General features: G+C 45.3%; 2 protein-coding genes, 1 long non-coding RNA gene and 2 other non-coding genes across 6 annotated transcripts; 2 read left to right on the top strand and 3 right to left on the bottom strand.

The window, feature by feature from the left end:
• Nucleotides 1–10,758: 10,758 nt before the first annotated feature.
• LOC114815637 lies at nt 10,759–10,896 on the bottom strand. Its single transcript, XR_003763434.1, has one exon. It is a non-coding gene; the product is annotated as a small nucleolar RNA SNORA7 (small nucleolar RNA).
• Nucleotides 10,897–38,069: 27,173 nt separating this feature from the next.
• ODC1 (ornithine decarboxylase 1) lies at nt 38,070–49,268 on the top strand. The gene is made up of 12 exons (XM_029069262.1): nt 38,070–38,213; nt 42,041–42,171; nt 42,277–42,410; nt 42,978–43,151; nt 43,506–43,678; nt 44,008–44,142; nt 44,291–44,372; nt 46,441–46,524; nt 47,644–47,806; nt 47,903–48,015; nt 48,105–48,319; nt 48,779–49,268. Exons 3-12 carry the CDS (start codon nt 42,309–42,311, stop codon nt 48,921–48,923), a joined length of 1,386 nt encoding a protein of 461 aa, XP_028925095.1. The 5' UTR covers nt 38,070–38,213; nt 42,041–42,171; nt 42,277–42,308; the 3' UTR covers nt 48,924–49,268.
• An 8,008-nt stretch (nt 49,269–57,276) lies between these two features.
• On the top strand, nt 57,277–58,847 carry LOC114814169. Its single transcript, XR_003761914.1, has 2 exons — nt 57,277–57,316; nt 58,384–58,847. It is a non-coding gene; the product is annotated as an uncharacterized LOC114814169 (long non-coding RNA).
• A 25,366-nt stretch (nt 58,848–84,213) lies between these two features.
• Nucleotides 84,214–243,005, bottom strand: HPCAL1 (hippocalcin like 1). Of its 2 annotated transcripts, none has more exons than XM_029072478.2 (6): nt 242,907–243,005; nt 165,748–165,859; nt 131,691–131,769; nt 96,137–96,538; nt 92,555–92,660; nt 84,214–85,345 (listed from the first exon to the last, which is right to left on the bottom strand). In XM_029072478.2, the coding sequence occupies exons 4-6, from the start codon at nt 96,512–96,514 to the stop codon at nt 85,248–85,250; spliced, it is 582 nt and encodes a 193-aa protein (XP_028928311.1). In that variant the 5' UTR covers nt 96,515–96,538; nt 131,691–131,769; nt 165,748–165,859; nt 242,907–243,005; the 3' UTR covers nt 84,214–85,247. The 2 variants fall into 2 exon arrangements, with proteins under 2 accessions (XP_028928311.1, XP_028928322.1); XM_029072489.2 differs by lacking the exon at nt 242,907–243,005 and adding an exon at nt 242,529–242,630.
• LOC114816643 lies at nt 109,126–109,261 on the bottom strand. The gene has a single exon (XR_003764440.1). It is a non-coding gene; the product is annotated as a small nucleolar RNA SNORA7 (small nucleolar RNA).
• Nucleotides 243,006–288,358: the final 45,353 nt, after the last annotated feature.

Genomic DNA, 288,358 nt, shown 5'->3' with positions numbered 1-288,358 from the left:
GAGAGTGGGGTGAACACCAAATGCCCAAACTATTCTAGTCTGTGAGCCCATTGTGAGCAGGGATTGTCTCTATCTGTTGCTGAATTGTACTTTTCAAGTGCTTAGTACAGTGCTCTGCACGAGTAAGCGTTCAATAAATACAATTGAATGAATGAATGAATGAATGAATGAATGAATGAATACAGACTTAAATGCATAAACGAAGCAGAAGGAAGAGGGAGCCAGGGAAAAGGGGACTGAATCAGGGAAGGCCTCTTGGAGGAGATGTGACCTTAATGAGGTTTTGAAAGTGGGGAAAGTGGTGGTCTAGAGTATTTGGAGGAGGAGGGAGTTCCAGGCCACAAGGATGATGTGGGAGAGAGATAGGTGGCAAGATAGATGAGATCTGGACACAGTGAGTAAGCTGAGGCTAGAGGAGCGAAGTGTGCGAGCTGGGCTGCAATAGGAGATCAGAGAGGTAAGGTAGGAAGGGGCAAATCGATTTAAGTACTTTAAAGCCGAAGGTAAGGAGTTTTGGTTAGATGCAGAGATGGGTGGGCAATCATAAAGGTTCTTGGGGAGTGGGGCGACGTGGACTGAACGGCTTTTTAGAAAAATGATCTCAACAGCAGAGTTAAGTATGGACTGAAAGCTCATTGTGAGTAGGGAACGTGTCTAACTGTTTTGTCACACTCTCCCAAGTCCTTAGTGCAGTGCTTTGCACAAAGTAAATAATAAATACCATTGATGATGACTGCAGTGGAGGCTGGGAGGTCAGTGAGGAAGCAGATACAGTAATCAAGGTGGGATAGGATAAAAGCTTGGATCAGTATAATGCAGTTTGGATGGAAAGGAAAGGTTGGATTTTAGTGACATTGTGACGGTAGAACTGACAGGATTTGGTGACAGATTAAATATGTGGGTTGTATGAGAGAGATAAGTCAAGGTCAACGCCAAGGTTATAGGCCTGTGAGATAGGGAGGATAATGGTATTGTCTACGGTGAAGGGAAAGACCAGGGGAGGATTTGGGTGGGAAGATGATGAGTTCTGTTCGGGACATGTTTAGTTTAAGGTGTCTGTGGGACTTCCTGGTAGAGATGTCCTAAGGCAGGAGGAAACTCAAGACTGCAGAGAGCTGGAGATGCAGATTTGGGAATCATCTGCGTAGAAATGGTAATTGATGCCATGGGAGGAAATAGTTCTTCAAGGGAGTGGGTGTAGAGGGAGACTAGAAGGAGATCCAAAACTAAACCTTGAGGGACTCCCACTGTCCGAGAGTGGCAAGCCGAGGAGGATCAGAGGATGGAATGTACATGATGTTCTCTCCTTCTCCACCCCAGGCCCCCCCCCCTTCATTCCTCAAGAGGGGTACATGGCAAGTGTGCAAATCCAATAAACTATAAATTGCTAGACCTAAGCTTCTGGGCAATCGTTTCGATCAGATTCCATTAGTTAAAAGTACTGATTTTGGATCACCCACAGGCTGCTTTCGCTGAATGGGGGGCACCCACCTGCCACGCTACCTGTTGAAATGCAAGTCTCGGAGGTGTATATGTGTATGCTTGAATTCTGCGTGTGTGTGTGCATGCTGGGAAGATGCTAGGGAAGGCAGTGGTCCCCTCTAGACGGTGAGCTCCTTGTGTGCAGGGGACCTGTCTACCAACTCTGTTGTATTGGACTCTCCCACATGCTTAGTACAGTGCTCGGCACACAGTGAGCATTCAGCAAATTCCACTGATTGAAGCCCTTGACTTGGTTGCCCTGGACATAGCTCATGGCAGGCAGGGAATGTGTCTATCACTTCTGTTTTATTGTACTCTCAAAGATCTTAGTATAGTGCACTGAATACAATAAATATGATTGATTAATTGATTGATTGATTTCTAGCAGTTTTCAGAGAAATGGGGGCCCGGGATGCTGAGCCCCAAACTCTGCCAGGCACAGAAGGCATAAGGAGCTTCATGGCAGGGAAAGCAAGCTGGTTGGAGAAATCATGGCTTAGGACTGCAGGAACGATTGTGGCATCCATGGCAATATTTTCAATCAGTGCTTAAAGTTGAAATTTGTGGCTCTTTATTAAAATCCACATAACATAAGCAAAAAGAGCATAGCGCACCTCCGAACAACCCCTAACCCCAACCCCACAGCCTTCCACCACTGACTGCCTGTCTCAGAAATTTGTTCTGATGATGATTGGAGTAGTGGATAGAGCCCGGGCCTGGGAAGTGAGCAGGTCCTGAATTCTCATCCTGGCTCGGCCACTTGCCTATTGGATGATCTTGGGCCAGTCACTTCACTTCTCTGTGCCTCAGTTCCCTTATCTGTAAAATGGGGATTGAGACTGTGAGTCCCTTGTGGGGCAGGGACTGTGTCCAACCCAATTTGCTTGCATCCATCCCAGCTTCTATTGCAGTGTCTGGCATATAGTAAATGCTTAACAAATACAACCATTATCACTATTATCATTATTTGGGGTCAGGGGAGGCGAGAAGAGTGCTGAGTCTCTAGCTTGGCCCCACCATTCCCTCACGTTGACTAGGTGGGCCATTTCCTCGGACTGGTTCCCCTAGCCAGGATATGATTGGGGGATCTATTCATTCATTCAATAGTATTTATTGAGCGCTTACTATGTGCAGAGCACTGTACTAAGCGCTTGGAATGTACAACTCGGCAACAGATAGGGACAATCCCTGCCCATTGATGGGCTCACAGTCTATACTGTCCTATACTGACTCTATTATATTGTACTCTCTCAAGCACTGAGTACACTGCTCTACACATAGCAAGTGCTTAATAAATATCATTGATTGATTGATTGATGCAGGAATGGGTGTAGGAAAGAAAACGGTGGGAGTGGAACCACAACTTTTTGGGGAGTTTCTCATTTATTGCTTTCACAGTTGTTTGATTTTGTCCCATGTGTTGCTGATATTAAAGGAGTTCCGTTTTCAAAACCGGTTGATTTCTCAGGTAGTGGGATCACAGAGGGACACAAAGAGACTGAGAAAGAGACAATGCTTGGAAAAAAATCAAAATTGGCACCCTTCCCCATCTGCAGCCTCATTGCCTCACCACACTCATCTCCCCCAGCCAGATGCAGAGAGTAAACCTGAGGGTTTTGTGCATGGTGCCCCACTGACTGAAAAATCCTGCTTAATGGAACCCGTCTCTCCACCATACTCATTTCCTCCCTCGAGGGGACTCCAGACTCAGTTCTTCCACCCGGCCGGGTGCAGAGCTAGAATTTGGGGCTGGTATTCACTGAGCGCTTACTATGTGCCGAGCACCGTACTAAGCAGCTCACAGTGAGCGGGGAATGTATCTACCAACTCTGTTATATTGTACTCTCCCAAGCATTTAGCTCAGTGCTTTGCACAAGCAGTAAGTGTTCAGTAAATGCAATTGATTGATTGATTAAATACAATAGAGTTGGTAGACATGATTCCTGTCCACAAGGAACTTACAGACTACAGGAAGGAGTGTAAAATCTCCAACTGCCAGACCTGCTGCTAGTGTCGTCACCACCATGCCCGACTCCCTGGTATATCTTGACTCTGTGATTCCCCTCCAAAAGCTCCATCTTGAGGCTCTTGGCTCCTAGGGATGGGTTGAAATGGGGGCTTGGGGCTCGGACCCACCTGCACCCAGGAGAAGAGGTTGGCTGGCTGGCTGGCCGTCAATGGAGGTGAGCGGAAGTTCAACCCTCTTCTTCCTCTGCCCTGCCCCTTCTTCACTAGCACTATGACTCCAAAACTTAAAGGACTGTGACAGTGGTTGAGTTGGCAATTCTCTCTGACATCTTATCGGATGATCTTGGAGGATTCGCCAAATAGCAGGATTGCCATCCCTAAAGACACACTTCCTTCATAGAACCCCTCCTCTAAAAGACTTTATCGATTAATCTCTAATCTCCATAGGTTATTCCCTCTCTCCATGACCAGCTGCTACTTAACGAGGTACTCACAAATACCCATAGCACTTAGGTACCTATCTTACATACTTGCTACTGTATTTTAATGGTATCTGTTAAGCGCTTACTCTGTACCAGGCACTTTACTAAGTGCTGGGGTAGATAGAAATTAATCACTTTGGACACAGTCTGTGTCCCACATGAGGCTCACACTCTTTATCCCAATTTTACGGATGAGGCTACTTAAGCCCAGGGAAGTGAAGTGACTTGCCCAAGGTCACACAGCAGACAAGTGGAGCCGACAAGTGGCAGAGCCGGAATTAGAACCCAGGTCCTTCTGACTCCCATGCTATTCCCCCTTGCCTTCTTTCTCTTGTTTGTTTCCCTTGACATGACTGTAAATTTCTCAAGGACAGAGATCATGACTATTCACTCTACTGTACTCTCCCAGGTGCTTAGTACAGTGCTCTGCACAGAGTAGGACCTCAATTCATACTGATTCATTGATTGCCGGACAATTCCCTAAACGGGGATCAACTGAAAGCTAAACACCAACTTCAATCATCGTATTTACTGAGCACCTACTGTGTGCAGAGCACTTTATTAAGCACTTGGGAGAATGCAAGGTAACAGAGTTGATAGACACATTCATTCCCTGCCCAAAAGGAGCTTACACCTCTTCAAGGAGCTTACACCTCTTCCCCTTATTTGCCATCAGGATTAATCTACGAATCCTTGATCCTGGATCATTAAATGACTCCTTTAACAACCCCCTTGCTTACCGATTTGTACATTCCAAGTGCTTAGTACAGTGCTCTGCACACAGTAAGTGCTCAATAAATACTATTGAATGAATGAATGACTTCTCTTTCTATTCCCACTCATTACTGTGGACATTTCCCAAGACTTAGTCCTCCTCTCCACGCTCTTTTCCCTCTCTGCTCTAATTCACTCAGGGAACTCATGTTCTCTTAGCTCTCCTTTAGCCTGACAATGAGTGCCTTCCAATCTCCCTCTCATCTGCTACCTCTCTCCCTCCATCCAGTTCTAGATCTCCCTCTGCTCATAGCCGGTCAGCCAATAAATTGTATTTATTAAGCATTTATTGTGTGCAGAGCACTGTTCTAAGTGCTTGGGAGAGAGTCATCTTTATTTGGATGTTCTGCTTCCATTTTGCACTCATTATGTCCGGCAGCACTTCTTCACTTCTCCAAAAGATGCCTTCTTGCCTTCTTCTTTTTTCCCTTCTACCCAACTTTGCCTTTCCCGCTTCTTTCTACCATTTGCTAAACAGAGCTTAAGGCCTCCCCCAATTCAGAATCCTTTTTCTGATTAACCTTTACCATTCTCTTAACTTCCTGGTGAAACAAAGCCTCAGGAAGGTTGGCTATGGGTGTACCTTGGACTCTGAGGCACGAGAAGCCTGGCATTCTTCTCCTCTAGGCCCCAGTGTATTTGTCCTTGTCTTGCAAGCTATTTGGGGGTTTTATCATTTCATCCCTCTTCGTGTGTCTGTCATCAGTCCTCTCTCTCCTCATATTCTTAAATTAGGAGCTCCTAAAGGCCCAGGGACGGCGTACCACTTCTGTATACTTTCCCAGAACTTACTGTATGCAGAGCAGTGTATTAAATGCAGAAGCAGCGTGGCTCAGTGAAAAGAGCAAGGGCTTAGGGGTCAGAGGTCATGGGTTCTAATCCCCGCTCTGCCACCTATCAGCTGTGTGACTTGGGGCAAGTCACTTAACTTCTCGGTGCCTCAGTCACCTCACCTGTAAAATGGGGATTAAGACTGTGATCCTCTCGTGGGGCAACCTGATTACCCTGTATCTATCCCAGGGCTTAGAACAGTGCTCAGCACATAGTAACTGCTTAACAAATACCAATATTATTATTATTAAATAACCCACTTCTTCCACACAACTAATTTTGAAATATACTCCATGTGTGTGCTTATCTCTATTGATTCTATATCGTTGTCTTGCCACCTTACTACGTTTACATTCTTTGAGGGTAGAGACCAAATTTATTCACTAGTAGGCACTTAGTGCTTAGCACAGTAAAATATAATGGGCATCATGATGAGTGTGACAACAAGGACCTCTTCTTTTGCTTTAGCTAGGGGCTGAGATATTAGAGTTTGGTTCTCTTTTCCTCTTTTTGCCTATGATATCAGAGCAGCACCTGGGCTTTCCATCAGTTTCTGTACTAAATAGAAATAATGAATGATATTTATTGAGTGCTTACTGTCTACAGAGCACTTTACTAAATGCTTTGAAAGGTGCATCAGAGTTGGTAGAAACATTCCCTGCCCAAAAGCAACTTAGTCTAGAGGGAGAGACAGATATTAAAATAAATTCCAGATATATACATAAGTGCTGTGGGGCTGAGTGTGGGGGAAATATCAAGTAATTAAAGGGTACAGATCCAAGTTTATAGGTGATGCAGAGAGGAGAGGGAGAGAGGAAATGAAAGCTTAGCTGGGGAGGGCCTCTAGGAGAACATAAGATTTTAATAAGACTTTGAAGTGAGGAGAGTGGTAGTTCTCTTTTATTTTTCTTGTTAGGGTATTTGTTAAATGCTTACTATGTGTCGGGTACTCTACTAAGCAATGGGGTCTGCTATATATGAAGGGGAGGGAGTTCTAGGGCAGAAGGAGAACATGGGCAAGGGGTGGACAGAGAGATAGGTGAGATTGAGATACTGAGAAAAAGTTGGTGTTAAAAGAGGGAAGAGTGTGGGCTGGGATGTAGTAGGAAATCAGTAATGTAAGGTAAGAAGGAGAAGGTGATTGAGTGCTTTAGACTGGGAGCCCATTACTGGGCAGGGATAGTCTCTATCTGTTGCCAAATTGTACATTCCAAGAGCTTAGTACAGTGCTCTGCACATAGTAAGTGCTCAATAAATATGATTGATTGAATGGATGAATCTTTAAAGCCAATGGTGAAGATTTATGTTAGATGCAGAGGTGGATGGATAACCCCTCGAGGTTCTTGAGAAGCGAGGAGTTGTGGACTGAAGGGTTTGGTCGAAAAATGATCTGGGCAGCAGAGTTAAGGGAAGACTGGCTTGGAGAGAAACAGGAGGCAGGGGGGCCAGTGAGGAAGCTGATGTAGCAGTCAGAGTGGGATAAGTGCTTGGATCTGCATAGTAGCCATTTGGAAGGGGAGGAAAGAGCAGATTACCAAGATGTGAAGGAAGGTAGAACCAACAGGATTTAGTGACAGGTTAAATATGTAGGTTGGATAAGACAGATGAGGAAACTGTCAGGGTTACAGGCTCGTCAGACAGGGAGGATAGTAGTGTGGTTTACAGGAATGCGAAAGACATTAGGAAGGTCAGGGTTTGAGTGGGAAAATGATGAGGTCTGTTTTGGACATGTTAAGTTTGAGATGTCAGTAAGACATCCAAGTAGAGATGTCTTGAAGGCAGGACGAATTGCCAACTGCAGAGAAGGAAAGCTATCAGGGCTGGAGAGAGAGATTTGGGAATCATCTGTGTAGAGATGGGAGCTGTAGCCATGGGAGCAAATGAGTTCTCTAAGGAATTAGGTGTAGATAGAGGATAGAAGGGGACCCAGAACAGAGCCTTGAGGGACTCTCACAGTTAGAGGGTGGAAGGCAGAGGAGGAGCCTGTGAAAAAGACTGAAAAGGAGAGGCCCAAATGATAGGAGAACCAAGAGAGGACAGTGACAGTGAAGCCAAGATTAGTAACGTTTCGAGGAGAAGGAGGTGATCCAGAATGGACAGAGTAGAATAGAATGGATGGGATTAAAATGAGGATGCACAGAAGGGGTCCTCATGGAAGGGGTGACCCAAACCACTGAAAGAGAACTTTTGAACAATCATTTTTGAACATCTACCTAAGAACAAGGAGGACTGGAGAGTCCAAGATGTCATTTTGGTCAAGGATATACTAGAAATAGGGATACTCTTCTCTTTGGCTTGTTAGAATGTGAATCCAACCCAAAGGGGACTGATAAAAAATGTCACGAGAATGACAGACCAGTGTCTGTATATTAATGCAACATTTGCTGGGAAGAAGCATTGTTTGATCAAAGTGGGATGTTTGGTAAACTTTCCCTGAGTTAAAGTAATTGGGCCCAGCAGATGTAATCTTCTTAAAGACCGTATGCTGTTAAATTACTGTATTGGTCAAGATGTTTGAAGTTCAGGGGAAAGTGGATTCTCAGAGGAGAAGCCTATTTGAATAATTGGGTGTCACATGGTATTTCAAAACATTGTCTCCAAACACCCAACCCTCCTAGAGAGATGAAAGAGAAACTTTTCCTATAACTGATTTGGCACAAAGGGCCAAAAGAAACACTCATTTTGATACTTTGAAGCGCAGGAGTGCTGGGTGACTTTTCCCTTGAAAACTGAAGGGATAAGTTAGCTGTTTCAAAGCTCAGCTAGGAGGAACAAAATCGAGATGCTCTAGATAGTTGAGGAAAGCACACTTGCATCTTAAAGTAGTGGAGAAATTCATTGATTCAATAGTATTTATTGAGCGCTTACTATGTGCAAAGCAGTGTACTAAGCACTTGAAGTGTACAATATGGCAACAGAGACAATCCCTGCCCCAGAATGGGCTCACAGTCTAAACATGGGAGTGTGGTAGATAATAATGGTACTCACTGAGTGCCATCTTGGTATCGAGCCCTGTACCCAGGGCTGGAATGAATACAAAATAAGAATTCATATGACCCATGTTCCACAAGAGAATCATGATCTCCAAATGCTATAGGGTATATGTACTCAGTTCCCTTGCTCTGATCTGAAATTAACACCTTCAGGCCAAATTTAATTTCACCTCAAAATTTGGGTCTTTCAAAGAGTATCAGTATACTTGCTCTTTTCCCTCATGCAAAGCCCATAAGTTGTTGGGATTTCACATTAATAAGGGGTATAGAAAAAAGTAAAGGCCTGACCTAGAAATGAAAAAAACTAACACAGAAGGTCATCAGAGTGAATATTAGTTGGTCAGAACTCTACTTAGCACTATGCAAAACAGAGGTGATTGCCATCTCTGTGTTCTAAGGGCTGTACAGTGTGAATAAAAGGAGTAGAAGAATGTAGAGGATATAACCGAATTTGAAAGTGTCTGGAGGTAGAAAGAATGGAAGAAGAGAGCAGAAAATCTGGATAGTTTAAATGAAAGAAACCACCTGGTTGGTTGACAACCTACAGTCCCTCAAATTTCTTATGAGAAGCAGAATGGACTAGTAGAAATAATAATTATGATGGTATTTGTTAAGCACTAAGTGCTAAGCACTGTTCTAAGCACTGGGGTAGATACAAAGTAATTAGGTTGTCTTACGTGGGACTCACAGTTTTAATCCCCATTTTACAGATGACACAGCTGAGGCACAGAGAAGTTAATTGACTTGCCCCAAGTCACACAGTGGAGAAGTGGCAGAATCGGGATTAGAACTCATGACCTCTGACTTTCAAGCCGTTGCTCTTTCCACTAAGCCATGTTGCTTCTCTGAAAGAAGCATTGGCCTGGAAAGAGCTGGAAAGAGCACTGGCCTGGGAGTCAGAGGAACTGAGTTCAAATTCCAGCTCTGCTAGTTGTCTGCTGTGTGACCTAGGGCAAGTATGTCACTATACTTCTCTGTGCCTCAGTTATTTCATCTATACAGTGGGGAGTAAGATTGTGAACCCTATATGGGACAGGGACTGTATCTGATCCAATTATCTTGTATGTACTCTGGTGTTTAGTACAGTGCCTGGCACACAATAAGTACTTAACAAATACCATAAAAAAAGCCACATTCTAACCAAATCACTTCTGGCATCTGGAATTTCCTGGGCCCTTTTTCCAAGAAAGCAAATGCAGAAAGGATCTGAATTTGCATTTTAGCTGTTCATATCTAGACTAAAATATTCATGGGTAAAGATTTCCCAAGCGGAGACACATTGATGGGTTAGGGTGACCTATAGGATCAGTGTGGGCTGACTACTTAATTGATTTTGAAAATTAAGAAAACCATCCTTCTTTGCCACTCAGAAATGCCAAAGGTATATATTCCTCCTAACACTGTGTGAAAAGTGAAATGGTCGAACACGAGACAGGAATAACTTTGTGTGTAATGTATGAAGCGTGAAAGTCATGTAGAAATCTTAGGCGTGTCCACTGAATTCCAGCAAAAAGCATGGTATTGCTTCTTGCTTTGACTACAAAGCTTAGGAAATTAAAGAATATTCTCCAATAACATGAGCCTATTTGGAGGCAAAACACCATAAATCAGAAAAAAAAACTTGTGCATTAGTGTGCATCACTGCGTTAGACATTGGGGGTATTACAAGAGGGCTGTCCTTATTGTAAGATTTTACACAATTGCCCCAGGTCCTGGACTTTTTCTGCTTCATCTGTAGGCTCAGATTCAGAGACCCTGTGAGTACTGGGCTCATGAAAATGTAGGTTTTCAAAGTTCAGGTTTCTGACATTGCTTGGATGAGAGACTGGAATTATTTCTGCTTCATCAACTAGTCTTTGGTTTTGCTGTTTCAGTTCATGAAGGCAAAGACCAGGAAAATCTCATTTGCAGATGAATCTCTACACTTTCTGAATTCTTTATTGATCTGAAAATTTAACATCCTTTGTGCCCTAACGACTCATTAGATCAATCAGTGGTCTTGTCTTGTCTTATGCTGTCGAGTAGCCTCTGACCCATAGAGACTCCATTGACACACCTCTCCCAGAATGTCCCTACTCCATCTGCAATCATTCTGGTAGTGGATCCATAGAGTTTTCTTGGTAAAAATGAATCGAGTGGTTTACCATTACCTCCCTCCACGCAGTAAACTTGATCCTCTGCCCTCGACTCTTTCCCATGCCGCTGCTGCCCAGCACAGGTGAATTTTGACTTGTAGCAGATTGTCTTCCATTTGCTAGCCACTGCCCAAGTAAGGAATGGAACCGGTAGGCCTCTGCTTGACTCTCCCTCCCATAGTCGAGACTGGTAGAGGACTGAAAACTCTCCAGGTGCGACCCTGAGAGGGGACAATCTGTGGTATCCATTGAGTACTGAGTACAGTCATCTTGACTGCAGGTTCATTGTGGGAAGGGAATGTGTCTGTTATATTGTTGTGTTGTACACAGTAAGCACTCAATACATAAGGTTGATTGATTGACTGATTTACTGTGTGCAGAGCAAGGTGCAGAGCGCTTGGGAAAAAATAGTACAACAGAGTTGATTGATGAGATCCCTGAGTGTATAGTCTATACCATTTAAATCGAATGAATGAATGAATGAATGAACCTTGCCCCTGAGTTTGGCAAAAAAAACAAAACATAGTTGTACATGTGTGGGAGGTGTGATTCGCCTTCAGTGTTGATGACAGTGACCGGGGCTCAGGCTGTTAGGTGGTATCTGGAGTGTTAGAAAAGAAAAAAAACATTTTTCCATCACTTATCTTTCCCCAGTCATGATTTTACTAATACTATTTGTTAAACACTTACTATGTGCTAAACATTGCACCAAGCGCTGAGGTAGATACAAGATAATCAGGTCCTACCTGGGGGCTCACATTCTAAGTAGGAGGGAGAACAGGTATTGAATCCCCATTTTGCAGATGAGGGAACTGAGGCACAGAAAAGTTAGGTGACTTGCCCAAGGTCACACAGCAGGTACATTCATTGAATAGTATTTATTGAGTGCTTACTATGTGCAGAGCACTGTACTAAGCGCTTGGAATGTACAAATCGGTAACAGATAGAGACAGTCCCTGCCCTTTGATGGGCTTACAGTCTAGTACATGGTGGAGCTGGGATTAGAATCCAGTCCTCTGACTTCCAGGCCCCTATACTTTCCTCTAGGACACACGGCTTCTCTGCTTAATTTTCTGCTGTTGGCTGCCAACAGATTTTTGAGCAGCTACTGTCCCCCCTTTCTGATTAACAAAGATAACAAGGTTACCCAAAAAATAAAATACCTGACAGAGACACAGTCCCATCTTCATTAAAGCCAGGAGGACTGATTTTACAGTTGTCAGATGTTCTGTTTAACTTTGCAAGGCGTAGTCAATTACTTCCAGGAGAGTTTCCCTTTTCTTCTTTTTTTTCTTTTACTAAAAATATTTTACATTTTCTGAAAAGATAAATGAGACAGAACAAATCTCCTGATTTGAAGGAGATAGAGAAGGAGTCTAAAAGAGAAAAGCAACTAATTGTTTTGTCTGATCTGCTTTAACAATACAAAGGGGGATGCTTACATAGAATAATCTTCCCATTCCTTGCTTCAGTAGGTTAGTTTGCAGAGATCAAAACTCATGGCATTTCCCCTGCTGTGTCAGCTTAAATTTGAGCCTGAATTCAACAGTGCCAATAAAATAACAATATGGATCACAAATGCAGCTGCGTTGCCCTTTAAAATATATTGGGAACGAACTTTTCCTTTTGTTCTACCTCAATTCATTTTACCTTTCAGTTTTATGCAAATGAAAAATGGCTGCAAGTTTTTATTCCCCTATCATAAAAGTTGGCTTTTCTATATACAAATGTATTGAGAGAGAGAAATTGCAAAGTTGTGGTTTCTTTTTCACATGCATACTTACCTGGGTTGGGGGGAGAGGGGGTTGCTTGTGTGATTTTAATTAAATGTTTGAAACGTGCTTTAAGATGAAAGGTCCTAATAATAGAACACTTTACGGGTCTACAGCGCTTTTCATCTTAAGAGCATTTTATAAAACTTAGGTAACTGATCTTCACGAAATATATAAAAGTAAGTAGACCCTTTACATGCTTACAGTTTTAAGGAAACACGAAATGTAGACGTCAGTGGCTTTTCTGAAGTTTTAAAAGAAATCAGTGTTTGTACTTGGAGTAGAATTTGGGAGCTCCTTCCTCACCCATCTCCTAAATTTCATCTCCCAATTATACACGAAACATTGCAAAGTCTGTAGACCTGAATACCATTACTATGTCAATAATCTAAAGGTAGAATAAAATTGAACTCTTTAATTATCCTTCCACATTGATTGTCGGTGGGGGGAACACAGTTGTTATAATTTTTGGAAATTATACAAATTATCATTGCAAGTTTTTTAACATATGACTATATATGCCTTTGTTTCTGCTTGTATGGAAATTACATTTTGCCTTTTCCTGCAAAATTATCTTTTATAGTCTCCTGGATTATGATAATAATACTTTGTACTTCTACAGCACCTTTTATCCATGAATCTCAAAGCGCTTTATAAACTTTAATTAATTCTTGCAACAAACCCTGTGAGGTAGGTAAGAATTATTACTCCCATTTTACAGATAAGGAAACAGAGACATTGAGAGGTTAAGTAACTTGCCCAGGGCCATGAAGGTAGGTAGTAGCTAAAGCTTAAGGACAATTCAAAGTTCCTGTTGTCTCTGGTTTTCATTCAGTCGATTAGTTACATGATAGTTCTCCCAAGGCCCCCCTCATCTCGTCTCCCACCCAAACTATTAACTAGGAGCAGGAAAGGGTTGGGAGAATCAATCGCAGTGCCCCTTTTAAATATATGTTATTCTAATACAAGCATTACAATGAATTATTTATGTTGACTCATGGGTTTTGCCTTAGGGATACATTTGTATCTTGATGTGTATCTGCTCTACATGTAAATCCTTGCACTTTAGATGAGACTATCTCTAAAGGCCCAGTCCTGTAGAAAACTCCACTTGCCTCTAGTGGGAATTTATATCCTGACTTGGTCTCCAGGTGTGTGAAGAAAAGATTATCATCCAGGTGATGTCATTACCAAGGGCCATCATGTGATTGGAAGGATTTTTTCATACCCTTAGGGGCAGCCGCTTGAAAGTCCCTGAAGATGTTTAGGTTACATAGGACCACTTGGCTGCCCACCTATCCTCATATTGTTCCTGGGGAGTCTTCTTTTATATTTTAAATTTGAGAACTGGGCCCTAGTCACCCATGTTTCAACTTTTACCTGCTTGTCTCTTTCACTAGGAAAACAAAACAAAAAAAGTCCTGTGGATCCCAGCAGCATCCATAAGGTTAAACCTGGCAAAGGAGGACTTGCTTCTGTCTTTTATCTACCTTACAAATCCATTTCTATGGGCAGCACTGTACATCTACAAAACTCATAAACTTAAAAACTTCTTTAACTCCGCATTCGGTTTTGTTCTCTCTTTCCCCCAAACCTATACTATCTGGTATCAAATACTGCCACTTCTTCCTTATATCTACTGGATCTCTCATTTCTCTCTGATGATGATGATGATGATGATGATAACTATGGTATTTATGTGCCAAGCATCATACTAAGCGCTGGGGTACTACATGATAATCAGGTCAAATCCAGTCTCTGTACCACACAGAGCTTACAGTCTGAGTAGGAGGGGAAAATAAGTATTGAATCCCCACATCACAGATGAAGTCATGGAGGCTCAGAGACGCTGTTATCTGCCCAATGCCACAGAGCAAGATTAGAACCCAGCTCCTCTCACTCTTAAGCCTATGCTCTTTTCACTAGGCCACACTGCTTCTGATAGCCTGGGCCTTCTTACAACACACCTGATGATCTTCATCTCAGCAGCAGCAGCAGCATTTAAGGAGTTGGTAGTTGCTGTTTGGACACTGATTTTAGAAGCATTTTCAGAATGATCCACTCCAAGAAATAAAGACCAGTGTCCCCAATTCACATGGTCCCTAATATCAATCCATCAGTAAATAGTATTTATTGAGCACTTACTATGTGCAAAGCACTATACTAAGCACAAGAGAGAGTACAGTACAACAGAGTTGGTGGTTACGTTCCTTGCCTATAACTAGCTTACAGTCTAGAAGGGGAGACAGGCTCTATAAATAAATTACAGATACAGACGTAAGTGCTGTGGAGTTGAGGGCGGAATGAATATCAAGTGCTTAAAGGGTACAGATCCAAGCACATAGACTATTAGGGAGTCAGGGAAAAGAGAGCTAAATTGGGGAAGGCCTCTTGGAGAAGATGTGATGTTAATAAGGCTTTGGAGGTGGGAAGAGTAATGTAATCTGGCTTATATAGAGGAGGAGGGAGAGTTCTGCACCGGAAAGAGGATGTGGAAAAGGGGTCAGCAGTGAGATAGACAAGATCGAGGCACATTGATCAAGCTGGTGCTAGAGAAGCGAAATGTACAGGCTGGACATGGGTAGGAGATCAGTGAAGTAAGGTAGGAGGATCAAGGTGATTGAGTGCTTTAAAGCCAGCGGTAAGCAGTTTGCGTTTGATTCCAAGGAGGATGGGCCCAGTGCCACTTTTAATTTAATAATAATAATAATAATGTTGGTATTTGTTAAGCGCTTACTATGTGCCGAGCACTGTTCTAAGCGCTGGGGTAGACATAGGGGAATCAGGTTGTCCCACGTGGGGCTCACAGTCTTAATCCCCATTTTACAGATGAGGGAACTGAGGCACAGAGAGGTTAAGTGACTTGCCCACAGTCACACAGCCAACAAGTGACAGAGCCGGGATTCGAACTCATGAGCCCTGACTCCAAAGCCCGTGCTCTTTCCACTGAGCCACGCTGCTTCTCCTTCCAGCAGATGGACCATGAAAACTAGAAGACAGAGGCAGAAGTCATTTTAAGTTTCTTATTCTCTGGCAAACAAATTTCAAGTCTTGGTTCCTTATCTGGGGATATTCTTAAACCCCAGAGTAAAACCTACTTATGGTGGGAATAGAATAATTACTTGCACCAGTTGGACATGGTGGTTATTAAAGAAGGTAGTGAAGGAGACATTCTCCTCAAAACACAAGTATCCCAAGAAAGATGGGCTCAAGAGACAGTCTTGTCTGACAGCTCTGAAATTCTGGAACTGGTCTAAGTAACAAAGTTAACCTATCTTTGATAATGAGTTACATCAACCTCTCTTCTAAGACTGCGAATATCCTCATGATGCTTCAGAAATGTAGCACCTACTATTTTGTTAGTGGAAAGACCATGGGCTTGGGAGTCTTAACCCAGCTCCTACATTTGCCTGCTGTGTGACCTTGAGGAAGTCACTTTTACTTCTCTGGGCCTCGATTCCTCATCCGTAAAATGAGGATTCAATACCTGTTCTCCCTCCTACTTAGATTGCGAGCCCTGTGTGGGACAGGGACTGTGTCTGACCTGATTAACTTGTATCTACTCCAGTGCCCAGAACAGTGCTTGACACATAGTAAGCACCTAACAAATGCCACTATTTTTTTATTATTATTGCTTTTTAGTTAAAAATAAAGTCAAAGGACAAAAGAGTAGCTTAGGAAAGGCAACATAGGTGGGAGTCAGAAATACCCTAAGTCAAAAATCTCACTGCACTGTTTGCTATATATTTTTATTACCCTATTTATTTTGTTAATGAAATGTACATCGCCTTGATTCTATTTAGTTGCCATTGTTTTTACGAGATGTTCTTCCCCTTGACTATATTTATTGCCATTGTTCCTGTCTGTCTGTCTCACCCGATTAGACTGTAAGCCCGTCAAATGACAGGCACTGTCTCTATCTGTTGCCGACTTGTTCATTCCAAGCGCTTAGTACAGTGCACTGCACATAGTAAGCGCTCAATAAATACTATTGAATGGTTACCCTCTATTTCTTTATCTGTGAAGTGGGAAATCACAGAAATTAGCCCACCTTCCAGGGATGCAGCTTGGATTTATTAACTAAAGGTCATAGAATATTTGGAAATTCAATGTACTATTAAACTCCTGAGGTGGATAGATGTTGAGTGTCTTTTGAAAGTCTAATTGCTTATGAGTGAGAGATGATAAAAGGGTAAGAATTAGCATTATAAAATCCAGATAGTTACTGTGACTGAAAGCAAAGAGGCCAGGACAATTAGACAAGTGGAGAAAATAAAGAAATAGAAGAACATGCCGAGAGATTTCTATTCATTATTTTACTTGATCACAACAAATGATCATTATCCATCTAAATAAATGGTACAGATTTATAGAACATTGCCTCACACACGGTGCTAAGCAGAAGCAGCATGGTGAAGTGGATGTAGCGCAGGCCTAGGAATCAGGAGGTCATTGGTTCTACTCCCAACTCTGCCACTTGTCTACTGTGTGACTTTGGGCAAGTCACAACTTCTCTGTGCCTCAGTTACCTCATCTGCAAAATGGGGAGTAATACTCTAAGCCCCATGTAGGACAGGGACTGTGTCCAACCTGATTACCTTGTATTTACCCCAGCACTTTGAACAGTGTTTGGCATTTAGTAAGTGCTTAACAAATACCATTATTATTGTTATTATTATGATGTATGTAGAATAAAAAGAGTTTTAAAAAACACAGGACCTACCCTCCAGGCTTCAAATTCTAAATCAGATAGTATTAATTTAAATGAGTTTAGTCAGACATAAGAAAATGCTATGTGAACTAAATTGGATTTGTGAAACAAAGATGTCCCTGGACCTGATCATTTGAGGCCGAAAGCAGAGTGAATGATGAGAAGCATGTTTGATGCCTTATACCATCAGTAAATTTATCTGGGAAGCCTTACCAATCCAAAGGAAGTAGAACAGATGTCAGAATCTAAGTGGCACTGAAGGTGATGTTTTAAACACACTCCCTGGAAGTACCCACTGGAGTAAAATCGCTGTAAAGGGAATATGGCAATGAGCTGACACAAATTTTGGAAGGCTGAACAAAATGCAAGCAAATGAGAGTGAAAAAGCATGATCTGATCTTTAAAATAAAAGGATGGGGTAAGATTTTTAGAAGTGCAATCTTATCTTCTTGCTGTCTGCACTGATATGAGCATCCACCAGGGGAGAGTGAGAAGGAAAATGGGGACAGAAGAGTGGGGTGAAGATTGTGGCAATAAACTGGATTTAGACCAAGATGGGGTAGAATAGATAGCTGGGAATTACAGGCGGTTGCTGAAGGAAATCCAGAAATGAGAGTCCACTGCAAATTCACCCACTCATGCTAAAACTTTGCTCTAACAACTATTCCTATCAACTATTATTGATTCCTTAGCCGACAATTCTTGCCAGTTGTTTCAAATGTTCTCCTTTTAGGGGCTGCCAGCATCAGATATTTGGCAGCTCTGAGGCTCATCATTTTGGTTCACAGAACTACTTCTGGGTTTGAACCTGGGCTTCTTCCAAAATGGGATTTCAACATCCATTTGGACATCCTGATGACTCCCCAAAGAGGCCTTCTTCCTTCACTCAATCAGTCAGTGGTATCTATCTACTGAGTGTTTACTGTGTGCAGAGCACCGTGCTAAGCACTTGGGAGAGGACAATACAACTGAGTTGGTAGACACTTTCTCTGGCCACAGTGAGTTTACAGTCTAGAAGGGGACTGTAATAAACAATAATATAAATAAATAATTTATATGTATATAAGTGCTATTGGGCAGAAAGTGGAGCAAATACCAAATGCCCAAAGGTCAGAGATCCAACTACATAGACAACGCAGAAGGGAGGCGGAGTCAGGAAAAAGAGGGCTTAACTGGGGAAAGCCTGCTGGAAGAGATATGACCTTAATAAGGTTTGAAAGGTGGGGAGAGTTGTGGTCTGGCATCTATGGAGGAGGAGGTTATTCCAGGCCAGAGGGAGAAGACATGGGAAAAGTGTTGAAGGCAAGATAAAGGAGATTGGGGCACAGAGAGTACACTGGGGCTAGAGAAGCAAAGTTTGCGGGCTAAGCTGTTGGTAGATCAGTGAGGTAAGGTAGGTGAGAGCAAGATGATTTAATGCTCTAAAGGAGGTGGTAAGGAGTTTCTGTTTGAAATGTAGGCAACTGGGCAATCACTGGTCATTGTTGAGGAGTGGGAAGTCGTGGACTGAACTTTTTTTTAGAAAAATGATCTGGGCAACAGAGTGAAGTATGGACAAGAGTGGGGAGAGATAGGAGGCAGGGAGGTCAGTGAGAGGTAGATGCAGTAATCAAGGTGGGATGGGATAAGTGTTAGGATCAGCATAGTAGCAGTTTGGTTGGAGAGGAAAAGGTGGATTTTTGTAATGTTGTGAAGGTCGAACCAATGGGATTTGGTGACATTCTTCAATTTTTGCCAATCTCCTTTTCCTTCCACCTCACCCACTCACTTTGCACACATGCTGGATCTCATCATCACTAGTCATTTTACCGTTTCCAATCACACCAACTCTGAAGTCCATCTCTCTGATCAGAAACTCCTAAACTGCCTTCTGTCTGCAAAGCTGTTCTCTCCCCCTACAGATACCTCTATTCCCTGGACTCCCTTCACTTATCCAAGGTCCAAGGTCCTTAATCTCCATTTGGATTACCTATCCAACCTCCCTCTCTCTTGATTCACAAATTCACCTCCTCAATTCCGCTGTTTCCACTAGCTCAACATTCTTGCCCTCAATTCCGCTGTTTCCACTAGCTCAACATTCTTGCCCTCCATCCCTCTGTTGATCTTGCACACCAACCCACAGTCCTGGTTCATCTCCACAGAGCAATTCCTCCACTTCAGCACTTGTGCCGTGGAGACCTGTTTGTGGAAATCTGGACACCGGGCTGACTTCAACCACTGCGAATTCATCCTCACTTACTAAACTGCCCTCTCTTTCTCCTCCCATTTCCATTTTTCCACCTACTATTTCAGACCTTTAATTCCTTCCTGTATTCTCCCACCCATCCTCTCTCCATGATGTTGATAAAATTGAAACCATGAGGTGTAAGCTCCCCCAAATTTTCCCCTCATCTCTTCAATTCCTTCTCATCACCTCAATGCCCTTCCATCTCCTGATCCACAATCTCTTATTCTTCTTGGTCATCTCTCAAGAGATCTGACTGCTTTCAAAATCTACTCCATCTACTTGAGCTCCAGACGCCGAGCTCATTATACTGATGGGCCGTACTGTCCCAAGCACTTAGTATAGTGCTCTGCACACAGTAAGCACTCAGTAAATGTGATTGATTATCATCTTATCATCATCAACATCATCATCATCAATGTTTTTTATTGAGTGCTTACTGTGTGCAGAGTCCTGTACTAAACAGGTTGGGAGAGAACAATACAACAGAGTTGGTAGTCTTGTTTCCCGCCCACAGTGATTTTACAGTCTAGTTGTATAATCTTGTAAAAACACTGGTGCTAACTCTTCTTCCCTTGTTGACTGCCATCTTCAACTGCTGATTCTCTGGTATTCTTTTATCCACTGCCTTCAAGCACACCCATATCTTCCCAATCCTAAAATAACCTCTGGATCCTATAGCTCCATCTAGCTATTACTTCATTTTCCTCCTCTTCTTCCTGCCTATACCTTTAAAACATGTTGTACTCACCTACTCCCACCCCTTCCACTACTCTGACTCCTATTTTGACTTTCTACAGTCCTGTTCCTTTCCCCTTCACTCCACTGACACTACTCTCTCCAGGGTCACCGAAGATCTTTTTGATGCTACCTCTGCCCTAATAATAATAATAATGATTATGTTATTTGTTAAGCGTTTACCATGTGCCAAGCACTGTTCTAAGCACTGGGGTAGATACAAGTAATCAGGTTGTCCCACATGGGGCTTACAGTCTTAATCCCCATTTTACAGATGAGGTAACTGAGGCACAGAGAAGTGACTTGGCTTACCCAAGGTCACACAGCAGACAAGTGGCGGAGCCGGGATTAGAACCGTTATGACGCTTCCTAATCCTCCTTCGCCTTTTGGCTGCTTTTGGTACTGTGGACTACTGCCTTCTCAATCAAATAATGGATATGGCATCAATCAGTAAATACCATTGAGTGCCTACCATGTGCAGAGCACTGTACTAAGCACTTCAGAGAATACAACAGAGGTGGTAGACATGTTCCCTGCCTACAACGGTCTTACAGTATAGAGGGTGAGACAGACATTACTATAAGTGAATAATTCATAATTAGTCAGTCAATCAATCATATTTATTGAACACTTACTTTGTGTAGAGCACTGTACTGAGCACATGGGAGAGTACAATATAACAGTATAACAGATTTGGTAGATGCATTCCCTGCCCACAACGAGCTTATATGTAATTTACAGATATATACGTAAATGTTGTGGGGATGAGGGTGAGATGAATACCACGGGCTCAAACGGTATATAATTTACAGATATATACGTAAGTGTTGTGGGGATGCGGGTGAGATGAATACCACAGGCTCAAACGGTACAGATCCTAGTGCATAGACAATGCAGAAGGGAGAGGGAACTGGAGAAAAAGGACTTAATCGGAGACCTCCTGTAAACCCTTTCCAACCTTGGCTTTTCTGACAGTTTTCTCTTGGTTCTTCTCTTACCTTTCTGGCTAATCTTTCTCAATCTTCACTCTGCTGCCCAGATCAGTTTTCTACAAAAACCTCTTGGCCATGTTTCCCCACTCCTCAAAACCCTCCAGTGATTGCCCATCCACCTCCGCATCAAAGTGAAACTTCTTACCAAAGGCTTTAAAGCAGTCCATCACCTTGCCCCCTCCTACCTCACCTCAATACTCTCCTACTACATCCCAGCCCTCACACTTCATTCCCCTAATCCCAACCTTCTCAGGGTACCTCGATCTCATCTATCTCGCCGCTGATCTCTTGCCCACATTCTGCCTCTGGCGTGGAATGCCCTCCCTTGTGGAATGCCCTCCTTCCTCAAATCCACCAATGACTCTCCCCTCATTCAAAGCCTTATTGAAGGCACATCTCCTCCAAGAGGCCTTCCCTGACTAAGCCCTCCTTTCCTCTTCTCCCACTCTCTTCTATGTCACCCTGACTTGCTCCCTTTATTCATTCCCCCCATCCCAGCCCCAAAACACTTACCTGTAATTTTTATTTCTTTATCTATCTTCCCCCTCTATTCTGTAATGTCCTTGTAGGCAGGGAATGTGTCTCTTATACTGTTATATTCTCTTCTCCCAAGTGCTTAGAACAGTGCTCTGCCCACAGTAAGCACTCAGTAAATACGATGAAACTGACTGACTGACTTACAGGGGGGATCTCTTCTATACAGCCTGCACATATATACTGTGAGAAACCCCAGACCTGTGAAATGATCTAATGATATCTTGCTCTTCCCCTTATCCTCTGGCTCTATGGCATAATCACCTTTCTCTTATCCTCTTACTTATATTATCACTTTGTCTTTCTTCTTCGTTTCCTCTCTTTTTTCTCTGGATCTACCTTTAGATAATCCCAGGTCTCTCTAATTTTTAAGAAACCCTTTACTTGACCTACTCCCCTTCCTGCTACAGTGATAATAATAATAATTGGGGCATTTCTTTAGCACTTACTATGTGCCAGGCACTGTACTAAGGGCTGGGGTGATTACAAGCTAATTGACTTGAACACAGTCCCTGTCCAATATAGGGCTCACAGTCTCAATCCCCATTTTACAGATGCAGTAACTGAGGCACAGAGAAGCGAAGTGACTTGCCCAACAGATAAATGGCAGAGCCGAGATTAGAACCCGTGACCTTCCGACTCCCAGCCCCGTGCTTTATCTACTCTGAGAAGCAGCGTGGCTCAGTGGAAAGAGCACGGGTTTCGGAGTCAGAGGTCATGGGTTCTAATTCCGGCTGCGCCACCTGTCAGCTGTGTGGCTTTGGGCAAGTCACTTGACTTCTCTGTGCCTCAGTTGTAAAATGGGGATTAAGACTGTAAGCCTCACATGGGACAACCTGATTACCCTGTATCTACCCCGGTGCTTAGAACAGTGCTTGGCACATAGTAAGCACTTAACAAATACCAACATTATTATTATTACTATTATTATTATTATTATGCCATCTCCCTTCTCCCATTTGTAGCTAAACATCTTCAAGATAGTGTCAGTATGTATTATTTTTATTTCTGTTCCTCTCTTTCCACTTGATTACCTGAAATCTTGGGAAGGAGGGTTCTCATGATTCCATGAAAGTTATTTTCTCTTCTCTGTAATTGATTTTATTTGTCTGTCTCTCCCATTAGATCATAAGTTTCTTGAGGGCATGGATCACGTCTACTGATTCTACTGTACTCTCCAAACCACTTAATACACTGCTCTGCACACAATAGATGCTCTATACTTTTGATTGATTGATTGAAATTACCTTGTAAAGGTCACTAATGATTTCCTTTGACCAAATCCAAAGCTCCCCATTTAATTCCCCACCCTGGCACCAGGCACTCAACTTCTGCTCAATAATCCATTAAGACTTTTGTCTTTCTTTAAAAATCACATTCACATATTTGCTTTTTGTGGGTTTAGGCTTGTTTCTATTTTTTCTACCCCGATCACTTGTGCTTTATGTTTCTTCTAATAGCGATATAGTTGTGTCTGTCTATCTCCTCCTCCATTAGATAGTAAGCTCCTCAAGGCCACGGGTGGTCATTTGTTCTTCCTTTATTGCTGATAGTCATACAGATTGGTCACATCCTCCCAGGCCAAGAGTATTTTTTCAAGATCATTTTGTAGTAGAAAAATTTTATTTTGGGTTCAGATCTGTATGGAACAAAGTTAACAATGTGCCCGTGTGCACACGAGAGCCTTGGGCCCAGTAAGTCCTGCCTCTCTGGGACTCTGGGTGTCAATGTGCCCATCTGATTGACAGATTGACTTTCAGAGTTTTCCCTCTCCTTCCACTGTCACCCTGAAGGGCAGATCCCTCAGTGTCCAAGCACATGGGCAATAGTGAGAGAGAGTGACGATGACGACGTAGGTCTGCTGGCTCTCCCTGACTGAAGCTTTCATTCAGAAGGACGCCTGGGAGGGACAGTTCATTCATTCAATAGTATTTATTGAGCGCTTACTATGTGCAGAGCACTGTACTAAGCGCTTGGGATGAACAAGTCGGCAACAGATAGAGACAGTCCCTGCCGTTTGACGGGCTTACAGTCTAATCGGGGGAGACGGACAGACAAGAACAATGGCACTAAACAGCGTCAAGGGGAAGAACATCTCGTAAAAACAATGACAACTAAATAGAATCGAGGCGATGTACAATTCATTAACAAAATAAATAGGGTAACGAAAATATATACAGTTGAGCGGACGAGTACAGTGCTGTGGGGATGGGAAGGGAGAGGTGGAGGAGCAGAGGGAAAAGGGGAAAATGAGGCTTTAGCTGCGGAGAGGTAAAGGGGGGGATGGCAGAGGGAGTAGAGGGGGAAGAGGAGCTCAGTCTGGGAACGCCTCTTGGAGGAGGTGATTTTTAAGTAGGGTTTTGAAGAGGGAAAGAGAATCAGTTTGGCGGAGGTGAGGAGGGAGGGCGTTCCAGGACCGCGGGAGGACGTGACCCAGGGGTCGACGGCGGGATAGGCGAGACCGAGGGACGGCGAGGAGGTGGGCGGCAGAGGAGCGGAGCGTGCGGGGTGGGCGGTAGAAAGAGAGAAGGGAGGAGAGGTAGGAAGGGGCAAGGTGATGGAGAGCCTTGAAGCCTAGAGTGAGGAGTTTTTGTTTGGAGCGGAGGTCGATAGGCAACCACTGGAGTTGTTTAAGAAGGGGAGTGACATGCCCAGATCGTTTCTGCAGGAAGATGAGCCGGGCAGCGGAGTGAAGAATAGACCGGAGCGGGGCGAGAGAGGAGGAAGGGAGGTCAGAGAGAAGGCCGACACGGTAGTCTAGCCGGGATATAACGAGAGCCCGTAATAGTAAGGTAGCCGTTTGGGTGGAGAGGAAAGGGCGGATCTTGGCGATATTGTAGAGGTGAAACCGGCAGGTCTTGGTAACGGATAGGATGTGTGGGGTGAACGAGAGGGACGAGTCAAGGATGACACCGAGATTGCGGGCCTGCGGGACGGGAAGGATGGTCGTGCCATCCACGGTGACGGAGAAGTCTGGGAGCGGACCGGGCTTGGGAGGGAAGATGAGGAGCTCAGTCTTGCTCATGTTGAGTTTTAGGTTGCGGGCCGACATCCAGGTGGAGACGTCCCGGAGGCAGGAGGAGATGCGAGCCTGAAGGGAGGGGGAGAGGACAGGGGCGGAGATGTAGATCTGCGTGTCATCTGCGTAGAGATGGTAGTCAAAGCCGTGAGAGCGGATGAGTTCACCGAGGGAGTGAGTGTAAATGGAGAACAGAAGAGGGCCAAGAACTGACCCTTGAGGAACTCCAACAGTTAAAGGATGGGAGGGGGAGGAGGCTCCAGCGTAGGAGACCGAGAATGATCGGCCAGAGAGGTAAGAGGAGAACCAGGAGAGGACAGAGTACGTGAAGCCAAGGTGAGATAAGGTATGGAGGAGGAGGGGATGGTCGACAGTGTCAAAGGCAGCAGAGAGGTCAAGGAGGATCAGAATGGAGTAGGAGCCATTGGATTTGGCAAGAAGGAGGTCACGGGTGACCTTACAGAGAGCAGTCTCGGTAGAGTGGAGGGGACGGAAGCCAGATTGGAGGGGGTCTAGGAGAGAATGGGAGTTAAGGAATTCTAGGCATCGATTGTAGACGACTCGTTCTAAGATTTTGGAAAGGAAGGGTAGTAGGGAGATAGGACGATAACTGGAGGGGGAAGTGGGGTGAAGAGCGGGTTTTTTTAGGATGGGGGAGACGTGGGCATGTTTGAAGGCAGAGGGGAAGGAGCCCTTGGAGATTGAGTAGTTAAAAATAGAAGTTAAGGAAGGGAGGAGGGCAAGGGCGATGGTTTTAAGAAGGTGAGAGGGAATGGGGTCCGAGGCGCAGGTGGAGGGGGTGGCACTTGCGAGGAGGGAGGAGATCTCCTCTGAGGATACTGCAGGGAAGGATGGGAAAGTAGGGGAGGGGGTTGTTGGGGGGGAGGGGAGAGGCGGAGGGGTGACTTTGGGGAACTCAGACCTGATCGTGTTGATTTTCGTGAGGAAATAGGTGGCCAGATCATTAGGGGTGAGAGATGGGGGAGGGGGAGGAACAGGGGGCCTAAGGAGAGAGTTAAAGGTCCGGAACAATCGGCGGGGGTGACGGGCATGGGTGTCGTTAAGAGTCAGTTAATAGACAGTTAAGAGTCTAATGGAAACACAACGTTTAATCCAACTTTTTTTTAATCCTTTTAGGGCTGAATCAATCAGTGGTCTTGAATTGTACTTTCCAAGCACTTAAGTATGAGAAGCAGCATGGCTTAGTGGAACGAGCACAGGCTTGGGAGTCAGAGATCCTAATCCTGGCTCCACCACTTGTCAGCTGGGTGACTTTGGGCAAGTCACTTCACTTCTCTGTGCCTCAGTTCCCTCATCTGCAAAATGGGGATTAAGACTGTGAGCCCCACGTGGGACAACCTGATTACCTTGTATCTATCTCAGCATTTAGAACAGTGCTTGGCACATAATAAGCGCTTAACAAAAGCCATCATTTTCGGCTCCTAGAATAGAGGTTGGCATGTAGTAAATGCTTAACAAGTGTCATTATTATTATTATTACAGTGCTCTGCACACGGTAAGCTCTCAATAAATACGATTGATTGAATGAATGAACGAGTGCTTACTGGATTTAAGGCCCTGCATTCATTCATTCAATCGTATTTATTGAGCACTTACTGTGTGCAGAGCACTGTATTAAGCGCTTGGGAAGTACAATTCAGGTGTACTAAGTGCTTGGGAGAGCACAATAGGCTCCTTGTTCAACAAAACATACCAATTTGGGGAAGTGAAGGGGCCTATTGGAAAGAGCACAGGCCTGGGAGTAAGAGAGCCTGCATTCTGATCCGGGCTCTGCCTCTTGCCTGCTACGTGACCTTGGACAAACCCCTGAATTTCTTGGTGCCTCAGTTATCTTCTCTATCAAATGGGGCCAAAATGCCTGTTCTTCCTCCCTCATGGACTGTGAGCCCCATGTGTATCAGGAACTGTATCAGATCAGCTTGTATCGTAAGAGAAGCAGCGTGGCTTAGTGGATAGGGCCGGGGAGTTAAAAGGGCCTAGGTTCTAATTCCAGCCCTGCCACGTGTCCGTTGTGTGATCTTGTGTAAGTCACCTCACTTCTCTGGGCCTCAGTTACCTCATCTGTAAAAGGGGGATTAAGAGTGTGAGTCCCATGTGGGACAGGGACTCTGTCCAACCTGATTTAGTTGTAGCTGCCCCAGTGCTTAAAACAGTGCTTGGCACATAGGAACTGCCTAACAAGTACTGTAGTTATTATTATTATTGTATCAAACCCAGAACTTAGTACAGTGAGTGGCTCCAAGTAATCACCGAATGTTACCATCATTATTATTAATACAGTTGATAATAATAAACCATCTCAAATCCTCCTCCCTCCTCCCTAGATTATGAGCCCCATGTGGGACAGAGACTGTGTCCAAATTGATAATCTTGTGTCTACCCCAGCCCTTAGAACAGTGCTTGGCCCATACCATAACAAATGCCATAATAATAATAATTCATTAATGTTAGCCAGTTAACAAGTCAGATATTATTTCCTCCTTACCTGCCAGGCTGACCCTCTACAGTCGCAGCCCTTGCACACTGCAACTGAGTAGCCTGGAAGTGATCTGTACCGGTATCCCAATAGGTGGGTTGTGGTTTCCAAGAACAATGCAGTTCTCTAACTTGAAGTTGAAGGGCTGTGGCTTCTGTGGCCAGAATCCCGGGTCAGCAATTGCCTGTGTTTCTTCACAGAGATGTTCTGGGCTGCCAGGGCCGCATCAGCGACTGCTGCCGTCCCTCGGTGACACTAGTGGGCCATTTCACTCAGCGGAATGCACTGGCCCCTCGCGTTGTGCAGAGCACTAATCTGCGTGTTTGGGAGAGGTACAGTACGATCTGAGTTGAGTACAGTGCATTAGAATTCAGCGTGACTCAGTGGAAAGAGCACGGGCTCGGGAGTCGGAGGTCGTGGGTTCTAATCCCGGCTCCGCCACTAATCAGCTGTGTGACTTCGGGCAAATCACTTAACTTCTCTGGGCCTCAGTTACCTCATCTGTAAAATGGGGATTAAGACTGTGAGCCCCACGGGGACATCCTGCTTACTTTGTATCTCCCCCAGCCCTTAGACCAGTGCTTGGCACATAGTAAGCGCTTAACAAATGCCATAATTATTATTATTATTATTGTTAATGCAGAATTTTGTCCTACGAGTCGTATCACTATCTGTACCCATTTCTCTTCTCTCCACCATTAAGGCTGGGTCAGATTCAAATTTGAAATTCAGCACCTTTTCACATTATTAAAATATTACAGCATCTGTGTAACAATTGAGCTGAAACTTAAACTTGTAGATGATAGTCAATTTAGTTTTATAAGGGTTTTTGTTTTATGAGAGGGAAGGGAGTGGAAATTTACCTTTGTCCAGCAGCAAGAAAATGTTGTTTTAAATGAACATTATATCATTGTGTGCCTCATGAAATTCAGCAATGGCCACAATTCACTTTAGCACATTAACAGTAGTGTTTTATTACAAAGGCAAGTTAAAAGTGAAAATACATGTCCCATTGTACCCTTAAGCAAAAGTTTCCACTTGCCCCAGAAGCTTTGGTGTTAACTTGATCTCTCTATGACTTCCTGTCACAGCCGGCAGCTATTTCTGTTCATCTTTCACTCCCAGACACGCAGTATCATGTACGTGGCTTTAGAACGGGGCAGGGAGCAGGGGGCAAAGTAAGGGTGGGAGGGGAAAATGGTTGGCTCATATGAGCCTATGCTCTGATGTGGCAAAAATTATAATGGTGAACATGGAGTCTTAAAAAAAAAATTCCTCCTGAAAGACTGTGTTCTTTCTGCATACAAAGGACAGCATTGCTTCATGACATCTATTTTCATATAAAGGAAGACAACTTTATGAATTTGTCTCTACATGCTGCATGTTGCCTAACATGTTGCTGATAAACAGAAAATAAGAAAGTCACCTCTGTACTGTAAGCTCGTTGAGGACAGGGAACGTGTCTGTTTATTGTTACAGTGTACTCTCCCAAGAGCTTAGTACAGTGCTCTGCACATAGTAAGTGCTCAATAAATACCAATGAATGAATGAATGAATGAATGAATATTCTGGATGGGCCTGGGTGGCGGGAAAAGACCCTGGGAGGAACGAGACCAGAGAGGTTCCAACCGCACTTCTGAAGGGCTGATTCTCTCCTCTTCCTCCCTCCCACAGAGTTCTCGGTAAAAATTCATCCATGCCCTGGTACTTTGGTGTGAATTGATTGCGTCATAGTATCCTGAACTACAAATTCTCATCTGACCCGTGTCCTCACGTCTCATTTTCTCTGCCATGGCCTTGCCTCAGTTTCCCTTTCCTCTTAAAAGCGACACAGGAGAGTAAGTATAGTACTGGCTGCTGCAACCTTTACCCTAATCGGCCATTGCCGATTCATTAGAATAACTGACTTACCTCGCTCCATCACCTCGTCCCTTCCTACCTCACCTCTCTACTCTCTTCTGTACCCACCCCACACACGTCGTTTCTCTAGTGCTCCCTTCTCGCTGTGCCTCGATCTCACCTGTCCCGCTGCCAACCCCTGGCCTACGTCCTGCCTCTGGCCTGGAATGTTCTCCCTCCTCTAATATGACAGGCAATCACTCTTCCCTGCCTTCGAAGCCTTATAGAAGGCACATCTCCTCCAAGAGGCCTTACCAGCATAAGCCCCACTTGTCCTCATCTCCCACACCCTTCTGCATCGCCACCTGACTTGCTCCCTTTGCTCGTCCCCCGTCCCGGCCCCAAAGTACTTTTGTTCACATCTGTAATTTTATTTATCCCTCTGTGCTTTCTGCCCCTAACCCCAAAGCACTTATGTACGTATTCTATAATTTTATTTACTTACGTTGATGTCTGTCTCTCCCACTCTAGACTGAGCTCGTTAAGGGCAGGGAATGTCACTGTTTATTGTTGTATTGTACTTTCCCAAACGTTTAGAACAGTGCTCTGCACATAGTAAGCGCTCAATAAATACAACTGAATGAATGAATGAATGAATGTGGGTGAGGCAGGAGGACTGACAAGCGGTGGGTTGCTACGGGAAGCAATACATTGTGAGAAGCTTTGGGTTGTAAGATGCATTTTGTGCTGCTGGCGTAGCCAAGGTGGCAGACTGTCGACTCATCTTCAAGTCATAGCCCTGTACTCGTTTTCCTCAAAAGTTCAGGAGAGAAAGATTAAAAAATGTAACTAGGGTCTACTGGACATCAATTTGAATTTTAGGCATTGATTTGAACAAAGCAGAAATGATGCAGGGTCAGAGATCCCGGCACAGTTCACGGGGAGTGAAGCGATATATGTGGAATAGTTAGTTCCATCCTGATGGTGCTACCCATCCGTTTTTCATTTTTTTCCTGCCCTTCCTTCCTACGGGATATTGTTTCCACACCCCCCACCCCCACCATGGGTATTTCCTACTTTCCAGCCTAACCATTCTATTCTAGGCCGTGATTTTTTCCTTGGATTGAAATTTTATCTTCTCTCCCTCTGGTGCTCCTCCCTCCCCCACTACTAATAATACTAATAATGATCTTTAAAAATTGGCACTCTATTCTTTTCCCAATGCCTCAGGGAGGGTCTCCTTTGGGCATTTTACAATCTCAAGGTTTTTATCTTCCGACCTCGGAGGCAGTGGAACCCAGAAAGCCTGGGAGCATCTTTTTTGTTGTTGTGACTAGCAGGATGCTGAGGGGAGGGAGGGAGCAGATGGAAATTCCCAGGCGTAGGCCCTCTGGGACGGCAGTGTGAAAGAGGTCAGCGTCATTTAAATCACCTTCGTCATGAGCTTACATCACCCCGTCACCCTCCACAGGGCTTGGGCTGGTTCGGCCATGTACCGTGGCCCTTTGGCTTCCTGTGTTTTTAGTAATTCCCTCTTGGGGAGCCACAAAGCCCTTTCCTCATGACTCTGGCAACATCAAAGACTTCAGGGTGGCAGGGTGGCAGGACAATTCTTGGCAGGCGTCTTCGGAGTGATGTAATACTGCTTTCCAACTGGCTCAAATTTCTGCTTTCTGGCAAATTTGGCAGCGCGCTACGGCTTACCCCCTGAGTACATGGCGCACCTTCAGGAAGCCCTAGATTGTGTAAGCTCCATCCTCCTGAGTTATTAACCTCCTTGAGAAGAAGGAATCTCACATGACCCTGGGGCTTCCCAGAGGTGTGGCCCACAACAGGAGCAAGTGCCAGGGTGTGGCCAGATTTAAAGTGGGGCAGTGGTAAAGCCCAACGAGGTGCTACAACTTGTCAGATAGGGAGGTAGTTCCAGAAGCTTAAAGGAAAAACAAGTTAGTTTATTTTGGAGGATGGCTAGAGTTTGGGCTTCCTATATTGCATAAATCAATCTGCAGACCTCCAGAGGTCACATCGTGGGAGACCGTGAGTTAGGAATTCCTCTGAATTAGGATCTCATTTTGGAGAGGAAAGGCACGGAAGTTGAGCCGTGACTTTCGACTTTTGGGGGAGACGGGGTAGAGAGGTGGTGGGCATTTTCCTTTTGTAAGCCTGAAATGCGCATCGAGCTCCTTGTAGTTAATTTGGTTCATTGGTTCTCCCATTTCCCCTGCTTCCTTTACCTCTCTAAAAAGTCAGGGAGAAAAGTCCATGAAGCTTTCCGTGGGGGCTTGTGGTAAACTATGAGTCAACCTCTCGGCCATTCAGCTGGGGGGGATGGGGGGAGAGTTAAACCCTAAGCGCTACCGAACTGCAGGAGCCAGAAGTCGAAGCTCTGAGATCTTCTAGGCCAGTAGTGCAATTTGATCTACGAGAAATTTGGCCTGAGAAAATTTTCCATTCTCATCAACCATCTGCCTAAAACGTTTATTGACTAAGACTAATGTGGAAATGTTTCTGATAAGTAAGGCTGCTTACGGAAGGCGAACACAAGTTTCTAACTCCGTACACGGAGAGCACATCAAAACGAGAAGCACTGTGGCCTAGAGGATAGACCATGGGCCTGGGAGTCAGAAAGACCGGGTTTCTAGTCCTGGTTCTGCCACTTGCCTGGTGTGTGATGTTGGTCAAGTCACTTAACTTCTCTGTGCCTCAGTTACCTCATCTGTAAAATGGGGATTAAGAATGTGAGCCCCATGTGGGACAAGGACTGTGTCCAACCCGATTGCCTCGTATCTACCCCAGCCCTTAGAAAAGTAACTGGCACATAGTAAGTGCAAAATGAATAACATTAAAAAACCCCAAAACGTGGCATAATTATTTGAAAAATGAGCGGCATAGAAAACAAACCCACTTAGTCCAGGTGGTTAGGACATTTCTGTTTACCATTTCTCATCTGCTCTTTCAGGAAATACAAATGAACAATCTACCCATATCAAATAATTTCTTTACTGATTACTCCACCTTGCACTGATATTTCTCTATTTCCCAGTAATCATTTTTTGAGGGAAGATGTGAAAATATCAGGCCAACACTTTGAAAATTAAGGAAACCATTGCCTTGGAAAAAAATCTTTGTTTACTTATCAATGCACCTTTATCAATCAAATTCAACAGCCTCACCACAGTGTTTAAGACTATCTTTGAAGAATTTCCCTCTTTTATAGCCCTCTTCCTCCAGAGCTGCCTAATCTGATTTCAGGTGCTTGTCTCATAACAGATTTCATTTGCTTTCCTCAAGTAGGAGCTGAGGGTTCTAGACTCCCATTTCTCTTTCCTGTTTTTCTGTGTCAGACTAGGAGTGATTGACTGAGAAAGGTAGTGCTTGCTCAGTGTGGTCCTTTTGGAGAATCTACGGCAAGTTGGCAAAGTGGAAAAAAAAAGGAGAGGCCCTAGCAGTAGTAGCTCAGTGGATTTTTGAGGATTTCAGGCAAAGAGTTCAATTTTAGGGCTAATCCCACCAAATTGGACTATCTGCTCACCTTGACCCTATGGAGAGGGCACGGGGACCAGGGTTCTTATCCCAACTCCACCACTTGTCTGTTGGGTGACCTTGGACGAGTCGATTAACTTCTCTGTGCCTCGGTCACTTTATCTCTAAAATGGGGATCAAATCCTCTACCCACTGACTTAGACTGTGAGCCCAGTGTGAGATGGGGACTGTGTCCAACTTAATTATCCCAAATCTACCCTAGCACTTAATACAGTGCCTGGAATGTAATAGGCCCTTAAGTGCTGTAACACCCCCCCCACACACATACACAAAACAAACAAAAACCCCCAAATCAGAATGAATGTTGACTGATACTGGGGACGAGTACCTTATTAGGTACAGGGTTTATCCAGGACTGTAGCACCTTAAAAGTGCTCAGGATTAGTTATTTCCTTGCCCATGTCTGGGATGAGTTGACAATTTTACCAGAATTCCTTCAGCAGAGGAGGGTTCAATGGATTAATGAATGGTATTTCTTGAGCACTTACTGGAGGCAGGGCACTACACCGAGCTCTTGGGCTGGGTGGGGGTGAATATCAAAGTGCTTGAGGAGTTCAGACCCAAGTGCATAGGTGATGGAGAAGGGAGGGCAAATGGGCTGGGGAAATGATAGGTTAGTCAGGGAATGCTTCTTGGAGGTATGATTTTAGTAGGTCTTATTCAGTTGATCAGTGATGCTTACTGAACCCTTCCTCTGTGCAGAGCACTGTGCTAAACACTTAGCACTGTTCTAAAGTTACCTGTGAGGCTCCCAGATTGAGGGAGGGAGAATCATTTAAAAGTAGTTCATGGATCTTTTTACCTCAGGAGCTTAGCTCAGGCCTGAAATCGCCTGAAATCTTTTTTTCTCCCACTTCCCTATGCCAAAGCCGGTTCTCTAGGACCTGATCGATCCGTTTAATAAATGAGCAGTGCTAAGCCTCGGAGAAAGGTGTCAGAACATTGATTCGGGCACGGCCCCTGGCCTACAGAGGGTTCACAGTCCAACTGGGTGGTGGGGCTGACAGCCACCGAGTGAACTAGATTAGGTCTCTCGAAATACTCAATCAGCAGAAGTTCCCTGCTCTCTTAAGCCGTTTTATCGAATAGGCTGTTTTATATTTAAGCTATTTTTGGTTTATCATTTTAAGAAGTTGAAGGCCTTTTTTAAAAAAAAAACAAACTGAAAGATCATTCTCAACTTGCTCTTGTTTCCATTGAAGAAGCAGCTTGGCCCACTGGGAAGAACACAGGGCTAGGAGTCAGAGGACCTGGGTTCTAATGCTGACCCTGACATTTGTCTGCTGTGTTCCCTTGGACAAGTCACGTCACTTCTCTGTGCCTCAGTTTCCTCATCTGTGAAATGAAGATGCATTTCCTGTTCTCCCTCCTACTTAGACATCCAGCCTGATTAATTGGTAACTACCCCTGCGCTTAGAACAGCACTTGATACATTGTAAGCACTTAACAACTACCTTAATTATTACTATTATTATTTTTGCCTAGGATTAGCCGACTCCAAGCCATATGACTGGCTGAAAAGACTGGTGAGGGAATTCGAATTACAAAAATTCCAGTGACACACGATACAGTGATACATTTAAGAAGCCAAGGTGACTATGCTCTGTCTAGGAAACGTCTATAAAATAATTTCATGAGCATGAGGGAGAGAGTAATAAGAAGGAAAGGGAAACCATTTTGTTACATTGTTTGGAAAACGAAAAACAACCTTGGCGTCTCAGAAGCCCTTCTGCCACTACTGTGACAAGTATTTATTAAGAGCACAGGTTTCTGACTTGGAGAATGTGAAAAATTTTGGATCTCAAAGAACTTACTGCTTAATGGCAAAGACGAGGAAGACAAATATATAATCAATGAGCATGTACAGATATAACACACCAGTCGAAAGAATGAGGTGAAAGGGGAAGAGTGGGTCATGGATTGTTCGGCAGGGTGGAGAACTGGTAAGACTGATCTGGGAAAGTTTCCTGGAAGAGAAAGATTTTGAGTCATAGTGTGTCGAAGAGCAGGAAAGAAAATGATCAGGTCCTATCAGTCTACAAAATTATACAATATCATTCCATAGAAACCAATATTAGTCTTATGGCACCGGTTCAGTAAAGTGTAAAAAGAATGTCAAAATGATCAGAAATAATAATAATAATAATGATGGCATTTATTAAGCACTTACTATGTGCCAAGCACTGTTCAAGTTGTCCCACATGGGGCTCGCAATCTTAATTCCCATTTTACAGATGAGGTAAAACTGACGCACAGAGAAGTTCATTCAATAGTATTTATTGAGCACTTACTATGTGCAGAGCACTGTACTAAGCACTTGGAATGAACAAGTCGTCAACAGATAGAGACAGTCCCTGCCGTTTGACGGGCTTACAGTCTAATTGGGGGAGACGGACAGACAAGAACAATGGCACTAAACAGCGTCAAGGGGAAGAACATCTCATAAAAACCGATGGCAACTAAATAGAATCAAGGCGATGTACAATTCATTAACAAAATAAATAGGGTAATGAAAATATATACAGTTGAGCGGACGAGTGCAGTGCTGAGGGGATGGGGAGAGGGGGAGGAGCAGAGGGAAATGGGGGGAAAAGAGGGTTAAGCTGCGGAGAGGTGAAGGGGGGGCGTGGTAGAGGGAGTAGAGGGAGAAGAGGAGCTCAGTCTTGCCCAAGGTCACACAGCAGACAAGTGGTGGAGTCGGGATTAAACCCACGTCCTCTGACTCCCAAGCCCAGGCTCTTTCCATTAAGCGACGCTGCTTGTGGCAGTGTCATTTAGAAGTTATCAACCCTGGCCTACTTTGTTGTGGTTTTGTCAAATGTATGGTAATCTCTCTGGAATGTCTTTTCGACATGTAGATCATGCATTAATAATCAAGGCATTATCAAAGTTATTTAAAGACAGATTGCACTCTGAATTTCCTTTTGGATGTGTCAAAGCACTCTCTGCTGGTTATATTTTGGTGAGTTACGTCTGACCCACCTCAACTCCAAAGAGCCCTAATTGTGCTCTGTCTATAGTGATTGTTCATCAATAAAAAACAAAAGTTATCATTATTTTTATTCCACTTTGTTGGTTCAAACTTCCCAGTGCCATGCTTCAACGTCCCTTCCCGGCCTACAGCTCTTCTGTTAAACCGTGGAAATCTTTCAGAAAGTCAATTTTTCTTAAAAAAAGTGTTAAAATGTGATCCCTCCGGTGTAATTTTAAAAAATTTCTTGAAGTTATGCAATCATCAGTGACAAGTCATTCCCTTATCATCCTAACGAAATGTTCAATAATCGCACAGTATTTTTATAACTTTAAGATACAACTAAGTCCCAGGATAGCGGCCCTGTTGGCAAGGAACAGCGGTCCAAAGTCTGCCTCAGGTTCCAGCGTGCAACTTATTCCCTAGGAGAAGAAAGAGGGAATGACAGAGAGCGAGAGAATGAGTGGGAGAGAGACAGAGAGCCAGGGAAAAAAGAGAGAGAGAGAGAGAAAATGAGAGGGGGGAGAGGCAGAGAGACAGAGAAAGAAAGAGGGAGAGAATGAGAGTGGGAGACAGGGAAAGAAAAGGAAAGGCAGAAGAGAGAGGGAGACAGAGACAAAGAGAAAGAGAAAGAGAGACAGAGAGAGAGGCAAAGAGAGGAGATGGAAAGCAAGAGAATGAGAGTGGGAGAGAGACAAAGAATAAGAGAGGCAGAATGAGAGAGATAGAGAAGGAGGGAGAGACTGAGAGGGGAAGACAGAAAGATAAAGAGAAACAGAGAGAATGAGAGTGGGAGACAGAGGGACACAGAAAAAGGGAGAGGGAGAATGAGAGTGGGAGACAGATAGGGAAAGAAAAAGAGACAGAGACAGAGAGGATGAGAGTGGGAGACAGACAGGGAAAGAAAAAGAAAGGCAGAGAGTGGGAGACAGAGACAAAGAAAAAGAGAGACCGAGAGAGGCAAAGGAAAGCGAGAGACGGAGAGTGGGGGACAGACATAGAAAGAGAAACAGAATGAGAGAGATGGAGGAGGGAGAGACAAAGAAAAAGAGAGACAGAATGAGAGAGATAGAGGAAGAAACTGAGAGTGAGAGAGACAGAATGAGAGAGAGGAGGGAGAGACTGAGAGAGGGAGAGAGAGACAAAGAAAAAAGAGACAGAATGAGAGAGCTAGAGAAGGAAGAAGAGACAGAGAGTGGGAGAGAGACAAAGAGAGAGACAGAATGAGAGAGATAGAGGAGGGAGAGACTGAGAGGGGGAGAGAGACAAAACAGAAGAGAGATAGAATGAGAGAGATAGAGGGACAGAGAGGGGGAGAGAGGCAAAGAAAAAGAGAGACAGGGAGACAGAGGAGGAGGGAGAGACTGAGCGTGGACAAGAGATAAAGCAAGAGACAGAATGGGAGAGATAGAGGGGGAGGGCGAGACAGAGGGGGGAGAGAGACAAAGAAGAGAGACAGAATGAGAGACAGAGAAAGAGGGAGAGACAGAGGGGGGAGAGACACAAGGAAAAAGAGAGACAGAATGGGGGAGATAGAGGGGGAGGGAGAGGCAGAATGGGAGAGAAAGAGAGAGACAGAATGGGAGAGAGACAAAGAAAAAGACAGAATGGGAGAGGTGGAGGAGGAGGGAGAAAGACAAAGAAAAAGAGAGACAGAATGGGAGAGAGAAAGGAGGAGGGAGAGACACAGTGGGGGAGAGAGACAAAGAAAAAGAGAGACACAAGGGGAGAGAGAGAGGAGGAGAGACAGAGTGGGAGAGAAAGAAAAAAAGAGAGAGAGACAGAGTGGTAGAGAGACAAAGAAAAAGAGACAGAAGGGGAGAGCTAGAGGAGGAGGGAGAGACAGAGAGGGGGAGAGAAAGAAAAGGAGAGAGAGATGGGGGGGAAGGGACAAAGAGAGCCAGAAGGGGAGAGCTAGAGGAGGAGGGAGAGACAGAGAGGGGGAGAGAAAGAAAAAGAGAGAGAGATAGAGGGGAGGGGAAGGGACAAAGAGAGCCAGAAGGGGAGAGCTAGAGGAGGAGGGAGAGACAGAGAGGGGGAGAGAAAGAAAAAGAGAGAGAGATAGAGAGGGGGAGAGGGACAAAGAAAAAGAGAGCCAGAAGGGGAGAGCTAGAGGAGGAGGGAGAGACAGAGGGGGGAGACAGAGACAAAGAAAAAGAGAGCCAGAAGGGGAGAGCTAGAGGAGGCGGGAGAGACTGAGAGGGGGAGACAGAGAGGGGGGGGAGCAGAAGGGCAGGTGAGTGCGGGCAGCAAGGGGCTCCTTGGGGCCAGGCGGGCTCCCTGCCGTCGGTGGGCCAGGCCGCCTCGGAGGAAAGGGAGCGGGGGAGGCCCTGGGCGCATGCGCGCGGGGAGGCGGGGGAGAAAGGGAGGGGCAGCCAGGGAGGGAGGGGTCGCTGACGTTTAACCGTCCCCGGCGGGGCCCCCTCCCCCCCCGCCCTCTTCCCGTCGCTCCCGGCCGGAACCGATCGGGGCTGGTTTGAGCTGGCGCGTCTCCATGACGACGGGGCGGCGCTATAAATAGCGGCGCCCCGCGGCCGCCGGGCTTTGTCAGTCGTCGCGGCCTCGTCCTGCTCCCCGCGGCCGCCTGGTCCCGTCCCTCCGTCCGTCCCTCCGTCCGTCCGAGCCCGGCCAGGAGGCTCCTCCGGCGGGCGCGGGCGCGGGCGCGGACGCTCCATGGGGCCCGCCCGCCTCGCACGGCCACGCTGAGGTGAGAGGACGCCCGCCCGCCCGCCCGACGCCACGTGGCCCCGGCGGCCGCCCACACCTGCCGCCTGCACGGCGCTCTGGGCCGGCGGGGGACGGGACGCCGCTTACTAGGGAGCGCCGACTATGTGCAGAACGCTGGGGAAGCGGGGCTGGTCCTGAGCGCTGACTCTGTGCAGAGCGCTGTGTGTGTGTGTGTGTGTGCTGGGGGTGAGGGGGAGGGCAGCTAGGTGCAGAGCACTCTGTGTGTGTGTGTGTGTGTGTGAGCTGGGGGGAGGGCTGGTCTTGAGCGCTGACTCTGTGCAGAGCGCTGTGTGTATGGGCTGGGGAGGGTTGGTACTGAGCCCTTATTATGTACAGAGCACTGTGTGTGTGTGTGTGTGTGTGTGCTGGGGGGGAGGGTTGGTATTGAGCCCTGACTATGTACAGATCACTGTGTGTGTGTGCTAGGGAAGGCTGGGTTCCTGTTGAGCGCTGACTCTGTGCAGAGCATTGTATATAGGGGTATGTGCTGGGGGAGGGTTGGTATTGAGCGCTGACTCTGTGCAGAGCACTGTATATAGGGTATGTGCGGGGGGAGGGTTGGTATTGAGCGCTGACTCTGTGCAGAGCACTGTATATAGGGTATGTGCGGGGGGAGGGTTGGTATTGAGCGCTGACTATGTGCAGAGCACTGTATATAGGGGTATGTGCGGGGGGAGGGTTGGTATTGAGCGCTGACTATGTGCAGAGCACTGTATATAGGTATGTGCTGGGGGAGGGTTGGTATTGAGCGCTGACTATGTGCAGAGCACTGTATATAGGGGTATGTGCTGGGGGAGGGTTGGTATTGAGCGCTGACTATGTGCAGAGCGCTGTGTGTGTGCGTGCCGCGGGGGAGGAGGAGGAGGATTGCCAGGAGGGTCACAGGGGCTTGGAGGGCACCAGGGGCGGCTTGGTGTCAGCCCGTCGTGGGGCAGGGATGGTCTCTCTCTGTTGCCGAATTGTCCATTCCAAGCGCTCAGTCCAGTGCTCTGCACAGAGGAAGCGCCCAATCAATACTATCGAATGCATGAATGAGGACCGGGGCGGGGGGGGGGCGGGGGTTGCTGTCCTTTCCCAGCGGTGGGCGCAGTGCTGCGCACACAGTGAGCGCTCAGTAAGTAGGGGGTGGGCGGGGTGAATGAATGAATGCCGGCCGGCGGACACCGCGGATAACCGGGGGTCCTGGGGGGGGGGAAGCTCCACAGACCGCAGGGGTCAAAGTCCGAGCGCCCCCGGGCTGCAGATGACCTTCCTTGGCCCGACCCCATCAGCCCAGACCCCCTACACTCGCCCGGTCGCATTTATCGAGCTCCCACTGGGTGCGGAGCACTGTGCTAAGCGCTCGAAACCCCTGTGGCCCCCCGTGGCCTCTCCCATGTGCCCCGAACCGCCCCCCCCCCCCCCCCCCCGGGCCTTTGGGGCGCAGGCCCCTTTTCGCAGCCCATTCGGGTAAGACGCAGGATAAATTCCCCCCACCTCCCCTTTTGTTTTTTTCCTCCCCCCTTTCCCTTTTTTGGTCGGATTTGGGTTTCAGGAAATGGGCTCACCAAAGAGCCCTGGGAAGGAGCTACTCCTCTCCCCAAACTTGGTCTTGAAGGACGACGTTTTTGAGGTTTCAGGGCCCCGGAGACGGTTTAACGCTGCTTTTTTTAAAAATGTAAAGTTTAAGGCTTTTTTTTTGAAACGTGAAAGACACTGCCCGGCCCTCCCACGTTTCAGAACATTTGCACAGCATGGCTCAGTGGCAAGAGCCCGGGCTGGGGAGTCAGAGGTCATGGGTTCTAAACCCGACTCCGCCTCTTGTCAGCTGGGTGACCTTGGGCAAGTCACTTAATGATAATAAAATGTTGGTATCTGTTAAGCGCTTACTATGTGCCAAGCACTTCTCTAACCGCTGGGGGAGATTCAGGTTGTCCCACGTGGGGCTCACAGTCTTAATCCCCATTTTCCAGATGAGGAAGCCGAGGCACAGAGCAGGTCAGTGACTCGCCCAGAGTCACACAGCTAAGTGGCAGAACCAGGATTAGAACCCACGACCTCTGACTCCTAAACCCGTACTCTTTCCACTGAGCCACGCTGCTTACCTTCTCTGCGCCTCACTTCCGTCATCTGGAAAATGGGGATGAAGACTGTGATCCCTACGTGGGACAACCTGATATCGTTGCCTCTCCCCCAGCGCTTAGAGCAGGGCTTGGCACATAGCGCTTAACAGGTACCAACATTTATTATTATTTTTACACAACTGGGAAGATGTAGTTTCTGGGAAAGTACTCTTTTGTGATGACAGTGGTAGATGTTGCCATCCCTGCAGCTTTCAGGATGTATTTCAGAAGTGATGGGAAGGAAACTGAGGTATTTCTGTGAAACTGTGACTGGGCAAGTCACTTCACTTCTCTGTGCCTCAGTTACCTCATCTGTAAAATGGAGATGAAGACTGTGAGCCTCACGTGGGACAACCTGATTACCCTGTATCTACCCCAGCGCTTAGAACAGTGCTCAGCACATAGTAGCGCCTAACAAATACCAACATCATTATTATTTCTTAAGCGCCTATGCAGTGTAATAAGCCCCAGAATCTGCTGTGGTCGCATTGAAATCCTGTTCCAAGGCCGAGTCCCCCTGGACCAGGGTCACAGAGCAGCCAGGGAGCGGAGCCTGGGGGTCGCCCGAGGGCGGCTGCATTCAGTCTAAAAAGCCACATTAACCCCTATTTAAAAATCTTGAGAGAATAAGCAGTGGTCGTTGGCTCCTCGGAAAAATCCCCAACCCTAAACCGGTGCCCCAGAACAAAATTCCAGAGGTGTGGATCTGTCCAGATCAATCGGTGGTATTTATTGAGCACTCACCTGTGCACTAAGCTCTTGGGAGAGTACAGTGAAACAGTTCTTAGGTTCCCTCCCCACCGGATCAGAATTAAAATGAATTACGGATACGTACGTGAGTGCCAGGTATCATGTGTTGGGGAGAGGGAATTGGGGAAAAGAGGGTTTAATCCGGGAAGGCCCTTTATTGTCGTAATCGACTGCCCTCTGTAGTGTGTAGTTAACTTTGAGTGAAAGAGAGCAGGCCACCCAAGCAGAGTCAGAGAGCACGGGCCCGTGATATGAGCTTCTGATGGCCATTTGAGCCAAAATTGCTAAGCTCCCAAACGACACCATTAAGATGACAAAAATGAGTCTGCAGTTTTTTCTTTTTGCTATATATAAAAATTTTTGCCCAACCAGAACATAGGTTAAAAAATGACATTCATGAATTGAATTCCTGCTCAGTGTTTTAATTACGTCTGTACTGAGGTCAGCAGGTTTGAGATCCTGATATTTGGAAGTACTTCTGTTTTAAATAGATGGCTTTTCACAACAGTGATCTGATAGGCTTCCAATTACCGTTGCCTGAGAGAGCCAATTTATTTGAGCTTCGGTAATGCTGAAAGGGAGTTGAAACTTCCCTAAGGGCTCAAAGAAATAAAATGCACAGCCTTTTTTTTTTTTTTAAGTAAAACTACAAAGAATATACACCAATTCAAAATGCCATATTATCGGATTAGAATAGGTCTCTGCCAACATTTGGCCCTTATGAGTTTTTAGGCGGTGGTAAATGATTATCTGTTAGCATTTATTTGCAAGATGCCATTCCAAGTGCTGTCGAGCGTTATTGGTAGTATTTGAACACACAGCAGAGCTGTGTTCTTAAGGAATTTTGAAGGGCCCAACTCTGTTCACTGATGTCCATGATCTTCTGTGACTTGTTATATCAGGTATAGTGTTTGGCAGGATTAGAAGTGGTCTGTTATGTTTTTGTCTCTTGTAGAAAACTTATAGTGCATCGGCTGCACCAAGGACACAAACATAACCTGCATTTCTCAGGACTTTCTTTCCTGAAGAAATACCCTAGGTGTCTAGCTGGAAAGAGCTTTACTGTTTCATCTCCTAGTTTTCCATGTAAGTATAAAGCTTTCATTTGATATGTTGGCTCTTAAGTATTTTTGTGTTTTAACGTGTCAGTTTGTAAACTAAGAGCCAAGTTTTCTTTTTCTACCTGGAAAGATTGTTGCACTTTAGAAGAATAACAAGGAATCATGAATAACTTCAGCAATGATGAGTTTGACTTTACATTCCTTGATGAAGGATTTACTGCCAAGGATATCCTGGACCAAAAAATCAATGAAGTTTCTTCCTCTGTAAGTGTTAACCAATTTCACTGGTAAAGATCCTTGAAAATAAAACCGTATTCATATCCCCAGGGCCCAAAGGAAGAGAGGCAGTGAGATTTGGTTGGTTTTTTTTTTTTTTTAAATGACCGGCCAATTTTTCTTTTTAGTTTTCATAGGACCGTATTTGGCTAGAAGGAACTGTGGGCATGGTTCTGCTCATGTGCTTTTAGATAGCACCAAGCCAGACCCACAGACATCAGGGATGGAAAATGCCACATTTGTCCTCGCTCTTCCACCCTTCCCCCTGCACTGGGGGCAGGAGGGTGAAAGGTGAGGGTCTGGCCATGAGCCTTTTGGCTTCCAGGGCAGTGGGTAGGGCAGAGAAGCAGGAGCTGTGCCGCAGGTTTAAAGTGCCCGTACACTGCTTTAAGGGAGCAGTGGAAACGGGTGGGAATGGTAGACTGGAGGAGGAGAGTGGTACATGGTAAATTCAGATTGTGTACTCTGTTAACTTTTACAAAACTTGCAGAAATCTCAATTAATGTGTGTGCATATATTACATATATATATATATATATAATTTTGTTTTTGAAGGATGATAAAGATGCCTTCTACGTTGCTGACCTCGGGGATGTCCTAAAAAAACACTTGCGATGGTACAAAGCCCTCCCTCGAGTCACTCCTTTTTATGCTGTCAAATGTAATGACAGCAAAGCTATTGTGAAGACGCTTGCTGCTTTAGGGGCTGGATTCGATTGTGCCAGCAAGGTAAACTTTATTCACGTTTAACTTGAGCAATCAATGAATTTAACTTCAGCAGTCAATGAATAGCATTTTGAGTGTCTGCTGGGTAGGGCCCCGGTACTCAGCAGTGGGGAGAGACAGTATGAGATCCTCACTCTCAGGGGGGCTTAGAGTCATCTGTTCATGTAGTGAGGCAATAGGGAGCTCTTAGGGGAAAACAGAAATACCCTCAAATTCTAGTACTGCTTGATGATTTTAAATGTAACCTGAAACTAACACACCCAGCTAAAGCAATGGACACCAGAATCCTCCCTGCTCAGTGTTGTTTAATTTGAAAAATGCAGTTTATTAACAGTAAAGTGACTTTCTAATTTTCAGACCGAAATTCAGTTGGTGCAGAGCATCGGTGTGTCTCCAGAGAGAATAATTTATGCAAATCCATGTAAACAAGTGTCCCAGATTAAGTATGCTGCCAACAGTGGAGTGCAGATGATGACTTTTGATAGTGAAGTTGAGTTAATGAAAGTTAACAGAGCTCATCCAAAGGCAAAGTGAGTTGTGTTTTGGCGTTACAGCATTTCTTCGGTTAAACGCATCCCCAGAGTGTGCATCTGTCCTGTCCCGTTACGTTGGACTCTTGTTAAAGAACCGCTTTACCTTAGCAACTCAGAGAACTGGGAGGAGGAGGAGGAGGAGGAGGAGGATAGGGGAAATTGCTAGAATTTTGTATGTGAAAACAAATGACCTGCCATTTTGTAGTTCTGGGTGGCTGGTTGAAAGGGATCCAGCCTGGTGTGAGGGTTTGGGGACTAGTACTTTCCTGCCATTTTTGGTCACTCTCAGGGCTTCAGCTTAGATGATTTTTTCTCTTCATCTCCAGGTTGGTCCTGCGGATTGCCACTGACGACTCCAAAGCAGTCTGTCGCCTAAGTGTCAAATTCGGTGCCACACTCAAAACGAGCAGGCTTCTCCTGGAACGGGCTAAAGAACTCAACATTGATGTTATTGGAGTCAGGTAATTTTGGCTTCCAAGCGAGAAACTCTCCGGGGAAGGATCTTAGACGTTTGATTCGACATCCGGCTCTAATTTAATTGAGGTTTCTGAATTTTATTTTCCATGTGCATCCGCTTTTAGAATAAAATGAAATCCTCTGTCCTTATAGCTTTCATGTTGGGAGTGGTTGTACCGATCCAGACACCTTTGTCCAGGCAGTGACTGATGCCCGGTGTGTCTTCGACATGGGAGTAAGTATACAGTAAAATTCCATACCGCACTACGATTGCGCCTTGAAAGATGCCAAACATTATGACGCTGTGTCTTTTTCCAACCGGGTGAAATAAAGCGTTCTTGAGTTTGAATTTATTTTTCACGTGACCATTGGTGTCTTCTAGTAGTAACCCAGTACCAATCCAGGTCACGTACTCCTTTCTCGAGATTTCATAAAGCCAAGTGCTCGTCGAGTAGAGAGGAGAAACAGATAGGGTGTGGCTAGTTGGTGGAGCCTCAAAGCCAGTTCTGAGTTCTGTTTGATGTTGAGGAACACAGAAAAGCCGGTGGAGAGTTGTGGGGAGTGGTAGTTGAAAGATAAGGCAGAGTTGTGAAGATGACATAGATTTGAGGTTTCTAGGCCAGGCAGGAGGATGGTAGCAGCTGAGGTGGGACAGATAGGGACAGAGGAGGGCGGGGGTTAGAAGAACTCATTATTTGTGCCTTATGAGGCAGGGACGGATCTAGCACTTATTCAGTTAATGTTCTCCATTTTTTCCGAGCTGATTCAGCGTACTTCAGTCTCAACTCATGCTGTTCCCCAGGCTTCAGACTCTCTCCCTAAATCCAACCTATCTTCCCATGGTCGAAGCCCTTATAAAATCCCCCTTTCACCAGTTTCCAGCTCTTGTCGTACCACAGCCATCTCTGGTACTTATGAACTTGTTCATATGCATCCTCAGCACTTTGGTATCCAGTGAGGCCCCAGTGATTAGCAGATTTTTGTTTTGCCTAGTTATACCTGTCTGTATCGTCCATGACTGGCTACCTTCCCCACCCTGAAAAGCTCAGTTGGCCGTGAAGCGTAGGGATAAACATTGTAGAGCCTGAAAAATCCAACCTGGGTGCAGATGGCATTTGTGGTTTCACTTTCCCCAACTCGGGGATCTGCCACTTATGACTTGGAACTGTCGGGAGGGTGATGGGGAGCGGATCATTGAGTAAAAAAACAAACAGATTCACAGGGAAGCAAATTGAATTCTTGAATGTTTAAACTGGCACAATTTCAAAGTTTTGTGTGGTCATTTTGCACGAAAAGGGGGCTGGGTCCTTTTCCATCTATTCCTCCACCCATACCGAGGGACTCTTTACTGTATATGTTGACTTAAACATTCAGTTACTTATTTTGCCTACTTGTATGCATTTTTCTGTCAAACTCATTAGAGAACTTGTGGGTAGGGAATCGGGTCACTTTGTTTTTTGTATCCTCCAAGTGCTCCAAGTGAGTACTCAATAAGTGCTCTTATTACTAGTGTAGGTGACACGGGGTCAACCATGATGTGTTCTGTGGCATAAGTCCAAAGTGTCTGGAGGCAAGTCCTGGACTGGGGAGAGCATGCAGGAGCTGAGTTAGAGTGACATTATTTTAACACTGGCTGCTCCAGCTGTGCCTAGATGGGGAACAGCCTCTTCAGACGCTAAGAGTGGGAGACAGACGTCGAAACCCGAGTCTCGTGTAGATTGGTCTGCTGTCTGTAGAAATAGCCCCTCTTTTGAGCCGAGTTTTGTGGAGGTCAGGTCAAAGTACGACTTGGCAAAATGACCAGGCAAATTGCCTGGGAGTCAGGATGTGTCTTCAGGCTGTGTGCTGCCGGGTTTGTGACTTTTTCATAGATGTCTGCCGCGTGTTTGACTGCCCACCCAGTTCTCTAACACTAGCCTTGGAGTTCTTGCGAAACCTCGCATTGAGGAAAATTTGTGCAGCAGTTGCGATGCCATACGCGTGTTTCTTCGATAATTCCCTCACCCTCATTCCAGCCAACAGACATATTGGCAGAATGTACAGGCTGCTTCCACTGCAGAACAAGGGCCTCTCTGGCAGAAAGAGCATCAGACTTGACAAAAGTGCAGTCGTGTGCACAGTAGGACGATATGTTAAGTGTTTGCAAGGGCTTTATACCGTGTCTAGTTTCTTCTGATGGGAAGCAGCTGGGTGCCTAAAAAAGCTTATGATCTTGGAATATTTCAGCTCTGATTTGTCTTTAGTTCTGCTTCCTCTTATGTAGCTCCCTTTTAACTCTGATCATTTAATCTTTTTTACGCTAGGCTGAGCTTGGTTTTGATATGTATCTGCTGGATATTGGAGGAGGTTTCCCTGGCTCTGAAGATGTGAAGCTCAAGTTTGAAGAGGTATTCTCTTTTCCTGAAAAATTTAGAAAATTATTCAGCAAGATTCCAGTTTGGTGGGTTTTTCTATTTTTTGAAAAAAATTCCCTTATAGTTAACAAAAAAAGAGCATGCTCTACCTTCTTCGAATAACTACTTTTTAAAAAAAAGGCCTCATCTTGTATTTGAAGTAAGCTTTGTGTTGAAGTTTTAGGAAGGGTGACCTTTAGTTTGTGTGATTAGAGAAAAGGCTTTTAGGAGCAGTAATGATATTTATCGAGCACATAGAATGTGCTGAGCACTGTCCAAAACACAGAAGTGTATAGCAAATACAAGTAAGAGTTTTGAATTTGGATTTGTTTACCACTTGCTCTAGATGATGTTAAATGACAAATTCAGACATGGTCCTGATTGGAGGTCAGATACATTGAAGAGAGAAAAATGGGAAGCTTAAGAGAGCCTAGTTCTACCCTGAAATTCTTTTTTTCTGGGGAAGGAACATGGCCTAATGATAAGTCAGGAGATGTGGATTCTAATACTGACTCTAGCACTTGCCTGCTCTGTGACCTTAAGCAAGTTACCGGATTTATCTGTGCCTTAGTTTCTTCTGTAAAATGAGGATTCAATTCCTCTTCTTCCCCCTTCAGTCTGTCCCATGTGATTGTACCTAACCAAATGCTTACCACAGTGTTTGGTACGGAGTAAGCACTTATTACTGTTTCCAGCAAAACAGTAAAACATGCAAAAGAGCCCAATTGGGATCAAGTAAAAATATCTGTACTCACTAAATTTAGGTTTTCTAGTTGTTGTTTTTTTTTTTAACCAAATGTTAAAACATATGAAATTTCATAAGTAAGAAGAAATGTGGCTTGGTAGTGGAAATTTAAAAAAAATTGGGTTTCAGTGACTTACCGTGTAATAAGCACTGGGTTAAACCCTGAGGACGATTCAAGAAACTATTTCATGTAGACCTTCTGTCTTAGAGATTTTAAAAAGATTTTCAGGTCATGTTTGTGAATCCTGTATTTTTAACTGTGGCTGATTTTTTTTTTTTAAATTTGGATTGTGACTGAGCTAATTGAACTTTAGCAGGAATGAAAATTGTTTGAAAACTGCATTCTAATTGATAACTTGTTCTCATAGATCACAAGTGTCATCAATCCAGCATTGGAGAAGTACTTTCCTTCTGATTCAGGAGTGAGAATCATTGCTGAACCGGGCAGATACTATGTTGCATCAGCTTTCACACTTGCTGTTAATATCATTGCCAAAAAAGTTGTATTAAAAGAACAGACAGGTTCTGATGGTATGTATTAAGAGTTCTAAAGTGCTCAGTCATTATTGACGTACTTGAAGACAAACCTTTCACAAGTTTTAAATTTGGATTTATCTACCTTTCTAGATGAAGATGATGTTAATGACAAAACTATAATGTATTATGTGAATGATGGAGTATATGGATCATTTAATTGCATCTTGTACGATCACGCGCACGTTAAACCGATTCTACAAAAGGTAGCTAGTTGTCTTCCACTGTGGCGTAAGTTTTAGACACGGTGGCAAGTGAAATGAAGTCAACTCATTTTTGTTTCTCTTCTTTCCAGAGACCCAAACCAGATGAGAGCTACTATTCCTGCAGCATTTGGGGTCCAACGTGTGATGGGCTCGATCGTATCGTTGAGCGCTGCGATATGCCAGAATTGCAAGTTGGAGATTGGATGCTTTTTGAAAATATGGGTGCCTACACTGTTGCTGCTGCTTCTACTTTCAATGGATTCCAGAGGCCAACTATATATTATGTGATGTCAGGTCCAGCATGGTAAGTAATATTTCAGGGTTACTGATTTGTTACGGTAGGCTAAACGGGTGCCTAGTTGAAGTCAGAGTTTATGTTGGATTTGGTTACACATATAAGTTACCGTCAGTTCTTCCGTTGACTGAGGAAAAATAAGGCAGTTAAGTTGAAACCAGGTAACAGTTAAGAGGACTGCCAATTTATTTCTGTGATGCTAAAGAAGTAGCTATTTAGAAATACTGTGCTAGTCATTTGGACCCCTGATGAATGTGATAGAGGATAGATATCTATCTACCCAGAGGATAGATTGTGAAGGAATTGATTTATAGAGCTGCTAGAGTTTTGTTTTTGCTGGGATGTGTGAGGTGCAACAAGTCAAATGGTGGGCAAGGATGCAGACTTAAAAAAAAAAAAAAAAATGTAGGAATTATTCTGAAATTGTGGATACAATTTTTCTGAATATACCTACTTGGTGTGTTTTAGGCAACGAATGCAACAAATCAACGAGCGAGGTTTTCCAGCAGAAGTAGAGGAGCCAGAAAACAACACTTTGCCCTTGTCTTGTGCTTGGGAAAGCGGCATGGAACATCACCCGGCAACTTGTGCTTCGGCTAGTATTAACGTATAGATACTTGTGTGTAGTCTCTTTTACCAGCGAGTGTAGCTTGAATTTAGGGCATTTTCGGGGACCATTAACTTAATTCCTGCTAGTTTTTTTAAAAATGTGTTCAAGAGTAGGGTTGGCATAAATGCGACGAAATGGATGACTAGAAGATGGGGTCACATTTATCTGTGTTCCTATGGAAACTATTTGAATATTTGTTTTATATGGATTTTTATTCACTTTTCAACTATGCTACTAAAGATTGTCCCTCCACTGTTTGAACAAGCATTTGTAGCTTGTGTAACAGCAGAATGGGCTGAGCTTAGTGTTGTGACCTGTTTTAAAATAAAATATATTGAAATAATTGGATATTGGGAAATCTTTGCAGTGTGTCCATCCGGGGCTGGGGTGAGGTTTGGTTTCCCAGTCGGAGATTCATTTAAACTGATGCGCTCAACCCAGAATTGCTCTTAATGGAATATCTATATATTACCATTCTCCCATCGGAAAACATGAAAGGGTTATTTGGTTTTTTTCCCATTCAACTGTTTAAAATTTAGGGGCTTAACTGAGAGATGAAGGGAGACTATCTGAGAATGTTAATCCCTCATCAAAAGATGAGGTCATGTGAACAGCTGGAAAAAAAAACACCATAGAGGCTGAATTTGTGTATGTGCTTGCCAAAAAAAAAAAAATCAACAAAAACCATCATTTGTTTAGGGGGACTATAATGGCCTTGGTGTTGTAATTGGGTAGTTAGTTACCTGAGGGGCTCTGAATCAGACTTGATTCTTAAAAGTTTCAACTGTTCCGCAGGAAGGAACACTTGGAGTGTTGTCATACTTAGGGATGAGATGTGAGGTAACTGGTTATTTTTGTTTGGTTAACAAGGTAGCTGCACACAGAAAGCAAAAATAAATTCCTTGGTCATTTGAAATACTGCCCTATTGCCAGTTGTCCTTCCTCTCACTGCCAGGCTAGGTTAAGCTGCATGTATAGGTGCTAATTAGGAATAAATATGTCTCAAACAGTGATGATAAATTAAAGAGCAACTACAAATGTGTAATCAATGTTTGGCTATATAAAACTGATTACCTATTTTCTCAAAAGGAGGTGCTAAAATCTCCCCTTAGCCTCTGGTTTTAATCTCCCCTTGCACTCAATCTTAAGAACAGTGCTTCAGGAGGGGCTTTTTTCTTTTTTATGGTATTTAAGTGCTTTACTATATGTCTTCTATATGTCACACTGTCGTGTGACTTTGGGCGAGCCACTTCTGTGAGCCTCATCTGTAAAACAAGGGTAAAGACTAAGCTACATGTGGGACAGGGACTATCCAACCTGATTAGCTTCTATTTACCCCAGCGTTTAGTATAGTGCCTGGCACATAAATACTTAACAAGTACAGTAAGAAAAAAAAAAAGCCCAGCTATAGATGTATTTGTGCATCAGAATTTCGGCCTTTATAATTGACTCTTCACTAAGGTTCATAGATGTTTGTTTTCTAGAGAGCCGCATGGCTTAATGGAAAGAGCACGGGCTTGGGAGTCAGAGGACATGGGTTCTAATCCTGCCTCCCCCACTTGTCTGCTGTGACCTTGGGCAAGCCACTTATCTTCTCTATGCCCCAGTCACCTCATCTGTAAAATGGGGATTAAAACTGTGAGCCCCATGTGGGACAACCTCATTACCCTGTATCTACCCCAGTGCTTAGAACTGTGCTTGGCACATAGTAAGTGCTTAACAAATACCACAGTCATCATAATAATAGGGCTAAGCAGGATGCTAGTTACATTTCTGAAACTTGTAAAATAAGACATTTACTAAGCAAAGCCCAAGCATACATAAAACCTCAGGCAATTTTTTGAATCTTCCTGGAGCTCTGCATTTGCACAGGTATTTGTGCTGTGCTGTGTTTTGAGGATGAGGTGATTGATTGCCAGGGCAGTTCTAATGTCTACATTCAGGAATTGATTACCTAGGCTCATCTATTCCCTCTCAACTCCTTCCTGCTATATTATTGGCTACTGGTACCTCCCACTTAAGGGTGGGCAAGGCAAATAAACCCCTCAAATGGGCTGAAAGTTCTTCCAGAAAGCAAGTTTTGATGCTGCATTTGCATTCTTCAATTCCCAATGTTGTGGAAAAAAAATTGTACATAATAATTATGGTATTTTATTAAGTGCTTACTATGGGCCAAGCACTGTTCTAAGCCCTGGAGTAGATAGAAGCTAATCAGGTTGGGCATAGTCCCTGTCCCACATGGGCTCACAGTCTCAATCCTCATTTTAAAGATGAGGTAACTGAGACCCAGAGAATTGAAGTGACTTGCCCAAGGTCACACAGCAGACAAGTGGTGGAGTGGGGATTAGAACCCCACAACCTCTGACTCCCAAGCCCATGATCTTGCCACCAGGTCATGCTGCTTCATGTTCCCATGCATGTGGGGATAGAGATAGGTGAGTGCTACAACATGCGTTTTCTTCTCATGAGCTCCTGCTGCTGGGAAGTAACACCTGCATTACTGGAAAACTACTTGCACAGGGTAACTTAGAGGGAAAAAAAGGTGAGCTGACTGTTTTTCGAATATTTAGGCACAAAGGGATTTTACTTTTATGCTATTCTGATCCATGTATATGTGGAAATTAATATAAACAACTTATATAATTTAAAAGATTCATACATAGTGCTGTGTGGTTGAGGGTAAGGCAGATATCACATTTCAGATTTAAGTGTGTAGGTGGTGCAGCAAGGAGAGAGACCTAGGGAAAAGAGAGTTTAACTGGGGAAGGCTTTTTGGAAGAGGTATGTCCTTAAGGCTTTTGAAAGTGGGAAGTGGGGTGGTCTGGCCTAAATGGAGGGGGAGGGAGTTCCAGGCCAAAGGGAGAATACAGAAAAGGTGTCAGTGGTGAGACAGATGATATTGGAACTGGCACTAGAGAAGCCAAGTGTCGGGGCTGGGTTGTTCTCCAGTGTTTGGTACAGTATAGAACACGCAATAATTAATGATCGCAGATACTGGACAGCGGGCAGGGATTGTGTCTATCCGACTATCCTACTGCACTCTCCCAAGTGCTCAATAAATAACATTGATCGATTGCTTGGTAGTCCCTTATTGATCTTTGGAAGCCATACAAACCCAATCTGCCCTGACCAAATTTGATTTAATGCCAGCCCATGGAGAGGAAACAAATTGCTTTTACTTATCTTTCTCTCCCACTCAATTCCATTGTTTTCTCTTTCATTGCTTAGGGCACCTGGCATAATTTGCTTTTCAAACTTTTTTACTCTTGGCTTTCTTCAGAGCCTAAATTTTGAGGTAGAGGAAAGCAGAAGAAAGATGGGAGACTTAACATACTGTGCAACTGCAGTCACTGGTGTGTTTCTACCAGCTTCCTCCCTCCCAGAAAAATAACCGCAAACTCGGAGATGAGGACCTTAAACCCGTTCAGGGATCAGGGTTTTTCTTGAGAGAATATTCGCTTCAGATGGTTTCGGTCCCGACAAGGATTTAGGAGGTGTTCACTAGCAAAATTGGTTTTGTAGTCATCCTAAAACCAGCAAGGATTAAAGGAAGGCACTCCATCAGCTCTCCCCTTTCTAACTTACCTTTGCTTATCTAACTACAACCCAACCCTCATCACATTTTGCTCCTCTAATGCCAACTTATCCTTTGTACTTTGGTCATATCTTCCTTGCTGCTGACCTCATAATAATAATGGTGGTATTTAAACGCTTCCTATGTGCAGAGCACTTTCTAAGCACTGGGGCAGTTTCAGGGTAATCAGGTTGTCCCTCGTGAGGCTCACAGTCTTAATCCCCATTTTACAGGTGAGGTAACTAAGGCACAGAAAAGTTAAGTAGAAGCAGCGTGGCTCAGTGCAAAGAGCATGGGCTTCGGAGTCAGGGCTCATGAGTTCGAATCCCAGCTCTGCCACTTGTTGGCTGTGTGACTGTGGGCAAGTCACTTAACTTCTCCGTGCCTCAGTTCCCTCATCTGTAAAATGGGGATTAAGACTGTGAGCCCCACGTGGGACAACCTGATTCCCCTATGTCTACCCCAGCGCTTAGAACAGTGCTTGGCACATAGTAAGCGCTTAACAAATACCAACATTATTATTATTATTATTAAGTGATTTGCCCACAGTCACACAGATGACAAGTGGCAGAGCTGGGATTTGAACCCATGACCTCTGACTCCCAAGCCTATGCTGTTTCCACTGAGTCTGGCTGCTGCTCTTCCCTCTGGTCTGGAACTCCTCCTTCATATCTGATAGACCACCTTCAAAGCCCTCCTAAAATTACCTCTCCAAGAAACCTTCCCTGACAAAGCCCTTGTTTTCCCTACCCAACTTTCCCTGTCACTGTTTCAGTGGGATTTGTTCCCCTTAAGCAGCTGATACTCTCTCCACCTCCAGTCCCATATGCTTATAATAATAATAATGGTATTTGTTAAGCTCTTACTATGTGCCAAGCACCGTTCTAAGCACTGGAGTAGATACAAGGTAATCAGGTTGTCCCACATGGGGCTCACAATCTTAATCCTCATTTTACAGATGAGGTAATTGAGGCACAGAGAAGTTAAGTGACTTGCCTGAGGTCACACAGCAGACAAGTGTCAGAGCTGGGATTAGAACCCACATCTTCTAACTCCCAAGCCCGTTCTCCCTCCACTAAGCCACGCTGCTTGTCATTTTCATTTCTAAATAATAGTAATAATAATGGTATTTGTGAAGTACTGTGTGCCAAGCACTGTACTAAGCACTGGGGTAGATACAAGACAATCAGGTCCTACATGGAACTCAAAAGTGTAAGGGGGAGGGATAACAGTGAGCCCCACATGGGAAACTGTCAGACCTGATTATTTTGCATCTACTCCAGTGCCCAGTACAGTGTTTGGGGCGCAGCACACACTTCAATCCCATTCTTCTTATTTTAGTGCTTAGAACAGTGCTTGGCACATAGTAAGTGCTTAACAAATATCACCATTATTATTATTATTGTTATAATTATTAGTATTATCAGGGGGTGGGGCTGGGGAGGATATAAGGAGGAACATCTGAGAAGCAGCGTGGCTCAGTGGAAAGAGCTCGGGGATGGGAGTCGGGTCACGGGTTTGAATCCTGGATCCACCACTTGTCAGCTGTGTGACTTTGGGCAAGTCACTTCCCTTCTGTGCCTCAGTTCCCTCATCTGTAAAATGGGGATTAAGATTGTGAGCCCCATGAGGGACAACCTGATTACCTTGTACCCCCGCAGCGCTTGGAACAGTACTTGGCACTTAGTAAGTGCTTAACAGATGCCATCGTCGTCATTATTATTTCCTTTCCAAGGGAGGCAATTCTGTGAAAAACTTAAGCCGGTTGGGTACTGCCATTTTTAATCACCAAATATAAGACTTGCCAGGCAGTCTCCACAGGGCATTATATTCTCCACCATTGCCCTTTCACTGTCATCTACAGAACTTGTTGCCCGGTGATACCTGCTCCATGCTCTGTCTCTCAGTTCCCCGTTTGGCATTCCCCTTACGCACCAGGCCTTCTCCATAAAGGCCGCCCACCGCTTTCTACATTTACAGATGCACTGCCACATTTCCTCTCTGCCCCAGGAGGGATTCCAAGCGTGGGCTCCTTCTAACCACAATATTGAATCCGATAGCAAAAAAAATAAAATCGATTTTTTGGGGGGGAAAGGAAAGGTGGACAGACGATGAGGACCCTTAGCTCTGTGCCCGCAGAGAGATCTCAGTCCTGCCTCTGTCCTCAGCTCTTCTTTCTGAACGTATTAGGATCTGGATATACTTGGGTCTTAAAATTTCAGAATAAAGGTATCTTCTGTAAAAGTAAAGTCACCCCAGAGCAATAGATTAGCCAGGTAGGGTCAGAAATTTTGAAAATACTGGACTTAACAGTGTATTCAAAGAAACTATCTCACCTGTTCAGAATTATCTCTACCCGAAAGTGCACTGTGTAACAGAGTTTTGAAGGAAAGTTTGGTTTAATCAGTTGAGCAGGAGTTTAAGGTGGAGGTGAGATATAAGGGAGGCCATTAGAGAGTTGTGCAGACACGGGAGATGCAAGGAGAGGCAGGTTTGTTATTTCCTAAAGATGAGACAGACATACAAGTAGATGAAAGTTCCTGATCAAAAGGAATAGGAGACCTAGCCAGCCAACAACCCTGGGTGTTTCCCAGACAGGCCTAGGATGGAAAAAATGGCTCAAGTGAGGAGCAGTGTGTCCAAGTGGATAGAGCATGGGCCTGGGAGTCAGAAGAACCTGGGTTCTAATTCTGGCTCTGCCACGTGTCTGCTGTGTGACCTTAGGCAGGTCACTTAATAATAATGTTGGTATTTGTTAAGCGCTTACTATGTGCAGAGCACTGTTCTAAGCGCTGGGGGGTGATACAGGGTAATCAGGTTGTCCCACGTGAGGCTCACCATTAATCCCCATTTTACAGATGAGGTAACTGAGGCACAGAGAAGTTAAGTGACTTGCCCAAGGTCCCACAGCTGACAAGTGGCAGAGCCGGGAGTCGAACCCACGACCTCTGACTCCGAAGCCCAGGCTCTTTCCACTGAGCCACGCTGCGCCTCAGCTACGTCATCTGTACAATGAGATTAAGATTGTGAGGCCCATGTGAGATATGGATTGTGTCCAACTAACTGCCTTGTATTTACCCCAGCACTTGGTACAGTGCCTGGCACATAATAAGAGCTTAAAAAATACCAGAAAAGAAAAAGTCAAAAGGGGAGGCAAATGGTGCAAGAGCAAAACCAGGAGAGAGGGCAAATGCTGGGATGATGGACTTGGGGAGGAGAGAGGAAAAGAAGGAGGGAGAAACTAGACTGTAAGCTCATTGTGGGCAGGGAACATGTCTTCCAACTCTATTGAACTGTAATAACAATAATTTTGGTACTTTTAAGCGCTTACTATGTGCCAAGCACTATTCTAAGCACTGGGTAGATACAGGGTAATCACATTGTCCCACGTGGGGCTCACAGTCTTCATCCCCTTTTTCCAGATGAGGTAACTGAGGCACAGAGAAGTGAAGTGACTTGCCCAAAGTCACACAATTGATAAGTGGCGGAGCCGGCATGAGAACCCACGATCTCTGACTCCCAACCCCGTGCTCTTTCCACTGAGCTACGCTGTCCTCTCCCAAGCACCCACTATAGTGCTCTGGGCATAGTAAGCGTCCAATAAATACTACATATTGATTGACTGGGAACGGAAGAGGACAGTATGATAGATGGCAACAGATGGAGCCGAGAGGTTGTGGAGAATGAGGATCAGGAGTCTTTTGGGCAGGGAGGAAGCAGTTTTGACCATATCCCAAATCACCCACTGTAGAAGGCACTAGCACGAACACGTGGGAGAACTGTCTCTATCTGTTGCCGATTTGTCCATTCCAAGCGCTTAGTACAGTGCTCTGCACATAGTAAGCGCTCAATAAATACTACTGAATGAATGAATAATACAACAGAATTACCTCTAAGCATTATATGGCATAATTAAACAGAGTTTGTGCTGATCCATTGAGCAATTGGGGGCAGCTTCAGCAGAGACTCTCTCACATACAGCTCCAGTACCAAAAATCTCCCTAAAATCGATCTGATTTAGAGGGTTATGATTCAGGTTGCTTGGCTTTGCAGGCAGGAAACTGAGGGCAAAACCACGTGTGCTGTCAACCTGGGGCTCTGCTGACCTCAGCTTCTGGAGCTGACGCTGAGCTTAACATTTCTTTCCTCTGGATCCTGTCTCTTTAAAGGTCTGGACCCTCAATAAGACCAGGAACGAAGTTTGGCTTAGTGGTTCGAGCACAGGCCTGGGGTCAGGAGGACCTGAGTGCTAAGCCCGACTCCACCACTTGTCTCCAGTGTGACTTTCAGCAAGTCACTTCACTTCTCTGTGTCTCAGTTACCTCATCTGTAAAATGGGGATTAAGACTGGGAGCCCCATGTGGGACAGGGACTGTGTCCAACCCATTATATGGTAGCTACCCCAGCACTTAGTACAGTGCCTGGCACATAGTAAGTGCTCAACAAATACAACAATTATTATTATCATTATCATCATCATTTATCATCATCAGGCACTCCAAGCCCTGCTACGGTCACCCCATTGGCCAGATCGTCCACAACGCTACCGCCACAGACCACCAGACTGGAAGCTTTTAGATATTTCAGAGCCTTTTTTATGGTATTTGTTACGTACTTACTTATGTGCCAGGCACTGTTCTAAGCACTGGATTAGATACAAAGTAATCGGGTTGGACATATTCCATGTCCCACATGGGGCTCACAGTCTTATTCCTCAATTTACAGATGGGGTAACTGAGGCACAGACAAGTTAAGTGACTTGCCCAAGATCACCAAGGGAGCAAGTGGAGGAGTCGGGATTAGAATCCAGTGCCTGCACAAAGTGAGTGCTTAATAAGCATTATTAATAGTACTACTATTAATTTTCCCCAGACCACAGTCAGCTGAAAAATTCACTGTAACAGAACCCACTTGCCTTGTGAACATCATCCCCAACCCGTTCATCATCATCATCATCATCATCATTATTATCTTTGTTAAGTGCTTATTATGTGTCAAGCTCTATTCTACACGCTGGGGTAGATACAAATCAATCAGGTTGGACACAGTCCCTATCCAACATGGGGATCACAGTTTAAATAGGAAGGGGGACAGATACTGAATTCCCATTTTACAGATAAATAGCCTGAGGCAGAGAGGCGTTAAAAGGCTTGCCCAAGGTCCTCTGATTCCCAGGCCTGGGCCCTTTCCACCACTCCCCGCTGCTCCTCATTGTCCACTGCAGTCTCTCATTCATTCAATAGTATTTACTGAGCGCTTACCTTGTGCAGAGCACTGTACTAAGCGCTTGGAAGGTACAATTCAGCAACAGATAGAGACAATCCCCAACAACAGGCCCACAGTCGCCACGCCCTGCCCCACTCTCTCAAGTTGGGCTTCACTTGGGTTCTTTCTGCATTTCTTCAGTCTCTCTCCCCTACCAACCCCGCTCGTGTCCACTCCACATCAGTGCACCTTAGAGTGACTGCTTCGGTACCCTGTTGCCATCTGACCCTCACACCAATTAGGAACAAACATGTTAAATTACCTCAGAAGTTGAAAGCATTTCTTAGTCCAAACCTATCACAAATGGAAAAGCTACATATAAAAATAAATGAACGTGGTCTCGGTAATTGAAGACCCCAAACCCTTCTAAGCAGTATCGGAAAGTCACAGATCGTCTCCAAGTGCTGAATTCTGCACTGAATCAGCTGTTTGAGTTCACCGAAAGATTAATTTATTAGTCCCTCCGGCATGGGCTGTCTCCAGCTCCAGGTTTGCACTTACTGCTCCAATTTCACTGTCGTACCTAAAAAGTCTGAAATCATGATAACACAATCGCATATGAACGGTCGGCTCCCATTTGATCACCTTTTTCTAATCTCTTCTGTGTTTTTTTTTTCATTGCAGCCAGCACTTGCTAGATGTTACCCTCAAGGAACTTTCCAGATAGTCAAAATTTCCAACAAGAATAGATGCGCTAGTTGGACCAGACTGAAGTCTCCCTACTTCCTAATCACAGTTCCTGTCCCTTTTTAGGATCATCCAACACAAACACATCAAGAAAACACCTCTTTGCTGGCAACGATTAGTTCTTAAATTGATAACCCCCTCTAGGACTTTCATTTCCCATCCCTCTTAGAAGTATTATCATAAGGAACTGCAATGCTCTAATCGAATACAGTGTATGGTACTGGTAATCCTTTCTTCCTTAGACGTTTTCTACCAAAAAATCCTGCAAAGGAAACGAAAACAAGAAACAATGCTTGGAGAATGTTACATCAGTAGAACATCAACTGACTCGACCCCAGAAGAGATTTTTCTTAACCACCCTGCCGCTGTGGTATCTTCCAATAAAATACAATTACGTTATTCTTACGTGTTTATTGTTAAAGCATTTATCCTTAAAACAACACCAATTTCTACAGTCAGAAAACAGAGATAGCTATTCCGTAGACCGAGTTTTTAGAAGCAGCGTGGCTCAGTGGAAAGAGCCCTAGCTTGGGAGTCAGAGGTCATGGGTCCGACTCCCGGCTCTGCCACTTGTCAGCTGTGTGACTGTGGGCAAGTCACTGAACTTCTCTGTGCCTCAGTTACCTCATCTGTAAAATGTGAGCCTCACGTGGGACAACCTGATTCCCCTGTATCTACCCCAGTGCTTACAACAGTGCTCTGCACATAGTAAGCGCTTAACAAATACCAACATTATTATTAAATAGCTTTGCAGGAGCTGTGAATACCATAGCCTGAACCAAGTTCCCAAATTGAAAATCAGTTGTGAGGACTACAGAAACTGGGTTTCGCCATGCATTATCTGAACTCCTGTCCTTAGGGTCACAGGTCGTGGGTTCTAATCCTGGCTCCGCCAATTGTCAGCTGTGTGACTTTGGGCAAGTCACTTAACTTCTCTGTGCCTCAGTTACCTCATCTGTAAAATGGGGATTAAGACTGTGAGCCCCACGTGGGACAACCTGATTACCCTGTATCTACCCCAGTGCTTAGAACAGTGCTCGGCACATAGCAAGCGCTTAACAAATACCGAAATTATTATCCTCTCCCACTTTCTCTTTCTGTGATTTAGTTTAAATATTTGTCTACCCTTGTAGATTACAAGCTCACTGTGGGTGAGGGGAGATTGTGTCTTCCAACTCTATAGTACTTTCCGAAGTGCTTAGTGGAATGCTCAGCACATAGTAAGTGGTCAATAAATACCTTCGATTGCTTGATAAGATCAAGGGGATGAAGTGTTGTCCGTACATAGAATCTGTCAGGAGAACTAAGGTATGTCTAGCCGGACAGTTGAAATCAGTTTGATGCTTTAACCTTGGTCCTGATCCAGGACCTGCTCACTTCAGTTCCTCCCAAACACTAATATTCATCATCTATGCCGCAAAGTACTACTTCCTCTCTTCCTCCCCATCCGTCTCCCCTGTCCCCCTCCCCTGTCCCCCATACCATGCTAAGAGCAGCATTCTTTCAAAAGTATTTATTGAACGCTTACTGTGTGCAAAGCACCGTACTGAGCCCTAGTTACCTTGTCTGCAAAGGTGAAGCAACGATCCCTCTACCAGAAACATCGCTGAGCATTTCCGCCCTTATCGGTCACTATTGTACAGATCAAAACGTGAGATGGTTATAAGGGCCATGAAAAGGCAGGTTTAATTCCTAGAAACTTTGATCCATCCTTTCTTTTTTCTCTTCCCAACTGTATTCCTCTTTAACTTTTTTGGGTTACTTGGACTGTGAGCCTCACATGGGACAGGGACTGTGTCCAACCTAACTTCCCCAGTGCTTAGAACAGCGTTTGACACCGTGGCTCAGTGGAAAGAGCACGGGCTTGGGAGTCAGAGGTTGTGGGTTCTAATCCTGGCTCCGCCGCTTGTCAGCTGTGTGGCTTTGGGCAGGTCACTTCATTTCTCTGTGCCTCAGTTACCTCATCTGTAAAATGGGGATTAAAACTGTGAGCCCCACTTGGGACAACCTGATCACCTTGTAACCCCCGAGCGCTTAGAACAGTGCTTTGCACATAGTAAGCACTTAAATACCACCATTATTATTATTATTATATTTTTTTAAGGTACTGGCTAAGCACAAATACCGTAAAAAAAAGTGAGGCATTGCCAGTTTGGACCACTGGATGGCAGCTGCTTCTCAGGTTAATAACGTCCATGTAATCAACCATGCAATGATCGATATTTCTTTTTTTCTCTATCCCTCCCAGAATCAGACCATGGTTTCCATTAAACTATGTTTAAAAAGAAAGACAATCAGCACACAGAGAACAAAATATAGGTGCTCTGTGTTTCTGGTTATTCTACGAGGGCAAGGGGATAACAAGGAGTCACCATGGAAGTCATGGAACTCCCAGCCTTAGCCGAGTAGAACGGGTGGTTTATGTAACCTGGTCATAGATTGGGGTCAAAGGGATCAGGGATTATTCATTCAATCGTATTTACTGAGCGTTTACTGTGTGCAAAGCACTGTACTAAGCGCTTGAATTAGGGATTGGGGTTCCGACTTCCAGACGACCCCCAAGATGGCAGGTAGGGATGCTGAATTTAACCCATTGCCCTAACTTCTCGAGAAGTAGCATGATGTAGTGAATAGAGTATGGGCTTGAGGACAGGTCAAAGGTTCTAATCCCTGCTTTGCCACTTGTCTTCTGTGTGACCTTGGGCAAGTCACTTCACTTCTCTGGTCCTCAGTTACCTCATCTATAAAATGGGAATTGAGACTGTGAGCCCCAAGTGGGACAGGGACTGTGTCCAACCCGATTTGCTTGTATTCACCCCAGTGCTTAGTACAGGGTCTGGTGTACATAGTAAGCTCTTAACAGATACCACAATTATTATTATTACATTCCAGTTCTGGGTAGGGGGAGTTTTCTGTTCCTTTTTTAAAAAATTGTATGTGGTACTAGGTCAGATACTACAGGGGCAAACTTGGCAGTTGGAAATACACTTGGGACTCACTTGTCATGACTTGCCCTCCTCTCTGTTTCCCAAACTTCTACACAACTTGTGTCCTAAATGGGTCCAAAAACACTTTAAGGAATAGCAGTATAAGACCAGAAAACAAAAAAACTGCCCCACCTTGCCTTGGGGGTTGGTAGCTTTCGGGGAAGAGGTGAGTATGTGGTCAGTGTGTTTATATACTCAGTGTCCTGATGGGTTGGGATGGCAGTGAAGATTCCCCAAATACTCTGAATAATGCTGCCCATCTTCCACCAGCTCCTGCTCTAGATCGCAAGGTGAGCTATTTGCAACATGGCTAAAATCCGCCCTTTCCTTTCCATTTAAACTGGTATCTTCTTAATTCAAGCACTTATCCTATCCTGCCTCAATTACTGTATCAGCCTCCTTGCTGACCTCTCTGTCTCCTGACTCTCCCCCCTCCAGTCCATACTTCACTCTACTGCCCCTGTCCTCTCCCCCTCACTTCAGGCTCGCATCTCCTCCCGCCTCCGGGACGTCTCCACCTGGATGTCGGCCCGCCACCTAAAACTCAACATGAGCAAGACTGAGCTCCTCATCTTCCCTCCCAAACCCGGTCCTCTCCCAGACTTCTCTGTCACCGTGAATGGCACGACCATCCTTCCCGTCTCTCGGGCCCACAATCTCGGTGTCATCCTTGACTTGTCTCTCTCGTTCACCCCACACATCCTATCCGTTACCGAGACCTGCCGGTTTCACCTATACAATATTGCCAAGATCCGCCCTTTCCTCTCCACCCAAACGGCTACCTTACTGCTACGGGCTCTCGTTATATCCCGGCTAGACTACTGTGTCAGCCTTCTCTCTGACCTCCCTTCCTCCTCTCTCGCCCCGCTCCAGGCTATTTTTCACTCCACTGCCCGGCTCATCTTCCCGCAGAAACGATCTGGGCATGTCACTCCCCTTCTTAAACAACTCCAGTGGTTGCCTATCAACCTCCACTCCAAACAAAAACTCCTCACTCTAGGCTTCGAGGCTCTACATCACCTTGCCCCTTCCTACCTCTCCTCCCTTCTCTCTTTCTACCCACCCACCCCGCACGCTCCGCTCCTCCGCCGCCCACCTCCTCACCGTCCCTCGGTCTCGCCTATCCCGCCGTCGACCCCTGGGTCACATCCTCCCGCGGTCCTGGAACGCCCTCCCTCCTCACCTCTGCCAAACTGATTCTCTTCCCCTCTTCAAAACCCTACTTAAAACTCACCTCCTCCAAGAGGCCTTCCCAGACTGAGCTCCTCTTCTCCCTCTACTCCCTCTGCCACCCCCCCTTTACCTCTCCGCAGCTGAACCCTCTTTTTCCCCTTTTCCCTCTGCTCCTCCACCTCTCCCTTCCCATCCCCACAGCACTGTACTCATCCGCTCAACTGTATATATTTCCATTACCCTATTTATTTTGTTAATGAATTGTACATCGCCTCAATTCTATTTAGTTGCCATTGTTTTTACGAGATGTTCTTCCCCTTGACTCTATTTATTGCCATTGTTCTCGTCTGTCCGTCTCCCCCGATTAGACTGTAAGCCCGTCAAACGGCAGGGACTGTCTCTATCTGTTGCCGACTTGTTCATCCCAAGCGCTTAGTACAGTGCTCTGCACATAGTAAGCGCTCAATAAATACTACTGAATGAATGAATGAATGCCCTGATATTTTACTCTGCTGCCCCGATCATCTTTCTACAAACGTGTTCAGGCCACAGCTCCCCACTCTACAATATATTTTTATTACCCTATTTATTTTGTTAATGAGATGTACATCCCCTTGATTCTATTTATTGCTATTGGTTTTGTCTGTCCGTCTCCCCCGATTAGACTGTAAGCCCGTCAATGGGCAGGGACTGTCTCTATCTGTTGCCGATTTGTACATTCCAAGCGCTTAGTACAGTGCTCTCACATAGTAAGCGCTTAATAAATGCTATTGAATGAATGAATGAAAAGAACCTCCAGTAATAATAATGATGGTATTTGTTAAGCGCTTACTATGTGCCAAGCACTCTTCTAAGCACTTATTCTAACATCAAAGAGAAACTCAGCTTAAAGCAATCAATTACTTTCCCTTCTACCTCACACCTCGCTGCTCTTCTAACAATAATAATAATGATGATAATAATTATGGTATTTAAGCACTTACTATGTGCCAAACACTGTACTAAGCATTGGGATGGATACAAGGAAATCAGGTTGGACACCATCCCTGTCCCACATGGGGCTCACAGTCTCAATCCCCATTTTACAGATGAGGTAACTGAGGTACAGAGAAGTGAAGTGACTTGCCCAGCGTCACATAGCAGAGAAGTGGCGGAACTGGGATTAGAACCCATGACCTTCCGACTCCCAGGCCCATGCTCTATCCACTATGCCAAGCTGCTTCTACTACAACTCAGCCCGCACACTTTGCCCCGTAATGCCAACCTACTGACTATACCTCATTCTCGTCTATCTCTCGTCGACCTCTTACCCATGGCCCGGATCATCCTCCCTCTTCATAACCAACAGAAAATTACTCTCCCCACTTTCAAAGTCTCATTGAAGGCACATCTCTTCCAAGAGGCCTTCCCTGACTAAGCTCTCATTTCCTCTTTTCCCACTCCCTTCCGGGTCCCCTGATTTGCTCCCTTTATTCACCTCTCCTTTAGCCCCATAGCAGTTAGGAACATATCAGTAATTTATTTATTTATATTTATGCCTCTCCCCTTCTAGACTGTAATTTCACTGTGGGCAGGGAATATGTCTACCAACTCTGTTGTACTGTACTCTCCCAAGCACTTAATACATGCTCTCCACACAGTAAGCACTCAATAAGTTTGATTGATTGATTTCAGAACCCTAAAGAGTGTGGGCTCCCTGAGCACCATCAGAGAGCACTGAACCCCACCTCAAAATAGAACTCAACTTCCTACCCAAACCCTGTCCTCCCCATGACTTTCCCAACATTGTAAACAGCATCGCCGTCTTCTCTGCCTCAAAAGATTAACCTCATCACTATCCTCGACTCATCTCTCTCATTCATCCCAAACATTCAATCTATCACCAGATCCTGTCGGTTCTACCTTCACAACGTTGCCGAAATCTACCCTCTCCTCTACAGACTTCTGCCACATTAATCCAAGCACTCGATTCTATCCCACCTTGATATTTCATCAGCCTCCTTGATGAGCTCCCTGCCTCCCGTCTCTCCCTTTTCCAGTTCATACTTCATTATGCTGCCTAGATCATTTTTCTGAAAAATTGTTCAGTCCGTATCTTCCCTCTCCTCAAAAACCTCAACTCGTTGCCCATTTATCTCTGCATCAAACAGAAATTCCTCACTATAGGTTTAAGGCACTCCATCAACCATCTCCCATCTACCGAACCTCACTGATCTACTTACTACAACCCAACCTACCCACTTGGCTTCTTTAATGTCAACTACCCTCTGTAATTTGGTCCCGTCTAACCCACCTCCTACACCTTGCCCACGTTCTCCCCCGGCCTGGAACTCCCTCCTCCTTCATTTCTGACAATCCACCAATCTTCTCACCTTCAAAACCCTCTGCAAATCACGTCTTCTCCAAGAGACCTTCCCAGACAAGCCCTTTGTTTCCCCTAACCACCCTCCCCTCTGTGTCAACTCTGAACTTGGCTGTGTAACCCTTAAGCACTTCAATATTCACTCTAGCCCAATACTTAGGCAAATATTCATATACTCTACTATTTCCCCTTATCCCTAATGTTTTTTAATGATGGTCTCCCCCTCTAGACTTGTGGACAGGGATCGCATCGACCAACTCTTGTAATTTCCCCAATGCTTAGTGCAGGGCTCTGTACACAGAAAGTGCTCAGTAAATACCACTGATTAGTAAAGGAAGTACAATAAACTCTTAAAAGTCAGTTGCTGACAAACAATCTCTTTCCCTTGTTGACAGTTCATTCCTCTAAAATAATAATAATAATAATGTTGGTATTTGTTAAGCGCTTACTATGTGCAGAGCACTGTTCTAAGCGCTGGGGTAGATACAGGGTAATCAGGTTGTCCCATGTGAGGCTCACAGTCTTCATCCCCATTTTACAGATGAGGACTACTGAGGCACAGAGAAGTTAAGTGACTTGCCCACAGTCACACAGCTGACAAGTGGCAGAGCTGGGAGTACCAATTCTGGACCTTGTGGAGGCATGGGCTTAGTACTACCAATACTAACACTCGTCCTCACACAGACCCTAATGCTAATGTGGCTCAGTGGAAAGAGCCCAGATTTGGGAGTCAGGGGTCATGGGTTCGAATCCTGGCTCTGCCGCTTGCCAGCTGGGTGTCTTTGGGCAAGTCACTTCACTTCTCTGTGCCCCAGTTACCTCATCTGTAAAATGGGGATTAAGACTGTGAGCCCCACGTGGGACAACCTGATCACCTTGTATCCCCCAGCACTTAGAACAGTGCTTGGCACATAGTAAGTGCTTAACAAATACCAACATTATTATAGAGAAGCAGCATGGCTCAGTGGAAAGAGCCCGGGCTTGGGAGTCAGAGGTCATGGGTTTGAATCCTGGCTCTGCCACTTGTCAGCTGTGTGACTGTGGGCAAGTCACTTAACTTCTCTGTGCCTCAGTTACCTCATCTGTAAAATGGGGATGAAGACTGTGAGCCTCACGTGGGACAAGCTGATGACCCTGTATCTACCCCAGCCCTTAGAACAGTGTACTGCACATAGTAAGCACTTATCAAATGCCAAAATTATTATTAACCCTAATAAAGGCTTTTAACATATTTTTAAAGTGAGGACTATGGAAGTTGGACACTTAGAGTTTTAATAATTTGATTTTAGGCAATTTACACTCAGACAAGGAATGGTACTCACTTAGCGCTTACTGTGTGTGGAGCATTAAGCGTTTGGGAGAGTATAGTACAACAGAGTTTGGAAGAAACATTCCCTATATCATAATAATAATGATGATGATGATTACCAGGAGCTTACGGTATTAAGGGGGAGACACACAATAAAATAATTTTTGAATATGTACTAAAGTGCGGGGGCTGAGCCCTCTTGGAGAGATGCGATTTTAATAAGGCTTTGAAAGTGGAAAGAGGGGTGGTCTTCATACGTGACAGGGAAGGAATTCCAGACCAGAGGGCGGACAGAGGCAAAGAGTCGGTAGTGAGATAGACAAGATCGAGGATGGAGGCTGGGTTGTAGTGGACAATCAACAAGCTAAAGATGGAGGGGGGTGAGCTGATTGAGTACTTTAGTAAAAATAATAATAATAAAATTAATGATGGTATTTGTTAAGCACTTACTATGCGCCAAGCACTGTTCTAAGAACTGGGGTAGATACAAGGTAAGCAGGTTGTCTCACTTGGGGCTCACAGTCTTAATCCCCATTTTACAGATGAGGTAACGGAGGCACAGAGAAGTTAAGCAGCTTGCCCAAGTTCACACAGCAGACAAGTGGCGGAAGAAGGATTAGAACCCACGTCCTCTTACTCCAAAGCCCGTGCTCTTTTCCCCTAAGCCATGCTGCTTCTCACAGCCAATGGTAAGAAGTTTCTGTTTGATGTGGAAGTGGAGGAAGCAACCACTGGAGGTTCTTGAGGAGTAGAAAGATATGGACCAAAACGTGATGTTTTTAGAAAATTGATCTGGGCATCAGAGTGAAGTGAGGGCTGGAGTGGGGAGAGGCAGGAGGCAAGGTCATTGAGGAGCCTGACACAGTAGTCAAGGTGAGATATAAGTACTTGGATCAGCATAGTGACAGTTTGGATGAAGAGGAAAGGGTGGATTTTAGCACTGTTGTTAAGGAAGAACAGACAGGATTTGGTGACAGATTAAATACGTGGGTTGAAACAGATTCATTCGTTCAATAGTATTTATTGAGCGCTTACTAAGTGCAGAGCGCTGTACTAAGCACTTGGAATGTACAATTGGGCAACAGATGAGTCGAGCATAATGCCGTGGTTACATGCTTGTAAGACGGGGCCTGGCCTAGGGGAAAGAGCACGGGTGTGGGAGTCAGAGGACCTGGGTTCTAACCCAGGCACTGCCACTTGCCTTTGTATCTTCAGTAAGTCACTTAACTTCTTGGTGCGGCAGTTTCTTCATCTATAAAATGGGGATTAGATATCTCTTTTTTAAAAAATTGGTATTGGCTCATTTTTTAATTTTGAAATTGGCATTTGTTAAGCGCTTACTAAATGTCAAACACTCTTCTAAATGCTGGGGTAGATACAAGTAAATTAGATTGGACAGAGTTTCTGTCACTCATGGGGCTGACAGTGTTCCTCCCCTTAGATTGTTACCCCCATGAGGGTCCGGGACTATGTCCTGATTATCTCATAATCTGTCCCGTACTTAATACAGTGCCTGGTAGATATTAAGCACTTAACTACCACAGTTATTAATATTACTATTATAGTAGTCCAAATATCCTTCCCTCCTTACATGTAGTTGACGCCCTCGAGTTTAAAGCAGATCCATGGAGGGATTTAGGAAAGGACTGCGCAGCACTTGTGAATCATGGTGAATTTAAGTTTTTCTAACAGGTAAAGGAGTCCAGGTCCTAATTCCTAAGGAGGTTTCACCTAATGTGTAAATGAATCACTGTGTGAATCCAGAGACAGACTCTTTCTGAATCTAGCACGAATGGCCCAGAAAGCAGATTCTTCTGCAGAGGACAAAAGCACAACATTTTTTTAGGGACAGTCTCTATGATGGGTATGATGTGTATATACCTATAATTATATTTATTTATATTGACGGTATTGATACCTATCTACTTGTTTTGTTTTGTTGTCTGCCTCCCCATTCTAGACTGTAAGTTCATCGTTGGGAAGGGATTGCCTCTATTTGTTGCCGAATTGTACTTAAGAGAAGCAGTGTAGCTCAGTGGAAAGAGCCCGGGCTTGGGAGTCAGAGGTCATGGGTTCTAATCCTGGCTCCGCCGCTTGTCACCTGTGTGGCTTTGGGCAGGTCACTTCATTTCTCTGTGCCTCAGTTACCTCATCTGTAAAATGGGGATTAAAACTGTGAGCCCCACTTGGGACAACCTGATCACCTTGTAACCCCCGAGTGCTTAGAACAGTGCTTTGTACATAGTAAGCACTTAAATACCACCATTGTTATTATTATTTTCAAGTGCTTAGCACAGTGCGCTGCACACAGTAAGCGCTCAATAAATGCGATTGAATGAATGAATATGGGACATGGATTGTGCCTGGGGTAGATACAAGCTAATCAGGTTGGATATAATCCATGTCCCATATTCATTCATTCAATCATATTTATTGAACACTTACTGTGTATAGACCACTGTGCTAAGCACTTGAAAATAATAATAATAATGGCTGTGAGCCCCACGTGGGACAACCTGATCACCTTTTATGACAGTGCCTGGCATATATAAGGGCTTAGGCATTTATAAAATGCTTAACAAACTCCATAAAAAATACAAAATAATCAGTCCATGTCCCATATTTTCCAAATGAGGTAACTAAAGCACAGAGAAGTGAAGTGTCCTGTCCAATATCACACAGCAGACAAGTGGCAGAGCAGGGATTAGAACCCAAATCCTTTGACTCTCAGGCCCATACCCTTTCCAGTAGGCCACTCTGCTTCCCTTTCAAACACGCTAAGCCATTCGCAGTTTGGAATGACTAAGGAAAAATGAAAATCAGTCGATTGTTTTTGCAAAGAAAAATTACATTCGGTGTCCATACTCACTGCTCCATTACATTGTCTCCTCCATTAGAGTGTAAACTCCTTGTGGGCAGTGAACATGCCCTATTGTTATTCTGTACTTCCTAAGTGCCTAGTTACATTACAATGCACCAAAATGGGGTCCTCAATAAATGCTATCACTACTAATAAGAGAAAGAAGTTCAGTACTCCATTCCAACTTGGTTTGAACAAAACAAAGATAGGAATTTGTTAGCAGTGAATCATTCCCAGGGGAATGGGGCTATGTGGAAAAAAAAAAAGTGACAGTCCCTCTCTTTGAGGAGCTTTCAGGCACAAGGGGGAGAGAGAAACAAGATGGCAGCTGTAGACTGTAAGCTTATGGGCAGGAAGCGTGTCTACCCTTAAATTGTGAGCCCCATGGGGGACAGGGACTGTGTCCAACCTAATTGACTTGCATCTATCCCAGTGCTTAGAACAATGTTTGACACGTAGTGACCGCTTAACAAATACATTGAAACCAACTCTGTTGTATTGTACTCTTTCAAGTGTTCAGTACCATTGAGGATGATGGCAGAATACGACGTGCACCATCATTATTACAATTACTGCTGTGAGACGAGCAGCACGCGGACAAAATATAAGGGATGTAGAGAAGGAGCATGGCAGCCTGTTGGAAGGAGCACCGGCCTGGGAGTCTGAGGACTTGGCAGTGTGGCTCAGTGGAAAGAGCATGGGCTTGGGAGGCAGAGGTCATGGGTTGGAATGACTAAGGAAAAATGAAAAGCAGTCGATTGTTTTTGCAAAGAAAAATTACATTCGGTGTCCATACTCACTGCTCCATTACACTGTTCGAATCCCGGCTCTGCCACTTGTCAGCTGTGTGACTGTGGGCAAGTCACTTCACTTCTCTGTGCCTCAGTTATCTCATCTGTAAAATGGGGATTAACTGTGAGCCTCGTGTGGGACAACCTGATGACCCTGTATCTACCCCAGCGCTTAGAACAGTGTTCTGCACATAGTAAGCACTTAACAAATACCAACATTATTATTATTATGTGATCTTGGGCAAGTCACTTCCCCTCCTCAGGTCCCCAGTTAATAATGTTGGTATTTGTTAAGCGCTTACTATGTCCAGAGCACTGTTAATTAATTAATTAATGTTGGTATTTGTTAAGCGCTTACTATGTGCCGAGCACTGTTCTAAGCGCTGGGGTAGTCATAGAGGAATCAGGTTGTCCCACGTGGGGCTCACAGTCTTAATCCCCATTTTACAGATGAGGGAACTGAGGCACAGAGAAGTGAAGTGACTTGCCCACAGTCACACAGCTGACAAGTGGCAGAGCTGGGATTCGAACTCATGAGCCCTGACTCCAAAGCCCGTGCTCTTTCCACTGAGCCACGCTGCTTCTCCAAGCGCTGTTCTTGCTGGGGGAGATACAGGGTCATCAGGTTGTCCCACGTGAGGTTCACAGTTAATCCCCATTTTACAGATGAGGTAACTGAGGCACAGAGAAGTGAAGTGACTTGCCCACAGTTACCTCATCTGTAAAAGGGGGATGAAGACTGGGAGCACCCCTGTGGGACAGGGAATGTGTGAGCCCCCTGTGGGACAGGGACTGGGTCTCCAACCTGATTATCTTAGCACAGTGCTTGACACAGAGTAAGAGCTCGGCATATAGTAAGCGCTTAACAAATACCAACAATATTACAAATATCATTAAAAAAGATTGATTCAGCGACTTCATTGCTCGCCATCCTGCCAGGCCGCTCGATGCCTCTAGGTGGCGCTGAAGGCAGCTCAGCGATGGCGGCCATAGAGAGAATCATTCATTCATTCATTCATTCATTCATTCATTCATTCATTCATTCATTCATTCATTCATATTTAAGACCTTCAAGACCTTCAGTTCAGTTTGAAGACTGATGCCATCCTTGCGCCAGCCCCCAAGGGGAGCTGAACCTTCCCGATGTGCTTTAATAATAATAATGCTGGTATTCGTTAAGCGCTCACTATGTGCACAGCACTGTTCTAAACAGTGTCTGCTGTTTGACCTGGGGCAAGTCACTTCACTTCTCTGGGCCTCAGTTACCTCATCTGTAAGATAATAATAATTATGGTATTTGTTAAGCGCTTATTACGTGCCAAGCACTGTTCTAAGCGCTGGGGTAGATACAAGGTTATCAGTTGTCCCACATGGGGCTCACAGTCTTAATCCCCACTTTACAGATGAGGTCACTGAGGCAACAGAGAAGTGAAGTGACTTGCCCACAGTCACATGGCTGACAAGTGGCGGAGCCGAGATTCGAACCCATGACCCCTGACTCCCAAGTCCGGGCTCTTGCCACTGAGCCATGCTGCTTCTCTTTAATAATAATGTTGGTATTTGTTAAGCGCTTACTATGTGCCGAGCACTGTTCTAAGCGCTGGGGTAGACATAGGGGAATCAGGTTGTCCCATGTGGGGCTCACAGTCTTAATCCCCATTTTACAGATGAGGGATCTGAGGCACAGAGAAGTTAAGTGACTTGCCCACAGTCACACAGCCGACAAGTGGCAGCGCCGAGATTCGAACCCATGACCCCTGACTCCCAAGTCCGGGCTCTTGCCACTGAGCCATGCTGCTTCTCTTTGCCACTCCTACTGCCATGATGCAAAATACTGCTAAGAGACCAGCTTCCAACTCCTGGCCTTATGCTGCTAATGAGGGCAGAGGGTGGAGGGGGGCAGTGGGAGAACAGGGGAGAGGGAGAGAGAGAACTGGACCCAGTGGCATAGGTGAGCGTGGCACATGGACGTGGCACGTGTGAACCTGATGCAGACCTGGCACCTGTGAACTTGACACAGGGACAAGGCACACGTCGGCAACCGTATATATCATCACCCTATTTATTTTGTTTAATTAGATGTACATCACCCTGACTCTATTTATTTGCCATTGTTTTTATGAGATGTTCTTCCCCTCGACTCTATTTCTTGCCACTGTTCTTGTCTGCCCGTCTCCCCCGATTAGACTGTAAGCCCATCAAAAGGCAGGGACTGTCTCTATCTGTTGCCGATTTGTACATTCCAAGAGGTTAGTACAGTGCTCTGCACATAGTAAGCGCTCATTAAATACTATTGAATGAATGAATGAACGAATAGTACTTGCGTCGCCCAGCACAGCGACTGAACGCGCTCTCTTGCCCCTGCCCACCTGCAACTAACATCGCGGATTCCGGGCACCGTTCTACTCACGGTCTCTGCCTTTGGGGGGAAGAAGGGGTGAGGGGTCTCCGTCCTTGCTCCACTCGTCCAGTCCTCCTCAGCCCCGCTGCTGCTGGCTGCGAGCGGGCAGTGCCCGATGGTGGTATTGGGAGCAGTGAAGACAATAAGGCCCGTCCTGCTGCCCAGTGGGGCTTGGTTCCTCCTCCTTTTCCAGCTCTAAGGGGCAGGGCTGCCCAGTTATTGGATTGCTCTGTGCTGTGGAAGTAAAGCTAACGTTTTTGCTAATTCTGTTGTATCGTACTCTCCCAAGTGCTTAGTAATAATAATAATGTTGGTATTTGTTAAGGGCTTCCTATGTGCAGAGCACTGTTCTAAGCGCTGGGGTAGGTTCAGGGTAATCAGGTGAGGCTCACAGTCCTAAACCCCATTTTACAGATGAGGGAACTGAGGCACAGAGAAGTGAAGTGACTTGCCCACATCACACAGCTGACAAGTGGCAGAGCCGGGATTCGAACTCATGACCTCTGACTCCCAAGCCCCGTGCTCTTTCCACTGAGCCACGCTGCTTAGTAAGTGCTCAATAAATACCACTGATTGATTGATTAACGGTGCCACTCTCACAGGGCTGAGTCCACTGGGGAGTGCCTTTGCTCAAGAGCCATATTTGATTATTCTGCTGTATTGTCCTCTCCCAAGTGCTTACTACAGTGCTCTGCACATAGCAAACATTCAATTCATACCACTGACTGATTGGATTCCAAGAACCATATATGACTCATATTCACAGATTCTGACCCTTGGTTGATTTTTTTTTTGATGGTATTTGTTATTTCATCATAATAAGCACTGGGGTAGAAACAAACTAATCAGGTTGGACACAGTCCCATGTCCCACGTGGGACTCACAGTATAATCCCCATATTACAGATGAGGAAACTGAGACACAGAGAAATGAGAAGTGGCATGGCCTAGTGGATAGAGCACGGGCCTGGGAGTCAGAGGACCTGGGTTCTAATCCCATCTCTGCTACTTGTCTGCTGTTTGACCTTGGGCAAGTCACTTCACTTCTCTGGGCCTCAGTTACCTCATCTGTAAAATCATACTAATAATTATGGAATTTGTTAAGCGCTTACTACGTGGCAAGCACTGTTCTAAGCGCTGGGGTAGATACGAGGTTATCAGGTTGTCCCATGTGGGGCTCACAGTCTTCATCCCCATTTTACAGATGAGGTAACTGAGGGCACAGAGAAGTGAAGTGACTTGTCCAAAGTCACACAGCCGATTAGTGGTGGAGCCGGGATTAGAACCCATGACCTCTGACTCCAAAGCCTGACTCCCATGCTGCTTCTGTGAACCCCACATGGGACATGGACTGGGTTCAACCTGTGCACATAGTAAGCACATCAAAAATACCATTCAAAAAGTGAGCTGCCCAATGTCTCAGAGCAGACATGTGGCAGAGCTGGAATTAGAACCCAGGTCCTTCTGACTCCTAGACCTGTGCCCTATCCACTAGGCCACGCCACTTCTCTTAGCCTCGGCCTTCTCTTAGTCCACAGCCTTGGTCGTCTGGTTAATGGTGGAACGGAGACTCACCTGATTCTGAAAAGCAGCTTGTCACCCCCCTCTAGACCGTACGCTTAGTATTGGTTTACAAAGCTCCACACTGGAGCGTTGGCATGACATACTCTTGACTCGTTTTGCCGAAGCTGACTTGGAATTCATTCAATCGTATTTATTGAGCGCTTATTATGTGCAGAGCACTGTACTAGCGCTGCTCTCTCTACCCCCCCTTCGCCTCTCCGCAGCTAATCCCTCTTCTCCCCCCTTTCCCTCTGCTCCTCCCCCTCTCCCATCCCATCCCCTCAGCACTGTGCTCGTCCGCTCAACTGTATATATCTTCATTACCCTATTTATTTTGTTAATGAGATGTACATCACCCCGATTCTATTTACTCTTGTTTTAATGAGATGTTCTTCCCCTTCAATCTATTTATTGCCACTGTTCTTGTCTGTCCGTCTCCCCCGATTAGACTGTAAGCCCGTCAAAGGGCAGGGACTGTCTCTATCTGTTACCGATTTGTCCATTCCAAGCGCTTAGTACAGTGCTCGGCACATAGTAAGCGCTCAATAAATACTATTGAATGAATGAATGAATGAAGGGTACAATAGAACAATACAACAGGCACATTCCCTGCCCACAATGAGTTTACAGTCTAGAAGAACCATCCACACTTTCTCCCCTGGCCACCTCGGTTCATAGGATCCAAAGCCTCACTGTCTGGGCCCCGACAACACGAAACCTCTGCGAGTTTCCTCATCAGCAGAGGCTGACACACCCTCAACTGCATCTTCCGCAACGTGTGACCGGAGCCGGATTAACGCAGAGACGCTTGAGGAACTGAAGCCAAGGGGTCTTCCCCAACCCCACAACCACACCCCTGTCTTTTCCAAAAGTCAGTTTCAAGATCAGCCAGATGGACCCTGCTTTCCCCACAAGTCACTTCCCTCCTAGAGAGGAACTTTCTTTTCTCTCTTCCCCTCCCGGCCTGTTCAGTCATTCATTCAATCGTATTTATTGAGCACTTTCTGTGTATAAAACACTGTACTAAGCACCTGGGAGACAACGATATAACAATAAACAGACAAATTCCCTGCCTGTAGCCTCCAGGACAGTGTGCAGGAGGGGAACAGGGAGTAGGAACCCTAGCCTCGGCTCACAGAGGAGCCACAGCCCAGAAGGCACCTGCACAGCTCCAATCAGTTGGAAGTCAATCAATCATTTTTATCGAGAGTTTACTGTGTTAAACACTTGGGAGAGTACAATAGAATAGAGGTCGTGGAGAAGTTCCCCACCCACAACGAGTTTACAGTCTAGAGGTGGAGGTTGACATAAATATAAATTAATTACAAATAGGTACGTAAGTACCATGGGGCTGAGGGAGGGGTGAATAAAGGGTGCAAATCTGGAGCTGATTTCAGGGTGAGATCACTTCTTCACACGTCCTCTCCTCCCCTTTCCTCACCCCAGTAGCCCCTGGGCAGCCCTGAGGAGAAAGTCCTCAGCCTCAGGGCTAACCATACTAGCAGCTCCATTAACAAATAGTTAATAACCATATAAATGAGCAAGTGCTGAGTGGTGCGGGAGGAGCGATTGATTGTTACTATTTATTGCCATTGTTCTTGTCTGTCTCCCCCGATTAGACTAGACTGTCAAAGGGCAGCGACTGTCTCTGTTGCTGATTTGCACATTCCAAGCGCTTAGTACAGTGCTCTGCACATAGTAATGGCTCAATAAATACTATTGAATGAATGAATGTCTGCCTCCCTCTCTAGACTATAAGCCCGTTGTGGGCAGGGAACATGTCTGTCGACTTTGTTGTACTGTACGTAAGTGGATACACTCAGTACACTGCACTGGTAACACTTGCTACAGTGCTCTGCATACAGTAAACACTCAATAAATACAATTGAGTGATTACTTATCCCTTCTTCCAGAACATCCCAGCTCAACCTCTTCATTCCTCTCAAGCCGACCTACTCACTTTGCCTTCTTCTGGTCACTCCGCCGCCGGTCTCTTGCTCCTGCCCCTTTCCTGGCTTGGGACTCCCTCTTACTTAACGTCCACCAGTCTGCAGCTCTCTCCATCTTCAAAGTCCTTCTTTGAAGACAAATCATCTCTCTTTCCCGAGGCCTTGCCTAATTAATTTCTGTTCCCCCTAGGCATCTCCCCATCTGTCACTTCAGAACTCCTGCAGCAACTATGCACTAATCAATCAATCACTCAATGGTATTTACTGAGAGCTCACTGTGTGCAGAGCACTGAACTAGACGCTTCGGAAAGTACAATGCAATAGAGCTGGTAGATGCAATTCTTGGCCGCAAGCAGCTTAGTCTACTTAAGTACTCATAACCGCCCATAGCATTTCTGAACATGCTGACGTCTACGTCCTTCTGTTGAAGCTCTACGCATACGTATATCCATTTCTTCTTCTTCCTCCAATCCATAAATTATTTCAGTGTCTATCTTCCTCCACTAGATTCTAAGTTTCAGGGAAAGGGTTATTTCTATTAACTCTATTGTACTTTCAAAACGCTTAGTACAGTGCTCTGCGAATAGCTGGCACTCAAACACTATTGACTGATTGGAGAAATGGCATACAACAGACTGAAATTGGTGGATTGATTAAATTTGGGGAACTGTTGGAGAAATAAAGGGTAACTGGAATACTGACACTGGTTTCCGCTCTTCTGGCTTTCCTCCCTTTAACAAGCAGGAATAAATTTTCACCCTCTTGCCTGTTCGTCATCATCATCATGATCATCAGCATCAACAACTACCGAGTGCAAAGCACTGTGTTAAGAGCTTAGGAAAGTACAATACAACAGAATAGGTAGTCACATTTCCTGCCCACAGAATGTTAAAGCCTCTTTCAATAATATGGTATTTAAGCGCTTACTATTCATTCATTCAATAGTATTTATTGAGCGCTTACTATGTGCAAAGCACTGTACTAAGCGCTTGGAATGGACAAATCAGCAACAGACAGAGACAGTCCCTGCCCATTGACAGGCTTACAGTCTAATAGGGGAGACAGACAAAAACAATAGCAATAAATAGAATCAAGGTGATGTATATCTCATTAACAAAATAAATAGGGTAATAGAAATATATATGCAATTGAGTGGGGGAGCACAGTGCTGAGGGGAGGGGAAGGGAGAGGGGGAGGAGCAGAGGGAAAGGGGCGAAAAGGGGGCTTAGCTGAGGGGAGGTGAAGGGGGGGTAGAGGGGCAGCAGAGGGAGCAGAGGGAAAAGGGGAAGCTCAGTCTGGGAAGGCCTCTTGGAGGAGGTGAACTCTCAGTAGGGTTTTGAAGAGGGGAAGAGAATTAGTTTGGCGGAGGTGAGGAGGGAGGGCATTCCAGGACCGCGGGAGGACGTGGCCCAGGGGTGGTCAGGGCGGGATAGGCGAGAACGCGGGACGGTGAGGAGGTGGGCAGCAGAGGAGCGGAACGTGCGGGGTGGGCAGTGGAAAGAGAAAGAGGAGAGGTAGGAGGGGCCAAGGTATTGGAGAGCCTTGAAGCCTAGAGTGAGAAGTTTTTGTTTCGGGCGGAGGTCGACAGGCAACCACTGGAGGTTTTTAAGAAGGGGAGTGACAGGCCCAGAGCGTTTCTGCAGGAAGATGAGCCGGGCAGCGGAATGAAGAATAGACTGGAGCGGGGAGAGACGGGAGGAAGGGAGATCAGAGAGAAGGCTGACACAATAATCCAGCCGGGATATTATGAGAGCCTGTAGCAATAAGATAGCCGTTTGGGTGGAGAGGAAAGGGCGAACCTTGGTGATATTATAAAGGTGAGACCGGCAGGTCTCGGTGACGGATCGGATGTGTGGGGTGAACGAGAGAGCCGAGTAAAAGATGACACCGAGGTTGCGGGCTTGAGAGACGGGAAGGATGGTCGTACCATCCACAGTGATAGGCAAGTCAGGAAGATATTTGCCGAGCACCGTACTAAGCGCTGGAATAGATGCAAGATAATCAGATCGGATTACAGATGAGGAAATGGAAGCACAGAGAAGGCAAAAGGCTTGTCTAAGTCCCCACAGCAGCCAATTAGCGGAGATGGGATTAGAATCCAGGTTCTTTGACTCCCACTTTTTCCTTAGGTCACCCTGCTTTTTAATCGCCCATCTCCCCCCATCTTTTTTCACCCATCTCGTGCTCGAGGGACAGGGAGGGGCTTCTTAGAGAGCACAGATGAGCGAACAGATACAGCAGAGCAGGATAGCGCCCTCACCCTGGAACCGTGGGGCGGTTCTTCAGCCGTGGGAGCAGTCCAGAGACCGTCAAGCTCTCCATATGGCACACGCGAGCACCGGGCCCAGCAGGCAGGGAGCAGCTCCGGATAGTGTTACCGGAAAAATATACCCCGTGGCTTAGCACCTGGGCTTGGAAATCAACCCACAGGCCCAAGAGCTAAGGCAAAGGATGGGGCAGGCGTGGGTGCTGAAAGGCAGCCCGGAAATGCTATCTGGGAGCTGGCGGGTTGGCAGCAGTGCCGCTTGCAGGCGGGGTAAGATATACTGTATGTGCACTCGGACTGTTATCTACCTCGGGTCAACTCTCGGGCACCAGCGGGGTCAGGAGGCAGGAGGAGAGCCCAAAAGAAAGCGAGTGCTGAGCCTCTCCCCCGACTTCTCATCGAATTGCGGAAGACGGGGGGGGAAAAGGAGAAGCGGAGGGGACTCGCCTATCTGTTCACCTTCTGGGAGGTGCAAGATGAAACATGATTGACGTAGTGGATGGAGCACAGGCCCGGCAGTCGGTCTGATCCTGGCTCCTCCACATGTCTGCTCTGTGACCTTGGGCAAGTCGCTTCGCTGGGCTTCAGTTACCTCATCTGTAAAATGGGGATGGAGACTGTGAGCCCCACGTGGGACAGGGACTGTGTCCAACCTGATTTGCTTGGATCCACCCCAGTGCTCAGTACAGTGCTTGACAAATAGTGAGTGCTTAACACATACCATTATTTTTTAAAGGCCTCAAGGGGGCTCAGTTGCACTTCTCTGAAGGTCTGGTAGGAGTTTCCCCTCAGCTTTTAGCATCTGCCTGTACTGGGCTCTCTCTGGCTGTTACAGAACCTGTTCTTGCCTTTGGAACATTCCAAGCGCTTGGTACAGTGCTCTGCACATAGTAAGTGCTCAATAAATATGATCGAATGAATGAATGGAACCCTCTTGCTCTGCATTTGTCCCAGTTGGAATGATAATCAAGAATAATAGGTTCATCTCACCTGCAGAGGAGAGATAATAATAATGAATAATAATAATGTTGGCATTTGTTAAGCGCTTACTATGTGCCGAGCACTGTTCTAAGTGCCGGGGTAGATACAGGGTAATCAGGTTGTCCCACGTGAGGCTCACAGTCTTCATCCCCATTTTACAGATGAAAGAGGGAGAGAGGGACAAAGAGGAGAGTGTTGTGCTTTCCCAAGTGCCTAGTATAGTGCTCTGCAAACAGGAAGCATTCAAATATCACTGATTAGATTGCTGGATTGAGCGAGCTCATGTCTGCTGGGGGAGGGTGGGGTCCCCCAAGGAGAGGTGGCTAACATTTCAGTATTACGCAGTTACAATAATAATAATTTTGGTAACTGTTAAGTTCTTACTATATGCCAAGCACTATTCTAGGTGCTGGGGTAGATGCGAGATATTCAGGTTGGCCACAGTCCCCGCCCCATAAGGGAGTCACAGTCTAAGTAGGAGGGAGTAGGATTAATCCCCATTTTACAGATGAGGAAACTGAAGCACAGAACGTGAAGTGACTTGCCCAATGTCACCCAGCAGGATTAGAACACAGGTCCTCGGACTCCCAGGCCCAGGCTTTTCGCATTTTTGGGCCAATAGCCTGCCCAGTGTAGATGAGAAGCAGCATGGCTTCGTGGAAAGAGCATGGACCTGGGTGTCCGAGGACCTGGGTTCTGATCCTGGCTCCGCCAACTGCTCAGCTGTGTGACCATGGGCAAGTCACAATTGCTCTATACCTCAATTTCTTCATTTGTATAGTGGGGATTTAAAACCTGTTCTCTCATTCATTCATTCATTCATTCATTCAATAGTATTTAATGAGCGCTTACTATGTGCAGAGCTCCGTACTAAACACTTGGAATGTACAATTCGGCAACAGATAGAGACACTCCCTGCCCATTGGCGGGCTTACTCTCTCCTATTTGAGACTGTGAGCCTCATGTGGGAAAGGGATCGTATCCAACCTGATTGTCTTGTATCTACCCCAGCGCTTAGCACAGTGCTTGGGCATAGCACGTGCTCAACAAGTATCCTAATTATATGCCTTTGAGTACCTACACTCTACTGGATCTCTGTACGGCAGGGTTTGGTTTCCCTGAGGTACGAATTGCACTGATTATGGAGGATCCTGAAAGAACCAAAACACATTTCTAATTCTGTCCTCAGAGATAAAGAGGAGCTGCCTGATGCCAGGTAGAGATTACTCAGGATATTCTTACTCAGGAAAATTGAGTTTGAACTAGGACAGAGACCAGTGACCCCACTGCAGGATTAGACACGATTGCTGAATCAGGCTGCTACAACCAGTCAGTTGAGTGAGTAGATTATGTTCTTTACTGACCCGGTTGTGGCTAAAGTGACTTCTTCAACCTGGGAGTCTGGGATCAGCTTTTTCTTTTTTTTTGTCCTCTGGAGACCAGCCACAATTTTGCTTATCAAAAGGTCATCTTCCTTCCCCTTCTGCATTCTTGAATCTGAAGACAATCAACCAATCGTATTTATTGAGCGCTTACCATGTACAAAGCACTGTACTAAGCGCTTGGGATGCACACTCTAAGAGAGTTGTTAGACGTGTTCCCTGTCCACAAGGAACTAACAGTCTAGAGGGCAGGCAGAAAGGGCTACTTGCTTAAGGGGTCACTGAGGGTCAGCCTTGACACCCCAGAATGGGCAGTTCCTAGGCCCAGCCCCTCTAGGAGCAAGGTGTGGCTACTCACAAGGAGCATGGGGGGGAGAAGGGGGCAGCATGATGAGCCCCCGTTTCTCATCCGTCATAAGTATATTGCTCTGCACCCAGTAAGTGCTCAATAATACCAGTGATGGACTGATTAATCCTGTGATCCAGGTTTCATTTAGGGGAAATCAGAAGCCAGGTTTTCTCCTCGCTGTTTTCAGAAAGCAGAGTTACTGTGGAAAATCGGGTCTCAAAAGAGCTGAACAGAGACTATGTAGCAAGGGTTCTTGACAATTTACAAGACCATTTGCTATTTATACGCATTGGGCTAACTTGAAATAACCAAAGCCATTTTATCTTACGGTGGGGAAAGGTAGGGAAAGAAAAAGGTACAGCTGGTGATTTGTATCTCTTAAAAAACGGGCACACAGGTGCCCATGGGGCCGATTAATTGCCCCAAGAAGACCAATGCTACTTCTCGAGCACATAAATGAAGAGAAATGTCTAAGCCAACCTCTCCTGAGAGATATCTGAAGATAACACAAAACCTGTATGGCCATAACAGTCTTCTCTGGGTTGCATCTGAGCCTGATTTATACCTCCCTTGCGTCACGGAGGGATCATGCAGTCTGAATACTGCATTCCTACCAGGAAGGACCTTGGGGGGATTGGGATAGAATTACCTAAGCTTCTCCGGACAAGTCCAAGTGTGGGCCAATCTCTCCAGGAGCTATGAAGAGCTCCCAAGGCCCCTCCCACACACACACATATCAAAGAGGCTGGGAGAATGCCCATTCAGTGCTGGGGCCAAAACGGGAGCTGGGATTCATTCATTCATTCGTATTTACAAAGCACTTACTGCGCGCAAAGCACTGTACTAAGCACTTGGGAGAGTACAGTATAAGAAAAAATGGACACATTCCCTGCCCAGAACGAGATTTAAGAGCCAAACTTCTGGTCTTCACACCCAACTCCTTCCCATCCTCCAAGAGGTCTTCCCAGATGAAGCCCTTTTTTCCCCCGGCTCCCTCTCCCTTCTGCATCATCTTTGCTCTTGGATCTGTGACTTTGGGTATTTGATATTTGCCCCACCTGTAACCACACATTTATGTACATATCTTTAAATTATAGATCATGAATTATTTATTTATATTAATGTCTATCTCCCCCTCTAGACTGCAAGCTCAAGAAGCAGCATGGCTCAGTGGAAAGAGCATGGGTTTGGAAGTCAGACGTCATGGGTTCTAATCCCAACTCCGCCACTTGTCAGCTGTGTGACTTTGGGCAAGTCATTTCACTGTGCCTCAGTTCCCTCCTCTTTGCCTCAGTTCCCTCATCTGTAAAATGGGGATTAAGACTGTGAGCCCCTCGCAGGCCAACCTGATCACCTTATATCTCCCCAGCACTTAAAACAGTGCTTTGCACATAGTAAGCGGTTAACAAATACCATCATCACTTTTAAGGGCAGGGAATGTGTCTGCTAATCCTCTTTTTGGAATTATCTTGGTTAAAATAAGAGTTTGTTTTTTGGAGGGATGATAGTGTCAAAGCATATTTTTAGTCACTCACCTGGCTTGTGGTTGTTAGCATATTGTTGATTGGTGAGGTATCAAGGGGTTCCCGCCTCCTCTGCCAGAGCACTCACCAAACCCTGTCCAACGTCTTCTCATCCCTCTCAGATTGTGTGGCCCGAAGTGTGATGTAATGCTGTAGTACTGGGTCCAGGTCTGAGAAGAGCTAGAGAATCATTCCACGGTTCTCTTCAGGTCTAGGCCTCTCGGTACACACAAACAGTATCAGGTTTTCCATACGCCAGTGGGAAGCAGCATAGCCTAGTGAATAAAGTACCGGCCTGGGAGCCAGATGTCCTGGGTTCTAATCCCGGCTCCACTACTTGCCTGCTGTGTGACCCTCGGCAGGGCACTTTTCTGTGCCCCAGTTTCCTCAACTGCAAAAAGTGGATTTTTAAAAAATGGTATTTAAGCGCTTACTCTGTGCCAGGCACTGTACTAAGGGCTGAGGTAGACACAATTCAATACAATTCAATTCGAGAAGCAGCGTGGCTCCGTGGCAAGAGCCCGAGTTTGGGAGTCAGAGGTCATGGGTTCGTATCCCAGCTCTGCCACTTGTCAGCTGTGTGACTGTGGGCAAGTCACTTCACTTCTCTGTGCCTCAGTTACCTCGACTGTAAAATGGGGATGAAGACTGTGAGCCTCATGTGGGACAACCTGATTACCCTATATCTATCCCAGTGCTTAGAACAGTGCTCTGCACATAGTAAGCGCTTAACAAATACCAACATTATTAATACCTTTTCTCCCTCCTATTTGACCATGAGCTCCATGTGGGACAGGGACTGTATCCTGGCCTGATAATCATGTATCTATTCCAATGCTTAGAATGGTGCTTGACATGTAGTAAGCACTGAACAAGTACCATAAAAACAAACAAAACACCCCCAAAAAGCGCGGTTGGTGATCCACCAGGCTTCTGTGAAACATGCACAGAGCTGATCCTGCCCTATCCTGCATCTGGAAAGCGGATCCCTTCCCTCCCTATCTCAGCATCTCTTCCTCCTGAATAAAAACTGAAATTTTTAAGAAAGGTTCTCGGGGCAGGTTCCCTGAGGTAGACCTATCCCCTTCAGTGAACCACTATCTCCAGCCCAATTTCCCAGAGCCTCCAGTCCCTGGAAACACCTCTGCCCCACACCAATGCTGTTGTACTCTCCCAACAGTTCATTCAGGCTATTTATGAAACGATTCAGACTAGACTGCATTACAGGGAATTTGTCTCTTGGTAGCAGACACATATACTAACCCATATTGTTATTTTGGCATCCTTATCCTCTGTGACCCAGTTAATGCTAAGTTTAAATCTGCTAGAAGCAAGTCCTTTGTCAGGACACAGACTGACAGGGACCAAAATAAAATATCCCTGCCTATCTTCAGAAATTTGCCATAATATTTTACTCCTATTCAAAATGAAAGGTACCTTTTGTACAGGTAAGCTTGTTGAGGGCAGGGAACATGTCCACCAACTCTAAATACTCTCCCAAGTGCTTAGGACAGTGCTCTTGCACACATTAAGAAAGGAAGCAGCGTGGCTCAGTGAAAAGAGCTTGGGCTTCGGAGTCAGAGGTCATGGGTTTTACACCCTGCTCTGCCACTTGTCAGCTGTGTGACTGTGGGCAAGTCACTTAACTTCTCTGTGCCTCAGTTACCTCGTCTGTAAAATGGGGATTAACTGTAAGCCTTATGTGGGACAACCTGATTACCCTGTATCTCCCCCAGCGCATAGAACAGTGCTCGGCACGTAGTAAGCGCTTAACAAATACCAACATTATTAGTAAGCACTCTATAAATACCCCGTTTGAAGACGTTAACTTGTTTGCTTGTTCGGTGCTGTGATTGAAACCGGAGAGCGATACCGACAAGAAAAGGAGTCTTTTATTTCAATTAATGTGGCTTGGCATTAGGCAGATATTAAATAACACTGAAATGCACGAGAATTATCAAACATATCGACAGCAAATATAGGAGATGGAGCAAAATTTCTAACAGCACATGAGTCCATTGAATATACCCCACTGGAGCGCTATGGGCAAGTTCAGAATTCAGATTTTCCTTTTCTATTTCATAATCTGAGCACAGTCGACGCTGAAACAATCAACGGTAAAAATGAACTTTGAACAAATATTGGCATTCTGTAATTAAATAGTGAAATACCCACATTGAACGGTTAATCATGCATTTCCTTTTTAAAACAGCAAATTTTGAATGCATAAATACCACAGTCAGAATTTGATTAATCACAGGCTTCTAGAGGAAATATAGGCTACCAGATGCATTAAATATATAACCTACATATTAAATTTTACTTCACCATATATAATTTATATATTAAAAGAAAGCAGAGAACATTATGACATAAGTGCAAGCAACCGTCCTCAAGAGATAGAACCATGCATAGGAAAGGGAGTTTCTTCTTTACTGCTTTCAACTCCACTTAGTCCTCAGATTTCAAACTTGGTCACTTCTGAAGCAAAATAAATTAGCTATGACTTGCTAGATCCTAAAGTTCTATCTAGCATCTTCTTGGGGCTGAGTGTCATCATATATACCAACCGAGTGATGGGAAATCTGACCAAAACACCTTGAACACTGCTACCTGTATGTAAACATACCTTTAAGTGACATTTGGGCTGCATAAGAGTCAGGATGACAGAAAAAAAAAAAAACAAAAACAACAAAAAAAACCCAAAACAAACTAACTGCATAAGGAACGTTGCCCTGGTGGGAATGAGAGGAGGGTGCTTTCACACAAACACACTGAGCCACCACCAGCGAGTGGAATCTTATCCAGTAAGAGTAGAGCAACGATGGAGAAGGCATCCATTTTGCAAGCAAAGCTTGAATGACAAGCCAGTGTGTTTTTCTGCAATTGTCCAGGTTCGAGCTGAATTAGAACTGACTTGCGCTGCTTGGATCACATTGTAACAATCGGACAATAGAGGGATCACTCTTGGCACCTTTAATAAATTCTTCGAGGGATAATTTTCCTGCAGAGAAAAAGACAGAAACACAAAATTTAATCAAATGGTCAACTTCCTAAAAGCAGAGCTGGGGATGGTAGTGAGGAGAAAGATGCCCCTCCACCTCTTATGAAGGTTTTTTTTTAATTTCACAAATTCTGATTTTTGTGGTCAGCACAGCTCTTTCCATACACTTAATTCAGATACATGTGTATTTATATTACATATATATGTGCATATACATATATATACTTATGTATTGTGTACATACATATTTTAAGTCCAAATTAAAAAAAAATTCATAGCAAAGCAATGGGTGTCATGAATTAATTAACGCATGATGTTAATGGATTAATTTCTATAAACATTTTAGGAACACAATATAGTTTTAATAACCAAACCCTTCACTTACTGGTTCAACCACTCACATCAAAACTTATGATTCCATCTATTATTAATAATAATAATAATAGTAATAATGTTGGTATTTGTTAAGTGCTTACTATGTGCAGAGCACTGTTCTAAGTGCTGGGATAGATACAGGGTAATCAGTTTGTCCCAAGTGAGTATTAATCCCCATTTTACAGATGAGGTAACTGAGGCACAGAGAAGTTAAGTGGCTTAACCACAGTCACACAGCTGACAAGTGACAGAGCCAGGATTCGAACCCATGACCTCTGACTCCCAAGCCCGGGCTCTTTCCACTGAGCCACGCTGCTTCTCACAGAGATCGTTCCAGTAACCTACTAACTAGGATTCAAGTAGTAAAGTTTGGGGTTTGTTTAAATGAGCAAGACTGAGCTCCTCATCTTCCCTCTCAAGCCCGGTCCGCTCCCAGACTTCTCCATCACCGTGGATGGCACGACCATCCTTCCCGTCTCTCGGGCCCGCGATCTCGGTGTCATCCTTGACTCGTCTCTCTCGTTCACCCCACACATCCTATCCGTTACCGAGACCTGCCGGTCTCACCTCTACAATATCGCCAAGATCCGCCCTTTCCTCTCCACCCAAACGGCTACCTTACTGTTACGGGCTCTCGTTATATCCCGGCTAGACTACCGTGTCAGCCTTCTCTCTGACCTCCCTTCCTCCTCTCTCGCCCCGCTCCGGTCTATTCTTCACTCCGCTGCCCGGCTCATCTTCCCGCAGAAACGATCTGGGCATGTCACTCCCCTTCTTAAACAACTCCAGTGGTTGCCTATCGACCTCCGCTCCAAACAAAAACTCCTCACTCTAGGCTTCGAGGCTCTCCGTCACCTTGCCCCTTCCTACCTCTCCTCCCTTCTCTCTTTCTACCGCCCACCCCGCACGCTCCGCTCCTCCGCCGCCCACCTCCTCGCCGTCCCTCGGTCTCGCCCATCCCGCTGTCGACCCCCGGGCCACGTCCTCCCGCGGTCCCGGAACGCCCTCCCTCCTCACCTCCGCCAAACTGATTCTCTTTCCCTCTTCAAAACCCTACTTAAAACTCACCTCCTCCAAGAGGCGTTCCCAGACTGAGCTCCTCTTCTCCCTCTACTCCCTCTGCCACCCCCCCCTTTACCTCTCCGCAGCTAAACCCTCATTTTCCCCTTTTCCCTCTGCTCCTCCACCTCTCCCTTCCCATCCCCACAGCACTGTACTCGTCCGCTCAACTGTCTATATTTTCGTTACCCTATTTATTTTGTTAATGAATTGTACATCGCCTTGATTCTATTTAGTTGCCATCGGTTTTTACGAGATGTTCTTCCCCTTGACTCTGTTTATTGCCATTGTTCTCGTCTGTCCGTCTCCCCCGATTAGACTGTAAGCCCGTCAAACGGCAGGGACTGTCTCTATCTGTTGCCGACTTGTTCATCCCAAGCGCTTAGTACAGTGCTCTGCACATAGTAAGCGCTCAATAAATACTATTAAATGAATGAAAAGGTAAGATCCTCAAAGGGACATAATGTGCAGCATTGAATCACCAGTGATTTAAAATACTGTAAATGGAGTTATGGGCTAGAAAAAGGGCTTTCAAAGGTGATTTAGCTCACTCCCTTTTGCCTAGGCCTGCAGGCTTGTCCTTACAACCTTTGGGATGGATGGGTATCAATAAATTAGTCGAACATATCAATTGAGTGCTTACTGTATGCAGAGCAGGCCTTCCCAGACTAAGCCCTCCCTTTCCTCTGCTCTCCCCTTCCCTCCCCACCGCCCCGACTCGCTCCCTTTGCCCTACACCTGTCCTGGCCCCACAGCACTTGTGAATGTATGTACACATTTATAATTGCAATTCTATTTGTTTTTATTAATGATGTGTATATCTATAATCAGTGGAAAGAGCCTGGGCTTCGGAGTCAGGGGTCATGGGTTCGACTCCCGGCTCTGCCACTTGTCAGCTGTGTGACTGTGGGCAAGTCACTTAACTTCTCTGTGCCTCAGTTACCTCATCTGTAAAATGGGGATTAACTGTGAGCCTCACATGGGACAACCTGATTACCCTGTATCTCCCCCAGCGCTTAGAACTGTGCTCTGCACATAGTAAGCGCTTAACAAATATCAACATTATTATTATTGTAATTCTTTTTATTTATAATAATGTTACTGATGGCTATTTACTTGTTTTGATGTCTGTCTCCCCCCTTCTAGACTGCGAGCCCCCTGTCTTTATTTTTTGCTGAATTATATTTCCCAAGCACTTAGTACAGTGCTCTGCACACAGTAAGTGCTCAATACATACGATAGAATGAATGACTAACCACTTGGGAGAGTACAATATAACCTCTAACATTCATTTTATATGGGATTAATTTAGCGCTTACTGTGTGCAAAGCACTGTACTACAGAGTTGATAGATGATAGACACTTTCCCTGTTCACGACAAGCAGCTTTCCACCCCATCGGTCGGCCCTGGACACCAACTTGCCCCAGCAACCGACTTCCAGTGCTCCAACCGCACATCAGAATGATGCTCTTCTCTAGCCTGTTGTACTTCATTCATTCATTCATTCATTCATTCATTTGTTCATTCAATCCTAGAGAGGATTCTGCATAGATGGCTACAACCCTTCAAAGGTGAAATTCTGCTGCTAATAATAATGTTGGTATTTGTTAAGCGCTTACTATGTGCAGAGCACTGTTCTAAGCGCTGGGGTAGATACAGGGTAATCAGGTTGTGCCACAGGAGGTTCACAGTCTTCATCCCCATTTTACAGATGAGGTAACTGAGGCACAGAGAAGTTAAGTGACTTGCCCAAGGTCACACAGCTGACAAGCGGCTAAGAACTTTCCATTTTGCTCTTCTATGACTCGTCACGAGTAACGGCCAAGTTCGCTGAGAGTTTTATCAGTTCTAGTTTTTCAGTAACTTTGAGGAATAAATGGAAATATTCCCCTTTTCTGCAGAAGGATGAATATTTTCTAATCTTATTAACTTTGTGTTATACTTCAAATTTAGATATTAGGAAAGAAATTAGCCAAAGCTATTAAGCTGCTGCTACATTTTAAATTTATCCTTGAATGGGAAGGTAATGTGCATGTTTGAAATGTGGTACAGGTCAATATTTTGAATCTAAAATACTTACATGAAGGAGGAAGTCTGACCAGAAAGATAAGAAAGCAATTGGCTCGGTTCACTGACAGTAGGATTTTGCTTAGGACTAATTTAGTTTTGTGTTTGGTTTGATTTTAATGCGATTAAAAGTAACAGTTAAATATTATGTTCATTCTTTTCCCCCCTATCTCCCAATTTGACAGAAAGGTGACCCATTGTTAGGAGATATGTTTTTGGCTCCGCTAATTAAGGAACTGAGATTATAATTTAGGACTGCATCTTTGAGCATGAAATATGAGTAGAGAATTTGAAACACTTCCCACTCTTGTTAAATGCCTGTTCACAGGAATGATTTTTGCCTGCATTTATTAAAGTAGTTTAGGAATTATATTTCAGTTTGCCTTTTCCTTTTCCGTGGTCTAAGCGCAAGATCACAGGCCTGAGAGACAGAGGACTTGGGTTCTAATCCCAGCTCCGCCATTTGCCTGTTGTATGACCTCGGGCAAGTCACAGCTTCCCCGGGCCTCAGTTTCCTCATATATGTTCTCTCCCCCCTACTAGACTCTGAACTACAGGTGGGACAGGGGTCACATTTGACATGATTATCTTTTACCTAGCCCAGTGCTTAGTACAGAGTCTGGCACAATTTATTATAGAGGGTTGATGAAGTCTTTGCTGCTTTCTCTTCTCCTAATTTACCAATCAATTCCTTACCCTGGGAAAAAAGGAGAGTTGATTTAAGCCAGTATTTTCTCCTTTAGGTTATGAAACAATTGTCTAGGAAGACTATGGGTTTCTAGCAAGCTATCCAAAGACAACAGCGACATTATGCTAGCACCCGTCAGCACCTAGATCTTACCATGACCCTTCTTTCCCTTGCTCTCATAAAACTTGTGAAATATTTCTAGAGCGGGGACACTTGAAGAGTGCTTTCCGATTGTGTCGACTAAGCAACTTCAAACAGTCAGCTCACGGGTTCCGCAAGTAGCTAGGCGGGGGCGGGGGGTTTCCGGCACAGAGGGGCTTGATGTCAAGAGCTGAAATTTTGATTTTAGCAGTCCATGAACACATGTGAACTGTGGAAATTGTGGGTCAAATGAGCAGAAATTCCCGGCAAACCAGAGTTCCTTCATAAGCAATGACCACCGGCTCCCATCCCACCAACTGGTGGCCTATCAGCAGTGAACAGCCAGGCTACAGCAGATAGTATGGGCGCTTGCGATTGGCCTAGGTAACCCAGGGTGTTTTCTCAGTGGTTTAGAGATGAGAAGATTGATACTTTTCTCGGAGTGGATTCTGTAGCGAAACAGTCCACGTATTTTAAGCTCAGAAGTCAACCCGTTTTGACAAATTGAAATTAAAACAAGCCTGCGTCGTTCTGCCGTCCTGAAGATTCGATTTCTGTCGGCACTTGCTCAAACAACTTTGGGTACTCCTCAGTGAAAAAGGCTGCCATTAATGAAAGATTGACGTTCTTATACTTTACTAAAACTTTCATCGGAACACAAGCAGGTACCCCCTAGACGAGTTTGTACAGTTCAGATTTCGACTGAAAACTGGCCCGGCCGCTTCTCAGCACGGGGCAGGTCACTACGCTAACAACCAGGAGTGAGAGCGAGGCCAGTGCCCCTGGACAAAGGAAGGAATCCCCCGCCGAGGGGAACTGCTCTGAGCATCCGGGCCTATGGTGTCAGTGTTTCAGTAACCGCTCTCTTTAGGTTAAGGTTTTCCCTGCACTGGCAGAGGAAGAAATACAACCTAGGAGTCTCTGGCCTTTGTGGGCCGGCCCCGCTGTTCAGCGCTGCCTATCAGACTCCCCCCGATGCCATCGTCCCTAATGGGCCCACAGTCTATCACTTTCCTTTCTGTTGCAGACAGCCAAAGAGAACCTGTTTGAATTTTTACAAGAACTCAAAACACAGACAGTGCTATCTCAGTGGGGGAAAAAAATCTGCCGGTTTTGGCTTGGGGAACAGCTTCTGTTGGTGAAGCCACATGGTTGCGCCGGAGAGGAGCTGCTGCAGCCAGCAGCTCTGAAATTCTGGAGGAGCAGCATGGTCTAGGGGATAGAGCACCAGGCCTGGGAGTCAGAAGGACCTGGGTTCTAATCCCGGCTCCGCCACTTGTCTTCCACGTGACTTTGGGCAAAACACTTCAGCTCTATGGGCTTCAGTTACCTCATCTGTATATTGGAGATTAAGATTCTGAGTCCCATGTGGGACAGGGACTGTGTCCAACCTGATTATCTTGTATCTAGGTTTAGAACAGTGCCTAGCATATAGCAAGAGCCTAACAAATACCATTACAAAAAAAATTCCCTCCCCACTCGAGGCCCTGGTCCACTCTGTCGCTACCTGGGTGGGGCTCTGCTCCAGACCAGGCTGCTCCCCCAGGTTTGAGGACACCGGCAGGATGTTCTGGCACTCCGCAAGGACTCTGCTGGCCCGGGGAAGGCCGAACGGAACTCCTCGCTGCTTCCAGAGTATCAGCGATGGGTTCAGAGAGCACACTTCTTTACGGGCAACTTATTCACTGACTTGCGCTGTTTTGGCACATTCTCTCTAGGATCCATCTTTTGGAAGATGCACTGCTTTCCCCTCATTCAGGATGGGGAGGTGAACAGGGGAAGGGAGAGACCGTCTAAGAAGCCAGCTCTGTTACTGGGTTTCAGTATCGTAATTCGATCCCGCTACAACACCGCTCCCAAATAAAGTACGGGGTCTTTATAGGAGACCCACAAGTAATAACCTCTATAGCACCGTAGGGAAGATAAACCCATCCTTTCATTTGTGATGAAAATGGTGATTTTTTGAACACCGGGGAGCCCGAGAAGGGAGCTGTTTCAGCCAACTAATTCTGCTACCAAGTTGGCTACCAGCCCTGCTGCTCCTCTGAGAGACACACTCTTTTGGGCTCTAGGGAGGAAGTTCTCCTTCCAAGAGGCCAAGCTGGTCAGAGGAACACAATGTCCAAATCAACAAGCAACTGGGGAAGCTGAAAGTGTAGATAAATACGATAAGGATGATAGTAAGACTCGAGGGAGGCTTTCGCTTTAACTACTGGGTTAAAAGTTTAGACAAACACTGAAAGCATACTTTTTAAAAAATGGTATTTGTTAAGCACTTTCTATGTGCCAAGCACCGCTCTAAGCCCTGGAGTAGATACATGTCATTCGGGCTGGATAGAGTCCCTGTCTTGCTTGGGTCTCACAGTTAATAATAATAATAATAATGATGGTATCTGTTAAACACTTACTATCTGCCAAGCACTGTTCTAAGCACTGGGGTAGATAGAAGGTAGTCAGGTTGTCCCACATGGGGCTCACAGTCTTAATCCCCATTTTACAGATGATGTAACTGAGGCACAGAGAAATTAAGTAGCCTTCCCAAGGTCACATAGCAAACAAGTGGTGGGACCAGATTAGAACCCATGTCTACTGATTCCCAAGCCCGTGCTCTTTCCACTAAGCCATGCTGCTTCTCAAGCAGGTGGAAGAACACTCATCAAGCCCAGGCTGATTTGGGGCCCAGATCTGATTATTCCCCTCATCATCTCTTTTTCTACTGCCTGCTGACCACATAGCAACTCATCCCCGAGGGGGTTAACAGGGCTACCTGGGACCTTTTATCAACATATCTGGGAAGGGGGAGGAGAGGGTAAATGGATGAAACCCGCTCCTCCTCAAAGGAATATCTGCTGTTTCGCTGAAGGCTTACGTATCTTACCGTCATTGTTCGTGTCCATCTGCCTGAAAATTTTGTCTGTTCGCTTCTCAGGGGTGGATTCGTCTTCGGGCATTTTCATTACTGAGGACACCATCTTGTAGATTGCCTGGAGGGAAGGATGGGAACACTGATTTACAATGTGCTTTGTACCTGTGGGGGTTAAGGAAGGAAGAAGAGGCAGACCCTTCCGTTTCCCTGCCCATCTGCCTTGGGCAAACTTTTTATCTCCTCCCTCAACTTCAGAAAACATTAGTTAACTCCCCTGATCCCGATCAACCAAGGATACTTAAGTGCCTACTATGTGCACAGTAACCATGTGCAAAACTCTAAATGCTAATCATTAAAATTGAAAAGGAGGGGGACTCTCCCATTAGACTTTAAGCTCCTTGAAGGCAGAGATCTTGTTGACCAACTTCACTGTACTGTATTCTCCCTAACACAGTACAGTGCTCTGTACAGAGGAAGCACTCAATGAATACTACTGAAACTAAGCGATCAATGAATACTACTGATTGTACTCAATGAATACTGTTGATTGTATGTACTCTCTCAAGTGCTTAGTATAGTTCTCTGCACACAATAGGTGGTGTATAATCAATAAAACTTATTGACTGATGGACCAAGGTGGGAAAGCTCTGCTCTATTTTCTGCGGGAAAGCTCTTCTCTATTTTCTGCCAGGCCCAGCTGTTGGCAAACCCCTTAGCGAGATGATTTTTATTATTATTATTATTTGTTAAGCACTTATTATGTGTCAAGAACTGTTCTAAGTGCTAGGGTGGATACAAATTTATCAGGTCACACATAGACCCTGTTCTGCAGGGGGCTCACAGTCTAAGTAGGAGGGAGAATAGGCAATGAATTCTCATTCTACAGTTGAGGGAACTGAGGCACGGATCGACTTGCCCATAGTCACACAGCAAAGAATCAGCAGAACCGACATTAGAACCCAGGTCCTCTGACTCCCAGGCCCATGCTCCTTCCAATTAGGGCACACTGCTTCTCTGATGCAGTCAGACTGCCCCATAATGAATCATCTTCATTTCTGTCACTGCTCAATCAGTCAATCAATGTAATTTACTGAGCACTTATCATCTGCAGAGCTCTGTACTAAGCTCTTGGAAGAGTACAATACAACAGAGTTGGCAGACAGGTTCCTTGCCCACAATGAGCTTACAGTCTAGAGGGGGGAGAAAGCCATTAATATAAATAAATTACATGTGTACATAAGTGCTGTGGGGCTGAGGGCAGGGTGCACACCGAGGGCCTAAAAGGTACAAATTCAAGTGCACAAATGACAAGGAAGGGAGAGGGAGTTTGGGAAAAGAGGGCTTAAATGGGGAAGGCCTCTTGGAGGAGATGTTATCGTAAGAGATGTGATCTTAATAACGCTTTGAGGGCTAAAGAGAGTGATGGTTTGGTATACACGGAGGGGAAAGATTTCCTGGCCAGGAGGAGGACATGGATAAGGGCTCAACAATGAGACAGACGAGATCGGGGCACAGTGAGTAAATTGGTGCAGGAGGAGTAAAGTGTGTGGGCTGGGCTGTAGTAGATCAGCGGCGTAAGGTAGGAGGGGGTAAGCTGATTGAGTGGTTTAAAGCCGGTGGTAAGGAGTTTCTATTTGATGTGGAAAGTGGATGGGCGACCACTGGAAGTTCTTGAGGAGTGGAGAGATGTGGACTGAGCAGTTTTGCAGAAAAATGATCCGGGACGCAGAGTGAAATATGGCCTGGAGTGGGATAAGACAGGAGGCAGGGTGGTCAGCGAGGAGGCAGATACAGTAGTCGCATATCAAGGTAGGATAAGTTGCTTGGACCACAGTAGTAACAGATGGGATGGAAAGAAAAGGACAGATTATAGTAATGTTGTGAAGGTAGAACCAATGGGATTTGGTGACAGATTGAATACGTGGATTGCATGAGAGACGAGTTAGGGATAAGGTCAAGGTTACAGGCTTGTGAGGTTGGAACGACAGTGGTATTACTAACAGTGACAGGAAAGGCAGAGGGAGGACAGCATTTGGGTAGGAAGATAAGGAAGCAGCATGGCTCAGTGGAAAGAGCACGGGCCGGGGAGTCAGAGGTCAGGGGTTTAAATCAATCCCGGCTCCGCCGCTTGTCAGCTGTGTGACTTTGGGCAAGTCACTTAATTTCTCTGTGCCTCAGTTCCCTCATCTGTAAAATGGGGACTAAGACTGTGAGCCCCTCGTGGGGCAACCTGATCACCTTGTAATCTCCCCAGAGCTTAGAACAGTGCTTGGCACATAGTAAGCGCTTAACAAATGCCATCATTATTACTATTATAAGGAGTTCAATTTTGAACATGCTTTGCTTGAGGTGTTGGTGGGGCATCCAGGAAAAAATACCCTGCAGGCAGAAGGAAATGCATGACTGCAGGGGAGGGGAGGGCTGGAGAGATAAATTTGGGAATCACTTCAGTACAGATGGTAGTTGAAGCCATGGGAGCAAATGAGTTCTCCAAAGGAGTGGGTGTTGATGGAGAATAAGAGGAGACCCCGGACTGAGCTTTGAGGGACCCCCATATTCAGAGGACGGGGGACAGAAGAGGAGTTTTGCAAAATACACTGAGAAGGAGTGGTCAGAGAGATGAGGAGAACCGGAGAAGAGAGGACAGTGTCAGCGAAGCCAAGGTTGGATTATGTTTCAAGGCAAAGGGGGTGGTCCACAGTGTCGAAAGAGGACCGGGATGGAGAAAAAGCCATCAGATTTGGCAAGAAGAAGGTCACTGGTGACCTTAGAGAGTGTTGTTTGCATGGAGTGGAGGGAGTGCAGACCAGATTGGAGGGGACCAAGGAGAGAACTGGAGAGGGAGTTAAAGCAGGAAAGATTTGAGAAGGGCAACTACGACATGTAGCTAATATTCTTCTTTACCAGTTTGTTCTTTCCAGGTAAATCTCCTAACGGAAGATCAATCCTGCAGGTTTGCAATTAATTTAATTTTGGTTCTGGATTTTGGGGGTGAGAGGTGTTGTTGGTGACTGTGCAGGGCACCATATCCAAGGGATACAAAAATCATTGTGACGAATGACCACCTGTACGATGTTGAATTCCCTAGTCCGGGAGGTCGCCTACAGCCCCTTCCGTGCACATACCTTGGATCCATAAACCCTCGTCTCCTTTCCCCATCCCCCAGGACAGTTTTAGCTGACTCAATCCGAGTGGTGAGAACTATGAGCTGTGATATGAGGAGAGAATGGCAAGGGTATGGGAAGCAACCTCACTGTGATCTTGGATCCCGGAGGGGGAGGGTCAGGCTGCCCAATCTATCTCCCTTTGGATAACCCAATTTGAACCGATGAGGAATACTTGCTTTTAAAGTCCTCTTGCCGCCTTTCACAACCGATTCTAAAGTTTAAATTTACAGATTAGAAAAAGAATGATCGGGATGCAGCCAAGAGGATGCTGCCAGGAGTCCTGGGTCCCAGAATGCTTTGCACCAGCGGCTACGATGAACTGGCAGTGGAACACACCTGGTTCCAATTCTCTCGGGAAGGAATCTGAACCACGGGGGCTACTGGGTTAAAAGCAACATCCACAAAAAACAAACACAAACATTTTTACCTGTACAATTTCGAGCATTTCCCCACGACTTATGTAACCATTTCCATCAAGGTCGTACATACTGAATGCCCACTTCAGCTTCTGCTCCAGCTTTCCCCGAGAGGTGACGCTCAGGGCAATGATAAACTCCCTAAAGTCAATCGTCCCGTCGCCATTCGTGTCGAACGTACGGAAGACGTGCTCGGCAAACTTGGAGGCGTCGCCATACGGGAAAAAGTTGGCGTATATCTTCTTGAATTCATCAACAGTCAAATGGCCGGTAGGGCAATCCTTTAGGAATCCCTTGTACCACTCTTGGAGCTCGTGGTCTGTGAATTCGGTGTTCTCCCGGAGATCCTGGAGCACCTCGGGGCGGAGCTTACTGTTCTGCTTCCCCATTCTGTTCTAGGTAACCCTCAAAATCTGGAAAACAAGAGGTTACAGAGGTCAGCAAGAGGTCACGATCAGGGTTCACACTGGCTCCTAGCGCCTGATCATATCACATTCCTGTGGGGAAGGCAAACTCTATGGATACACTACCAGAAAGACTGCAGTGGGGCATTCTAGGAGATATGTTTCCGTGGCACAGCTATGGGTCGGATACGACTCGACAGCACAGACAATGCTGCGGGAGTCCTCTAGTCGGGTCATGGGAGACTCCCCCCAAATCCAAGTGTGTGCTTTAATCCCCTTACAACTTGAACGGCGTGCTACTCCACAGATGAATTTAAGAAAAATGCAGACAAATTTATTATCTTCATCAGGGTATTTAAGCGCTTACTAAGCGTCAAGCACTGTTCTAAAGTGCTAGGGTACATAAGTTGATCAGGCACACAATCAATCAATCAATGAATCATCTATTGAGCACTTCCTGTGTACAGAGAATTGTCCTAAGCACTTGGGAGAGTACAATATAACAGAATTGGTAGATAGATTCCCTGCCGACAACGAGCTTACGGTCTAGAGAGAGAGACAGACATTAAATTATGGAAATGTACAGAAGTGCTGTGGGGCTGAATGGAGTGGTGAATAAAGGGAGCAAATCAGGGTGATGCTGAAGTGAGTGGGAGAAAAGGAAATGGGAAGGCCTCTTGAAAGAGATGCACCTTCATTAAGGCTTTGAAGGAGGAGAGAGTAATTGTCTGATGGCTATGAAGAAGGTGAGCATTCCAAGCCAGAGGCAGAATGTGGGCGAGAGGTCGGCGGCGAGATAAACAAGACCGAGGTACAGTGAGTAGGCTGGCATTAGAAGAGTAAAGTGTGTGGGCTGGGTTGCAGATTAAGAGTAGCGAGGTGAGGTAGGAGGGGGCAAGGTGATTGAGTGCTTTAAAGCCGACAGTAAGGAGTTTCTACTTGATGTGGAGGTGGATGGGCAATCACTGGGGGTTCCTGAGGAGTGAGGGACCATGAACTGAAGGCTTTTTTGGAAAAATTAATTCATTCATTCAACAGTATTTATTGAGCGCTTACTATGTGCAGAGCACTGCACTAAGCACTTGGATAGAGACAATCCCCGCCCACTGACGGGCTCACAGTCTAATCGGGGGAGACAGACGGACGGACAAAAACAGGACAACTTAATCACGATAAACAGAATCAAGGGGATGTACACCTCCTTAACAAAATAAATAGGGTAATAAAAATATATACAAATGAGCACAGTGCTGAGGGGAGGGGAAGGAAGAGGGGGAGGATCAGAGGGAAAGGGGGGAAAGAGGGCTTAGCTGAGGGGAGGTGAAGGGGGAGCAGAGAGGGAGCAGAGGGAAAGGGGAAGCTCACTCTGGGAAGGCCTCCTGGAGGAGGTGAGCTCTCAGTAGGGCTTTGAAGAGGGGAAGAGAGTTAGTTTGGCGGAGGTGAGGAGGGAGGGCATTCCAGAACAGCGGTAGGACGTGGGCCGGGGGTCGACGGCGGGATAGGCGTGAATGGGGGGCGGTGAGGAGGTGAGCGGTAGAGGAGCGGAACGTGCGGGGTGGGTGATCAGAGCAGCAGAGTGAACTGTGGACTGGAGTGGTGAGGGACAGGGGGCTGGGAACTCCAGCATTGGTACAGTGCCTCCAGCGCTCAGTACAGTTCCTGGCACATAGTAAGTGCTTAATAAATAGCATAATAATTAAGTTAGCAAGGAGGCTGATAGAGTAGTCTAGAGGAAAGGGTGGATTTTAGTGATATTGTGAAAGTCACAAGATTATGGGCTTGTGATACAGGAAGGATGGTGGTGCTGTTTACAGTGATCGGAAAATCAGGGGAAGGACAGGGTTTGGGTGGGAAGATATGGGGTTCCGTTTTGGACACGGTAAGTGTGAGGTGACAGCAGGACAATCAAGCAGAGATGTCTTGTAGGCAGGAGGAAATGAGAGACTGCAGAGAGGGAGAGGGAGACCAGGGCTGGAGATGGAGATTTGGGAATCATCTGCATAAGTTGGTAGTTGAAGTCATGGGAGTGAATGAGTTCTCCAAGGGAGTGAGTTGTAGATGGAGAATAGAAAGGGACCCAGAACTGAACCTTGAGGGACACCCACAGTTAGGGGGTGGTAGGTGGAGGAGGACCCCAAGAGAGTGAAGATGAGTGGCCAGAGGGATAGGAGGAGAACCAGGAAAGAGGACAGTATTAGTGAAGCTGAGGTTGGATAATGTTTCCAGGAGGAGGTGGTCAGCAGTGTTGTAGATGTTCCCTGTCCCTCAGGAGATTACAGACCAAGTAGGAAGGAGAATAGAAACTAAATCCCCAAATTATAGATCAGGAAACTAAGGCACAGAGAAGATGAGCAACTTGGCCAAGGTCACACAGCAGGCAACTGGCACAATCGGGATTAGAACCCAGGTCCTCTGATTCCCAAAGCCCATGCTATTTCCACGAGGCCGCACTACTCCTCAAAAGTAGCCACTGTGCCTGCTATTCATGGCTCACGCCTTCTGTAAACCTTCCTTTTTTTATTTGGATTTGTGGCAATACCTTGCTCGTTTTCATTGGGTCAACATGTGGGTGAATTCAAAGATGGCGGTGCCCTGAACCAGATATCCCACTGTCTTGCTGAATGACACCGCCGTGGAATTCATGACACAAGCAAGAGTACACTTGCATAGATGAGCAGTGGAATTAAAGATGGTGGCATGGGGAAAGTTGCCCACAAACTCCAAAACTTGTGAAGCATGCTCGTGTGCTAGGACACACCACCTTGGAAGCAGTGGATTAGGTAATCTAAAAGTGGTATGAAGTGTACCAGCCTGTTTTTAACTTTGTCTTCTATTAACAGAGCTTAAAAATGCTGGTTGTGAGGAGCTGGGTTATCCGACACCCTATTCTAAGTAGGGCGGGTGCAGGGTGAGAAGTGGGTCCCCCCTTTTCAGTTTGGGGTTCTGAAAGACCAAAAATACTCTTGAAGTAGCAGGGGTCGGAGGCTCTGAGAGACAAGGGTTGAATAGGAGGTGGGAGAAGGGATAGTTAGTGAAAGTTGGTTCAAGGGAGTTTAAGGTGGCAAGGCATGACAGCTGGTAAAATGTCTAATTATTAATAAAAATAATAATTATGGTACTTGTTAAAGTGCTTATTATGTGCCAAGCACTATTCCAAAGTGCTGCGGTAGTTACAAATTAATCAGATTGGACACGGTCCCAGTCCCACATGGGGCTCACAGTCTCAATCTCTATTTTACAGGTGAGGGTACTGAGGCCCAGAGAAGTAAAGTGACTTGCCCAAGGTGACACAGCAGGCAAGTGGCGGAGTCAGGATTAGAGCCATGAGCTTCTGACTCCCAGGCCCATGCTCTATCCCCTAGGCCATGCTGCTTCTCTATACTAATTATTAATAAAAATAATAATTATGGTACTTTTTAAAGTATTATGTGCCAAGCACTATTCTAAAGTGCTGCGGTAGTTACAAATCAATCAGATTGGACACGGTCCCAGTCCCACATTATTATGTTGGTATTTGTTAAGCGCTTACTATGTGGAGAGCACTGTTCTAAGCGCTGGGGTAGATACAGGGTAATCAGGTTGTCCCACGTGAGGCTCACAGTTAATCCCCATTTTACAGATGAGGTAACTGAGGCACAGAGAAGTGAAGTGACTTGCCCACAGTCACACAGCTGACAAGTGGCAGAGCCGGGAGTCGAACTCATGACCTCTGACTCCGAAGCCCAGGCTCTTTCCACTGAGCCACATGGGGCTCACAGTCTCAATCTCCATTTTACAGATGAGGGTACTGAGGCCCAGAGAAGTAAAGTGACTTGCCCAAGGTGACACAGCAGGCAAGTGGCGGAGTCAGGATTAGAACCATGACCTTCTGACTCCCAGGCCCATGCTCTATCCCCTAGGCCATGCTGCTTCTCTATAATGTCTAACCTCCGCGTTCTTCCAGCTCCCTCCCCACCCACCCCAAATCAAGTGTCTTCCTTGCTCTCTTACTGCTCACCCCAGGAGCTCCTGGCAGGCTCTCCCTGTGGCTCTCAGACACATTTTGGGAGGGAAGTGATATAGAAATGAGGCATAGGAATTTCTGATAATCATTCAGCATTTTTGCTGCAGGTTCAGAAAACTAATGCTCTCGATAATACTGGAACATGGCTCAGTACATAAGAAAATACTATACGACAGGCAATCGCCACTGCAGGCCTAGGAGCGAACACAGTTAACAATGAAAAAAACCCACAGAACCTCTGCATTTGGCTCTAGCTTGCTCCCTCTGGCTTTGCGGTTGGTCCGGATACATTTCCCTTTTCACCCCGGCTTGCTAGTTCAATCCCTTTGGTCAGTTTCTACTCCTAGGCTGCAGAAAAAATAAGAGGCAGCTTCCATTCGTCCCCTCTTAAATCTTCCTGAAAGGGATGTTCTGAACTCCAAAATCCCGGTACCACCTGGATTTCAGGATTCCTAAGACTCCGATAGAAAGCAAATGTCAAAATAATCTACGGGGAGAATGGACAGGTCAGATGACAGTGGGGAGGGAAAAAGTCAATCTTTCATTATCGATCTTTCAAATGGACGTTTGAACATTTGAAAGGAAATTTCCTTTCAATTCACCCTCCCAAACAGCAATGAACGTTCTTGGGTCATCCTTCCCTGCCCTTCTCCACCTCCGCTCACGTGTCTGGCCCGGCCCAGGTTACAGAAGCAGCGTGGCTCAGTGGAAAGAGCCTGGGCTTTGGAGTCAGAGGTCATGAGTTCGACTCCCAGCTCTGCCACTTGTCAGCTGTGTGACTGTGGGCAAGTCACTTAACTTCTCTGTGCCTCAGTTCCCTCATTTGTAAAATGGGGATTAAAAAAGTGTGTGAGCCCCACATGGGACAACCTGATTACCCTGTATCTCCCCCAGCGCTGAGAACAGTGCTTGGCACCTAGTAAGCGCTTAACAAATACCAACATTATTATTATTATTATTACAATTTACGAAGAGACAGAGGTCTGTCGGACTTGTGCGGTAGAGGAGAGTGAGAAGCAGGGTGGTCTACTGGAAAGAGGACCTGGCTCTAATCCTGTGCCGCCCACCAGGCTGCTGTTTGACCTAGAGCAAGTCACTGAACTCTGTGCCTCAGTTTCTTCATCTGTAAAATGGAGATTCATCATCTGTTCTCCCTCCCACTTGGTCTGTGAGTGCCACATGGGTTAGGGACTGGGTCCCAATTTCTATTTATTATTATTGCATTTAAGCATTTTTAAATCATTTATCATTTTATCATTATCATTTAAGCAGCATGGTTTAGGGGAAAGAGCACGGGCTTTGGAGTCAGAGGACAAAGATTCTAATACCAGCTCCACCACTTGTCTGCTGTGTGACCTTAAGCAAGTCACTTAACTTCTCTGTGCCTCAGTTCCCTCATCTGTAAAATGGGGATTAAAACTATGAGCCCCACATGGGACATCATGATTACCATGTATCTATCCCAGCATTTAGAACAGTGCTTCACACATAGTAAGCGCTTAACAAATACCATGATTATTATTGAGAAGCAGCATGGTTAGTGGAAAGAGCACGGGCTTGGGAGTCAAAGGTCATGGGTTTGAATCCCAGCTCTGTCACTTATCAGCTGTGTGACTTTGGGCAAGTCACAACTTCTCTGTGCCTCAGTTACGTCATCTGTAAAATGGGGATGAAGACCGTGAACCCCATGTGGGACAACCTGACAACTTTATATCTACCCCAGAGCTTGGTACATAGGCAGTTAACAAATACCATTATTATTATTTATGGTATTTATTAAGCACTTATTAGGCATCAAGCATTGTTCCCAGTGCTGTATATATTGTTTCTACATGTATTGTATGAAGCAGCATGGCTTAGTAGATAGAGCTAGAGAGTGAGAAGGTCCTGGGTTCTAATTCTGGCTCCACTAGTTAGAAGGTCCTGGGTTCTAATTCTGGCTCCACTATATGTCTGATTTGTGACCTTGAGCAAGTCATTTCACTTCTCTGGGTCTCAGTTACCTCATGTATAAAATGGGGATTAAGAGCGGGAGGCTCACGTGGAAAAGGGACTGTGTCCAACCAGATTAATTTATATTTACCCCAGCACTTAGAACTGTGTGTGGCACACAGTGAGCGCTTAAGTATTATTATTAATTATTCATATTAATTATTATCATTATTAACCCAGTGCTTAGCACATAATAAACACTTAAACATCATCATCATTATTATATTATGAGTGGTCCTCCTGTTCATCAGGGTGGAAATAGCAGCCAGGGGGTTCCTGCAGCAAGCAGGCGGGGGTTGGCTGTTTCCCAGGCTTTTGGCTCATGGCTGTTGGTTGGCTTCTTCCTCTTGCCCAGTAGCCAGCCATAAAACAGCCCTACTCTGGCTTCAATTAACCATCTAAGCACCATGCTGGATTTTTGCTATGCATTTTCCTTCAATAGTTGACTTGTAATAGTTTTCAAAACTGAATTAATATCTACTCCCCAAGACCATTTCCCATGATGGACTACCTATTGCAATTTTTATGAGGGTCATTATGGGAATCCATGCATGCCAAATAAACCAGGCAGGTCCGCATTCACTCCCAATCACTCAGGGAGGAAAGCTGGCTGGCACTGAACGAAAGGACCAAATGAAATATTAAATAATGAGGATCTCATTTTCCATCTCTCCCGGAGTTTTTTTAGACCCGAGCCAGAAGAGCCTCTTGAAGAAAGGAGTCGTAGGACCGCCCTCACACTGCCACTCTGCCACTAAACAAACACAGGAACGAGAAAGATCCTTGGCTTGCCGGGAAATGCGCTGAGGTGGAGGAAATGCTTCGGCCCAAAGGGATAAGGCCAAGCTCACATTTTATTCAAGAAATTACCATCATAATGTGGACATTAGAAATAAATCCACAAATGTTCATTTACTGAAATGAATTCCGTTCATCTCTAAGGAAGATGAGGGCAAGGAGGGTGAGGGGAAGAGGGAGGGGAAAATGATCATTCTACTAAGAACAAAGTCCATCTCATAATTTGCTTCAAAAGCGTTCTATTTAATTCAAATAGATTATCTGCTCTTGGTAAGTTATGGCTCTCTGAAAACATCAAAGGCAGCATCAGAACCCGTGGAAATAAACCCAGAGGGAAAAGGCAAGATACATATCTTTCACCTCACTTTCTCAGATACTCTGGATGGTTCATGTGCCAAACAGCAGTACAAATGTGCCGTCGGATAAACTTGCTAAGAAAAAACTTATTTTAATGTCATTTGAAAATTAGGGTCTATCTAATAGAATAGCTCCTCTCAGCTGCTAGACAAGATTCCAACATCTCAGAGGCTGAAGTTTTTGAGAATAAAGTGCCCAAACATCCCATTAATCACAACCCAAAGGTCCCGCTGCTGCTGCTGGCATCCAATTGACATTTCACTCCATGGCTCTGAAATGCTTTCATCAAATCAGGTTTCCGCAGCGGAGCTGGCTGGGCCAGACACAGGAAACACTTCGGGGGAGAGTGATGGGGCAAAAAACGAAAACTCTTAGAGAAAAGCTTTGCCTGAGACCTGTGATTAGTCATTGCTTTTAATTCCAATGAAAGGAGTCATCGGAGGCACCGGAAAAACAGCTTGCACCAGTTTATGACTGCAGGTGGGAATTGGAAAGAAAGCCCCACGGGGATGAACGGACTTGAAACAAACATTGTTGTTTTCTAGTGACCAATAGGCCAAGTTCCTTCTCGTGGTGACTGCCAAGCAATTTTCTGCCTCTGTCTAGATTCGATCAGTCATCACTGGGAGAGGAAAGGCTAAATGCATTTTAACAGCAAATCCAGCCCATTTACTTGCTCTCTTCAACACAAACCACCGGTCTGTAAAGCCCATGTGTTCCGCTTGGCTAGAGACCAACAACCAGTGCCTGTGACAACTGATTGAACTTTAGGGTTCTCATATAACCCGAGAGCACCCTAGAACAGGGATGACATGCAGAGGCCTAGACACTCCGAAGTGGATCAATAAATGTTCTTTGATGATGAGGAGGAGGAGGAGAAGGATGGTGTGGATGATGACGATGGAGATAATGATGTTGGAGATGATGGTGATTGTGCCGTTCCCTGGATCTATGGGCCAAGTGACAAGATTTTCTCCAAGTGGGACAGTTTAGCTCGTTCCAGAGGGCTCAGATTCCAGTGGACTGAACATGGGATGGGGAGGAAACACGGGCGAGGGAGGTAGAGAGGCACTCACATAAAAAAAGAGAGTATACTTTCTGAACTCCACTTTCTTTCTAAGTTTCTAAAATACAGTGAAACCTCAGCAGACTCACTTATCCCCTCCTGCTAAAGAATCAGCTTCTTCCTGGGGTCCAGACAATAATAACTGTGGTACTTCCTAAGCAAGTGTTACATGCCAAGTACTACTGAGTGCTGGGGTCGATACAAGATAATCAGGTCAGACAGAGTTTCTGTCCCACATGGGGCTCTCAGTCTAAGTAGGAAAGAGAGCAAGTACTGAATCCCCATTTTAAAGTTGGGGAAACTGGGGCACAGAAAAAGTAACATATCCACAGTCAAATTCTAGGCAAGTGGCAGAGCTGGGATTAGAACTCGGGTCCTCTAACTACCAGCCCCATGCGCTTTCCAGTAGGCCACATATCTTCTTTGGCTCTTCCCCCGCTCTTCCCAACACAGCTTTCACCAAGCAGACAAGGTGCACTTTATCAGGATTTCCTGTGCACTCAAGCCCTGTCTCCATCTCCCCATTCCTTTCTCTCTTACAGGTGACACCACTGATACGGACACTCTCCCACTTGCACATATTTGCCAGGCACTAGCATCCCTCTGTGGGATAGCACAGAATTCTGGAATACAAGCTCTCTGAGGATAAGGCAGACCTTAGAACTGTCTCCAGTAAAATTCCATCTCCTGGGACTTTTACAGCTCCTATCTAAGTTCTCTGAACCTTTCCTAACCCAGTAGTCTCTCTTTCCCATTCTCAGCCAGCAGGTAAGTGAACTATCAACCTTAAGGGCACATCCACGTCTTCCCTATGACATCAGAGGCTTTCCCACATTGGCGGCAATTCCCTCTAACTCTGAAGCGAGGGACTCATGTAGTCATGATGGAAAAGTTCCCAAATGGAACCTTTTTCAGGATAGTGGGCCTAGCAGTACTGTCTTGCTAAAATTAGACTGTTCACATCACCAGTGAGCTAGCATAAGCACAGTCAATTCTCTGCCCTCACAAACCACAGTATCGATTGATTCTCTATAGTACACAGGACACTGTACAAGGCACTTGAACATACAAAATACATATAACTGGCCCTCAGAGGGTTAACAGGCTAATAAACCATAGTTATGAGTGAGAATTGATAGAACAGTCACCAGGGAATTAATAAATACATAGATAAACCTCAGTGTGTAAGAAGGCATAACTGGAAAAGTTGGAGAGCAGGCATTGCTTCTTGGAAGAGTTGGATTTTAGGAGAACTTTAAAGGAGGGGAGGGCTGGGCTCAGCAAAACTGAGGGGAAGGGCATTCTAGGCAAGTGAAATGTTGGAACATTGGATCGGAGGTGGGAGAATTGAGGGCAAGGCACAACCTAGAAAGAGAAGCAGTATGGCCTAGTGGAAAGAGCACAGGCCTGACAGTTAGAGGACCTGGGTTCTAATCCTGGTTTCATCTATTGTCTGGTGTGTAACCTTGAGCAAGTCAATTAATTGTTATATGCCTCAGTTTCCTCATCTGTTAAACGGGGATTAAATCCTATTCCCTCCTATTTAGAATGAAAGTCCCAAGAGAGGGACAGGCCCTGTGTCCGACCTAATTGTGTTGCATTTAATCCAGCACTTAGTAGAGCGCTTGGTACTTAACAAGTACTGTTCTTCCTCTTATTCTTACCATGTTAGCTGGAGAGGAGCATGGAGTTAGGAGTTGGGTTGTAGTGTGAGAAGCGAGTTGAAAGGCAAGAGGAAGTCAGAAAATGGAAAACCTTGAAGCTGATGGTCAGGAGTTTCTATTTTATACATGAAGCAATGGGGGACTACTGGAGATTTTTGAGGAGAGAAGTAACAGGCTCTGATAAATGTTTTTAAAGGATTAAACAGTACCTCTGGGTCATCACAGTCTCTCACTATCAATCATATTTATTGAGTGCTTACTCTTCCTCTATCAGCCTGCATCAAGGAAGCCCAACACAAAGCTAAAACTGTGACAGAATTCTGTTACCGACGTAGCACATCGACCAAAGATGCAATGACAGACAAGGAAGTAGGAAGCGGAATCGAGAAGCCCGGCACATCTTTTGAGAGATTGTCAAACAGTGTGGTGATGGGCTTGGTATCCACAGAGCTGTAGTGTCGTCCCATCTTCTATACGACTGTGAGACCTCGACCATAGAACAGCTGCCACATCCAGCTGCTTATTACCCTATTTATTTTGTTAATGAGGTGTACATCCCCTTGATTCTATTTATCGTGATAATGTTGTCTTGTTTTTGTTTTCTTCTGTTTTGCTCTGCTGTCTGTCCCCCCCGATTAGACTGTTAGCCCGTCATTGGGCAGGGATTGTCTCTATCTGTTCCATACATTTCAAGCGCTTAGTACAGTGCTCTGCACATAGTAAGCCCTCAGTAAATACTATTGAATGAATGAATGAATTGTCCCATCAGTGTCATACACAAGCCAGGATCGACAGCAAAATGGCAGGATAAGATCACGGGCAATGAAACACTGGAATGTAGTCAGTCCTCTCTCATTAAATAAATACCACTGATTGATTACAGTTAAAACTCACTTTATCTTAGCTACTCTGGGTGGGACACGAGAGGGGAATGAGTGACAGTGGGATACCCAAATAGCTACTGAATGGAGAGCTGAAATTGGGAAAGCAAAAGTAAGGAGGGCAGAGGAAGTGCTTTACAGACACAGTAAAACGAAGCCTCACATAAAGCTGCAAACCAGCTGAAAACTGGGAGTCAACTGCTGAGGACAGACCAGCATGACACACTGCCACTGGGAAGAGAGAGGCTCTCTTCAAGGAAAGGCTTTGTAAAAGACAAGAAGGCAGAAGAGAAAAAAGTGTCAGGCACTACAGTCACCAAATATGATGATAGAATACATAGATAGGGCAGCTTTTTTGTATGCCCAATGCGGTTGGGGCCATGGGCCTTGTCCTTTTCAACCACACGTTCTCACAGGTGAATTTCACCATCAATGAGGTTTTCTTCTAATACAATGGATCAGTACACCCCCACACACTCCCCTCCCGCCCCACCCACAATCATGTATATCATCCATTGTCTACAGCCCTAAACTGTAAGGGTATTTGGTATATTACCCAGAATATTCTTGTTAGAAGATCACAAAAACAATGATTTACTAATCTTAGATGTATGAAGAATCCTGAAACTTAGAAGCTATATTTCCATTCCTGTTCAGGCTCCCTCATCCTTCACATTCTCTTAATGTTTGATTTTAAAAATAAAGACAACGTGCCAAATACTGTCATTTCAAAATCTCTATGCACTGGCGAATAAGGAGAACTTGGAATTCCGAAACGGAATTTTCAATTATATGACAATTCATAGACAGTAAAAACAAAGTAGAAAACAATTATAACCAACTAATTAAAGTGGCAGGAAGCTTTCAGAAAAAGGTCATCCTGCTAATTTCAAAATTAGCAGCTGGTGGTCTAAATTCTACTCTACATATTTGACTGTGGTAGAAATATTTGGAAATATAGATAAGCAAAGTTTTGAAGATCACACTCCTGTAGAAATCTTCTATACTTTGACTGAATAACCAAAATTCTCACATGGAGCCCCAGGTTGCCAGCAAGTTCACAGCTTTTTTTTTATGGTAACTGTTAAGCACTTATTATATGCCAGGCAGTGTACTAAGTGCTGGGCTAGATACAAGATAATTGGGTTGGACACAGCACCTGGCCCATAAGGGGCTCACAGTCTTAATCCCCATTTTTACAGATGAGGTAACTGAGGCCTAGGGAAGTGAAGTGACTTGCCCAAGGTCACACAGCAGACGTGTGGCATAACCGGAATTACAACCCAGGTCCTTCTGAATCCCAGACCTGTGCTCTATTCACCAGGTCTGGCTGCTTCTCTTCACATCTTCACAGCCCATAGGAAATCCCACCACCTCCAGGAGAAATTCCTTGCTTATTTTTTCTTCTCTGAAGATCACATTCTCCTCTCTCACCTCGGCACTTTTACATTCATGCCTCACATTCTCTTGTTCATACTAAACACTCCTTCCTATTTGTAAATTCTTCTCTGTCTGCTTACCTCACTAGATTGCAAGCTCTTTTGGGACAGGGATCATGTCTTCTCCGTATTCTATTTTTTTGGTGTGTATGGTATTTGTTAAGGGCTCGTCTTGTCTTATGCTGTCGAGCCGTTTCCGACCCATAGCGTCTCCGTGGACACATCTCTCCCAGAATGTCCCACTCTCCATCTGCAATCGCTCTGGTAGGGGATCCATAGAGTTTTCTTCATAAAAATATGGAAGTGGTTTATCAATGCCTTCTTCAACACAGTGAACTCGAGTCTCTGCCCTTGACTCTCTCCCGTGCCGCTGCTGCCCCGCACAGGTGAGTTTTGACTTGTAACAGATTGCCTTCCATTTGTTAGCCACTGCCCAAGCTAGGATGGAATGGATATGCCTCTGCTTGACTCTCCCTCCCGTAGCCAAGACTGGTAGAGTACTGCAACTCTCCAGGTGCAATCCTGGGAGGGGTGTTAAGGGCTTAGTAGGTGTCAAACATTGTTCTGAACACTGGGGTAGATACAAGATTATCAGGCTGGACTGGACATATCCTTGTCCCACATGGGGCTCACGGTCTAGGTATGAGAGAGTAGGACTTGCTCTTCATTTTACAGGTGAGGCAAGTGAGGCCCAGAGAAGTTAAATGACTTGCTCAAGGTCACACAGCAGGCAAGTGAAGTAGCATGGCCCAGTAGTAAGAGCATGGCCCTTGGAGTCAGAGGACCTGAGTTCTAATTCTGCTTCCACCCCTTGCCCATTGTGTGATCTTGGGCATGTCATTTCACTTCTCTGGGCCTCAGTTACTTAATTCATAAAAAGAGAATTAAGACTGTGAGCTCCATGTGGGACATGGACTGCCTCCAACCTGATTAACTGCAGCACTTAGTACAGTGCCTGGCACATAGTAAGTGCTTAATAAATACCATAAAAAGAACAGCTGACAGGCTTAGAACCCAGGTCCTTTGGATCCCAGGCCCACGTTTTACCCTTTATTGTACTTTCTTTAGCATAGTGTTCGAGATACTCAATAAATACTACTGATTGATTGACTAATAATGCTAGAGGCAACAGCAGGAGTGGTTTCTGCAGGCCAGGACAGTTTCAAACTACTTATTTCTCTCCCTGCTATTTACATCTCCTCACCCTGGGGCAATGACAACTCCCAAATCCTGACCTATTCATCCCCTAGCATGCACAAGCACTACATCCTGTGGGATATTCTCTGCCTCTCCACACCCACTTCATCACAGCCATCATTCTCCCTCTCCAACCAACAAACACCTCATCCCGGGTCTACTTGTTTCCACCCCTCCTATCTCCCACCTCCTACTAAAACCGTTTCTGGACCCGCCTTCGTACTGTGAACAAACACCCCTCCTGCCTCTTTTTTATGGTATTTGTTAAGCGCTTACTATGTGTCAGGTACTGTATTAAACCCTGGGGTAGATACAAGATGATCAGGTTGGACTAAATCCACATCCCACATGGGGTTTATAATCTTAATCCCCATTTTACGGATGAGGTACCTGAGGCACAGAAAAGTGAAAAGACTTGCCCAAGGTCACACAGCAGACAAGTGGTAGAGGCAGAATTAGAGCCCAGGTCCTTCTGACTCCAAGGCCCGTGCTCTATCCACTAAACCATGCTGCTTCTCCCTTCCTGCTCATTTTGCACTCCTCTGCTGGCCACCTGGCTCACTCTGGACGATGTCAGGTGCAGCGCTGCCCTAACCTGAGGCCACCCTCCTCCTCGTGACACCCAGGGGAAAAATCAAGGCATCGGCCGGCCCCTCGGCCCCCCATTGCTGTTTTCACCTTCTCTCAACCCCGTCTGTCTCCATCTCTCCATCTTCGTCCATCACCACATTCAGAGCCAATGTCCTCTGCCTCTTTCTAGACACCTTCCTCTCCTGACCAACTGGCCCTACCTCTGAGGGACTTTGATGCCCTTCTCTACTTCGTAGTCTCACTTCCATCACCTACACTGATCCTGAGGGACTTCAACACCCATGAGGGTGACCATACTGACACACCAGAGACCTGCCTTCGCACCCGTCTGCACTCTGCCCACCTCTTACTCCACTCCACAGTACCCACCAATGACAACCTAGATCTCATCACCACAGAACGCTGTACCTTTTCACACATCATTAGAATTATTGCATTTATTTTACATTATCTGTATTGTATTTACTATGTGTCCAACCCAATTTGCTTGTATCCACCCCAATGCTTAGTTCAGTGCCTGGCACACAGTAAGTCCTCAGCAAATACCACAGTTATTATTATAATACTTACTATGTGTCAAGCACCATTCTAACTGCTAGGGTAGATACCAATTAATGAGGTCCGATAGTCCCTGTCCCACATGGGGCTCCTAGTCGAAGTAGAAGGGAGAACAGGCATTGAATCCCTATTTTACAGATGAGGAACTGAGGCATAGGGAAGTTAAGCGAATTACCCAAGGTCTCGTAGCAGACGAGTGGAAGATATAGAGTTAGAACCCAGATCCCCTGATATCTAGGCCTGTGCTCTTTCCACTAAAGTGTTGGTCCTCTACTTTTCCACTTATGAATTGCCTGCCAGTTCTCTAGTCTATAAGCTTGCTGGGGGCAGGGAATGTGTCTGTTTATTGTTCTATTGTATTCTCCCAAGCGCTTAGTACAGTGCTCTGTACACAGTATGCACTTAATAAATACAAACTGACTGCCAGTCTCTGGCCACCATCTCCTAATCTGTCACAGTCTTCATTTCTGCCCCTTTGCCACTACTTTACTGGCAAAATAGACAGCCTGCTGCGCAAACTTTCCCAAGTCTCTTCCTTGCCTCCCCAACAACCTCATTCTCCCACATCCTCTTCCTCCTCTTTCCTTCCTAGATGCCCCCTCTTGGAAACGTTACTTCACTTTGGCCTCACCGACCCTGTGCCCAAGAAGCTTACATTCTAACAGGACAGAAAGGCACAAAATAACTGACAGAGGAAATGTGGAAGCCGTTCTGCATTGCCTAACACCGGTGTCTAATTCCTGCCCCCTCTGAAAGAAAGCTGGCATCACACTGACTCACACAGGAATTGCAAAACATTTCCTGGACCGTGCGTCAAAAAGCATGAGTGCAGACAGCCGTAATCGATCATGGTGGTCCCGAAGAGGAAGTGACAAATTTGGCCACAGAGAGAGGATAAAAGGGGGCAGCTGAAACAGGATAGGAGATGTCATTTGAGAATGGAAATCCCTTTCTTCCAACGGTTCGGTTAATTTTTTTACACTAACTGCATACTCTTCTCATCTCTGAGAAGCCAGGTAGCTGAAGGGAGCAGGCATTTTAGACAAAGAAACATAAGGGAAGACTCAATAAATTGTCGGGTCACCACACAACACATCAGCAGACTTGGGTGCAGAAGACAAGCCTCTTGCCTCGGGTATCGCTCTCCCGGTCTCTCCCTCCATCATGATTTAGCAAAACCACCATCTCTGAATCACATAAGATGCAGTCTAGCGGTCATGGAGGAGGACCAACCGGTCGGGACGGAAGCTAACCGTTCCATTTCCTGCTCGGCCCACTTAGTCATGGTGAGACTCGGGGCCGTTCCTTCGTCCTCCCCGCCTCGGCACATTCCTCTGAGAACCGAAACCTTGTCCCTTAAGGGGACCTGAAGAGGTCAGATCTTTTTAAGAGTTCAGAGGTAGATGGAAAGAATTAAGTGGAAGATTCCAACGGAAAAACATGGCTGACTGTTCGAGATTAGGTAAACGGTTTGGTCTTGAATGGGAAATGTTCAGACCTGAATAACTTAGACAGGCAAGAGAGAATAAGACAGGAGAGCTATGGGGAGATTAACCTTTTTGGAAAGGGGACATTGAAGACATCTCTAGTTCTTAGACCAGGGTTCCTGCTCCAATCCTACACCAAATGTTACTTAAAAATTGATCATTTGCTCAAATGCTTCCAATATGAGTGATCAATATTCCTCATCCTTTCCCGGTCTAGAGGGGGAGACAGACATTAATGTAAATAGTTTATAAAATTTATAGCTATAGTCACTGACTCCCTCTTTTCTCTTCTCTTTCCCCCCTCGCCACCCCAAGTTCACCACCAAGTTCAAAAAGGGAAGTTGGCTTCTTTGGGCCGTGCTACGGCACCTAAGCCATAGAGATACAGATGCAGCCTTATTCACTGGGGACTGGCTTGAAATAAATTTTGCTTTGACTGGCAGACCAAATTCTGTGTGTCAGGAGGTGTCTACCTAGAAGTGGCCCTTCTGAATTCAACTAAATTTGATACTGATGATTTCCAGAAATTCAGAAGGGGCACTTGATTTCAAGGCAGCTGCTGTCCCAGTGAGAAATGCTGCAGCTGTACCTCTATAGCTTAATAATAATAATGATGGCATTTGTTAAGAGCTTACTGTGTGCAAAGCACTGTTCTAAGCGCTGGGGAGGATACAAGGTGATCAGGTTGTCCCACGTGGGGCTCACAGCCTTAATCCCCATTTTACAGATGACGTAACTGAGGCCCAGAGAAGTTAAGTGACTTGCCCATAGTCACATAGCTGACAAGTGGCTGAGCCGGGATTTGAACCCATGACCTCTGACTCCCAGTGCTACAGCCTAGGGGCTATAGCACTGTCCTGGGGGAGTGGCAATTTTTCTTTTCAAACAGGGTGGTGAACTTGGGGTGGAGAAAGGGAAGAGGAGAAAAAAGAGGGAGACAGTAAATCTCTCTATACATTATGAATTATTTATTTATATCAATGTCTGTCTCTCCCTCTAGACAGTAAGCTTATGGTGGACAGGGAATGTGTCTAATAATAATAATAATGTTGGTATTTGTGAAGCGCTTACTATGTGCAGAGCACTGTTCTAAGCGCTGGGGTAGAAACAGGGGAATCAGGTTGTCCCACGTGGGGCTCACAGTCTTAATCCCCATTTTACAGATGAGGGAACTGAGGCACAGAGAAGTTAAGTGACTTGCCCACAGTCACACAGCTGACAAGTGGCAGAGCTGGGATTCAAACTCATGACCCCTAACTCCAAAGCCCACTATCAACTCTGCTGTATACAACACTTGGTTACCAGAGCAAAGCAGCCAATTTATCCTTTCTTTGATGTGAAAAACACTTAAGGGAAAGGTGGAGGGGTGGGGGAGAGAGAGAGAGAAGTCTAATTACGATACTAAGATGTATCAGTCCTGGAAATCGTTGATCTAGAGGTCTGAGTCTCTGACATTTGGTTCACTTTTGATTGAAGAGAATAGTTTAAACTGCCTTCCTGGGCTGCTTTTTCATGGTTCTAGATGCCATGGGGAGGTGGCAAATGAAACTCTTTATAGAGGAGAATGAAAAAAGGTATTTTGGGGGCCAAATCTCTTTGGCAGCCTGGATAACATTTATGGAGTCAGGCTTTGTGGTTGATGGGAAGCAGAGTGAAAGATTACAGGCCTAAGAGTCAGAGGACCTGGGTTCTAATCCCAGTTCTGCCAACTGCTTGCTGTATGATCTTGGGCAAGTTACTTAACTTCTCCATGCCACAGTCATCTCATCTGTAAAATGGGGATTAAAACTGCGAGCCCTATGCTGAAAAGGGATTGCGTCCAAACTGATTATCTTGTATCTACTTCAGTGCTTAGTACAGTGCTTGGTATATAGTAAGTGTTTAACAAATATCACAATTATTAAATTAGGCATCTTAGATAGGGAGTTCTAAGACCAGCTCCTCCACTTGCCTGCTGCGTGACCTTGGGCATGTCACCAGTAGATACAGCCCAGCATGGAAGTCAGAAGGATCTGGGTTCTAATCCCTGTTCTGCCACTTGTCTGCTTGTGATGCCAGCGCTTAGAACAGTGCTCTGCACATAGTAAGCACTTAACATATACCAACATTATTATTATTCTCTGGGAGAACCAAAAAGGTAGCTGAGTGCTCCTCCTCTTCCCCTGGCAGGGGACAAGAGGGGTAGCTGGCATCTTGGGTCTACCCTCAGTCATCTTCCAGCTCCAAGAGGTGGGTGAGGCTAATTACAGGGGCCCATCCTGCCCAAATCTATGGGGGCAGACTAATACCATATGGGAAGGAACATGGCCTAGTAGAAAGAGCACAGGTCTGGGAGTTCGAGGACCTGGGTTCTAAACCTGGCTCTGCCACTTGGCTGTGTGATCTAGGGCAAGTTGCTTAATTTCTCTATGCCTCAGTTACCTCATCTGTAAAATGGGAATTAATACTGTGAGCCCCGTTTGGGCTACGGACTGCGTCCAACCTGAATAACTTATATTAGAACTTGGAGCTCTACCCCAGCGTTTAGTAACTCCCTAACATATACTAAGCACTTAACAAGTACCTGAAAAGAAAAATCTCTTCGCCCCCTTGCTTCCATTCCCATGGGAGCAGCCTGCCCTAAATGGCAGATACTGTTTCAATATTTAGGGAAAGATTCAGTTATGAATATCCTCAGTTTCCGTGCACTTCAGACTGGGCATCGAGCAGACAGTGGAGTAAATAGACGGGCAATATTGCCTGTCTTGGTCCAGCAGAGCCTTGTCCACCCCACTGACTTTCCCTGGGAACACACAAGGCTTTGGGTAAGGTGCTCAGAATTGAGAGGTGAGTGCTCCTTTCTCATGCAGGAGAGAGGTTTTTCCACTCACAAATTTTTGTTCACCCCATCTCCTCTCCCCACCCCCACTTCAGACCACTCGCATGGGCAATGGACTCAAGAGGATACTGGGTAGGGGTCGCCTTTATATCGCTGGGATTTGGGGCACAAGAAAACGCTCGAGGGGAATGCTCCCACTTCCTCGAGGTGATGTTGGGACTTAACGAGTGACAGCAGGCTGCTTTCTATTCCAGCCCCCTCCTCCTGCCATGCTCTGGGACGGTTTCCTCCCAGCTCTCTGTGGGGGAATTACACGGGGCAAGAAAATACAATTAAGGATGGAGGAAAAAAACAGAGATCAGAAGAGACAAGGTGGGAGGGGAGCAAAGTACACTTCCAGTCACATAGTGGGAGCTCAAGAGAGGCTGTTGATGATGAAGGGGATGATTCACTCTAAGGAAGGGTGAGAAAGAGAGCATGACTGTTAATGTCAAACTCCACAGAAACAAAATGGAAAAAAAAAAGTCACCAAAACACCTCAGCCACTGGAGACCTCCAAGGCCCATCATCAAATCTTGAAGGGAGCTTCCAATTTCCAATCTGGGCAACCTTCCAAAGGTGAAGGGTGGGAAAGGGAATATGCCATTTCTCTGCTACAAAGTTTTCATTCTAAAACTCTTTCACTTGGGGGAAAAAAGAGGCCTAGCTGAGTCATCCTAAATGCGATTTTATTCTTATTTAATGTTGCTGGGAGGGAAAAGAAGAAAAAAGACACAATAACCTCAAACTGCATTATGCAAACAGAAATGCCAGGCACATAAACAGGGCAGTAAAATTTATCTTTTACTGCAATTCATGGCAATTAAAAACAGATAGAGATGTGCTCTGGTTAGAGAACATGCGTTTATTGTAAAGACAATAATAATAATAATAATGGTATTTGTTAAGCGCTCACTATGTGCAAAGCACTGTTCTAATCGCTGGGGGATACGAGGTGATCAGGTTGTCCCATGTGGTATTCACGGTCTTAATCCCTATTTTGTAGATGAGGTAACTGAGGCACAGAGAAGTGAAGTGCCTTGCCCCAAATCACACAGCTGACAAGTGGCGGAGTCGGGATTAGAACCCATGACCTCTGACTCCCAAGCCTGGGCTCTATCCACTGAACCACGCTGCTTCACCTCTTTACTTGTCTCTCTTCTTTTTTACTACTTTGGGATGGGGGAAGGGGTAAGAAGTGGCAGGAGAATGACAGTGACTCCAAACCCTCAGGAAAGTCACTTTCATCCTCCATTTACAGGTAGTCTGAGCGCTGTACTGGGTTCCCTCAGCCTCACAGGGCCAGCACTTCCTCAGCCCACACCAGGCTCCTCAAGATCACTACCCAGACTCCCCATGAACGTCCTGACAGCTCACTGTTCCAGTACCTGAGGCAACAGTGCCAGCCCGGGGGGTACCCGTCAAAATAACCGAGGCCCCCTTCTTCGCAGCTGCATCTATGGCACCGGCACAGTAAGCACTCAATTAATACGACTGAATGAATAATGGTCATTAAGCGTTTGGAAAAGACTCCGGCATCCTCATTTGCTATACTGTCTTTCTAGGATTTGCAGATTGTTTTATGTGTTTAATTCTGGTTTCCCTTCCCCTTCATGGCCCACACTGAGCACTTCTTTCCTGCCTTGAGGTCCCTGCTTTTCCTTTTCTTCACAAATACAGACCCTTTCCCTTTCAAAGTACCCAGCGTCTACCTGCGCATCCCTGCTCCTCCCCCCCCCCACATCTGCGCACAAGTCTCCTGGTTTCCAATCCCTCTGCCTGCTTACCATCTTCTGAGTCCAAGGTGAGGACATAAACTCCATCTCCTAATCTATTTACTGGCACCCTGATCCTCAGCCAGGAGCCACAACCACTCTCTGAAGTCTAGATTAATTTATTCATCATTTGCTCATGTGGGTGACAGGTGAGACAACTCTCCCACTCCCTGTCCCCCACCGCACTTGCACCTGTACCTTTATAGTTGGCCCAGCCCTTTGGAGGTGGGGGTGGGGAGGAGAGGGGAATGTCTTCAGGCATGTTTAGATTACTGCTCAATACGGGGGCGTGGACAGGTGTGTGCAGTGTTATTTTGACCCTGGACCTTGTCTTTGAAGATTGGGTTTCGTGGGTAACACCCACAGGGAATTTAATTGCATTTTCATCCCCTTTCTAAAATTATTCTTCCCTAACAGGATAGCTCAAAATTTTTCTTCCTCAATGCTCCTAGATCTCCAGTTAAAGTATGCGCACTTCTACTGCATAGCCCGATCACATTTACCTGGTACTGCAGGAAAACTGATGAAGTGTTGGGGGGTTTGGAGGGGAAAGGGAGGAAGGAGGACATTTAATTCCATGGGGTGACACAAGACTGTCGATGTCCAGACGCTCCAGGGACCATTACACAGGGAGGAGGCACCCCAAAACCAGGGACTGCCTTCGGGATTTACAAAGTTTAACCAATAGGCCGAAATCCACCTTCTTTCAGAGAATCCTACCGGCTGACCGGTGCACAGCTGGCCTTCTGGCGTTCTCCTTCCCATGTGCAGACTCTTGCCCTCAGAGGGACCCGAGAATAAGCACTTACAATTAGCTTGTGCAAAAAAAATAGAGAAGTCCAAGCCCCTGTGGAGAGCCTATAGGCTTCAGGCATGCTGGCAGGTCAGTTATCATGTTGCCACATTTAGAGAAATAAAGAAGAGCTGTTCTTAATGAGGCAATCCTGTCCCCCTTGCCTCCGGCCTCCTCTGTGCCCCAAATCACCAAGGCAGATGTCTGTCCTCTGGGGCAGTGATCCTCAATCATGTGGGCTCCCTCTGGCAGCCAAGGTGCATTCTTCTCCCAGAGACCTATGCCTGAAGAGAGTTAGAGGTGATGCTGGCCATCCGCTCCTGGGCTGGAGCGGGCCGTCCACTCAACTGAATATATCTTCATTACCCTACTTATTTAGTTAATGAGATGTACATCACCTTGATTCTATTTGCTATTGTTTTAATGAGATGTTCTTACCCTTGATTCTATTTATTGCCATTGTTCTTGTCTGTTTCCCCCGATTAGACTGTAAGCCCGTCAAAGGGCAGGGACTGTCTCTGTTGCCGATTTGTACATTCCAAGTGCTTAGTACAGTGCTCTGCACATAGTAAGCGCTCAATAAATACTATTGAATGAATGAATGAACGGGGTTGGGTGGCGGTAGGCCCGCTCTAAAAGGAGCACCATCACGGCCCAACGGGAAGGGCCTGAAGCAGTGGGGAAAACTTCAAGGGGGTGACTGTGGGAGCAGGGTGACCCGGCATCACCTGGTGGTCCCTTGCAGGCCAGCAGTGGTCTGGTGAGGGGAGGGGGGGGTCACTCCTGGAGACACACTGCTCTGTGGTAAAGGTGGTTCAAGTGAGCAAAAGCATTTCCTTCTAAGCAGGAGGTAGAGATGGGCCCACATCACTGGCCTGTGTGAGGCTTTCCAAGTTTGCTAGTGGAAGACCCCTCTCATCCGCCCCAGAGAACAGGACTAGGCTGAAGGTCTCTGAGGTACAACCGGGGGCTACTGGCCCTCTGAGGAGACTCTGGGCATCCCTGCTGGGCTCCAAAGCCAGGACGAGGTTTTGCTCTCTATTTTATTTTGTGGTATAAAGATAGGCCTACACCTTTACTCCCACAACCCTTACTAAATCCATCTGAGTATTATATTGACTGATGGCTTACCAAATGGGTGAGGGCACTGGATCGCCCAATTTATCCACTCTCATCTCCCATTACAACCCAGCTCCCACTCTCCCCCCTCCACCCCACCCAATTATGTTATTTGTTATATGCTTGCTACGTATCAAGCACTCTTCTAAGCACTGGGGTAGAAAGATACAAAGTTATCGGGTCCCTGATCCGCATGGGACAGCCTAAGTAGGAGGGAGTAGGATTTAATCTTCATTTTACAGATGAGGAAACTAAGGTGCAGAGAAGTGAAGTGATTTGCCCAAGGCCAAACAGCAGACAAGTTGCAGAGTCTGGATTAGAATCCAAGTTCTCTGAACTCCCAGGTCCACGCTCTTTCTACGAGGCCACGTTGCTTCTCCTCGGGCTAACCTACTCACAGTGCTTAGTGTGGGCAGAGAATTTGTCTATTATTTTACTGTACTCTCCCAAGTACTTAGTACAATCCTCTGCATACAGTAAGCGCTCAATAAATATAGCTGACTGATTGCTTGGTTCTTCTCCCACTGCCGACCTCTTCCTCACGTCTTCCCTCCTGCTTGGAACTCCCTTCTGTTTCACATCTGACAATCTACAGTTCTCCCCATTTTCAAAGGCTTCTGAAATTATATCTCTTCCAGGAGGCCGTCTGTGATTAATTTCTAATCTCCTGCGATTATATGCACCCTATTGCTTGTTCAGCACTCTGAGCCTCTTAAGCACTTAAATACTCCGGTAGCACTTACAGACATTCTTACAAACACTAACCTTAAGCATTAACTGATATACCTACTTCCTTTTCTTCCTTCTTCTTGTCTGTAATTTATTTTAATGTTAGCCTGCCCTGCTAGAGAGCAAACTCCGTGAGGGCAGAGGTCCTGTCGACTACTTTTATTGTACTCTCCCAGGCGCTTAGTACTGCGCTCTGCACCCAGAAGTCCCTCAACTCTTAATTGATTGATTGCTGCTGATGAAGTCTTGAAGATACTCTGCTCTGTGACCACAGACCGCACCTGTCCTCCCCGCCTCCCCATCAGCTCACAAAGCATGCCACTGGGCCAGGGATACTGGGTGAGAGTGTGGATGACTCCATGCAAACCATCGCTCCTGCAAAGATGAAGCAAGTTGATACCTCACCCCTCGACCATCGGTGTCTGAGCAATGCTCAACCGAATCAAAGGAAGCCAGAAAAGAAGCATCACTCTATTTTCATGGGAAAAGTGTACAAGAGACTATCTCTCAAAGACAATCAATTCATAGACTCAGTTTCACCAGGGGCAGTGCCATCTTCGAATCAGAGGGCAACTCTGTAGAACTCTGTGCCAAAGCACTGTGCTGAGGACTGGGGAGCGATACAAGATAATCAGGTCGGACAGAATTACGGTTCCCCACAGCCCTCACAGAGCGGGACTCAGGTCCATTTCACATGGGAGGAAACAGAGGCAAAGAGAGGATGAGTGTCCTGGCAGACCAGTGGCAGAGGTAGAACGACTCCCCCAATCTCTGAGGTCAGTCTTGGGGGATCATAAAAAAAAATAAAATAAATTGTGGTATTTGTTAAGCGCTTACTATGTGCAAAGCACTGTTCTAAGCGCTGATGGATACAAGGTGATCAGGTTGTCCCACACGGGGCTCACAGTTTTAATCCCCATTTGACAGATGAGGTAACTGAGGCACAGAGAAGTTAAGTGACTTCCTCAAGGTCACACAGCTGACTAGCGGCAGAGCCGGGATTAAAACCCGTGACCTCTGACTCCCAAGCCCGCGCTCTTTCCACTGAGCCACGCTCCTGGAAGTGTGTAAAGCCACCCTCCTAAACAATACACTCCCTCAAAGCTCCTCCCCTCGTTGGCCCCCAGCTCCAAATAAAATGTCACTTCTGTCTGCTGCCCAGCTGGGCCACGGTGACCTCAAGGCTAGGGGAACTGCAGATAGCAGCCGATCAGATCAGATCTGATTCTCCCTGATCTGTGGGTGCTACTCCTCATCAGGGCAATACCAAGGAGGGCACTATGTATGTGGAGCTGGACTGTTGCTAACTGCATCAGTGATGTCACGTCTCTTGGTTCCAGCTCCCCTCTTCTACCTAGGGTGGCAGGGTCATGAGTCACCCCGCCCCCACGGCAGCCCCTACTAATCCTCAAAGGCTCTACCTGAAATTGCTGCACATGTCACATCCCACCTAAACAGGTGTATGACTGCCAAAAGCCAGGCTCCGCATCATGGGCTGTCAGTTGCAGTTCTCAGAGAATGTACCGCTCATTCCCGTGCCAATTAAGCTTCCGAAAATATAATCAGGTTTTTAGGAACTGATCCCATCAACAGACCTACTCTCTGTCCCCAGATTCACCTAGAGAGTCACTGTGGAGAACCTAGACACACATGCCAACTAACAAACAGAAAAGACAAATGTGTCTCATTTGCTCATCAGAGCGGACCTGGCCCCAGCTCCCACAACGCGTCCAAGCCTGCAATCCTGGCATTCTGCCTAAGTGCAATGCGATGGAAGTTTTAACAGAGGTAAAAGGGTGGGAGAAAGGATCGGTTTTCCTGAAAGGCCCCGGACCGGCAGGTTCAGACGGCATGCACCAGAAGCCACAGAGCGTGAGAGGAGCAAGACAGCGGCCCCTCCGATGGGGCCGAGAGCTTGGGGGGTGGGTGTGAGTCCTGGGAAGGAAAACAAAAGCTTCCTCGAGATCCTGGAAGTAAAATGATTTCTTGAATGCCACAGTACAAAAGAAATTGAGCCCAAACGTGACCACGAGGCTGGTTTCTGAGATAATTATACGGCTGTCCACAATCCAAAAATGGAGCAGGCAATCTATCGTAACAGCTCCCGCCCCGTTCACTCTGCTCACCCTAACACTAAGACATTCCTGCTGTCCCAGTCCACTGCTGGCAAAGTATGGGGAGCACAAACAAGCTGGGTTTGGCTTATGGAAATAAGACTGGTGCTTTAAAAAACAAAACAAACAACCCATGGATTTTGACTTTTAAATTAGCCTTAAAGCCCATTATCAAAAGGAGAGGCCTTTCTGGGAAATGGAAGCCAGTGTACCTTCTAATAACGTACCACTTATCAAGTCCAGAGAATTCCGTTCCTTATACAACCCCAGCGACTCCAAGCATTATGAGAGCGCTAATGAAATTCACCTAAAAACATACTTGAGGCAAATGAAGTGGGCTATGTCACATGACTAAATAGAGGCTTCTAGGTTGAGTGCAGTCTGTCGCCATTAAAGATGGCTGAGTGGCAAACTGTGAGTGACATCTGGTACTATTTTGGCTCACCTCTGACCCCATGGCCACTTTTCAGCCACAGGGATGGCCTGGAAATGGTGGAAGTGCAGCTTCCTTAGCTATCTCCTGCCTGTTCTCTGGGTTTTTCCCGGCTGAGGGAGAAAGAAGTAGGCAAGTGAGTTTGTCTAGGCATCCTAGAAGATGGAGGAAAAATTGCCTGTTGGGAAGGGTTCCCTAAAAGAGCACTTGTTAAGGTTTTTGGCCATGCGGATTGTTGCCGGTCCCGGGCTGGAAGTAGCCAGGAATGGATTGGGCCTGGTCATAGAAAGAGCCCCAGAATGGCCATATGAAAACCATCTCTCACTGTTCAGGGGGTTTGAGGGTTCAGAGCTGTAGGTTGGCACGGGAAGGGGGCAGAAGAGGTGTGCTCCCACAGAGCTCTCATCTATTTAGTGTCCAAGGGGCCTATAAGCATGGTCAGCCACTGGGGCTGGGAGCTTAATCAGGTCTCAGCTGTTGCATGGCTCCACCCAGGTCATCAACCTCACAGTCCAGGGCAGCAACCTCTCAGCCCAAGGTTTTGGGGTGGGGAAAGGAGAGGAGAGGACACGTGAGGATGAGATACTGGGTCCTGTTTCCTACTGGTCTGGGAGCCCTCTCCCCCTTCTCGACTGACCAGAACTGAACCAGGGTTTTCTGAGCTGGACTGGCCTGGGCTTTAGCTCCTGCGTGGTGTGTGCGGAGGGTGGTGGGAGGTTATGGTTCCTGCTCTCCTCCTGCACCTTGATCCTCAGATCCCTACATGTGGGGGTCCAACAGCTTGAATGGGGTACCTGGGGACGGGAGACACCTTTATGTCTAGGGGCCCTCACCCCACACCACCATCCCTGAGGCCGGGCAAGAGATGGAGGGGTCTGTGGGGGGAGAGTGGGGAGCGGCCCCTGCGTGCTCTCCTACCACTGCCTCATCGACCAAGAGGGGCCAAGGCCGGAGGTGTTTTCTGTAGGGATGGGGTGGGGTGAGTGACGGGAGAGAGTTTCCAAACGAGGTTCAGCCCCGGTCTTAACTATTTTTCATCCACCCCTGCGCTTAGCACAGTGCTTTATTGCATAGTTCATGCTTAAATTATGTAGGAAGCAGCGTGGCCTAGTGGGAAAAGCATGGACTTTGGAGTAAGAGGACCTGGGTTCTAATCCTGGCTGTGTAACCTTGGGCAAGTCACTTTACTTCTCTGGACCTCAGATACCTCATCTGTAAAAGTGGGGATTTAGACTGTGAGCCCTATGTGGACTACAGATTGTGTCCAATCTAATTAGCTTGCATCTACTTCAGCTTTTAGTGCAGTGCCTGACACATACTAAACATTTAACAAGTATCATTAACATTTTTTAAAATTAACTACTAGAATTAATGACCTTGACTAATTCTCATCTGTGCATTCTTTCCCAGGCTTACTATAGTACCCTGAACATAGTAAGCACTTAATTAAATACTATTACAATTACTACAAATAGCCCCACAAAACCTCACCGTCCCCAGAAAAGCAATCTGGAAAACATTCTTTTAAAGCACTGACCCTCTCCTGAATGACACATTGCCCAAAGCTGAACAGATAATGAAAGGAATCCAACATAGAGAGATAGACCAATAAACGAAGGAACATCCAGAAGAGATGACTGTAAGTTTGTTGTGGGCAGGGAATGTGTCTACCAACTCTGTTGCATTGTACTCTTCAAGCATTTAATACAGTGCTCTGCACACAGTAGAACTCAATAAATACCACTGATGACTGGTCAGACCAACCCAAACTCACAAAAAAAAAAAAAATCCCTAAAAGCTGCCCTTTCCTCCCCATCCAAACTGCTAATATGCTGATCCCAGCACTTATCCTATTTTGCCTTGACCACTGCAACAGCCTCTTCGCTGACCTCCCTGCCTCTCCCCACACCAGTCAGTCAACTGAATTTATTGAGCATTTACTATGTGCAGAGCACTGATCTAAGCATTTGGAAGAGGACAATACAAGAATAAACAGACACATTCTCTGCCCACATTGAGCTTACAGTCTAGAGGGGGAGACAGACATTAATAGAAATAAATAAATGACAGATATGTTCATAAGTGCCATGGGGCTGGGAGCAGGGGATGAATAAAGGGAGCAAGTCAGGGTGATCAGAAGGGAGGTGAAGAAGGGATGAAGGTCCCTCTTCGTCCGTGAAGGCCTTTTGGTGGAGATATGCCTTCAATAAGGGACATATTTCATTGTGCTGCATGGATCATTTTTCTGGAAAAACTTACAGTCCATATCTCCCCACTCCTTAAGCACCTCCAGTGGTTATCCACCTACCTCTGTATCAAACAGAAACTCTATATCATTGGCTTTATAGCACTCAATCGGCTCACACCCTCCTGCCTTCCCTCCCTGATTTCCTATCGCAATCCAGTCTGCACACTTTGCTCCTCTAATGCAAACATACTCACTGTACCTCGATCTTGTCTATCTTGCTGCCAACCCCTTACCCATGTCCTCCTTGACCTGAAACTCTCTCCCCTTCTATATATGATAGAGCACCTGTCTCACCACCTCCAAAGCCTTATTACAATCACATCTCCTCCAAGAGGCCGTCCCCAGTTAACCCCCCCTTTCTCCTACTCTTTCGCCTATCTGTGTCACCTAGGCGCCGGAACTGTCCCTCTTAAACACTTGCTATTATCACATCAGCACATTGTATTTTCACAGTGGCTCCCTGTTCAGGGCATGGCCTAGAGACATAGGTCCCCAGCAGGGGAGAGGGCAAGAGCCCCACAGATGAAGTGCAATGGGAGCAATGCCACCAGTTTCTTTCCCAGCTCCATGGGCAGGATTGGTAGGCTCAGGAGCCTGCTGTGCCTTGGAGCCAGAAAGTGACAGGAAGCAGAAGCTAGGTGATGGCCCCCAGCCTGGGTCACAGATATGTCCTCGCTGAATCGTGGGGCCAGCCTGGAGGTTGCTTTTGCCCTCTGCCCCAGTGCCACTGGGAGCAAGTGTCCCCTTTCCAGTCCCGAGCCACCCCCCTTCTAGCCCAGCGTGTAGCCTGCCCGTCATGTGGCCTGCCCACTGTGGTCTTCAGCAAGTAGCAGTGGCTCTGTGGGTTGGCTGACTGAGTTAGAAGAGCTGTGGATGGCAGTAGGGCACCAGGCAGGGAGCCTGGTGCAAGACAGGTGGGGAGATAATAGTAATAATAATTATGGTATTTGTTAAGTGCTTACCATCTCCTCCCCTATGCTCTCTCTCTCCCTCAAGGCTCCTATCTCCTCCTGCCTTCAGGACATCTCCACCTGGATGTTTGCCCACCAGCTAAAACTCAACATGTCCAAGCCTGAGCTCCTTATCTTCCCTCCCAAATCCTGTCCTCTCCCGAACTTTCCCATCACTGTGGACGGCACTACCATCCTTCTCATCCCACAAGACCGCAACCTTGGGGTCACCCTTGACACTGCTCTCTCATTCATCCCACACATCCAATCTGTCACCAAAACCTGCCGGTTTCACCTTCACAACATCGCCAAGATCTGCTCTTTCTTCTCCATCCAAACTACTACCTTGTTGGTACAATCTCTCATCATATCCCGACTGGATTACTGCATCAGCATCCTTTCTGATCTCCCATCCTCCTGTCTCTCCCTGCTTCAGTGTATACTTCATTCTGCTGCCTGGATTATCTTTCTACGGAAACTCTCTGGGCATGTCACTCCCCTCCCCCAAAATCTCCAGTGGTTGCCTATCAACCTTCGCATGAAGCAAAAACTCCTCACTATTGGCTTCAAAGCTCTCCACCACCTTGCACCCTCCTACCTCACCTCCCTTCTCTCCTTCTACAGCCCAGCCCGCACACGCCATTCCTCTGCCGCTGACCTCACTGTGCCCCATCCTCGCCTGTCCCGCCGTCGACTCCTGGCCTACATCCTACCTCTGGGCCTGGAATGCCCTCCCTCCTCATATCTGCCAAACTAGCTCTCTTCTCCCCTTGAAAGCCTTACTGAGAGCTCACCTCCTCCAGGAGGCCTTCCCAGACTGAGTCCCCCTTTTCCTCTGCTCCTCCTCCCCTCCCCATCGCCCCTACTCCCTCCCTCTGCTCTACCCCCTTCCCCGCCCCACAGCACTTGTGTATATTTGTACATATTTATTATTCTATTTTACTAATGATGTGTATATATCTATAATTCTATTTCTCTATTTTGATGCTATTGATGCCTCTCTACTTGTTTTGTTGTCTGCCTCCCCTTTCTAGATTGTGAGATTGTTGTTGGGTAGGGATTTCTCTATCTGTTGCCGAACTGTACTTTCTAAGCACTTAGTACAGTGCTCTGCACACAATAAGCACTCAATAAATATGACTGACTGAATGAATACCTAGCACTGTTCTAAGCGCTGGGGTAAATACAAGGTAATCAGGTTGTCCCACGTGGAGCTCACAGTCTAATCCCCATTTAACAGGTGAAGTAACTGAAGCACAGAGAGGTTAAGTGGCTCGCCCAAGGTCACACAGCAGACAAGTGGCAAATTCAGGATTAGAACCCATATCCTCTGACTCCCAAACCCGTGCTCTTTCCACTCAGCCACGCTGCTTCTCTAAGTTATAGGCTAAGATATTCTATAAACCAAAGAAGAAACCAAGGCCCCCGATCCACATTCAGTCTCTGGCCTGGCCAAGAGCCCAGTGAGGATCATGGGAACCCTACTGGTCGCTGAACCGGGCCAGGGGATGCCCTGCATTTTTGGCCGATGGCATCCGGGCACAGGGGAGGCACCAGGCAGGACAAGGGTACAATGATCTCAGATGGCTTGGCCCCACAGCATGGTAACCATGAGCTGTGGAGGAGGAGGAGGGTGGTTGGAGAGGAGAATGAGGAAGGGGAAGAGAAAGAGGAGGGTGATATGGTAACGAGGCAGTAGGCAGGGTTACCTAATTCACTGGGTAGATTCATCGGTAGCGTACAAAGCTTTACACTAAGGAGAGTGATGATGATGATGGGAGCATCCTGTCAAAAATAAGGGATGAGGCTCTGTCCGGCCGAAGACGTTAGGACCCAAAACCTGTGCGAAGGAATTGATTACCAAGAAATCTATAATCTCCCCACTATATATCTCTCACTGCCACTTCAGCCCCCACAGGCCACCTAAGCACTGTAGCACTTGAATACGGATCTCACAGAGCCTAATTTACTCCCTTCTGCAATTTAAGTGTCTGCCTCCCCGACCTGCAGTGTTTAGAGTACCAGAATTGCTCATATCGATGCCCTGCCCCAAATTCATCCCCACACTCCAAACTACGTTGTCTACACCCAGTGTCTCCTTCAATTCTTTCTTTGACCCCCTCCAATCTAGCTTCTGCCCCCTTCACTCCACAGAAACTTTTCTTTAATGGCATTTGTTATGGACTTACTATGTGCCAGGCGTTGTAATAATAATAATAATAATAATGTTGGTATTTGTTAAGCGCTAACTATGTGCAGAGCACTGTTCTAAGTGCTGCGGGAGATACAGGGTCATCAGGTTGTCCCACGTGAGGGTCACAGTTAATCCCCATTTTACAGATGAGGTAACTGAGGTACAGAGAAGTGACTTGCCCATAGTCACATGGCTGACAAGTGGCAGAGCAGGGAGTTGAACCCATGACCTCTGACTCCGAAGCCCAAGCTCTTTCCACTGAGCCATGTTGCTTCCCCTGTATCAAACACAGAGGTAGATACAGCTAATCAGGTTTGACACCATGTCCCACATGGGGCTCACAGTATTAGTCCTCATTTTACAGATATCTGCGGCACAGAGAAATTGAGTGACTTGCCCAAGGTCACACAGCAGACAAGTGGCAGAGCTGTTATTATAACCCAGGTCCTTACCTCTCAAAGGTCACCAATGATCTCCTCCTTGCCGAATCCAACAGCCTCTACTCCATTCTACTCTTCCTCGACCTTTTGGTTGCCTTCGACACTGTAGACCACACCTTTCTTCTGGAAACGTTATCCAACCTTGGCTTCACTGGCACTGTCTTCTCCTGATTCTCCTTCTTGCTCTCTGCTCGCTTATTTTCAGTTTCTTTCACAGGTGGCTCCTCTGCCTCCCACCCTCTGTGGGGGGTCCCTCAAGGTTCAGTTCTGGGTCCCTTTATCTACACCTGTTCCCTTGGAGAGCTCATTCGCTCCCATGACTTCAACTACCATCTCTCTTTGGGTGATTGTCAAGTCTACATCTCCATCCCTGATCTCTCCCCTTCTCTGCAGTCTTGCATTTCCTACTGCCTTCAGGACATCTGTACTTGGTTGTTCTTCCAATAGCTCAAATTTATAACTTCCTATATTCCCACTCAAACTTGTCCTGCCCATCACTTTCCCATCACTGTAGAGAGCACCACCAGCCTCCCTGTCTCACAAACCCATAACCTTGGCATTGTCCTTGACTCATCTCTCTCATTCAACTCACATATTCAATGTCACCAAATCCTGAGGGTTCAATCTTCACATCATTGCTAAAATCCATCCTTTCCTCTCCATCCAAACCGCTACCATGTTAACCCAAGTACTTATCCTATTCTGTCTTGATTACTGCATCAGCCTCCTTGTTGACCTCCCTGCCTCCTGTCTCTTCCCACTCTGGTCCATACTTCACTCTGATGCCCAGATCATTTTTCTACAGAAATGTTCAGTCTGTGTTTCTCCACTCCTCAAGAATCTCCAGTGGTTGCCCATCCACCTCCATCAAACAGAAACTCCTTACTTTAAGGCACTCAATCACCTTGCCCCTTCCTACCCTACCTCCCTGATTTTCTACTACAACCCAGCCCACACACATTGCTCCTCTTTGCCAAACTACTCACTGTATCTTGATCTCGTCCACCTTGCCGCCAACCTCTTGCCCACATCCTGCCTCTGGCCTGGAACGCCTTCCCTCCTTCATATTCAACAGGCTTTATCTCTTTCAACCTTCAAAGCCTTTCTGAAGGCACACCTCCTTCAAAAGTCTTTCCCCATCTAAGCCCACAACAGCCCTCTTCTTCCTCTCCCTTCTGCATCACCCTTCCACTTGAATTTGCACACTTATTCACTCCTCCTTCAGTCCCACAGCACCTATGTACATATCCATAAGTTATTTATTTATAGTAATGTCTGTTTCCCCCTCCAGACTGTCAGTTCCGGTGGGCAGGAAATGCGTCTACCAACTCTGATACGCTGTATTTTCCCAAGGTGTTAGTACAGTGTTCTGCACACAGCAAACACTTAGTAAATACTGTTGATTGAACAACTGATGCTTAGAGAACAGATGAAAAGGGGGGGATGGGTGGTGAGGAAGTGGAGGGGGTGTAGAACTTGAGGCAAAATCTTGAATTCATAGCGGTAAAATTTATAGAAAAGGTCATAGTGTCTAATGTAGAGGGACGCACTCTGCGGCATGTGGAAATGCATTTTAAACTGGCTAAAAAAGAAACCCAAACCAAGCATGACCTCCCTCACAAGACTTCAGCAAGTGTCAACTTAGAATTGCTTTCCTTTGTGCCTCCTGCACTTGTAATGGGTCTGTACACTGAGACACAGGAAAGACAAGTGTTTCAGATAGCTGATGCCTGAGATGAGAAAAGGCTGGTCTCAAACATTGTCATTTAGTAGCAGTGACCAAGGAATTAGGGGTGGAATACCGGGATTGTCTATCCCCTCCTGGTGCAGATTCAGCATTTTAGATTCGAACGTTGAAATGATCTCCCAACTCACACTTAGTAGCAGTGACTGAGGTATTAGGGATGGAAAAGCTGGATTGCCTAACCCCTCCTGGCTCAGTATTTTAGAGTTTAATGTGGAGATGATCTCCCTTCCCCTATCCCAACCTATTCCCCCCTTGTCCTAATTCGTTCTGTGGCTCTTAGTGATGGATTCAACGATGGACTCACCCACTGGTCCTCTCTAAATATATCGCTGGATACAGCCAGCCACGGTTTCAGGGGGCCTATCTGCTGGGGGTCCAGGGAAGGCTTTTTTAAGGGACTGAGGCTGCAGGATGGAATCATCACTGATTGACTTTGTGTTTAAAAGGAAGTTAACACATGGGCTTGGCCCAACCAATTGTGCCTGGTTGCTGAGGAGGATGCTGTCGCCGTGTCGTTTCCACTGTCAGACTTCCGGCTTTTAACAGGATGTATGCATTAAAGGATGTAAGGGGGTGGCTCAGCCTAGATAACCAGCAGATATGCTTGAACGTAACATAATGGGCTCCGAGGTGAACAGTCTCGACTCGGTAGTGGCGAGGTAGGTCAGCAGGTGAATGGTTTAGCCAAGACTCATGCTTCTCCTTTCTGCTGCTGCCCACCTTCTAATCATTTAATAATACTCAAGCGCTTACTCTGTACCAAGCACTCTTCCAAGCCCTGGGGTAGACACAGGTTAATCAGGTTGGACACAGTCCCTGCCCCACATACTAAAGTAGAGGGAGTAGGACTGAATCCCCATTTTACACAAGGGGAAGCTGAGGCACAGAGAAGAGAAGTGAAGTGGCTTGTCCAATGTCAGGGAGCAGACATGTGGAGGAGCAGGGATTAAAATCCAGGTCCTCTGACTCCCAGGACTGTGCTCTTTCCATTATGCCATGCTGCTTCCCTGTTTCATTTCATTTTTTGTTAAGTCTCTTTGGGGAGGGGATGGAAGAAGAGCAAAGCAGGTGGGAACTCTAAATAGTCCATGTGAGGTTTGGAGATGGTGGAGATAATAATGTTGGTATTTGTTAAGCGCTTACTATGTGCCGAGCACTGTTCTAAGCGCTGGGGTAGATAGTTGCCTGCCTCCCTCTAGACTGTAAGCTCATTGTGGGAAGGTAACGTGCCTACCAACTCTGGTGTACTGTACTCTCCCAAGCACTGAGTATAATGCTCTGAACACAGCAAGGACTCAACAAATACCATAGATTGACATAATTTATGATCTACTCTGGGAGATGGACTCATAGAAAGTATTTACAAATAGTGTTATAGAAGCAAGTGGAAAAACAAGGATATGACAGGTATTATCACATGTATATGAGGATGAAATAGTTGGCATATACAAATAAATACACCTATTTTCATGCTCTCAATTAAGACAGGAACCATGTCCGATTACCAGGTGTGAATTCTTTCCTAGTGCTCTGCACTCAGTAAGTGTCTCTATCTGTTGCTGAACTGTACATTCCAAGCGTGTAGAACAGTGCTCTGCACATAGTAAGCGCTCATAAATATGATTGAATGAATGAATGAAGTGCTGATAAACTCTCCTACGACTACTCTGTGTTAATGACAAAGCCTTTAGTGCCAAACCGATCTTTAGCAGAGTGGAATAAAACTTACCCAAGGCCACCAAGATTTAGTGCCGCTTGTGGAATTGGAACACCTGAAGGTTGTCCTCCTTGATCACTGCACCATGCCCCTAGAAGACACAATACAGATGGGTATTTCCAAATCCATGTTGGTCCTCAGATGTATTTTTTTTTTGAAATAAACCAAGCAGGTCACATCGCTTCTGTCACTTAGGAAAATGAAATCAATGCAAAATCTTTATATAGTAATTTGTTCTGAGCACATACCCTCTGGCAGGCTCTACCGAGAGGTAGTTCTTGTCAGAAAGCACCCCTGACATTTTTAAAGACAGCGACATAATGATGAAGTCAGGATAAGACCGGCCACAATACAGCGAATTCAAGTTTGAAATCACTGATTTTAAGTACAAAGTATTTTTATCGGTACCGATCATCGGGACAGAGAGTTAAAGTGGAGTAGGGCACACTGAATGGGGAGCAGGGCAAGGCTGGCCATTCTGATGAGGCCAGATGTTGCCTGCAAGGGAAATGGAGGGCAAAGCAAGGAACTTCAAGCTGCCTTGGGTGCGGGACTGTGGCTCAGTCCCACAACCTGTGGAAGACACAGGGGATGCTATCAGCTCCCCAGGCCGGGTTAGAGCTCGAGTCCTGCTAGCCAAAAGATCTGGAGCAGCAGGTGAGGCAGGATCAGGGGCCAACTTTCCCCGGGTCCCCAAGCCAGAGCAGGGCCCCGGCCCGGAAACAGCCAGGCTCACTGAGGGACCCAGTGGGGCCGCTGGTGGCCGGTGGGCCGCCTGGTACGATAGCCATTCTGGACCTGGAGCCTGGGGAGGGGGCTGATTCCACTCTAGGGCTAAATTTGCTCCTTGGCACACACTCCAGTAAGGGGAAGCTCAGCCCCTGAGCAGCAGCGGAGCCTAAAGGAAAAAAGGTATCCACTTTGGAATAATTCAAACCGGAACGGGTGCACTGAAATTTCTTCTTTGAGCAGCTTGCCCTTCCGTTTCAGTCCACCTTACTTCCACCCCTTCGACACAAGCGTTGGATGGCTTATTCCTGAAATAAGTGCCAGGTAATTAATTATCAAATGCACTTCCGGATGGAAAGAGGGAAAAAAAAATGACCGTCCCACTGTATTCCAGGCAGTATATACATCTAATGTCTAGAGATAGGAAGATGATGAATTAGGTCCGCAGACTGCCATAGCAGAACACATGTGACCAACAGCCATGACACTCTCACGCATGGCCCACCCATCTCGATTAAGAAGTCCTCTCATTTCCGCTCCTCAATAAAGAGGTTGGCAAAGGATAAAGCCTTTTAAATTTTCCACGAAAGGAATTGTAATTTCAATATTGGCTATGGTCTGCAATTCTGTCAAGGTTAACATTGTAAAAATAAATATGGGCTATTTAAGAATTCTATTCCAGAAGACGGATGATGCAAAATATCCCATCAATCAATGGTACTGAAGGATTACTCTGTGCTGAGCATGGTACCACAGACCACTGTAAAGTACACACAGTTCCTGTCCTCAAGGAGTCTGTAGTTTAGTGGGGGAGACAGATATTCAAAATAAATTAAGGCAGAGGGAAGCAACCGAGTATAAATGGTGGTATTTGTTAAGCGCTTACTATGTGCAAAGCACAGTTCTAAGCGCTGGAGGATACGAGGAGATCAGGTTGTCCCACGTGGGGCTCACAGTTTTAATCCCCATTTTACAGATGAGGTAACTGAGGCCCAGAGAAGTTAAGTGACTTGCCCAAAGTCACACAGCTGGCAAGCAGCAGAGCTGGGATTCGAACCCATGAACTATGACTCCCAAGCCCGGGCTCTTTCCACTGTGCCACGCTGCTTCTCTATGTACAAAAGTGTTGTGGAGAAGGGGGGATGGGGAGAAAATACAAACTCAAATGCATAGGAGATGCTAAGGAAGAGAAAACCAGGTCAAGAGATGAGAGATTAATTAGGGACAGACAACTGCCATAGAGCAGCTCAGGGGTTGCAAATGACTGCTGGAGACAAGAGACATGGGCGATGTGACCACTCATCTGGCAACCCTGAAGTCCTGATTATCCAAAATGACCATTCGGTCAAGCCCGGCTTTCGGTCAGGGTGGAGTCATGCTGCTGCTGCTGCTGGTCAAGCAGCCACTTCAAAGCCTTAAAGAATACTGATAATAATGGTATTTGTTAAGCGCTTACTATGTGCAGAGCACTGTTCTAAGCGCTGGGGTAGATACAGGGTAATCAGATTGCCCCATGTGGGGCTCACATTTTTTAATCCCCATTTTTACAGATGAGGTAACTGAGGCACAGAGAAGTTAAGTGAATTGCCCAAGGTCACACAGCAGACAAGTGGTGGAGCCGGGATTAGAAACCACGCCCTCTGACTCCCAAGCCCGGGCTCTTTCCACTAAGCCACGCTGCTTCTCAGAGAAGGCACATCTCCTCCAAGGAGCCTTCCCTTGACAGCCCTCCTCTCCTCTTCTCCCACTCACTTCCGCGTCACCCTGACTTGCTCCCTTCATTCACCCCCTCCCAGCCCCAAGGCACTTATCTATATATCCGCAATTTATTTATTTATGTATATTAATGTCTGTCTCCCCCTCTAGACTGTGAGCTCTTTGTGGGCAGGGAATGTGTCTGTTTATTGTTATATCGTACTCGCCTAAGGCACAGTGCTCTGCACACAGTAAGCATTCAATAAATACGACTGAATGAATGAATGAAGGTGGCTAACTGGAGGAGTGGAGGAGACTCCACCAGCTCTCCACTTCCTCCTCCGCGGCCGCACGGTCAGTTCCATGTGCCATTTCTTGGAAATTTTCAGCACAACCACAACTGAATGCAGGGTGGGCAGGCCAGGAATTTGAAGGACATACTGCCAGCAGTTGCAGGCATGACAGAAGCTACAGCTTAAACAAAGAAGGGGCATCGCTGTCAAGCGCTGCGGAAGGTCACTGAGAGTGGGTGAAAGGCAGCCTTCATCATCATCACCAGTATTTACTGAGATCCTACTAATTAAGGTGTCTGATAAGAGCTTGCTATGTGCTAAGCACTGTACTAACCACCGGGAAAGACATAAGCAGCACGGTGTAGTGGATAGAGCACGGGCCTGGGAGTTGGAAGGTCAGGGGTTCTAATCCTGGCTCTGCCACTTGTCTGTTGTGTGACCTTGGGCAAGTCACTTAACTTTTCTGGGCCTCAGTTACCTCATCTGTAAAATGGGGAGTGACACTGGGATGTGAGCCCCACGTGGGACAGGGACTGCGGCCAACCCTATTTGCTTGTATCCGCCGCAGTGTTTAAGATAGTGCCTAGCACATAGTAAGAGCTTAACAAATACCATAAATATTATTATTATAAAAGATAATCAAGTTGGACACCATCTGTGTCCCACTTGGGGCTCACAGTCTAACTAGGAGGGAATAGGATTTAATTCCCATTTTTCTTACAGATGAGGTAACTGAAGCCCAAAGAAGTTCAGTGTCTTGCCCAAAGTTACAACAGGCAAGTGGCAGTGCCGGGATTAGAACCCAGGTCCTCTTTCACAGGCTCATGCTCATTCCACTAGGCCATACTGTTCCCCTGCTGTCATCAGAGCACTGTACTAGAAATAAAAATGGAGGAAACTGATCCCTGCTCTCCAGGAGTTTACACTCTAATGAAGGAGACATGCAGAGCCAGATAGGATACAAGAGATATATCTGGCAGAAACAAAACCAGGCAAAAAATGAATAATGAATATGTACTTGTATCTACCTATAACACTTATGTACATGAGTAGATTGTTACTACTGACTTTAATATTGGTTCCATTTAACCCTTTCACTCCTCCTGTTTCAACCATTTATACCAGTTTTCTTCCCAAATAAGGAAATTTGTATATGCCTGTTATCTCCACTAGATTGCACACTCTTTGAGGGTGGGGATTGTTATCTTTTACTTCCATTGTACTGTCTCGCAAGTGCTTAGTACAGTGCTCTAGCACGCACTAGTGAAAAGTGCATGGGCCTGGGAGTTAGAGGACCTGGGTTCTAATTCTGACTCCGCTACTTCTCTTCTGTGTGACCTTGGGCCAGTCACTTAACTTCTCTGTGCCTCCGTTACCTCATCGGCAAAATGGGGATTAAGATTGTGAGTCCCATGTGGGACATGGAATGTGTCCAACCTGAGTAGCTTGTACCTACCCCAGCGCTTAGTACAGTGTCTACCACATAGTAAGCACTCAACAAATACCATTTAAAAAAATATGCCCTGCTACACTCCATACTCAGAACACATGGTCACCTTAGACAAGGTGGAAAAAAGCAACCTTTCACAATAAACCTTCTTTCAAAAACACATTACAACTGAATCATACACATTCTTCCACTCGGGACTGGGATTTATAGGATTATGAATATTGAAAAAAGGCTGTGTTTAAAACCATAGCCCGTTAAGTGGCATTCCTTTAAATGGGTCTCTGTGCATCCTATAGCTATTCAATTCCAGTGTTGCTTTAGTGAAAACAGAGTATGTACATTTGGGACATCTAAGAATCAACAGCGTTTTAGCATTTTGGGTGTGCATAATGTACCTCCCCTCTCCTCAGAAATCTCCAGTGGTTGCTGATCCAACCCCACATCAAACAGAAATTCTTAACCACTATCTTTAAACCCCTAAAAGAGCTCTCCTCTCCTACCTTAACTCATTGATTCCCTACTACAACCCAACCCACACACTTCCCTCCTCTAACACCAGTCTAACTGTCTGTACCTTGATCTTGTCTACCTCATCGCCGACCTCTTGCCCATATCCTGTCTCTGGTCTGGAGCTCCCTCCTCCTTCATATCTGGCAGACCACCAATCTCCCTCCCTTCAAAACCCTCATAAAATCACATCTCCTCCAAGAGACCTTCTCTGAGTCAGCTCTCATTTCCCCTACCTGCCCTCCCCTGAGCATTCCTTAAGCACTTGATATTTACCCCACTCTCAACCCCCAAAACATGTATGCATATATCCTTACACTAGGTCATTTCCTCTCTCTATAATTTATTTTACTGTCTCACTCCCCCTTTACACTGTAAAGTCCTTGTAAGGAGGGATCATATCTTCCCACTCAAGGAACATGTCTACCAACTCCTTTATAGTGTATTTTCCAAATCGCTTAGTACAGTGCTCTGCACAGAGTAAGCACTCCATAAATATGACTGAAGCAGAAGCAGCATTGTCTAGTGGATAGAGTCTGGGTCTGGAAGTCAGAAAGACCTGTGTTCTTGTCCGTTATTGACCCTGGGCAAGTGACTTCACTTCTCTGTGCCTCAGTTATCTCTCTAAAAATAGGGATTAAGACTGTTAACCCCATCTGGGACAAGGACTATGTCCAACCTGATTAAGTTGTATCTACTCCAGTGCTTAGTACAGTGCCTGGCACATAGTAAGCATTTAACAAATACCATAAAAAACCCAAAAAAACTGATTGACAACAAAAGGGGAAATGAGAGTGACCTTTTAGGTTAAAATGTCACTATGTCAAATGTGCCTGATCACAACTGCCCACCTTTTAGAGCTCTTCTGCCCGTAAAGCAGTCAGTAACCCCATCATGGAGTTAACATTACCATACAGTGAAACCACTCGCATTAAGTAACAGGGTGGATAAACTCTCACTCTGACTAAAATGACCTTTCTTACAAGAATAAGTTGGGTCACTGTGTTACTTGTACTATTTAAGTACGGCAAAACACACACAACAACCCCTGGAAGCTGGGGGCAACTTCCACTTGTTGAGAAAGTTTGACCAATTCAGTTCTCCTTTGCTATTTGAGGTCAGACCAGCACAAATTGCAAATTACCTTCAGGCTGCATCCCCAAACCACAGGGGCTCCCAAGGAGTCAGCTTTCTGTGGCATATAAAGATTACAGTTGTTCCTTTAGACCGTAATCAAGTCGCAGAAGTCATTATCCAGAAATCATTATTATGAGTTATGTCTGTTGGCTTCCTATTTCCGTCTAGTAATTTTCTTGCAAATTGCTGCTACTTTCCCACTTGGAACGCAAGACGGGAAAGACATAAGACACACGAGTATGATTCCACCACCCCTTATAACTCAGCCATACAACTTACTGCTCAGACCCTTGCCATTTCCTCATACTGTTTGTCATTTCAATGAACAACAAAGTCTTTGGTAATCAGTTCAGCAAGTTCAACTCTTCATCCCTAAGCTTACAGCGTGCCTTCCAAAGAACTGGTGTCAAGACCAGAGAGCCACCTTAGATTCCTCTAGACTGTAAGCTCATTATTGACAGGAACATGTCTTCCATCTGTTGTATTGAACTGTCCCAGAAGCGTAGTAGAGTGCTCTGCACACAGAAAGTGCTCAATAAATACCATCAACGATAATACGTCCTATGCCCAAGTAGTTTCCCCAAAGGGTTTCAGAGGAAGGATCCTGGGGTGGTCCTGGCTCTGTTCTGTCCCCTCTGGATACTAGCACTTGGGTGGTTGCATTTTTCCTGTAATTAAAATGGACCAAAGGACATTTCCAGGTGTTTCCTTTGTATTTGTATTTGGTGCCTCAATCCAAAAGATGATGACCAGCCAGTTTCTGGGCTCTTATGCCAGCAGCTCAAACTCTTTGGGCAGCTATGACTTGGGAGTTCCATCCACATGGGTGATAACTTCATAGCCAAGAGACTGGGGTGGACAGGAATCTGGTGTCGTCCATAACAGGGGCACTTGTGTGTATATATGTACATATTTATAATTCTATTTATTTTATTAATGATGTGTATGTATCTATAATTCCATTTATTTATATTAATGCTTTTGATGCCCGTTGACTTGTTTTGATGTCTGTCTTCTCCCTTCTAGACTGTGAGCCCATTGTGGGCAGGGACTGTCTCTGTTGCTGAATTGTACTTTCCAAGCGCTTAGTACGGTGCTCTGCACACAGTAATACTCTATAAATACGATTGAACGAATGAACCAGACCCACAGGGCCCATTGGGTGGCAGAAAGGGAGGTGGACAGAGTTGTCCACAGCTTGAAACTGGGCTTCTACAAGGGGTACTGAATATGCCCTGTACATGTCAGTTGGGGTATAGTGTTTTTTCAGGTCTTGTCTGCCACCCTGGAAAATGTGAGATGGGCTGCTGAAAACACTGTGAGCAACTACAAAATTGTTTTGTGGGCTGCTCGAGAAATTCAATTAGGCCACGTGTCACCTTGCCCTATCCTACCTCACCTTGTTGCTCTCCGACTACAATCCAGCCCACATATTTCGCTCCTCTGACGCTAACCTTCTCACTGTACCTGGAGCTCATCTAATTTGCCGCTGAGCACTTGCCTACATCCTGTCTCTGGCCTGGAATGCCTTCCCTCCTCATATTCGACAATGACTCTCCCCTCCTTCAAAGTCTTATTGAAGGCACACCTCTTCCAAGAAGCCTTCCCTAAGCCCTCCTTTCCTGTTCTCCCACTTCCTTCTGCATCACCCCATCTGCTCCTTTTATTCATCCCCGGTACCAGTCCCACAGCACTTACGTACATATCTGTAATTTATTTATATTAATATCTGTCTCCCCCTGTAGACTGTCAGCTACGCGGAATGTGTCTATCGTTGAATTGTACTGTCCCAAGCACTTAGAACAGTATTCTGCACACGGTAAGTGCTCGATTAATACGCCTGCCTGTCCAGTCCAGTAGGAGTCTTATGCTTCATGCCTGGTCATCTCTGGCTGCCCTCAGAGGGGATGTATTCTATTCTGTATTCCTTTTCTTGGTTTCTTTCAGAATGTCCCCATCGACTATTTTCAAAAATCCACATGGATACGCTCTTAGAACAAGGACTGAAGATAAAAATCCTTAAGGAACCACCTTTTTAAGGACCATACTATACTGTCTCTCCTGAAATTGACACTACATGTCTCATGCCACTTTTCACTTTAATGGAACACTTCCCTTTGGCAAACTCCTATTCAGGACTCTTGTAGTCCAAGGCCTGTGCCTTAGTTGGGAAGTCCTAGCCTGCAATTCTGGCCAACCATCTAGTAAGAGGCAAGCTAAAATATTGACCTTTTAAATGACAACATGACAAACTGTTACTAACGGCAGTGATCTTCCCGGTCCCACCTGCACCCATTGACTAAAATTGCACCAATTGCATGACCTTCAGAGCCAAAGATCAAATACCATGCTCACTGTGGAAGCGGTCCACCAACTCTGTTGTACTGTACTCTTCCAAGCACTTATTACAGTGCTCTGCACAGAGTAAATGCTCAATAAATGCCACTGATTGATTGATTGATTCATTCATTCAGTAGCATTTATTGAGCACATACTATGTGCAGAGCACTGTACTAAGCACTTGGAAAGTACAGTTCGGCAACAGAGAGAGAGAATCCCTACCCAACAATGATGTAATTATATAGATAATCCTTATCTCCAAAGTGTCTTTACACTAGGAACTGTGTTTTCCTGAAGCAAGTGCTGTTTTAAAAAGGAACTTTCCTATAGAAAATTCCATGTTTTTTCTTCCCAAGCTGCCCAGGTCAAGCATAACATTAGTAAGGATTACACAATGTGGCCTAGTGGATAGAGCATGGGCCTGGGAGTCAGAAGGACCTGGGTTCTAATCCCGGCTCCGCTACTTGTCTGCTATGTGGACTTGGGCAAGTCCATTCACTTCTCTGGGCCTCAGTTCTGGGCCTCAGTTACCTCATCTGTAAAATGGGGATTGAGACTATATGCCCCATTTAGGACAGCAACTGTGTCCAATCCAATTCACTTGTATCCACTCCAGCAGTCAGTACAGTGCCTGCCACATAGAAAGCGCCTAAAAAATACCACTAGTATTAGATACCTTAGGTGTCTTGTATGGCTCACTCTTCCTCTCTCCGAACTCCTGTTCAAAACCTGGCGTCAGCCCCCCAGCTTTACTGACAGTTGTGTTTGAGATTTTTGGCCTCCGACCTTGCTTCTGCCCTGAGGGCACATCAGGATAGTATCCAGAGTCCAGACAGACTGGCTTTCCACCTCTCTTAGGCCCAGGACTGCCTCCAGCAAGCATATTGACTTCCTCTTCCCTGTCATCCCCAAGATTCCCGACTCGGCTTTGGGATCTCCAATAACGGCCTGGGTGATCTCAGAAATGGAGAGACATTCCAACCAGTCGGTGGCCCCCACGTCTACAAATGACAAAATTCCACCAAGCTGTCATTCTGTTTGAATGGTAAGAACTCTGCCATTCACTGGGACCAATGAGGGGTTTCTACACTCACCATTTTCCCCTCACGCATTGCACGGCTGCTCTAGCGATACAATTCAGGGTGAGCTCTCAGCACAGTGGAGGATTCTAAAACCACAGGCACCACCACAAATCCACTGGCGCGTGAATTCTGGAAATGCTCTCTCTCTCACACACGCACACAAGAACTGTTTTCAGGGAGGGGCTGTGGGAAGGGCTCGTTGGAAGGACTCAGGGAAGAAGAGAGGATTAGCAAATTTTGCTTTCAGAAATGGAGCACCCAAGGCACAACATTAGGATAGTTTAGATGTCTTCCTGTGCCTTTTGTGGGGCTCTGGAACACTTCGATGTGCACTATACAGCAACGGGGAGACAATGGGTTGGGGAGAGACAGAATATTAGGCCACCACAGGACCAACCACAGGCACTCTTGGGCACACCTAACTCCAAGATCATGCAGCCTGTGTGAGAAAACCCTGGCCCGGTCCAGAGAAAAATGGGGTTGCCTTGGGGTTACTAAAACAAAGCCCTGACCTTCACTTTTGTGCAAGAGGAATGCTCACACTAGGATACAAGACAGAGTTTGAAAGCTCACAAATAGCTGGCAGCATATGCAGAATTGGAATTCACTGCCTGTTGGTGTGGCCCCATAATTATTTTTTAATGGTAGTTGTCAAGTACTTACTATCAGGCACTGTACTAAGTGCTGGTGATCGAATTGCAGCCCATCCACTTGTCTGGTGGGTGACCTTGGGAAAGTTACATAACTTTTCTGTGAGTCACTTTCCTCAGCTGTAAAATGGGGATTAAGATTGTGAGCCCCACGTGGAACAGGGACTGAGGAATAATGATGGCATTTATTAAGGTCTTACTACGTGCAAAGCACTGTTCTAAGTGCAGGGAGGGGGATACAGGGTGATCAAGTTGTCCCATGTGGGGCTCACAGTCCTAATCCCCATTTTACAGATGAGGTCACTGAAGCCCAGAGACGTGAAATGACTTGCCCAAAGTCACACAGCTGACAAGTGGCAGAGCGGGGATTAGAACCCACGACCTCTGACTCCCAAACCCAGGCTCTTTCCACTGAGCCACACTGCTTCATTGTCCCTATGGAACAGGGACAGGACCTGATTATCCTATATCCACTCCATCCTCAGCCCCACATCATTTATGGACAGATCCATAATTTATTTAATGTCTGTCTCCCTGTCTAGGCTGCAAGCTTCTCATTGACAGGGAATGTGTCCACCAACTCGATTATACTCTCCCAAGTGCTTAGTACAGTGCTCTGCATACAATAAGTGCTCAATTAATACTACTTATTGATTAATGAATGAATTAAAATCCACCCCCAATCAATATTTATCAAATATCATTATATTTGATATCAGCAATACCATCGAATATTTATATTTTAGGGAAGCAGGGCGTAGTGGCTAGAGCACGGGCCTGAGAGTCAGAAGGTCATAGGTTCTAATCCAAGCTCCGCAACTTGTCTGCTGTGACCTTGGGCATGTCACTTCACCTCTCTGTGCCTCAGTTCCCTCATCTGTAAAATGGGATTGAGTCCATGAGCCCCATGCAGGACAGGGACTGCGTCCAACCCGATTTGCTTGTTTCCAACCCAGCGCTTAGTACAGGGCCTAGTGCAAAATAAGCACTTAAATATTTATTATTATCATCGAATACTTACTGTGTGCAGAACACTGTTTTAAGCGCTTAATACTTCCCTACCAGGAGGCATTCCTTGAGGAAGTCCCCCCTCCCCGCCAACTGACTTTCCAGTCAGCTATGGTAAATAAAAAATTGTGGTATTACGCACTTACTCTAGGTCAAGTATTGTGCTAATCACTGAACACAGTCCCTGACCTACATGGGGCTCATTGTATAGGGATGTTGGGCAGGGTGGAAATAGGTATTCTATCCCTGTTTTAACACATGAAAAAACCAAGGCATAGAGAAATTATGTGACTTGCCCAAGGTCACACCAGACAAGTGGCAGAGACGGCATTAGAACCCAGCTCTTCGGGCTCCCAGTCCGGGGTCCTTTCCGCTAAGCTGCACTGCTTCTCTGTCGAGTCACATCTACTACCTACCTACCTCGACAGACCGCAAATTATCTGAGGGGAAAAAATGTGTCTCTCCCTCTATTCCAAACGCTCAATACAGCGGGAACTCACTGAATACTGACATTCCAGACATTGCAGGGTGCGTTGCGGCCAGCACTTTCCCACTGAGTCTGTCCAGATCACAAGTCAAGGTGCTGCTTCATTCTAGGGCCCCATTAGACATTAAGAAGCCCCACTTGGGCCCAGGAGGATTTGGGGGATGTGCCCCAAATAACCCCATCCTTTCCACCAATCAGGAAAAGGCCAGGTTGATGTCCAAGGCCAACACAGCTCCCATTTTGGGCAAGCCGAATGGGAAGACGCTGGGCAGATACAGGTTCCTCCCCTCCACCCTGCTCGTCCCCTTCCACTAGAGGACCTGGGTTTAAATCCCAGATCTGTGACTTGCCTGCTGTGTGACCTTGGGTAAGCCACTTAATTTCTATGTACCTCAGGTCCCTCATTTATAAAATGGAGTCTCAATATCCACTCATTCTCCTACTTAAGACTATGAGCCCCCAGTGGGACAGGGACTGTGTCCATACTGCATATATTGTAACTACCCCAGAGGTTAGTATGGTGTTTGGCATATAGCATGCACATATACTAAAACAACAGAAACAAAGACAAAAAAAATCCCTAGAGATCCAAGAAAACCCAATAATAAGACAGGAGTCAGGTTAATGATTTAGGGCGAGCACGCTTCCCTAACACACCAATGTGCCGGAAGAACAACGGGGGAGGGACGACTGACAGAGTCTATGACTCTGGATGAGGCATAAAAGTAAATCCTCTTCCCTAAAGATTCCCTGTCATGCAAGCGGCAAGCCACGAAGCCGAGTTGCTGCATATGACCAGAGGCCTTGGACAAACATATTTATGATCGCTGGGATCCCAGAGGAGTTTAGACCTCTTGAGGAACATTTATCAGGCTGCTTCCACGTCTGTCCATTCCTGACAACTATGAGAACCTAGGCTCCTACTTTTTCCTAGGGCGAGCCCGTTCTCCAATGCCACAAGTTAAAGTCAGGAAGATATGAGAGAAAGCAAAGTCTTGTTGACAAGGCAACCATCAAGGCAGGAAAATACCCTGTGCCCTTTAAATGATAGGACTATAAATCCAATCTTACTTCTCCAAATGCTTTTAGGTTCTCGGTAATTGTTATGGGAGGGTAAATCACTTGAGTCAACTGCTCGCCAGTGTTTTCAGATGTTTAACTCTCACGACACACTCCCTGTGCTCCCACCTCTTGCCCCTAATGAACTGGCCACATACTTTACTGGTAAAATTGAAGCCATCAGATGTGAACTCCCTAAAATTTCCCCTGCGCCTCTCCAGTCCCTCCCTCTCTCCTTCCCCTTCTTCGACTTTCCCATCCTTCCCAGCAGTATCTCAAGAGATCACCCATCTCCTTTGAAATCCAGCCCCTCCACCTAGGCCTCTGACCCCATCCCTTTGCATTTTACCAAAACACTTGCCCTTTCTTTTCTTGCCTCCCTGACTGCTGTCTTCAACTTTTCATTTTCCACTGGTTTCTTCCCCACTGCTTTCAAACACGGTCATGTATCTCCTCTTCTAACCTCCCCCACCTTGACCCTATGGCTCCCTCTAGTTATCACCTCACCTCCCTTCTACCATTCCTCTCCAAACTCCTTAAGAGAGTTGTCTACAGCCTCTGCCTCCATTTCCTCCCCTTGATCCCCTCCAATCTGGCTTCTGCCTCCTTTTCTCCACACAAACCACTCTCTATAAGATCACCAGTGACCTCCTTCTTGACCAATCCAAAGGCCTCTTATTGGTCCTCATCCTAAAATGCCTTAGACACTGTGGACCACTCCATACTCCTGGTAACATTATCTAACTTTGGCTTCACTAACCCCAACTCATTTAGTTCTATCTCTCTAGCCACTTATTCCCAATCTCTCTTGCAGGCTCCTCCTCTGTTCTCTACCTTCAAAAGGTGGGAGTCCCTCAAGGCTCAGTTCTGGATTCTCTTCGATTCTCCATTTTCTAAAAAAAGGTATTTGTTAAACACAATGTGCCAAGCACTGTACTAGGAACTGGGGTAGATACAAGCTAATCAGGTCGGACACAGTCCCTGACCCACATGGGGCTCACAGTCTTAATCCCCATTTCACAGACGAGGTAACAGGCACAGAGAAGTTAAGTGACTTACCCAAGGTCACAGTACAGACAAGTGGAAGAGCCGAGCTTAGAACCCAGGTCCTTCTGACTTCCTTGTTCGTGCTCTATCCATTAGGCAACACGGCTTTTCATTTATACTCACTTCTTTGGAGAACTCATTCACTCCCACAGTTTCAACTACTGTCTCTACATGATGTTTCCCAGATCTATGTCTCCAGCCCTGATCTCTCTCCTCCTCTTCAGTCTTGTATTTCCTCCTGCCTTCCGGACATCTCTATTGGATGTCCCTCCAATACCTCTAACTTAACATGTACAAAACAGAATTCTTCCCACCCATACCCTGTCCTCCTGTTGACTTTCCCATCTCTGTAGACAACACCACCATCCTCCCTGCCTCACAAGCCTATTACCTCGGTGTTATCCTCAACTCATCTCTCATTCAGTCCATATATTTATGCATTCATTCAATCGTATTTATTGCGTGCTTACTGTGTGCAAAGCAGTGTACTAAGTGCTTGGAATGTCCAATTTGGCAACAGATAGAGACAATCCCTGCCACCAAATCCTGTCAGTTCTATCTAGAATCTGCCCTTTCCTCGCCTTCCAAACTGCTATTATGCTGAGTGAAGCACTTATCCTATCCCGCCTTGATTCCTGCATCTGCCTCCTCACTGACCTCCCTGCCTCGCCCCCCTCTAGTCTATTCTTCACTCTGCTGCCCAGATCATTTTTCTAAAAAAAATTCAGGCCATGTTTCCCCACAAATGGTATAAGCAAGGTTAGTAGACTTGCAAGAGTGTATTTCCATTTTTCAGGCATTATTGTAACTCTTTAAAAAAACACAATGCAGATCATACTCACTGAATGAGCATGAATTTCTAAGATAGAGACAGGAAGGCTGAGAATCCAGTAACTATCTGTGTTTCCAATGGAAGTGGACTGCGGGGTACTTGAGCTCTGGCCAAATTCCAACTGGGGGAACTGACTCCATGTCTTTGTACTATCACTCAAACGCACTGCCCTAGTTGCTTGCTCTGAACGACAGCAAGTCGAATCCATGGTCAGACAATTACAGAAAATATGATATGGGTTGATCCACTTTGATCTTAACTTTCAAGATATCTGGTCTTAACTGGAGAACTCCAGCCCAGGCACCCTGAAGTACAACCCTACTGAGGATGGCTGAGGAGTGGGGACTATTCCTTTCGGACCACCCTAGGTTGATCTGAACGGCCATGGTGACCCAGGGTGCCTTCCAGCCTACCGCACAATTGGAGATGCCTGGAAGCTGTGGTGACGCTTTGTTACCCCACCTTCCGGGAAGGAATGCTGCTAGAATTATTTTGAACCATAATCTCCTTATCTTCCAAACCCCACTGAAATTCCACAATAAGATTATCAACAATAATAATATTCCTTAATCACTTGTGTGTCTAACACTGTTCTAAATATAGGGGTAGATACAAAACAATCAGAAGAAGCCCCTATCCCACATGAGGTTCATAATCTAAGGATGTGAGAGAAGAGATATTTAATCCCTATTATAAAAGTGAGGAAACTGAGGCAACAGACACAGAGCCATTAAGTTACTTGCCCAAGGTCACACGGTACAAAAACGACAAGCATTGCTAGTATTAGAACTCAGATCTCCTAACTCCCAACCCTGTGCTATTTCCACTATACCATCCATCTCCTTCTGGTTACAGTCCCTAATTTCCAGCACCCCAGATCACACAGTCCCAACATCCACCATCAGCAATTTTATACACACACACACACACACACACACACACACCCCAACCCTCAACCCCCCCAACTCCCAGTACTCTATTTATTCACTTATTCCCATCCTCTTAGCCATTACCAGAATGACTTCCCCCAGTTCTCACAATCTGTGAATAATTTTGGTACCCTCTTATTCGAGTGCAAACACCTTGAGGCCAAGGACTGTGATTTTGACTTTTCCTGAATGTTTCCAAATTCCCGATACTTATGTGCCCTGCTGTAGCCGACAGGCGTTTAATGAACACTATCCATAATGATAGTGAAGGCTAGCATTATGAAGGGAAGGTGTCAGATGCAGGAAGCACACAGAATTCCAGGATGTGGGGGTCCTCCATTTTTACTCTCAGTAGCGTTCTCTCTCCCGACCCTCCTCTTTGGTGACATTGACTTCTCTCGTCTCTGGGTACAAAATTTACTGTTTCTCTTTTCTTGCTCTCCTTAGTCTCACCTACCTACAACTTTTACATTATGGGCTGTTCGATCTTGTTTTATCAGTGTACTTCTTTTCTGCTGAAAGGGGACTGGCTGACAGGGCATTAACCTGGAATCCCTCAAGGGAGGAAATTTCACTTTCCCTCCCTCTTTTAAAAGGAACACCCAAATAATAAATACCTCATATGACAACCTTGACGGTGCCAGAGAGATAAAGAAGAGTTATAGTAGCATTTACGAGGTTTGAAGCACACACCATGGAAATGCCTCAGCGCTTAAATTGACCTTCCACAGATATTGATGGATCCCAAAGCTACTACCTTCAAAATCAAAGCTACTGGAGGGAAAGGAGCAACAGAAGGTTTGCTCAGAGCTGCTGAGAAAACAATGACCTTCCTTTTGGGTTCCTCTCTTATTTAGGATCTGTGAAACACACGCCAGATCCCCAGAGATGTCAGCTTCTGCTTGCTCTATGAGTGTTGCCCATGAGCTTGTGCTCAGTGTGGTTTCTGGTGAAGAGATAGCAGGCCTAGGAATCAGTACATTCTAGCCCCACTTCTGCTACTTTCCTACTGTGTGACCAGTCAAACAATCCAATCAATTGATTTATTGGGTGCTGACTGTATGCAGACCACTGTACTATGCACTTGTGAGAGTACCCTATAACAATAAACAGACAGGTTCCCTGCCCACAACGAGCTTACAGTCTAGAGTGGGACCTTGGGCAAATTATAAAAATTAATGAATGGTATTTATTGAGCACTTGCTGTGTGCAGAGCACTCTACTTGGGAGAGCACAGTACAACAGAGTTAGTAGACCTGTACCTTGCCCACAATGGGCTTAATGAGGGATAATATGACTCTTCTCCCTCCCTCTTATACTGTGAGGCCCAGGTGGGACAGGCTTTAGGTCCAGAGAGAAAGGGGACAGAGGAAAGGAGGAGAGAGGAAGAGAGTGAGAGAGATAGACGGAGAGAGAGAGAGTGTGTGTGTGCGCGCGTGTATTTTCTCCTCATTCACTCCCACAAAACCACGCCATGTTGGATCACTTATTGCTCCTGGAGTCCCTCTCTGACCTCGCAAGAGCTCATACTCTAAAGATACATTTTTTTGTGTGGACCAGCTTATTTATTTTCCAGAGTCAGGAGTTTTAACTCATTTTCCCATTAGGCAGCTTAGGGAAAAAAAAAGAACACAAAGAAGGCCCAACTGCAAATGTCACGAAAATGTCAATCTGGAGCCTACATCAATGAATAGAATGTTTGTTACCAACCAATTTGGGCCTTTATTCCCAGTAGTGCAGGCGGGAAGGAAAGCTACCCTGTTGTAATTGAAAGCAAGGAAAACCTGGGATTTTAATCAAATGGCAGTCTGAAAATAAACCGCCCTAAGGTAGCCTCCTAGAATCAGTGGAGGATGAAGCTGATAAGGAAGGATCTTCAGCAAAGGATGGTTTTTAAAAAGGCTTATAAAACACGAAGGGAACACATCATCTGAAAGCTGAGATAAATTATTCATTCCGACAAATAAGAAGACTCTGGGCTACTGCAATTTAAAAGGTTCGTGAACTGAAGCTAACAGAATCCGGTCGGATGTCACTTAATTGACAGCAGAGACAGATTTTCTTAGTATCAGATATTATAAAACAGCAGCTCTACAACGTGTAGAAACCCAACTTGTTGTTTGAAAGTGGAATCAGTTCAACCTGGTTTCTGATATTAATACAGCTATTGTAGCTCCAGAGAGCCATTCTGGATAAACACTTCTAGGAAGAATTCCACTGATTATGGAAACTCTGCCATAATTTCTCATGTTCAGCCAACACTATTTCAAATAACAGGTCGGCTCAACTAAATTTCCAAAGGTGGAAATTAGAGCTTCCAATCACAACCAATTTTACATAATTCAATTTTATTATCATTTTTGGCTTCAAAAGGACTGACTCAAAAGAGGTCCTTTTTATTTGAGAAAACTTATTTTAGGTAGCCTAGCTCTCAGGTTTAACAGGGCACCCAGCTAGAATTTCCAGCAGAGTTCTGCTGAACAAAACTCCACTTTTTCATTTTGAAGAGGAAGGAGCTCTAGGAAACTAAATTTCAAGCATTCAGGGAAACGCCTCTGTGTTTTCTGTGTTTCTTCCATGTGCTATCGGTAACCGGAAGACGCAGAGCATTTCATTGCTTATTTGTTATGGCGACCACATTCAACAGCAGTCTCTCTGCACTCGTATTTTGGGCATTTGACTTTAACAACAGGAACAACCTGGGGACACTAGACATCTGGGTACTTTTAAAATCAAAAGGAGCTACAGTAGAAACTATATTTGCTTGCTGAGTATATTTTGCAGAGCCCATCCACTATTCTTTGTTAATTTTGAGGCATTGTAAAATAATTGTATTCAACTTGACTCACCTTAAGATGTTCAGCTTCTAGATAGGCTGCAAGAAGGAAAGCTAATAGACTTGCACAAGGGCAGTGGCCAAACCCTAGGGCAGGAGTGGAGTCTGTGGGCTAAATTGCAGTGTTCCAAAATTTGAACAGATGTCCAAATACTGGCAGGCGGTTTGTGTGGAGGAAAGCAGATGACCAAGTAAGTCTTATAGTCAGAACCATAAAGAGCCAACGATTGCAATGGTTTTAAGATTAGAAGCAAATTGGCACTAAGCAGGAAGGGCTGTGACTTATTCATTAGTCAAATCACTGGGGCATGGGTCATAAAACTACCAAAATGCCTCTTCACTAGGTAAACATTGGTACCAGACAGATAAAGGCATCTGGGCCCCCAACTGGTTATAAAATGCTGTAAGCGGGAGATACAGTTGGGTTGGCATAATGCAGCCCACACTCCAGCAGAACCGTCTGTAGAGGGATAATAATAATAATAACAACAATAATAATAATAATAATAATGTTGGTTTTTGTTAAGCACTTAATATGTGCCGAGCACTGTTCTAAGCGCTGGGGGAGATAAAGGATAATCAGGTTGTCCCACATGGGGCTCAACTGAGGCACAGAGAAGTTAAGTGACTTGCCCGGTCACACAGCTGACAGGTGGCGGAGTTGGGATTAGAACCCATGACCTCTGACACCTAAACCCATGCTCTTTCCACTGAGCCATGCTGCTGGGCTCAGGGTAACCCGGGGCGGAGGTGACAAATATGAGGCAGAAGTGAGGGTGTTTCCAGGGTCAGTAAATCATACTCATTGAGTGCTTACTTTGTGCAGAGCTCTTGGGAGAATACAATATAACAATAAAGAGACACATTCTCTGCCCACAATGAGCTTCCCGAGCTACATCGTGGAGCAGGGACAGGCTGCCCTGTCATAGATACAAAGTAAGCACTGAGAAGCAGCGTGGCTTAGTGGCAAAAGCACTGGCTTGGGAGTCCGAGGATGTGGGTTCTAATCCCGGGTCCCGCAGTTACCAGCTATGTGACTTTGGGCAAGTCACTTCACTTCTTGGTGCCTCATCTGTAAGACTGTGAGCCTCATGTGGGACAACCTGATTATCTTGTATCTACCCCAGTGTTTAGAACAGTGCTTGGCACATGGTAAGCACTTAAATACCATCATTATTATTATTACACAAGATTTTGGTTAATACCATTAATGTCAGGCACTGTACTAAGCATTGGGATAGATACAAGATATTCAGGTGGTCCACAGAGAACTTAAGTGACTTTCCCAAGGTCACACAGGGGGCAAGCAACAGAGCTGGAATTAGTAACCCAGGTCGTCTGACTCCCAGGTCCATAGTCTTTCACTGGGCCATGGTGCTTCCCAAGAACAGGCCTCCAAGAGTGGGACTACCCCCCCAACCAGTCCCACCCTAGGGCAATACTGAACACTGGACTGCTTTGTGCAATTCCTTCTAGTTACAATGCAAGGCGTTTATTTTGTCTCTCAAGTTCTCAGGGGCTGGGTCTGCAGTTCTTCCTGCATGGCTAATGCTAGCCAAGATACTCATGTAGACAGCCCTTGCATGTGTATTAAACCCGAGAGCAGGGTTTTCTTCTCTGGGGACAAGAGACTGGAATTTCTTCATGGCATTGGCCAACCCGAAGTATATTAGGTTTCAGTGCACAGTATGAAGCCTCTCTAAATCAGGTTTGTTCTTCAACCTCAAGGGGTGAGTGAAGGGGGAAAGGGCAGAGAGACACCACCATTTTTTAAACTTCCATTAAACTAAGACGATTTTAAAATGTTTATAGAGAGCCCTAATGAGAATTGAAAATTTTTAAAAATACACTAAATTCATGGTAATGCTATGATGCATATAGTATTTCTAATTATACTAGATGGCTGTGAAACTTGACTCATTTTCCCTCTGTGTGTTTCTTTGTGAGTATATCTCTGTATTTTCCTCATCAATTGTGAATCCATCTCTGCTGTCTCATTAGATGTCACCTCAAAATGTTCACCTCCTACTCTAAGAATAAAGGCATACTTTATTATTATTATTACCTGATGTGTCAAACCCAATTTAAAAAAAAATATATTGATAGTTAAGAAAAGGAGCAAAGGTAAGGGATAAGTATGGGGTACTCCCAGAAATTTGGTAAAAAATGTCAGAAGGAATTAATTAATTTTTCATCCAAGATTACCTTTGTTTCAAAGCAATTCAATACTGTGGGTTCTCGAAACTAGACTTCATCTCACAGGTCATCTCGAATAATTTTTCCGAGTCTAGGTGATGCTCCACTATATAGAATGGTGTATTTGCTATAAACTATTTCTTCCTCTCACAACTTACTCTTTTGACTTACTTCAGTGTTACCCACTCTTGTTCTAAAGATGAGGAAACTGAGGCATGCAATAGCAATCAGAGTTTTTGACCTTTTTAGGAACACCATGTTGGGGATATGCTAATAGACAAGTGTCTTATTCAAAGAAGTGGCCTACAGAACACAAAAGAGGAAGTAGGGTCACACGGCTTCTTGTTGAATAAGAAACCTTGCAAATCACAGTAGTTGGTGACATTTCCTTCTGTGACACTTACTGACTACATTTGCTGCCTTGCACCAGAGATAATGGCAGTCACAAATACAGTAAGTTTCTCCCCCATTTAAAATTCTGAATGACAAAAATAAGATGACACACCAGCATCTTGTGATTGATTTCCTCAGTATTGAGATCAGCTTCAGAGAAAGCCTCTAAATTCTACGAGCATTTCTCTTGCTAAATTTTCGATTCGATTATCAAGCCAGATAGTGGTGATCCTCTTTAAAGGCTTTTTAAAGTTTTAAAATTTTCAGGTTTGGCTCTAGAACATCAAACACATTTAGTTTCATCTCTTCAGACCTTGGATGGATAGCAGTAACACGATCTACAAATTAGCAGGGTTTTATTGAAAATGGCAATCACTGGCCCTAAAATCATAATGTGATTTTCTTTTCAGAACAAGTTGCTCTGACACCCTCTCTTTTGACAGAACAGGAAACAGAAGGTGTTTCTTAGGTTTTGGGAACCGTCAAACTCAGGCCTGAGCTCTGGGAAACAAATTCACAGGGGTTAACTCAAAGAATTTGGGAAAAGAAGAATAACCACATTTTGAAAAGCAAAAAGCAGTGAAAAGGGGTGAAAAGTGGGGAAAGGATGCAGTATAATGCTTATGAAGTTACCTAAATGATCCCAGGTGAGAGTGCTTGGTTTAGAAAGAATCTAATTAGCTGCAAGGGATCCTGGAAATAATCTAACTACAGTTACCTATGATCAGCCTGGGTTCCCCAACATCTACCTCCCACCTGCTCCTGTCCACAGCCAAGAGGAAAACAGTTGTGCCAAATGAGGATATTTCTCCAGTTTCACCACGGTGAGGCTCCGTGGAAAGGACACAAGACCTGGGTTCTAATCTCAACTGTGCAATTTGCTTACTATATTACCTCAGCCAAGGCAACTAACTTCCCCATGTCTCAGTTTCCTCAATTATAAAGTGGGTTTAAAATACTCTTTCTCTCCCTAAGACTGTGGGCTCCATGTGGAATAGAGAGTGTTCTATCTGATTATTTGGTATTGACCTCAGAGTACAAAACAGTATTTGGCACATAATAAGTGTTTAAGAGATGCTCTTATCTTCATCAGTCTAGCAGGGGAAGAACCACGACTAGGAACACAAGCCTCATGGTTCCCAGTTCAATTGCTTTATCTAATTTATGCAACTTTTCCCAAAAAACAAAATATAACACCACGGGAGAAAGGGAGCATTCTTTGCGTTAATAAAATTATTCAGGGAGAAAGAGGGTAAGAGCTGTACGTCAAAACTGTACGTCAACAAATTCCACAAAATCAGCACTAGGGGATACCTAGTGAAGACTGAAGGTAATAGATTCAAAAATTAGCAAAAGGAAATGTTTTCTCACACTCTGTGTGGGTTAAGTATAGAGAATTTATAACCACAGGAAGTGGGGCGGGCAGAAGAAAGCAAAAAATTCGAGATGGATATTCGAGAAAGCCTCAGACTTTCATTGTGATGCTCATGGCCTGCTTAGGTTGGTTTTTCTAGCGGTTCAAATATGAACTCTGACATAAGCTGCCAGGTCCATGGTTGCACTGTAATGGGGGACCGATCAGGCAGGGTTCCTTCAAACAGCAATACTGTTGTGAATTAGCCTTCGTTCTGCCTCCTGATGAAAAACAATTTGCCCAGTAGTCATCAAGTCCTGGTTTTCTGATGGTGTCAAATGCATCTGTAAGACCTACATAAACAACCAGTAGAAATGTTATCTCTCAAATTTTTCCAATTCCTACTCTGATTCACAAATCAGGCCTGTTATGCTGTATTTTGGACAGAAGTTGGATTTTATTCCAAATCAGTCAATGAATGGCTTTTATGGAGCACCTACCTTGAGCAGAGCACTACTAAATGCCTGGGAAAGTACAAACCAATAGGATTCAGTAGATACTAGCCCTGCCCACAAGGATCTTACAGAGAAGAGGTATGGCCTAGTGAAAGAGAACATGCCTGGGAGTCAGAGGACTAGGGTTCTAATCCCAGCTCCACCATGTGTTTGCCTTGTGACTTTGGGCAAATCACTTAACTTCTCTCTGTTTTAGTTACCTCATCTGTAAAATGGAGATTAATATTGTGAGCCATATATGGGACAGACACTGTGTCCAACTCGGTTATCTTGTAACTACTCCAGTGGGTAGTAGAGTGTCTGGCAGATAGTAAGGGCTTAATAAATACCTTAAAAAAAGTAATGATAATCTACAGTACTACGTCCAGAAGGACTGCCGCCTGGATCATGCAGGCAATCAAGAGCACTAAGGAACCCCAATAGCTTCCAGATAGCTCACTGGTTTTTCTCCTTAAACATAGGGATCACGGAGGTGTCCCTGAAGTCCTGTAGAATATTTTAATAGTGTTCCTTGGGTTCAAGAAAGGCCCATGTGGACACTTAAGCATTGTATTTCCTCGTCGTTTATAGATTTCTTCAGGCACACCATTCGGCCCAGGTGTTTACCCATTTTTTAAGAATGTGACTGCAGTAGAGACTACCTTGAAAGTTGTAGCTACTATGATGCCCTCATCTTTTGGTTGGTCCCCTAAGTTCTGTAAAGCCTGTCAGTATTAGCATGGGCTGATGGTAATGTGTTTAGGTCTACTGAGAAGCAGTCTGGCCTAGTGGATAATGAACGGGCCTGGGAGTCAGGGGATCTGGGTTCTAATCCCAGCTCCCCACTTTTCCTGCTGTGTGACCTTGGGCATATCACTTCACTTCTCCGTGCCTCAGTTCCCTCATTGATAAACTGGGGCTTAAGACTGTGAGCCCCTTTTGTGGGATATGTACTGTGTCCAACCTGATTAGCTCACATCAACCCCAGTGCTTAGAACAACATTTGGCACATAGTAAGCACTTAACGAATACCATAAAAAAGTAGAGTCAAAAACGGGATTAAGTTCTAATTAAAAAAAGAGAACAAAAAGACCCAACAGAAACCTCACATGGATGAAATAGTGTTGGTGGGGATGACATTTATTGCGTGGGTCTTCACCAAATAACATACTTGGTATTAAGCGCTCATCAAAGGAATCAATGTAAAGAACCTGCTGTAATGGAACATACTGATCAGGAAGATCTTCACCTGAGGTACGTGTCAAACTCCTTTGCACTTTTTGAACGCCCACCATTTTTCCTGGCATGCAGACCAACAATTCTGGTTCATCTTGAGAGCCTATTATGATAGCATTTATTTGTCTTAATCAAAAACCCAACAGAAATGGGCATTTGATAGATGCAGAACTTTTAGCTAGAAAGATACAGTCCTGCCTAAGTAGATTCCCACTGTCTATTTTGAAGCATTCAGCTTTTCCTAACCGTTGTTCCTGACAGTGCAATGAGATAGGGCAGCCAAGTTTGACAGATGGGGATGTTGAGACAGAAAAGTTTTCCAAAATAGCAAAAGCATAAATGGCAATCAGGATGAAAATTTCTTGATTGCAATCTAGAGAGGTTAGAAATACAGGTTTAGGAATTCAAAACAAAGAGTGGGGAGCGGGGTTGTGAGGTAAGGAGGGCAGGAGCAGGCTGCTCGTAACTGGAGGGGTAGGGAGAGAAAGGGGACACAGCTATAAAAAGAGAAAGGTCTTTCTGAATTCAGAAACCAAAGTTTACCGAAAACAGTTTGTTGAACTACAATACACATTTCCTGATTAAGATCAGATAACTAGATTCCTTTCCCCCTCTGGGACTCGATCCAGTACATTTCTAGAAGATAAAGTACTAGGTACGTGCCTAGGCACTGTGATATTAAGTGCTATATAAATAGAGAAGGAGATAGAAAATTGTTTTCCCAAACTGTCATAGAATGTATTTTAACTCCTCATTTTCCCTCCAAAATCCTGTCCTTCACCTAACTTTCCCATCACAGTTGACACCACCACCATCCTCCTTGTATCTCAAGCCCTGAAAGTTGGCATTTTCCTTTAATCCACCTTCTCTTTCAACCCCAGGAGTCAGCCTGTAGCCAAATCCTATCAGTTTTTCCTCATTTCCAGAATCCCTGTGTTTCCCTCCATCCAAATGGCTAACATGTTGGTCTAGGCAGTTGGCATATTCCAAGCTTGACTACTGTACCGGCCTCCATGCTGACCTCCCCGCCTCCAGTCTCTCTCCCATTCATACTTTACTCTGCTGTATGGATTTTCTAAAATAGCCTGTATGCATTTTCCCACTCAAATCCCTCAAATGATTGTCGATTCCTCTCAACATCAAGCAGAAACTCCTTACCATTGGGCCTTTGCACTCAATCAGCATTCTCCCTACTTCCTATCTATTCTCATTTCCCACTACACTATTCCCTGTGTCTCGTTCTTGTCTCTCCTGGTGCTGACCTCTTGGTCAAGGCACTGCTTAGAACTCCCTCCCACTTTAAATCCAGCAGACCACTTCTCTTCTCATTTTCAAAGCCCTCTAGAAATCATCTTTTCCTCCAGGAGGCCTATTCTGGATTAATCTCTCATCTCCCCATTCTTTATACCTGACAGTTGTCATTTCCACACTTTCACATCCCCTAAGCACTTAGCTATTCACACCTCCTGTACCACTTAAATACATCTCAATCAATTAATCGATAGTCTTTGAGTGCTTACTGTATGTAAAGCACTATACTAAGCGCTTGGGAAAGTACAGTACAGAGTTGGTTGACACCTTCCCTGCCCACAAGAAGCTTACAGTCTACACCTCTTCAAACTATTACTTCCACTTCTCTGTAACTTATTTTAGTGCATGGTTCCTCTGCTACACTGTATGCTCCTCAGGGGCAGAAATCATTATCTACTAATGCTATTGTACTTTCCTAAGAGTTTAATACAACTAACCGCACACAGTACGACTATGTCAATATAGACTTTCCATTGTTTTATTAAGGATTATGGAATTTCTAGGACATAACAGAGGGCTGCCTAGGATACCTTAAATTTGCAGTTTATTTTTTCTCTTTAGTAAACCACCAGTGATGGTGAGATGAGGGTTAAGACAGAGGAAGATCACAGAAAGAAATGTCCAGCATGCCTTTACTGCTTTGGGACAGGTCATAATTCATAGTCCTTCTTACTCATCTTCGTCAAAATCAGGGAAAAAAAAGAATTTTTCTGAATTATCTGGTTAACGTGAAATTACTGACATCTAATGTCAGCCAATGTGTTCCTTACATTTATATCTTTTCACCAGGTGACTTTAGGCTCACCTCAGTAGACTCGCTAGTTCCTTGTGATAATAGAGCCTCCCACGCTAAACAACAGATGAGCCTTGGTGAAGTGACCGATGGTAGTGCTAGTCGTTTGCGCATTCTCTTGCCCCTGCCAATCATGTACCCGCTGGGGACTGGGTGCAACAAGTGAGAAGGCAGGTAGGGGTGCAGTCCATTGGGGAGAATTTTATGAACAAAATCCAATTTTGCCCCAAGTGTCAAGGCCATGCAGACAGTTGTAAGGGTAGTCACTGTGGCTTTGCCCCACCCAATTTGGCTTTGAGCGTCCGCCACGCAAAACGTCCCAGACTACGCTTCCAGGGATCATTTCTATAACAAGTTCTGACTCGTCGTTCAAGATGGGGGCAGGGGTGGGCGGGTGAGGTGAAACTGCCAGAATCTGGGAGAGTGCCTGCTACAGCTATGCCATCCGTGAAGGTTTCTGACTGAAGATCATTAGCCTGTCAAAATAGACTCAACTTGCCTATGTAAAATAAAGACATTCCTAAGATGGTTAGAGGTAATTAAGAAGGATCCATGAGCTGAACACAGCTTTTCAAGGACTAAGGGAATATACAGAGGCGCTTCAAAATACCGTATGGGATTCTATCATTGTGGGTGACAACAGGGACCGTTAATGGAAATCCTCTGGAGCAAAACTCGAAGTAGCTGATAGACATACTTTTGGGGTTTGGTCTTACCACCTGATAGGTCGTCGGGGTCACCTATCGAAGGTCATGCTTTTGGATTGGTGGGACATATCCCTTAGCCACGGTGGTAATGGCAGCTGCTACATTCATTCATTCATTATTGAGCACTTACTGTTTGCAAAGCACTGTACTAAGCACTTGGAAAGTATAATTGGGCCACAAATAGAGACAATCCCTACCCAACTACTGCTGTCTCCTCTTCAGCAGCAGCTGACGCCTTTGCTGCTGTTGGACCTACCACCATTAAAGTTGGAGTGCCTCCCTTGGGCCGGGAAACACATTACCCAGCTCTGTCGGAAACCTCACCCCGGCTCGGGATGATCAGTTTGGAAATGGCCCAAGCTGCTTGTGACTTACCACCTCCAGGCACAGGAAGTTCCATCAGGGAGAGTTAGTCTCCTCCCTCTCCTTTTCCTTTCTTCTCTTACCCCACCCCTTGGCCTTGTCCCCACTTAAGGCCTCATCCTCCTCTTGAGTTTCTAAAGTTTAGTCATCTTATTTGGTCAGCAGCTGAGGTTTGGAAAGTTTTCTTCATTCCAGGTTCTAACCTTTCTGCTACTCAGCCTCAATTAGTATCTCTGGGTGTGAGTGAACCAGAGGGGACTGGGGCAGTGAAAGGAGGACTTGGATATGAACTGCTTAAAATGTAACTTTAGATACTGTTTCTAATTGTTTGGAAAACACTCACCAAGTGGATATGATACAGGCACAATTTTGGACTACTTGCAGTTGCTTGATTTTCAAATTGGTTAGCATGAATCTTAGTTTGCAGTTTTAGCAGGTGGCACTTTTCTTATTCTCCAATCTATAATTTGGGAGGACTCTGCAGATACGACATCATCAGAAGTCTTCATCGCCCCTCATATAACAGATACTTAATGAGCCCACACTCACAGCATGGACCTGATCAATGGAAGGCATCACTGGAATGTACAACCCCAGCAACTCTAATGGCCTATGTCTGCATCCAGAGTGTGGTGTGGATTCAAACCCTTATTCAGGCACTCCTCTACATTACTTCAGGTTTTTCCATGAGCGGTGGTTCTAGGGTGAAGAGCGATGGCATTTGTGGATACTTGTAGCGCCACATGCATCTCCTGGGCACACAAGGTGATGTACCAATGTCATATGGAACATCTTGCGGATGTCCACCCTAGTCTGTCCAAACCTACAGTGATTCGCCAAGGAGATTCCTGAAAGCTTGGGAGCTACTGTCCACCCACAGAACGCAGTAACAGGAGCCAAGATGTAGGGGGAGGCTGAATGCCGAAAATAAAAATGCCACATATGGAGTCATGGTGTGCCTTACACATTCTGGACAGAGACCAGTTCAGCACACTCTCCGATCAATATAAAACCAGATGAATGCAGGGAAGCAGCATGGCCTAATGGAAAGAACAGAGGCCTGGGAGTCAGAGGACCTGGGTTCTAATCCTGGCTCTGCCTATTTCTTGCTGTGTGACCTTGGGCAAGTTGCTTCACTGTGCCTCAGTTTCTTCAACTGTAAAAATGGGGATTCAATACCTGTTCTTCCTCTTTCTTAGACTGTGAGCCCCGTACAGGACATGGACTGTGTCCAATCTAACTAATATATACCTACCCTAGCGACTATACCAGTGTCTAGCATGTGCAAGTGCTTAACAAATATCATTTAAAAAAAATATGACCACCTTACATTTTAATACCCAATGGTTTGTCTCAATAAGAATGAGCACCCAGCTTCTTCCAAAGTCCTGAAGAAGCCCAGATTTGAATAAATGTTTGGGGGTGAGGGGGCAATGGTGGGAGCACTCAAGAATTAGACAACCATTCAGATGGTCATCACTCAAGCTATCCCGATACCCACATGAGACAACCTGATTACCTTGCTACCTTACGCTATCTACCCCAGTGCTTAGAACAAGGCTTGGCACATAGTAAACACTTAACAAATGCCATTATTATTATTATACCTTACTGATATGCCATGACTCCTTTACTCGTGGCCCATGAAGCAGGTCTCACATAAAATAACTCAAATGTATTTTCCCACTGAAAAGGCTGATATCAAATGCTTCTCTAAAAACCCACATCAACATTCTCTGTTTGTTTTCTATCACTCATTTATTAATGTTATTTGTATATATATATATACAAGAAGAGTAGCATCTATAAATTAATGACATACTATTTGAAGACACAACTGATGGTGAAGTTCATTTATGCAGCACCCACCATCTCAGTCACACCATGTACACTAAAAAGCTGTTCCTTATGCGGTGAGCCAAGTTTCAGTGCTTTCCCCCAAACTACCACAACTGACCTAAAGGATAAAGCCACTGGCCTCCTAAACCTGGGATTTTGTGTTTTAGTCTCAGCCAAGGTGTGAAGCCTCAAAAAACCCAACAACATGAAGCCATAGTTCCTGCCAGTCAGCAACCAAAAGAGTTTAGAAACTAAAGCAATTTTCAGGACCCCTGCTTCTCAAAGTGAAATGGAAGAATGAAAGTAAAATTGGCTCAGTCGAAAAATCCCCATCAGCAACTTGATTTGAGTTTGGTTACCAGTGATAGCCTAGAGTTCTTAGAGGGTGTAAATTGAATGAACACAGTTATACTTGACATGCACCCTGAGGAGGCATTATCACCTAGGGTCCTAGCACTATAATGGGCATTACAGGCTTTTTCACATCATACAAAGGAGACATCATCACCACACTATACCTTGAAATTCTACTGGGTAGAGGGGACAGTACTAGGTACTTGGGAATTTCATTCATACAATAGAATTTATTGAGCACTTACTATGTGCTGCCTCTCTGCCCCCCCCCCTTCACCTCCCCTCAGTTAAGCCCCATTTCCCCCCTTTCCCTCTGCTCCTCCCCCTCTCCCTTCCCCTCAGCACTGTGCTCATTTGCTCATTGGTATATATTTTTATTACCCTATTTATTTTGTTAATGAGATGTACATGCCCTTGATTCTATTTATTGCTATTGTTTTTGTCTGTCTCTCCCGATAAGACTGTAAGCCCGTCAGTGGGCAGGGATTGTCTCTGTTGCCGAATTGTACATTCCAAGTGCTTAGTACAGTGATCTGCACATAGTAAGCGCTCAATAAATACTACTGAATGAATGAATGAATGTGCAGAGCACTGTACTAAGTGCTTGGAATAAATGGCTCCTGCTGTCTACACACTACCAATATGAATGCTCTCAGCCTTAGTTTATCACTATGTCCTCACTGGTCCCCAAAGTGTCCAGATAGGCTGATCTCTCCTGAGGAAGACCAAAAAGCCAAATATATACTAATGCTAGACAGTCCAGACAAGTGGCAGGTCATTTCCCCCAAAGCTAAATCCTTTTGCCCCTCATATTGAAAAATTCACCTGGATCAAAAGCTAAAACAACATGCAGGCAGCTGGCTAAAATGTAAGGCCAAGAGAAGAAAAATGGACTTGAACCCTATTTAAACTCAGACTAAAAAGCTTTCTTTTTTCCAAGTAAAATGGCCAAATGCCTAGAAATGTACCTATATATATATATATATATATATATATATATCAATAGATGAGTTCCTCTCCTCCCTTATTGAAGGCACATCTCCTCCAAGGTCTTCCTAGATTAAGTCTCACCTTTCCTCTTCTCCCACTCTCTTCTGCATCACCCTGACTTGCTCCCTTTGTTTTTTCCCCTCTCCTAGCCCAACACACTTATATACATAACTGATTCTCTTTCCCTCTTCAAAACCCTACTTAAAAATCACCTCCTCCAAGAGGCATTCCCAGACTGAGCTCCTCTTCCCCCTCTACTCCCTCTGCCATCCCCCCTTTACCTCTCCGCAGCTAAAGCCTCATTTTCCCCTTTTCCCTCTGCTCCTCCACCTCTCCCTTCCCATCCCCACAGCACCGTACTCGTCCGCTCAACTGTATATATTTTCGTTACCCTATTTATTTTGTTAATGAATTGTACATCGCCTTGATTCTATTTAGTTGCCATTGTTTTTACGAGATGTTCTTCCCCTTGACGCTGTTTATTGCCATTGTTCTCGTCTGTCCGTCTCCCCCGATTAGACCGTAAGCCCGTCAAACGGCAGGGACTGTCTCTATCTGTTGCCGACTTGTTCATCCCAAGCGCTTAGTACAGTGCTCTGCACATAGTAAGCGCTCAATAAATACTATTGAATGAATGAATATTTATTTGTATTGATGTCTGTCTCCCCTCATCTAGACTGTAAGGGAATGTGTGTGGGCAGGGAATGTGCCTGTTTATTGTTGTATTGTACTCTCCCAAGCACTTAGAACAGTAGTCTGCACACAGTAAGTGCTCAATAAATACGACTGAATGAATGAATGAATGAATGAATTAATGAATGAAAGAAAAGCCTCAAAAGGGATTGGGAGAAAGAAAATCATGAATTCTCTGAAATTCCTCCCACCACTGGGGCAGAGAAGACAATCTAGTGGGTCAAACACTACTTTGAGGTCACATTCATTTAATCAAAATCTGTCTTGCCCTACTTTACAATCCAAGGACTCCCTTCAATCCCACACTCCTCTCTCCGTATTCCTTTTAGGGACACATCAGGTACACACATGACCACCCATTTAAAAATAAACCCTTTAACCTTAGATGAGAACAATTTTGGATGGGCCACCCTAAATGAGCATTCCAGAACATGTGCGCACGTGTGTGTGTGTGTGTGTTTATGCATTCAAGACCAGGCAGGAAGAAACTTAATAAGAATAATCAGAATTAGATTCTTCTCCTGAGTTTCCCAAGAACTAGTAACGTTGGAGGTATTTTAATCTTTGGTCACTGGCCTGTTTGGTAAATTCCTTTTCAATTGACAAACAACTGCTTACTAGTTTCCTTGCTTTCTTAAACTTAAAGAAAAGCTCCCGCTACAAAATAAGTTAATTTCTTTGAAATAATGAACATCAGATAGTATTAAGGGCGGTGCTGCTCCAAGCATTATTCAGAGCCACGCTGGAAATGATCCCTACCCTCAAGGGGTTCGTGTTCTAAAAGGGATAAATTGAGGATGAGCCTCCTGAAAATATTTGCACACAAAAGACTATATCACAAGAATAAAACAATGAATAAATATTTACACTATACAGACACCGTGGTGTTCCTGGTATTGGTGATGTGGAATGTGGGAGTTTCTTATGCAAGGGGAAGGAAGGTGTGGAAGAAGAGAAGACATTTTTCTCTATACTCTATATTTTCATGGAGGAAGAGACATTTCAGGAAAACCTGGAAGGAGGAAAATCTTGGTAAATGTGGATGGGGAAAATTGTCCTAGCTGAAGGAGTCACTGAGGAGAAGGGAGGAAAAAAATGTACCCAAATCAAATAGGATCATAACCTAAGAAAAAAGAGCAAGTGAGATTCTGAAGGAGAAAAACAAACAAATCCTTTCAAGCAAATGTACTTACTGAGGGCTTACTGTGTGCAGAGCGCTATACTAAGTGCTTGGGAGAGTACAATGCAACAGAGTTAGCAGACAAATTCCCTGCCACAATGAGCTTACAGTCCTTAGTAACATTTTCATGTATCTTTTTGACAAAAGCAGGACCTATTTGCAGTTCAAGCCATGAAAAGGGGACTGCCATTTCTTCCTAGAGTCGCAACAGACCTGTTAATAATAATAATAATAATTATGGTATTTGTTCAGCACTTAACTATGTGCCAAGCACTGTACTAAGCGCTGGGGTGAATACAAGCAGATCGGGTTGGACACAGTCCACGTCCCATGTGGGGCTCACAGTCTCAACGTGATGCCCTCTGATCAGTGAAATCTGTCCTCTTGGGTCTTCCTATGCCCTGTCTCCCCTAAACATAATGGCAATTTAGCCTCACATTATCGAAAAACAAGCCAGCGGGTGCCTGTTAAAGGAGTCTTCTCAGAAAAATGACAGCATTCAACACTGTAACGCCTTTGGATAATATAGTCTTACCGCCCATCGAATCAGCCAGTGGTATTTATTGAGTCCTTACTGTGTGCAGATCACTGTACTAAGCATGTGGGAGAATATTACACAACGGAGTTGGTAGGCACATTAGTTCCATCACGGAATGGGAAGCAGACAGAAACATCTCCAATGTGCCTTTCCTATTTTTTTTAGCTAATCTCACTAATCTAAGGCCATGCTAAATCCAGTGACTTTCAATTCCTACTCAGGTACGTAGGCCCCAATCCTCAAATCTAATACAAATTCTTTGCCACTCTTCGGAATGCACTTTGGGATTCAACATCATTGACATAATACACTCCATATCTGGATATAAACCACCTATCTAGGTGGCTTCTTAAGAGTCCTTTAGGGGTTGTTCCAAGAAACTATGTGAGGAGAAATGATCAAATATGAGGCTTGATTCCATATAGATGAACCACCAAATCCTGTCAATTCTTCTTTCACAACATCTCTAAAATCTGCCCTTCCCTCTCCATTCAAACTGTTAATACACTGTTGATCCAAACACTTATTTCCCACCTTGACTATTGCACCAGTTCCCTCGCTGACTTCCCTGCCTCCTGTCTCTCCCCTTTCCAGTTCACACTTCACTCTGCTGCCTGGATCATTTTCTAAAAAACTGTTGAGTCCCGCTCCTCAAAAAATCACTGACTGTTGCGCTCCAACTGTACTGAAAGCTCACCTCCTCCAGGAGGTCTTCCGAGACTGAGACCCCCCTTTTCCCCGTTCCTCCTCCCCACCCCATCGCCAACTCCCTCCGCTCTACCGCCCCCCACCCCATAGCACTTGTGCATATATGTACATATAGTAAGCGCTTAACAAATACCAACATTATTATTATATCTATTCTATTTATTTTATTAATGATGTGTATTTATCTACATTCTATTTATTTATATTGATGCTATTGATGCCATTGATCCCCATTTTACAGGTGTGGTAAGTGAGGCACAGAGAAGTGCAGTGACTTGTCCAAGGTCACACAACAGACAAATGGAGAAGCCCACGTCCACTGACTCCGAAGTCTGGGCTCTTGCCACTGGGTCATGCTGCTTCGAACACAAGTGAGGTCACACCGAGACCAAATCCACCAAATTAAAGCTACTCGGAGAAGCAGCGTGACTCAGTGGAAAGAGCAGGGGTTTGGGAGTCAGGTCATAGGTTCTAATCCCAGCTCTGCCACTTGTCAGCTGTGTGACTTTGGGCAAGTCATTTAACTTCTCTGTGCCTCAGTTCCCTCATCTGTAAAATGGGGATTAAGATTGTGAGACCCACATGGGACAACCTGATCACCTTGTATCCCCCCAGAGCTTAGAACAGTGCTTTGCACATAGTAAGTGCTTAACAAATACCATCACTATTACTAGAATCACTACTACAAAATAAAATCTCTCATTTCCACTCTCTACCAGCCCCTTTATGCCATTTCTCATGTCTACATGTTAAGAAAGGCCATTTGTAACTCCATGGTGAATGATCCCTCCCATGTGACTAGAGTCACATGGCTCTGCTTCCCAAAGTGTATCACTTACCTTAAAACAGTAATTTCACAAGATGCAGTCAGATGTCAATCAGTATCTCATCCCCAACACAACCGGCAGCCACTTTTTTTAAAAAATCTTGTTCTTCAAAGTGTCAGGGTCCCTAGTACAAGTAAGAAAAGTAATTCCAGTTACTATACAGGAGTGAAAAGTTGATTAACAAAACATCTAATAGCATTTTACACCAAAAAAAACCCATTATAGGTAGCAAGACCTAATGAAAACAGCATGAGTCTGGGAATCACAAGGCCTGGGTTGTGGTCTTAGCTCTTGCCTTTTACCCCTAAGTGATAGTGGGAAAGTCACTGAATCATAGCTACTGAATCTACTGTACTCTTCCAAGTGCTTGACATAGTGCTTGACACAGAGTAAGCACTCAAAAAATACTACTGATTGACTTACCCTCTTTGTGCCTCAGTTTCCATTAAATTGGGAAAGATATCTAATTGTGGTATTTGCGGTATGTGCCAAGCACTGAACTAAGAGCTGTTCTAATTACAATATAAGCAGTTGGACACAATCTCTGATCAACACGGGGCTCACAGTCTGAAGAGGAGGGAAAGCAAACATCTTGCCTTTATTTTGACACACGAGGAAACTTCGGCTCAAAGAAGTCAAGTGACTTTGCCAAGATCAGAAAGTAGTTCGGCTTAGTGGAAAGAGCACAGTCTGTGAGTTAGAGAACTTGGGTTCTAATCCTGAACTCCATCACTTGTCTGCTGTGTGATCTAGAACCATTCATCTGTGTCTCAATTTCCTCCTCTGTAAAATGGAAATTAAATCCTCCTCTCCCCCACTTAGAATTGAGCTTCATGTGGACCAGGGACTGCATACAAACTGATTATCTTGTATCTACTTCAGAGCTTAGGACAGCATTTGACACAGGGTCACATTTTCTCCAAGACCTTCCCCGATTAAGCCCTCTTTTCCGTCTCCCTCTTCCTTTTGCGTCAGCTATGCACTTGGATCTGTGCCCATTGGGCATTTCCCAAAGCACTTTTGTACACATTTATAAGTTATTTATTTATAATAATGGCTGTCGTCTTCTCTAAACTGTAAGTTCATTGTGGACAGAGAACTTGTCTACTGACTCTCTTGAATCATACTCTCCCAAGCGCTTACTACAGTGCTCTGCACACTGTAAGCGCCCAATAACCGCCACTGATTGATAGTAGCACTGAAAAAAAATCCATAATTATAATAATTATAAGCTACAGGCTAACGAAGAAACTGGAATGAGAACCCAAGTCTCCTGACTCTCAAACCCCTTCCCTTTCTACTACGACAAATGTTCTCATTACCTCAAACTGTGAATCCCCTGCAAGACAGACTGCTTTGAGACTATTATCTAGTATCTACCCCAATGCCTAGCTCAGTGCTTGGCATATTCTGTCGTCTTACGCTGTCAAGTCGTTTCTGACTCATAGCGACACCACAGACACATCTCTCCCGTAATGCCCCGCTCTCCGCCTGCAATCATTCTGGTAGCATATCCATAGAGTTTTCTTGGTAAAAATACGAATGGTTTACTATTGCCGCCTTCCACACAGTAAACTTGAGTCTTCGCCCTCGACTGTCTCCCATGCCACTACTGCCCTGCATGGGTGAGTTTTGACTTGTAGCAGATTGCTAGTCACTGCCCAAGCTAGGAATGGATTGGGTAGGCCTCTGCTTGACTCTCCCTCCCATAGCCAAGACTGGTAGAGTACTGGAAACTTTCCAGGTGCAACCCTGAGAAGGGAGCTTGGCATATAATAAATGCTTGACACAACAATAATAATAAAAATAATAAAATGAAGTCCCTATTAAAGATTATATAGGCTGTCCACCTCAAAGCTACACTAGTAAAGATCAAGGCCTGCAACTGGTACGGTGGAAAGAACGGTGAATAGGGGAACACCTGTTGGGGCTAGGCCATTTAGTGGTGAAAATTTCTGATCGAAGAAACAACCAGGGTCCTCTGTGAGGAATCCCAAAAGAAATGGCTAGCTAATATCAGCGGCAAAGATCGCAGGGAATACCAAGGCAATGGTCTTCTGGGCTGTGTTGCCACAGTGGCACTAGACCATAACCACTTTGGCCATAAACTGATTTGGCACGTAACAAAGCTCTGCAAAAACTTTGCAATATGTAGCATCCCTGCCCCCCTGGGTGTTCACTGCATTTCATGCCCCAGAAGGGAAGCTGCATGGCCTAGTGGATAGAGCACAGGCCTGGGAGTCGGAAAGACCTGGATTCTAATCTTCACTCTGCCGTCCGTCTGCCGCCCAAGTGACCTTGGGCAAGTCATTTCACTTCTCTGGGCCTCGGTTCCCTCATCTGTAAAATGAGGAATAAGGCTGTGAGCCCCACGTGGGACAGGGACAGTGTCCAATTGGATAAACTGGTATCTACCCCAGAGCTTAATACAGTGCCTAGCACACAGTAAGCATTTAACAAATATCATAAAAAAAAAGGAGGGACACAATTAATAGGGGTGAGAGAGTGCAATTTCTACTCTATGTCATTGTAATCAATTCCTTGGTCCTGAAATCTCTAGATCAGACACTCACTTCATCACCATCACTAGTAATAATAAAAATAATGGCATTTTGTTAAGCACTTACTATGTGCCAAGCACTGTTCTAAGCGCCGGGGAGGATACAAGGTGATCAGGTTGTCTCACATGGGGCTCAGTCTTAATGCCCCTTTTACAGATGAGATAACTGAGACACAGAGAAGTGAAGTGATTTGCCCAAAGTCACACAGCTGACAAATGGTGGAGCGGGAATTAGAACCTATGACCTCTGACTCCCAAGCCCGTTTCCCTTCCACTGAGCCATGCTTTTATCACTTGGTCTAGTGAATAGAGAACAGGGTTGGGAATTAAAAGGAACTGGGTTTTAATCCCAGACCCATCACTTGCCTGCTGTGTGACCTTGGACAGATCACTTAATTTCTCTATGCCTCGATTACCTCATCTGTGAGCCCCATGTGGGATATGGCAGCATGGCTTAATGGAAAGAGCACGGGCTTGGGAGTCAGAGGTCGTGGCTTCTAATCCCGACCCCGCCACTCTGGGCAAGTCACTTAACTTCTATCTGCCTCAGTTACCTCATCTGTAAAATGGGGATTAAAACTGTAAACCCCATGTGGGACAAACTGATTACCCTGTAACTACCCTAGCGCTTAGAACAGTGCTTGGCACATAGTCAGCACTTAAATACCATCATTATTTTCAGTGCTTGGAACAGTGCTTGGCACACAGTAAGCGCTTAACAAATGCCATCATTATTATATGGACTGTGCCCAAGCTTCTGTCTACGCTGTGCTTAGTACAGTGCCAAGGCTAGAGCCCAAGGTCTTAGACCTTCTTCACATTGGTCCCATGTGAAGCACTGTCATGTATGAGGTCTTTCATAACAGTGGCATTAAGCATCCCAATTTATCTGACTAAAAAGTTGTTACACACATGCTTGGCCATTTAAAAGCACACCCCAAAAAATGTCTCACAGAAAATTTAATTTCTTCTTCAAATAGGCTGGTTTCTCTTACTTTCTCACATTCTTCATCCGTGATCGATTGTATTTATTGACTACTTAATGTTTACGGAACACTCTACTGAGCACTTGGGACTGAACAATATAAACAGTATTGGTAAATATGTTCTCTGCCCAAAATTAACTTCAAGTCTAGAGAGAGCTTAAAGAAACATGAAGAGTGTTTTGCCTTGATCTGCCTTTTTATGAATTTCCATACCCCTTTGTTGTCTTGGTTTTGATGCCAACTGATAGAAAATTGGAACATAATGTACAGTAGTTACTACCAGCCCACTTTTGCTTCCAGCACTCACTTTCTGAACCCCTGATTTATAAAACCTTCACTGAACCGAAGGAGAAAAATTACCCTATCCTTTTCCTTCGACCCTGTTATTACCCTGGATTGTTTAATAATAATAATAATAATAATAATAATAGTATTTTTAAGTGCTTACTATCTGCCTATAGATAGAAGCAAATCAGGTTGGACGCAGTCCCTGTCCCACAAAGGGCTCACAGTCTTCATCCCCATTTTACAGATAAAACTGTAATCGAGGCACAGAGAAGTGAAGTATCTTGCCCAAAGCTACACGGCAGACAAGTGGTGGAGTCAGGATTAGAACCCATGATCTTCCAGGCCTGAGTTCTATCCCTGTGCCATGCTGCTCCTCATACCTACTTACCCTTACCCACTTCTTTTATTTAGACAATTATCCATTCAGAGAGACACCACTGAGAAACCCTAGAACTAAGCTTTTCTAATAAACAATCTGAATAGCCTATGAATGGAAGTCATTAAAGTCTCTACTTTCTGTTATCTTACACTTTCATCTCACCTCCACCTTATTTCCCTTTGCCAAAATGTAAACCTGTCTTTTGGTTGGTGAATCCATCCTTCAGCCCCGATTAAGTGCAGTCCAAAATGTACAATAAACACTGGGCATCTCTTAAAGAGCTCCACATGAAAACTTGCCAAACTTGCATTTGCACAAGAAAATGTGTCTTAAAGACTTTTTAGGTAGCAATTATAAACTTCGATACCCTTGAAATGTATCTGCAAGTTGGCTGTTCTGAAAGTGGATGCATCCTCTTAAGGAAAAAATCACCTGGCCTGAAATGTTAGAATCGGCTGAGAAACTTTAACTCTAGTTCCAGGCCAGAGGAAGGATGCAAGCAAAGGGGTCAGCAAGAAAACATACGTGATCAAAGCTCAGGTCGGAGGTCGGCATTAGAGGAGCAAAGTATGTGGGCTGGGTTGTATTAGGAAATCAGCAAGGTAAGGTAGGAGGAAGCAAGCTAATTGAGTGCTTTAAAGGTAAGGGTATGGAGTTTCTTTTTTACGTAGAGACGAATGGACAACACTGAGGGTGAGGAGACGTGGACTGAATGATTCCCTGCCCTCAAGGAGTTTGCAGTCTACTGGGGAAAACACACTCTAAAATAATTTACAGGGAGGCTAAAGGTGAAGGATATGTTTTCATGAGTTAGTGCTTTAAGACTAAGTTCATTGTGAGAAGGAACCGCGTCTACCAGCTCTGTTATACTGTGTTCTCCCAAGCGCTTAATACAGTGCTCTGCACACTGTAAACACTCAATAAATTCCATGGATGATGATGATGATGATATCAGGATGTATAAAAAAGGTACTATGGGAGGTCAGAACTGCCCTAGTGTTTAGGAAGATCAGAAGTGCTGAAATAGCAGTTAGAGGCACATAACCTGGGGAGAATAGGAATTAATCAGGAGCCCTCCTCCCCCCCCAGGAGGAAGGGTAATTTTAAAAGTGCTCTGAAGATAAGGAGAGCTGTGATCTGTGTGATTTCAGGTGGAAGGGAATTCCAGGAAGGGGAAAAGCCATGAAAGATAAATCAGCATCAGGAGAGATGAGAAGGCACAGTGAACAGACTATCTTGAGGGGTTTGAAGGGTGTAAGTTGAGGTGTAGCTGGAGAAGAGAGTAGATAAATACGAAGAGAGAGAACTCAATAAATGCCTAAAAGGCAAAGATCAGGAGTCACAGCTTGGTGAAAAGAACTCATTCAGCAAAGTTTGTTTGTCTTTTTTGTACCAAAAGTGAATGTTTGAAGCTATCCAATAACAGTGATTTAATAACTTGAAATCCAACCACCCTCCCATGATTCATTTCCCTAAGAACTGTGTTTGACCTGACTTGAGTGCAGATGGGTTTTTTCACTTCCACTGGCAAGCAAAATGTAAATCCCTCGGACACTTCTACCTGTCACTCTGAAGGTCAGTTTATTTTTTTGCTCCTCTTTGCTCCACTCGGCAGGCATCCCCTTCCTGCCACATACCACAGAAAGGATCACCTATTGCCCTCCCCACAACTAGCAAAGCCTCATCCCTGCTCTCTGCTCCATCTTTGTGGGCTCTGGATCTTATAGGCTGGAGAGGAATCGCAATATGCCTATCTATAAATTATATACAACAAATTATATTAATGTTCTTCTCCCTCTCTTGACTGCAAGCTCCGGGTGGGCAGGAAATGTGTCTACCAACTCTCTTGTACTGTACTGAGAGTATAGTGCTCTGCACACAGTAAACATGCAATAAATACCATCGATTGATTGATGCAGGGGAGAAACAAGGGTGTGTAGAATAACTTTAAAGCCTGGGTGAGTTTTGAGGTGCAGGGCCAGCATAGTGAGAGGGGAGAAAGCTGTGTTTGGGGCATCAGCAGGGTGGTGACAGGAGGCTCGGGAGCTGAGAGAACAGAAATTTAGGAGAGAGGTGGGAGGGCAGGTGAATAAAGGGAAAAGACCTTTTGGGGGCCAGGTGAAAGAATGACGGGCTGACAATTACATTATGCGTACTGGCAATGGCTAGTGAATTCACCCAGCTGGGAAAACCTCCAGCACTCTCTCATCTCAGCCTCAGTCCATAGAACTCAGCCTGCATGGGCTCCTCTATTAAAGAAAAAATTATGAAGGTGGGTTCCCCATTAACTCTCTTGCTAATAAACATTCCCATTTTTCATTCCACACCATGGAAATCCTTCTCAAAAGTATTTTTTTTTTACAATAGCAAAAATAAAATCCAAAGTAAAAACCACAAGTGTGACCATTCGTCCCCTTTTTTAATGGTATTTAAGAGCCTACTATGTGCCAGGCACTACTAAACTCTGGGGTGGACACAAGCTATTCAGGTTGGACACAGTTCATGTCCCATTTGGGGCTCAATCTTAATCCCCTTTTTATAGATGAGGGAACTGAGGCACAGATAAGTTAAGTCAGGGTCACACAGTAGACAAGTAGTGGAATCAGGATTAGAACCCAGGTCCTTCTGACTCCCAGGCCCACACTCTAACTACTTTTATACTCCCATGATTCCAAGCTCTATCCTGCTTCTAATTTCCCTTTAAAAGTTCATTCCAAATTTACACAAATGGCTGGAAAATGTGCCAGAAGTACAAAATTTTTCTAGTTGATACATAATAAAGCACTAAAGCATTTTAAAAATTACAATAGTAGTAAATCAGTAGAACATTTTAAAAATAAATTCATCTACTTAGATTTTTGGGAGAAAAAGCACTTGTTCATTTGAAAGGTGTTTTCACTGCTACATTAAAGTTTATACTTGAGAACTCCATTTAATCCACAGTTTTCTAAGGTGCTAATCAAAGCATGTGGCAGCAGTAGATTACAAAAGATCAAGCAGTTTAAGAAAATTTCATTTCACTGAACATTTAATATCGATTGTACCTCCATTAATTCTCATGTGACAAGGTTGCTAAGGAATTTATGATACCCCCCCCCTTGTAAATATTGTTATCTACCTTCACCAAAGGGGAAGCCACTATAACAAAGGCTTTGTTCAGTTCACATTCCAAACTACAGATGGTGATTAGGAACAGTTAAAATCGAGCCAATGCCAAAAAAATGCTCTAGATATGTTGTGAAGTGCTGGTGAAGGAAAGCCAAGATGTTTCGAAGATTGTGTAGATGTCTAGATGAGGGGGCATATGGTGTATATATCATTCCAGTTAAAGAGAGGTCTCTTTATCTGTATCCTTTAAGAACTGGATTCTCAACCCAGCACTGCCAACCCCACAGCACTTATGAACACACCCCTATATTCTGCCACTTCTGGTATGTGTAATTTCAAAATCTGTCTCCCCTGACTAGACTGTAAGGTCTGTGTGTTTGTAGTGCTCTTCATGCAGTAAGTGATCAACAGATGTCATTAATTGATTGATTAGTATACACAGTTTCTATCCTAACTGAAGGCCCTACAAACGAAGATGAGAGAGGTCTTTCTCCACCCATTAAGAACTCAAGGAAGGTGAGCAATGAACGATCAATAACTCCTTTAATTTTTATGTCCACTCCCCTCAGGCCGAGAAGATACAGTAATTGTAGAAGCATCTGAATGACAGAAGAAAGGGATAGAGAGCACAATGTCAACAGATGGCCTCTGAAGCTAGAGGAGGCAAGCTGGTTGCTCTGTTACCATGGGTTGGAGTCGCTCACTTATTCAATCATATTTACTGAGCACTTACTGTGTGCAGAGCACTGTATTAAGCGTTTATGCGTAGCTCTCCAACCGGATGCCATAGAGCAAGGTCCTCTATGCAAGTTCTCATGGGCACAGAGCAGTCTTAACAACAACAATAATAATTAATAATAACTGTGGTATTTGTTAAGCATTTACTAAGTGCCAGGCACTGCACTACAGGCTCGGGGGAATACAAGCAAATCAGATTGGATGCAGTCCTTGTCCCACGTGGGGCTCAACTCTCTGGAGTCATCCTTGGAATTAAGCTGGATAGCCTGGGGGATTTTACCTGGGACTTGGAGAGTATTCCTTACAGGAACCATGAAGATAAGCTGATTTCCAAATGGCCAGAATGGATTTTTATGTCTTGTCAACTCTTCGCTGATACTGCAGGGATCTACTGAAGCAGCGTGGCTCAGTGGAAAGAGCACGGGCTTTGGAGTCAGAGGTCATGGGTTCAAATCCCGCCTCGACCACTTGTCAGCTGTGTGACTTTGGGCAAGTCACTTAACTTCTTGGTGCCTCAGTTACCTCATCTGTAAAATGGGGATTAAGACTGTGAGCCCCAAGTGGGACAACCTGATTTCCCTGTGGCTACCCCAGCGCTTAGAACAGTGCTTGGCACATAGTAAGCGCTTAACAAATACCAACATTATTATTACTGAACACGCAGCCAGAAGCTGGTTGTTCAGATTAACGGGACACTACTCATTTGAGACTATTTATTATTCATGGCATTGGTTAAGCACCTCCTATGTGTCAAGCACCATTCTAAGCTCTGTTCCATGTTAAAGAGTAACAGATTAACACTGACATTTTCTGGCTAGAGAGACCCCCCAAACAGCTGCTTACCTAACCGCTACTATAGCTGCTGCTTCTATGAAGAAAGTAGAAAATCCTTTCAAAGGGAGAATCAATCTATCCATCTATCAGCTATCACTGAGGAAGAAGTTCTGACTCAAAAACTACTCGTTTTGTGCTTGCACTCAATTTACAGCAATTTCATAAAGGTTTCACACATAACATTTCTTCTTAGTGGAATAAACCGCTTGGAGGAACACAGCAAAATCCAAATTCTGAAATTGGTAAACAAGAGTGGTACTTAAACGACACTACAGTCAGGAAGAGTTCACGAATGAATGGATGGGAGGGAAGGAGAGCATCTGCTCAAGAACGCTAGTGAGCCACGCAATCTACCTGTATTTCTTAGAGCCCTGGGGCCGCTGAACTACTTTGGAGCCCAGCTTGGCTGACCACGGATTGAGCTTTAGGAATGGGGATCGTGTCCCTGAACCCCAAACCTGGGCAAGTCTTCTATTTCTGGGAGTCAAAGGTGGGGCAAGAAAGTGAAGATCTAGTGTCATGGTAACCACACTTGCCGGACACTACCGGGGTGTGTGTGCAAGCTGATTCAGGCACAGCTCCACCATGAATTCCTCCCACATAGACTTCACTTCCAACTCCAGCTTTCTCCATTCTATAGACTAAATTTAAGAAGGTTTGCCAAAAAATATACATACTAAAGTGTCAGATTAAACTAAAGGTTTTTCACATTTTTTATTGTTATTATTGTACTTCTTAGGTGCTTACTATGTGTCAAGCATTATTCTAAGAGCTGGGATAGAATCAAGTTAATTAGGTTGGACACAGTCCCTGTCCCACATAGGGCTTGCAGTCTAAGAAAGAGGGGGAACAAGCATTGAATCCCCATTTTACAGGTGAGGAAACAGACACATAAAAGTTCAGTGACTTGACCAAGATCACACAGCAGGCAACTAGCAGAGCTGGGATTACAACCCAGGTCCTCTAACTCCTGGGCCTGTGCTCTTTCTTCTAGGCTGCTCTTCATAATTGAAGACATTAATATAAATAAATTACAGATATGTACATAATAATAATTGTGGTATTTGTTAAGCACTCTTTATGTGCCAAGCACTGTTCTAAGCCCTGGGGTAGATACAAGGTAATCAAGTTGGACACAGTCCCTGTCCCATATGGGGCTCAGTCTTAATCCCTATTTTACAGATGAGGTAACTGAGGCCCAGAGAAGTAAAGTGACTTGTCCAAGATCACACGGCAGACATGTGGCAGAGCCGGCATTAGAACCCAAATCCTCTGACTCCCAGGCCCGTGGACTTTCCACTAGGCCATGCTGCTTCTGGTGTGGGGCTGAGGGAGGGGTGAATAAATGGAGAACATCCAAATGCAAAAGTAACAAATGAATAAATTATTAAAAACCACAACATAGACAAGTGCTAAGAAAGTCTGATGGTATGTGCCTTACTTGGAAAATACCTGCTAGAGGAAAAGGCTTTTGGAAAGAACCGAGAAGAGGAGAAGTCTTGAACCTCTCACATTCAGTGTCTCTGCAAACATACCGAGCATGCCCTTTATTCCATCAACCAGTTCACGGCTGAGAGAAGATTCATTCATTCATTCATTCAATAGTATTTATTGAGCGCTTACTATGTGCAGAGCACTGTACTAAGCGCTTGGGATGAACAGGTCGGCAACAGATAGAGACAGTCCCTGCCGTTTGACGGGCTTACAGTCTAATCGGGGGAGATGGACAGACAAGAACAGTGGCAATAAATAGAGTCAAGGGGAAGAACATCTCGTAAAAACAATGGCAACTAAATAGAATCGAGGCGATGTACAATTGATTAACAAAATAAATAGGGTAATGGAAATATATACAGTTGAGCGGATGAGTACAGTGCTGTGGGGAGGGGAAGGGAGAGGTGGAGCAGAGGGAAAGGGGGAAAAGAGGGTTTAGCTGCGGAGAGGTGAAGGGGGGGTGGTAGAGGGAGTAGAGGGAGAAGGGAGCTCAGTCTGGGAAGGCCTCTTGGAGAAGGTGAGTTTTAAGTAGGGTTTTGAAGAGGGGAAGAGAATCAGTTTGGCGGAGGTGAGGAGGGAGGGCGTTCCGGGACCGCAGGAGGACGTGGCCCAGGGGTCGACGGCGGGATGGGCGAGACCGAGGGACGGTGAGGAGGTGGGCGGCGGAGGACCGGAGCGTGCGGGGTGGGCGGTAGAAAGAGAGAAGGGAGGAGAGGTAGGAAGGGGCAAGGTGATGGAGAGCCTCGAAGCCTAGAGTGAGGAGTTTTTGTTTGGAGCGGAGGTCGATAGGCAACCACTGGAGTTGTTTAAGAAGGGGAGTAACATGCCCAGATCGTTTCTGCAGGAAGATGAGCCGGGCAGCGGAGTGAAGAATAGACCGGAGCGAGGCGAGAGAGGAGGAAGGGAGGTCAGAGAGAAGGCTGACACAGTAGTCTAGCCGGGATATAACGAGAGCCCGTAATAGTAAGGTAGCCGTCTGGGTGGAGAGGAAAGGGCGGATCTTGGCGATATCGTAGAGGTGAAACTGGCAGGTCTCGGTAACGGATAGGATGTGTGGGGTGAACGAGAGGGACGAGTCAAGGATGACACAGAGATCGCGGGCCCGAGAGACGGGAAGGATGGTCGTGCCATCCACGGTGATAGAGAAGTCTGGGAGAGGACCGGGTTTGGGAGGGAAGATGAGGAGCTCAGTCTCGCTCATGTTGAGTTTTAGGTGGCGGGCAGACATCCAGGTGGAGATATCCTGGAGGCGGGAGGAGATGCGAGCCTGAAGGGAGGGGGAGAGGACAGGGGCGGAGATGTAGATCTGCGTGTCATGTGCATAGAGATGGTAGTCAAAGCCATGAGAGCGAATGAGTTCACCGAGGGAGTGAGTGTAAATGGAGAACAGAAGAGGGCCGAGAACTGACCCTTTAGGAACTCCAACAGTTAAAGGATGGGAGGGGGAAGAGGCTCCAGCGAAGGAGACCGAGAATGACCGGCCAGAGAGGTAAGAGGAGAACCAGGAGAGGACGGAGTCCGTGAAGCCAAGGTGAGATAAGGTATGGAGGGTTTGGGTTTGGGAGGGAAGATGAGGAGCTCAGTCTTGCTCATGTAGAAGAAACACCTCAGCATTCATGAAATAATTGTTCGCATGACCCTGAGGCAATGGTGGCCTCTGAGCCATGGGAGCAGTGGCCTCTTCCAAGTGGCAACTGAAACTGGCATCTAGGGTGGAAACAAGCACTCTGCCCTCTTCTCCCATGATATCATTTCTGGGGCACAGAAATGCAAGGAAGAGACCATCTTTCCCCACTTGACTGATGAGAATCATACAAAACAAAAACCAAAACCCAGCTAAAGTCAAAATAAGATGATTATATCTTTCATTTCCCTCTGATTGAGTAGCCCCATCCCTTTGTCTTGGAAGGACATCAGAGGAAGCTGGTAGGATTTGTTCTTTGTCAAAGTTATGCTGGTTATTATTCACGTCCCTCCTCTCATCAAGAGCTTGCAAACTGATTGAGTGATTCTCTGATGTTGAACAACAGAGAAAAACTCAATAGTGAGCAGAAAGTGCCTGCAGCAATCGGGGAGGTGAGGGGAAGGGATTTTGCTGCTTTCTGATCAAGGTATAGAGACCTTGCTCAATTGGTCCCTATTGGACTTGGCAGTCTATTCACTGTTAATCTTTATTCCAGACAGTGGTTATCATGCAGAAAATAGATTCTGGTTTATTAAAGTCCCTAGACCCCTACATGGTATTGGTTCTCCTCTCCCTAATGATAATGGAATGAAGCTGAGTGCTAACAGATGGTGCGTTCCACTGCTCAGAACTGTGACTTGGGACATGGGACTCATTCATTCATTCATTCAATAGTATTTTTTGAGCGCTTACTATGTGCAGAGCACTGTACTAAGCGCTTGGGATGAACAAGTCGGCAACAGATAGAGACAGTCCCTGCCGTTTGACGGGCTTACAGTCTAATCGGGGGAGACGGACAGACGAGAACAATGGCAATAAACAGCGTCGAGGGGAAGAACATCTCGTAAAAACAATGGCAACTAAATAGAATCAAGGCGATGTACAATTCATTAACAAAATAAATAGGGTAACGAAAATATATACAGTTGAGCGGACAAGTACAGTGCTGTGGGGATGGGAAGGGAGAGGTGGAGGAGCAGAGGGAAAAGGGGAAAATGAGGCTTTAGCTGCGGAGAGGTAAAGGGGGGATGGCAGAGGGAGTAGAGGGGGAAGAGGAGCTCAGTCTGGGAACGCCTCTTGGAGGAGGTGATTTTTAAGTAGGGTTTTGAAGAGGGGAAGAGAATCAGTTTGGCGGAGGTGAGGAGGGAGGGCGTTCCAGGACCGCGGGAGGACGTGACCCAGGGGTCGACGGCGGGATAGACGAGACCGAGGGACGGTGAGGAGGTGGGCGGCGGAGGAGCGGAGCGTGCGGGGTGGGCGGTAGAAAGAGAGAAGGGAGGAGAGGTAGGAAGGGGCAAGGTGATGGAGAGCCTTGAAGCCTAGAGTGAGGAGTTTTTGTTTGGAGCGGAGGTCGATAGGCAACCACTGGAGTTGTTTAAGAAGGGGAGTGACATGCCCAGATCGTTTCTGCAGGAAGATGAGCCGGGCAGCGGAGTGAAGAATAGACCGGAGCGAGGCGAGAGAGGAGGAAGGGAGGTCAGAGAGAAGGCTGACACAGTAGTCTAGCCGGGATATAACGAGAGCCCGTAATAGTAAAGTAGCCGTTTGGGTGGAGAGGAAAGGGCGGATCTTGGCGATATTGTAGAGGTGAAACCGGCAGGTCTCGGTAACGGATAGGATGTGTGGGGTGAACGAGAGGGACGAGTCAAGGATGACACCGAGATTGCGGGCCCGAGAGACGGGAAGGATGGTCGTGCCATCCACGGTGATAGAGAAGTCTGGGAGAGGACCGGGTTTGGGAGGGAAGATGAGGAGCTCAGTCTTGCTCATGTTGAGTTATAGGTGGCGCGCCGACATCCAGGTGGAGACGTCCCGGAGGCGGGAGGAGATGCGAGCCTGAAGGGAGGGGGAGAGGACGGGGCAGAGATGTAGAACTGCGTGTCATCTGCGTAGAGATGGTAGTCAAAGCCGTGAGAGCGGATGAGTTCACCGAGGGAGTGAGTGTAAATGGAGAACAGAAGAGGGCCAAGAACTGACCCTTGAGGAACTCCAACAGTTAAAGGATGGGAGGGGGAGGAGGCTCCAGCGAAGGAGACCGAGAATGACCGGCCAGAGAGGTAAGAGGAGAACCAGGAGAGGACAGAGTCCGTGAAGCCAAGGTCAGATAAGGTATGGAGGAGGAGGGGATGGTCGACAGTGTCAAAGGCAGCAGAGAGGTCAAGGAGGATCAGAATGGAGTAGGAGCCATTGGATTTGGCAAGAAGGAGGTCATGGGTGACCTTACAGAGAGCAGTCTCGGTAGAGTGGAGGGGACGGAAGCCAGATTGGAGGGGGTCTAGGAGAGAATGGGAGTTAAGGAATTCTAGGCATCGATTGTAGACGACTCGTTCTAGGATTTTGGAAAGGAAGGGTAGTAGGGAGATAGGACGATAACTGGAGGGGGAAGTGGGGTCAAGAGCGGGTTTTTTTAGGATGGGGGAGACGTGGGCATGTTTGAAGGCAGAGGGGAAGGAGCCCTTGGAGATTGAGTGGTTAAAAATAGAAGTTAAGGAAGGGAGGAGGGCAGGGGCGATGGTTTTAATAAGGTGAGAGGGAATGGGGTCCGAGGCGCAGGTGGAGGGGGTGGCACTTGCGAGGAGGGAGGAGATCTCCTCTGAGGATACTGCAGGGAAGGATGGGAAAATAGGGGAGGGGGTTGGTGGGGGGGAGGGGAGAGGCGGAGGGGTGACTTTGGGGAGCTCAGACCTGATCGTGTTGATTTTCGTGAGGAAATAGGTGGCCAGATCACTGGGGGTGAGAGATGGGGGAGGGGGAGGAACAGGGGGCCTAAGGAGAGAGTTAAAGGTCCGGAACAATCGGCGGGGGTGACGGGCATGGGTGTCGATGAGGGAGGAGAAGAAGCTTTGCCTGGCGGAGGAGAGGGCAGAGTTAAGGCAGGAAAGGATAAATTTGAAGTGTGTGAGGTCGGCTCGGTGCTTGGACTTTCGCCAGCAGCGCTCAGCAGCTCGAGCATAGGAGCATAGGAGGCGGACGGAGGAGGTGATCCGGGGCTGTGGGTTAGTGGCGCGAGAGCGGCGGAGGGAAAGGGGGGCGAGAGAGTCGAGATGAGGAGAGAGGGTGGAGTTGAGAGCGGAGACCTGATCGTCGAGAGTGGGAAGAGAGGACAGGGCGGCAAGGTGAGGAGAGATGCTATTGGAAAGACGGATGGGATCGAGAGAGCGGAGGTCTCTGTGGGGCAGTAGCGAAGATTTGCAGGGGGAGGGAGTGTGAGAGATGAGGCAGGTGAGAAGGTTATGGTCAGAGAGAGGGATTTCAGAGTTGGTGAGGGAGGAGATAGTGCAGCGGTAGGAGATGACGAGATCGAGGGTGTGACCGAGTCGGTGAGTGGGTAGTGGAGGAGGAGGTCGGCAGAGTCGAGGAGGGATAGCAGGCGGGCGGCAGAAGAGTCGTCAGGTACATCCATATGGATGTTGAAGTCTCCGAGGATCAGAGTGGGCAGAGAGAAGGAGAGAAGGAAGGTGAGAAAGGGGTCAAGGTGGTTGAAGAAGTCGGAGGTGGGACCGGGAGGGCGGTAGATGACGGCGACAAGTAACTGGAGTGGGTGGTAGAGGCGAATGATATGGGCTTCGAAGGAGGGGAAGGAGAGGGAGGGGGGAGGAGGGATAGTGCGGAAGCGGCATCGGGGCGAGAGGAGGAAGCCGACGCCTCCTCCCTTACCGGTGAGTCTGGGGGAGTGGGAGAAGGAGAGGCCTCCGCTGGAGAGAGCGGCGGCGGAGACCGTGTCTTCGGGAGAGAGACATGTTTCTGAAAGGGCGAGGAGGAGGAGAGAGCGGGAGAGGAAAAGGTCATGGATGAAAGGTAGCTTGCCTGGGACTCCAATGAACTCCATAATCTTTGCAATGAAAGGAATTATTATTATTAATAATAATGATAGTACTTCCACAAGTATGGTTCTTAGATTAGGTCAGCTGCAATTATGTCAATATGAACTTCAATTCCTGTCAGAATGTGAAAGCCAATGTGAAAGCCAATTAAGAATTACTGTGGGGCAACTTATTTAATGACTGTAGACTTTGGGGGATTTGGGCATTTAGGATGATACAGCATATCACACTAACACGATGTCATTTGAGGGGGGATGTGGCTCAGACAAAATAGTTGAACTAAACTATTTCTACCATGATCATGTGAGACCCAAGGATCCTTGTGTGACCAAATCCCCAGGCCTAATATAGTCAGTCAATCAATCATTAGTATTTATTGAGCACTCAATGGGTATTATACTGAGCACTTGGGAGAGGACAATACAAGTGTGTTGGAAGACAAGATCCCTGCCCATAAATAGCTTACAGTCAACAAGGGAGACAGACACTGAAATAAATTACAGAAAGACGAAATAAGGAGTATAAGGATTTTTACATGATTGTTTGGAGACTGGGATGAATACCAAAGGGTTTATTAATAATAATAATGTTGGTATTTGTTAAGCGCTTACTCTGTGCAGAGCACCGTTCTAAGCACTGGGGTAGATACAGGGTAATCAGGTTGTCCCACGTGAGGCTCACAGTCTTAATCCCCATTTTACAGATGAGGTAACTGAGGCACAGAGAAGTTAAGTGACTTGCCCACAGTCACACAGCTGACAAGTGGCAGAGCCGGGAGTCAAATTCATGACCTCTGACTCCGAAGCCCAGGCTCTTTCCACTGAGCCAACCTGCTTCCCATTTAATAACAATGATGGCACTTGTTAGGAGCTTACTATGTGCCAAGCACTGCTCTTAGCACTAGGGTAGATACAGGGTAATCAGGTTGTCCCACGTGAGGCTCACAGTCTTCATCCTCATTTTGCAGATGAGGGAACTGAGGCTCAGAGAAGTGAAGTGACTTGCCCACAGCCACACAGCTGACAAGTGGCAGAGCCGGAATTCGAACCCATGACCTCTGACTCCCAAACCCGGGCTCTTTCCACTGAGCCACGCAGCTAAGTGCATAGGTGATGATGATGGGAGAGTGGGAGAGAGAGACAGAGAGATAGAGAGAGAGAGATGATGGGAAAGAGGGAGGGACAGAGAGAGAGGAGGGTTTTAAAGGTCAGAAGAGTGGTGGACTGTCAGATATGAAGGAAGGAGTTCCAGGTCAGAGGGAGGACATAGGTAAAGGGTCAGTGGTGGGATAGATGAGATCGAGGTTACAAAGAGTAGGTTGGTGTTACAGTGTAAGCTCCTTCTAGGCAGTGACCAGGTCTACCAACTCTGTACTCTCCCAAGAGCGTACTTAGTACAGTGCTCTGTACACAGTTAGTGTTCAAAAAACACAACTGATTGATTGATAGAGGAGTAGAGGTTTTAAATTGGGTTGTAGTAGGAGATCAGTGAGGTAAGCTTGGAGGGAAATAGCTGATTGAGTGTCTTAACGCTGATGGTACGCAGCTGTTGTTTGATGTGGAGGTAGATGGGCAACAACTGGAGATTTCTGAAGAGTGGGGTGACATGGACTGAGTGGTGCTTCACAAAAATGATCCTGATAGCAGAGTGAAGTATGGACTGGAGAGGGGAGAGACAGGAGACAGGGAGGTCAGCAAGGACATTGATGCAGCAATTAAGGTGGGAACCAATAAGAGCTTAAATCAGTATGGCGGCAGTTTGGTGGGATGAGAGAGGATTCTAGAGATATGAAAGTTGAACCGAAAAGATTTCATGACATTGAATTGTGTACAATGAATGAGAGTACTGAGGTGAAAATAATGCCAGGTGGATTTGTGAGACAGGGAGGATGGTGGTGGTGTTTATGGTGATAGGAAAGTCAGGGAGGACTTGTTTTGCGTGGGAAGATGTGTAGTTCGGTTTTGAACATGTGAAGCTTGAGATGTCGGCAGAACATCCAAGTAGAGATGTCCCGAAGGCAGGAGGAAATATGAGACTGAGAAGAGAGAGTGAGATCAGGGCTGGAGAGTTAGATTTGGGAATCTAGTCCTAAGAACCAATTGTACCACCATAATTTTTGAATTGTGTGTTTCTTATTTGCTTTCACTGTTTATAAGCCTTCCTTCTCCTATGTGCCTACTCTCTCCCATTTAGGCTGTAAGCCCACTGGAGCTGAGGAACCATGCTTGAAATGGTACTGTTCGTATTTCCCCAGTGCTTACACAGTGCTCAGCCCACAGAAGACACTTAAGTATTTTAATCAACTCTGGCCTCAGAACAGGACTAAATATAATAATAATGTTGGTATTTGTTAAGCGCTTACTATGTGCCGAGCACTGTTCTAAGAGCTGGGGTAGATACAGGGTAATCAGGTTGTCCCACGTGAGGCTCACAGTTAATCCCCATTTTACAGATGAGGTAACTGAGGCACAGAGAAGTTAAGTGACTTGCCCACAGTCACACAGCTGACGAGTGGCAGAGCCAGGAGTCAAACTCATGACCTCTGACTTCGAAGCCCAGGCTCCTCACCCAGCATGGTGGGGGTAAGAGACATTATAAATACTGTGGAAAGATTTAGGTCACCCCCTCTCCTCTCATCCTCCACCTCACCCTTCCCCCCTCCCACAAATTACAAGTGTGCTAAGGGAGAAAAAGAAAACAAGTACCTGATTTTTTAAGAGGTGGCATAGGATTTCTAAGAAGAAAAGACAGATAAAAATGAACTAGAGAGGAGAGAACTCTTGAGTTCTAATTGCCAAATACTTTAAGGTTGTTAAATAATGAAGTGTGCTCTCGCCTTTTTTTTTTTAAAACAAAAAAACTGGACTCCATTTCCCTTATTTCCTGGAGACAAAGAACAGAAGAGCAGGCTCTAAATTAATAAATTCTCAGCCATTAGCTCATTTACACCTTGTGGTAGCTGTTCATGGCACCACAAAAGAAAAAGTATCTAAAAGTACAAAAGATCAGTGTTCATTATAACAATAAGAGCCCCAGAGTACAATGGAATACAAATGGGTACAGAGAATTCCTATCTTAATAGGCATTATAGCTTTCATCATAGATAAAGAAAAATCCTTCATATAGATTCCTTGCTCTATGTGATAAAGCATGATGTTTCTTTTCCTAGCTTGAAGACTTTATATGCTTGTACACTGCTACATTTTTGTTTATATTATTCATACTGTAACATATTTATGGCACACAGTGCTAAATTTGACAAACTAAAACCAAAGTTTTCAGACAATAATGAAATGAAAAATGTTAATGTTCTATGGTCATGACTTTGTAGAGAGAATTAGGAAAAATAACTACGAAACAACCAGTTACTGTTCCCCAGAGGGCAGTCAATTAGTAGTATTATCAAGCACCTACTGTATGCAGAGCACTGGGAAATGCTATAAAGATGAGCTGTAAGATCATTGTGTGCAAGGAACAACCAACTCTGTTAATAGTGTATTCTCCCAAGTGCTTAGTACAGTGCTCCTCACACAACAAGAGCTTAATAAATATGATTGATTGGTTGAATCACAATCAAAAAGGGGCTCACAATCAAAAGGTTCTGTGGCAGGAAGAACAAAACAAAAACAAGATACACAGCAATTTTATTTTAGGGTGAGCGAGGATGGCATTAAGTTTGTTGATCCATCCAGCTCCACCCACAGTTTCACTGAAATAAATGATAAAAACGATCATACATGAAAATCACTGTGTATTTATTTACACCCTGGTAATGACTAGTCTTTGCATAATTGTCCATTCCTGGAGACACACGGGCAACCTCATCATCTCTCTCACTGAACAATTTCTAACATCACCAACCATGAAATGACCTTGTGGCTTAGTGGAAAGAGCTTGGGCTTGGGAGCCAGATGTCCTGGGTTCTAATCCCAACTCCGCCATTTACCAGCTGGGTGACTTTGGGCAAGTCACTTAATTTCTCTGTGCCTCAGTTACCTCTTCTGTAAAATGGGGTCTAAGATTGTGAGCCCCACATGGGACAATCTGATAACCTTGTATCTACCACAGCACTCAGAACAGTACTTGGCACATAGTAAGCACTTAACAAATACCATCATTACTATTATTAACCTGCATTCTCTCTCACACAGTTTCTCCTCACAAAATGTCCTGTTCCCCCAAAGAGACTTCCGATCTCTCGACTCCTTCCAATATTCCAAAGCCATTGCCCCATATGGTCTCCATACCCAGATCTCCTTCTCGTTAGGCATGAATTCATGCCCTCAATTTTGCCCTCTCCACTGAACTCTAATGCTTCACTTTCCTGCGCCTCTGTCGATCTTGTACCACCAACCCACAGCTCTGGGTCACCTCCACAATACGCTTCCTCCACTCGTGCTCGAACTGCAGATTTTGCTGACAAAAATCCAGACATAGGGCCGACCTCATCCATCTGAAACTTCTCCTCGCCTACCATGATTCTGCCCTCTCCTCTGCCCAGCAATAATACTTCTCCATCCTTAGTGACTGCCATGCCTGTCGACTGTTTCAGACTCCTAATTCCCTCTTTGAACCCTGACCTCCACCTCCCACATTCACTGCCCCTAGTGAATTGGTCATGTACTTCACTGAGAAAATCAAAATAATCAGTCACGATCTTCCTAAAAATCTTCCTTTCTCCTCTCCACACCCATCCTCTCCTGCCCACTCTTTAACTCGCCCATCCTTCCTAGCAGTAGCTCAAAAGGCGATCTCTTGCCTCCTCTCAAACTCTACCCCCCACCAGTGCTCCTGACCTCATTCCTTCACACCTTTTCAAAACATTTGCCCCTTCTTCCCTCCTTGACCACAGTCTTTAACCACTCGCTCTTCAATGCTCCTTCCCCACTTCTTTCAAACTTGCTCATGTATCCCCTATCTTAAGAAAAAACCTCCCTTGACTCCCTTGGCTCCCTCCAGCAATCACTCCATCTCCCCTCCTACCATTCCTTTTCAAATTCCTCAAGTAAGCTGTTTACACTTGCTGCCTCCACTTCCTTCCTCAAACCCCTGCAATTTGGCTTCCATTCTCTCCTCTCCATGAAAACTGCCCTCTCTAAGGCCACCAATGACATGCTTCGGGGCAAATTATATTTCTCCACTCCATCCTAATCCTTCTCGATCTCTCAGCTGTCTTAGACACTGAAGTATGATGGTGCCATCCACAGTGATGGGAAAGTCATGGGGAGGACAGGGTTTGGGTGGGAAGATCTGTACTCACTGTAGGTGGATCCTGTCTCTCATGAATCCCCCTGGCTCACACATCCTCCCTCTGTCCTGGCTCTCCCTCCCTTTTATAAAAGACAGACCACAACTCACCCCATCTTCAAAGCCTTACTCCAATCACATCTCTTCCTCAGCTGAGCCCTAACTTCCCCTATCATGACCTCTCTACTTCATTGCCTAGACACTTGGCTGTGTATTCCTTAAACACTTTGATATTCACCCCACCTATTACTTACCTATCCACCTGCAATTTATTTTAATGGCTGTCTCTCCTTTTAAACTATAAGATCCTTGTGGGAAGGGATCGTGCCTACCTCCTACATAGTACTCTCCCAAGAGCTTAGTACTGTGCTCTGCACCCAGTAACCACTCAATAAATACCACTGATTGATTGGAAACATTCGTAAGTTTTTTCTTTTGAAAACGATAAAGACGACTGCTCTCTGGCTCACCGTGGGGCAAGCAATTGATGTCACCTACGTTACGCTGCAGAGGGGCACTTAGGGACACCTAAAACAAGACCCTTGTGGAAATAATTGCTAGCATGTTGCTGGACGGACTCCTCTATTGTGCTCTGCTCCATGGCCCTGGAAATATGCGTGCTGTTGCCAAACTGCTAGACTCAGTAGCAGGATCCATGGTGGACAGAGGCAGCATTTTTAGAAACAAAGATACAGGATATAAAGTCTTGGGGTGTTGCATCAGGAGTGAACAAGGGCCCAACCAGATGACAAATGGATTGTTATAAAATCAGATGAAGAACAACACAGTTAAATCATACCACTGTGATGGACCTCTGGAAATTGATTCCAGAGATATATCTTATCATGCTCGAAAAGCTCTCTGTTCTTTTACGGATAAAATCGTTTTCTCCATTATTGCAAATAAACATTTGTCTTGGAAACCAGTGGAGAAAAATAAACTAGTCATAAGAAGGGCAAGGGAACCAATAATCTTGTAAAATCCTTTATGTGGCTATAAATCCAAGCAAGGGTGAAAGGCATTTTCTGCCTTTTTTTGAAAGTAAAAATCTGTCCAGGTCTAAAAAGGGTATTATAATAACAGATTGTGAATGTGGTTTTTCAATTTCAGGAGACTAAAAAGTGATGCCCAGGAGTCAGAGTTGCATCTGTCGCAAAAACCAAAATCGAAGCACTGTTCAAATTTCCACAAAAGTAAAGGCCCCAATTTAAACAATAAGGTACACAAAATTGGGTCAGGGAATTACCAAGGGGTACTTTGCAAATTCATGTGCTGTTTTACAGAAGCCCATATCATAACTAGACAAGGAAATCTTCTGATGAGTGTACTGTGAAATATTTAATACGCATCTTGCAAGAGTAACATGCTTACAACTTAGGAAAAAAAGTTTTGTAAAAAGTCCCTTCTAATGGTTCTGTACATTCCAAGATCAAAAGATTTTTTATTTAGCTTTTCAGAGAAGAAGCATGACCTAGTGGAAAGAGCCCAGGCCCGGGAGTCAGAAGGCTCTGCCATTTGTCTGCCCTTTAACCTTGGAGAAGTCACTTCACTGGGCCTCAGTTGCTTCAACTGTAAAATAGGGATTACGATTGTGAGTCCCATGTGGGACACGGATGGTGTCCAACCTGATTAGCCTATATTTACCCCAATACTTAGTACAGTGCCTAGTACATAGTAAGCACTTAACAAATACCATTACCAAAAAAATGAAATAGTTTTCTAAACAGAAAAATAAAACCAAGTGCCTGAAAATACAAATTTTCCCCAGTTTGTCATTACAGTAACTTAGTTCTGAAACAATGACTTCATTGCTCTTTTCTTACGAAGCAGCTATTTCAATCACTGCCCTTTTTTTCCCTCTGGCTATGTCAAAACCACAACTCCAAATAACTGGTCCTTCAATAAAATAAACTCCCACAGAGCAATGGTGAGGTTTCTGGTACCTTCATGAACATTTGTGATACCATATGAAATTATTTGTTTGTGTAGCATGTGTCTGTGTGTGGGGCATTTAGTCAATGGTGTGTGGAAAACAGCCCCCTTAGCTAAAGAACCAAAAGCCCAATAAAGCAAACAAAGCGGGAAGCGACACACACCCAGAGAAACAAAACAGTAAGGCTATATGTACACCACTTTTAGTCACAGGAAGCCACAGTTCCTTAAATGTTTTCCTGCTGAAGAATAAATATTCATTTCATTTCCTACTCCACATTCCCCAGTCCCCAATTAAACTCAAAATTATATTACAGTGGATCAGGAAAGTAAAACTTTATGCACATGTACAAATCTTTTGCCATAGAACCCAAAATCACTCAAAAAATATGGTATTTAAAAATCCACAGCAAGTCAGCCTAAGAAGGAATATTCATTTTAGTGAACCACCACTCATCCAAGGCCCAAGCCTGAAGGATTTCATTGGATTTCCTCAAAGGTCAGCATAAGAGAATAGCTCCTAATTTTCCTTTGTCCAAGTCCTGCCCGTAAACTCCAAGTCCTGCCCGTAAAACAACTACAATGGGTGAAAAGTCGTACCATGGCCTGCAGCATCCTTTCAAGAGTCCGCATTCATGAAGTCTCAACTATGTGTGCTGCCAGAATGGAGCTCTGCCACTTGTCAGCTGTGTGCCTGTGGGCAAATCACTTAACTTCTCGGTGCCTCAGTTACCTCATCTGTAAAATGGGGATTAAGACGTGGGACAACCTGATTCCCCTGTGTCTACCCCAGCGCTTAGAACAGTGCTCTGCACATAGTAAGCGCTTAACAAATACCAACATTATTATTATTATTATTTTAGATAGACAGACGGGCAGGCGGGCAGGCAGGCAGGAGATGGAGTAAAATAACAAAACAAGAAATCCCTTTCAAAAAGCAGAGACAAGAAGCCTTTCTAAATGATATTTATCTATTTGCTACACTGTGTTTGCTTGCCCATAAGACAAAATGAAAAATTTCACCACCTTCCAAGCGCTTTGGCACAATCTCACCTTTCCTTCCCTGCCTTCCCTCTTATTATTCTAATCAGCCAACCTGGCCCTCTGACCTCTGGAATGAAGAGCAGATTCCTGCAGAAAGTCAATAACCCTTGTATAATCTGAAGAATTATGTGAACCTAGGTGAGATTATTTTATTGCAAAATATTTTAGATCATTACCATGCAGTCAAAAGCCCATCTATTGTTTAATGGTTTCAATTTTGCATTTTCCAAATAATAGCCATCAAAATCAACGCTACGTATTAAGCACTTACTTTGTACAGAGCATTATACTAACTGCTGGAGAGAGGACAATACAACAGAGATGGGTGGACATGACCCCTGCCCCTATGGAGCTTACAGTCTAGAGGGGGAAAGAGACCTAAAATAAATTCAGATAGGAGAAGTAACAAAGTGTACGGAGATGTACATAAAAGCTGGGGTGCTGAGGGTGGGATATCAACCCAACTATATAGGTGACGCAGAAAGGAAGGCAAAGAGGAGAAATGACGATTTAGCCAAAGAAGGCCTCTTGGAGGAAATGTGATTTTAGGAAGGTTTTGAGGAGAGGGAGAACGGTGGACTTGTTCCAGGCTAAGGGGAAGATGTGGGAAAGGGGTTGGTGGTGAGATAGACGAGAATGGGGCATATTGAGTAAGCTGGTGCTAAAGGGACGGAATGTGCGGGCTGGGCTATAGCAGGAGATCAGTGAGGTAAGGTAGGATGGGGCAAACTGACTGAGTGCTTTTCATTCATTCTTTCAATTGTATTTATTGATGCTTACTGTGTGCAGAGCACTGTACTAAGCCCTTGGAAAGTACAATTTGGCAACAGATAGAGACAATCCCTACCCAACAGTGGGCTCACAGTCTAGAAAGGCGAGACAGACAACAAAACAAAACAAGTAGACAGGCATCACTACCAATAAAATTAACAGAACCATAGATAAATGCACATTATTAATAAAATAGAGTAATAAATATATATAAATGTGGGGAGGGGAAGGGGGGTAGAGCAAAGGGAGGGAGTAGGGGCAATGGGGAGGGGAGGAGCAGAGGGAAAGGGAGGGCTCAGTCTGGGAAGGCCTCCTGGAAGAGGTGAGCTCTCAGAAGGGCTTTGAAAAGGGGAAGAGAGTTAGTTTGGAGGATGTGAGGAGGGAGGGCATTCCAGGTCAGAGGTAGGACGTGGGCCAGGGGTCGACGGCGTGACAGGCAGGAATGAGGCACAGTGAGGAGGTTAGCAGCAGAGGAGCAGAGTGTGCGGGCTGGGTTCTAGGAGAAGAGAAGGGAGATGAGGTAGGAAGGGGCAAAGTGATGGAGAACTTCAAAGCCAACAGTGAGGAATTTTTGCTTCATGCGAAGGTTGATAGGCAACCACTGGAGATTTTTGAGGAGGGGAGTGACATGTCCAGAGAGTTTCGGCAGAAAGATAATCCGGGCAGCAGAGTGAAGTATAGACTGAAGCAGGGAGAGACAGGGTGGAAGATTAGAAAGGAGGCTGATGCAGTAGTCCAGTTGCGATATTATGAGAGCTTGTACCAGCAAGGCAGCAGTTTGGGTGGAGAGAAAAGGGCAGAACCTGGCAATATTTAGAAGGTAAGACTGGCAAGTTTTGGTGATGGATGGTGGTATTTGTTAAGCACTTACTATGTGCAAAGCACTGTTCTAAGTGCTAGGGGGATACAAGGTGATCAGGTTGTCCCACGTGGGGCTCACAGTTTCAATCCTCATTTTACAGAAGAGGTAACTGAGGCACAGAGAAGTGAAGTGACTTGCCCAAAGTCACCCAGCTAGCAAGTGGCGGAGCTGGGATTAGAACCCATGACCTCTGACTCCCAAGCCCGGGCTTTTGCCACTCAGCCACTTGGATGTGTGGGGTGAATGAGAGAAAGGAGTTTCTGTCTGATGCAGAAGTGGAAAGGCAGCTATTGGAGTTTCTGTAGCTTTGTATAAAAGAAATGTCATTATACCATGAATCAATCAATGGTATTTACTGTGCCCTTAATGTGTGCAGAGCAATGGAATGTGCGCTTGGGAGAGTACAATTCAGTAGAGTTGGTAGATCTGTTCCCTGACTATAAGAAGCTTAAAGTCTAGACAGGGAAACAGACAGTAAAATAAATTACAGGTATGTATCTAAGTGCTCTGTGGGAATGAGGGTGGGTTGAATATCAAGAGCCTGAAGGGTACAGAGATCCAGGTGCATATGTGATGCAGAAGAGAAAGAGAGTAGGGGAAATGAAGGCTTAGTCAGGGAAGGCCTCTTGGAGGTGATGGAATTTTAAAGAGGCTTTGAAGGTGGGGAGAGTGGTGGTCTGTCATATATAGAGGGCCAGGGAGTTCCAGACCACTGGCAGGACATGGGCGGTAGAGAAAATCAAGGTACAATGAGTAGGATGGCACTAGAGGAGCAAAATGTGCAGGCTAGATTGCAAGAAATCAACAAAGTAGGAGGGGGATAGCTGGCTGAATGTTTTAAAGGCGATGGTAAGAAGTTTCTGCTTAACACTGATGGGGATGGGCAACCACTAGAGGTTCTTGAGGAGTGGGGAGGCATAGACTAAATATTTTTCCAGAAAAATGATCCAGGCAGCAGAGTGAAGTATGGAGTGGGCAGGGAACATGTCTACTAACTCTGCTAATTTGAACCCTCCCAAGTACTTAGTACAATCCTCTGCACTCAGAAAGCGCTCAATAAATACTACTGATTGATTGACTGGAATGGGGCAAGGAGGTCAGCAAGGAGGCTGATACAGTAATCAAAGCGGGTAGGAGAAGTATTGGATCAACAGAATCGTTTGGATGGAGATGAAAGGGTGGACTTTAGCAGTGTTGCATAGGTTGAAATGACAGGATTTGATGACAGATTGAACATGTGGATTAAATGAGAGAGAGGAGTCGAGGATAATGCCAAGATTGTGGACATCAGGCTAGTAGTCCTTCCAGCCCAGAATTTTGCCTCCAATAGTGCCAAAAGGATACTTGAAGAACTGTGAAAGTTGTCTTTGACCACCATCCTAGTGGGTACGAATGAACCAGCTAAAATCTTGCATTTTTCCTTGTTCATCCCTAATTTTCCAGCTAGCAATCTATTATAGACCACCTGTCCCTGAAGATGGTTATACCATCTCTCTTGCTCTGTCAATTGATCTTGAATTGACAGTCAATTGCGTTGACTGAGTGCCTACTCTATGCAAAGCACTGTACTAAGCGCTTGGAAGAGTACAATATAACAACAAACAGACACACTCCCTGCCCACAATGAGCCTACAGTCTAGAGGGATCTTTATGTATCTTGGGAGATTTGGATGTATATGCTTGAGAGAGTATCTGCTAGTACACGTTTGGGAATTTATATGTGTGGTAATATCTGGGTGTGTTGTGAGTGTACTGGGGCTCTGTGTACATAAGCATATAGGTGGTGTAATCCTCTCTCCCTCCCAGCTCCATATCACCCTTAGGCATTTTGATACTCACCCCAAGCCTCACAGTACTTCCTTTCTTTATTTTAATGTCTGCCTTCCCCACTAGATTGTAAGCTCCTAGAGAGCAGGGCTAGGATCTGCCAATTGTATTTTATCATACTCTCCCAAGCATTCAGTACAGTGCTCTGCACCCCGTAAGCACTCAATAAATTCCACTGATAGACTGACTGACTCTTGGTCTCAGGGAAACAAGGCCACTAAGAATTAGGAGACCTGGGTTCTAGTCCTGGTTCTGACTGGTGAGCTATGCCTCTACTGGTGAGAGTTTCTGATTCAAGATCCATCAAGAGCAAATGGTGAGATGCACAGGTTTACAATCTACAGAAGAGCCAGTGGTTTGCACTCCCAACTCACCCTCTTGCTTGCTGCATTCCGTGACCCGGCATAAACAAAATTGGCCTGGGGAAGAGAGAGTAAAAATGGCCCCACACCAAACTACTACCAAATTTATGTTCGCTATGGTTTTCCTTAATGAGGCCCATTTGAAAAACCAAAAGCAGACATAAACACAGATTCATTTCATTAAGTCAGTTGGCCCATTCTGTCATTTTAACTGCAGTCAAAATTACTGTGGCTACTCTGAACTGATTCGTTTTTCAAAGAAACTACTAATTTGGTAAATCCACGTGAACAATTTGTGTTCTAACAGTAGTTACCAGAATAACATAGTCCAACAGTAGATCAACTAGGCCTGTCTGAAAAGGCCTGAATCACCCAGTAACCTAACTTCCCCTCCTCCACTACTCTAATTCCAAGCACAAACCCAACAGGACCTATCAGACGGATGGGACAAGCTCATACAATTTTAATCTGATGCAGAAGGTAGAGCTATATTATTGTTATTGATGACTTTCATGCATTATTGAGTTCAGTGCTTTAAAACTCCTTTACCAAAGCTGCCCTGACACATTGCAGCCCATGCTACGAAATCGTGAGAACTACACTTTTAAACTTTTTTTTAACAGTTAGACACCGCAATCTCTTCAGTTCTTGAGACTAACAGGACTTAGGGCACCGTGCTAAGTTTTCTTTATAAAAATAGCAAATCCTATTCCCTGAACTAGAAGACCAATGATACCTTAATACAGATTAAATAAATATAGTGCTACCTGAGACAATCTGACCATGATAATGCTTTATAATCCTCTGCTGTTAAAGGATGTACATTTGTACTGGACAGAACCAGTCGAAGAGGTTAGTGGTAAAATATTGCCCAGATTCCCCCTTTCATACAGAATAATTCAAGATAAGACAAGCAAGAAGAATGTGTACTTAAATAGGTCTAAGAGGAGAAAAGTATGAAGAAGAAAATGAAAAGTCAAGGCCACAACTATCTTTCAGAACTTCTGGCTTATGACCAATAAGAATGATAGCAGTAACAATAATATGGCCAGGGATTGTACTGTACTCTCCCAAGTGCTTAGTACAGTGCTCTGCACATAGTAAGTGCTCAATAAATACAATTGATTGATTATAAGAATTATGGTATTTGTTAAACAATTACTATGTCCCAAGCACTGAGGTAGAGGTAGATACAAGTTAATCAAGTTGCACACAGTCCCTTATCCTGCAAAGGACTCACAGAACAGGAACTGAATACCCATTTTACAGATAAGGAAACTGAGCCACAGAGAAGTTGAACAATAATAACAACAATAATAATAATAATAATTGTGGTACTTACTATATGCCAAGCACTGTTCTAAGCCTTGGGGTAGATACATGTTAGTCAAGTTGGACACAGTCCCTGTCTCACATGGGACTCACATTCTTATTCCCCTTTATACAGATGAGGTCACTGAGGCACAGAGAAGTGAAGTGACTTGACCAAGGTCACACAGCAGAAAAAGTAACAAAGCCAGGATTAGAACCCAGCTCCTTCTCACTCACAGGCCTGTGCTCTATCCACTATGCCATACTGCATCTTGACATTTAATCAATTCAAACTGATTAAATTGAACTAATTATAGTATTAACTAGATGCTTATTCTGTGCAGAGCACTGTACTAGTACTTGAGAGAGTACAACCGAAATAGTAGACATGATCTCTGCCCTCAAAAAGGAGCAGTGTGGTGTAGTAGATAAGCATGGGCCTGGGAGATAGCCTGGGTCAAGTCACTTAACTTCTAATGCCTCAGTTCCCTCATTTGTAAAATGGGGATAAGACTGTGAGAGCCCCATGTTGGAAAAGGACTGTGTCTATCCTGATTAGCTTCTGTCTAAACCAGCAGTTAGTACAGTGTCTGTCATATAGTAAGCACTTAACAAATGCCATTTTTATTTTTTAAAAAAGTAGCTGAGACAGATGCTAAAATAAATTACAGATCCATACTTAAATGTTAGGTAGAGGGGGCGGTGCTTAGGAGAGAGTACCTCTATCCTTTAGTACAAGAATTCCTGTAAAATTGAAAAACTTGAAACCATTACTAAAAATGTGGTTGAGGGAAAGAGAGGCAGGGGTTAGGATTTTAAGCCAGGTACTGAGCAAAAACCAGCCCATTACCAAATGGCAAAGAACTGTGTCACTCTAGCCAATAATCAATGGTACTTACTGAGCACCTATAATGGTCAGTGCTCCCTCAACCTTTCTCCGATCCGATACTTCTGACCTAGCCACCCTTCTTCGACTGTGTGAGGCAAAGATGCCTAAGGAAAGCTCTGGATTACATCACAGGAAGCAGTGGTGACACCTGGCACACAAACAATAATATATCTTTGCAGGCTCTTCTAGGACAGGGTTAGTATGGTGCTCTGCACACTAGGAGCTCAATAAATGCCATGGATTAATTGACACAGACCATGGCACTGACATAGAAACACTAAAGTATTGGAATGAAATGTCTTTAGAATCATCAATGAAATTCCTTTAAAGAGAATGAGGTTTTTTTTTTACAACTGGAAAATTAAGGAGGCTGGACAAAAATCCTAACTGTCTTTAAGGTCACCTGCTTGGTGACCTTGGGCAAGTCACTTAACTTCTCTGTACCTCAGTTTTCTCAACTGTAAAATGGGGATTCGATACTGTTCTCCCTCCTACTTAGACTGTGAACCTCATGTGGGACAGGGATTGGTCCAACTTGATTAAGTGGTATCCAATGCACGGCTTAATACAGTGTTTAGTAAGTGCTTAACAAATCCCACAATAATAAGTGAGTCTTCTCTAGGACACAGAAATCGGAGCAATTCACCAGCTGTTCTGCCAAAATGAGACAGAAATAATAATACTAATGATGGTATTTATTGAACAAATTATGTGTCAAGCACTGTTCTAATCACTGGAGTAGATACAAGTGAATCAAGTTGGACATGGGACTCACAGACTCAATCCTCATTTTACAGATGAGGTAACTGAGGCCCAGAGAAGTGAAGTGACTTGCCCAAGGTCACAAAGTGAAGTGACGTGCCCAAGGTCACACAACAGTCAAGTGGCAGAGCCAGGACTAGACCCCAGGTCCTCCTGACTACCAGGCCGGTGCTCTATCCACTAGGCCATGCTGCTTCCCTAATTTCCAAATTAAACAGAAGCTTGGGATCACTCTGGATTTATTCCAACAAAGTTTTCTCCAGTTGTTTCTCCATGACCACAAATAAGAACAACCCTTGTTCAGTAACAGTCTGGTGAAATATCTAACTGCCAGAGAGACTTTGGATTCTAAATGGATTCCAAATATCTTTTCTTCTTTGGGTCCTTGGTAGCTAATCATCATCTTTTACCTGGTGAAAAGGAATATCTTCTGCCTTCCCGACACCTCTCATGAACCCAAGTACCTTTCTCTGACATGAGAGTCAGGAAAGAGACTTGGGAAAATCTCCCACCTGAGCTCTCCCACTCCCACCCTCGCTCCACCACCCTTTGAGTGAGAAATGATGCCAGGTGGGTCTTTGGCTTCAATGCCTTCAATGGGGGTTAAAGTGCCAGGCTGTGGAGACAGATATACATTGCTCTCCTGGTCCTGTTAATAGCTGAGTAGAGCTGATGGGTTCCAGAGGAAGTGGTTTCTTGATGCTTTTGCTGCAACAAGAGGTCTTAAAGGCGGAGCAGGGTGAGAAATTAGAAACACTCTTTTATAAATCCCTAACTTCCAAAAAAAAAGACACCCTCCCCTCCCAAAAATGAACATAAATTCAGAAACACCTACAAAGTGTGTACTGGTTATTATTTTAGAAATTGAAAATTCACTCATAGATTAGACAAGGACATTAAAGCCCTCTAGACAGTAAACTCGTTGTGGGCAGGGAACGTGTCTAACCAGCTCTCTTATATGCACTCTCCCAAATGCTTAACCAGTGCACTGCACAAAGTAAGCACTCACTAAATACCATTGATGATGATGATGACATGCCACTTACAGACCACTGGGAGAAAGTCTAGCCTCATGGATTGCCAGAGTGCCAACCTTTTGCTTTTTAGTGAAGGGATGAACTTGGGCTGGGGGATTTAGGGAGAAGCGGGTGACAAAGAAGCCTCTGGAAAAATAATTTTCTCTTTCTCATCCCCATCCCTCCACCTCAAAGAAAAAGAACAAACCAAAACAAAACCCCCAGAGGGTCTGAGAGCTAATTCTTGGGTCTTTACTAGGAAGCATGGGCAGGTCAAATATTACAAGTTAAATATCTGTGGGGTAAAAACTGAGTAATCTATTTCCTTCTGAATCACCCACAGCACACAGTAGAGCTAATAATAATAATGATAGATGGAATTTGCTAAGTGCTTACTATGTTCCAAGCATGTACTAAGCTCTGGAGTAGAGACTATGAGCCTGTTGCTAGGTACGGACTGTCCCTATCTGTTGCCGAGCTGTACTTTCTAAGCACTTAGTACAGTGCTCTGCACACAGTAAGTGCTCAATAAATACAATTGAATGAATGAATATAAGATAATCAGGTTGGACACCATCTCTGTCTCACATGGGGCTCACAGTCTAAGTACATGTAACCACCGGAAGTTCAAAAATATTTTATAAGTGGCTAAAGATTTTTTTATTTCCCTTCTATAATAAATTATAATATTTATTCTCTCATGCGTCATCCTAAATTCTTCCCTTTTGTCATTCACGTTAATCAGTGGAACTTTTGGAACTTATTGAGTGCTTACTGTGTGCAAAGCCTTGTAGTAAGTGCTGGGACAGTACAACAGAGTTGGTAGACATCTTCCCTGCCCACAACAAGCTTACAGTCTAGAGGAAGGAGATGGACATTTATATAAATAATTTGAGTTGTTTCCCTTCAGTAACATTTGTATTTGTAACCACCTAAACACTGAAACATCAGAATCCTCATTCATTCACACTCATTCGTGGCATTTTCAAATTATTACAGTTCTCTACAGTCACCTTTAGACACCTAGATGACAAGCAAGAAGGTTCAGAATGGTTCATTCATTCATTCAACATTATTTACTGAGCGTTTACTGTGTGCAGAGCACTGAACTAAGTGCTTGAAAAGTACAATTCAACATCAGATAGAGACAATCCCTATCCAACAATGAACTCATAGTCTAGAAGGGCAGAGACAGACAACAAAACAAGTAGACAGCCATTAATAGCATCAAAATAAATAGGATTACAGATTTAGACACATCATTCATAAAATAAACAGAATAATAAATATGTACGTATATACCCTGGGGTGGGGAGGGGAGTAGAGCAGAGGGTGGGAGTCAGGGAGATGGGGAGGGGAGGAGGAGCAGAGGAAAAGGGGGGCTCAGTCTGGGAAGACCTCTTGGAGGTGACCTCTCAGTAGGGCTTTGAAGAGGGGAAGAGAGCTAGTTTGGTGGATGTGAGGAGGGAGGGCATTCCAGGCCAGAGGGAGGACGTGGGCCAGGTGTCAACGGCAGGGTAGGCGAGAAGGAGGCACAGTGAGGAGGTGAGCAGCAGAGGAGCGGAGTGTGCGGGCTGGGCTGTAGAGGATGAGAAGGGAGGTGAGGTAGGAGGGGGCCAGGTGATGGAGAGCTTTGAAGCCAACAGTGAGGAGTTTTTACTTCATTATGAAGGTTGATAGGCAACCACTGGAGGTTTTTGAAGAGGGGGATGACATGCCCAGAGCCTTTCTGTAAAAAGATAACCCGGGAAGCAGAGTGAAGTATAGACTGAAGTGGGGAGAGACAGGAGGATGGTTGGGACTGAGTTTTACTTCTAGCCGCCTCCAATACTTTTATTGTATAATTTTTAGTTGCCACAGCCACTCTGGATTAGAGTTTGCTATTTTGGCTACCACCATGGCAGTACTTTTGTACTGACTAAAGAGACACAATGCCAGAAGTCCTTAAAGTCAGTAGATCACCAGTAATATGTGCCTTGATTATGCACTCATTATTCTATATTTGCCAAGCATCTAGAATAGTGCCCTGCACCCAATAAATAATAATAATAATAATGACATTTAAGCGCTTATTATGTGCAAAGCACTATTCTAAGCGCTGGGGAGGATACAAGATGATCAGGTTGTCCCACGTGAAGCTCACAGTCTCAATCCCCATTTTAAAGATGAGATAACTGAGGCTCAGAAAAGTCAGGTGAATGGCCCAAGGTCACACAGCAGACATGTGGCAGAGCCAGGATCAGAACCCATGACCTTCTGATTCCCAGGCCTGTGCTTTATCCACTAGGCCATGCTGCTTCATCATCATGACATCATGATCTCTGATCTTTGGGAATTTACAATCCGATGGGAGAGACAGATACTAAAATTTACAGAGGAGAAAATAAAGGGGGCTGTGGATAGGAGTTAGTGCTTAGAAAATAAGGCATATAAGATAGGCCGAGAAATGATAAGTGGAAGAGGAAGGAAATTCCAAACAGGAGGAATGGCATGAGCCAGAGACTGGAGGCAGGTGAGGTGAGGATGAGCGACAGTATGTAAATTAACTTGAGAGGAAATGAGAATGCAAGCTGGGGTGTAGTGGGAAAAAAGAATGGATAGGTAGGAGGGAGAAAGCTGAATGAATGTCATAAATCCAATGGTCAGAAATTTCTGCTTGATGCAGAGGTTGATATGGGGACATGTGCAGAATGAAATATTAGAAAATGACGCAGGAAGCAGAATGATGTATGGTTTGGAGAGCGATGATACTGGTGCAGGAAAATCAATGAGGAGGCTGATGCAGGAGTAAAGCTGAGATACTACAAGCACCTGGACCAGTGTAGCGGCTGTCTGGATGGAGAGGAAGGGGCAGATCCTGGAATGCTGTGAAGGAAGAACCTACAGGGTCTGGTGACAGGCTGAATATGGGTTGAAAGAGATGAAGCCAAGTATAACACTATGGTTTGGGGCTTGAGAGGAGGGGAGAATGGTGGAGTCATCAAATCTGATGGGAAAGTTAGGTAGAAGAGAGGATTTGGGAGACACAGTGAGGTTGTGGACCTATTGAGAGCTTGAGGTGTCGGCAGATCACCCATGTAGTGATGTCCTAGAGTCGGAAGGAGAATGCAAGACTGCAGAAGACAAAAGGGGTCAGGGTTAGCAAAGATGACTGAGATATCTCCCGGTGGGCACTGAACACGTCTATCAACTCTACTATATTGTATTGTATTGTATTATATACTATACTATATTGTTCTCTCCCAAGCACATAGGACAGTGCTTGACACATAGGAAGTGCTCAATAAATACCACTGTTGGATGCTATCTACATAGAGGTGGTACTTAAAGCCGTGGGAATAGAGGAGATTTCCCAGGGAGTGACTGTAAACAGAGACTAGAAAATGCCCAGAACAGAGGCCTATGTAATTCATCATACCGATAATTTATCATATCTATAATTGATTTATTATATCTGTAATTTGTGTAATATATCTGTAATTTATGCATTATATCTGTGATTTACTTTTCATATTAATGCCTGCCTCTTCCCCCTTCTAAACTGTAAGCTTGTTGTGGGCAGGAAATGTGTCTGTTTATTGCTATATTGTACTCTCCCAAGCACTTAGTACAGTGCTCTGCACATAGTAAATGCTCAGTAAATCCGATTGACTGACTGACAGAGCCTTGGGGGACTGCCACCTCCAAGCTGACTGACTGCCTGACTACTTGTTTTGTGGTCTGTCTTCCCCGTTTAGACTGTGAGTCTGTTGTTGGGCAAGGATTGTCTCATCTGTTGCCAAATTGTACAATCCAAGCACTTAGTACAGTGCTCTACACATAGTAAGCGCTCAATAAATACGATTAAATGAATGCATGAAGCTACTACATTTCAAGGGCTGCATATTGTAATGCAAATTCAGACATCTGGCTATGGTCCTAAAAGTCCCCAGTTATTTGTCGGGACTGGAGAGAACAAGGCACAGTGAGGAGGTTAGTGTCAGAGCAGCGGAGTGTGCAGGGTGGGCTGCAGAAGAAGAGAAGAGAGGTTTGGTAGGAGGGGTCAAGGTGATGGAGAGCTCTGAAGCCAATAGTGAAGAGTTTTTGCTTGATACAGAGGTTGATAGGCAACCACTGAAGACTTTTGAGGAGGGGGGTGACATGCCCAGAGTGTTTCTGCAGCAAGATAATCCAGGCAGCAAAGTGAAGTATAGACTAAAGTGGGGAGAGACAGGAGGTTGGGAGATCAGAAAGGATGCTGATGCAGTAATCCAGTCGGGAGAGGATGAGCGATTGTACTAACGTGGTAGTGGTTTGGATGGAGAGGAAAGCGCAGATCTTGGTGATGTTGCGAAGGTGAGACGGGCAGGCTTTGGTGACAGACTGGATACGTGGGGTGAATGAGCGAGCAGAGTCAAGGATGACACCTAGGTTGTGGGCTTGTGAGACAGGAAGGATGGTAGTGCCGTCCACAGTGATGGGAAAGTCAGGGAGAGGACAGGGTTTGGGAGGGAAGATAAGGCACTCTGTCTTGGACATGTTGAGTATTAGGTGGCGGGAAGACATCCAAGTAGAGATGTCCTGAAGGCAGGAGGAGATGCGAGCCTGGAAAGAGGGAGAGAGATATAGATTTGGGTATCATCTGCATAGAATGATAGTTGAAGCCGTGGGAGCAAATGAGTTCACCAAGGGAGTGAGTGTAGTTGGAGAATAGAAGGGGACCAAGAAATGACCCTTGAGGAAATCCTACAGTTAGGCGATAGGAGGGGGAGGAGGAGCCCATGAAGGAGACTGAGAACGAATGGTCAGAGAGATTCCCAACCCATATTTAAATATGGAAATTTAAAATATATTTTATGGAATTTTTCTTTTATAATATGGAGGCTGCTAAATGTTGGGGGAAAAAAATTCTAGAGGAATTGAAGATACAGGCTGCTTTCCCATAATGCATAATTTCAAGACATTTCAGATTGGTCGCGACAGCAGAATTAAGGTATGCTCTTCCAGTAACTCCAGCTCTCATCTCTCTGGATAGAATGTGACGCAGTATTGGAAGAAAAGACTGCAAATGTGTGTGGCACCACTGCAGCGTTAAGTACCACAGTGCAATTTTTCCTAGCCAGGATTCTTTGAGAATATAACACCTACTTTATATGAGAACTTGACATGGTCACTATTTTTTATAGTTCGAAGGCAACACTATGTTCATTCTTATAAGGATAAACTTACCAGGGTCTTCCTTTGAATTTCTACCTAGGTGATAGACATTAGTCCCCAACAGGAGATGAACAATACATTTATAGACACTGTCCATAATACTGAATTTCAGTTAGTCTCTCAAATGATGGGTGTTTCCTTTCAGAATTTTTTCTATTTCCAAATTTGGAATTTACTTATTTTGAGGATCAGCATGCATCACCTTTACATAAAATGAAATGTGCCATGTCTAAAGATTTCCCATGCAGAATCTTGAATTTTTCCTTAGATTTATATGGAACTTTTCCACTCAAATAACGAGCTTATTAGGTATCACCAGCATTCTTCCTTCTCCTAAAGGATAAATACTGTTATATTGTACTCTCCCAAGTGCTTAGTACAGTGCTCTGCACAGAGGAAGTGCTCACTAAATGCAACCGACGAATTCGTTTTATGAAATTGTATAAACTATATTTTTGCTAAATCAAGTTTCATATGCATAACATAGGAAATTAAAAGTTTACAGAGGTGATGGCAAATCATTGACATGACTGTAACGTATTTAGTAAGTCATTAAACCTAATACACCCTATAGAAAACACCACCTAGGGAATTAAACCTCCATTTTTGTTCTACATGACTTAATTCCATATGGGGATAAGCTAAGCTTTTGGCCATAACAGCTGATGTTAAACCCAAGAGTCGGCACACTTGCAGATTTACTTACTCTATAATGGTTTCTACCCTGTCAGAGCGGAACCATGGTCAAAATGAGTAGAAGGAAGCAGCAGATTTCAACATAGATCAACACCCAAATAGTCCCTTTTCCTGAAGAGTGGTCAAGCACTTAGTTAATCTCTCAGTGATCCTAAATCAGGGTTGCCAGAAAGGCAGCTGGTCAGGTGGTGAGCTGTCTTTGCGTGCTCTCTTGTCCAACTCCTCACCTTCTGCCCTCCGTGCCCCAAGAGGAACAGGACTGGCAGGGAGGAGAGCTTGCCAATGGATGTTGTGTATGCCAGCAGAGCTATAATCAATTCCTTTGCACTGGGTCTTGGTCCTGAAGCCTGAGGACCAAGGAACATCTCTCCCTTATTCCCTATTGTAATGGGAAACTTGGGAGCGTTTCTGAATTGTCAAAACAGCATCCTTACATAAAGCATTAAGACGGCATGGCCAGGACTGTACATGGCACCTTTCTATCAAAGAGCTCGGAGTGCTGCTTTATGATGATGATGACAATTTAGCAAATATTTAATCTACACAGCACTGTGGTCATTACACAGTGGCCATAAAGAGTCAGACAGCCATATAGAACAATAAGAAACTAATCCAAATAGTATTGACGGCAAAGTCAAATTTCATCATTTAAAAATAGAAACTGTGAAAGAGAAGCATCATGGCCTAGTGGATAGCGTTCTGGGTAAACCACTTTACTTCTCTGTGTCACAGTTTCCCGATCAATAGAATATAGTAAGCCCAAGCATTGTTCTAAGCACTGATGGGGATTAAACACCTGTTCTCCCTTCTTTAGACTGTGAAACCCATGTGGGACAGAGACTGTGACTAATCTGATTATATGTTCCCCTGCACTTAACACAATGCTTAGCACATAGCAAACACCACAGTTCTTATTATTATTGTGCATTTTAAGCAATACCTTGGGTGTAAGCTCCTCCAATAGTAGACTGTAAACTCCTTGTGGGCAGCAACCACGTGTTTTGCTTCTGTTGTTCTTCCCCAACTGTTTAATAAAGTGTGTAGGTACTGGATAAATTTGGTTGCTACCACCACTTGGAGGGCCAGTCTTTGAGAATCCTCCACATCAGAGAAATAGTCCCTAATGAGAAAATGCCACAATCTACCCAATGTTCTAAATTTTGAGAAAGCATGCTTCACTCCTATGGTGACATAAAGGTAAAAAGGGCCCTGGAGGGGAGAGGCTGTCCTGGGCATCAGGTGGCCCCAAGAGAACCAGAAGACTTAGTGGCATGGAGCCCCGGATGGTGTTTGGATGAAAAAGGTTGGCTTAAAAATGCTTTGTAATCTCATCCCCATGTTACAGGAGGAAAATTTGAGTCCACAAACACTTAAATAACTTGCTCAGTCACATAATTAAGACAGCCCAGAGAAAGGAAGTAAACAAGTTCTCCTTATCAATAAATCAATGGCATTTATAGAGTGCTGTACTAAACGCTTGGGAAAATACAATACGATAAAGTTGGTAGGTATGATCCCTGCCCACAAGGAGCTTGCAGGGATCTACAGGGGGGAACATACAGTAAAATGAATTACACGTGGGGAAAATGGTAGAGTATGACAAGGACAATTCCTTGAGCTAGTTTGTCTACACCCACTGTTTCAAAGTTCCTCTCCTCCAATTCTCTCCTTGACCCCCTCCAATACGTTTTCCATCTCCTTTACTCCACAGAAACTGCCTTCTCAAAGATCACAAATGACCCTTTTCTTGCCAAATCTAACAGTCTTTACTCCAACCTCCTAGCTACCTTCAACATTGTCAACCATCCCCTTCTCCTGGAAACATTATCCAACTTCAACTTCATTGACAGCAACCTCTTCTGGTTCTCCTCATCTCTCTGGTCACTCATTCTCAGTCTCCTTCACAGGCTCCTCCTCTGCCTCCTACCCCCTAACCTCCCTCAAGGTTCAGTTCTGGGTCCCCTTCTATTCCCCATCTACACCCATTTCCTTGGAGAAGTCACTTGCTCACATGGCTTCAACTACCACCTCTAAGCATCTCCATCTCCAGTCCCTATCTCTTTCCCTCTCTGCAGTCTCATACTTCCTTCTTCCTTTCAAGACAACTACACTTGGATGTCCTGCCAACACCTCAAACTTAACATGTCAAAAACAGAACTCCCTATCTTCCCCCCAAACTCTGTCCTTCCCTTAACTTTCCCATCAATGTGGACAGTATCACTATCCTTCCTGCCTCACAAGTGCATAAACTTGGCATTATCCTTAACTCCTCCCTCTCCATCAACGCACATAATCAATCCCACTAAATCCTGTTGGTTCAACTTTCACTACATTGCTAAAATCCATCCATTCCTCTCCATCCATACTATCTCATTAATCCAAGCACTTATCCTATCCAACCTTGATTACTTTGTATCTGCTTTGTACCTGCCTTGTATCAGCCTCCTTGCTCACCTCCCTGACTCCTGTCTTGCCCCAACTCGAACCCATATTTCACTCTGCTACCCAGATCATTTTTCTACAAAAATGTTCAGGCAATGTTTCCCCACTCCTCAAGAACCTCAGTGACTGCCCATCCACTTCCACATCAAAGAGAAACACCTTACTGTTGGTTTTAAAGCACTAGATCACCTTGACCCCTCCTACCTCACCTCACTGCTCTCCTACTGCAACCCAGCACTTACACTTCACTCTCTACTGTCAACCTACTTGCTGTACCTTGAACTAGTCTATCTCGTTGCTAACCTCTTACCCAAGTCCTGCCTCTGGCCTGGAAAGCCCTCCCTCTTCATATCTGACAATTAGTCCCCCGCCCTTCAAAGGCTTATTGAAGACACATCTCCTCCAAGAGGCCTTCCCTACTTAAGCCCTCTTTTCCTCCTCTTCCACTCCTTTTTCACCCGGACTTGCACCCTTTATTCCTCCCCGCTTCCAGCCCCACAGCACTTATGTACACAGCCATAATTTATATTAATGTCTGCTTCCCTACCCACAACAAGCATACAGTCTATAGAGGGAAGCAAACATTAATAGACTGTAGACTATATCCTAGACTCTATGCTTATTGTGGGCAGGGAATGTATCTGTCATATTGTTACATTGTACTTCCCCATGTGTTTAGTACAGTGCTTTGCTCACAGTAAGTGATCAATAAATATGATTAACTGATATGTACCATAAGTGTGGTGGGGCTGGGGTGAGTTTCAAAGTGCTTAAAGGATACATAGTCAAGTGCACAGGTGACACAGAGGGGAGGGTTGTGAGGGAAAATAAAGGGCTCAGTCAAGGAAAGCCTCTTGGATGAGATCAATCATATTTTTTGAGTGTTTACTGAATACAGAGCACTGTACTAAACTCAGAGAGAGTACAATATAATACCCTGCCCATTAAAGAGATGAGATTTTAGGAGGGTTTTGAAGGCAGGGAGAGAGGTGGTCTGTCAGACATGGTGGAGGAGCGTGTTCAGGGAGGGAGGGCATGGGCAAGGATAGACAAAATCATGGTACAGAGAGTAGGCTGGCATTAGAGGAGCTCAGTGAGTGGATCTGGTTGTAGGAGGAGATGCTAGACTGTAAGCTTGTAGGGAGCAGGTAATGTGTCTACCAACTCGGTGGTACTGTCACCTCCTAAGTGTTTAGTACAATGCCCTAGCACTCAATAAATGCCATTGATGATGACTGACGAGATCAGTGAGGTGAGGTTAGTCTCCAGAGTCCCTTTGACTGTTCTTGCACTGTCTTTCATGCTCACCTAGGCAATGAAAGGTTTCAATACAGATTTGATTAGCAACACAGCGCTACTTTCTCTTCTGAGATTCTGATTATAGAGCAATGCCCCAGAAGAAATCAGGACTCAAAATTCCTCTGAGGCCCTCTTTCACAATATCCCTGTGTGATACTCAATTCTGTTAACCCCATTTTCCAGATGGGGAAACAATCACAGAGAAAATAGTAATTTGGCCAAATCTGAAGCCAGGAAGAGAGCCCTAATTTCCTGCCTCTCTCTATCAGGATATAATATGTTGCCCTTCTGGATTTGTTATTCTATGTTTCAATAAACAAAAGATAAAATATCCCCAAAAGGCAGGTCTGTTCTTTAATCTTGTTTCAAGTTTCTCCTTGGCAACATTTTCAGACAAATTCACTGATGTATTTCCTTTGTAGGTAAAATGTAGGTATAACTACTTATTTCCTAGCAGGCTTAAAACAATTTACTGCTTCTTCATTTCCCAACATCCCCCTCCTATAAACCCCTCCCCCCCCAAAAGCCTACAAAGCCCATATAATTTTCCCATTTACAAGAAGAAACAAATCCAAATTGGTCTAATGCAAACTGGAGCAATGTTGAATGCTAATTGGACCTAATTTAGCACTGAAGTCTGGCAGTCCTTTATGAGGTTATGAAGAAATCAAACTACCCCAGGACACCAATTGCCATGTCTCTCACAGGATTTCTGTGCTAGTAAAACAGATTGTTAAGTATGCAATTCCAGATTCAGAGTGTCATGTCTTAAAATTAGTTAATACATTAGTCAACTTCCCTACAGGAACATTCTAAATTAAAATGCCGAGACAACTTCAGAGCATACTCATTGACTAATTTACCAACTATTTATCAAGAATTCCATTTCAGAAAATGAAGGGCACACAGTTCAGATCAGTTTTCGAGACACTGCTTCCCATAAATTTTCAATTGTGTTGAATCTCCGCGCCAGGAAGCCTAAGTCCTTCATACACTTGGAAAACAGAGAAAGTGCCAAAGTTTCTGATAACTTCAACCGTCTGTGTCTCAACTCTTGAACTGGTGTATCTTCTTAATGGACTAAGGAGCAGTATTCTTGCTATGAGAAATTTACACACAACATCCAACTTTTTAAAACAGTATGTGGTCCCATGAAATCACACTGTTTTCCCTAGAAGTGCAAATAAAATACTACAAAGCAAGGAGGGGTAGCTCACTCTCCTTGTTTCAATCAGTCAAGCGTATCTGTTGAGCACTTACTCTATGCAGAACACTGTACATGGGGAGAGTACAATGTAATAGAGTTGGTAGGCATGTTCCCTGATCACAAGGAGCTTTCAGTCTAGAGGGGGAGACAGACAAGTATATTACAAATATGGACATGAGTGATGTGGGGCTGACAGTGGGGTGAATAAAGGGTACTAATTCAAATGCGGGAGAGCTTAGACTGAAATAGACAAACTGTTTTACACCAACCCACCCCAGTTATTCTTAGATTGTGAGACCATGGAGGGCCAGGAACTTGAATTCTCATCTGTAATTTTTTACCAGAATTCAGTACAGTGATTTGTTCATGGTAATGCTTATTGAATACTGTTATTACTCTGACATATGGAAAAATGTTCCAATAAGAACCAACGTAATAACTTCAGGATATTCCAAAAAGATAATTACTTAAAGTACTGTTGTTTCATGGCTTTACCTATATACAGTAATAGTTTTCTCAGACTTAAACTCAACTATCTAACTGGTTTGGGACTGTCCCTATCTGAGAGTTAGGGGATGACTGGATTTCCCTTCTGAACCAGGACTGGGGACAGACTACCCCGGACTTTCTAGGGGATCAAGCCCAGACCCTGGCCACCCACCAAAGTCCCCAATTCTGATTTGGTGGTGGCTAATCCTATTTATTGCCATTGTTCTTGTCTGTCCGTCTCCCCCGATTAGACTGTAAGCCCGTCAAACGGCAGGGACTGTCTCTATCTGTTGCCGACTTGTTCATTCCAAGCGCTTAATACAGTGCTCTGCACATAGTAAGCGCTCAATAAATACTATTGAATGAATGAATGAATGAATTTTTGCCTCTGTCCTCCATTGGGAGACTATGGCTGCAGGTGATGCTTGTTTGCTTCTCAAGGTGAGATGACGAGTCCCGGACCAAAAATGAAACCTAGGCACCTCTCTCCTTTACTGCAGCCTCATACTGTGGCCAGAGGTAGGCTAATCTTAGCCTGTTCCAGCTCAGATTCTAGGCTGCAGGAATAGCAGGATACAGTGAACTCTTGAATAGCTTTGAACATACATACATATTATTGTTGCCACCGCTGAGAAAAACTTTACTATCACCAACGACTGACCTGGTTCTCAAAAGGAGCATTTCAGAAATGCCTGCATTTAAATGTTCTTGGCGTTAATTTTCTAAAGAAAAGCACCTTAGTTCTCACCTGTAACTACACAGCAAGGTTTAACGAGGTACTCTAAAGACAACGTTTAAAGTAGATCTCTCCAACTTATGTTACCATGACTTAAACAACTGATTTCTCTTTGGTCTACATTGCTTAATTTTTCCTTTTTGATGAAGACACAAGACTCATGGGTTCACGTTCACTCTTTTGACTACTTGCATTATATGAAAATTAAAATGTACGAATGTTGGAACAATCTGATATCATGCCAAATGACTAAATGAATTTAGTTTAAGCTTCCCTCGGGGTTCACACAGGGATGATTTTTTTTCGAAGCTGGGTGCAGCTGCAAACAGGAATCTCAATAGATACAGTGTTTTCCATCACAACTAGTTGACACTGGAATGTGTTTTTCATACATTACATTCAGGAAGATAGAGACAGGAAGTTCAAATACCAGAGAAGCAGGATGACCTAGTGGAAAAAGCACCAGACTAGGAAGCAGAAGATGGGTTGATATTCCAGCTCCGACACTAGCTTGATGTGTGACCTCGGACAAACTCTGTAACCTCTCTGGACCTCTGTTTCCTCATCCATAAAATGGAGATGACATACCTGCTTTCACTCACTCTTAGGTAGTGATCTTCTTGGGGGAGAGGATGGCCTATAATCTGCCTCGTAACTTAGGCAAGCAACATGGTCTACTGGAAAGAGCACGGGCCTGGAGTCAGAGGACCTGGGTTCTAATCCCGACTCCACCATGTACCTGCCATATGACCTTGGGCAAGTCATTTAACTTCTCTGTTCCTTAGTGTCCTCATCTGCAAAATGGCAATACCTGTTTTTCCTCCTACTTAGACTGTGAGCCCCACGGGGGACCTGATTATCTTGTACCTCTCCCAGTGCTTAGCACATAATCAGCACTTAACAAATATCACAATCATTATTATTATCATTATTATTAGCCCAGACTCTAGCAGAGTACTTGGCACAAAAAAATAAAGCACTTAATCAATACTATAATCAGCAGCATTACTATTATTAGTCCAAGATCACACAGTGGGCACCAATGTCAAGATAGAGATGAGTTACTGTACTCTCCCAAGTGCTTAGTACAGTGCTCTGCACATAGTAAGCATTTAATGAATACCAGTGATTGATTGCTGTCATCATCAATGGTATTTATTGTGTGCTTATGGTGTGCACAACACTGTACTAAGCGCTTGGGGAGATTACAATACAACAGAGTTGGTAGACACATTCCCTGCCCACAGTGAGCTCCCAGTTGAACTGGCTGTTGCACGCTCCTTCTCGGCTAAACTACGCTCCCCACTGCTAAATCGTACTCATAATGATGGCATTTGTTAAGCACTTATGTGCGAAGCACTGTTATAAGCGCTGGATAATAATGATATTTTTAAAGTGCTTACTATGTGCCAAGCACCATTCTAAGTGCTGGAGTAGATACAAGGTAATCAGGTTGTTCCCCATGGGGCTCACAGTCTTCATCCCCATTTGACAGATGAGGTCACTGAGGCTCAGAAAAGTGAAGCAGCATGCCCAAAGTCACCCAGCAGACAAGTGGCGGAGCCGGGATTAGAACCTCTGACCCCAAACCCGGGCTCTTACCACTAAGCCACGGTGGATTCTACTATATATCATCAGGCCTGGAAGGGGGCCCAGAGACTTCAAAGCCAATCCTTTCTAAACTTTACTGTTCAGAGGCACGCTCAAGACAGGAGAATTGCTCTCGCTGGCTTCTCAGTTATCTGTAAAATGAGGATTGAGACTGTGAGCCCCATGTGGGACAAGGATTGCGCCCAATCTGATTCCTTGTACCTAAGTGGGGCTGGGAGGGGGGGAATGAAAAATGGGAGCAAGTCAGGGCAACCCAGAAGGGAGTGGGAGAAGAGCAAAGGAGGGCTTAGTCAGTGAAGGCCTCTTGGAGGAAACGTGCCTTTAATAAGGCTTTGAAGGTAGAGGAGAATAACTGTAGGCTATGAGGGAGGGCATTCAAGGCCAGAGGCAGGACGTGGGCGAGAGGTCGGCGGGAAGATAGACGAGATCGAGGAACAGTGAGAAGGTTAGTATTAGAGGAGCTAAATGTGAGGGTTAGTATTAGAGGAGAGTAGCAAGGTGAGGTAGGAGGGGGCAAGGTGACAAAGTGCTTGAAAGCCAAAGGTGAGGAGTTTCTGTTTGATGTGCTCATCCCAGAACACGAATAGGGGTCCACCATTCTAGGACCCCATCCATTCCCCTGCCAACAGGTGAGTCTGACTGCACAAATACCAAGCAGGGGTGTGAAGACCCTATTCTTCCATATGTCACAGTCTTCCCGCAGAAACCTCAAGCAGTGTGGTCTAATGGAAAAGCACGTGTCGGAGGACGTGGGTTCTAACCCCAGCTCTGCCATTCGTCTGCTGTGTATCCTTGGGTAAATCCCTATAACTTCACTGTGCCTCAGGGAAAATGGGGATCAAGACTGTGAGCTCCATGGGCAACAAGGGTCTGTGGCAAACCTGACTACCTTGTATCTACCCCAAAGCTTAGAACTGTGCTAAGTACAGAAATACCAGCACTATTATTATTACTCTCCTAGGATTTAACAATCTGAAAGTCTGCTTCTGTAATTGGAGCCTACTGCTTCATATATTTTGTCAATCTTATTTATTGAGCGCTTACTATTTGCAGAGCACTGGTCTAAGAGATGGGGAGAATCCTCAGGAAATGGAAAAAAACTGGCCAGCACATTCCCTGCAGTAATCCTTCATTTCAAAAACATCATCATTGTTGTTTATGGCATTTGTGAAGTAGGTGAGTACCTATTATGTGCCACACACTGAACTAAGAGCTGGGGTAGATACAAGATAATCAAGTTGGACACAATCCACGTCCCACATGGGACTCACAGTCTTAATACCCATTTTCCAGATGAGGTAACTAAAGGCATAGAAGTTAAGTGACTTCTTGTCCAAGGTCACAGCAGACAAGTGGCAGAGCTGGGATTAGAACCCAGGTCCTTCTGACTCGCAAGTCTGTGCTCTATCCACTAGGCCAAGCTGCTTTTCGCCCCCAGCCTTCTCCAGCCTATTTTCCCAACTCTGCAGTCATTTTTGTACCCTTCATCTGTTCTTTTCTCCATTTCCCCCAAACCTACACAAGCATCCTAACCTAGGGGACTGGCCAGTGCCATCTTTAAAGGGAAGGAGAGACAGCATACACGCTTATCCCACAATACAAAAGGTTATGTTCCTGGAAAATATGGTTGCCTTTGGAATGGTTGAACTGTGGGGTCCATTCACTATAAATGCATTAGTGAGGATCCATTCCAGAAGCAGTCCTATTGGGACAGCAAGGCACTACAGGTAAGTAAAAATTCACGGCAAACACCCCACAGCCCCCTCCTCCTCACCTCCCCTATTTACGGCAGGGTGTCTTCCACCCTGGCCCTGCACTGCAAACTGGGCCGATCTTCCCGTCTCCCAGGTTTTTTCTCTCTTCCTTTACGCCCCCAACTCCCGTATTTTATTCTAACTTAATACAGCGATAGTTTTTTCGGCAAACGTAACTGCCTCTGGAGCCACCGCTCCCTACATCTTCCAGAGATGGAGGGGTGGGCACTGATGGCACTGCCAGCAACTTGGCAGGGGGCTGCTCCATCCTATATCTGCCAACGCACCCCGGTCTATCCCTGTTCCCATGACAGGGAAGGCAGAAGCTCCAGTGGAAAGAAGAGGTAGGGTGGGGCCTTCAGAGGAGTGGCCACTGGTTTTAGGGTGGGTAGTGTTGAAAAAAATCATGGACCATAGGAGGTAGACACATAATACGGGGTATATCCCCAGATTGCATTTATTGTGGAGTGGTTGTAACTCAAAAAACACCTGTTCGCAAGTTTAGGGTTTTGACAGTACCGCTGTATCCTACCCATTCTCTTTAGAGAAGTAGCATGGCTTAGGTAATAGAGCTTGGGAGTCAGAAGGACCTGAGTTCTAATTCCAGATACGCCACATCTCTGTGTGACCTTGGGCGAGTCACTTCACTTCTCTGGGCCTCAGTTACCTCATCTGTAAAATGGGGTTTAAGAGTGTGAGCCCCTTGTGGGACAGGTACTGTGTCCAACATGATTAGCTTGTATCTACCCCAGTGCTTAGAACAGTGGTTGGCACATAGTAAGCACTTACTGAGTAACAATTATTTATTGCAACCCCTTTATACCTGAGGTCATTAGCAGCTAGTCATTTCACAAGCAGAATGGATTTCAGTCATGTTTCAAAAAACCCAAAATATCTCCACAGCTCAGCTAATAGAAGAGATCTGCTTACAGTTAAATCCAGACTTTAGCAGTCCAACCAAGCAGGCTGACTACTCACATATTCAAAAGTCCTGTGGCATTTCATTCACATACTGGCAGAAACAATTCAGTAAAAACATGGTTCCCTTTTGTTAATTAAAATTTAAAAAGGTCATTTGTCCTCCTGAAGCCCCGGCCATAGTACGTCAGAGGAACCACTGAATCATGTAATTGCACAGAAAAAACACATTTGTATATTTTTATAGCAATAAATTTGTAGTCTCTGCGAATATCTCACAAAACACAATTTCAGCTCTTTACAAAAGTTAGTTCTTAAGCTTTCCAGGACACAAATCCCAATGTGAAAATATAAATTCACTGTAGAGATTAGAAGTACACCTATATCTCCTAATTCCAGTGATTAAAAGAAAAGGTCTCAGGAGTTTGCCTTCATGTCAGGATATTGCACTGGCTCCAGATCATTTTCTTCCAATACCTTGACAGCTGTTAGTGGCCTCTAAAAGAAATGATACCCAGCAAATTTGAATTCTCACAATACCTCTCTTGCTTTTAAGTCAAATTTTTCATTCATTCAACTGTATTTATTCAGTGTTTACTTTGTGCAGAGTACTGTACTAAGCACTTGGGAGGGTACAATATAACAATAAACAAAAACTTTCCCCCACAACAAGCTTACAGTCTAGAGGATGAATTTCGAGTCTAGAGGAAAAGGTCTTTTGTCCCAATTCATGCATTCACTCAGTCATGTTTATTGAGCACTTACTGTGTGCAGAGCACTGTACTAAGCACTTGGAAAGTATAATTCAGCAATAGAGAGAGACAATCCCTGTCCACAACGGGCTTACAGTCTAGAAAGGGGAAGACAGACATCAAAATAAGTAAATAGGCACCAAAGCATCAATTTAAATAAACAGAATTACAGCTATATACACATAAATAATATTAATATTATGGTATTTGTCAAGTGCTTACTATGTGCCAAGCATTGTTCTAAGCACTGGGGTAGATACAAGGTAATCAGATTGTCACAGTCTTAATCCCCATTTTACAGTTGAGGTAACAGGCACAGAGAAGTTACATGGCTTGCCCAAGGTCACACAGCAGGCAAGTGGTGGAGGCGGGATTAGAACCCATGTCCTCTGACTCTCAAACCCGGGCTCTTGCCACTAAACCACACTGCTTCTCATAACATCAAAACAAGAAAAGAGGCATTAATATAAACAGAATTATTGATATGTTCATATATACACAAGTGCTGTGGGGCAGGGAAAGGGTAGAGCAAAGGGAGCGAGTTGGGGCAATGAGGAGGGGAGGGAGAACTGAGGAAAAGGGGGGCTTATTCTGGGAAGGCTTCTTGGAGGAGGTGAACCTTCAGTAGGGCTTTGACGTGGGGAAGTGTGATTGCTTGGCAGATCTGAGGAGGGAGGGCATTCCAGACCCGAGGTAGGACATGGGCCAGAGGTCGACGGCAGGACAGGCGAGAATGAGGCTCAATGAGGAGATTAGCACGAGAGGAATGGAGTGTGCGGGCTGGGATGTAGAAGGAGAGAAGGTAGGTGAGGTAGGAGGGGCAAGGTGATGGAGAGCTTTGAAGCCAGTAGTGGGGAGTCTTTGGTTAATACAGAGGTTGATAGGTGACCCCTGGAGATTTTTGAGGAGGGGGGGTGACACGGCCTGAACCTTTCTGTAGAAAGATATTCTGGGCAGCAGAGTGAAGTACAGACTGAAGTGGGTAGAGACAAAAGGTTGGGAGGTCAGAAAGGATGCTGATGCAGTAATCCAGTCGGGATAGGATGAGTGATTGTACTCACCAGAAAGAGCTGAATCCTGCTGTTACGGCCTAAGAGAGCGTGCTCTAACTGGAAACAACACTGTAAAGGAAATCTCATGAGCCAAGAGAACCTTCTCCCTGTCCCTTGCTTTCACCTTTCCTGCTTCTGGGCCTTTGCTCATCACCTCTTATTTCAATCTACTAGACCACAAAACTTCCCACAATTTAAAAAATCTTCCTGAAAGGTCACCTCCCCTAGAAGTGTTCCCTTAATTTTTTTCTCCCAAAGCCCCATAAAAAGAGTTGTGGTATTTGTCAAGACCTTGCTTTGTGCCAAGCACTAAATTAGTTCCAGGGATACCTACAATGAGATAATCAGGTCAGACACAGCTCCCATCAACCATTTCAACAGGTATAGACTCCTAGCCACACTTAACACTTATGTACACATGTTTAAAACACTTATTTACTCAGCTATTGTTCCATTCTTTTTTCCTTCAACTTTGTCTCCCCAATTAGATTGTGAACTCCTTATTGGCAAGGAGTGTGTCTTTTATCTCTATTATAATCTCAGTCAATAGAGTGGTTTACTGTGTGCAGTAAAGGCACACGGGGCTTGGAAGAGTACAATATAACAAAGTAACAGACATATTCCCTCGCTTAATGAGCTTACGGTCTAGAGGGGGATTAATAAAAATTAATACAGACATTAATATAAATGAATTTCAGATATGTACATAAGTGCTGTGGGGCTGTGGGGGACAGGGAAGGGGTGAATGAAGGGAGCAAATCAGGGTGATGCACAAGGGATTGGGAGACAAAAAAAAAAAAAGGGCATAGTGAGGGATGGTCTTTTGGAGGAAATTTGCCTTCAATAAGGCTTTGAAAGCTGGGAGAGAAATTGTCTGTAGGATAGGAAAGAGGGAGGGCATTCCAGACCAGATGCAGGATGTGAGCAAGGGGTCAAAGGCGAAATAGACGAGATCAGGGTACAGTGAATATGTTGGTATTAGAGGAATAATGTGTGAGGGCTGGGTTATAATAGGAGAATAGAGAGGTGAGGTATTCATTCAATCTTATTTATTGAGTGTGTGCTATGTGCAAAGCACTGAACTAAGTGCTTGAGAGAGTACAATATAACAATAGACACATTTCCTGCCCACAACGAGCTCACAGTATAGAGAGGGAGATGCACATTAATGTACAAAAAGATATAAACAAATTTTAGATATATACATAAGTGTCATGGGGCTGGGAGAGGGGACGAATGAAGGGAGCAAGTGAGGGAGACGCAGAAGGGAGTTGAAGAAAAGGAAAAGTGGGCTTAGTTGGGGAAGGCCTCTTGGAGAAGTGCCTTCAATAAGGCTTTGCCGTGGTGGGGAGAGCAATTGTCTGCCTGATATTCAGAGGGAGGGTGTTCCAGACAGAGGCAGGATGTGGGCAAGAGGTCGGCAGCAAGATGGACGAGACTGAGGTACAGTGAGAAGGTTAGCATTAAAGGAACAAAGCGTGTGGGCTGGGTGGTTGTAGGACAGTAGCAAGCTGAGGTAGGAGGGGGCAAGATGATTGAGTGTTTTAAAGCCCATGGTGTGAGAAGTTTTTGTTTGACGTGGAGGTGAATGGGCAATCACTGGAGTTTCTTGAGGAATAGGGAAACATGTCTGAACATTTTTGTAGGAAAATGATTTGGGCAGAAGAATAGAGTATGGACTGGAGTGGAGAGGGACAAGAAGCAGCGAGGTCAGCAAGGAGGCTGATACAATAATCAAGGCAGAATAAGATAAGTGCTTGTATTAACATGGTAGCAGTTTGGAGGGAGAGGAAGGGGCAGATTTTAGCTCTGTCGTGAAGGTATCTGTTGTGAATTGACAGGATTAAGTGATGGCTTGAATATGTGGGTTGAAAAAGAGAGAGGAGCTAAGGAGAGCGCCAAGGTTATGGGTTTGTGAGACAGGAAGGATGATGGTGCCATCTACAGTGATGGGCAAATGAGTGGGAGGACAGGGTTAGGGTGAGATGATAAGAAGTTCAGTTTTTGCCATATTAAGTTTGAGGTGACGGGAGAACAGCCAAGTAGAGATGTCTGGAAGGCAGGAGGAATTGTGAGACTGCAGAGAAGAAGAGAGATCAAGGCTGGAGATGTAGATTTGGGTATCATCTGCATAGAGGTGGTAGTTGAAGCCAGGTGAGCGAATGAGTTCTCTAAGAGGGGACCCAGAACTGAACCTTGAGGGTCACCCACAGTTAGGGGGTGGGAGGCAGAGGAAGAGCCCACAAAAGAGTCAGAAAGAGGGGAGGAGAACCTGGAGCAGACAGTGTCAGTGAAGCTGAGGTTGAATAATGTTTCCAAGATTAGGGGTGGTCAATAAATTGAAGGCAGCTGAGAGGTCAGGGAGGATTAGGATCGAGTAGAGGCCTCTCATGTAGCAGTGCTCTCTGAAATGCTTAATACATATACTATTGATTTATCCTCTTGGTTCTCACAGTCAGAAACAATTTGATAAAGTTTGCTCAAAATGGTGACTCTTGTTAACCATGTCTAAAAGATACTCAGGTTTAATATTCTGAAATTAGAAAAGCCTCATCTTTACAACCAGGAACATTAAGGACAGGAGTGAGGGAAGCATGTTGTAACTGAGACCTCGGGAAGAAATTCTGATTCTTGACCCATCCCTTCTGACACTGAAGCTTCAGTCCAAATTCAAAATAAAACCTTTCAGGGGGAAATTCTTAAACCCAGCACTTCACCTTTTACATCTAGGATTCCTATTCTAAACCTCTCATTAACCTAGTTATCTCCCATTTCTCATCACTTAATTAACGGTTTAGAGACGAGAAGTTGGCTTCCCATTGTTCTGTCTGAGTTGAATTATTCTCTGAGAATTTAGGCAGATTATAGAAATAATAAAAAACCTCACCCATACAGCCTTAATTAGGCTATGATCCTCTATTATAAAAGAGCCCCACCAGCCAGAGCTCTTTGCTGAAATCCTATTACACTATGTAACAGGCTGGCAGAAATTCAACAGCATATTAAAAAATAAAACACAGGCCATGTTTATCCATTCTCAATTAAAGGACTCACTGAATTAGCAGAAGCATTTTATGGAAAAAATTTGATTACAGCATGAAAGAGAATTAAAGGACCATCAACACCCTTATTCCTTGAGGATACATAAGCCTACAGTCTTTTCCAGTCAAACTTGTCAGCTCTTAGAACAGTGCTTGTCATATAGTAAGCACTTAAGTACCATAATTATTACTATTTAAGATGTGATAATATAGGAAACAGGGAGGAGAACCTAGCAATTCTTAAAATAAAATGGAAGATCCAGTCAAACACATGGCTTCAGGAGCAAGTTACCCCTTTCCGACTCAGCAATACGAATCCCAAATAATCTATTTTCATTTTAAAAGGCACAGACTTCAATCCAGACTTCCCGTTCCCCTTAGCAACTCTTGGCAAAGTCAGTTCAAACTGCATGTGGAGAATCTAAAACTTGTTAATGTGACTTCGAGGAAATGAAACACAAACAGGCAATGGGGTGTTTCCCTATATACCCTCAAAACCACTAGCATCATTAACTGCCAAATGATGTCCTCATTTGCAGGACTAAGCACGTCTAGTTATGCATCATTGAGCATTTCCTCCGTTGAATTATTCAAATTCTGATGCTCTCAAATACCCCTCTGTTTCTGCTGATCAATCCTGCCCCCGAATATCCCAAGCTTCCAAGGAAAATTTCAAGTTCTGGTTTTTGATACCCAACACTCCCACTTGCCTAGGTCACATCTTCAATCTACATGAAATCTCATCTCCTCCAGGAAGCCTGCTCTGATTACTTCCTAATACCCCCTATTTCCTTCAAACTGCAACTCTGGCACTTTCCTAAGCATTTAAGTACTCACAACCTCCCCCAAACACTTAAGTGCAAGCTATATATCTAAGCATGAACTTATGATATATTTCCTTTCCTCCTCTCCCTATTTGCAATTTATTTTGTCTGTCTCCCCCACTAGATTGTAAACTCTTTGAAGAAGGGAATTCTGCTCTTCTCAAGCTCTTAGTACAGTGTTCTGACCTCAGTAAGCATTCAATAAAAATGCTATTATTGATTGATATTTAAAATGCTTTAACTACAATTATTATAATGACATTTATTATGTACTTCAAAGTGCTGGGATAGATATATGGTTATGAGAGTGGATGTAGTCCCTGTCCTACATAGGGCTCATAATTTATTTAATTCCCATTTTACAGATGAGAAAACTGAAGCCCAAAGACATTATGTAACTTGCCCATTATCGCCCAACAGGAAAGTGGCAGAGCTGGAATGCTGTTGCCTAATAAAGGGTAACTGAAGCTATAAAGTAGCTAACCTTCCAGAGAGTTGAATTCAGACATTCATTTTCTGTTTAAAACTAATAAAGCCTATTCCTAATTAATATTCCTAGTTCCTCCTTAGTTTGCAGCCTGGTACTCTCCATCACCTCCCTTCTCTCCTTCTATAGCCTAGCCCACACACTCCACTCCTTTGCCACTAATCTCCTCACTGTGCCTCATTCTCATCTGTTCCACCATCGAGCCCTGGCCCAAGTCTTTCCTCTGGCCTGGAATGCCCTCCTTCCTCACATCCACCAAACTAGCTCTCTTCCCCCCTTCAAAGCCTTACTGAGAGCTCACCACCTCCAGGAGGCCTTCCCAGACTGAGCTCCCCTTTTCCTCTGCTCCTCCTCCCCTCCCCATCGCCCCTACTCCCTCCCTCTGCTCTATCCCCCTCCCCACCCCATAGAACTTGTGTTTATTTGTGTTACTTGTGTTTATTATTCTGTTTATTTTATTAATGATGTTATGATTGAATGAATATAGCTATAATTCTATTTATCTATTTTGATGCTATTGATGCCTATTTGTTTTGTTTTGTTGTCTGTTTCCTCCCTTCTAGACTGTGAGCCCATTGTTGGGTAGGGACTGCCTCTATCGGTTGCCAAATTGTACTTTCCAAGTGCTTAGTACAGTGTTCGGCACACAGTAAGCACTCAATAAATACAAGTGAATGAATGAATGGCTTCTTCAAACAGGTGGCACTGAGCCATTTTTACCAGGAGGTCTTACCGTATTCAATTTTTCCTCAAAGGATCAGTTTTGTGAGTCCACTAGTCATCTTTAGACATCACCTGAGCTCTCCACTGTGTTCCTCCATATTGAGTCAGTTATCATTGCAAAATATTTAAGATATTTAAGAAATCATTGTAAATAAATTTGTCCCTCCCCCATTAAAGTTTCAGAAGCTGAGAGGCTGATAAACCTGATTAGCAGTTGTGTTGACTCATCATTTTCATCATATCCAACATTTAACTACAGAAATGAATGGGAATAGCATCGGAGCCAAACAAGAGTTAAACTTCTATCACGCCAACAACCAGAAATGAAACAAACAGAACAAAAAGGCAACCAGAAAGCTGAATCAATAGAATGAATTTGGAGCTCTTTGGTAACCTTCTGGCTGTAAGGATCATGAGATGGATCAACTAAAAACACACACCAACTGATACACAGAGACAGAAAATAATAATAGTGGCATAGGGCTCTGGTTCTATGTCAAAAGAAAACAATTTTAACTAGGCCTTTTTAACAATAAAAATTCTGTGGAGTAGCACTGTCAAGAAGGTTCTATATCCACAGCCAAATAACCAGTACCAACTAGCTGGAAGCCTAAGCCATTTCCAATTCCCACACTATACACCAGTTTATACTATTCCCATTAGTTAACATAGCTCATCATCGCCTGTTTCTTTTGACTGGAAATGAAACTTTCCTTCTTCAGTCACTCCCAATTCCTTTGGTGACTGACCTCTCTTTGCACTTCAGGCACTGACAGCCACCTCTCTGAGGTTCAGTTCATGCATAAAATACCAATATTATGCTAGATGAGGGCCTGAAGTCAAGTTCCAAGAATGAGCCAAAGGAAACATAGTGAGAACAAGAACTACCCACAACAGAGAGAACTCTAACGAAAAGAAAATTACAACAGACAGCTTGCTAAGTCAGCCTTTCACTGGGAATTAAGGGATCTGGGTTATAAAGCTGGTTCCACCACTGACTTGCTTCCTGATTTAAGTCAAGTCAGTAAGCACCCTTTTGGCTCCATTTCCTCCACCATAAAAGGATTAAAAATGTCCACTTCACAAAGATGCTGAAATGACAAATGAGATAACAGGTGGTCTGGAATGAAAGCACCAAACTTAAAACATTGCTATTTGCTGCAATATTACATTATTTAACAAACCCATGCTGAAAAATGTTAAGCACGATAGGGAGTTTCTGGGAAAGGAAATAACTACATATAGGCTGCTCAGGTGTTTAGACAAGTCTGGGGGAAGCTGACTGCTCTGTGTCTTTAAAGATAAAGGGAAGGTGTCAATGGTTTCCACTCTTGCTAACTTAAGGCCTTGAAATTCATCATAGTAAATAGTACTCTGACGACAGTAAGTGCTCAAAAAATCCAAGGGATTTATTAGGTGCTCAGCAGAAACTTTTTACACTTGAATACAATGTCCAGTTTTGTTGTGATTTTTTTTCCTAAATGATATTTAAGTGCTTACTCTGTGACAGGCACTGTACTAAGCATTGGGATAGATACAAGATGATCTGGTTGGACATAGTCCACAGTTCACAGGGGTTCACAGTTTTAATCAACATTTTACAGATGAAATAACAGGGCATATAAATTAAGTGACTTAGTCAAGGTCACGGAGCAGAAAGATGGTGGAGCCAGGATTAGAAACCAGAAGTAGAACCCAGGACCTCTGCCTTCCAGGATAATAATAATAATAATAATGATGGCATTTGTTAAGTACTTACTATGTGCCCTTACTATTCTAAGCACTGGGGTAGATACAAGGCAATCAAGTTGTCCCATGTAGCGCTCACAGTCTTAATGCCCATTTTGCAGATGAGGTAATTGAGGCACAGGGAAGTTCAGTGATTTGCCCAAAGTCACACAGATGATAAGTGGTGGAGCCCAGATTAAACCCCACGACCTCTGATTCCCAAGACCATGGTCTTGCCTCTAAGCTACGCTGCTTCTTTCCAGTAGGCTGTGCTCAGAGAAAGAGCCAGCTCAGAGTCCTAAGAAAAGAGGGCCTGGAGGCAAGCGAAGAAGGATGGAGGAGGAGCTGAGAGTGACCAGGAAGGAGATGGCTGCTCAAATATGCTGCACTGCTGCCCCGCACCTCCTACTCAGACCAAGATCCAGCTGTAGCAGGAAAGTCAAGCAGAGAAACATCACTTGGGGGCAAGGGGAACTGAATGCCAGGATACTTGTGTGGACCGCAGACCTTAGTCAGAAAGAAGAAAGCCTCCCTCCGTCCCAAGGGAACTTAACGGGGATACTGAACGTGAGAAATAAAAGCCTCAGGTACGAGTGCGTCTATAGAGCTCCCTGCAGCATGGGTTCCTCTTAAACATCAAATAAATTGCATTTATTATCTGCAGTCAGGAAAGGGCCACTCCCCAACAATTGCAAGGGGAGAAGAAGGGCCCGAGCCTCACCCCCAACAGTTCAGACGGCAAGTGAAGGAGGAAGAAGTGGGGAGGCAGCCCCCTCTGTTCGTACAAGGCCTCAATCTCCACAGGCCGCAGTCACTCTTGTAGGGGCCCATTCCGCCTACTAAGGGAGGAAGGTGAGGAAGGAGGACCTTAAGGAGGTGGAAATTTTCAGTTTGCCAGACCCAATCAATCAGTGTTATGGGGAAAAGAAAAAAGGAGGAGAAGGGAGAGGTATCAGATGCTATTTTGAAGAGGAGCATTTGTTCTAATATTGGCATTTTGGATGCTTAGTTGTTTCTGTGTTGGCTTTCCCCTCTTAGATTGTGAGTTCCTTGAGGGCAGAACCCCTGTCACACTGCCTACATACCCTAGGATCCATAAGTTCCAACCCATTCTGACAGGGAGAAACTCCTTGGGACAAGGAGGGAATGTAGCAGCACAGATGGGGGGAAGAGTGTGAGAGAATTGTGATAGAAGTGATTTACCAGCAGTGACTGGAGAAACAGCATGGACTACTGGAAAGAGCACGAGCCTGGGAGTCAGAAGACCTGGGTTCTAATCCCAGCTCTGCCACATGTCTGCTGTGCGATCTTAGACAAGTTACTTCACTTCAGTGCACTTGGTTTTCTAATCTGTAAACTGGGGATTAAATCCTATTCCCTCTTACCTAGACTGTAAGTCCCATGCAGGAGAAGGAAGGTGTCCGGCCTGATAACCTTGATTCTACTCTAATAGTAATAATAATAATAATAGTAATGATGACACTTGTTAAGCACTATGTACCAAGCACTGTTCTAAGCACTGGGGGGATACAAGGTAATCAGGTTGTCCCACATGGGGCTCACAGTCTTCATCCCTATTTTACAGATGAAGTAACGGAGGCACAGAGAAGTTAAGTGACTTGCCCAAAGTCACACAGCTGACAAGTGGCGGAACCGGGATTAGAACCCATGACCTCTGACTCCCAAGCCCGGGTCTTTCCACTGAGCCACACTGCTTCTCTAGTGGTTAGACCAATGCTTGGCATATAATTAAGGCCTTAAATACCATAATTATTATTATTACTTTTATAACTTCAGGAGCAGTGGATCTTGAAATACATCAGTAATTGATGTATCTCCAGGTTATAATATATACTATGAGGTGGTTGTAACTGGGGGGTTGTCGGGGAGAGGGGAACATGCCAGTAAATGCTAATTTTACAACAAAAAAAATTCAATCAGTGACTAGTTTGTATAGTTTAATTTATGTTTAGTTAAGTTCATAGCTAGTTTAAGAAGATGTATTTGTCATATTACATGGCATACAAGGCAGAAATGGTCCACAAAGTAGTAATATTGCTATTTAACAAACGCCGGCTCTATCCAAAGCACTATACTAAGTGCTAGGAAGAAAATATATAGATGAAAATTAGACATGGTCCCTGGCTTGCAAGGGGCTCACAATTTAAGCATAAGAACAGGGGAGAAGTTTGGTGACATTAATGATACAAAAACAATAAAAACAATTGTAAATACGACAAGAGCAGTAGGACATCGTTGAGTAGAGGAGCACATATCAGAGTCTAACGGGCACCACCACAGCCACGGCCTTGCCAATGTTCTTAAGGTTGAGGTGGAGAGTCCTCCCCTTCCCGTCTGAAGCCAGAGCTGATGGGAGTCCAGGTGGCATTGGGGTGGTAGGCAGCCTCTCCAACATGGCAGGCCTAATGCCGGCTCCACTGTTAGAGGCACTGATAGTGGGCTCTCACCGCTTGCTGGAGAATCTGATCTGCAGTATTTTTGCTTCAACTGGCGAACTAGCCAACATTTGCTGAGCTCTAAGCATGCTTAGCGTTGTTCACTCTGAGGGAAATTATAAACTCTCACCAATATGCTTCACTGTGTCTTTGGTTAGAATCTTTGCTATTTATGTGTGCTCTTCAAAGCAGTTCATGCTCCATGTAAAGAGAGCAGCATGCGTCAACTGCAGCATTTTGTTGACACCTACTCAAAAGGCTTTGTTGGGTAGGTTCTTAGCTTGGAAAATAAGTAATGTTCACCTCTTCAATCTTATCTCTCTAACCTTTCTTGGTGGTTAGCATTTTGGCAAATGTGAAGTTAAGAAAGCCAGAAAATAAGCTAAACCAAACCAAATTAATTCACTGGATTGTAAATACTTAAAAAAAAATGGGAAACAACATTTTTCTAAATCTCTCAGTGTCTTTTTCTCCATATTGCTAGTGGGACAAAAACATAATCATTTTTACATACTCTGCATAAAACATGCTGCAGTATACCTATACTATTTGTTTTATACACTGTAAGCACAGAGACTTTCTCCCACATGACAACCAAGTTTATGATCAGGTTAAACTGCATCTGATTTTTCTGTCAATTGTTTTTCAGCCATCTTAAATGAAAGTAACATAGTCGATTCTTCAAATCTGAAATAAAACTACTGACACAAACATCATCTTCATAACATGAGACACAAGCAGTCAGATGAAATGCTGCCCAGTTACTTTCTCTTTTAGTGCATACATTTTCTGTAATATTAGTCCATACTTATGTGCTCTATCAGTTTCTTTCTATTGTTTTCGCTTATTTTGGGAAACACATGCTATTGAATCAAAAGTGTTTATATTTCATTTGTATTGACACATCTGGTTCGAGGCATCTTTACTACAAAAATCTTCCCCAAATTCAAATTTAGGATGAACCCTGTAAGAGTCAAAGAACTTGGAATAAATGCTTCAAATTCTATATGAAAAAAGAACTCAAGCAATCTAAAAAAAGAAAGGAAAAATAATTCATCCTACTTCAAATATTATTTAATTACAACTATAATCTAAGCACAGGTCTTAAAGATCATTTAAGAAGAAGATTAGAACATCTTTATTAGAAAAGGGCTTGCCATTTTTCGTTTTGGAAGTGAGGTGCAGAGAAAATCAATTATTGTCCACTACTGAACTAGTGATTCCGCATTATTGAACTTTAGACAAACTAAATCAGTGATCACCAACACTTTTGATGCTCCCTAAATCCACTCGGTTGCCAAAGCTTTCACTCACACAGTATCATTTTGTAGGTATAGTGAACCAAACATTTCTTCAAAAATAAATTACTTTAAAAATATAGTGGATTCCAATTTATTTAAATCAAGCTTGGAAAATGAAGAGGCTATGATAGCTGTCAAATTCAATTACAAGAACGACCAGTAATACTTTTCAGTTTCACTGGTCAGAAGAGGAAGTCAACAGAGAGGTTTTTTTTACATGCACAGAGACTTAACAAGAGCTCTCCTTTGGAGCTTGAAGTTGCCATTACCAATGGTGAGGTTTCATCTACATGGACATGGATAGCCGATAAGACCAAAGCAGGACCGACAATCCTTTCAATAAATACAAAACGTCTTTTGCTGAATGGTTGCTTACTATGCTGCAGTGTCTGGTCTCCTAATTTTCTTAAAGATTCTTCCTGAAAAAACTCCCTGTTTCTACTGAGGCACACTAGACTAAATTCCCATCTGTGTATTCTTTCCCAACACGTAGTACAGTGCTCTGCACTTAATAAATACTATTACTATTAGACTGGTCTGCCGTCTGCTGGGGTCTTCTAGCTTGGGTAAACCACATCATTTAAGATGTTGTTTCACTGTGGCTGTTTTTCCCCAGAGGCAGGGCGATCAATCAATCAATGATATTTATTGATCACTTACTATATGCAGAGCACTATGCTAAGCGCTTGGGAGAGTGCAATAATACAGAATTAGCAGACACGCTCCCTGCCCAGAACCAACTAAAGTCTAGAAGGGGAAACATATTAATAAGAATAAATTTATAACATATAATTTAAAGACATGTACACAAGTGTTGTGGGGTTGAGGGTGGGGCAAATATCAAATATCCAAAGGTCACAGATGCAAGCGCAAAGGCATAGAAGGGAGAGTGAGCCAGGAAAGAGAGGGCTTAATTAGGGAATGCCTCTTGGAGAAGATGTGACCGTAATAATGCTTTCAAGGTAGAGAAGGAGTGGTATATGGAGGGGGAGGGAGGATGGCTTCCCCCTAGAAGCCTAGGAGCAGGACGGGGAAAGGGGACGGCGGCAAGATAGAGGCGATCAGGGCACAGTGAGTAAGCTGGCACTAGAGGAGCCGGGTGTGCGGGCTGGGCTGCAGTAGATCAGTGAGGTGCGGTAAGGTGGGAGCAAGCTGATTGAGTGCTCTAAAGCGGACGGTAGGAGTTTCTGTTTCAAGCCTATGGTAAGGAGTTTCTGTTTGCTGGGGAGTGGATGGGCAACCACTGGAGGTTCTTGAGGAGTGGGGAGACCACAGACTGAACATTTTTGTTGGTAAATGATCTGTGCAGCAGAGTGAAGTAGGGATTGGAGTGGGGAGAGACAGGAGGCCAGAAGGTCAGCAAAGAGGCAGATGCAATAGTCAAGGCAGGATACGGACAAGTGCTTGAATCAGCAAGGTGGCAGGTTGGATGGAGAGGAAAAGACAGATTTTAGCAGTGAGGGAGAATTTTAGCAATGACGGAACAAGCAACATTGGGATAGAAGGTGCTCCAGGACCTCATATTTATGATCCTATCTTGACATTTGATGTTACAAATGTCACATAAATGACATTGGTCGAACAATTTAAAAAAGTGGATGTGGCAACCGTGATAGGTCCAGGTCTCACAGCCATGAAGATGACTGGACATGTCACTTTCTCTATATACAGCTTGGCTTGACTCTAGACAGCTTGATGGTACCAGACAGATACTGTCAGCCTCCCAAAGGACCTATGGTCTTCTGGATGTGGTCTTCCATCTTGTTTTTGCCACGCATCACTCGAAAATGGGCAGAATTCATTGTCTATCATCAATTAAGATCCTTGGATTTGTGAAGGCTTGCAAGATCAGCCAATAATAATATTTACTGAGCACTAACTGCATGAGCAGCTGTGTACTATTCACTTGGAAGAATAAACTACATATTGGGAAGCACAATTCCTTCCCACAAGGAGCTTACAATCTAGAGAGAAGCTTAGTCTACATGATGATCTTTTCCAGGGTAATTATCAGCCCATAGTACTTTCTGATTCTGAAAATCAATTAATTAATATTTATCTGTCTTCGTAATGCATCCAGCACACATTCCTCAACATATAGCAGCTCTTCTGGAATCCAAGAACTTCCACTGACATTCTTAGCCCCCTGACTTGGAAATGTCTTGGACATACAAAAGTCACATTTAACACCACTTTCTACCACACTCATTGCATTCTCAAGAGTGGTGACTGTTAGACACAATACACAAACCCACCTTTACTCAACTGGTGCTGCAAAAAGGATCAGACATGGCCACATCAACTTGGATGTGGTGGGTTATAGAATCAAGGTTTAATTTTATGGTTGTGATCAATTTCTTAGGGTGGCCAAAATTGTTTTAATAGATTCCAGGCCTGCTGTTAGTATTGAATGCTTCTATAAGGTCTATGAGCCCCATGAAGAAGTGTTGATGTTGTTGATTGCCCTTCTCCTGAATCTGATATGTAGAAAATAGAACTTTTGCTGCACCCCACTGGGGTCTGAAGCTAAACTGAAATTCTGGGAGCTCCTGATGAAAGAAATTTTTCAGTAGCTGGTCCAGGGGAGGCCGGCTGGGATACCACCAGCAATGGGGAGCAATGACATTTCACAATAGCTGATTTGCCTTTCTTACTACTAAAAACAATGGTATTCGTTAATTACTTACAGTCTGTCAAGCACTGAACTAAGCACTGGGAGAGATACAATATTATTATGGTATTTGTCAAGCAATGTTCTAAGCACTGGGGCCAGTCCCTGTCCTGCATGAGGCTCACATTTTAAGTAAAAGGGAGAACAGATATTTAATCCCCATTTCACAGGTGAGAAAACTGAAGCCCAGAGAAATCAAGTGACTTGCCCAAGATCACATGGACGACAGGCAGGTAACAGACTTGGGATATAAACCCAGGTCCTCTGACTTCCAGGCCCATGCTATTTCCACTAGGCCATGCTGCTGCTTCTTGAATGGTGGCCATCTCTGAAATCTTGTAATATTTCCTAGAGGCAGTCATTCAGGAAGATCTTATAGCAAAACATCTGGAAAGAATTCCCCTTTCTGCTTGCAGTTCTCAGCAGGTGTGCCAATGAGGAAAATTATGCTAATAATTTTTATTAGTCTTAGTTTTTGTTTTTTTAATAGTATTTGCTAAGCACTTACTATGTGCTATGTGCTTACTATGTACTGTACTAAGAGCTGGGGTAGATACACGATCCTCAGGTTGGACACAGTCCATGTCCCACATGGGGTTCAAAGCTTTAATCCCCATTTTACAGATGAAGTAGGTAACTGAAGCACAGAGATGTTAAGTGACTTGCCCAAGATCACACGGCAGACATGTGGCAGAGCCGGGATTAGAGCCCAGGTCCTCTGACACCCTGGCCCGTGCTCTTTCCACGAGGCCACGCTAATTAGTGAGATCTCTGGGATCACCGAGTCTTAGAATATTATCAGATGACTCAGCCAAACTCACAATTCAGCATCTTCCTGTATTTTGCAATTCCCCTTTTTAAAAAAACTTTAAAAATGAGGAGGGAGTCCTTTAACATTTTTTTTGTTTGTTTCTAAAAAGCAACTCCCCGCTGGCAGTCCAACCTGCAGTGGGATTCTTGTGAATAGTGAAATCTGAGAGTGAAGCCACGCAATTGAGCTAAATGAAACTTGACAGATGAAGATCTATGTACATTGCTAAGTCAATGAAAGGAGGCTTTATTTTATTTGAATTTTCCGATCACTTGCTAATTGTCTCCCTCCAACTTCTATTGCACCTCGGCAGTCTGGTATCCAATTTGGCCACTTCTGCCTTAATACATCAATAGCATAGTAAGCTAATAAGACAGCAGTGTTTTATATTACCCTTGAGGGAGAGAATAGACTCTGGCTTGCTTTATTATACAACATTCTTCAGAAAAGAAGTACTTCTAAAAGGTTTGACATGAATATAATGAGATCCTTAACTACTATAATGGAAAAAAACAGAGGAGGGAGAGAGAAAGAGAGAGCCAGGGAGCGCAGAGGAGAGCAACAGCATGTTTAGTCTTTCGTTTGCACTATCTTTAAAAGCTGGTGGTTGAAATATTGATATTACTTCCAGAAGCTTTGTTAATGTATTTTAGTGTTGAAGCAACAATTAAGGTATTTTCAATATTCTAGTTCTCCTCACTGCTACTTCAATTGTTTTACTTGCAAAGACCAGGAGAGGATCGAACAACCTAATAAATAGATCTTTTCTACCTCCAATATCTAGAATTCAGACAAGACTTGAAAATGCCAGTGGAAAGATCTTATTGAGTAACTCTCCCCCTTGGTAGGTGCCTTCCCTGAGTAATAAACATTATATATAGCATAGCAGAAGTGCACTAAGATAGAAATAGTAGAAGGAACAAAATATAACCTTAAGAAGCGAACTTTCCATTAAGTTGGTGCCTTCCTTTAGAATCGGATCATAAGCCAAACACTAAAAATGGTCCCCAAACTGAAACTGGGGTTCAAGAAAAGCACCACTGCACTCTGAACACAGAAGAAAATTTCATGAAGCAGGAAGCAGATACCCAACAACTGGCTGCTGGAAAAAAGGCACATTAATGCACAAACTGGTTTATTTTTAAAGTCATCTTGTGTGGACTCCAAGAGCCAACAAGCATACATGAGCTGTGAACGTGCTTACCTCATACACAAAGAGGCCACACACAAGCCTTCTTGAAGCACTTAAACTCTTAATAAGTCATTCTTACACGCTCCACTGCTGCAGAATCAACTCTGACATGAAACTGCTCTAAAATGCCACTGTAGATGCTGCAGAGACCTTGCCAAGATCTGTTTATATTTTGTATTTATGTCCTAAAATATCCATTTTCCCAAATCTGCCAAAATAAAGCCCTCCCTGAAATATTTTGGTCATTTCACTATTTTTCAGAGTTACATTTTGAAAGGTAAGAGCGTAAACCCTTCTCTGCAGACTCACACCTCCCCTTGCCACCAGATCATCTCTACTTGGGTGTCCCACTGGCATTTCAAGCTCAACATATCCAAAACTCCACTCCTCATCTTCCCTCCCAAATCTTCTCCTCTCCCTTACCTTCCCATCCCAGATGACAATATCCCCCTCCTCCCTATCTCTCAAACCCATCTTTCTTTCAACCCTACCATCCATCTGTCACCAAAGCCTGTTGGTTCTTCTTCCACATTTTCAGGGCCTGCCCCTTTCCTTCCTACCAATGTCCCGCACAAGGTCCAGGAAACTGCTGTATCATAAACTGGACTACGGGGCTAAAACCTCCTCGCTGATCTCCCGGCCTCAAGTCCTCCCTCTCCCTAGTCCTTATTTCACTTTGCTGCCCAGATAATTTTCCTCAACTGGTTTGCACACATCTTTCCACTCCTCAAAACCCTCCAATAGTCCCAATGGTTCCTGCATCAAGCGGAAGCTCTTTATCACTGGCTTTAAGGTTCTCAATCAGTTCTCTCTTCTCACTCCTTTTTATCCACTCTTTTTCCATTATACCCCAGCTCACACCCTTCAGTCCCCTTAACTTACTCTCTCAATGGTATTTGAGCACTTCGTGGGTGCAGAACACTATACTAACTACTTGGGAGAGTAGACTACAGAGTTATTAGACACATTCGGGTTTGGGAGTCAGAGGTCATGGGTTCAAATCCTGACTCAGCCGCTTGTCAGCTGTATGATTTTGGGCAAGTCACTTCACTTCTCTGTGCCGCAGTTACCTCATCTGTAAAATGGGGATTAAGACTATAAGCCCCATGTGGGACAACCTGATCACCTTGTATCCTCTCCAGCGCTCAGATCAGTGCTTGGCACATAGTAAGCGCTTGACAAATGCCATCATCATCATCATCCCCTGACCACAACAACCTTACAGTCCAGACCTACAAATGTCTCGTCCTGTCTTCCGCTGCTAGTCTCTTCCTCACATTCCCCTTCCTGCCTGTATCTTTATCCTACAACTGCTCTTCCCATCCGTCTAAGATTCTCTGAAATCACAGCTCCTCCAGAAGGCCTTTCCCAAATGATCTAATCTTCCCACTTTAAATCCCCAACTGCCATTTCAGCACTTAAGTACTTAGGATCTCCTACACACAGTAAAGCACATATCTTTGTCTGTCTCCCCCTTCTAGATGGTGAGTCCGTTGTTGGGTAGGAATTGTCTATCTGTTGCAGAACTGTACTTTCCAAGTGCTTAGTACAGTGCTCTACACACAGTAAGCATTCAATAAATACGACTGAATATTAATTGAATATTCAATGAATGAATTTTTTTCCTGATTAACTTATTTTGGTGTCTTTTTCACTCACAGACTGTAATCTTCTTGGAAGTAGGCATTAGGTCTACTAATTCTACTGTTCTCTCCCAAATGTTTAGTGTAGTTCCCTGCATGGGGTAAGGGCTCAATTAGTGTGATTGACTGAAACCGCCTCGAATTCTCAGTGCTGATTGAGGAGCCACTCTCTCTTACTAGCATTTAAGGAATATTAACCAAAGAGCTCCCCCAGAGGAATGTGAGTATTCATCCAAAGAAAAAAAGTCAGTACTCTCTGCAAAGCAACATTAAAAAGATTTTAAAAAGATTTAATGGGCACCAGAGAACTAAGGAGTGAAAGTGCTTCTGCTTTTTACATATAAAGAGTCTGATTCACTGTCAAAGTTTTCACTTCACAAGGAACTTTAGAGAGAATTGAAACAAACGTATGTGACCTAATGGAAAGACCACATAACTGGGAAGCAGGAATCCTGGGTTCTACTTCCACCTCTGCCACTTGTGTGCTACGTGACCTTGGGCAACTCACTTAACTTCTCCGTGCCTCCGTTTTCTCATCTATGGAAAGGGAGATAAAATACCTGTTCTTACTTCCTCTAAGATTGAGCTCCATAGGGGACAGAGACTGTGTGCAAGTCGATTATCCTGTGTCACCCGCAGCGCTTGGCTTGGCACACAGTATGCACTAAATACCGTCATTATTATTACCAACGTAAATCAAGGTTAGCCCAAACCTAGAATGACAAAAGCATTCATTTACTAGAAAACATGCCTTTCCATTTTTAGAGAGTGAATTAGGCTAAATCACATCAGGGGCACACCACCAGTTTCAAGCCTAATCACTTGGAATGCAGGAGAGGGTGGGGAGAGGGCAAAGGGAAAGGGCAAGGTGGAGGAAGGAAGGAAGAAGGAAATGGAAGCATTCATACTTTGTCAAGCAAACACACTCTAAGAGCACGAGAAAGAACACTTGTAACAACTACAGCTGTCAAGAACTAAAACATTTATTTGGCTCATGTGCAGAAATAAAAATAGGTTCAAAATATATATTCTTGTCCTTTATTTCTGGAGGAGCAGTCAGTAGAAAATAGTTCGATATTCCTTAGAGATGTCTTTTGGAATTATGTGGCTGTCTCAAAAATGTTCAGATTTTCAATTTTCCCAGAAATCCAATTTCTTAGTTGTAACTACATAGGCTAGGCAGGGAATGTCACAGGATGCTGTCCTTTCAAGATGATAAAAGGTTCTCTAGAGGTGTGCTTTATTTATCTGTCATTCATATTCTTAGAGAAGCAGCATGGCCTAGTGAATAAAGCACGGGTCTGGGAGTCAGAGGACCTGGGTTCTAATCTGTGCTTCTCCACATGTCTGCTATGTGACCTCAGGCAAATCACTTTACTTCTCTTTGCACTTAGTTATGTCCTTTGAAAATGAGGATTAAAACTGGGAGCCCCATGTAGGCCATGGACTGAGTCAACCATGATGGGCTTATATCTATCCCAGCACTCAGCACAGTGCCTGGCACAGATAGTAAGCACTTAAATACCATTTTTTTAAAAAGTCACTCAGAAATGCTTCCCTGTCAATCTATACTGTTTGGGCGCGAGCTACACTGAAACGCTGGCACTGCAAGAAATACTAATTTCTGTATATGTTTTGTAAAAAAAAAAAAATATGCTCTTTCCACTGGCTTGGGGGACAGCATGAAGGGAAAACATCTAATTATTATAAAGACTCTTAGCCATTCAGCATATTCCGTAGTAGAAACAGAACAAGTCAGGAGCCATGTGTGATTCAAGAATACCCCAAATTAAGCACATTCCCTTTAAGAGAACACAAAACTAATGCCAACTTGGTAGGGCCTCTAAAGCCAATAAGCAAAGTGATTATACACATGTGCCCAACTGAAATTGTACCCTGGAGGAAATGTATGTTCATAGTAACACCAAGAGCTAATGACAAACCTAAAATAAATTTAATTTTTTTCAAGTCTCGACTCATGACATGTATAATTGAAGAAGTTTTCTGAGATCCAGTGGGCTTAGCAGAAGTACCTGCTATATTAAAAAGTCCATCTAAACTCAATCGCATTTGAGTGTTTACTGTGTGCAGAGCACTGTACTAAGCACTTGGGAGAGGACACTCCAACAGAGTTGGTTGACCTATTCCCTTCCCATAATGAGCTCACAGTAAAATAAATCTGTGTAAGGTAGTTTACAGTGCCTATACTGCCAAGGAAACTTAGGATCTTCCTTATTCACAACTCTGCTAAAATACTTCATCAATTCATAATTATTGAACTCAACTCTTCATCAAGCACAGACCAGCAGCAGGGCCGGGCTGTTATTCAGGCATAAATACACACTTAAGGATGGCATCCCTTTTTCTGGGTCAAGGTGTGAAAGGGCCAGTTTCCACAACCCTCTAAATATCTACTGTGCTGAATCTCCCCTCCGGTACCACAACACTTATGTGTATATATATTTATTTATATTCATGCCTTTTTACTTGTATTGATGTCTGTCTCCCTCTTCCCCCCATCCCCTTTAGACTTTGAGCCTGTTGTGGGCAGAGATTTTCTCTCTTCACTGTACTTCCAAGCGCTTAGTACAGTGCTCAGCACACAGTAAGTGCTCAATAAATACGACTGAATGAATGAATGAGTGAACAGGAGAATTCTCAAGAGCAGAGAGCCACATTCAGCTACATTCTCTTGTGCACCTTGGCAAGAGAGGACATTATGGAGGGAGGAGAAAAAGGCGGCCCAGAAATAACTCCACCTACACGCGAAGGAGAGAATCTGATTCAGTAAATGCCCACCACCTGCTAAACACTGTATTGGGAACAATGAACAGGCTAAAGCTATAGTTCTTGCCCTACCTCAGGGCAGTAAATCTGAATGACAATGAAACCGGTTTCTATAGTTAAGTGATTTTCAGAGCCAGAATGTTTAATGGCCAAGTTTTTAAAATTTTACATAAAAAGAGGCATATGGGTAAGGATGAAAAACAGGCATCCAAGCACTCACAAATCAGGGGCAGAGCTAGAAGAGAACACAGACCTTTTGACTCCCAAACTTGGGCACTAATCACTAACCAAGAAGCAACACTGTAAATATGGATTCTAATCCTATAGCCATATAGAAAGAAATGGATGTGGAATAAAAAGCATTTTCTTGAAACAAAAGGCCAAGTTTTAAAATAAATAGCTCTTGCTCTTTTGCCTTCAAAGTGAAAGCCAGACAAGGGCTTTTTTTTTTTTAATAGAACATGACCTATAGTCATAACTCAGGAGGGGGGAAAAAAACTATAAATTCACAGGGACTCAAAACCCTGTGCTCCTGGATAACAGAAAATCATTTACAAAACTGAAATAAAGTAGATTCCCTGTTGTCTCTTCCACCAAATTACAAAGAAAGATTAGCATTCACGTTCACATGTCATGCCATTAGCACTGCTATAGTCTAACCTTTTTCAGCCCACCCTAAAGTCAAACAAAATGAATATTTGTTTTTGTTTGTTTGGCTTAGAAGTCACAAACTATTCCATCTGCCTTGAAAACACTAACACTATCCTAACACAATCAAATTGTTTATAACTCGCTCAGAATCATACTATGTAGTTGCTCTATGTGCTGAATGGATGTTTTGTTAATAATAATAATAATAATGTTGGTATTTGTTAAGCGCTTACTATGTGCCGAGCACTGTTCTAAGCGCTGGGGTAGACATAGGGGAATCAGGTTGTCCCACGTGGGGCTCACAGTCTTAATCCCCATTTTACAGATGAGGTAACTGAGGCACAGAGAAGTTAAGTGACTTTCCCACAGTCACACAGCCGACAAGTGGCAGAGCTGGGATTCGAACTCATGAGCCCTGACTCCAAAGCCCATGCTCTTTTCACTGAGCCACGCTGCAACAGATAGAGGATGGGACTGTCATTCATTTGGTCAAAGGCTGCCTGTTAAACACAGCACTTTTTAGTTTTCATTATAATACGACAGGAGGACGTAAGGGTACAGGGTGGAGAACACGTGACCAAACAAAGCTTGCGGAACCTAACACTGGGCGTTTGAAGCAGTTCTCGAGGGACAGGTTACCTCAAAGTCAATGCAAATGTTCTGTTCTCTCACAGCTTTGCTTCCCAGTGACAGTAGGAAAAAACAAAATAGCAGAGCTGGCATGGGTCCATTCAATCTATGGCTTTGCCCAAGTCCAGGCCAGGTGTCTTCAAGCTAGTTTGGAACCAGTTATGTTCCCATTCATACACATCGGCTCCTATACGGTGACTGAGCCTGACATGGTAACAACTGGGTGAGCACATCCCTGTCCCCTAAAAATGAGGTCTCAGGCCAGGTGAGGGCCCCAGACTTTTAAGTTCAGGCTGAACCAGGTTCCGGACTTTTAGCAGGCTTCTCAGAGGGACTGTTCAACAGACTGAGCCTTCTTCCAGAAGTGCAAATGTCTGGGTGAAAATCAAAGATGGCAAAAAGCATACAAAATCGGCATTGGGTGAGCGGGTGGTGAAGTGCTGAGCGGTCTACAAGCAAGTTGCGGGCAAACTGCTTCCGGATTCATGGGAGCCCATTGCAAGGTTGGAGGAATGGATTAGAGAAACAGCATGGCCTAGTGGAAAGAGCCCGGGCCTGGGAGTCAGAGGTTGTGGGTTCTAATTCCAGCTCCACCACTTGTCAGCTGTGTGACTTTGGGCAAGTCAGTTCACTTTCCTGCACTTCAGTTACCTCATCTGTAAAATGGGGATGAAGATTATGAGCCCCACCTGGGTCAACCTGATTTCCTTGCATCTCCCCCAGTGCTTAGAAGAGTGCTTGGCACAAAGTAAGCGCTTAACAAATACCATCATTAACTGGGGGTGGCGGGGAGGTGGGGAGACAGACTGGAGAAATCAAAAGCTCCACATAGTTAATGGGGTGCCACCAACGACAGATTTTTCCATGGGAACAAATGCTATGCTAAGCCAAATGCTGCCATCGGGAAATCGGGTAGGGAATTAAGGGGAATGACCCTCGGCAGTGAGTGAGTCCTGAGTACTGAGGGTTTGGATGTAAATCTTCGAAAGGGGCAAGGAACCACTACATAATCCCCACCCTGCCCCTAGGCCAACGGCTACTTGTTGACATTGGACTTTAGGGCACGAAGAACACACAAGTTTCATTTCTACCATTTACAGAAAGCTCAGAAATTTCACAAGTCACCTCTCGTGAGCCGTCAGGCTCAGTGGAGCAACGTTTTTCCCAACCAACCACCCACCCATCCGTCCTCGGACGAGGGCAGAGAAGCACTCCGTTGCCTCTCCGGGCTGGGGCATCTCCCGGCAGGTGACCGGGCTCGGGTCCCTCCGGGCCGCCAGCTCCTGATCCTTACAGCGCTGTCCGGAAACCTGACTGGGAGCCTGCTGGGGGCTAGGACGCTCTCTCTTTATTGCAGTATTGCACTTCCCAAGTGCTTAGTACAGTGCTCTGCACACAAAGCGCTCAATAAATACAAGTGAATGCATGACTCCTCCTGCCAGAGCCTTTCGGCAGTTGGGGTGGGGAGAAGAAGAGTGTGTTGGAGGTGGGAGGTGCTTCTATCCAGAGGTTCTCAGGACAAAAGTCCCCCACTCCCCCGCGGAGTGCGACCCCTCCCTCACATGGTCCAGGCCCAGGGGGCGGGGATGGCTACAACAGCCTGCAACCCTAGGGCAGACAACCACAGCGTTGCACCAGAGGAGGGAGTACTGGGGGTCCCAGGTCTGCAGTCTGGGGTGGGGGTCCCAGGGTTTAGACTGTGAGCCCATTATTGGGCAGGGGTTGTCTCTATGTTCTGCCAAATTATACATTCCAAACATTTAGTACGGTGCTCTGCACATAGTAAGCGCTCAATAAATACGATTGAATGAATGAATCCGCAGTCCAGGGTAGGGGTCCCGGGGGGAGAAGAGGTCAGCAGCACGGGAGGGGATTCTGCTGGGCTGGGGGGGAGAAGAGGTCAGCAGCCCAGGGCGGGGGGTGGGGGGTGGGGGTGAGTGTCCCGAGGGTCAGAGGTCAGCAGCCCTGGGGCTCCAGTAGGAAAGCATCATGTTGCAATGGAGGTCATCCAGGGTGAGCAGGGAGGAAGCGGTCCCCGAAAGGAAGGGATGCGGGCCAACGGGGCAGCCGGGCCCCCCTCCATCACACCCCAACTCACCCCCACGTCCCCTGGCCACTCCCTCCCCGCAACTCTGCGGTGCCAAGGACCCACTTGCAGCTGCCCCATGCCCCCCTCACCCCAACATCTCACACAAATGCCAGATGGGGGGGGGGCAGAGGGGGTCTGCAGGGCGGACCCTGACACCCTTCTGCTTCCTCCCCAAAACTGCTTTGGAGGGAAAAGTGGCAAGGACTGGGCGCATACGCAACCCCTTTGACTACGCCTACTATGTGCAAAGCACTGGGGAGGATAATAATAATAATAATGATGGCATTTGTCAAGCACTCATTATGTGCAAAGCACTGTTCTAAGCGCTGGGCAGGATACAAGGCGATGAGGTTGTCCCCCGTGGAGCTCCCAGTCTTCATCCCCCTTTTCCAGATGAGGTCATTGGGGCCCAGAGAAGTGAAGTGACTTGTCCCAAGTCCCACAGCTGACAAACGGGGATTTGAACCCATGACTCTGACCCCCCAGCCCACGCTCTCTCCACTGAGCCACGCTGCTTCTCCTAATGATGGTTATTTCTTAAGCGCTTACTATGTGCCAAGGACTGCTCTAAGCACCAGGTTAGATACAAGAACAGGTGGTCCCACATGGGGCTCACCCTTTTAAATCCCCATTTGACAGATGGGGAAACAGAGGCCCAGAAAAGTGAAAGGACTCGACTAAGGCCACACGGCAGACAAGCAGCACAGGGGGGATTAGAACCCCCGACCTCCGACTCCCAAGCCCGGGCACTTGCCACCAGTCCATGGTGCCACTACCATGGGGGCTCCCAGGGGTGGGGGAGGTGGAGGAGACACCCTCAGCTTTTATTTGATAATAATAATAATAAGGTTGGTATTTGTTAAGCGCTTACTATGAGCCAAGCACTGTTCTAAGTGCTGGGGTAGATACAGGGTAATCAGGTTGTCCCACTGAGGCTTACAGTCTTCACCCCCATTTTACAGATGAGGTCACTGAGGCACAGAGAAGTTAAATGACTTGACCAAAGTCACCCAGCTGACAGGTGGTGGAGTGGGGATTAGAACCCATGACCCCTGACTCCTAAACCCGGGCTCTTTCCACTGAGCTTCTCTCTGGCATCGGGGCCAGTCCGGGCCAGCCAGGCCTCGGACAGCAGGAAGGTAAGGGCAGCGCCGGGCACTGGGCACCGAGCACCCCAAAAGCATGCCCGCCCCGGCAAACACACTGCTCAAGCTCGCTCTCTGTCTCTCTTTTGCTGAAGCAGTTTAGTTCAGTGGAAAAAGCCCGGGCTGGGGAGTCAGAGGTCATGGGTTCTAATCCCGGTCCACCGCTTGCCAGCTGTGTGACTTTGGGAAAGTCACTTCACTTCTCTGCGCCCCAGTGACCTCTTCTGTAAAATGGGGATTAAGACTGAGCCCCACGTGGGACACCCTGGTCACCTTGTAACTGCCCCAGTGTTTTGCACAGAGTAAGCCGCCTAACAAATGCCATTATTAGAGAAGCAGCGTGGCTCAGTGGCAAGAGCCCGGGCAAGGGAGTCAGAGGTCGTGGGTTCTAATCCCACTCCGCCACTTATCAGATGTGTGACTTTGGGCAAGTCACTTGACTTCTCTGCACCTCAGTTACCTCCTCTGTAAAATGGGGATATAAGACTGTGAGCCTCACATGGGACAGTCTGATGACCTTGTATCTAAAGCCCAGGCTTGGGAGTTAGAGGTCATGGGTTCTAATCCCAGCTCTGCCGCTTGTCAGCTGGGTGATTTTGGGCAAGTCACTTCACTCCTCTGTGCCCTCCGTTCCCTCCTCTGTAAAATGGGGATGAAGCCTGGGAGCCCCACGTTGGACAACCTGATCACCTTGCATCCCCCTCCCCAGAGCTGCCCCACATGGGACAAACTGATCACCTTGCATCCCCACTCCCCAGAGCTTGGAACAGTGCTTGGCAGATAGTAAGCACTTAAATGCCATCATCATCATTATTCTCTGGGCCTCAGTAATCTCATTTGGCAAAAGGGGGATGAAGACTGCGAGCCCCATGGGGGACAACCTGCTGAACCTGGATCTCCCCCAGCACTGAGAACAGTGCTCTGCACAGAGTAAGCACTTAAGAAATGTCCTACCCTGCATCTACCCGAGCACTGAGAACAGTGCTCTGCACAAAATAAGCGCTTAAAGGACAGTGCTTTGCCCAGAGTAAGTGTTTAAGAAATGCCCTACCCTGCATCTACCCCAGCGCTTAGAACAGTGCTCTGCCCAGAGTAATCGCTTAAATAACAGTGCTCTGCACAGAGTAAGTGCTTAAGAAATGCCCTACCCTGGATCTACCCCAGGGCTGAGAACAGTGCTCTGCACAGAGTAAGTGCTTAAGAAATGCCCTACCCTGGATCTACCCCAGCGCTGAGAACAGTGCTCTGCACAGAGTAAGTATTTAAGAAATGTCCTACCCTGCATCTACCCCAGCGCTGAGAACAGTGCTCTGCACAGAAAAAGCGCTTAAAGGACAGTGCTCTGCCCAGAGTAAGCGCTTAAGAAATGCCCTACCCTGCATCTACCCCAGCGCTGAGAACAGTGCTCTGCACAGAGTAAGCACTTAAAGGACAGTGCTCTGCACAGAGTAAGCGTTTAAGAAATGCCCTACCCTGGATCTACCCCAGAACTTAGAACAGTGCTCTGCCCAGAGTAATGGCTTAAAGGACAGTGCTCTGCCCAGAGTAAGTGCTTAAGAAATGCCCTACCGTGCATCTACCCCAGCGCTGAGAACAGTGCTCTGCCCAGAGTAATCCCTTAAAGAACAGTGCTCTGCACAGAGTAAGCACTTAAGAAATGCCCTACCCTGCATCTACCCCAGCGCTGGGAACAGTGCTCTGCACAGAGTAAGCACTTAAGAAATGCCCTACCCTGCATCTACCCCAGAGCTGAGAAGAGTCCTCTGCACAGAGTAAGCGCTTAAGAAATGCCCTACCCTGGATCTACCTCAGTGCTGAGAACAGTGCTCTGCCCAGAGTAAGCGCTTAAGAAATGTCCTACCCTGCATCTACCCCAGCGCTGAGAACAGTGCTCTGCACAGAATAAGCACTTAAAGGACAGTGCTCTGCCCAGAGTAAGTGCTTAAGAAATGCCCTACCCTGCATCTACCCCAGCGCTTAGAACAGTGCTCTGCCCAGAGTAATCCCTTAAAGATCAGTGCTCTGCACAGAGTAAGCGCTTAAGAAATGCCCTACCCTGCATCTACCCCAGCGCTGAGAACAGTGCTCTGCCCAGCATAAGCTTTTAAGAAATGCCCTACCCTGGATCTAACCCAGCGCTGAGAACAGTGCTCTGCCCAGAGTAAGCACTTAAAGAATAGTGCTCTGCCCAGAGTAAGCGCTTAAGAAATGCCCTACCCTGCATCTACCCCAGCGTTGAGAACAGTGCTCTGCCCAGCATAAGCGCTTAAGATATGTCCTACCCTGGATCTAACCCAGCGCTGAGAACAGTGCTCTGCCCAGGGTAAGCGCTTAAGAAATGCCCAGCCCTGGATCTACCCCAGCGCCTACAACAGTGTTCTGCCCAGACTAATGGCTTAAAGAACAGTGCTCTGCCCAGAGTAAGAGCTTAAGAAATGCCCTGCCCTGCATCTACCCCAGCGCTTAGAACAGTGCTTTGCCCAGAGTAAGCGCTTAAGAAACGCCTTCATCATTCTTCCTTTCCCCGTCCCCGCAGCTCCTTACCGGGTCCGGGAGGAGAGGGCGCCGGTCCCCGGTGCGAGGGCGGCGTGGAGGACGGCGTGGAGGCGGGGGCGGCTCCCCCGCTCCCCCCGGCACCGGCCGCTCCGGAGCCACCGCGGGGAAGGAAAGGAAAAGGGAGGGGCGGGACAGAGGAAAGCGGGTGGAGGCGAAGGGAAGGAAGGAGGAGGAGGGAGGGAATGAGCTCCCAAGTTTGGGGCTGAGGTCCGGAGGGAGGCAGGGAGGCCCGGAGGGGAAAGGACCGGCCGATGCAGTCTCCAAACGGTCGACTGGTGCGGGACCGGGCACCGACGGAGGGAGGGTGCGGGGTGCGGGGGGGGGGACCCCCCACCCCCAAAGCCCACCCTTTCTTTAACTCTTTACCTGCAACGCCCGCAGCTCGGCCGAAGGAGGAAGAGAAAGCGAGCGGGAGGCATCCGGCAGTGGCGGCGGGCGGCCCGCACGCTCCTGCGGGGCGGGGCGGAGCGGGGGAAGGACCGGCCCGCCTCCCCGGGCCCGGGCCCGGGCCCGCCTCCTGCTCCCTCCCCCGCCCTGCGCCACCCAGGAAGCGCCACCCGCTCCGACAGAGTAACCCCGGGAGGGAAACGGGCGCGGGGGAACCCAACATCATCATAATCGTAATGATGAAAGTGTTTCTGAAGCGCTTCCTATGTGCCAAGCACTGTCCTAAGCGCTGAGCGCTGCCTCCCCCGGCCTGCGGCAGGCGGGAAGCGCGCCCCACTCCTGCCAAGTAACCCCGGGAGGGAATCGGGGGGGAAAACCCCAACATAAATAATAATAATGATAATGACGAAATTGTTTCTTAAGCGCTTATTATGTGCCAAGCACTGTTCTAAGCGCTGAGCACTGCCTCCCCCGGCCTGCAGCAGGCGGGAAGCGCTCCCCACTCCTGCCTACTAACCCCAGGAGGGAAACAGGGGGGGAAAAACACCCAACAGTAATAATAATAATAATAATGGTATTTGTTAAGCGCTTACTATGTGCCAAGCACTCCTCTAATAGCAGAGCACTGCCTCCCCCGGCCTGCAGCAGCCGGGAAGCGCGCCCGACTCCGGCCAAGTAACCCCGGGAGGGAAGCAAGGGGAAAAAGAACAACATAAACAATAATGTGTTGGTATTTGGTAAGCGCTTCCTATGTGCCAAGCACTCCTCTAAGCGCAGAGCACTGCCTCCCCCAGCCTGCAGCAGCCAGGAACCGCGCCCCACTCCGCCAGAGTAACCCCGGGAGGGAAACGGGGGAAAAAACCCAACATAATAATAATGATAATAATGATGAAGGTGTTTCTTAAGCGCTTACTATGTGCCAAGCACTCCTCTAAGCGCAGTGCACTGCCTGCGGCAGCCAGGAAGCGCGCCTGACTCCGGCCAAGTAATCCCTGGAGGGAAACAGAGGGAAAAGAACCCAAAATTAATAATATTAATAATGATGGTATTTCTTAAGGGATTACTACATGCTAAGCGCAGAGCACTGCCTCCCTCGGCCTGCAGCAGCCAGGAAGCGCGCCCCACTCCTGCCAAGTAACCCCGGGAGGGAAACGGGGGGGAAAAACCCCGGCATAAATAATAATAATAAAAATAATGATAATGAAGGTGTTTCTTAAGCGCTTCCTATGTGCCAAGCACTGTTCTAAGCGCAGACCATTGCCTGCAGCAGCCAGGAAGCGCGCCCCACTCCTGCCTACTAACCCCAGGAGGGAAACAGGGGGGGAAAACACCCAACATAAATAATAATAATAATAATGATGGTATTTGTTAAGCGCTTACTATGTGCCAAGCACTGTTCTAATAGCAGAGCACTGCCTCCCCCGGCCTGCAGCAGCCGGGAAGCGCGCCCCACTCCTGCCAAGTAACCCCGGGAGAGAAACAGGGGGAAAAAACCCAACATTAATAATATTAGTAATGATGGTATTTCTTAAGCGATTACTATATGCTAAGCGCTGAGCACTGCCTCCCCCGGCCTGCAGCAGCCGGGAAGCACGCCCCACTCCTGCCAAATAACCCTGGGAGGGAAGCAGGGGGGAAAAGAACAGCATAAATAATAATAATAACAATAATGATAATGATGAAGGTGTTTCTTAAGCGTTTACTATGTGCCAAGCACTGTTCTAAGCGCAGAGCACTGCCTCCCCCGGCCTGCAGCAGCCGGGAAACCCGCTCCACTCCTGCCTACTAACCCCGGGAGGGAAACAAGGGAAAAACAACAACATGAATAATAATAATAATAATAATGTTGGTATTTGTTAAGCGCTTACTATGTGCAGAGCACTGTTCTAAGCGCTGGGGGAGATATAGGGTCATCAGGTTGTCCCACGTGAGGCTCACAGTTAATCCTCATTTTATAGACGAGGTAACTGAGGCACGGAGAAGTGAAGTGACTTGCCCACAGTCACACAGCTGACAAGTGGCAGAGCTGGGAGTCGAATTCATGACCTCTGACTCCGAAGCCCAGGCTCTTTCCACTGGGCCACGCTGATAATGATGATGGTATTTCTTCAGCGCTTACTATGTGCCAAGCACTCTTCTAAACGCACAGCACTGTCTCCCCCGGCCTGCAGCAGCCAGGAAGCGCACCCCACTCCTGCCCAGTAACCCCGGGAGGGAAACAGGGGAAAAAAAGACCCCAATATAAACAAAACAGCGTGGCTCGGTGGAAAGAGCCAGGGCTTTGGAGGCAGAGGTCACGGGTTCGAATCCCGCCTCGGCCACTTGTCAGCTGTGTGACTTTGGGCAAGTCACTTCACTTCTCGGTGCCTCAGTTACCTCATCTGTAAAATGGGGATTAAGACTGTGAGCCCCACGTGGGACACAACCTGATTCCCCTGTGTCTACCCCAGCGCTTAGAACAGTGCTCGGCACATAGTAAGCGCTAAACAAATACCAACATTATTATTAATGATGATGATGGTATTTCTTAAGTGCTTACTATGTGCCAAGCACTCCTCTAAGCGCAAAGTACTACCTCCTTTGGCCTGCAGCAGCCAGGAAGCGTGCCCCACTCCTGCCAAGTAACCCTGGGAGGGAAACAGGGTGGAAAAAAAACAACATTAATAATAACAATAATAACGGCATTTGTTAAGCGCTTATTATGTGCCAAGCACTCCTCTAAGCGCTGAGCACTGCCTTCCCCGGCCTGCAGCAGCCGGGAAGCGCGCTCAACTCCTGCCAAGTAACCCCGGGAGGGAAACGGGGGAAAAAACCAACATGATTAATAATGATGGTATTTCTTAAGCACTTACTATGTGCCAAGCACTCTTCTAAGCACTGGCACTGTTCTAAACACACACACACACACACACACATATACATTCATTCAATCGTATTTATTTATTGGGAAGCAGCATGGCTTAGTGGAAAGAGCCCCGGCTTGGGAGTCAGAGGACACTGGTTCTAAGCCCGACTCTGCCACTTGTCTGCTGTGTGACCTTGGGCAAGTCGCTTAACTTCTCTGTGCCTCAGTTACCTCATCTATAAAATGGGGATTAAAGCTGTGAGCCCCACGTGGGGCAACCTGATTACCTTGTAACCACCCCAGCGCTTAGAACAGTGCTCGGCACATAGTAAGAGCTTAATAAATATAATTTTATTATTATTATTATTTATTCATTCATTCATTTATTCAATCGTATTTATTGAGCGTTTACTGATAATGTTGGCATTTGTTAAGTGCTTGCTATGTGCCAAGCACTGTTCTAAGCACTGAGCACTGTTCTAAGTCACTTAACTTCTCTGTGCCCTCAGTTACCTCATCTGTAAAATGGGGATTAAGACTCTGAGCCCCACGTGGGACAACCTGATAACTTTGCCCCCCCACCCAGCTCTCAGAACAGTGCTTGGCACATAGCAAGCGCTTAACAAATGCCATCATCATTATTATTATTATTATTCTAAGTGCTGGCACTGTTCTAAACACACACACACATATATTCATTCGATCGTATTTATTCGTTCATTCATTTATTCAGTCGTATTTACTGAGTGCTTCCTAATACTGTTGGTATTTGTCAAGGGCTTACTATGTGCCAAGCACTGTTCTAAGCCCTGGGGTAGATATAATAATAATAATAATAATAATAATAATAATAATGTTGGTATTTGTTAAGCGCTTACTATGTGCCAAGCACTGTTCTAAGCACTGGGGTAGACACAGGGGAATCAGGTTGTCCTACGTGGAGCTCACAGTCTTAATCCCCATTTTACAGATGAGGTAACTGAGGCACCGATAAGTGAAGTGACTTGCCCAAAGTCACACAGCTGACAAGTGTCTGAGCCGGGATTCGAACCCATGACCTCTGACTCCAAAGCCCGTGCTCTTTCCACTGAGCCACGCTGCTTCTCTAAGGTCATCAGACTGTCCCACGTAGGGCTCACAGTCTTCATCCCTATTTTACAGATGAAGGAACTGAGGCCCAGAGAAGTGAAGTGACTTGCCCATGACCTCTGACTCCCAATTCCGGGCTCTTTCCACTGAACCACAATGCTTCTCACGCTGCTTGCTGTGTGCCGAGCGCTGCACTAAGCACTTGGAAAGTACACTTGGTCAACAGAAAGAGACGATCCCTACCAAACAACGGGATTGAGCGTTTACTGTGTGCAGAGAGCTGTACTAAGCGCTTGGAAAGTACAACTCAGCAACAAAGAGAGACTATCCCTGCCCACAACGAGCTGACGGTCCAGAAGGGGGGAGACAGACATCAAAACAAGTAGCCAGGCATCAGTAGCATCCATATAAATAAATAGAATGATAGATATATACACATCATTAATAAAAAATAGGGTAATAAATACGTACAGATATACACAAGTGCTGTGGGGAGGGGAAGGGGGGTAGAGCAGAGGGAGGGAGTAGGGATGATGGGGAGGGGGAGCAGAGGAAAAGGGGGGACTCAGTCTGGGACTAAATCTGGGATTTAATCCAGTCAGTCTGGGATTGGGACACACAAACACACACACACGTGCACCAATCAGATGTCCCTTCACCACTTCCACTCTAAGCAGAGTTAGAAGTAGCATCGTCACGGACGCAAACACTGGCCTCCAGGGCTTCGAATAATAATGGTAATGATGGTATTTGTTCAGCGCTTACTATGTACCAAGCACTGTTCTAAAGGCTGGGGTAGAGACAGGGTCAATCAGGTTGCCATTCATTCATTCAGACATATTTATTGAGCTCCTACTGTGTGCAGAGCACAGTACTAAGTGCTTGGGAGAGTCCAATTCAGCAACAAAGAGAGACGATCCCTGCCCACAGCGGGCTCACAGTCTAGAAGAGGGGAGACAGACATCAAAACAAGTCAGGCATCCGTAGGAACAATATAAATAAACAGAATTAGAGATATATGCACATCATTAATGAAATAAATAGAATAATAAATATGTACAAATATATACAAGTGTTGAGGGGCGTGGAGAGGGGTAGAGCAGAGGGAGGGAGTAGGGGTGATGGGGAGCAGAGGGAAAGGGAGGGCTCAGTCTGGGAAGGCCTCCTGGAGGAGGTGAGCTCTCAGTAGGGCTTTGAAGGGGGGAAGAGAGCTAGTTTGGCGGATGCGAGGAGGGAGGGCATTCCAGGACAGAGGGAGGATGTGGGCCAGGGGTCGACAGCGGACAGGATATAACGAGGCCCATTGAGGAGGTGAGCGGCCCAGGGAGTGGGGTGTGTGGGCTGGGCTGGAGAAGGAGAGAAGGGAGGTGAGGTAGGAGGGGGCGAGGTGATGGAGAGAGGGAACTGGGGCACAGAGAAGTGAAGTGACTTGCCCAAGGTCACACAGCAGACAAACGGCAGACTCGAATTAGAACCCACATCCCCTGACTCCCAAGCCCGGGCTCTTGCCATTAGAGAAGGAGTGTGGCTCAGTGAAAAGAGCACGGGTTTGGGAATCGGAGGTCGTGGGTTCAAATCCTGTCTCAGCCGCTTGTCAGCTGTGTGACTTTGGGCAAGTCATTTAACTTTTCTGTGCCTCAGTTACCCCCTCTGTAAAATGGGGAATAAGACTGTGAACCCCACATTGGACAACCTGATCCCCTTGTTTCCTCTCCAGCGCTTAGAACAGTGCTTTGCACATAGTAAGCGCTTAACAAATGCCATTATCATTATTATTATTGTTATTATTAAGCCAAACTGCTGAGCGGAGCGTCTCCAGCTGCGCCTGGGGCAAACCTCTGGGAAGCCGGAGGCCACGGCCATGGGGGACGGGGGTTGGGAGGGTGCTACTCTCTGCGAAACACCCCCACCAGGGTCAAGTTGCATCCCGGCCTGCGAGCCCATTACCTGGGCACTCCTGGTGAGGGACGCTTCCATGCACAGTGAAGCCTTTGTTTATTTGGAGAGGGAAATCTCTGGCAGACAGTCGCTTTCTTAACCATCTCTCCTGCCCCCTTTTTGCAAGAAGTGAGCAGTCGGATCCCATTTACTGAAAAGAGAGGGTAGTGAGAGTAGTGAGATCATTAGGACACCTGCTCTGTTTACCAGCCCTTGGCGACACTGAATCTTATCCTCCTCCTCCGTCTCTTGCAGTGGTGATTCAGTGTATTTCTTTCTTTTTCTTTTTTTTTAAAGATAATTGTATCTATAGGCTCTGCTCTCCACGCAAAATAAACATTTGAATTCCTGGGGAAATGGGACATTAGAGATTGCAAAAATCTTGGTGACCTGGCTATATCCCTAAGGCTGTGATTGTCACACTTCATTCAATCTGTGACACCCTGCTCCCAATCCTATGTCCCACATCCCTTCTGTAAAACACAAAACCAGGTTCTCACAGCTTAGGATCACTGGTTGTCTTAAAGGCTGGAGTGGAACAGAGCTATTGAGACTATAGTAAAAATGGTTTTTGTTAAACCCTAACAATATGCCAAGCCCTGTTCTAATTGCTGGGGGAGACACAAGGTAATTAGATTGTGCCATGTGGGGCTCACAGTCTTAATCCCCATTTTACAGATGAGGTACCCGAGGCACAGAGAAGTTAAGTGACTTGCCCAAGATCACACAGCTGACTAGTGGCGGAGGCAGGATTAGCACCCATGACCTCTGACTCCCAAGTGGTCTTTCCGTTAAACCAAGCTGCTTCTCCCAGCCAAGCTGCTTCTATAAGAAATAATGCTATTGGATTGGGTCTTCCACACCTTCAACCCTGTGATGGCTACACACTTCGGGACTTAAAAGGTGAAGGGGGGCGGGTTTGTCTGAGTCTCAATCAATGAATGATATTTATTGAGTGCTTAGTGTGTGCAGAGCCCTGAACCAAGGGCTTGGGAAAGGGCTTTCAGGAGCTTACAAAGCCATAGAGAGCTTAGAATTTAGAAAGGGAGACATGTAAAATAAATTACAGACAGGAAAAGTGGCAGAGTGGAGAGATAGGTACATAAGTACTGCGAGGCTGACGGTGGGGTGACTATCAAGTGCTTCAGGGGTACAGATCCAAGTGCAGAGGGTATGCAGAGCAGGGGGCAAGCAGGGGAAAAGAGGCTTCTTGGAGGAGGTGTGATTTTAGGAGGGCTTTGAAAGTGGGGAGAGTGGTGGACTGTCAGATATGAAGGAGCAGCATGGCCTAGTGGACAGAGCGTGGGCCTGGTAGTCAGACGACCTGGGTCCTAATCCCAGCTCTGCCAATTGCCTGCTCTGTGACTTCGGGTAAATCTTCTTATCTTAGTTGCTTTATCAGTAGACTGGAGATTGGAATTGGACTGTGAGCCCCATGTAAGTGTTTTGGCTTTTTTTAGTGACACTTGTTAAATGCTTACTAGAGAAGCAGCACGGCATAATGGATAGAGCACAGGCCTGGGAGTCAGAAGGTCATGGGTTCTAATCTCGGCTCCGCCACTTGTCTGCTGTGTGACCTTGGGAAAGTCACTTCACTTCTCTGGGCCTCAGTTACCTCATCTGTAAAATGGGGATTGCGACTGTGAGCCCCATGTGGGACAGGGACTTTGTCCAACCTGATCTGCTTGTATTCACCCCAGTGCTTAGTACAGTGCCTAGCACATAGTTAAGCGCTTAACAAATACCATGATTATTATTATTATTATTACTATGTGCCAAGCTCTGTTCTAAGCACTGGATAAAGTACAACATCATCAGGTTAGAGATAGTCCCTGTCCTACGTATCCCGACTCTGCCATTTGTCAGCTGTGTGACTGTGGGCAAGTCACTTAACTTCGCTGTGCCTCAGTTACCTCATCTGTAAAATGGGGATTAACATTGAGCCTCACGTGGGACAACCTGATTACCCTGTATCTACCCCAGCGCTTAGAACAGTGCTCTGCACATAGTAAGCGCTTAACAAATACCAACATTATTATTATTATTACATGGGGCTCACAGTCTAATTAGGGCGGTGTAGGATTTAATCCCCATTTTACAGATGAGGTAACTGATGCACAGAAAAGTTCAGTGACTTGCCCAAAGTCACACAGAAGACAAGTGGCAGAACCAGGATTAGGACCCAGGTCTTCTGACTCCCAGGCCTGTTCTTTTCTAGATCACACTGCTTTCTCTAAGCTCTTAATAAAATACCATAAAAGTTATGAAGGGATGGGTCCAAGCCCAAAGGAGAATGAGGACAAGGTGTCAATAGTAGGAGAGATGAGATTGAAGTACGCAGGTTAGGTTTCTATTAGAGGAGTAGAGTGTGTGAACTAGGTTGTGTTAGATCAGTGAAGAAAGGTAGGAGGGAGAGAGCCAATTGAGGGTCTTAAAGCCAATGGTAGGGAGTTTCTGTTTGATGGGGAAGAGAATGGACAACCAGTGGAGGCTTTTGAGGTGTGGTGAGGTATGGACTGAACATTTCATTTAGAAAAACGATCCAGGCAGCAGAATGGAGTATGAACTGGAGTAGGGAGAGATAGGACACAAGGCGGTCAGCATAGAGGCTGATGCAGAAGTCAAGATGGGTTAGGATAAGTGCTTGCATCATCAGCATAGCCATTTGGATAGAGAGAAAAGGGTGGATTCTAGGGCTGTTATAAAGATAGACCCAAAAGGATTTGGTGACATTTAATATGTGGGTTGAAGGAGCGAGATGAAGTAAGGATAATGCCGAGTTTATGGGCTCGGGAGACAGAACGGATGGTGGTGATGTCTACAGTGATTGGAAAGCCACGGGGAGGACAGGATTGGGTGGGAAAATTAAGAGCTCTGTTTCGTACATGTTAAGTTTGAGATGTCAATAGATTTGAGAATCGCCACATAGGATAGCGGTTGAAGCTGAGGAAGTGAATGAGTCCTCCAGTGGAGTGGGTGTAAGATGGAACCCAGAACTCAGCCTTGAGGGATGCCCCACCGTTGGGAGTGGAGGGCGGAAAGGCAGAGGATGAGCCAGAGTAAGAGGCCGAGAAGGAGCAGCCAGAGAAATTGGAGGACATCCAGGAGTGGGCAGAGACAGGGAAGTTAAGGTTAGATAATATTTCCATGAGAAGGGGATGGTTCAGTGTTAAAGACAACGGATAGGATGAGGATTAGGATAGAGTAGAGGTAATTGGATTTGGAAATAAGGAGGTCATTGGTGACCTTAGAATGGGTCATTTCCTGGGAGAGAAGGGACAGAAGCCAGGTTGCAGGTGATTGATTAGAGGACGAAGTGGAAGCATTTGATGTAGACAACTGGCTCAAGGAGTTTGGAAAGGAACGGTAGGAAAACGATGGGGCAATAACTGGGGGATGCTTAGGGGACAAGGGAGGATTTTTTTAGGATAGGGGATACATAAGTGTGCTTAAAAGCAGTGGGAAAGGAGCCATTGGAAACTGAATGGTTGAAGATGTGGTCAGGGTGGGAGAAAGAGGTGGGATAGTCTCCTTCACTGTCAACCCTGCTGTTAGGTCCCAGCTTTCCAGCACTGCCAGTGGCCAGGAGGAAGCAAGGAAAAGCAGTGGGAGGGGGTAGAGTGGGGCAAGAAAGCGTAGAGGAACACCACAAATAATGTTAGTCCAAGGGATGAGTGAATGCAGGGGGAGAAGCCATAAGGGGAGAAAGCAGAAACCGCAGTTCAGCTTGCTGTTCGCTCCTGCGCCTGTCCTGCTCTGCCGTGCCTTTATCGGGGCTACTCCTAGTCAGCACCAAATTTAGTGTGAGCAAAGTAGCTGAGTTCTTAAAGTTCAGGAGATGCCAAAGATGCCACCCTCTGCAAGTGTCCCAGAATCTGAACTTGTTAAGACGGTCAGAGTCCAAGGTAATAGTCCCGGAAACCTCAAGTCCCAGAAGCAGGACATGTAAACCCCGTGTGGGCAGGGTTTGTCTCTCTTTATTGCTGAACTGTACTTTCCAAGTGCAAGAGAAGCAGCGTGGCTCAGTGGAAAGAGCCCGGGCTTGGGAGTCAAAGGTCATGAGTTCGAATCCCGGCTCTGCCACTTGTCAGCTGTCTGACTGTGGGCTAGTCACTTAACTTCTCTGTGCCTCAGTTACCTCATCTGTAAAACGGGGATGAAGACTGTGAGCCTCGCATGGGACAATCTGATTACCCTGAGTCTACCCCAGTGCTTAGAACAGTGCTCTGCACATAGTAAGCGCTTAATAAATACCAACATTATTAATAAATACGAATGAATGAATGAATGAATAAATGAATGCAAGGTCTCCAGCCTCCTATCTCCAGCCGCACCAGCCTTGTGAATGGAGGTGGAAGGGTGAGGATGAAATCAAAACTTTTTGCCACAGGAACTACATTTTAATTAAGCCAGCACTTCTCCAGTTAGCCCTAACAGAATAAAAATTTAGCAAATATCTCGTAGCAGCTCCTCTCATGCACTAAAATCACCTAGTTCACCATGCTCAAGCATTTAGTACAGTGCTCTACACACAGTAAGCGCCCAATGAATACGATTGAATGAATAAATAACTGGGAGATTGCCAAAATCCCATGTGTGCGTGTGTGTGTGTGTGTGTACGTGTGTGTGTGTGTGCACGTGTGTGTGTGCACACGTGCTGTCTCATGGCGGAGTTGCCTAAAGAACCCTCCACTTTTTAGATTCAGTATACTTCCTGCCTTGAGCCTCCTAAATATTTTTGAGGGTTTATAAGATCCCTTTAAAAAAATATAAATTTTCCTTTTATAACTGTGCTTTGTTGTACCCTGAAAGGTAACCTTATAAACCCATCAAATCAAACTGGACCACTTGATTGATCCCGCTAGGGTTGTCTAGTGGATCAGATGGTCATCAACACTCTTTTGAGTGACCACATCTGTGTACCTTTGAGTTTCCCAAAGCTGTCTGGACAACCACACCTACTAAATAACAGCTAGAGTTGAGTCCTGCAGGATTAAACTGATCATGTCAGAAGAGAGTATGTTTGCTTCCTGATTAGTCTGACACTAGCGTTGGATAGCGTTGACTGGGTGGTGCATAGACAGAGGTGTCTACTACTCCCAAGAAAATAACAATAATGAAAATGTGGTACCAAGATTGATTAAAGAGAATTATCACCAGGTTCTTACATGCCCCCCAAATCACCAAAGCCAGGTTTTTCAGCTTTTTTGGGGGTTGAGTTGGCTTGGTCTTTGAGGTAAAACAGATGCTGCGAACCAGCGTGGCCTAGTGGGTACAGCATAAACCTGGGAGTCAAGAGACCTGGGTTCTAATCCTGACTCTGCCACTTGTCTGCTGTGTGACCTTGGGCAAGTTACTTAACTTTTCTGTGCCTGTTTCCTCAACTGTAAAAATGGAGATATAACACCTGTTCTCCCACCTCCTTAGACTACGAACCCCAGGGACTGTGTCCAATCTGCTTATATTGTATTTTGAGAGTCTCTCAAGGGACAGGGATCCTGTCCCACCTGTCCCTCCTGCATTTTCTCTCCCAGCACTTAATACAGTGCTCCACACACAGTAAGCACTTAATAAACACTTCTATCACTCAAAATCAGATGATTTTAGGTTTAATAATTGAACACTTTGTAAAGGTTCTCAAACTAAGATATAGAACTCAAAAATATGGAATTGGGATCATTTCTAATTTTTTTGACAACATGAAATTAGTCATTTTAGAAAAAAATATAAATGGGTCAAAGGAGGATCTGAACTACAATAGAGACCGTCAATGGATTGCCGAAAGTTCCTCTGAAGATTACCCCTGATGATTAATATAAAGAAAACATTCCAACTCAACATGAGCTGGCATTAAGTCTAAAAGTCCCACTAAGTATCTCTGTGACTCCTAGGTTTATTTTGTTTTTTTAAGAAATGGCATTTATTAATTGCTTACTCTGTTCCAGGCACTGTTCTAAGATCTGGGATAGATACAAGCTAATCAGGTTGAACACAGTTCATGTCCCACATGGGGCTCACGGTCTTAATCCACATTTTACAGTTGAGGTAACTGAGGCACAGAGAACTCAAGGGATTTACCTAAAGTTACACAGCAGACAAGAGGCAGAGCTGGGATTTTAACACAGGCCTATGCTCTATCCACCAGGCCATGCTGCTTTTCAGTTTAGTTTTAGTTTTTTAACTGTGAATTTTTGCCATCAGATCCAAATCCCTGTTAAGAGCAGGACATAGAAATAGAAGCTCAGGGAGCAACACCAAGAAGTCTAGATTGCTTTCATAGACCCTACAAAAATCATCCTTGGCCCCTTCAACAGACCAGGACTCTGGAAGTTGCCAAGTAAAAGTGATCGCCCTGAGAAGTTAGACTTGAAGGTGCCCTGTCTGGCCCTTTTCCCATTCAACCTAACCTATCACATAGTGTTTGAGGATGTAATGAGGAATCTAGAAACTCAAATCAGATTATGTGTCCCACCTGCTGGGAGATTCTTCCAGTTTAACAGACTATGAACATCATCAAAAATTTTTGAGACAGTCATCCAGTAACTACTACGTGCTGGTGACTGTGTTCATGAAACGTATACACAAGGGAACACAAAAATGGTTATGAATCACTTTGCAGATTCAGCACAGTACGACCAACTGACGATAGGTCAATATGCCTGAGGAAAATCAAGGTTATATTATCGGCTTGCATGCAGGAAATTCTAGACAGGACCAACGACTTGTATTAGTAATCCAGTAACCTAATGTAGTCATCCAACTCGGCACAGATCTATTCTGCTATCTAAGCAATACATTCTCCATCAATGCCCTGATATGCAAAGAAGTAGAAAACAGAATTTAAAAGGCCAGCATGACCTTTGGCAGGTCAACAGAGAGGACTGGCAACACTAGAGCATCAAATTTCTGATAATAATAATCATTATTATTATAATTCTGGTATTTATTAAGCTCTTACTGTGTGCCAGGCACTGTATTAAGCTCTGGGGTGCGTCCAAGAAATCGGGTTGAACATAGTTCCTGTTCCCCATGGGGGGAGTCTCAATCCCGGTTTCACAGATGAGGAAACAGAGGCACAGAGAAGTGAAGTGACTGGGTCAAGGTCACACAGCAGACAAGTGGCAGAGCCAGACTAGAACCCACAACCTCGTGGCAGAGTCAGAACTAGAACCCACAACCTTCTGACTCCCAGGCTTGTGCTCTATCCACTAGCTGATTCCCATAATGATAATAATAATAATAGTAACATATTTTAAGTGCTTACTATGTGTCAAGCACTGTACTAAACTCTGGGGTAGATATAAGATAATCAGGTCCCACATGGGTCTCACATTCTAAGTAGGAAGGAGTGTAAGTACTGAATCCCCATCTTGTAAATGAGGGACCTGAAGCACAGAGACGTTAGGTGATTTGCCTAAGATCACACAGCAGGTAAGTGGTGGAGCTGGGATTAGAACTCAGGTCCTCTGATTTCCAGCCTGTGCTCTTTCCACTAGATTCCCTGCTTCTCGACTCGTATAATTTAAAGATCTCTAAGGCCGTAGTGGTGTCCAACCTATTATAAAAATCTGAGCCCTGAATCTCCCGATGGAGTCTCCCAAGCATGACAGAAACTTCATGGTCCTTGATCCTGAGACTTCAGGACCGAAAACTTGTGTGACAGAGTTGACTATAGCAAGGGTCGTTTGTACAGTGCCTGTCTCATCTCTATCAGTCTTGTTCCCACTGGAGGAATGAGCAAGTAAGCAGGCAGAGGGATGGCACATTGCCAAGTGCAGACGAAATATACTGAGCACATAAAGCTGTCCTTCCTGTTCAAAGAAGACACCAGTGACGGTGAAATTGGCCTGTGTGTGACTGTAGACTGTAAGCGCCTTGTGGGCAGGGAACATGTCTGCTAGCTCTGTTGCATTGTGCTCTCCCACGTGCTTAGTACAGTGCTCTGCACGTAAGTGCTCAGTAAATACCATTGATCGGTTGACTGATTGATGAGTGGCTGATAAAGCCAAAGCGGAACCCACAATCCCAGCCACATCGGGCACACCGAAAGGTTGTCCTTTGCCAGTCGATTTATTGAGAGCGCATTGTGTGCAGAGCACTGCATTAAACACTTGGTTGTGTTGTGCTGAACGTTTGCAGAGCCAGGTACTGATTTCTCTTTTGCTTCTTTGTCCCCCTTGCCATACGAAGCTTTTGCTCAAAGAGAGCCAGTCCTTCCTTACTGGAAGTGTGCCGTGCAGGTCTGTCCTTAAGCAACCGACTCCACGTTTTCAGCTGGGATATAGCATTGTCTGAGGCTTTGTTTTTCCGTGGCTTTAAAACTCTCCCCCTGCCCTCTGCTTTCTGTTTTCTGATTTCAGCTCCGAGGAGAGCAGCTGTTGCATCCCTTGCTGTCGTTCATTAGCATCGCATGTCCCACCCAGCATAGCTGGGTTAAGGTGAGCACAGCTCTAGTGTTAAGATGGTCCACTGTCAGCTACTTGAGCCGCTTCATCAGCCTCACCTAAGAACGTTACACAGTGCAACACCGAACAGCAGGACATGATTACTAACATTGAGTTATTGGAATTTCGACAGCTCACAGCAGCACAGCTTCATCGAGAAGGGTACTCAAGCAGCCGCTGTAAAGTGAACTGAAAAAGGGCAACCAGAACAGGGTGGAATGAAGATAATGAAGCACAGTCCCTAACAAGACAACGTAGCACTAATAATAGTAATAATAACAAATTATTATTATTATATTACTATATTATCGTTATGAGAAACAGCATGGCCCAGTGGATAGAGTATGGCCCTGGGAGTCAGAAGGACCTGGGCTCCAATCCCGGCTCTGCCACTCATCTACTGTGTGACTTTGGGCAAGTCACTTCACTTCTCTGTGCCTCAGTTACCTCATCTGTAAAAATGGAGATTAAGACTGTGAACCCCATGTAGGACATGGATTATGTCCAACCTGATTAGTTTGAATCTACCACAGCACTTAGAACAGTGTCTGGCATATAGTCAGTGCTTAACAAATGCCATGAAAAAACTGTGGCATTTTGAAGTGCTCACTATGTGCCAAGCACTGTTCTAAGCTTTGGGGTAGATATAGGATAAGCAGGTCCCAGATGGAGCTCACAGTCTAGGTAAGAGGGTGAACAGATGAGGAAATGAGGCCCGAGAAGTTAAGTGACTTGCCCAAGGTCACATAGCAGGCAAGTGGCAGACCAGGATTAGAACCCAGATCCTCTGATTCTCAGGGTAGTGCTCTTTCCACATTACTTTTCCAGTAGACTGTTGGAGCCCCATCACAGCTCATGGACCAGTCTGGCAGGCAACATCCAGGAAAAGTGTTGTTCTCCTTGAACATAGCTTTGTGAAATCAGAACCTCAAGAAGCAGTGTGGCCTAATGGATAGAGCATAGGCTTGGGAGTCAGGAGGACCTGAGTTCTAATCCTGGCTTTGCCACACTTGTGTGCCATGAGACCTTGGACAAGTCACTTAACTTCTCTATGCCTCAGTTACCTCATCTGTAAAATGGGGATTAAGATTGTGAGCCCTACCAATCAATCAAATGTATTTATTGAGCACTTACTGTGTGTAGAGCATTGTACTAAGTGCTTAGCAGAGTAAAATACAACTATATAATGGACAGATTCCCTGCCCACAAGGAGCTTACAGTCTAGAGGGGGAGACAGACATTAATATAAATAAATTATGGCTATGTTGTGGTTTTGGTTGCAGGGGTGATGAATAAAGAGAGCAAGTCAGGGGGACACAAAAGGGAGTGAAAGAAAAGGAAAAGAGGGCTTATTCAGGGAAGGCCTCTTGGGGGAGATGTGCCTTACTCTACCGAGACTGCTCTCTCTAAGGTCACCCCTGACCTCCTTCTTGCCAAATCCAATGGCTCCTAATCCATTCTAATCCTCCTTGACCTCTCTGCTGCCTTTGACACTGTCGACCATCCCCTCCTCCTCCATACCTTATCTCACCTTGGCTTCACGGACTCCGTCCTCTCCTGGTTCTCCTCTCACCTCTCTGGCCGGTCATTCTCGGTCTCCTTCGCTGGTGCCTCCTCCCCCTCCCATCCTTTAACTGTTGGAGTTCCTCAAGGGTCAGTTCTTGGCCCTCTTCTGTTCTCCATTTACACTCACTCCCTCGGTGAACTCATCCGCTCTCACGGCTTTGACTACCATCTCTACGCAGATGACACGCAGATCTACATCTCCGCCCCTGTCCTCTCCCCCTCCCTTCAGGCTCGCATCTCCTCCCGCCTCCGGGACGTCTCCACCTGGATGTCGGCCCGCCGCCTAAAACTCAACACGAGCGAGACTGAGCTCCTCATCTTCCCTCCCAAACCCGGTCCTCTCCCAGACTTCTCTATCACCGTGGATGGCACGACCATCCTTCCCGTCTCTCGGGCCCGCGATCTCGGTGTCATCCTTGACTCATCTCTCTCGTTCACCCCACACATCCTATCCGTTACCAAGACCTGCCGGTTTCACCTCTACGATATCGCCAAGATCCGCCCTTTCCTCTCCACCCAAACGGCTACCTTACTGTTACAGGCTCTCGTTATATCCCGGCTAGACTACTGTGTCAGCCTTCTCTCTGACCTCCCTTCCTCCTCTCTCGCCCCACTCCAGGCTATTCTTCACTCCGCTGCCTGGCTCATCTTCCTGCAGAAACCATCTGGGCATGTTACTCCCCTTCTTAAACAACTCCAGTGGTTGCCTATCAACCTCCGCTCCAAACAAAAACTCCTCACTCTAGGCTTCAAGGCTCTACATCACCTTGCCCCTTCCTACCTCTCCTCCCTTCTCTCTTTCTACCGCCCATCCCGCATGCTCCGCTCCTCCGCCGCCCACCTCCTCACCGTCTCGGTCTCGCCCGTCCCGCCATCGACCCCCGGGCCACGTCCTCCCGCGGTCCTGAAACTCCCTCCCTCCTCACCTCCGCCAAACTGATTCTCTTCCCCTCTTCAAAACCCTACTTAAAACTCACCTCCTCCAAGAGGCCTTCCCAGACTGAGCTCCTCTTCTCCCTCTACTCCCTCTGCCACCCCCTCTTCACCTCTCCGCAGCTAAACCTTCTTTTCCCCCTTTCCCTCTGCTCCTCCACCTCTCCCTTCCCATCCCCACAGCACTGTACTCGTCCGCTCAACTGTATATATTTTCATTACCCTATTTATTTTGTTAATGAATTGTACATCGCCTCGATTCTATTTAGTTGCCATTGTTTTTACGAGATGTTCTTCCCCTTGACTCTATTTATTGCCATTGTTCTCGTCTGTCCGTCTCCCCCGATTAGACTGTAAGCCCGTCAAACGGCAGGAACTGTCTCTATCTGTTGCCGACTTGTTCATCCCAAGCGCTTAGTACAGTGCTCTGCACATAGTAAGCGCTCAATAAATACTATTGAATGAATGAATGAATGCCTTCAATAAGACTTTGAAGTGGGGGAGAATAATTGTCTGTTGGATATGAAGAGGGAGGGTGTTCCAGGCCAGAGGCAGGACGTGGGCGAGAAGTGGTCATGAGATTGAGGAACACTGAGTAGGTTGGCATTAGAGGAGTGAAGTGTGCAGGCTGGACTGAGTAGGAGAGTAGTAAGGTGAGGTAGGAAGGGGCAAGGTGATTGAGTGCTTTAAAGCTGATGGTGAGGAGTTTCTGTTTGATACAGAGGTAGATGGGTAACTGCTGAAGGTTCTTGAAGAGTGGGGAAACATGGGCTAAATCCTTTTTGTTAAAAAATGATCCGGGCAGCAGAATCAACTAGGGACTGAACTGGGGAGAGACAGGAGGCAGGGAGGTCAGCAAGAAGCCTGATACAGTAATCAAGATGGGATAGGATAAGTGTTTGGATTAACATGGTAGCAGTTTGGATGGAGAGAAAAGGACAGATTGCAGCAATGTTGTGGAGTCTGACTGACAGGATTTAGTGATAGAATGAATATGTGGGTTGAATGAGAGAGAGGAGTCAAGGATAATGCCAAGGTTTCAGGCTTGGGAGACAGGAAGAATGGTGGTTCTGTCTACAGAGATGGGAAAGTCAGGGGAAGGACAGAATTTGAGCAGAGTGGGAAGATAAGGAGTTCATTCATTCATTCGGTAGTATTTATTGAGCACTTACTATGTGCAGAGCACTGTACTAAGCGCTTGGAATGTACAATTCGGCAACAGATAGAGACAATCCCTGCCTAATGACGGGCCCACAGTTTAGACATGTTAAATTGGAGGTGACAACAAGACAACCAAGTAGAGCTGTCCTGAAGGAAATACAAGACTGGGAGAAGGGAGAGTGGGAGATGGAGATGGGGATTTGGGAATCTTCAGCATAGAGGTGGTGGTTAAAGCCATGTGAGTGAACAAGTGTAGATGGAGAATAGAAGGGGACCCAGAACTGAAAGGGACAACCACAGATAGGTGATAGAAGGCAGAGGAGGAGCTTTGAAAGACATTGAGAATGAGTTACCAGAGAGACAGGAGGACAGTGTCAATGAAGCTGAGGTTGGATAATGTTTCCAAGAGAAGGGGGGAGGTTGACAGTGTTGAAGGCAGCTGAGCATTGGAATTGGCAAGGAGGAGACCATCGATGACCTTTGAGAGGACGGTTTCTGTAGAGCGGAGGGGATGGAAGTCAGGTTGGAGGGGGTCAAGGAATTGGACAGGAACTTGAGACAGTGGGTATAGACAGCTCACTCAAGGATTTTGGAGAGGAATGGTATATGGGACAGGGACTGTATCCAACCTGATTAACTTCTATCTACTGAAGCACTCACTTCAGTGCTGGTCACATTGTAAGCACTTAACAAATGCCATTAATTAAAAAAAAATAACCTTTATACTGTGAGACCTGAACTACTGGCCTTGATGAAGAGGAAAAGAAAGCAGCAGTGACAACTAGGAGAGGCAAGAAAATGGATTGGTGATAGTTGTGATGATGTAAGGTTTTGGGTGAGAAACGGGGAAAGTGAGGAAAGTTGTGGAAAAAATAGGGGAAGAGGAGGAGGAGGAGGAGATTAGGGAGGGGAAAGAAGAAGGAGGAGGATGCAATCACCAATTTATGGTACACTCTGTGTCCTCTGACTTGCCAATTATAACTCTTCAGCTAGAGCAACCTCAATTTTTCCATCCCTTGAGTATCCCTATAACCATTCTGCTGTAGTTTCTGAAGGGGCAGGAAGATTATTTTTCTTTATTTGGACTAATTCATCCTAAATTAAGAAATCACTTGGGAACGGAAAAAGCAAGAAAACTCATCTTCCCTTTCTGATCTATTAATGCACAAAAAGAGAAAGGTGAAGACTGATTTCACTATGTAATTTAGTATTTTAAGCTTCTCTTGTTGATGTGCCAGAAATAATCTATTTCATTTTTGTAAAAACTAATTTCACATAGCTAAAAATGTAATACATGGGTTTGCTTTGTTAAGTAATTTACATGTTTGGGAAGAAAATTATCTAAATTACATAAACTTCTGGTTAAAACACCTTATACGTTTGTTGCTTTTGTTATTGGTTATTTTTATTCATCTAATAAAGCGGATGCAAAGATGTCCTCCAAGTACTTGTGACTAAACTAATGAACAAGACCTAGGTCACATCTCGGTGCCTTCCTTCATAATGATCTGTCTGCTTCATTCACCTCAGTTAAATAAAATAATTCCATTTTCTGATGTAGCAGCAAAATGATTTGGAAAAGTATTGAGATAAGTGTCTGTTTTTAAAAGGCGTAGCATGTGTTTTCTGAAAATGAAGCCGACATGTTCCACGTTGCAAAATTCACATCGAAAATGGCCTTCTTGGGGAAATTATGATTCGGCCAAGGATTTCTGACCAGGGATTTAAGTCCAGCTAAAATGAAATGGATTACTATTTTCCCCGGAAAATTTACAGTCTGTTTAGAACCTTGTTTGCAATGCAGTCCCACTGGATTGTCTATTTTCTGGCTGGCATGTTTATTTTCCATAGGAACCTTTACAGTGACCCTGAAAGGCAGCCAGCCACTGTTATCCCCACAGTATAGATGAACAAATATGCTCATGTCATATGTGAAGTGTCCAATCCATTGATTAGGTCGTGCTCCTGAGGAGTAGGGAATTTTCTTTTTTTTTAATATTTATATGAAATAATTATTGGTCAGTGCAAGCTGCAAGGCAGATGAGTTGTCCTGATCTCAGAATTCACAGATGACATCCCTACTTATTCCTTTGCTAGGTTTAGGGTTTCCTTGCAGGGTTTCCTACAAGCCTCTCAAACCAACAGACTTGGCATCATCAGGAAAACCCCAGACCTTGTTAGAATTCCCTGTTGGAGTTCCATAGTTATTGCAAACCGCTGCATGTCCCATGATTTGGACATTGAGTTAGAACCTTTTAGTAGCATGACCTATGGAGCTCCCAGATCTTGTGAATAGAATTATTATTATTATTAGTTCGTTTAGACTGTGAGCCCGTCATTGGGCAGGGATTGTCTCTATCTGTTGCTGAATTGTACATTCCAAACACTTAGTACAGGCTCTGCACATAGAGAGAAGTGAAGTAACTTGCCCAAGGCCACACAGCAGACAAGCGGCAGAGCCGGAACTAGAACCCATGACCTTCTGACTGCCAGACCCATGTTCTATCCACTTCGCCATGTTGTTTCAATTAATGAATAGCCCCTGGGATCTGGTGCTCATCCAGCACTGGAATATTGCTGGCAGAGAGCCAAGAAACCTGCATAAATTCTCTCTACTTTTGTTTGTCATTTCATGTGAGTGGCACAATTCCGTAAGCATGTGGGACAGAAACCTAGTTTGATCAGGTAGGCACATTCCTGTAATCTTTTTTTAATAATTTGAATTTGTAGGCCCTTTAATAAGATTTGGAATTTGAAAACAGTTTGTGGGAATGATCTTACAATAGCCAAATTATTTTATAGTAATAAAGTCTACAGAATGTGTCTTTGATAACAGTCTGGGAGGATATGGGACTAGTTTGCTTCCATTCATAATAATAATTATGGTATTTTCTAAGTCCTTTCCAACCTGCTGAACTAAGCACAGGATGGATTCAGTCCTTAATCCACATGGAGTTTACAAGATATCCTAATCGCCTTTTACAGATGAGAAAACTGAGGCCTAGAGAGTTAAAGTGATTGCCCGCGAGGGCTCACTATAGGCCAATGGCGGAGTTGGGTGTAGAAGTTGGTTCCTCTGATTTTCAGTTCTGTGCTCTTTCCACTGGGCCTTGTTTTCTTTCCAGAGTTTTAGTTTCCTGTAATTACAGACTAGATGAAAATGTCTGCAAATAACCAAAGAGACTGACATTTGTTGCTACCAGATGCTGCCATTTGAATTCCTTTGAACCTGGGCCATAGGCAGCTTAGTACATGAAGCCCCCACCTCTTTTTGAATGCTCAAATCAATCCAGGTATTTCAGATAGGTCCAGGAATCACCACTTCTTCTTCAGACTCTCAGAGCATAAATAGTCCATCTGGCAAGTGCAGGCAAAGTAGAAACCAGGTTCTTAAAAATGTCTCTTAAGAAAAGATCTAAGATTTATGGTGAAGAGCTTATCATAGGAATTGCTGTGAATCTTGGTGCTACTTCTTTTGCATCTTAGAAATCCAAGGAGCAAAAAAATTCTTAACCATCTGGGGATCCCATAGAAGCCTCACCAGAAAATGATTATTCCCCAGAACAGTGTTCTATGGTTCAGACTGGGGCAGTTTGAAGAATCTCAAGAGATGGGATTGACCTGGCTCTCATTTTCTAGCTTTTTGCTTCTCTCTTGTTTTCTCTGCCCAGATTTCAGTGAGTTTAACAAAAGCACAGAAGAGTTCCCTCCTCTCAAATCAGAGGGAACATTCTCATCTCATCGAAAATAGCATTCACATCTGAGTCCTTTTCATTGCCACCCCTTACACTGTTTGCCCTGTTAACCGATTCTCACGTAGAGCATTTGACCGCTGAAAAACACGCACCTAAAAGTTGCAGTCTCATTAGCGGAAATCGAGTCAACCCATAGATAGAGTCAGGATTTGACACATCGCCAGGTGCTTCCATCTGTCATCTTCACTCGGGCAAGGAGCAATCCAAGGGCTCCATTTGTGTGGGAACACATTGAGATCAGACACACCCTGCCTGTATGATCCAAGAGACCCACCCTTCCCTTTCTTCTTAGAGGTCCTGGGGATGAGGCTTGTGGTTCCTTTCATTTTCCCTGCCCCAACTCTTGAAGGAGGTGAAGGCGGGGCTGATTGATGGGTTTGTTTCTGACCTTGAAATGTTGACGATTGACTTTGAGGGCCAGCGACAAAGCAGTGCTTGATTTGACATGTGTTTCGATATGGGACTAGTAACTGTTGAAAGACAACCATGTCCATCGGTAACCATCTCTCCTCCTCTGACCTCCCCTTCTTCAGGCTAAGTGTGGTTTATGGAGCAAGGAGAAATTTGGCCAATGAGGGGGATGGAGAGGGAAAAGGGATCATTTATTCTTGTTGGAATTCCCAGAGGTGTTCCCCGGTCATGTTTATGCCTGGGTGTTTTTCTTTCCACCCCTCTCGCCCTAACCCCCTCTGGCTTTATTTGCGAGCTGGGTAATAACAATGAAAGGAAAACTTTTGGTTACCCCTCAATCATGCTGGCAGTTTAGGACGCACTGTGGATCTCCACCCCTTTCCAACTGTCATAAAGAAGAATGGGGTCTGAGGTTATCATCGCAGCATTTACTTGCATCTTCTGTGTCCTAATGTTGTATTAGGCATTTGGGAACATACAATAATCAATCAAGTAACACTACTTTTTGAATGCCTATCGATGCAGAGAACTTTATACTAAGCTCCTGGGTAGTTTGATAGAGGGAGAAGACACGAATGCAATCTCTATCAGAGTGTTAATAAGCTCATCGTTGGCAGGGAATGTGTCTACCAACTCTGTAGAATTCTCCCAAGCGCTCTGCACTCAGTAAGCACTCGATAAATACCGTTGATTAGGTGCACAGAAGGAGTTTACAGTCTAATGAGGATTTTCAACTTCACCCGCCCAATTCCCCCTACTCATCATTGCCAGAGTGCACTGGCTGTTTGACCACTGGCTAGCTGCCATCTCTCCACCCAGCACTGGGTAACAAAGGGAGGAGACCACTTCAGTGGCACAATGCTCCCCTTCCTCCCTTGACTCACAAGCTGTGCTAGTCCTGCTGAAGGAAGGAAGTGCCGTACAGGAAATGCCACCCCTAGAAGCCTCTCTTGATTACGAGGGACAGCAGTTATATTTAGCTCTGCTTCCGCAAAGCAGTCTGCTCGTGGATCGCAATAACTGAATGCGGGGAGGAGGGGAATCTGGCCCTCTTTTTTCATTTGGAAGTTTTATTTTCTGTGCTTTGGCCTAAGGCAAACGCGTGAAAGATGGATGATTATGATGTCAATGGGAGTTGCGACAATCACTGGCAGTGCCTGATTGCTTTTCTTTCTCTTGGAAGAAAGTTGGCCGGTCAATAATATCATCTTCTTTTACAGCTGATTCTAATGAGCAGTCAAGGAGTCCAGGGAAATGTTGGCAAGATGCCTCAGAGCGCCAGATGTGCGTTTACACAGCTGGACTGAAAGGAAGAAAAAGAAAAATGAACTGCTTCCAGTTGCCCTAAGGGGAACCATCAGCAGCTAACTTTGTCTTAGCACACAAAAACCGGAAACCATGAAGAACACCATGCCGAACAGGGTATGTCTGACATCTTTAGGTCAGTGAAAAATTAGGGAAGCCAAAACAAATTTCGTCATATATAACCAGACTATAGTACAACTGAGTAAAGCTACAGGTCTGACGCAAACCTGCTACCACCGGAGTCAATCGATCGATCGATCATATTTATTTAGCCCTTACTGTGTGCAGAGCACTGTGCTAAGTTCTTGGGAGAGTACAATATAAAAATATAACAGCGTTGGTAGACACACTCCCTGCGCGTAGCTAGCTTATAGTCTAGAGGGGGAGACAGAGATTAATATAAATAAACAAATAAATAAATAACAGATATGTACATAAGTGCCGTGGGGCTGAGGCGCTGGGGTGAATAATAATGATGGTGGTATTAAGCACTTACTATGTGCCATGCCCTGCTCTAAGCGCTGGATAAAGGAAGCAAATCGGAATGATGCAAAAGCAAGTGGGAGAAGAGGATTTGAGTGTTTAGTCAGGGAAGGCCTCTTGGAGGGGACGTGTCTTCAATAAGGCGTATGGGATGCTCACTGCCTTCCCACCCCATCTCTCTCTCCTTGTCTGTTGGGATGCTCGGCGATTCGTGGAAATGAATCACTGAACTTCATTCCCCAGGTGAACATAAATGTGGATCTTATTGCATGCTTGGAAATTAGAAAGGGCCCTCAAGGCTGGAGCATGGGAGAAATCAGGCAGACCACAAATCAGAGTTTTAATAAAAGTAAAAATATGGCCTCAGGCATCAGAACTCTAGGCCTCACCCTAAGCTGCCAATGCCGGCCAGCACCAGATCTACTTTTTTGGGGAAGAGGGCAGGGTGGAAAGGGAAAGGGTTAGGAACAACACTTCGTGAATTGATAGGTTTATTGTCAATGTTCATTCAATAGTATTTATTGAGCGCGTACTATGTGCAGAGCACTGTACTAAGCGCTTGGAATCTACAAATCGGCAACAGATAGAGACAGTCCCTGCCCTTTGACGGGCTTACAGTCTAATCGGATAATAACGGTATTTGTTAAGTGCTTATGATATGTCAGGCTCCATGCTAAGCACTAGGTTGGATACAAACAAATCGGGTCAGACACAGACCCTGTCCCATGTGCGGCTCACAGTCTCAATTCCCATTTTACAGACGAGGCACAGAGAAGTGAAGTGACTTGACCAAGGTCACACAGCAGACAAGTGGCCGAGTCGGTATTAGAACCCATAACCTCCTGGCTTCCAGGCCCATACTCTATCCACTTAGCCATGCTGCTTCTCTATCAATGTATCCCTAAGGCTGTTCTGCCTAATCTATTAATGGTATCTATTGAGAGTTTACTGGATGCAGAGCATCCACTAAGCACTCGAGAATTCAATAGTATTTATTGAGCGCTTACTATGTGCAGAGTACTCTACTAAGCACTTACTGTGTACTAAGAATGTACAGTACGACAGAGTTGGTAGATGCAATCCCTGCCCCCAAGGAACTTACAACCTACCGTCTACAGTGCGTGTGTAGTAAAGGCCAAAAACTGTTCATGCAGTATCCCCTTTAATCCCACCCAAGAGATAAAATGGGGTTTATTTACCTTGGTTCAGCTGCATGTTCCTATTTGATCTGGGGCCATAGTTGCCCATTGACTGTCCCTGGCTCTTTGTCATCTGATTCTGTTCCAGCATGCTCCGAGAGGATGCCATCCAGCAATTATACCCCCTCATGGACCCATGGCTAATGGGAGGCATGTTTATGGAACTCCTAGCCCAAGACATCAGATTTAAAGCTTTTTTTTTAGCTTTACTCTCCTATGTCAACCGAAACCCTTTTCATTTATCCTTATAAAAATTCTTTATGGTACAAGACTCCCTTTGTTACGGGGGGGGAGGGGGGAGAAAGAAGATAATATTGCCCTACCGCGTACATTACCCTATTTCTTTTGTTAATGAGATCTACATCACCCTGATTCTATTTATTTGCTGTTGTTTTAATGAGATGTTCTTCCCCTTGTCTGTCTCCCCCGATTACACTGTTAGCCCGTCAAAGGGCAGGGACTGTCTCTATCTGTTACCGATTCGTACATTCCAAGCGCTTAGTACAGTGCTCTGCAAATAGTAAGCGCTCAATAAATACTATTGAATGAATGAATAATATTTACAATGGGTTAATCACAGATGGGTCTCAAAAAAATTTCTTCTAGTGTTTTGCTTCAGTGGAGGCTCCTGGTATTTCCCTGTCCGGAAGCACCCACTCTCCCCGGGTTAAAGAGAACTGAGTCTCCTTCACCCTGCTTCCTGAGGCCACGAAGCTATTCTGAACTCGCCCTCGACCCCTGGGCCACGTCCTCCCGCGGTCCTGGAACGCCCTCCCTCCTCACCTCCGCCAAACTGATTCTCTTCCCCTCTTCAAAACCCTACTTAAAGCTCACCTCCTCCAAGAGGCCTTCCCAGACTGAGCTCCCCTTTTCCCTCTGCTCCCTCTACTCCCCCCTTCACCTCTCCGCAGCTAAACCCTCTTCTCCCCCCTTTCCCTCTGCTCCTCCCCCTCTCCCATCCCATCCCCTCAGCACTGTACTCGTCCGCTCGACTGTATATATCTTCATCACCCTATTTATTTTGTCAATGAGATATACATCACCTTGATTCTATTTATTTGCTATTGTTTTAATGAGATGTTCTTTTCCCTGATTCTATTTATTGCCATCGTTCGTGTCTGTCCGTCTCCCCCGATTAGACTGTAAGCCCATCAAAGGGCAGGGACTGTCTCTATCTGTTACCGTTTTGTACATTCCAAGCACTTAGTACAGTGCTCTGCACATAGTAAGCACTCAATAAATACTATTGAATGAATGAATGAACCCTGGACTGTCTCTTCTCCCCTTGCAGCAATACACAGGAATGCTCACTTCATTCTCACACCAGTGTGGCTTAGTGGATAGAGCATGGGCCTGGGAGTCAGAAGGACCTGGCTTTTAAACCTGGCTCCGCCACTTCTCTTCTGTGTGACCTTGGACATGTCGTTTCACTTCTCTGGGACTCAGTTATCTCAACTGTAAAATGGGGATTAAGCATGTGAGCCCCATGTGGGACGGGGACTGTGCCCAACCAGATCCGCTAGTATCTACCTCAGTGCCTAGAGCAATGCGTGGCACACAGAGCTTAACAAGTAACCACAATGGAATTGTTATTAGTATTATCATGCCCAAAGTTAAAAATGGCTTATATTTCATCTTGTCACCCTGAATATCTGATATGAATGCAATCGCAGTGGGTTGGAATAAATTACGTTTTCTGTCATCTGCCATGCCTGGCAGTAGGGGTGTCTGAATTCGACCCTCCAACGTGCACCCATTATACACGAGAAGCAGCGTGGCTCAGTGGAAAGAGCGCGGGCTTGGGAGTCAGAGGTCATGGGTTCTAATCCCGACTCTGCCTCTAGTCAGCTGTGTGACCTTGGGCAAGTCACTTAACTTCTCTGTGCCTCAGTTACCTCATCTGTCAAATGGGGATTAAAAAAACTGTGAGCCCCACGTGGGGCAACCTGATCACCTGGTATCCCCCAGTGCTTAGAACAGTGCTTTGCACATAGTAAGTGCTTAACAAATACCACAATTATTATTATTATTATTATTACCTAAGAGAGGCTTTCCCTGGATCACTTGAAAAAAAAAACCACAATAGAACCTGAGAGTTTTGTTTTGTTTTGTTCGATGCAGCGGGGTTTGCACATCCCAGCCCTCAGAGCCTCTCCCCAGAGGCAGCTACAGAGAAGAACAACCTTACAAGACAGGCCAGAACAGGGAACCACTGTGAAACCATGAGGAGCCACGTGGCCTAGTGGATAGAGCACGGGCTGGGGAGTGAGAGGACCTGGGGTCTAATCCTGGCTCTGCAACCTGTCTGCTGTGTGACCTAGGGCAAGTCACTTAACTTCTCCGTGCCTCTCTTACCTCATCTAAAAAATGGAGATTAAGACTGTGAGCCCCACATGGGACGTGGACTGTTTCCAACCTGATTACTGCTTAGCACATAGTAAACGCTTAACAAATGCCATTATTATTATTATTATTGTATCTACCCCAGAGTTTAGTACAGTGCCGGATGTGTAGTAAGCACCTAACAAATACAATTAAAAAACAAAACAATCAAGAGCAGTGGGCAGCGCAGTCTGGCTTCTAGAAATCAGTAATGGGTGGCCCTTTTCAAGGAGTGGCTTCAGAGAGATCTTGATATGAGGGTGCAGAATCAATAAGAGCATCAGGCACTGCAAATAGAAAATGCAAAAGAACAGCCAAGGACAATCTTCATGTCTAGCCCCACGGGGGAACCGTCAGTCACGTATCGATCTTCTTTTCTCCACCTGATTGGATAACATTCACTGTCAACAGCAACAACTGTTTCAAACCCAAAGGAAAGCTAAATTCTTTAATTCAGTAGTTTTTGATCAACATTTCACTTTCTTTATGAATGTCTCCTTTCTGGTTTCAGTTTTTATGCCTTCCAAATCTTTACAGCCATGTTCTGCCTTCATTTGCCCAAGTCATACTTATTTAGCTTTTCAATCTTTCTTCCACTCTAGCTTTCTACTTCAGTAATTATTCTTCTCCGTATTCCCCCTTCTGACTAAGATTTAGACATTTATCTTTCTGGAATGTTTTAGTTGCATTCTTGCTGGAGGAAGGAATCCATTTGTAAAATGGGCCTTTGCCACTGAAATGGTTAATGGCCTAAAATTTACATCATCTTCTTCTGTCTCCCCCTCACTGCACCTCTAATGGACTAATATCTTTTTAGACTGTTAAGACAGTTCCTCCTCGTGATGCCTCTTATTATTCTGCCTGAAATAGAATTTCCTTTCCAGACTAATGTGTATCCCGAAAGTACATTATGTACATTGATGTCCACTCTGCCCACTGACCTTCTTTTCATATCATTTCTTTCAAGTTTCTCTCATTCATTTTGAGGGGATAAACATCATTTAGATGCAGTTTCTGAAAACTGATTAGCTGGTTTATTCCCCAAGCTGAATCCAATTTTATTATTTGCTTTAATGATCTAGTGGGGATTTATAAGCCCCACTGTTATTCTTACTCTTCTATGTACATCAAGTCATCCTCCATTTTTTAAGATGTTGCTAACAATAGGAGGCTATCCACGGGTACAAGTAGAGCTGGAAAGACCAATACACCCTGCCACCCCTTCCCATTTCTAGGTCACTCGTAGGATTTGGAATTTTTTTTTTTATCATATTTGCCCTTCACCTAAAAGGGTGAATTAAGACTTGACTTTGCAGCAAGCCTTCTGGATCCAATAGTATCACCCTGGGTTTCTGAATTTCAAGCAGTTTCTCTAGGTTTTAAACTCCTTGTGGTCAGGGAACATGTCTACTAATTCTAGTATGCTCTCCCAAACTAACTGTTATATTGTACTTTCCCAAATACTTAGTATAGGACTTCTAAATAAGTACAGTATTAGTACAGTAAGTGTGAAATAAATGATCAGTTGATTGATTTTTCAGCCCCAAACCAAGCTTATGCCTGTACAGTTGTCACTCAATACCATCCTTGCAAGTTCAAATGAAACCTCAATATAATAATAATAATGTTGGTATTTATTAAGGGCTTACTATGTGCAGAGCATTGTTCTAAACGCTGGGGTAGATACAGGGTCATCAGGTTGTCCCACGTGGGGCTCACAGTCTTAATCCCCATTTTACAGATGAGGTAACTGAGGCACAGAGAAGTGAAGTGACTTGCCCACAGTCACACAGCTGACAAGTGGCAGAGCCGGGAGTCGAACTCATAACCTCTGACTCCGAAGCCCAGGCTCTTTTCCACTGAGCCACACGAGCCTTCATACACATTCTGTCACCCACACATAGCTGCTCTTCATTTTCAAGGAAAATGCCCCACATGGTGAATTTTACCATATAAGATTATGATGGAATAGTCTGATGCACATGCATATCATGCATACACAGAAATGGTCCACTCTGGTTGCTATTTGCCATGCTTGAATTGTTTTGAGTTTTGCCTCAGCCTCACCATCTTCTCAGAGATTCTGTTCAAGAGGAGTCCTTCATTGGTTGATTAGAGTGTGCCAGACTGGTCTGTCTGTCCCAGCTGCCTCACCACATTCAACTACCACGCCCTGGGAGGACAGATAAATTCAAAGATTTCCCAGAGCTAAGCATATCTAGCTAGGGGCTGTGTGATTTTCAGCACAACCCTCCTAGAACTCATTAGGAGGAAATCTCTGGAAACCTAAGTTTATTCCGCTGCATTTCTTCCCCCTCCTTGATAGTAACGGTTAGTCAACTGAGAGAAATGACTTTTAGGTGTCGTAAAACTTCAACTCTTAATTATAACAAAACAGGCCTTCACTAAACTGCAATGGGAAACGCAGGAGACATTTAAGCTCACAAACAACTAGTGGTGAGATGCCAAAGCTGCTGATGGGTGTGCTGATTGCGACCACACTAAGGCGTTTTAATGATTGCGGTATTTGTTAAGCACTTACTATGTGCCAGGCCCTGTGCTAAGTAGTCATCATTAGAGAAGCTCGATAATTATGGTGGATTGGCTAAGTCTTTATTCTTTGTCAAGCACTGCTCTGGGGTAGCTACAAGTTTATCTGACCATATAGGGCTCACAATCTAAAAGTGAACATCAGATGGCTTCCTACACACTACTGCGACACCTTTGAGGAGTACAGATGACTTCATAACAGACAAAGAGAGCATCTTATTGAAATGACAAGAATTCAACTCTAATATTTTTCACTTACTGCGTGAAGAGCACTTTTCTAAGCCTTTGGGAGCATGGCTTAGTGGAAAGAGCATGGGATTGGGAATCAGGGGACCAGGATCCAATCTCTGCCACTGGTCTATGGTCTAAGTCAAGCAAGTCACTTAACCTCTCTGGGCCTCAGTTTCCTCATCTGTAAAATGGGGTAAGATAACTTTTCAACCTTGTGGGGGCAAGGGTGGAGTTCAATTTGATAACCCCATGTCTCTCCCAGTGCTTAGCACTTAGTAAATACTTAATAAATGCCATAATTACATAATTAATACAATACCTTCAGCTCTTTAACAGACCTTCTATACCATGCCTACAAAAAGGTTGTCTCCATGTATGATTCACCAGAAAAAAAGTAAACTTTTTGGATCTGATGGCATTCCTAAAGAAAACGCAACAGTAAGGGGGCCTAATCATCCTAACACCTATGGAGCTCTTCCTAAACATCTGCTACCCTGAAGGAGTTCCACAAGATTTCTGATACACCACCACAGTCACCGACTTCAAAAAGGGGAGAGAGTGACTGCGGAAACCAACAAGCATCACACTTTCTTCTGGACAAACTACTAGAGGCCCTAGCCAATCATGCAGCACTTGAGTCCCACTGTGGCTTCAGACTACAACACAGTACACCAGATAGCCTCTTTGCAGCAGAACAGGTACAGGAATAATAATAATAATAATAATTGTGGTAATAAGCACTTACTTTGTGTCAGAAAAAGTGGATACAGGCAAAATGGGTTGGACACAGTACCTGTTCCACATGGGGCTCACAATCTTAGTCCCCATTTTACAGATGAGAGAATGGAGGAGCAGACATGTGAAATCACACAGCAAACACATGGCAGATCCGGGACTAGAACCCATGTCTTCTGACTACTAGGCTTGTGCTTTATACACCAGGCCATGATGTATTCTAGACTGTGAGCCCATTGTTGGGTAGGGATTGTCTCTATTTGTTACCGAATTGTACTTTCCAAGTGCTTAGTATTCATTCAATAGTATTTATTGAGCGCTTACTATGTGCAGAGCACTGTACTAAGCGCTTGGGATGAACAAGTCGGCAACAGATAGAGACAGTCCCTGCCGTTTGACGGGCTTACAGTCTAATCGGGGAAGACGGACAGACAAGAACAATGGCACTAAACAGCGTCAAGGGGAAGAACATCTCGTAAAAACAATGGCAACTAAATAGAATCGAGGCGATGTACAATTCATTAACAAAATAAATAGGGTAACGAAAATATATACAGTTGAGCGGACGAGTACGGTGCTTGTGGGGATGGGAAGGGAGAGGTGGAGGAGCAGAGGGAAAAGGGGAAAATGAGGCTTTAGCTGCGGAGAGGTAAAGGGGGGATGGCAGAGGGAGTAGAGGGGGAAGAGGAGCTCAGTTTGGGAACGCCTCTTGGAGGAGGTGATTTTTAAGTAAGGTTTTGAAGAGGGAAAGAGAATCAGTTTGGCGGAGGTGAGGAGGGAGGGCGTTCCAGGACCGCGGGAGGACGTGACCCAGGGGTCGACGGCGGGATAGGCGAGACCGAGGGACGGTGAGGAGGTGGGCGGCAGAGGAGCGGAGCGTGCGGGGTGGGCGGGAGAAAGAGAGAAGGGAGGAGAGGTAGGAAGGGGCAAGGTGATGGAGAGCCTTGAAGCCTAGAGTGAGGAGTTTTTGTTTGGAGCGGAGGTCGATAGGCAACCACTGGAGTTGTTTAAGAAGGGGAGTGACATGCCCAGATCGTTTCTGCGGGAAGATGAGCCGGGCAGCGGAGTGAAGAATAGACTGGAGTGGGGCCAGAGAGGAGGAAGGGAGGTCAGAGAGAAGGCTGACACAGTAGTCTAGCCGGGATATAACGAGAGCCCGTAGCAGTAAGGTAGCCGTTTGGGTGGAGAGGAAAGGGCGGATCTTGGCGATATTGTAGAGGTGAAACCGGCAGGTATTTGTAACGGATAGGATGTGTGGGGTGAACGAGAGGGACGAGTCAAGGATGACACCGAGATTGCGGGCCTGCGGGACGGGAAGGATGGTCGTGCCATCCACGGTGATTGAGAAGTCTGGGAGCGGACCGGGTTTGGGAGGGAAGATGAGGAGCTCAGTCTTGCTCTTGTTGAGTTTTAGGTGGCGGGCCGACATCCAGGTGGAGACGTCCCGGAGGCAGGAGGAGATGCAAGCCTGAAGGGAGGGGGAGAGGACAGGGGCGGAGATGTAGATCTGCGTGTCATCTGCGTAGAGATGGTAGTCAAAGCCGTGAGAGCGGATGAGTTCACCGAGGGAGTGAGTGTAAATGGAGAACAGAAGAGGGCCAAGAACTGACCCTTGAGGAACTCCAACAGTTAAAGGATGGGAGGGGGAGGAGGCTCCAGCGTAGGAGACCGAGAATGATGCTCTGCACACAGTAAGCGCTCAATAAATATGATTGAATGAATTAGTGCTGCAGGAAGAGTACAGGAATCAACAACCAGGCCATTTCACTGTTTTTACAGATCTTATAAATTATTTTACCATGAAAAAGCATTTTAACAATATCATCAGTCCAGGATTCTGGCCACTGCTGAGCTAATTCAAGACCCCGAGAAGCTTAAGATCCCTAAACTGCTCTAGGATGTGATCGACTGAGTCTTCCCAGGAGACCACCGGAGGAAAGCAGGGCTGGCGGTCGGTCCGGTACTTTTCAGCCTAATCTATGACAGTCTGTGATGAGGGCTCTGGAAGCCGGAATCAGATTATGCCTCTGATCCACCGGGACACAATTCCAGCCCCGCCTTCTCGGACTCAGGAGATCAGATGCAGCAGGTACAGTGAGGACTAGAAACTGCGAAGAACTACTCGAAAGCAAGAAGTCTCAAGTGTCAACCGGTTGTAATGTTGCCACAATAGTCAGCTGATCTCTTCAGCTTCCTTGACACTGTGAAGGGCACAATGACTTAGCTTGCCATAGTTTGAATGTGACACGTTCTGCTTGGAAGCCTCTGCCCTCTGATCCCTATAGCTTTGGGATGTCTCTCTCTGTTATTATTATTTTCCCAGAAAAGTGCTCTTTCTACTGTACCAGCAACAAGATGGGGGCAGGATAGCAGAGGGGGAGATGTATAAAAACATACCTCTCCCTCTGCTATCCCCCCAATCCTGCTGCTGGTGCAGTGGGAAGAGACTTCTCTGGGAATCAGGAGACACGGGTTCACCTTAGGGTTCCGCCTGTCCCGCAGTGATGAAGATTTCTGAACAAAGAACCCCTTAGGATATCTGTGAGGTGGGCAGGCACAGCAGGAATCCTGAAAAACAGCTGGTCCATATGAGCAGCAGAGACTGCAGCGTCTACAAAGACACCACCTGCAGAATCGTGGTGCTATGGCACAGCATTGGCACCATGCTGCACTCCATGTGGTCGTACAAGGGTCCTGTGGGTAAAAAACACATCTCATGCCCATTTTGCCGTGCGCCACATTCCTGTTCTACTTGCTCATTGCATGTTGCGCCCCAAGAAGGAGAGAATGTGAGTAGCACGTGCACTCTATCAGTATGCTAATTAATTTCTCCGAGGAAGTTCTCCATTCTGAAGCCTCCCGATAGGCTCATCCATCATTCCCAACAGGGAATTCCATCTTCATCATCATATCTACCACCACTGGAAGAACATCCCAGTCTATTCCAGTCAGTGTTCAGACCCTGACCAGCTCATGGAGTCCAGATGGTTCACGAACTCATCAGTCATGTCTTAATAATGTTAATGATAATAATAACAATAATAGTATTTGTATTTGCTTAGTATTTGCTTTTGTATAGTAGTTGCTTACTACGTGCCAAGACTATACTAAGCACTGTGGTAGATACAAGATAATCAAGTCATTTTCAGAATTTTGGCTTGGTCACTCAGATGTGTTGAGTCTCAAACTTCCACACTAGGATACTCTCAAGACCCAGGCCCAGAACTAAGTTCTAAGCTCCCCGTGGTCAGGGAATGTGTCTGCCATCTCTGTTGCACTGCACTATATTCATGTCTGTCTCGTCCTCTAGGCTGTGAGCTTGTCGTGGGCAGGGAATGTGTCTGTTTATTGTTATATTGTACTCTCCCAAGGACTTAAATACAATACTATGCACACAGTAAGCACATCATAATAACAAACGAATAAATGAATTATAGTTTAGTACAGTGGTCTGCAAGCAGTAAATGCTCAGTAAATGCCATTTATTGAATGAATTGTCTATGAAAGGAAAAATTGCTGAGAAGAGGGGAGAGTGGGTGAATTAAGTAAAGTAGAGCTGTTAGAGAACAGGACCTTGAATTAGATGCCGGGGAAAGGTGGAGATGACCTTTGTTCTTGTCAGAATAAATTGAAGGTTCTCCAATGTCCCCTTCAGCAGTGAGCATTCTTGAGTATTGGAATGTCTCAGGATTGTGACTTTTGACCCCTGAACTTGAAAATATTAGCTGCTTTGCATTTATATGATGGAAAAACTTAGGCTCTAATTAGCAGCAAGTCTTAAAAATGCAATCCTGTTTTTGGCCTTACTTGGAAAATCCATTAGCACCATCTCATCAGAACACAATGTTGCTTTGTACTTGCATTTGGAATCTGCACTAGAGTTCCTGCCCTCCCCACTCCATATTTCTTAATGATAGCAAGGCTTTGGACCGCAAGCACAGGCTACAAGTCCAGGACAGAGAGAACTGTTTTTTATTCCAGTAGAATGTCAAGGTTTTCTTTCACCCTTCTGTTCTCAGCTGCCTTTTGTCTTGCAACTGAATTTGCTGACTTCTTGTAACTCTCAAACCAGATGCCCTTTTTGCAAGAATTTGGCATTGCCAGAGGATTATCCCAGTGCCTCTCCCTTCCCTGCCCAGACACTTTTCTCCTTTTCTCTCCCCAGGAATCCTAGGTTGTGATTGAATCGGAGGAGTAAAGGCATAGAGACGATATTCAGAATAGATAGATCTTTTGGTTCTGTCAGTCCATCATATTTATTGAACACTTACTGTGTGCAGAGCACTGTACTAAGCACTTGAGAGAGTACACTATAACAGTAAACAGACACAATGGCTGCCCACAATGAGCTTACAGTATAGAAGGGAAGACAGACATTAATATAAATAAATTTCAGATACATACGTGTTGGGGGGCTGGGGGGGTGAATAAGGGGAGCAAGTCAGGGCCCCACAGAAGGGACTGGGAGAAGAGGAAATGAGGGCTTAGTCAGGGAAAGCCTCTACCCCCTCTGAGTTATCCCCCTCCACGGTAATGCCTGGAATTAAATTTGCTCAAAGCCACAGGAGTCTTTCCCAGACTATATCTGGTGAACCTTCCTCAGCATTTTCCAGGCAGTGTTTAACACCTTCATAGCCAGCATTTTCCCAGGGAGGGAAGAAGAATACAAGCAAATTGGGTTGGACACAGTCCCTGTCCTGCATAGGACTCAAGTCTTAATCCCCATTTAACAGATGAGGTAACTGAGGCACAGGGAAGTGAAGTGACTTGCCCAAGGTCACAAGAAAAGTGGTGGAGCTGGGATTAGAACGCATGACCTTAGACTCCCAGGCCCAGGCTCTATCCACTACTCCATGCTACTTCTACTTAGTATGAAGGCTCTCAGTCTAAGTAGGAGGGAGAAAAGACATTGAATCCCCATTTTGCAGATATGGGAACTGAAGCACAGAGAAGTGAAGTGACTTGCTCAAGGCCACACAAAAGACAAGTGGCAGAGCCAAGATTAGAATCCAGGTCCTCCGACTCCCAAACCCATGCTCTTTCCACTAGGCTATGCTGCTTCCTTAATGAGCTCCCTCCTCATGATGAACGAGAAAACGTTCCTAGTGTCAGCAAGAGAGCCAAAAAGAGGCTCCGCTTCTCTTGAGTATGCCAAGTTTTTTTTCCCTTAGAAATTACAGTATCTCTGTGAGGTTTAGTGGCTACACCATAGGCTTGGGAGTCAGAAGAACCTGAGTTCTAATCCCTGCTGCACCACAGGTCTGCTGGGTAACCTTGGGCAAGTCACTTAACTTTTCTGGGCATCAGTTACCTCATCTGTAAAATGAGAATTAAGACTGTGAGACTTATGTGGGTCAGGGACTATATCTAATCTGATTAGCTTGTATCTATCCCAGAGTTTAGAACAGTGCTTGACACATAGTAAGCACTTTATAAGTACCACTAATATTATGATTATTATTGTTATTACCTTGTTTCCCTAGTGTAAAATCAACTTTTAACTTTCTCTTTTATGTGGAAACAGCGCAAGATAACCTTCTAGAGAGCCAAGAATTGATGTTTAAACAGATATTTAAATAAATTCTGGATATGCACATAAGTGTTGAGGGGTGAATAAAGAGTAAAGGCAACGCAAAAGGGAGAGGGAGTAGGGGAAATGAGGGCTTCGTAAGGAAAGTCCTCTTCTCCACAGCAGTTAGTATTGTACAGTGCTCTGCATACACAATGGAGTTCAAAGTATACTGACAGTGACAGGGAAGATGGGCCCCACATCTGGCTTATCTGGCTGTCACCCGTCGCCTGGGACAGGTTCTTTCGGAATTGGCACGGCGAGAGAGAGAGACAGAGGCCAGGGATGGAAAACCTGAGTTTTGTATAGAATTTATTCTGCGGGGCGAATTGAATTAATTATTTAGACGCGACAGTCGGCCTTCCCTTTTGGAAGAAATATGGTGTTAAAGCTTCCCCTTTGGGAGGAATATGGTGTTAGAGCTTCCCTAACGGGAGGAATACACTGATATGTTACTCGCGTGTGGGCGGACACCCGAGTCCACTTGTGATTTACTCCAAACGTGGTGAGGCGGCTGGTTCCCACCATGTGCTCGCCCCACCCAGGAGAAATAATACTGTTGGTATTTGTTAAGCGCTTACTATGTGCAGAGCACTGTTCTAAGTGCTGGGGGAGGTACAGGGTAATCAGGTTGTCCCACGTGAGGCTCGCAGTTAATCCCCATACACTTATGCGTTAAACACTAATGAGTTACATACACATATGAGTTACATACACTTATGCGTTAAACCCAGTTATGCATTACCCACTTATGGTTACTCGCTAGCTCCCACCCTGTTCACGTCCCACTCGGGAGGCACCCACTTAGATGTCAAATCCATTTTAAACATTACTTACCCATGGTGAAGCATCTGGCTTCCAACCCCACGAGCTCTCAGCAGGACAGGACACTCACCCATCCCACGGCTCCTCACATGATGCAGGCAGAGCGGCCTTCTCACGCTCTGGACAGAGGCGACCCGCAGCCGGCTGCTGCGAGTCCCATTCCTCTGCACAGAAGGTTAGAGGCGGAAGGTATTTATCACCTGTGCCCTTAGGCCATTCCAGCTTCCGGCCTCAGTTTATCCAATCTCTGCCCTCCCCCCCTCCTCCATTCCTAATTAGATTGGCACGGGAGCGAGGGGCACCTTCTGTATTCCCAGCTTGGGCTGTCAATCTGGCAGTTTGGGTTGTGAGGGTGGTGTCCCACCCTCACTTCCGAGTTCCGCCTGCTGGCTCAGGAGGTCACGAGATAGCATTTGACCTTGAGATGGTCGGTACCCCAGGGTCACCTTGGGACACTGGCACTCCCATGGGACAGGACAGTCAGAAAGGAAAAGGTGATGCCCTTCTTCCCCCTCCCACACAGAAATTGCTGCTCAGCAAGAGATGTTGTTGGCAGAGATAGCCCCCTGCTACCCCTCTCCCAAGAGATACCTTTAGCATTTATCACAAACCTGGAATGGAGTCAAAGTCATCAAGTCCAGATTAGCCTTCCTGGTCAATGGCCATCATATGAGTCTCATGTTCCAAGGGGTAGAATGCAGCATGACTTAGTGGAAAGAGCACGGGCTTGGGAGTCAGAGGACATGGATTCTAATTCTGGCTCCACCACTTGTCAGCTGTGTGACTTTGGGCAAGCCACTTAACTTCTCTTGGCCTTAGTAGTTACCTCATCTGTAAAGTGGGGATTAAGATTGTGAGCCCCACTTGGGACAACCTGATTTCCTTGTATCTACCGCAGCACTTAGAACAGTGTTTGGGACATAGTAAGGACTTAAAAAGTAACATAATTATCATGATTATTATTGAGCAGTTTACTTTAGGGAAAGCCCCGGATTGACTGTTGGAGGGCTCACGGAACATCTGAGAAGAGGAGAGAAAAGTCTGACAGAAAAATTCATTCAGTAGTATTTATTGAGCGCTTACTATGTGCAGAGCACTGTACTAAGTGCTTGGAATGTACAAATCGGTAACAGATAGGGAGAGTCCCTGCCCTTTGACGGGCTTACAGTCTAATCAGAGGAGACAGACAGACAAGAACTATGGCAATAAATAGAATCAAGATGAAAGAACCTATCCCCGGCGACAGGTGACAGCCAGATAAGCCAGATGTGGGGCCCATCTACCCTGTCACTGTCAGTATACTTTTGAAAAATCAAAAGTCCAACAATCTCAACAACCTAGGAAAAGAGCAACATACAATAAAAATAGAAATGAAATGCTCCGACAGAGAACTCATACCCAAACTGACTGCCAGCTGGCCCAGTGTCCCTCTGAACCCCTGGAAAATACCATTTTTTTTTTTTACAGTGTTAAAATCACAGTTTACCTGGCTTATCTGACAGTTGGGTTTCTCTCAGTTTCCCATTCCAGTGGGTGAGGGACGAAATCAATGCCTTCGGGATGATGATGAGGGGGTGGGGGGAAAGATGGGCTTTCCTAGGCACTAGGTCTAGGTCCTGGCATCAGGGAAATCAGCCCCTGCCTTAGGACTTTATATCTTTCACAACTTGGTAAAATGTTGGGAAGAGACAGTGCTGCCTACCCTCTTGTGTTAAAAGGAGGGAGGGACTTTCTCCTCAGAAGTGGTGGAGCCCACTCTTACGTTGCACTTAGTCTTGGGGGCTTGAGGCCTGTTCCAAGGTTTCAGCCTGCCTTCCTGCTCTGCTCCAAAAGGAGGGGCAAAACGTCCTTCTCAACGGGAGGGTGGGTGAACCCTGGGGATGGGTGCCACTCCTCAGTCCCTAAGATTTCTAGGGAGGAGCATCATTTTAAGTGATCCCAATATTCAAGGCCAGGCAACCAACGGCTCCCTGCGGTCTTCACGCGATGCCATGGTCCATCTTGGCCCTTGCATTTCCCACACAACGAAGGCCCGTCGAACACTGTTCACTGTCAAATAGTGAGCAAAGTGATCAAAAGGGAGAGGTGCCCAAGGGTATGCTGTTGGCCCAGGGTGTTGTCTGGTTCTGTCTGGCCCTACTTAGAGAAACAGCGTGGCTTAGTGGAAAGAGTCCGGGCTTGGGAATCAGAAGTTGTGGGTTCCAATCTCAGCTCCACCCCTTGTCAGCTATGTGACTTTGGGCAAGTCACTTAACTTCTCTGGACATCAGTTACCTCATCTGTAAAATGGGATTAAGCCTGTGAGCCGCACGTGGGACAACCTGATAACCTTGTATCCACCCCAGGGATTAGAACAGTGCTCGGCGTATAGTAAACCCTTAACACATACCACCATTATTATTATTATTATTACTCTCTGTGGTAAAACTGTCCCTTGCTCGTACCAGTTCAAAATCAAAACCACACCTTGTATGCCTCCAGTTTGCCCATCCTGGTGGTTTAGAAACCCTCACAACTGTGGTAAACACATTTTTTTTTCTAGATTTTCACCAATGCATACCGGTTTTTAGTGTGCTATCAATGATGCATCTAACATAGGTGAGATCAGTGGCCTCAAGTAGAGCACGAAGAGTACCAGGGCTCGTGCAGTATTTTCTAACGGATTCCTCTTTGAATCAGCCTAAATGCTTCGAGGCCAGGAGCCTATGGACCCTAGTTGATTGGAGCCAGCCAGTGCCACTCCAAGAGGAGGGGGAAAAGAGGGGAACCATGGGGTGTTAAAGAGCAGGACCAAGATCCGGGCCTTGGCTCTGCCAAATGAAGTAATTGAAGCCACCACTCGGGCCTTGAAAATTCCTGGGCTTTAGACTTTCATGGCAGCCCTGAGCCATGAATCAGAGCTTGAAACCATGCCCCTCAAATATGTCACAACACCCCAGGCCAGGCAAAGAGAAGTTTGCTCACAGAATAATAATAATAATAATAATAATAATAATGTTGGTATTTGTTAAGCGCTTACTATGTTCAGAGCACTGTTCTAGCGCTGGGGTAGATACAGGGTCATCAGATTGTCCCACGAGAGGCTCACAGCTAATCCCCATTTTACAGATGAGGTAACTGAGGCACAGAGAAGTTAAGTGACTTGCCCACAGTCACACAGCTGACAAGTGGCAGAGGCAGGATTCGAACCCATGCCATCTGCCTCCCAAGCCCGGGCTCTTTCCACTGAGCCACGCTGCTTCATCCTAGCGACGAGTCATGTTTAGAGCAAGGTGCTGCTGTCTACTTCTGAGATCCCTCCCAGGAAGAAACCAGGAGGCAAACACTTCTACGTGAGGAACGGTGGTCCCCATTGGCACCCGGGAATACCTGATGAGGAGAAGCCCCTTGATGGCTCACATGTTAGATGTCATTGTGCCGGGTCCTGGGGTATCACGCCCACCATTTGCAGAATTATTTATTTGCTATTGTTTTAATGAGATGTTCTTCCCCTTGATTCTATTTATTGCCATTGTTCTTATCTGTCTCCCCCAATTAGACTGTAAGCCCGTCAGAGGGCAGGGACTGTCTCTATCTGTTACTCATTTGTACATTCCAAGTGCTTAGTACAGTGCACTGCACATAGTAAGTGCTCAATAAATACTATTGAATGAATGAATGAATGAATGAAAGAATGGCAATGCTTTTGCACGATCCCAGGAGACTTCTCTCTTACCTACCTGCAAAGACCCTTTGCTTTTCCCTCCCAGGTCCATGTGCTCTGGTGTCATTCATTCATTCATTCAATCAAATTTATTGAGCGCTTACCATGTGCAGAGCACTGTACTAAATGTTTGGAATGTACAATTCTGCAACAGATGAGACAATTTTTTTTTCAATAGTATTTATTGAGCGCTTACTATGTGCAGAGCACTGTACTAAGCGCTTGGAATGAACAAGTCGGCAACAGATAGAGACAGTCCCTGCCTTTGGACGGGCTTACAGTCTAATCGGGGGAGACGGACAGACGAGAACAATGGCAATAAATAGAGTCAAGGAGAAGAACATCTCGTAAAAACAATGGCAACTAAATAGAATCAAGGCGATGTACAATTCATTAACAAAATAAATAGGGTAATGGAAATATATACAGTTGAGCGGACGAGTACAGTGCTGTGGGGATGGGAAGGGAGAGGTGGAGGAGCAGAGGGAAAGGGGGAAAAGAGGGTTTAGCTGCGGAGAGGTGAAGGGGGGGTGGTAGAGGGAGTAGAGGGAGAAAAGGAGCTCAGTCTGGGAACGCCTCTTGGAGGAGGTGAGTTTTAAGTAGGGTTTTGAAGAGGGGAAAAGAATGAGTTTGGCGGAGGTGAGGAGGGAGGGCGTTCCAGGACCGCGGGAGGACGTGGCCCGGGGGTCGACGGTGGGATGGGCGAGACCGAGGGACGGTGAGGAGGTGGGCGGCGGAGGAGCGGAGCATGCGGGGTGGGCGGTAGAAAGAGAGAAGGGAGGAGAGGTAGGAAGGGGCAAGGTGATGGAGAGCCTTGAAGCCTAGAGTGAGGAGTTTTTGTTTGGAGCGGAGGTCGATAGGCAACCACTGGAGTTGTTTAAGAAGGGGAGTGACATGCCCAGATCGTTTCTGCGGGAAGATGAGCCGGGCAGCGGAGTGAAGAATAGACCGGAGCGGGGCGAGAGAGGAGGAAGGGAGGTCAGAGAGAAGGCTGACAGTAGTCTAGCCGGGATATAACGAGAGCCCGTAGCAGTAAGGTAGCCATTTGGGTGGAGAGGAAAGGGCGGATCTTGGCGATATTGTAAAGGTGAGACCGGCAGGTCTCGGTAACGGATAGGATGTGTGGGGTGAACGAGAGAGACGAGTCAAGGATGACACCGAGATTGCGGGCCCGAGAGACGGGAGGGATGGTCGTGCCATCCACGGTGATAGAGAAGTCTGGGAGAGGACCGGGTTCGGGAGGGAAGATGAGGAGCTCAGTCTTGCTCGTGTTGAGTTTTAGGTGGCGGGCCGACATCCAGGTGGAGACGTCCCGGAGGCGGGAGGAGATGCGAGCCTGAAGGGAGGGGGAGAGGACAGGGGCGGAGATGTAGATCTGCGTGTCATCTGCGTAGAGATGGTAGTCAAAGCCGTGAGAGCGGATGAGTTCACCAAGGGAGTGAGTGTAAATGGAGAACAGAAGAGGGCCAAGAACTGACCCTTGAGGAACTCCAACAGTTGAAGGATGGGAGGGGGAGGAGGCATCAGCGAAGGAGACCGAGAATGACCGGCCAGAGAGGTGAGAGGAGAACCAGGAGAGGACGGAGTCCGTGAAGCCAAGGTGAGATAAGGTATGGAGGAGGAGGGGATGGTCGACAGTGTCAAAGGCAGCAGAGAGGTCAAGGAGGATCAGAATGGAGTAGGAGCCATTGGATTGGCAAGAAGGAGGTCACGGGTGACCTTAGAGAGAGCAGTCTCGGTAGAGTGGAGGGGACGGAAGCCAGATTGGAGGGGGTCCAGGAGAGAATGGGAGTTAAGGAATTCTAACAATCCCTGCCCAACAGCGGGCTCACAATCTAAACTGAGTCACGGTTCTTGGAGCAGAAGCCCCAGTAGAGGAGGATTCTGCACTGATAATTTTAAAGAGAAATGAAGATGTGTGATACTGCATGGGACTTGTATAGGAGACAGACTCTGCTGACAGAAACCCGGAACAGGATGGAGCCTGGCTTTGGCAACACAAAAAGGAGCCATTCTGATGTGAACTGTGGTGGTGGCGGCCCTTTTGCCCACAGAGAGCAGCATCTCCTCCCCCAGTGGCCCCAGACTGAGGAGGGATTGCAGCACACCGCCTGACCCCTAGTCCCTGCTGTCTCTCGGTAGCCAGCAGCCACAACTTTCCCCTAGCCCATCCCATCCCATTTGTACTTCTTTTCGAGGTGCGCCCTTGGAGCCGGATGCAGAGGCGGTGGGAGGTGGAACCTTTGGGGGCAACCCTGCCCCTTCCCCTAGTGAGGGCAGACCCCAGATCTACCCCTCATCCTCTTCTACTCCCTCTTACCGCTCCTATGCCTGCCTCCGGGGCCAACCGACAGCCCAACCCTTCCGGATAGATCTGTTGTTTACTTTTATCCGTGGGGACAGACCAGCTTAAAACCAACTGTTTATTGAAACACTAGGCTACTTGCTTCCTTGATGCCAGGATGGGGGACAGGAAGGAGTGGCAGAAGTCTCAGCCCAGCGGTGGCAATGCAGAATCCCCTCTGGCTCCAGGCTGCTCCGGTCTTTGCAATCTGCTCCAAATCAACCCAGGGCCTCAGCCATCTGCCTGCCTCTTTCAGCTCCCGAGCCAGACTTCCCGATGGCAGGTCACCGCAGTCCAGAACAATTCATTCATTCATTCAGTTGTATTAATTGAGAGCTTACTGTGTACTGAGCACTGTTCTAAAGACAGTACAAAATAACAATAAACAGACACATTCCCTGCCCACAGTGAGCTTACAGTCTCAAGGGGGAGACTGACATTAATAGAAATAAATAAATTACAGATATGTGCATGAGTACTGTGGGCCAGGGAGAGGGGATGAATAAAGGGAGCAAGTCAGGGTAATGCAGAAGGGAGTGGAAGAAGAGGAAAGGAGGGAAGATATAGCCCAGAAGTGAATCTGGAAGAGGCTCCTCACAGAGGCAGATCCAAAGGCGGGATAATCAATTAGTTCAATCCCTCACCCCTACTATACACTGTTAATAGAGTTATAATAATTGTGATATTTGCTCAGCATTTACTCTATTCCAAGCACTATACTAAGCTCAGGGATAGATATGAGATCATCAGATTGGACTCCATCCCTATTCATTCAATCATATTTATTGAGCGCTTACTGTGGGCAGAACACCGTACTAAGGCACTTATTCCCTAAAGGGCTCAGAGGCTAATGGGGAGGGAGAACAGTATATCATCCCCATTTTACACGGGAGGAGACTGAGGCACAGAGAAGATAACAGGATCACACAGCAAGCAAGTGGAGGAGACACGTTGGCAGCTCCAAGACTTCGTGGACCACTTGACTCACCCCGTGCCGTGGCACGTATGGCCATGGCATCGTGCTGTTAAGCATGTCAGTCCCCTCCCTCCAACCCCCTTCATGAAAATTTCAGACTCATCTTGATTTTTCCCTGGATTGCTGCTGAGCATTCATCTGTTTGGGACAGCTAAGACACGAGATAAGTGTGAGGCAGCTTTTCCTTGTTACTTCTGCTTTAGGGATTTGAGGCTTCAGCTCTTTCCCTCAGTGTCTCAGTTCACAAGAGGCGAGTGGGTGGCGGTGATGTACAGTTCGCTCCTGACCTCCCTAGATCAAAGAAGCTGGAAGCTGCTCCTTCTGTTTTGAATTTATTTAAAAATGGCCAAGAATTATTTCTGTACATGCTCCTCTTCTGGCAGGCTGGGTGGAGTTGTGCTCCTTTGGGAATGTCTCTTACGGTAACTAATGGCACTATCTCCTTTCTAGACAAGCAGCAACAACAACAATTTAATACTTGGGAGAGAAGAAGTGTCAATCTATTTGCTCTTTTCTCTCCTCCTACAGCTTGGGGCGGGGGATGGTAAGCCATTTATCACCTGTTTCTCCCACTATCTAACAAAATGGAGAGGTGATGGGCATTATTCCTTTAATAACAATAATAATAATTATGGTATTTGTTGAACACTTACTATTCATCAGGAATTGTACTTAGCACTGGGGTGGATACAAGTAAATCAGGTTGGACACAGTCCATGTCCCACATGGGGTTCACAGTCTTAATCCCCATTTTACAGATGAGGGTACTGAGGCACTGGGAAGTGAAGTGACTTGCCCAAGGCCATATGGCAGACAAGTGGTGGAGCTGAGATTAGAACCCATGACTTTCTGACTCCCAGGCCCATGCTCTATCCTTTATCCTCTATCCATTTAGACTGTGCACCCTATGTAGGACAGGCACTTCGTCCAACCGGATTAACTTGTATCTATTTAGAACAGTTCTTGACACAAAGTAAGTGCTTAAAT

The sequence above is a fragment of the Ornithorhynchus anatinus genome, chromosome 1 (assembly GCF_004115215.2).
Source record: "Ornithorhynchus anatinus isolate Pmale09 chromosome 1, mOrnAna1.pri.v4, whole genome shotgun sequence".
Classification (NCBI taxonomy): domain Eukaryota; kingdom Metazoa; phylum Chordata; class Mammalia; order Monotremata; family Ornithorhynchidae; genus Ornithorhynchus; species Ornithorhynchus anatinus.
Note: the sequence above shows the minus strand (reverse complement) of the source record. Positions and strands in the feature narration are given on the sequence as shown.

What these genes read in the sequence shown, in the direction of transcription:
- ODC1 (XM_029069262.1), top strand. Translation starts at nt 42,309, where the DNA reads ATGAATAACTTCAGCAATGATGAGTTTGACTTTACATTCCTTGATGAA. An exon ending in TGAAGCTCAAGTTTGAAGAG is followed by an intron (nt 46,525 to 47,643) that starts GTATTCTCTTTT and finishes TTGTTCTCATAG; the next exon opens with ATCACAAGTGTCATCAATCC. An exon ending in AGAACAGACAGGTTCTGATG is followed by an intron (nt 47,807 to 47,902) that starts GTATGTATTAAG and finishes CTACCTTTCTAG; the next exon opens with ATGAAGATGATGTTAATGAC.
- HPCAL1 (XM_029072478.2), bottom strand. Translation starts at nt 96,514, where the DNA reads ATGGGGAAGCAGAACAGTAAGCTCCGCCCCGAGGTGCTCCAGGATCTC. An exon ending in AAATGCTCGAAATTGTACAG is followed by an intron (nt 92,661 to 96,136) that starts GTAAAAATGTTT and finishes CCTTCCCTCCAG; the next exon opens with GCAATCTACAAGATGGTGTC. An exon ending in GATGGACACGAACAATGACG is followed by an intron (nt 85,346 to 92,554) that starts GTAAGATACGTA and finishes TTTTCTCTGCAG; the next exon opens with GAAAATTATCCCTCGAAGAA.